Source organism: Dermacentor andersoni, chromosome 6 (genome assembly GCF_023375885.2).
Source record: "Dermacentor andersoni chromosome 6, qqDerAnde1_hic_scaffold, whole genome shotgun sequence".
Lineage (NCBI taxonomy): Eukaryota > Metazoa > Arthropoda > Arachnida > Ixodida > Ixodidae > Dermacentor > Dermacentor andersoni.
The window spans coordinates 51,065,966-51,354,323 of record NC_092819.1 but is presented as its reverse complement, the minus strand read 5'-3'; the positions used below and the strand labels follow the sequence as shown (position 1 = coordinate 51,354,323).

The following is a 288,358-nucleotide window of genomic DNA, read 5'->3' as shown; positions in this document are numbered from 1 at the left end:
TCGCAACCTGTACTCGGCGAACGCCCGAGCGCGAAGCCTGGCTCTTACGAGCGCGCTACCGATTTCGAGCACTTGACGACGACGAGGCCGCCCGTCAGCTATAAGTTGAGTTTATTGGAAGCGAGCTTCCAAATCTGCAGTCACTATACATTATGAATCGAGAAGGCGAAAAATAAAGAAGAAACAGACAAGAAGTATATGTCGGGACTGATGCAGGATCAAATCCGAAAGACGATGTGGGGCCGAAGACAATGATGACTCAGATAAATAAGATAATAGACTCCCGGTTTAGAAATTCAGCAGGTTTAATTTAAGCCGCTCAAGTATACACACGACGGAGAGTGCGCTGTGACAGTACTGTGGCCTTTGCTCACACTTCTTCCTTTTTTTTTTAATATGCAATAAGTGAGACCAACAAATGCACATTAAGTCACGGTTCGCAGTTCATTCCGCTATATGGCCGTTTCCATTATTCGGCGAATCCGTTGCCCTAAGGGGTGTTATAAAGCCAGATTCTTGACCTATCGCCAAAGCGGGCGCGCAACGAAGTTCTTGAAAGTCTTCGTCGACCCCGTCAGCATCAATATTAGGTGACGACATGAGTATTCAGTACAAATTTCGGCCACAAAATTGCGCCGAACCATGTGTCCTCCGCGTCTCCAAAGGTTCAAAAGAGTTCCCGAGGGACGCGCTGAGGTTGAACGTTCGCTTCCGAAGTGCACGGCATGGAAACAACCGCGAGCATGATTGGCCGGCACATCTATACGAATTATACGTTCGAGTTTAGCAGCGGTATATTTGCCACTGCGCTCTCGAGTTGCCGATGGCTCTATAACACCATCAAATTCACTCATACTTCAGAGTGGTTATTCGGTAAACGATGAGCATAGAATTATTTAAGTGTTGCATCGAGGAAACATACGGTCTCATTGCTCGTTCAAGAAGAAACATCGCGTTGGCGCAACGCAATTCGGCCCCATTTTTACGTCGTTGACCCCGTGAAGGACGCGTAGTCCGACGGCTGGTATACTACGCTGTAGATCCCACCACGAACCGAACAACACCATTATAGACCGTCTGGAAACAGGGTGCGGTGCATTTTCCCCATCATTCAGCCGGCCAGCTGGAACTAAGCGGGGGGTGAAAACAGCGAGGAAAACAGCGTTCGCCACAGTCGGCGTGCGAATAGCTCCCAGCATATATAGCGACATGCTCGCTCCTACAAGATTCTCCATTCCTCCTCAGATATATAGACTTTCCGGCGTTTCTCCGAAACACGTCAGGTCACTAGATGCCACCGCTTGCCTATGTCACGTACATGTACACTGACGGCCCTTGCCCCGCGGGCTTTCCTTTACGGCTCTCTTCTATATTTTACGACAATGGGCTTCGAGATTGTCACGCGTCACACTTCTTCCTCAATATTTCTCTTTTCTCTTCGTCCGCGGTTAGAATGAGGGATGAAAAGTAAAGGAGAAGGCGATCAAAAAAAGAAGGCGGGGGAATATAAGGAGGCGAACTGATTCGGCCACGCCGTGCCCGAGCGCGATGTTTCGTATTTCTAACGGCACCATTCCTTAGGCTGTATACCATCGAACCAGAGCACGCGCCACTCACTTTACATGACCTCTGGCGGACACCGAATCCACCTCCTCTTTCCTTCCTAACTGTTTTCACTGCCTTGGCTTCTCGTATATAGCGCAGTCACAATCCAATCCGGCAACTCCTACTCTCGGCGCCTGTCTCACCACATCCTCGAACGACCGTGCATAAACTCGCCGAGTCGAGGTACAAAAGCTCATAAACGGTTTCGCTATACGTGTACAGAGGCTGCCGCGCGCTCATCAATATAAATGTCTCCCTTCGTCACAACTTTCCTTTCTTTCTTTCTCTCTTTCTTTCTTTTTTTGCCACCTCCTTTCAATCTACCCGCCGAGAAGCAGTCGGCAAAGTGAAACAGAACAGCTCTTTGCACACGAAGAATACGTAACGCTGGGGAAAACAACAGAGAGTCGATGGGAATGAGGAAAGAAAAAAAAATGAAAAAATAAATAGGCATTTTTTTTTTCTATAAACTTGAGAAAAAGCGGGTGGAAGCGGCCGAAGCTGCAATGCAATGCTCGCATTTCTCAACTCGCGAATGAAAGACAAAAAAAAAAAGAAACGAAAAAAGAAGAAAGCTGGCGGATATTTATATTGATACGTTCTCACGAGGCCGTTTCTCGGACGCGCGGAGGGGTTGCCATAGTATACCAGACGCTCACACAAATGTCTGTTTTGCTCAAGGGAGGCACGAAACAGGGAGAGAGAAAGAAAGAAAGAAAAATGTCTTGCGAGAGACAAGCAGAAAGCCAAAACAGATGACCAGGGGGGGGGCGAGGGGGGGGACCAAAACGCGGAAGTGAGACTATACGCGCGAAAGTGGCCGTGCAAACAAACAAGACATTAAAGAAGGCAACAACACGCGAAGGCGTCCAAGAATAAGCGCGTCTCCCATACTGCACCCTCCCCCACCCCTACTTTCACACGCTCTCTCTCTCTCTCTCTCTTAGCCCAGTTGTGACGCCTTGCTCCCGGAGATGGTTCCTCGGAGAAATGCGGTCGTTTTCTCAGTCACGTGCCTTTTTTATTGAGTCGCCGCAATATATTTTAAGGCGTCGTTAAAGAGAACTGCTTCGGCCGCCGCTAGCTGGCTATTGTACTGTCTGCATGGTGCGAGTGGTGCTTGCTTTTCTTTTCTTTGTTCTGACAAAAAACCCCGTCTATTTCTCAGGCCGAGATTTCGGTTATATGGCCTGTTCCGCATCAGTTTTAATCTCTGCCCCTTCCCTAAGTGTTTCCCACTTTCACAGATTCTCCTCCGGTTTGTTCATTTCTTTTTTTTTTTATTTTATGTCTCTTTTATTATATTTAGCGAATTTGGCGTCGCGAAGAAAAAAAAAAAGAATCGGGAGTGAAAATGGAAAGCGAGCCGAGTGATTTAGTTTCATCTCTGGCGACCTACTTGAAGAAATGGGTTTAACGTTCGAATAGTTCCCGGAAGGACATAGCTATACCGACTCTCTTTTTCTTGCGGAGATAAACAGCTGCGAGGCCTTTACGCTGACTCCAAGCGCACCTACTGTGGAAGAAATTCGGGGTTTCGTCTAGCTTTCGCGGATCCGACGTTTACATATGTTACACGGAATTGTAGGAAAGGTGATGCGCGCGACCTCCAAAAAAAAAAAAAAATAGAAAACGAAAGTCGCCGAACATTACGACACTCCCTAATGAAAAATTTGAGAGCAGCTCTATACGTGTTTTCATTCCGCGATATATCGGCTGGCGTGCACAGTCCGTCTCGTGCGGCACGTTTCATACTGAGCGAAGTGTGGCGCGACTGCCTCACTAATCTGGAGATCGCGAGAGGCAGCGCGTGGGTGACGCGAGGGCACGACTCACAGCGGCCGCCGCAGACAGGCCTCCAAGCCAAGACCACGCGCACGCTCCGCTGGCGCCATCTCGCAGCCATCGTCGCTGCAGTGCGCGTCTTGCGCGTGACTACGCTTTGCTTCTCATGCTTTCGCAATACCCTCCTCCTCCGCTTTCCGCCTCATGCTTCCGCTGCACTCTCATGCTCAGCTTTCCTCCTCGCGCTCTCTTCGCTCTCGCCATTGTTGTTGTTGTTGTGTCCCCCGCCTCGCTGGGTTACGCTGGGAGCGCTGCTCTAAGAGGAGGGGGGAGGGGCTTTGTAGATTGCAACTAAGGGTAAAAGCCTTATCTGGCTGTCGAAAACGTCGACAGATTACCCGCTGACGATGACCCGGTAAAGATAACCTGGTAACGATGGCTCAATAACAAAAACAACGGCACGACTTCCAAGATTACGACATCGACTGCGTCATGATGGCACATTGGTGTGTGGGAATAAACATTGGCTGTAGGCCAGTAGATGGTAAAATATACGACGATGCCTACAGCAGACGTCCCGAAGGTGGGTGCAGTTATCAGCTATAACCATTAAAAAAAATAAGGTGTTCTCATAAAGGTTCAAGCAGGCTGTGTCTGGAATGCGAAAGAAGAGAAAGCAGGTCCTACACGTTTGGCGCAAAAGGACGTGCTTTTATAACGGGATCCGGAGTGTGAAAGAGGCCTATGGCGAACTAGTGGAACTGGCATTGTCAGATCTTATCCTAAGCAAACCAGACTTCTCACCTTTCGTACTCATACTGACGCGTAGCACTACGCAACGGGCGCAGTTCTATGCCAGGAGCCATCACGAAAACCTCATCATTAAAAGCATCACATTGTTGGATATTTCAGCTATACATTGAAGTCTGCTGAAGTGAATTAAACTACCACAGAAAAAGAAGCGCTGGCAGTTTGGAAAGCTGTACAATGTTTTAGAACCTATCTATAGAAGTCGGGAGATTCGCCCTTTTTACCAATCGTCATGCTTTGACTCATCTCCTGGGCATGGCACAACCAAAGGGTCGAATCGCGAGATGGTTTAATTACGTACAACAGCTGGACCTTGGCGTACCACATCGGCCTGGCCCACTACTGACAGATGTGGAAGCAATGTCTAGTTTACTTTCCGCAAGACAAATGATCACCCAAGAGAAATAAATCATGTCAATTGTGGGAAGGCACTGAGGAAATTAAGTTTGTGGACGAAAATATCATGTGCCACCGACAATGGTTCCCAAAATACTTCAGCTATACCCCTACAGTCCAGAGTCGAGAGGGAGGGGGGGGCGACATGGCGACCTCTGGCGCACTTACAACTGCTGAAAAGTTTACTTGACCAAGTATGAAGGACGACATCAGAAACTACATTCGCACGTTCCACATATGTCAAGTGAACAAAGTGAAATTCAAGCAGGCGGCAGACGTGATAATAACCTCAAAACATGCATGCATCCCCTTTGAAGTCATCCAACTGGACTTGGCGGAACTTAAAATGAAGCGCGAAGGCGCAATGAAAACTCAAGCATTTTTGCTCAGTATCACCGAATGCACAAGTTTGATCACGGACGGTCAAGGTATGAAAAGAAGACGCCAACAGTGTCACTGCTCTTCTTCAAGCTGAATGCTTCCAAAATACTAAGAAGTAGGCGTGTGACAATGGCCCTGCCTTTCGGAGCAAACAGCCAACAGGATAAGAGATCATGGGGATTACAGAAACACTGTGTTCACCACACCATTCTGCAGCAAAGGGTCTTGCCGAACGTGCTTAAGGGACATCAAGAAATACCCGAAAATGTACCCCAAGTTCCCAGTTGGCTGGAAGTGCTGCCTCGAGGCTGCTACAAGACGCCACAACCGTTCATATACACGTGGTTTAGGCTACAGTCCTCTCTTTGCCATGTCTATAATTGCGCCTATTCTTCCTGCGGACCGCAAACTGGGTATGCTGGTGAAGCTTACTTTTAGTGAAGTCAAGAAAAGCGAGAGACAGTAACACGCCCACAGACAGGGCACGAAAAGGAACTTCCACAAGAGGCGAAACAGCGACAAACCAGATATAGAAGTGGAAGAATGTGTCCTGCGTCAGCAAATGAATTGGAAGTGCCAATGCCACGTTTCACGGACCCTTCCCCGTGGTTAAAACGGGATCACGGCAGGGTGCATGGATGGCTATTTGGTACCTGGGAGCCAACGCTCAAACAAAGCGCGCCTGACTTGGTAACGTGCTTAGGTATTACACCAGGAGGCGTAAACAAAAGAAGCCCGGGAAGGTGAAGCAGACAGCGTCTGGAATGTGAAAGAGGAATCACAGGGGTCGCCGGAGAATAAGATTAAATGGTGGTCAACACCCGTCTTACCGAGTTTATGTCTGGTAGTTCGTTATTTTACCGGGACCGCTCCATAGATGTGTCGTGATTCGCTTATTCTACGAGCCTGTGTAATCGAGGCAGCGCTACGCTCAATAGTCATGACGATTATCATTTGCTTAACCTCTAACCACTCGAAATTTTCAATAACCACGAACTATAGATCGAAACTCGACCTTGTATCCTGCGCTGTTTTCAGTATGATAACTATAAGCAACAAATCCATGTCAACGTTTTATCGAGCCCGTCATCTGACAGTATTAACCACATTAAGGAAAGCGTCACAGAGGGAGTCATTCGTTAGTTTTTCATACGTCGAACTGCTGACAGCTTCTTTCACAGTCTGCATCACCGCACTCGACGGCTACGGACAGAATCGACAGGGATGCCGCTACACTGTCCCTTCAAGTCCCGCCACCATCCGTATAGTGCCACGCCTTACATTACTAAACCATGCCACAAACCCCACCAAAGCTTGTCCGTACAACGCACCGTACCGCGTATAGCCGTACCTCGCGCCTGAGTCACGTCCAGCTGAACGACAAGGTTCAGTACCAATGTGGTATCGACCTTTGCCCACAAATAAACCTAGCCACTTGCCTTCCGTTTCGATCAGCTTTACTTTCATAAAAGCATCTAGAATGCTTACGAACTTGGTGAAGAGGAAAATAAAAAAATTCAAACACAGCTTCACTGACTTGCAGTTTGCTGACCCTTGACTCTCGCGGTCCAATACCGCTTGGCCTCCGGTTTTTCTTACTCAGGGAAGAGTCGAACTGCCTCTTCATCCGTAAACTACCACTGATGACGAAGTCTGCCGCACATCAAGCATTCAAAACGAGTAGAGCATCTAAAGAAAAGTGGCACAGAATGTGCACTATTTGCGAGGCCAAATCGGGTGTCAATTTCCCCCGTCATGAAAGCGGGGAAGGTTTAGGGGTTTTCAACTATTTCACGACTCAGCCGTCAGGTGGCAGCGCCAACCGCGCTTCTTCCGCCATACAAATGTAAACTCCGCCTCTCCAGAAGGCGATCCCCTGCAATTCACCTCTGATCGCCCTGCGCGCGACTGAATGAATGGAAGCTTTACGCAAGGATTAGTAGCCCACAATGGACAAGCACTCCTGCTCCTTTCTTATAACACGCAGCCGGTTCTTTTTTATACGGACTGGCTGAACACGAGACCCAGCCTTCGCCAACACTGCACGGAACTGGTGAGAAGTATAGGAAGGGCGCTTCAAGAGCCTCGCGCAGTTCGCTCAAACAAGAGTCAGAAAGAAAGTAATAAAAAAGGAAAAAAGCGCGCTAGTTCTTTCATCGGGACCTCATCAGGGGCGCGAGCTCGGGAACCTGCAAGGGGGAATGCAGCTGGACGTTGGGAACCATGGAGCTGGAGCACACATCTCCAGCGTTAGGCCTGCAAGGCTAGTAGTGCTGAGAGAGCGCGTTAGAAAAGCACGAGGAGAGAGAACGATAAAACGTATAGAACCCGAAACTGCAGACGGCGAGATTGAGCTGGATGCAATAAGAAAAACGACCTCACTCGAAAGCACCGAGAAAGGAAGGTTGCGCGTGGGGGAATGGGAGGTAGAAAGGGAAGGGAGAGAGGCAGGGAGGAGTGTTAGGTACGTGTAGAATACGGTAAGAAAACGCGCTGTCTTATCCGAAAGCTTATAAGCACACAAAGGGGCGGGTGAAGTACGCAGGGAGGGGGAGGGGATCGGTCTCAGGCGCAATATGAGGGGGCCCCTTCCGCGGCCAGCGGCACGAGACGTTCCACTGATTTGCATGTCCGCAAACAGGGTTTTCCCAAATGCAAACACGGGCTCGGACCGGGTGCCGGCTTCAAGAAGGAGATGATGAAGACGAAGCGAAAGGAAAAGAAAAGGAGGTGGGCGACGGCTAGCCCTGTCTTGTGCTAGAGACCAGTTCCGCTTCCTTTTCCATTCCCTTCCCTGCCAGGCCAGGCAGGTTTGAGCATTCATGCATTCTTGCACGCGGCACTTGTTGTACACGCATGCACTCGCCTGCACAAAGGTCTGCGTTTATTTTTCATCACTTTGTGAAAATGGCGTTCACCGGCTCTCTTCTTACTATGTTCTTACTCAAAGTTTACAGTACGGTCGCATTTTATGGTCCGTATAGTTCAATATAACACTTAGCGCGATTGACTCTCCAGTTTTTTTTCGAGACAACAATAAACAAAGAAGAAAAAGAAGGAAAAACGAATTTGCCTTAATCTGCGCACCTCGTGCTTTCCACGTCCGCACCGTCCAGCGAGCAGCGGATACCAATCTCGAACGTCGTGCCTTGCCGTACAGCAAACGACGGAGATGGCCAGGTGACGTCAAAGACACCATGTTTTGGACACCCGTTATGACGAGAGGCCTAGACAAAAGCGATTTAGCATGTTTTTTTTTTTGTGTGTGTGTGTAATTCGGAACCATTATATGCCTCATGAGGCGGAAAATCCGGCGTCGGCGTGACCACGCAGTGGTCCAAGAATGCTGCGAAGCCTCGACCTTTTGTGGGAGTTGAACCCATATTTCGTGTTAAGCCGAAGTTAATTAAGGCATAGTTAATTAATGTATAGTTAATTAAGGTACTATAATCCATGGTCCTTGGTTTTAATTAAGGTGAAGTTGATTAAGGCCCAGTTGATTAAGAAGTAGTTAATTAAGACATTCGAACCCAGGACATTTGGTGGGAGTCGAGCGCACGACCTTTGTCGTTAATTAAGACGAAGTTAATTAAAGGACACCTGATTAAGGCATTCGAACCCACGACCTTCGGTGGGAGTCGCGCCCACGACCTTTGGTTTTAATTATGGGGAAGTTCAATTAAGGCGACTGAAATAGCATAGGCATCGCGCGGTGTTCGCAATGCTTTCGCACTCATCCACGTAGGGATAACTAAGTGCTCCTTCAATTTTTTTTTTAACCAGGCAAGTAACCGAGTCATGTGCTGCATCGAACAATGCGGACCGCACTATGCGATCTTGCTGCGAAATTCAAGCAAGAACTCAGCAGAGGTATGGACAGCATTTTTCTTATGATCCAAAGAACAGACAGGTCGGCTAATTGGCACCACATAGCTACCGCATCCCGAGCGTACTTTCGAAAGCACCCACTAGGTGGCTCTATAGGCGGTGCACTGATATCTGCCCAGGGATCGACTTAGGCACCTCTGGCCTCCTTGAAGCCCTTGGGTTCAGCGAGAGCAATGGGAAAGCAAACATTTCCGCAAAAGAGATTGGTATGAGGCGATTGGAAGATTAGTGAAACTAGGGAACCGACAAACAACGGAGGCGTACAAAAACAAAGTTCCCAATAGGGGTTCAAAAAGTTTGATGATAAGATTTTTCTTTAATATAGGTAGGACATTAGGCAATATAACAACAAGCGCTTGGTGGCGCAACCCACCGCCCCGTTTCCAAGGGGCCGTTCATAGCATCCGTCTTACCGTACATCCATCCATACACGCATAGACGGCCTGGACAAGCGCCACCTCCCGAAAATTCAAATTCTTGGAAACTGGCTCACACATGTGCACTGTGTGACGTAAAATGTATTAGTGAGACGTTGACACTTTGCACGACTACGTAACGCCTTCGCAGACTGTGTGACAGAGACAGTTTGGTATTGTTTTTTTTTTCTTTCTCTCATCTTTCGCACCCATTTCCCTCTTCCCTGGTACAAGGTGGCCAACCGGAGACATCCTCTGGTTAACCTCGCTGACTTTCTTTTGTCTTTATCTTTCTCTCCTTCGACTAAACGATAACGTTTTTAGTGTTTTGTGGGTCAACAACTGACCACTAGATTTTGCTACAATTGTTCCTGCAAGCTGTCATACACTTCAGCGATGTTCCGCAAAAATAAAATATGTGTGTGAACGAGCTGTACACCCACACGTGTAACACAATTCACAAATTTTATGCAGCAAGGGAAACTTTTTTTCATTTAAAGAAAGTTCGTGGACACACTCTTTTTATTGCGAGGAAAACAGTCAAGCGAGTAGGGATATAGTGCCTTAGAACACAGCCATTTATTATTATTATTATTCTTCATTCACGAATTACCCCGTAATATAGTTACCCTGAAAGATATCCCACTGCGGACTACCCTGCCTGTGAACTAGCGGCAACATTGGATTATGTGTTGTGGAAGTGTGAAGCCATCGGCTCCTCCTTCAGCGAGGATAGGTGGGCTGCGCTCTTGGGCAGCCCCGAGCTCAACGACCAAACCCTGGCCGTTCAGAGGGCCCGCAATCGGGCCTTCAAGCTCAGCTTGGCGGTCCCTACGTGGGACTAAGCGGGTGGCGCAGGGAATCCCCTGCGTCTTCTCTGGAGCTAATAAAGTTATTTCACTCTCTCACTGACTGACTTAGCTTATTCCGCTGTTTCAGTGTGCGAACAAAAAGAAATCTATTGGCATACATGTTCGTCTTGGCAGGGTACTCCAGGATTTTTCAACTATGACCAGTACGCTTTGAAATGTAACGAGATTTCCGGAGGTAAATTTCCCTATGAATTCCAGTTTTGTTATAGTGAATCAAATATAAAAATTTTAATCTCACTTTATTGCGGCGGGCAGAGAGAGATTCCCATCCAAGTTCAGCCTTCATTGCAGCTCAGCTCTCCGTCCTTCCGTACCGCCCCAAGACCAATCTGGCAGCACGGTTTTGTATTTGTTCTAGAGCGGCAACGAAGGTTACCTCGGCAGGGTCCCGCAGAACACAGCCATAAGATTTGTCGAACACAAGTAGTATATGCCATACGCTTTAAGTACGCCTGCGAAAATCGCAGGTTTCTTTGAATGAAATTCAAAGCTTTACCAGCTTTGGCCATGATAATGTCTACCTGAGGCTTCCGCGAACATCCAAACGACAGCAGCACACCTAGATACTTATACGTACTATCTTGCTTCAATAGTAAGTTGTGTTGACTGGCTCGCACAACTCAACTAGTTGTGTTGTGCTAGCCAGTCCCCTACGATCAGTTTCGTAACTATCGCTTTCCGTGACCGCGTTGACCGGGTGGGCCAGTGGAAGTGAATGCGATGAAAACAGCTACATACATACCAACATTGATTCTTTCACGTCGCATAGTTCTGGATTACACCTTCAGGGTGCCTGCCGCCCTTGTGAGCCGTGACGCTGGTTGTTTCGTCAACTGGTGTAAGTTAAAGTGTCTCAGAATTTGGTCGCGAAATAACCTCGGCATGGTCGACCGAGTTATCGCTGTTTTCTGTGCCATATAAGGAGATACTTATAACATATTGATTGTTCGGTTATGTATCCAACGAAGCCATATGCGTTGTGAAAATGACGCCATCAGAAATAGTGTATAGCCACTGGGTCAACAAACCAGGTTTAGGCTTAGGTTAGGTATAGTTACGTTAGGCTTACAGTAGCTTTCAATCATCCTAGACGCACAGAACCAATTTGACGCAGTATGTCTAATTTTTTCGCGTGCTGACCCGAGCCCTCTTTTCGCGCCGCTGAAGACATCGGGTCCACTTTACTCGCAGAAGAACGGTGAAATAATTTTGCGAGCGAATCATCGATTAACCAGAAAAAAAAAAAACTCAAGCAAGTACGTTGTTAGAAGTGAGCACCGATAGTCAATTACGAGTTCCTTGGAGAAGGCAATAGCCCTCTCGAAACCTTCTCCGTTGCACACCTTCGGAGTGTTGTCTTGTTGCGACATCAATACGGCACGGGAGGGAGTACGATAATACATTTAACTGTTAAAGGGGCCCTGAACGACCCATCGGGCTTGGTTAAATAACGTAGTTCGCAGGTAGCATACGCTGCTGTGAACATCTCAGCCATGTTACGCGATGCCTGGAGCTCGCATGTTGAGCGCGAAGTCGCCCTTGTCTCAAACGCTCTCTTTTCAAACAGAAGCCTACCCCTCACTCTCTTCTGGGCGCTTTATTTCGTCATAAAGCGGATTCCCATATGCGGCTGCTATTGGTAGCTGCGGTCGGGTATGTAGCGCAGATGCCGCGGCAGCCGCGGGGTGCCGCCACGAGTCCACTGGCTAAGCGCACTGCGGCTTGCTGAGGACAACCGCGTTTGGCTTAGTTTAGCGCGTCGCAGGCACCAAAATCAAAAGTTGTGGCATCCACGTTAACATCCAAAATCAAATTTGAACTGCGCGCCACAATGAGAATTAGAAGATGGAGCGTTGTGGGCACGCCCCCTTGCGTCATCATAGCCTTTGCAGTGCAAGGCATTGGAGAAGGAGCGGGAGTATAGCGGAGGCGGTGTTTGATTGCCAATAACTCCGCTTCTGGTGAACGCAACGACGCACTTTTTGCAGCAAGGTATTCCTGAAATAGTCTATTTTCACTTCAAATTCCTTTATCCACTTCGATAAAGAAGTGTTTCAGGGCCAGTTTCATCTGGTTGTACCGAAGTGAGAGACCACCATTTACTTTGATTGCACCGGTCGTCGAGCGAAGTGCACTGAACATTTGCTGCAGACAGAAATCGTAAAGCGCCGGGCTGTAGTATAGTGAATTTCAGTGCAACGCGCTGCACGATTTATTGCTCCCATTGTAATCAATAACCGTTCAAGTATCTCGTAATAAATTCGTTCTATGCAGTGCTAAATTGTGACCCGGCTCGTGAGCGTCGTACGACGTGGCACTTATTTGTATTGTGGTAAGGTTATAATTTGCCCAACCCACATTAGCGGGGGAAAATGAATCGATAAACACCGCCATAGGGCAATAATAACGCTTAATCTCATTCGAAGAAAAACATAACCACCGCGATTAACCAACGTAATGGAATTTTAAAAAGACGACCCGTTTGGGGAAAGAAAAAGGAGAAATGAAACGAAGGGAGGTTAAGCAAAATTACGCGCATAGTTAGCAGGCTTGGTCAGCAGAAAATATGGCGAACCAAATTAACCAAGCTGAACATTTGTTAACTCCAAAGCAAAGGCTCACCTTGGTTGAGTTAGCTTACGTTAGGTTAGCGAAGGTTAGGTTTGGTAAGCGAAAGGCTAACCTTGGTTAACCAGAGTTAACCGAGACTTGCGTTTTACTTCAGTGAGCAGTACGTGGGTGCCAGGTTCTAATTTTAGGCACCTTAATGTGCGCCTTAAACGAGCCCTTATATACCTGTCGCTAGCACCCAGTGAAGAGTAGCAAACAATTTATTTTTGCGGTTGACCCGGATGGACTTTCTCGTTTTCTTTTTCTTTTCTATCCCTTCCCTATTTATTTTTTACCTTTCTGGAAAACACTGAAGAGATTAATGAAGGCGTAGGCGTTGCAAAAGTCAGCGCAATTAGAGAAAGCGAGAACGAGACAATCGACCGCTTGCCGACAAATAAAGTCGGTCGAAAGTACAGTTGCTTACTAAGCGAGCTCATACATTGCACGCTTGCTTACTACGCCAGTTGACAGTTATAAAGCACGTACCGCACAATTTCGTTTTTTTTTTTTCCCTTCCCGACAGTCACTGCAGTGTCTGGTTCTTACAGCGTTCATATGTGTTTCAGAGGAAAACTCAGAATTCTCGTTACGTTCTGCTCCGATATACGTTCTGCCCGCACCGTTGTCGTGTGTGCCTTCGGCTTCTGGTGGCGAGTTGCAAACAAGCTAGCGCTGTATATTGCAGCAGACGTTCGTATCCTGACTTCCAAGCGAGCTACAACACATGTGTTGCGGCTGGCCGCGACTCGCAGCGAAAGTAAACAAAACGTGCATACCGGGGCAGGCAGTGTATCGAAATTCAGAAGCCGGGAGGCACGGGGAACGACGTGTCTCGCATTTTCCATTTCTTCGCTCCTAATCGCACGCGCCAGTCATCAGTCAAAGGGGTCGGTATATGCCGCCACGTAGGCACGTTCCCATATACAAGCTGTCTCCGGCGAAGTAGTGACATGACGCACGCCACCCGCAATCACTCACCGAACAGCTGGGCACGAAACGAAGACAAGACTTCGATCTCTCGCAACTTCACGCCGATCGGAGAGGAGAGAGAGAGCAAAAACAGAAAATAGGAAGGAAGCAAAGTCGGTTGCCGGTGCGTGTTTATCGAGGAACCCCGCGGCGAGCGAATAACCAGCGGTCGCGGGCTGAGCGGACACCGGTACGGTAAGTAGCCCGAATAGCAAATCAAACAGCCGTTCTCGGAGTCCCAACGCCGAGGGTAAGTGAACGGCAGGTCTGTTCTGTTTCGCTCGCATTGCGCCGCTGTTTTTTTTTTTTTTTTTTCCCGCTAGCGTCGTTGTGACCTGCGTAGTCCGAAGCAAGAGCCGCAGAGCCGCGTTGAGTCGCCCTGGGCAGGTTATTGCCGCAGAGTCACCACCACCTGCTTCGCACTGCGGCATATATACTATGGCGAATGCGCGCGCGCGTATGTGTTTGCGTGCGCGCGTCTGCGTCTGTACGTGTGTGACAACCTAAGAAACTATAAACGCGGCGCCTGCTATAGTACTAGTACACATGCGCGCGCAACCTTTCGTTTCAGTGGCGCACAAAGAGCTGTGGCCGCCAGGGGCGCTGCCTGCACGGACGTCGTCCCGCCCAAAGCTTTTGGTCCCCCGCCCCCTCCCTCCCCCCTCCCGGTGGGGTCGTGTATACACAAGCGCACGGCAGGAGGCAAACGCAGATGCCAACGGCACGAAGTCCTCGCTCACTGCGTGTGTGTGCCCTCCACCGCCGGCGCATGACGTAGACAGGAGGAAGAAAAGAACCGCGGGAAATGGGTGACAGAGGATTTCGCGGCGGCGGCGACATTATCGGCGTGTAAATAAAGAAAACCGCGGGGGGGGGGGGGGGGGGGGAGGGACCGGCTGGAAAGAGGGGCGGTCGATCCAGGGCTGGACGAAAGGTCCGACAAGGACTATACGCACACTAAGACCTCCCGTAGGGACGCCCGATTCGACGTCGTTGTCCATCCATGCAACACCGCCAGATGTCTCTGAAGATATATATATACCACGCCGCGGGCGGCCTGCCCAGCGAAATGATAGAAGTGTTGCGTAATCAGGACTTTACGGAGACGCTGTGCCGTCGCCGCAACTCGGAATGCACTGCAGGAATCAATTAGACCCCCGTGGCCTCCTGCTATGTAACTAGCCGGACCGTGTTTACGTATTCCGCGCCTTCATTCCACGGCGGGCGGTCGGCGATATAAGCATGACACAGTAACGGCGGCCACGTAGCGTTGGGGTCGACACAAAGTTTCGAGTCTAGTTTCGCAAGTACCCCAAAGCTGGTCGCGTGTCGTTGAAACGACGCGGATGACCTCTCACGGGTCATCATCTCTTAGCAAGCTTGAGTCGCGTCCTTCTCCCTACCAGCGGCACTTTACTGTCTGAGGTTAAAAGCCGTTTTCATCTATTACACGCACGTGGAAAACGAATGCGTCGTAAGGGACCCCTGCGGCAAGGTGTTATGAGAATAAAGGAGCTGTTCGTCTCTGTCTGGCAAGAATTAGCAGTACGCAGAACATTTGCGACACTGCGACTGTCCTGGTAAAACATATCCCGCCTTTAAGACGGCGGGCTGCGGGAGAGGTCAACGGGGGTTAAGAGCTAGGGCGTTTGTGGTAATGTCTGGCCATTCGGGCTAACGGGCCATTCGGGGTAACTTTTCCCAACCAGAAATATTAGTGACGTAGTTGGCGAATCGCACTATGGTGATGCGGCCCTGACAAGTTAAGAAACCTGAGACGAAATTTTCCTAAGTACAGACAGAGAAATACCACCCGTGTAAAAGCTTCTAAGCAAACCAAGACCAAACAACACCGAATAAGGGCTCTCGATGGAGCTGATGTTTATGTAAAAACTATAAAAGGAACTTCGTGTTTCCTAACGATGGCGTAATGTGCATTGCCGGGCCGCAGTGCTGGTACACGGTCACGTTTACATTCAATACCGGTTGTTTCTACTAAACTACCAAAAACAACAACAACAAAAATTCGGTACGAACCATCTCAGCATTACTGTCAGCATTACTGCGGTTAACAGTGAAGCAGTGTAGCGACCTGCCTTATTGGCACAGCCCAATCGTGTCACGTGTCAGGTGCGTCGTGTGGCCGCGCTCCTCTTTCGCGCTTACACCTCGGTGCACGCTGCGCCATCTGGCGGTGCCGCCGCGAAGTCCGCTCGTGGTGCGTGTCTGTATATTCATATATTGACACCGGTGCGACTCTGCGTAACAGCAAAAAGAAGAAAAAAATGTTAAAGATGTGTTGTTGTCGTTGTTGTTGTTAAAGAGTGGCATGTACCCAGTGACTATAGAGTTGGCGTCGAAGAGGTTGATTGAAGAGCGCAACGCACCCAGTGTAATACCCATGTTGTGACCCGTGCCAAGTTGGTCCGGCGGTTGGTTTAGAACCCCAGCGTAGCAGCCCCGTGTGCCCTAGGTGCCCATTAAAACATGGACAACACAGTGACTCGAGCTGGCGTGAGGGAGGTTAGCCACAGACAGACACACAGAGACATACCACACACTGCAGCGGAAGTTCCCAAAGAATGCTAATCGCAATGAAGCACGGGAACGGCGAAATCGTTTTTCGCGGCCACCACTATACACCACATTTAATGGGGGTTTCTTGCATGTAAGGGAAATTGAAATCTAGTAACCGTAGCAAGTGCATTTTCAATTTATGCCATAAATATATTTTAGAAGATTTTTGCAAAATTTCAATGCACTCATGCACCAAGTTGTAACTCTGGCTCTGTGATAAATCACCGACACCATCATTCTGTAAACTGCACCCATCAGATCTAGAGCGAACAAAATTGATCTATCATACAATGCAATTATACCAGGGGTAGGCAACCTTTCGCGGCCGCGGGCCGAGTAAGTAGACGAACCGCCGCTAAGGAGCAGGCTGGTTCGCGTATGCGTTAGCGGGGGAGGAGGTTGAAGAACGAATCAACGCATACGGAAAAGTAATATTGGTGTGCAAAGATTTAAAGAAAAAGCATTTCTATTTCTTCACCTATGACATTCACCGTATTACACTGTAACAACGTGGACAACCAAATACTACAGATCCCGCTCTCAATGCGACTTCCATGGCGTTGAACATTATTTGGTAAACAGCACACGCCAAGAGAGAGAGAGAGAGAGAGAGAGAGCAATACAGGAAGGCAGAGATGTTAACCAGTCAATAGTCTGGTTGGCTACCTTACGCTGGGGGATGGGAGAAGGTTAATAGAGAGAAGAGAAAGAGAAGGTGTAGATACGTTACGTACAGCACTTGAGTTAAAGCCGCTCGCTCAAACCAAGCAGTAACAAGGGAGCCGCAAAAACGTTGCGCAGGTGCTCATCTGCCGCTCGCGAACGCAGGTGCGACTCGATGTTTCTTTTTTTCGTTGTTTTGTACGTACCCACTCTCACACGTGATTGTATTGCCCCCCCCCCCCCTTATGTAATGCCTTCTGGCCTTCAAAGTGATAATAAATGAAATTAAATGAAATGTGCTTCATACCTCGAGAAGGTTGCCCACGCAAACGCCGCGGCCGACTACTGGCTCTTCTCGACTACTACAGTCGAGTGCCTCTACAACGAAATGCATGGGGCCTCCGAAATCTTTCGTTATACGGGCGCATTCGTTGTAAAGAACGCGCACCGCACAGCTCACAATAGAACAGCGACTGAACGATTCCTTCGATGTGCAGGTCGTTTCGCTGTAGAGGCGTTCGTTGCAGAGGCGCTAGACTGTATAGTCAAAGGGTGGCGGACGCGGCGGACGAGCTCCCTCGATCGTCACGTCAGGCAGGCATACAAGCCGGCTGGCGTATCCGGATAATGTCACTCCGCAAGCGACTGCAGCGCCGCTTGCCGAGGCTCTCATATACTGCGGTGGGCTGCAGGTCACGTGACACTGCCTCGCGATCCCGGATACGACCCGCGGGCTACGGGTTGCGTGGCTCCCCTGAGCTACACTGTCGATCGATCGCCGCTCCGAGGAACGTCTCTACGACGAAATGACTTGTATAACGAAAAAATAATGATATCTCGGTTCCATAGGAAGTTGCGCCGCGCGCGACCTTTTACAACGAAGTGACCTGTATAACGAATTATTTCCGACGCCCTAAGCACTTCGTTAGAAAGGCATTCAACGGCGCCACTAATTTATGCGTAAAGCTTTTGTAATATCCTCGTAAACACTGGAACGAATTCACGTAAGTTGTAAATTATTACGTCGTATTTCTTTTTTCCGCCTTAGATGCTCGAACGGATTCAGCTTACAGAACGACGATACCTGTTTTTGGCGCAGAGTTACGGATTTTGTAAACTTCGTGCTTGAATTCTTTTTACCTTCCCGATATTCGGCAATCTTGTTTCCTACAAAATTTGCGCTTCCTACAGTTGCTGGAATTTCACTTTCTCTCTCAAATGCAATAGATTTAATTAAAATCTGTCCAGCGGTTGTCAAACGAGAATTTCTGCGATTTATACGCATCTGAATACGAAAATTAAAGCAGGCCCCGATGCACAGGTGCCTCTTAACGGAAACATGCAGTATACCACGGTGTCACGTCTTCAGGCGATGTGGAGAAGACGTCGCAAGAAGAGCAAACACGCATCGCGTGTTTTTGTTAGCGAAGTCATTTTGCTCTTCTTGCGGCGTCTTCTCCACATCGTCTGAAGACGTCGTCACACCGTGGTATACTCCATGTTTCCGTTAAGAGGGACCTGTGCATCGGGGCCTGCTTTAACGTAGCTTCGTTGTCGATAAGCAGACCAATTTCGCTTAACGACGCTGATATCGTTTTTATTTTTCCTAAGCGGTCCTTCGTTAGAATATTATACTCTAGTAAACAACTGTAGACTGAGAAATCGAAAACATCTGAGTTGGGACCCCAGACCGCCGCTTCTATTTATGCACTCTACTGCACTGAAATCTTTTTTTTTGTTATTATTATCTAGTAATTCGTAGAATATTTTCTCCCTATTTTCTACTACCATGTCCGCTTTTCTTTTATCTTCCATAACAACGTTCGGATCACGGTTTGTTGTTGATTTTCTTCTTTTTTTCTCTATCTCTCTCTTTTCTGGCACGATACGGCCTTTTTTCGGTACGTGATTAAAGTTTAAGGAACTAATTACAACGCTCTACTCAGTAATTATGTTTGTCCCTCGTTTGGAAACTCGGTGCCGGCTCGTGTGTCCACACAGTCTTCCTTTAATGTAAAAACGAAGCACGAAAAGTAATAAAACAAAGATGAAAGAAGTGCCATATAAACCCACACACAGAACAGTGAGTTCTTTCAAAAAAAAAATATACGACCAAAGCGACATTGTATATGATTTTTTTTTTTCTATAAAAAGGGGGGGGGGGGGTGTGTTGCATTGACTCACAAAAAAGAACCCTCACGAAAACGCGCGACTTCGTGCTTTGTGTCGAACGACCCTCCTGTGGGCAAACATGTCGTTCAGAGGAAGGAAAGAACTACGAAAACAATGGACATTAATGAACAAAGCTCTTTGAGAAAGGACTGCGCTGTGGCTAATTATCGCTGTTCTGTATCTTGGCTACTTCGTCATTTATGCATTTATGTACCATTTCTTGCCATTCTTCACAGATTTGACCAGAGAACTTGACTAAGTGTACACTTTGCGGCGACTCTCCGTTCAATACCGGAAATCGATCTCCCTCCCGCTGTACCGTGTTCAAGCGGTTATAAGTCAACGTCCGTCTATTTTTTTAACCAAGGGCACAGTCTGTATACTGGCAGTCAATTTACATTGGTACCGACACATATTTTCGGAGTTGTAGAAATTCTACGCCGCACCTGTCGCAGCTGAAAGGATCTAACAAAGCTTGTTGCTGAGCTTGTTGCTTCATGACTTAAGAACAAAAGTTGCGGCGCTAAGCAGACGAGTACGAAGCGACACACAAACGACCATATACGGGCGCCATTCAGAAGGTGTCAAGGTTGGGAAACACAAGATATCTGAATTTCGGTCTATATAGTTTTCTCGAAACGCAGGACCTGGTGTCAATCGACATTATTGTGACGCCATAACGGAAAAGTCTTAGTCGGGTAATGTCTAATGGCGAATTCCGCAAATCGAACCGGTGCGCACCGTGCCGTCCTGGTGCGATGATGATGATCATTGATCATCATCATGAACATAATTGATCATGATGACGAACATCGCTCCCATGACGTCTTTCCGGCTCCGCAATAACGCCCGGCGTACGAAGCCCGCAAAAGCATGGCCTTCGAGATCTCTCTTACTGTTAAGCACAAGAACACCCCCCCCCCCATCGCTGGCAAACCAACACCAACAAAGGAAACCAATATCACCTATTACTTCATATAGCAATAATAATATAGGTATGACGGTGTTACTCATTAAATATATAAACAAACTAATTAAAGAGCGTGTTTCTTCGCGGCGTTTATTCTGGCAGAGCTGGGTATAATTCAACCGCTGCGATCACAGAAACGGAGCAAGCAGGTGCATCGGGACGTCAGTATACATCCGCATCTTGAGTACCGCAACCGGTTCGTGGAAACAATATTTAAAAAAAAAACACAGATTTAAGGTGCTCTGGCGCCAGACAGTATCTTTTCCAATATATCGAGGGTTCCGACCTTCATTTAACGAAAAAAGAGTACGAATGACAAGTCGAAAGTGTCATGCCAGTACTCCACTAAACGCGGCGTAAGCTCGAAGCACGGAGAGTGAACCAAACCGCGTCGCCATCGCTTTACGCGGAGTTAAGTGACACTAAAGTCTCTGGATAAGCTTGATTCCTATGCCAAGTGGCAACATATTCCTTCACCTTGTAGTCAGTATCATCCGCCACGTTTTTTTTTTTTTTTTTTCTCAGCTTGCATGCGCAGAGCGGCGGTGTACACAACGTAGGGGTCACCACGATCTACAGCGTGGTGAAGCAAAAAAAAATTTAATTCCGGCGGAATCCATCTCTCAATAATGAATGTCGACGTTAACGCGATTAGCATTGTAGCAACGTTGCGACGCACCGTACTGCTGCCGTAGAGACGAGTCATGAATCAGGAAGCGTAAATGGAGCCAGGATCCTCTATTGCGCTTCCCTGCGGACACGCTGCGCCACCTAGCGCCGCCGCCGCGAAGTCAGCGCGCTTGAAAATATATTCAGACCAAATTGCCTCAACATACGGAGTGCTTATTTTTAAGCTTTGGAGAATTTTGTTTTTTAAATCACCCGTTGCAGATAACATAATTCTGGTCCTTGAGCTTGATTGTTCAGAGAGGCGGAGGACATTACATTGCACGAGAAATCGAAACACAAATTCAAATGAACAAAAAAATTCACTAATTAACTTGTTGATTATTTACTTTACGGCGCATATGGCTATTCCCGAATTGTAGCCGGTCAGTTTGCAAGGCGTATCCACTTTGAATAAATTTCTAGAATGACACCAGTTTGGAGATGCGCGCCACGAAAGTCGCCGTAGAAATGCACCGCTGCTCCACTTACATCTTTAACAAAACGCTATTTTACGCGTTGAAGCGCAAAAGTAACTGGAACAACCATGCGTTTCGTCCCATACTGTGGGAAATAATGTCTCTGTGTTAGACGCAACATAATTATCTCTATGTAACAGAACCATCATTTTATTTACACGCACTGCGCTGGATATTTTCCTGTCAGGAAAGCTATGTCACGCTGATACTGACATGCCGTTCGCGACCTGTAAATGGCGAGTGCACGGCCCTAAAGAAAGGAAATCTAAGCAAGACAGATGATGATCATTTTCGAGAGATAATATGTCCCAAAGGGACAAAGTCTTCTCTTTTTTTTTTTTTCTTAGGGCGTAGGTCACACGTATAGAAGATTCGCGAAAAGCACCCATCCCGCCACCGCCACGAACAAACCGTACTCGAAATCATGCACGACACGATACGAAAGTCTCTTTTTCCCCAGAATTCGCAAAACGAGACTGCATCCTATACGAAACACTCATCGAATTTGCAGCAAGGCAGTCCAGCGCGGTGTTCCTCACTGAAGAACAAAAAAAAAACACACACAACGGCGAGGCCAACGCCGGGTTTTAACCTTAAAAACTATCGTCCAAGATCACCCGAGATGCGCCCTACTCTCTCTCCCCCTCCCTCGCTATACCGTTTCATTCTCTTTTTGCGTATACGAGGAAACGGTATCTTTCGAACAGGCTTACGACGAAGGCGCGCGCACGGATGGAGGTTCCTTCCTTCCTTTTTTTTTCTCTCTGTTTTCTTACGCCGTATGCACTTATATACGCCATAAGACGACACGTCGTTGGTTCGCTTAAAACTTGGCCCGAGGTCGTTCCGAACATGTGCGCGAGGCATCGGTCGCCTCCCCCCCCCCCCTTACCCCCCTTAGCTTGGGGGGCGCGTGGTTATAACGTTTATAGGTTTGCCCGCTGGCGTACACATCCACGGTGCACGCTGCTGCTGCAGATTCTTTTACTGCTGCGCATCAGGCCGGCTGTAAATATGGCGCCGGCTGAATTATTTATGCCGGCAGCCTTCTTCTCCTCGATGGCATTAAGTCCGTCTGCGCGTGCGTGCGTGCTCGTGGAGGGCCAAACTAGAGACGCACAAGCTATCGCTCGAGGCAGGAATATATATATATATATATATATATATATATATATATATATATATATATATATATATATATATATATATATATATATACGAGTTCTCTTTCTTCTACATTATACGTAGCTTTGTCCGTTCGCACCGCTTACTTCGAAAACTAATAAAAAAAAAATTTGCAGTTATTAGTTTCACGGCGCGCGCCGTTAAGATATTGCAAAAGAAAGCTCGTACTACTGCGCCTTTCCGAATTCCGGCGCATGCACGCGTGGTCGCCCGGGGAGCTTGGTTCAGCGCTGCTTTGTGGCGCGGCCCACTCTGCAGGTGCCCCATGCAGTATAAATTGTTAACTAATTCGCGTACGTATAGGCGCCCGTTGCGCCTCATCGAACTTTTTCTTTTTTGCCTTGGGCACCCGGCGTCAAGGTATACGTGACGCCAAACTTCGCATTTCTCTACCGGCTTATCAGGCTGCCCCCCCCCCCCCCCCCCAAAAAAAAAGAAAGGGCCTGTAGAGCGAGCTCTAAAGGTTATTCGCTCTTTTGTTGCTGTTGTTGTTGCTTGTTCGTTTATTCGTTCGCACAAAGCAACGGCAGAAGCATAACCGCGTCGAGAAATGCAGAGCAGTGGTTTCGAAATATTATTGGCCTCTTGATGTTCGCAGAGCAAGAACTAGCTAACCTGAGAATAAAAAAAAAAAAAACGCGGAGGACCCGCACCATGCAAAAGTATAGTACGGGAAACTGCTCTCGCTTCGAGCTACTAAAATTTGTAAGAACTGGGCACAGAATCTTGGATAGCCTTCCTCTTTCCTTTTAATGCGAAGCGTTCCTTGCCTCAATGTCGGCAGTTTGCGATGGTTAGGTAGATTCCTGTCGCGCATCGCTTTCAACAAAAATGAAAGTGACGTGTGGCCGTTGGTGTAACCTAACTACTAGGCTACGATCGCTTTTCTTTTCTTCTTTGTTGCCCTTGCTTGGCACATTACGACAACAAAGAAAATTGGTAAAAGTAAGGGTGACCACCGCTCAGAGCCAGAACTAATTGTTTCGATTTCACTGACCCACTGAGAAAATTCAGGCTGTGTCCGGTATATCACCCTTACATATGCGCGACGCTGTCGATAAAGTTTTCGGCGCAAGACGTACGTTGACGTCGGCATGCCTCACTTGCATACCTGTCTTCCACATACTGTGGCTATAGGAGCACGATAAGGTCAGCTGTCCTTTTATTGCAGTATTAATTATATGGGCCATCCAGGCGCATTTCCTCCATCGGCGTCGCCGTGATGTTCCAGATAAAGCCCAAGTGCGATGCTGTATGTGCGAGTGAAAGCATGCGAGGGCGAGCCGACGATCGTGGCTCAATCTCGACCGCGCGATGGAGGAAAGTGGGGAGGTAGCGCGCCGTCTTCCGTCGCATGCAAGGCGAGGGAGGGAGGGTATATTCCGGTGGCTGCTGCGTATGCCGCGGCCGCGCGGGCCCTATCTTGAAAGCGATCTGCGATAGGGGCAGAGTTCGCCGAGTGGTGATAGCTTCGTGAGCGCTGTGTTCTCGCCGCTTAGTGCGCGTTGAAGCGAGAGGCAGCACGAAGGTCAAGTCGCTCGCTGCTGCTGCCGCACTTCCTCACTCCAGCGTTTTGACAGCGAGTGTGCGCGGTCATCGAGGGAGATGTGTTCACGTTTGCTGGTGCGCGCGTGACACCGTGCTTGTTTAGTTAGTGAGCGAATGTTTACAATTTTATACGGCCGATAAGACTACTATCCTTACTTTGCATAGCTGTCTACTAATTTGCTGTCGCTATCGACGCTTCGCCTTACGGTCGAAACTGCTACTCTCCTATTTATATCTTTTTCTTTAGTTTTGACGTGATCTTTTCCGAGCCACCGTTCAGACACCGCACGCAGCAGCGTCGCGAACGACAAAACAGAGCATACGCCGCAAACATGAAAAATTGAAAGCCCCGGGAGATTAAGCTTCCGACTAATAAAGTCGCGTCTACCTTGGCGTTAGCGTACTTTTCGACGCCCTGCGCGCTTTCCACAGAAAGCCGTTGCTTAAAATTGTTAACGCAAACAAATTACCCGGGTCTCTCGCACCACTTACCCCTTCCCCGTTTCACCCCCTCTCTCGTACCGGCACTCACTGTTTTCTTCTTTTCTTTAGAAGGCAAGGCCAGCAAGCAAAGTACGCGCCGCTTGTTTATTTCGCCTGCCGGATCGCGCTCGAAGCCGGAATCATGGCAACCGTTGTTTTGGAGTGAGAGAGAGAGAGAGAGAGGTGACGGAGAGGTGTCTGGCATAGTAAACAGGCCTCTCTCTCCCAGGGCCACATAACTGGTAAACAAAGGCAGGAAGGTCCGGGCGCCACGCTCTGGGGTCTTAGGCACGCCTCGCCATTGGAAAGGAGAAACAGAGAGAGAGAGAGAGAGAGAGAGAGAGAGATCACTTAGGCTGGAGCGCGCGACACAGGAAGCGGCTTCCCAAATAGAAAGCCAAGGACGGGGATTGAGACGGAGCGCCAGCAGAGAGAACGTGAAAGAGGAGGAGGAGGGCGCTAGGTCCACTTGTAACAGACAGCGGAGCTGGCTGTTTAATTGCTTTATCGTGTACGCCGTCGGCCTCGCACCGTCACAGGCCTAGTGTCCTGGCTACAGCTTTTTGCGAGTGTGCGTGCGACCGGGTCGGCGGAGGTGTTGGTTATGTGCTGCTTCTATTTTGACGCCGGGCTGCGCTCTCACAATCAAACTGGGTACTCGTCGCGGGGAAACTTCCCAAGAAGCACCAGCGTCGACGACGCCAGCGAAACCCTTGCCCAGCGCACGCCCGCAAGACATTACACACATCTCATCCGCAAATTGGTGAACGAGTGGGGCGGAGGGGGCGAGATAAACGAACACCGAACAGTGAAAAGAAGCAACCCCGACGGGAAACGAAAGCGAGTGTGTAGGCGGCAAGCACTGAAGACTGAGATTCTACCTCTAGGCCCTCTCCAGTCTTGGCTTTGGCTTGCTTTGTGCGGCGGCCACGTGCCTGCCTTCGAAAGTTATTTCGAAAGGCGCCCTTTGATGTCCTGTCGTTCTTTGTTCTTCGCATATTTTCGCGCATTTTTACACGAACGCGAGAATACCGCGTGTGTGTGTTCCTCTTGGGCCACCCAGGCTCAGAATTCCACACAGTGACGCTATAATATGCGGCCTTAGATGTCTCTGCGCAATTAAACCTTATGAATCAATCAGTTTGAGAAGGAGAGGCTAGAGAAAAGTCGAGCGTTCTTCTCTGTCGCGAAAATTGTTCAACTTGAGGGAGAAAGCCACGGTGTCAGCGTAAAAAGATGCGACGTTTGACTGGTTTTGAACCTTTAGCAAAACTATTTTGAGAATTTAAAGAGCCGTACTACAACGCAGCAACCTTCTCGCAATCTTTCAGCAACCACTTCAGGCTCGTAGCTTTTTGCTTCCGCACATATATCCTGAACGGGCCGGGAGGTGCAACGAAAATTAGTACGTATATTAGGAGTCGGACCATGCCCAATGTCGGCGTCCGCACACCGCGACGATTATCACTATGCAATGTAAGACCGCGTGAGTTCGAAATGACTAGCCATCAACAGTGCATCTGATTCAAAGCAGGCGTGAGCGTGAGTCAAAGAAAGCGCCGAGTGAGTTCAAGTAAGTCTGAATCACGTGACTCCAGTTGTTCTCGTGCCTGTAGCTATGACGAGGTGTGGCAGAGACGAGAACTGGAAACCCGTGTTGTGCCAATACGCTGAGACATTGAGATGTTAAAGTCCTTGCGCGTGGATTGGATTGGATTGGATTTCCTTCTTCGTTGGTGCGTACCCACTGCGGGGGATTGGCCAAGATTTGGATGGTATTAGGAAGATATTGGTGGTACAAAAACTGGTTAAAGTGTCATGTGAAAACGGATAAAAGTAATGTCTGAAGAACTTAAGGAAAACGTCTTGAAACAACTATGAATTTCTCCACGGCTGAGCAGACATCCCTGCGGTAGTTACCAAGAGAGAAAGCTCCTAGAGAAAGGATACTTAAAATGGAGAAATTTAAACCAAGTTGCGTGTATGTGTCCTGCACCACTTCGTTTTTCTCTTCATGTTAAACCACCAACTAGTGGTGACCACTACAAGTCGAGGCTACATACAAATTATTCTGATTGAGCCCGACTCTGTATGCGCCAGAGAAGGGTCGAGTTCGTAATATCATGTGTGTAAGGGAATCAATCATCCCTTGAAAACCGTGAAAGCCTTAGTTAGCATGACTGCGTGAATCTGTGATACCGAGTGAGCTTGCTTCAGTCTCACTTTTGCGGATCCGAGTGAGTTCGGCGGGATAGGATGCCTAGTGATCTTGTGTCTAAGCGACGCCGGCTGAATCTGATATCTGTGAGGCGCAGCCTGGGTTAATGCTAATAAAGGTGTAAACGTGTATGCTGTGAGCGAGTTCTTTATCTCGCCAACTTGTACCTGTAGCGTTGCTAAGCCGATCTATCTCTCACAAAACTCTTACTTCACATTCAATTTTATTTCAACTGAAAGTTTACGGGGTGCTACAAAAACGCAATAGAAACGAAACAAATTTCGTTAGGACCACGTTTAATATTCCGCCCCCAAGGCGGTATCAGTCGCGTCATATACAGCACTAAACTTCGAACTCTAATTATAGTGTATGGTACACCGTTAAAATGAACAGCTAACGAGTAATATTGCTAATGTAACTAACATTTCGTCACCTTTGCTGAAAACGAATGGCTGACGTAATAGACTGGACTTGCAGAGTGGTTAAAAGAGAGCAGGTGCCAGTCTTTATTTATTTATTTTTTTTTATTCCGAAAAGTGTACATTCGCCCGGCTTTGCAACAGATTACTTGTGGTTGGTCGCGAAGGTACCTTTCTGCACGGCTGGGCAGTGCACCGACATATCTCTTCAGCCGGCACTTGCACCTATAGCGTCAGCGAAGTGAGAGCCGCACATTAGAGTGTTTCTCTTACAATGAACCGTGCTGTACGTTTATACATAAAAAAAAATTGTTTATGGCCTTCATACCACCACCGCCACTATCGTCATCATAATCATCACCATCAGCCTATTTATGTCCGCTGCAGGACAAAGGCCCCTCCCAGCAATCTCCAATTACGTCTGCCTTGCGCCAGCTGACCCCATCTTATGCCTTCGGATTTCCCAATGTCATCACAGCATCTCATCCTCCGGCGTCCTCGTTTGCGCTTCCCATCCCTGGCACCCATTATGTTAACTCTAGCCGACGACCGCTTATCCGCCCTACACATTTCACGGTCTGCCTAATTACTTCATTCTCTCTCTCTCTCTCTCTCTCTCTCTCTCGCTCTCTCTTATATTCAACTAGATAGCATGTCTCACCGGAATACGAGGGCAGAGTACTTACTGCATGTTCCCTTTAACAGCGGGCAACATATATTGTACAGTGACCGTTACAACTAAAGCGAACATGCCTTGATCGCCCTTTTTGCTTCTCAAACGGCGCCAGAGAATACGAGGGACAACAGACAGGGGCAATCAAAAGGCGCTCTGACTGCACGTTTGTTCCTTGAACGCGCAGAAAAAAAAATACTAGTTCTACAAAAATGAACCGAAGATTCGCACAAGTACAAAGAGAAAGAAAAAGAACAAGCAAAAACCTACTGCGCGTGGATAACAGATCCCTAAAGAAAACAGATATCCTGTTCTGTGATAACATAAAGGAGGGCATTCTGACACAAGATTCCCCCAGCCTTTATATCTCATGAGTTTCCATAATTTCTCCAGTCAGCCGATCAGCTGATGCGCATACAACGCTAGTATACCCAAACAATGGGGCGCGACCGACGTAGTTTCAATTTTACGGCAGTCCCTAAATCGTTTATTTACGTTTTTTTTTTTTTAATTATGGGGTTTTACGTGCCAAAACCACTTTCTGATTATGAGGCACGCCGTAGTGGGGGACTCCGGAAATTTTGACCACCTGGGGTTCTTTAACGTGCACCTAAATCTAAGATTTACGTTTTTTTTTTTTTATATGGCTTCATTTTTTATCCAGGCAGGTTTGCTGGCCATGCTAGCAAAGAGCAAGCAAGCCAATTTTGTCATTAAATTCCTCTCGTTCTAAGCCTACAAAGCGCAGCACTATACACTCATGCCTTGACAATGCAATCAAGAAGTAATGCGTTCACCGGCTACCAAGCAGTTTTGAATTGTCGCCTGATGGAGGTGGGGTATCGGTAGACGAATATGTCGGCTGTTGCAGAGAAATCAACTCCAAAAGAACCTGTGAACGGCGACCATGCTGGCTCGCAGGACTGTAGAAAAGAATGCGTCCGTAACTTCTTACATTCATGCCGTTTCACACACACAAAAAAAAGAAATCAGGCTAGAGGGTCGGTGTTAAGGTGGCCTTTGCCGCACAAGCTTTGCCGCACAAGCTCTGCCGCACAAGCTCTGCCGCACAAGCAGACAAGCTTGCAAAGTTATGCATGGCAGCAAATAAAGAAAAAAAAATGCGCCTCCATTCCACCCTGTTGTATACAGCGAAGCTGGTGCGTACGCGACAGACAAGTACCACCACCCCATCTGGCGTTAGACGACGTTACACAAGCGCCACTACCACAAGCGTCGCGCGTACCACGTACGTCGCGCGCGCAGCACACAAGTGCATCATACATCCTCATTCTTCTAGGCCCTCCCTCCGCCAAGCGCAAGTGCCTTATAGAACTAAATTCATGTTTGAAAGTTATTTGCGTCAGAAAATGCGTACAGTATACGACTTACACGCAAGCTGCAGACATGGTAGTGCGTAAGCACTCCGTCCACCGTGCTCATAGAAGCTGAGGTTGAATTTGCCACGGGGCCAACGGGTACAAGTAAACGCCGCTGTTCTGGCCCTCCGCGTAATCGCATGTCATCACCGTGTCATGTCTTACATTTCAACCCCTCCCCCTCCAATCATCCAATGAACATGTATATAAGCGTGTTCGCTAAAAGTATCAAACGAATGCGTAGTTTGAGAAACGTACGTCCAGTTTTTGTTCTTCTATGTTCGTTCTATAGACTTTTCGTCAGTGTAATACTACAAGATCAAAACAATCGGGAACATCCACCAACCAACCCCATTCACTGCTTCACTAAACGACTTCAATGTGCTAGCTTAATGTATCTCCCTTCCAGAGGATCCGGCGTTTGTCCTTAAAGCCCGTGTTCGTTAAACTAAAGCCTTCACAGATGCGTCTTTGTCGCTCTTGTCCCACTGTACACTGGCAGAAGGAACAGAAACGAAATGCTTCTACCGATTGTTCAGGCGCTAGCAACAAGGACTCCGCTCTGCGTCGACCCCGCATATACGCTAGCTCCACCGAAGAATGCGGTGCTTTGCAGGCGCAGGGAGCAGAGCTCGATGGCCGAGGCTCTCCAGAGACCTCCCTGTGACAACATCCAGCACCGCTCTTTCCGCTTATAGCGGCCGCCAGCTAGGCGTAGGAGGTATAGGCAGGGAGAGAGGCAGATTGAGCGAGAGAGAGAGAGAGAATAAGCCCATTAGGAAATCAGCGCCAGGCGTTTCCGGCGTTTTTCCTCCAGCGCCGAGCCCCGGGCCAGACAGCTCTCTCTTTTCTACACGCCAGGCCTTGCGCCGCGTTGAACGCTGCAAAGCTATATACGCGGTTCCCTGCGTGATCGCCGCGTGTACGTGTGTTTATGTTCGCGTGATTGCGCGCGGAACGACTTCGTGCTGTAGATATGGGCAACGCAAATACTGTTGCCGAGGCTGCTGCTGCTGTTGATTGCGCATCCTTGCGTTCCCGTCTCGCCCATCTTCTGTCTTATCTCTCTCTCTCTCTCTCTCTCTCTCTCTCTCTCTCTCTCCGAGAAAATAAACGGTCTGGTGTTCGTTCGCGCTACCAGCGTGCCCCACGGGTTGCGTCAAAAAAACGCGTCGCCAGAGACTTTGCTGTTGAGAGTCGCGTAATTCGGGAAGGAATAACGGGGGCGCTTTGGCGTAATTAGCATTCCTCGTGCTTAACGCGCCGCGGTAACTTAGTAGCTGTAGCATTTTTGATGCCGACCACAAGAATGCGGGTTCGATAACTGCGGCCGTATTCGTGTAAGCGAGAGGAAGGTCGTGGAGGCCGGTGTAAAAATCAGTCGTGTGCCAATAATTGCGTGCATACTGGAGGACATATAGGAGATCAATATGTATTCGAATCGGTGCCCTCTATTCCGGTGTCATAGAACGCCGCCTCTGTTGCGTCCTGGGATGTCAAATCTTCGTGGCTATTCCTTGAGCGATTACGCGGTCGGGCTTATTCAATGGCTATGCTTAGCGATTTCAAGGAAGGTAGCCAAATATGAGCAGCGTTAGGAAATACCCGTATCATGCGTTTCGCACCTAGCACGACAAATTTATCTTCTGCGTTAGTCGCGTTCGTCTTTAATGACGTTCGTATTTTATCAGGCCACGTGTATGTTTCCAGCGCTATTCGTGCAAAAAATTACGTAGAACTAGGACAAAATCATCAACCCTTTCGTAAGAGTAGGACGAAAACCAAAGCAGAATAAGCTAAAGGGTATGCAAGAAGCACTGCTCTCGATTATACATAGCACATGGCAAGCGTTACGGTAAGTGTTACGGTAAGCGTTAGGTGAAATAACGTCAATGGTGGTTATGGCAGGGAAGTTTATGCAGATGAATGAAGAGCTTAAAATACTTAAGCGAGACATCCGAGTTCACACGGAAACGTTTAAGCAGGACGAACAGTGCCCCACAGCTTCGTAGAAACGACGCAACGAGCAACTAACAAACACAGGCCTAGCAATTCATCTCCCGTAACGCACGGTTCAACGTCTCGTAACCAATTTTCTGAACTCTGTCGTTTCGCAACAATCTCCTGGTGTCGATACCCGGCTAAGCCTACTTCGGCCCCTCCACTGTTTTCTCTCAAGAGAGCGTTGCTGTTCCTTCCTCGCGATTTACCCGTAAACACGTAAAATTCGGCTCGTCCATCGCGCAACGTTTTACTGTGATGCGTAAGCCTCCATTTTGATGCTTGCTAACAACATACGTTTCTGCTTTATTTTATTTTATTCGAGTTCGGCCGCTGTCGACGTCGTTGCACTAAACTCTCTTGAGCCTAGGAAACAACTACCACTGCCGCTATGGGCAACTACGTTACAAATCGAAACAAAGTTTAAAGCGCGCGAAGAGAAAGAGAGAGAGAGAAATAAAATAAAGAGAAAGAAAAGCCCGATAGTTCTGCAATGCCGTCGCTACGTTTATGTTTTTCAAACGAGCGAGGGGGGGGCGGGGGCGCGACCGTTACGCTCCCATAAAAGATCGAGCTCCTTGCCGGCCGTAAAGCTGTCTTCTTGCTCGACTTTTAAGTCGCAGGTGAAGCAAACTTTACGGCAAGCCTAACTGCGACTACGCGCATAGTTGGAGCGAGCAGCGAAACACGGGCGGCCTGAAGAGACCGGGGCAAGATAACGGAAGGGTGACGTAAGCAAAGAACTCGCGTTCAAACACAAGATTGCCTCATTGACAAGGTTGCTCAAGCCTCGCGAAAGGAATGGGACACCGTTTTCATTTACGTTTCTTTCTGGGGACCGTGCGGAGTTTAGCAACGTCAAGTATTGGATGAGGGGTTTGCCTTTGAGATGCAAATACGCCGCACTGCTCCGAGTCATCCCCGGGAGGTACCACTCGAATGACTCGTTCGGCGGTTGAGATGCGAATACGGTTTTGTTATCTGCACTCGGGCGAAGGAGTCCTCGCTTTGAGCTAACCGACGCAGCGAGGCTACTGTTGCCATTGCAGACATTCAGATTGGCGCTGTGGCACCGCCGTTCATACGAACAGGGAAAAACATGATTTGGGGAATAAGTATTCTGTGTGAGGCGCGCCAAGCGATTGATCCAAACGCACGTTTCATTTATTAAGAAACTATTCCTCACAAAGTCGAAAATTTTTGTCTGAGACTACAGCATTATCGTTGCAAGTGTACAACGTCGTCTACCCGATTCCTCTTCACCCAATGTGGAGAACGAAAAGGCAAGAGGTGGGCTCCTCGGCCCACCGATACAAGTAATATACCAGTATATACCAGTAATATACCAGTAATATAATGCAGGTGCAGACGAAATCTTTCAGCCGACAAGTCTTTTTGTTAGTTAGTTAGTTAGTTAGTTAGTTAGTTAGTTAGTTAGTTAGTTAGTTAGTTAGTTAGTTAGTTAGTTAGTTAGTTAGTTAGTTAGTTAGTTAGTTAGTTAGTTAGTTAGTTAGTTAGTTAGTTAGTTAGTTAGTTAGTTAGTTAGCTAGCTAGCTAGTTAGTTAGTTAGTTAGTTAGTTAGTTAGTTAGTTAGTTAGTTAGTTAGTTAGTTAGTTAGTTAAATCTGGTTCATTGACGCAAAGGCGTCTTAAGCTTATACTACGCCAGCCACAAGGCGTTAGAAAATCCATAGTAAAAGCAGCAAAAATGCGCTTCTCTAAACGTTATTCGCGCCGCCAGTTTCGTAAAAAAAAAATAATCCGGGCTTTCATCACTAGCGCAAGTGGAATATCTACAAAAATTTTATTTGGGGTCTCAAGGTACGTTAATTTGCATAATTATTGGAAGTATTTTCGTCTTTCTGTTGCTATAAGTGTGGACATGCACTCACACTGTGTTACTGTTGATGCATACTTAGGAAAAGCGCTTAGATACAATTACGACGGAGAGCAAGAGAGAGAGAAGACAACAGAAAAAAAAAACAGGACGATCGCTATGACTACGAATGCTAACCCCCTTGAATCCACACAGACTTGCACACTTCGCCACTTTGCTACTGTTAATTGTTGGTAACATTTGTCGCACGTAGCTTGTTCTTATTCTTCTGTTTCAAAAAATTGTGTTCAAGGTGTGTGCCCGCTGTTCAAAATCTACATAGTACGATATGAAAAAGCAAAAAAAAAAACATTCTAGAGATGGGACGTCTTCCATTCACCAAGCACAAGTTTGGTCACGTGGAGCTTGTTTACTGCGTTAAGAGTCCCATTTGTCTCGCAAATTTGACGTCAAAGCCTGCTGAATGTATGCGTGTGCGTGCGTGTGTGTGTTTTAGAGCGACGTGCATAAAATTCCGAGAGACCTATATTCTTCTAAATAGTGCGGATCGGCTAGTACTCACGGTCCTTTCTAATAACGGTGAAATCTGCTAAGAAATTGACTTTTTGGGGCCTAAATTTGTTTCCTTTAAGCAAAAGTCTCCGAAAGAATGTCTTAATGTCCTCTGTGTCACCTAACTTACGCAAAAGGTCCCGGTGATTTGAGTGTATAATAATAGCCACGCTTGCGCTGTAAAAACATCATAATATTGAAATTGTGCTAAAAAATTATAGGCGACACGTGTCTCTAAAAGCACCATTATCGTTTACAAGAACGGTAACAGTTCAAGCTACAGGACGCATCTTTTTTACTTTTATTTATTTATTTATTTATTTATTTATTTATTTATTTATTTATTTATTTATTTATTTATTCGTAGTGATTTTTTATTTATAGCGTGCTCTCAAGAGTGCGATCCTTTCGCGTCGACGAAATGGGCGATTTGGAATGGAGTTCTATCGCTCGTTAAGATCGAAGTTCTAGAGGACTGTGAGCCATTCGATGAAATGAGCGACTCGGGTCTTGGGTGTTCATTTTTATCTTAGGGCCCTGCGAAACTGGAGTCCGCATCCATTCTTCCCAACATGGAACAGCGCTGGCCGCTGCCACCAGGGAAGCATGCATAAGTCACTGTGGGATCACTGTCTGTAATCCTGACAGGATCCTGAGGCCTTTGTGACGCTGCCCCCTGTCGTGACACACCAGCATAGCCTGTTCTACATAAGCGGGACAACCGTTTCCTTGCTTCGAAAAAGAAGGTGCTACCCTTCACCAAGAGGGCTATTATTTTTTCCTCTCCCTTCCATCAAGGGCAAGACCGAAACTTATCCTGATGGATCATCCTTCCAGATTACGCAATGTGGAGGAAGATTGCAGTTGTTGGTCTACGAAACGATTACTGGCGTTAATGGCGCTGGTACTCGGAGCTAGTATCATTGTACATGACTGCGATGAGTGCACAAACATTTCGCACTAGGGAAGAACCGCCTCGGGTTTGGGACACACACACACACACACACACACACACACACACACACACACACACACACACACACACACACACACACACACACACACACACACACACACACACACACACACACACACACACACACACACACACACACACACACACACACACACACACACACACACACACACACACACACACACACACACACACACACACACACACACACACACACACACACACACACACACACACACACACACACACACACACACACACACACACACACACACACACACACACACACACACACACACACACACACACACACACACACACACACACACACACACACACACACACACACACACACACACACACACACACACACACACACACACACACACACACACACACACACACACACACACACACACACACACACACACACACACACACACACACACACACACACACACACACACACACACACACACACACACACACACACACACACACACACACACACACACACACACACACACACACACACACACACACACACACACACACACACACACACACACACACACACACACACACACACACACACACACACACACACACACACACACACACACACACACACACACACACACACACACACACACACACACACACACACACACACACACACACACACACACACACACACACACACACACACACACACACACACACACACACACACACACACACACACACACACACACACACACACACACACACACACACACACACACACACACACACACACACACAAACACACACACACACAAACACGCGCGCGCGCGCGCGCGCGCGCGACACACTGCATTAAGTCAGTCAGGTAGCACGTTGGTGTCGATGGTGTCACACGTTATGTGGCACTTTCATCGTCGCTTCGTACCATTGTGATTTTAGTGATCCACCCACTGTGCTCACGGTTCGAGATCAAGCATCGAAACAACATGGGTCACCGAGTACGTGACAGCGTGTACGTGCGTGCCGCTCTTCCATGAAATTTTTTCACGCCGACGAGGACCACTGTAGATACGGGACTCGCAGTAGTACTACCCCTGTTCGAAGAAACTCTTTGACGCCGACTTGGGTAACTAAGTATGTGCAGCTGGGAATGTGCTGCTCTACGATGACGAATAAGGTCCGTTAAATGTCTCCGATGCTGAGTGGAATCGAGCCCACATCACAAGCCTTCCTCAAGGACGGCGACCCGATATTCAGCAGACTGCGCCACAAATGCACTGGTTATATGTGGCGCTTTTCCAAGAACGCCTTTAACGCCAACGCTTTACCGAGCAGCGCCAGGAATGCACGAGGCGTGCGCCGCTCTTCGACGAACCTCTCGCCAACTTAACGCCAGAGGGGGCCAGACGGAGCAGACGTGCCTCACATCGGCTCCACCGAAACCCGATTTACGCCCGTTCTAATCACCGTATGACAACAGCCAAGATATCGATTGGACTATACTCGACGAGATCTACACCCAGACATCCTTTTCATACCGGTAGGTGAATTTTTTACCTCAATATCAAAGTTTGAAGATCCGAAGCGGGCGCAGCTGCGTCGGGTAACAAACGCGGCAAGAACGCTCACAGAAACGCGCGGCGTTCGCTACGCCTAGGCGTGGTCTATGAGACCGCTGCCGCCTCAACGATAGAGAAAATGTCTGAGAAGGCATCTCAAGAGCCAACGACGGCTACCGGCACAACACCGGCACCAATGTGCTCCGCCTCAGGGCACTCACTGAATGATTATAACGAACAATCTTCATCCACCGAGATGGAACACGAGTTCGACAAGGACCTCACCGAAACCGACCAGACAAAGGCCGACCGCACTGGCGGTAGTTGGCACATTGTGGAATCACAAAGAGCTAAGAAGCAACGTAAGAAGAACGAAAAAGGCAAGGAAGCCCCATCTCCGAAGCAACGCGGCTCACCTAGTCAGGCAAACTTCGCGAGAGGGGAACGCGACGACCATCCATATGGTGTGGCTGACAACCAAGGAAATCGCTTCCACCATCCAAAGCGCAAACCTCTGCCAGCACTACCAAAGGATGATGTAAAAATCATCATGCGTCCCACAAAGGGATTAACTATCAAAGACATACTAATACCAACCTTGGCGAGTGCCATTCTCAACGCAAGCCAACCAATCCAAGACCATCTCTGTCGAATTCAAGATGGACCCGTGAAGCGAGAGAGAATCACAGGCATGGATTTCATCCTCCGCACTCGCCCCGGATCGAACATTATAATTCTATCGGTGAGCAGCACGGAAGTGGCCAACGTACTCCGCCGCATCACGCTACTCGAATTGAGCGGACGCGTGCACCAATTCAACACATACGTAGCTGACCCCGACAACTGCTATCGAGGTGTGGTTCATGGCATACCAGCGGACACACCCATGGAACATTTAGTAGCCAACATGCGAGTACGGACACAGGGAGTTCAAATCGAACGAGCTCGGATGCTAGGCAAGTCATCCACGGCGCTCATCACGTTCACCGGTGGCTCCCTTCCCCAATGTATTTATTACATGGGAGGAGAGATGCGACTCCATCCATACAAGCCCACTGTTCAAATATGCACGGAATGTTTCCAAGCGGGACACCGACCGGATGTGTGCCCCCACCCGATCAACATCTGCAAAAAATGCGGCCTGAAGGATCCCCCCGCCCTTGGACACGAGTGTGTGATCAAATGCGCCGTGTGCGGGGCGGCAGGCCACGAGACTGGCAGCAACCAGTGTCCACAGAAACTAAAGAACATTCGTTCCAAGAACACCAATCGTCAGTCCCGCTCACGAGAGCGAGTGGGCCAGAAGAAACTGCGATGGTTCAGCTCAGAGGACGAGGAAGAGAGCCATCGCCACAAATCCACATCTCCTAACGGCAAAAGAAGTAGGAGCCCATCCAGGGAGCTGACCAGGGCCGCACAAGCGCCAGTACCCCCGCAGCACCAGCAGTCACAAAAGCCTCAGGTGAGCTGGGCGACGGTTGTATCTCCCAATGCTCCGCAACACACACCAAACACACAGCGAGATCCCGGTTATGAAATACTTAAACAGGAAAACGCTCAGCTACGCGCACAACTTCGAGACGAGGAACGCAAACGACAGCGATCCGACGAGAAAATTAAGGAGTTGGAGGAACGCCTCACACGAAAAATACAACAGCTAGAATCAGATCGTAGACAATCGGCCTCAGAACCGACGCAAATCACCTCAAATACGAACACTCCCGCACGTAGTGAACCAAAATCACCAACACCACAAACACCGAATACCGAAGCGCCACCCGCAATGGCCCAAATCCAACTATTATTGGCAGAAACCTCTAAATCACTAATGCACGAGATGATAACCCTTGTGAATCAGAAACTCCTCGATTTCCAATCGCAAATGCTGGTAGAATTCGAGAAGCACAAACAACAAGTGACGGAGCAGCTAAAGACCGCAGCCAAAACTACAACCACTAAGAAACGCGCCATAGCAGTCGGCGCCGGATCGGCCAAGACCAAGACGGCCCACCGCATAATTGATACGGACGGCTCGGACACCGAGATGTCAAAAGCATAAATAACGAGTGGGAACCATGGCTACTACACTTAAAGATAAAACAAAACCAAACAACCCGGAACAATTAGAGATCTGGCAATGGAACTGCCGATCCTTCGCTAGAAAGGCGGCAGCCCTCCAGCAATTTATTAAAAGCTCTCAGGTAGCTCCGGACATAATATGCCTTCAGGAGGTTGGGCCCAAACCGGCCCGACTACAGGGCTACTATGTTCTGAGCGACCCCCAAAATCCTAAAGTTGCCACGCTGGTGAGCAAGACAATCACGGCACAAATGATATTCCTCCCCCAACGTACCGGGGAAACAAATTCCATAACTATCAGCGTGCTACCGCGGAAAAGAGGCAAAGCACACAGCATCATAACAAACATTTAGAGCCCTCCTAAAAGCAAAGGTCTGGACCTACCCCAAATTTTATCGGACACTAAGACCATAGCGGGAACCAAAGACAGAATGGTGATATTGGGCGATTTCAACGCGCCACATACAATGTGGGGCTACGCGTCCACATCCCCTAAAGGAGCCCTACTTGAGCAATCGGTTGAGAACCTCGGCATGCAGACAGCAAACCACATAGGCACGCCCACACGCACAGGTAACAGCGTGAGCAGGGACACAACACCCGATCGCGCGTACACGCTAAACATCAAAGACGCACAGTGGGCATCGCTAAACGAAAACTTGGGAAGTGATCATGATCTGATTCGTATTTCACTCTCGACCCCCAAATTACGTAGAACGATTGGCACAATGAAATTAACCGACTGGTCAAAATACAGGGAGCTCCAACGGAACCTGGACACAGCAACGACTCCCGACAACATACAAGAATGGACAAAACTCATCCAGTCAACACACAAGGACACTACCAAAACCATAGAGCGTACGTCGGACGCCCCCGTGGTAGATTCACACCTAGTAAACTTGTGGGACGAAAGACACAGATTAGTTAAGCGTTGGAAAAAGCAACGCCTTAACAAACAGCTACGTGCCCGCATAACACTTCTGGCGGAGGAGGCGCAACGACACGCTGACGAATTAGCGAAAAACGAGTGGGCTACGTTCTGCGGGTCCCTCTCGGGGACCTTGGGAACGGCTGGCACGTGGCGCATCCTTCGTGGAATGCTTGACCCGGATAGCACACGCACGGAAAACAACAAACGACTCCAAATCATATCGGACAGTTTTCCAGGCACAGACGCGGAACTACTAGAGAAACTGAAAGAACGATACATAGGACCACCACTAAACACAGACGCCCCAAACGAGACGCGACCATACCTTGGAAAGGCGAATTCCAAATTAGATGAACCTTTCACATATGCAGAAGTCTTTGAGGCAGCTCAAGCAGCCGCCAAGAACTCGGCTCCTGGCCCTGATGCCATCACGAACGCGATGCTTCGGAACCTGGACGCTAGAGTCCTGACTAAAATCACAGAAGTGTTCAACGGCGAGAGCTGGCTCAAAGGCCAATTGCCCCCGGAATGGAAACACGCTAAAATTATCATGATCCCCAAACCTAAAAAGACCCCCTCAATAGGCGCTCTGAGGCCCATTTCTCTCACGTCCTGCCTGGGTAAACTGTACGAACGAGTAGTACAAACAAGACTGCAGCGGTACCTCGAAGAAATAAGATGGTTTCCAAACACCACGATAGGGTTCCGTACGGGGCTATCCTGTCAAGACGCATTCTTACTGATCAGAGAAGAAGTTATAGCTAACATCGCCCGCGGAGAGGAAAGACTAGTGCTCGCACTAGACCTCAAGGGAGCATTTGATAACGTTTCGCACAAAACAATATTGGAGGAACTCGAATTGACGGGATGTGGAGAACGAACGTACAACTACGTGCGGGCTTTTCTCGCCAACCGCACCGCCACGATAGGAATCGGTCAACTCGCTTCCCAAAAGTTCAATATGCCCAGTAGAGGAACACCCCAAGGGGCAATAATCTCACCTTTGCTGTTCAATATAGCGATGTGTCGCCTGGCGCGACAGCTGGACCAAATCCACGATTTGGGTTACACACTGTACGCAGACGACATAACGCTATGGGCAGCGGGGGGCTCTCTGGGACACAAAGAACAAGTGCTACAACAAGCAGCCGAGGAAGTAGACAAATTCTCGAGGAGTAGTGGCCTCAAATGTGCCCCCGAAAAATCGCAGGTCATTCGGGTACACTCGAGGGGCTATATATCCAACGGACCTGTCAACATCGTTGTGGAAGGACACACGGTCCAAGAAGTTAAGGCGATGCGTATCATGGGTTTCTGGCTCCAAAGTAGCGGAAACGCATCCCACACCATCAAAACATTGAAAACCACCGCAAATAACATTGCGCAAATGATCCGTCGTGTAACTTATAGGAAGGTGGGCATGCAAGAACACGACACGCTGAGGCTCGTCCAAGCACTAGTAATAAGCCGAGTCACGTACGGCCTGCCCTACCACTTCCTTAGTCGCGAGGAGGAAAGGCAGGTCGACATCATAATAAGATCAGCATATAAAGCGGCCCTCGGACTACCCAAGGGGACGTCCACAGATCGCCTGCTAGCCTTAGGAGTACACAACACATTCGAAGAACTAAAACAAGCCACACTAATCTCCCAGAGGGAACGCTTGAGCTACACTCACGCAGGACGGGCCCTACTGACAAGGGTACGTATTTCCCCACACCCACAATTTATCAGCGAACAGTTAATACCACTACCAACCTCAACACGAGCTCGAATAACAGTGTCACCCATACCCAAAAACATGCACCCTGAATACAATAAAGCAAGGCGAAAAGCACGTGTACATCATATTAGAACAATGTATGAAAATAATCCCACGTACAACACAATATACACAGACGCAGCCGCGTATTCGAACGTGCACTCGAACGCCAGTGATGCCCAAATGAACATCAGGAGGTACGCAGTGGCAATCGTCGACACGAAAGCACAACAACAATTTACGGCTTCCGTTAGGGCAGGTACTCCCGCGGCTGCCGAAACTTTCGCCGTGGCAATGGCCCTCGCTCACGCGGAACGCACGCAAAAGAGCGTCACCATAATAACAGATTCACAAGAAGCATGTCGCCTTTTTCTCAAGGGCCACGTGACCAAAACATGTCACTCAATAATACCGACGAAATTCGCCCATCATCACCGGATTCTATGGTGTCCAGGTCATACAGGCCTTGAGGGGAACGAACTGGCCGATTCGCTAGCCCGAGGTATTATTAACCGGGCCGACTCGACTGGGACGGTCCCAGGTAGCCACTGTAATGACCCCAATCCAACGAATGCCCGGGAGATTCTCGCTCATCAGCGTGCAACCAGAAAAAAGTACCCTCCCCCTCACCCACAACTCAGTGGAGAGGAAGCCGCCAGCTGGCGCAAAATTCAGACTGGGGTATTCCCCCACCTTAAATTACAGAATGCCATGTTCCCCACTCGCTACAGGCCCGACTGCCCGTGGTGCGGAGGCATACCAACACTACAACACATTACTTGGGATTGTGAATCACACCCGTTTGATAAAACACACCACACAATGGAGCAATGGGAGGCACAGCTAACCAGCTCAGACCTGGCGGGACAACAGTCCTTCATAAGACAGGTCAAGCTGGCGGCCGAGGCCAGCGGGGCCTTGGACTAAAGGGTCTCCGACCACTGCACGTAAATCATTTGTCAATAAAAGTTTCTCTCTCTCTCTCTCTCTCTCTCGCCAACTTGGGGACACGTAGTATATGTGCCACTGGGTGTGTGGCAAGCGAACACCGGCGCGCCACGCTTCTCGGAGGCCACGCGCGGGCTTCCCGGCAGCGCCGCCATAATTGTGGCGTTGCATCTAACGCAATCAGCGCTCCGATGAACACGCACCGGAACGCATCCAAGTGCTCCGGCGTTCCACCGAGCGACGCCCGCGTTCCGAGACGGCTGCGGCGTTCGAGCTAACCGGTGACGTCACCGCCCGCCAGGATGTTGGGGGCGAGGACTTACGGCGTTGCCATCTGTCGGAGGCGCCTCGCTTGCGTAGTATGAGGGATAACGTGGCGCGCGCTCCTCATAGGTTTGGCTGCTGGCGCTCAATAAGTACGCCATGCGGGAGCCCTCCTGGACATTTCTGTAAGTACTCTCGAAACGATGGAAGTTTTTTGCTGTTCAAATAATAATCCTGGGCAAACAGAAAGCACAGAGTGGTTTACAGACTCTATCTCTTTACCGAATACGCAGTGAACGCCCGCTGCGCGTGGTCGCCGCAATGGATTCACCCTAACCGGCTTCTTGCGTGAAAGGTCGGCAATCGCTGAAAGTGAAATATGTTCTTTTGGAGGACTGTCTGTATAATCAAATGGAACATAACAGAATGAAGCTTCGATGCAGCGATCGCACGGGTTCGCGGTGACCGACCGCGCGTCTGCATGCGCGTCCGCGCACAATGCGTCGCTGCGAGCGCGTTTTCGCACCGTGCCGTGAGCTTTATAAGCCGCAGCATTTAAGCATTTGAGAGTACACGAGCAACCATTGTTGCGTGGACGCTATCACAGTTATTCAAAAAATAATTTCTTTACAACTAGGAACTTCGACGCCTATACGACGGCGACTTGTGATGTGCCGGCGAGACGATTCAATCTTTTTTTTTTTCTAAAGCCTTAGATGTTTAAATATAATTACTTCTCAAGTTGCATCGCCCCGTCTGTTTATCGGTCTTCTCAGTGAGCAATTACCCGCTGCTTCTTTTTTCTTAGTCCATTACATTTCATTGCTTGGCGCTAGACATTGATGAGCATATGCCACGTCTTTGTTTAATGTGCGTTTTACCGTTCCCTTTCCATTCCAGTGAACTTGCCAGTATTTAGCATCAACAAGTTCATAGGCCAAAGCTTCATGACATTAACCGGGCAGCGCGGGCGAGCGCCTCAGTGCGCTCTTTCTGCTACTCACCGAACATCGCGCAGTCCCGGCGCCGTAGCAGAAATGTTCCTCGCGTAAGTGCTTGCTGCACAGCCGAGTGGAAGCCGGTGGCTACTTGCCGGTCCTAATTTCGCGATCCAAGCTTCGCGCAGCTTCTTGTTCTGCGGGTACGTGTGAAGGCTGACACCGTACTCCGTTGTGTACGGCCGGCACTGCGGCACCGAGCAGTATAGCCTACCATGTCGGACGCCTTCAGTGACTGCAGCCACTGCCCAATATAGGACTTTCAAGTGTTGTCAAGCACACACCCGAAGCGGGAAAACCTCCCCACTCAATCAGAACCGCAGCGCAGGTGGGACTTTAAACTTTCGCTTTCAGCTCGCTTAGCGCTTCCGAAGTAGCCGCCGCGGCTGCTGTGTCCATGTGAACCCTCATACCACGTCACGTCGACGACGGCGCCAGCTTTTCCAGTGGTGGAGCTCGCCCCCAATATAATGGGTTCACTGACAATAAACGGGTGCTTCTTGGTTTGCGGCTCGGGCGGCTGTCTGTTGTGTTCTCTCTTCAGTGCGTCTGCCCCCGATACGGTGGCAGCAACGCTACATGGTGTCAGAAATTTCCGACTAATGTCAAAAAAGTAGCCTCACGCTGCGCTGCTTATTCGCTGTGGATCTCTCTACAAAGAGACACGACAACACCGCCATGCCTAGCGACGAGTCAAGACCGCTTTCCTCCGGAATGTTCACCATCAAGCCACCATCGAACTTCAACTTCGGAAGAACGTCCGAATGGCCAGCATGGTCGCAAGAATTCGACGACTAGCGGCTTGCGTCGAGATTCAACAATGCGCAGCGAGGAAGCTCAAGCCCGGACTCTGCTTCACACAACGGGAAGACAAGCGAGGACGATATTTCAAACATTCGGCTTGTCGGAAGACGACGCCAAGAAATACGATGTCGTCAAAGAGAAGTTTGACAAGCGCATCGTGCCTGCTCGCAAGGTCGTTTACGAAGGCGCTTGCTTTCAGCGTGGAATCCAGAATCCCAGGCAAGTCCGTCAACTTCGTCACAGCTCCGCACACGCTTGCAGACAAGTGCGATTTCGGCACATTCAAAGAGTGATTCGTGACCGCTTTGTCGTTGGCCTCAAAGACGCGAAGCTCTCCGAAACACTGCAAATGGATGCCGGCCTAACGCTGAAAAGCGCCATCACCAAGGCCCGCTTCAAATAAAGAGTATACACGAGCAATATAGACAGTATACACAGCAGTTGCGAAACAACGACGGTTCGTTCGTTACGACAATGAAAACAGGCGTGGACGATACCGAAAAGAAAAGCGCGTCTTCGCAACCTCTTCGAAAGAAAAATCTCACGCATCGCGTAAAGGGCACGGCACCCCAAGGCTAAGCTCAGCGGTGTCCGTTCTGCGGGCAAGCGTCGCATCCAAGGCTGGCTGGCGTGCCCGGCGAAGGAAGCATGCAAAGTGTTATCGCTAAAACGTGAAGGGACACTTCAGCGCGGTCTGTCGCAAGAAAATCTTTCCCATCCAACAAGGTAGGACTGTCTTCACTTGACAAAGACAATGGATTCTACTTTCGCGGTACTTTTGACAATTACTCCATGAGTGAAAAGTTAACTGAAGTGTCTGTTAACGGAACGTCAGTTTCTGCGAAGGTAGACACGAGCGCTGAGGTATCTGTGGTTCCACTAACATTCCCTGGGATCCCATCAAAGTTAACTAGAACGGGCATAGTTCTAACGGGACCAAGCGGGAATTGTAATGTTTGAGAAAGTTCACTGCGGTTGCTAGTTGGAAGCAGGCAACTATCAAACATGGTATATGTCGTTGCTTCGTTGCGGTTCGTGTCAGAACAGCTCGGGGTGGTTAGATTTGTAGACGGTTAAGCGTCTTCAGGACTTCGGGAGCATAGGTACCCTCAGCTGTTTCAGGGGTTAGGTCACTATCGGGAGAGCATATCCGCTTGAAGCCAGACTCTGTGCCTTGTGGGGTTCATGCGACACGCCGCGTTCCCCTTCCCGTGAGAGACGCTCTAAAGCACGAGTTGGATGACGCGGAAAGACGGGACGCGTAATAAGTAGAGGGGTCTTCAGAATGGTGCGCTGGAATGGTTCCTGTGTGGAAACCATCAGGAGCAGTAGGAATTTGTCTTGACTTGACGCACCTAAACCGAAATGCGCTTAGGGAACGTTATCTTCTGCCTACTGTCAATAAGAGAGGAGCCCAGCTGCTGCATGACGCGTTTCTCAGCGCTCGCACGTACCGGCGCGCCATGCATTTCTGAAACCACGCGCGGGCTTCGCGGCGGCGCCGCTGGATGGCGCCGTGTTGCTAGGGAAGCAGGAAGGAAACAATTTATGACAACTCAAAGGGAAGCTCACTACATTTCGAATCGAGATGGGGATGCCTTAGAACACGCACCTATAAAGCGAGATATAAGAAGGAAGAAGCATGTGCTTGCTGCGGTAAAGCTAGGGAAGCGATGGAGCATATTTTATTAGAATGTGAAGACGTCTACCCAGCGGTCGATTTAGGCACCACTGGCCTCCTTAAAGCCATTGGTTTCAGCGAGAGCAGTGGAAAAGTAAACATGTCCGCAATAGGGATTAGTAAGATGCGATTGGAGGATTGGTGGAAGTAGGGAAACGACAAAAAACGGAGACGTACGAAAGCACAGTTCGCAACAGGGGATCAGAAAATTTGGTTGTGGGAGTTCAGTGGTTTTTTTTTCTTGTTTAAGCTAGGTACGACATTAGGCAGTATAATAGCAAGAGCTTGGTGGCGCAACCCACCGCCCCCCCCCCCCCCCTCCCGTTCCCATAGGTACGCTCATATCTATCCATCCATTTAGCGCGAAAGAGGAGTCCAGCTGCAGTAACACGCCTCATACATAACACGTTTCGACGGTGGCAACATGTTCTGACGCTATATAGTGAGCCCGACTCGCCGACTATCCGACACCTCGTAATATTTGTGCTCAATAATTTGCACGCGGTTTTGCGAGTCACGCTGACTCCTAGAGTGGTGGCGCGTGTGTGCACGTATTTCAGAGGCCGCAGCGTTCAATACAGCCACGGAAGAAGACGACGCTCCGGGTCGCAGAAAATCCGGGATCGGTGGAGCCGTCTGTGAGCGAAAATTTCCGTGTATATTTAGGTATATGTATATGCCACGCCTTGCTATAAGACACGCGGTATATGCGGTTTATACTGCCACACTACTCTATCACTAAAGTTCCTCATACGTCGTCTTACATTCTTGACAAAGTTATTCCTCGGAATTTTGAGAATGGCAGCCCACAAACAAGCGTCATGAAACGAAACACCGACAGCGCATGCCTTTTGTGTTAAGCTTTTTCATACGTAATTATTAAAAGTGCGAAACAATAACAAAAAAGATTACCGACGATTACGTTACTTCCTAATGCGAAATTTGAGCGCAGCAAATAAGCTGTTTCACCTTTTCGATAGATTGAGGCAAAGAAATCGAGCAACACATGTATGCGCTATCACAGAATTTTTTTTTTATTTTTCACACGTATTCCTTTAACAAAGACTCCACTAACAGTTCTTGACAGTCATGAAGGAAGCTTTGTGGTCGGAGAAATAGACTGATATATGTTCGACTTGGTACACCAATGCTTGATTCTCAAAGACGAGATCTATACAAGTGCCTCGCGAGGTTGTCACAGCCGTGGGACGCGTTACGAGCGAGAGGAACGGGATGTTCTCCCGCATAAGTGTTAGGAAATTGCTGTTTGTCTTTATGTCAAGCCGCCACCGATCTGGCTCTCTGATTGCCACCGCACAGGGCGAACGGCAGCGGCAATTTCGGCTCGGGCGGTGCACATATACAGATCCGCCGCCACCGATCTGGCTCTCTGATTGCCACCGCACAGGGGTTGCATTGGAGGAGGAGCGAAGAAAGGAATTAAGTTCGAGCCGGCGCTTTGACAACCGGAGACTCGCAGGAAGAGGGGGGAGGGGGGCGGCGTGTACACCCAGCGGCAAACGATGGGGGCAGAAGCGCGCGCAGCAAGCGGACAACACGATAAAGGGAGGAGGGAAGAGATAGCAGCGACTGACTGATGCCGCTGACGCCGATAGTGAGTCAACCCCAGCTGCGGAGTTGGTTTCAGGGACAACGCCGCCGATGCCGACACAAACAATATGATACCCTCGCTTCCGCAGCGCTAAGAAGCAGGTCTAGCCGTGGGAAGGTGGTCACGTATTCGTCGACGTGCCGGGGCCTACGTGAAATAACCGGCGCGTCGGCAACTGAAGAGCACCCTATCCGCCACACAAAAACAGGGGGGGGGGGGGGGGACCCTTAATTTTTTCCTCCTCTTTCTGCATGGCGGCGACGGTGTTCTATGCAGTCACGTTATCTTGACTCTCTAGCGGCGTCAGCGGCATCCAGCGGTATCAGTCGGTCGCTGCTAGCGCTGGGGGGATGAAAGGGGGGCGGAGCTGGTTACGAGGCCGACGACAACGCCGACGACGACGCGAAACCCAGGAACGGACGCCAAAGAGCTGCGCCCTAAAACCTGAAAATTATGTAATTTTTTTTGGCGCAGCTCTTCACTACCTCCGGGATCGGCCGACGCAAGAGTTCCCACCAGAAAGCTCGCATTCGTGCACAGCGTTTGCCGCGAACATTTCTCGGTAAACATTACGGTTGCATAAGCTGCAGTTGTCCGGAACCGTGAGAAGCAGTCGGGGATCTTTGAATGCTATCGCGTTCCACTCTCAAAGGCGAAGCTTAGCGTCCTCCAAATTTTGCTCCAGAGACGGCGGCGTCTAGCGAACTTCTGGAGAGAAGCGGACTAATGCCGCCTTCTCTCGACAATAAGACAAACCAGGACACAACAAGCATTGCCTCCGCGATTGGTAGCCTCCGCGATCAATGAGCGCCGCTCGATTACGGAGGCTTTTTATAATTTGCACCGAGCGCTGCGGCTTCTTACAACTCAGATGTTTCTGCGAGGTCGTATTCAACTTTATGTAACGATAATTTTACTACTGCGGAAGCAAGATATAGAGTTATTATAATTGCTTAACGAAGATTTGCACTCGCAAAAGGAACAGTTCTTTCAAAGGCCCGTGAAAGCTGTTCAATGTAAAAACACACCAATTGAAGATTTCTTTTATTAGGTGTCGCAATACTTGAGGCGGACATTTTTTTGCAAGATAAATTGCAGAGTAATGTTAATTACCAGAAGTTTACTCATTATTTTCGGAGTGCTAAGAGTTATCCAAAACATCAATGCATTTCGCCACTAATTACGAGCACGTACTTATCAAAACTGGGGGCAAGCACATGATTTATGCCAATGGATACGTCACTACTGTCCGGCTTCAATCGAGCAATTCGTACACGTGCTGTAAATTGAATTCGTACAAGGTTAGGAGAATTTTCTTAATTAGCTAACATGACTCAGTACTTTGTCTTGCAATTAGAGAGTCTGCCTCTTAAGCAATCAAACTGACATATTACAGAATATTCAATTCTACCACAGAAGATTTTTAACGTCTGTTTAACTTGATAACCCGGTACGGCGAAACTATACCCAGGCAAAAGAAAGGAAGTGTGCTGTATACTTGCTTTCTGCACTCAATGTAGTGTTGTACTTTTTAGTTTTATTGCATAAGCAGTGACCGGCTCGCTCACCTGCAAAATGTACCAAAAAAAGTGTTTCGTCGAGGCAGTGCAAATATTCAGCAAACTGCTTCAATCATGTGATACTCTTTCATTCGGGTTTCGATCCTTTATACGTAACTTCTACATTCTATGTATCTCATTGTCTTGGGCACCTCCCAGCTAAATGCATCGGCAATGGAACCGTAGGACGAATGTTTGACATCACTAGAATCAAAGTTGCGTTAGTAAATTGCATGGCTGGTTGAACGATTGCAATAAAGTGCTGCTTTCGTTGTTCAGAGTTCACGTGCTCAGCACTAGCACACTTGACGTACCGTAGTTTGTTTGTGTCCGTGTGCAGTAAAACTTGAGTGCAATCAACATGTGGAGCCTGCGGACTCAGGCACACGCAGATGTCACTCATTGCTAAGCGGCCCTCAGCCCACTATCCACTCAAGTAGCACTGTAAGCAGTGCCAGCGTTCTTTTATAGCTTGTTTTATTTCCATGTGCTCCTCTTTTCAATCCAACAATTTTTTTTTTTTTGCAGTGTCTGTTTTATCTACTAGCTGCTATATAATGTCTACCAGCTCCTCATATTCCCAGACTGTTGCAGGAAGTGAGCACCTGCATATTTTTCATTGTTAATTGCGATCTGTTTGCTTTTCTTTCATTTTAATGCTAAAGCATTATATATGGCTCATGAGGCAGAAAATTTGGCGCAGTTGTTGACACTGGCGTGACGAAAGTCATCGAACCCACGACCCTTGGTGCTAATTAAAGTGAAGTTAATTAAGGTACAGTTAATTAAGATACGGTTAAGGCACTTGAACCCTCAACCTTTGGCGGGAGTCCAGCCCACTACCTTTGATGTTAATGCAACGTTACCTAAGGTACCGTTAATTAAGGTAGAGTTAATAAAGGCAGTCAAACATGACCTTTGTTAGGAGTCTAACCCACGACCTTGCGTTGTGTGCACCTTGTGACGGTGTGCATGTTGGTCATGTGACGTCGCAGCGCTTTTGCTGACGCGGCCACTCCAGTCACTTGGTCACAGTGCTTTCGCATTCATCTACGTAGGGGTAACTAATTAAGAGCCCATTGAATTTTCAAAGGATTCTGCTGCTGTTGGTTCGCGTATTAACGCATGGTGTTAAGGGTGTTAAAGAATCCCACATCTTTGCATTACGCATGCGATGCACACACAAAGACGTGGAATCATTCCCCACCTACGGCAAGTTGTTTTTTCATCCACTTTCATTGCCATTAATTTATCATTTCTTTAATTCAATTAGTAAGTACAAGTAATTTCCCCTACGTTTTTCCATGTTTGTTGGCTTCTCTTGATATGATTAATAAAAATCTGGCCCCTCCATTAACATCCTTTCTTATCGTTCAGACTACATATCCGTGCCATTCAAGGGATGGATGCCGCACTTGGGATTCCCAACATTATGCGCTTCAACCATGATGGTGAGATGGCAAAGCACCTCTAAGGCATGCAACTCAGGAAGAAGATGACCTGCTCCCGTCAGATGTTGGCGCTTGGGCCGGTTCATCACACCCATCTGGAGCCATGCCAACCAAAGATAACGATCAGAGCACAAGGGTGTTGTCAGTGTGCTGCAGTGAGCTCATTGCAGCACTTTGCATTGGCTATATTATCTGCGCAACACAGCAGACGCAGGTACATACAACTGTAGTATGTATGACAGGGCTGGAGTGCGTGCTTGTGCTCCAGTCTCCATACACAAGTGCAAAATTTGGCTGACATATTCACAACAGCATATGCTATCCACAAAATGTTTTTATCAACAAGCCCGAGAGGTGGTTCAGGGTTCCTAATTCTGTCAGCATTGTGCAGTCATGGCTCCAGACATCTGCATTTTGTGGCACCGTGGGACACTTGAACTGCACGGCAAGCGATTTAGACCACAAAATTTAGGTGGATTGGACCACAGCTTTGAGCAAAACTTTGTATACAAGTTTTCTGTACTGCTGGTATTGTAAACAAAAAATACAGAACTTGAAATGTTGCATGAACATATTTGAATAACAGCAAATCTAAATACGTTAGATATGTTAAGGCTGCTTGCACTGTCTCCTATAAAGTGGAGCACATAAATATGTACTATAGTGCATGTTGCTCTTGGCAATATGCTGTCAAATCGTCCATATAGTGTGAACACAGTTGATTTCCGCTCACTTCAAGAACACCAATCTGAGAAGTCAACTAAAGATGTCGCTTGAGGCCCACCACTGTTCTCTACACCACCTCCTAAACTTAAGTAGACAGCGCATATTAGGCAGATAAAGATAAGGCCTGCAGCTCACATCTGCAGTCCGGCATTAATTTCGAATGACAAGCTGTGCCTTCACCACTGTACATAAGCAGCACAATCTCTTGATCTACTTTTTTTTTCGTGTGATTTGCCGCATATGTGTAGTGATGCACCCTTGTTATCAAAGGTCAGCGCTGGCACTTTTGCAGGTACGACCACGAATCCATCCAAGACACCTGCACAATCAATAGAACCACAGAATTAGGCTAGGGTAGGCTCCACGAGGCTGCATCCTGTTGTAGAGCGCATAGGTGCATTCTAGGCAAAGAAGTTTTAAAACGAGACAAAGACAATACACAAAATAGCTATATAAGTATGAAACGCCCTTTTGCACCACACACTTGTGTTTTCATGTTTGTAAGGTCTACTACCTAGTCACTCTTTATAAAATAAACTAGAAACATTCTTGTAAAAGGGATTAACCACTGCAAAGATATTTTTACATGATGCTAGAAGAGTGAGTAGTGTTACGATCGGCCTGCAGGGGTACTGCTCTGCAAAGCTATTTCAGCCCGCTGCAGGTGCTTCGATCGACCCATGGGGGTGGCATCCTTCAGAGAACCAGCAAAGATGACAGCGCTAACCGACCATGAACTTCTTTCGGAGAACTGGAGACTATGGCAATGTTAATCCACCATGCGCATTCTTCGGAGAGTCGGCGACGGCAGCAGGGCTGGCCACATTTGGCGGACCGTGTTTTGTTGGTTGATTTGCCGTGGCCTTCATGGTCTATTTGCAGCAAGAGAGCTTCTCTAACAAAAAGGTGTTTTGCGGCGAGTTTCCTCAGGCCCCAGGATTCGTGACAGTCTGCTGACACTCATGGCGACTACCGGAGAAAGCCAGCTCTGGAATTAAGAGGCGCCGGCTGGGGCAAGCGTGATCAGCTGGGTACGAGGACCCGCTCAACTCAGGTTCTGCGAATCCAAAGTGCGTATGTGAGTGTGTGAGCTTTCCCCTTCAAAGGCGGGTCGACTACGCCCCAACGACTGTGGACGGTCCGATTGGACGAAGGTTCGACAGCAATTTTCCCTCCCCTAGGGATCTAGGGAGGACAGAGGCTTTTTAAGCAGCAGTTTGCCAGCTGCTAGGTTGTGCTCATGAGCAGTGTGCTCTGTGCTGTGTGCTTCGTCTTGTGTGCTCCATTTAGGAGTAGTGCTAGACTGTTTAAATGTAGCCCTTGTTGTAATGTAAATATGTATATAAATCCTGTACTCCTAGATCTCAATGAGAGCAAGTTCCTCCCATAAACCACGTCCCAAGCGCGAGTGAGTTGGACGACGGCATGGGCCAGCTACCACATAGTTCATGCCTGACTACAAACCTGACAACTGGATGCCAGGGGTGAGATAGTCCAACTCTTACAGTAGACACCAGTGAAAGTAGAAACTAGCAGCATTAAAAGCTCACATATATTTCTGATTATTTCATTTTTACAGGCAGCACAATGCGTTTTTATTGATTGGTATGGCGTGTAATGCTGTGGACAGTATACAGCAGATTTGATGCACATGAGTAGTACATGCATGACAATCACCATCATACTTTGCTGTTATGAACCTACCTAATAGTTAGGAAAGGCATAGAAAGGCTAGAATGAATGGTTTGCTTTAGTAATGAAATTGTGCTTTTGACGATTCTTCTTTGTTGCAATGAGGAAATCTACGTATAATTGGTTTTATCACTGAGTACTTATGTAGAAGATGTGACTGGCAGACTCCACATCCCTAAAGGTAGTGAATATGATCGTGTTTGGAAGCGTCTAATGGTCCAAGTCAGTCAGTTTCCATGGGGACAGCATTCCTGGTGCTTTTTCAAAAAATGATCCTTAACAACTGTAACCGCTCAATGACACCATCGTGTGAGGCATACCTGGTAGCCTGCAGGGTGCTGTTTACACTGCGCTGAAGCACATGTTTTGTGTGCTTTCTATGGCTGTCATTGCTTTGCCCATCAAAAAAAAAAAAAAAGAACTGCATATGTATGGACTTGTGTATTTGTGAATGCGCAACAATGCTGCTACTTCTTACAATAAATGTTCCACTTTAGGATTATGGCCAGTTCCTTTGGAAGAAGTACCAACTGTGTGTTTTTTCTCTTTCTTTTTTTTTCAGTTGCAGTACCAGGATCAGTTATTTTGGCAAGTTTTTAGCGATACTTCCACTCGCATTTCAAACATAACATCATCGAAGATGTTACAGTTGGCCTTTAATACACATCGGAAAAGTAGTGGGTGATGGGTGACAGTACCAGTAATCAAGTATAGCGTATATTGGTCGTCGCACCATCTATAAATAAATTTTTAAACCAACCGTGCACCGATCCTCAAGCCTGGCAAATCGCTGGCTTTGGCAATATGGCCTCTATTCTTTGGCAAGGCAGTTCGCTAGCTTTGGTAGCCAATGGGTTAAGAAGAAATAGAGTTGGCACGTCATGCAATGCTTAGGGCAGAAAACCAGTGTTCTATTACTACTGTCTGAGTCTATGCGCAAGTGGCTCTGGCATAGACTCAGAGCAGAGTCACATAATGAGTGCCAATACATAAAAAAGCACAGTCGACCAAGGCAGAGAATTAGGGGGTGTGGTGAAATTAAGAAATCTGCAGGCATAAGATGCTGTCAGTAAGCACAAGACAGGGTTAATTCGAGATCACTGGGAAGGACCTTCCTTCTGCTGTGGACATACATACGCTAATAAAGATGATGGTTGCAAGTGCGATAAAAGAAGGTTGTATGTAAGAAGTTAAAGGGGTCCTGAACTATTTTTTATCAAAGTGGAGAAAGGCATTTGAAGTGAAAATAGGGTATTTCAGAAATACTTTGCCGCAAAAGGTACTTCAATGTGTTCAGCAGAAGCAGAGCTATTGGCAATCAAACATGGCCTCCACTGTGTTCTCGTTCCTTCTTCAAAGTCTTGCACTGCAGCTATGGCGCAGTGGGGCATGTCCACAACACTCTGCCTTCTAAATGTCACCGTGGGGCGCAGTTCACATTTCATTTTGGATGTTATGTAGACGCCACGACTTCTGCCTTTGGTGCCTAAAATTCGCTCTAAACATAATCCAAACGTAGTTGTCCTTAGCGAGCCGCAGTGCGCTTAGCCAGTGGACTCGTGGCGGCACCTCACGATGGCCGCAGTATCTAAGCTATGTAGCCGACCACAGCTTGATGCTAGCTATCGGCCAATGGCAGCCGTCTAAGGGAATAACAAAATAAAGCATCTGATGACAAAATAAAGTGTCCAGTAGAGAGTGAGGACAGGGCCTTTTGCTGAAAAGAGCATATGAGAGAAAGGTGACTTCATCATCCACTTGCAAGCTCCACGCACCGCATACGACAGCAAAACTTGGCTGAGATGTTCACAGCAGCATATCCTATTCATGAACTATGTTATTTCACCAAGCCCGAAGGGTGGTTCAGAGACCTTTTCATGGGAAAAAAAATGTAGATGGCAAAAAAATGTTGCATTGCTAAAAGAGACCAACGATGGGAGGCCAAATACTTTACTGGAAATCAAGCCAAAAGCAAGAGTCTAATGTTAAGCACACGTTAATTTAATATGCTGATATTATGAACTTGTATTGCAGTGATGCTGCTCTAACTTCTGAAGATTCTTATTAGGACTAACAAAAAAAATCTTATATCCACCGCCACCTGACAGAAGAATTTAAGTACGTGCGAGCATTCCGCTTCATTGTAACCTGCGAAGTGAGAGTGCTGCCTTCGGAAATGGCCAACCAACTCACTGTCACAGCAAATTGAACTAACTTGGCTCCATGGAACCGGGACAGCACCAGCACAGTGTCTCCACTATCAATGGCAGCATTGGCATTGACGCACCCTACGGCGTCGGCAAAGCTGTACCATAGCCACCCAGTGCCAATAAGCTTCATTTGCGAAAACTCGAATGCAGCCATACACAACTGTGTTTACATGCATCTCTTCAAGCTGGTCAAAAGCTCCATCCCAACCAAGCAGGCTGACACAACGCACCCACTAGCCCGACCCAACAGTGTTCATATTAGTCAGTCCACCAAGTTTCGGTCCGACAAATTGACTCGCACCTTCTTAGTTGGGTACAAGTATATGCTGCTGTAGCTGTGGGAAATCACGAATATACCATCTCAGCAGTTCGCTGCAGCACCGTCAACAAGGTGGTCAAGAGTAACGAAGCTGTGTTCTACTGCATCGGACCAGAGTGCCTTACCAGAGTGTTTATTTTGGCCAGAACATACCAAGCCCGTAAGCGTTGTTAGCCCTTTCAGTGTCGGATCTTTTTCTCGGATATTATAAAACAAATATAATGGTTTATTTTTGGTTGTGCAGTAATGAAGAAAGGACATGGATAATGGCAAATGCTCACTTATTCTGGTCCTCACATTCCTATCTGACAAAAGGAATGTCAAAAGGAACATGGCGGGACAGAAACATGGAAACATACCGCAAAGTCAGTGACACTGATAGGATTAATGAGAGATTAAAGGAAAATATTAAGTTTTTTCATTTATTTTACTGTAATTTCGTTTTGGGCCAGTTTAATTTTCGCAGCTGCGCCTATCTAAGTCCACTTTTACCATCTGAATGTTTGTGAAGAAACAGCATTTAAGAACGGGACAAGGGGGACCACATACACGAGCACTGATTAGCAACTATACTGTTTATTCATATAGTAAAAGGCCACATATATGCAGTCATTACCAAGTGCATGAGACCCTGACAACTGACACGTTTACGATTCATGATCGAGATTTGACAATTCTTTCCTTAGCAGAAACAGATACAGCTGCCTGACACACGTCAGCATACATAAGGATAGCAAATACTTCATAAATATCACGTGTTCTGCATTGATATATTTTCAAGATGATGCCTTTGTCAAAGTTTAGGAGGCATTTACACTAGTGCTTGTGACTAGATAAGTGGCTGCAAGGCACACCCTTAAGCAAGTTTGCATGTTCTCATAATCTATCATTAACGCAACGACACATTTGACCGATAAAGCAGCGGCCGCATGCTAAAGGAATCTTGGAAACTACTTTTTATAACGTAGGGATGGATGTGCTTCTTGCCACAGGCTTTTTTTCTTTTGCTATCTTGGTTGACCTTTCTGCAAAGCCGAGATATTTCTGTTGCGAACGCTGAAGGTGTGAGGCAGATATCTGCCTCACATCTGCTCTCCTGCACAATTTTTTTTTCTGATTGTGGGACACTTTACGAACACACACAACAGTGCTGTTCTGGCTGGTCGTATCGCTTGGTTGTTTTCTTGCTGCTTTATTGCCCTGAGTGAACGTGGGATGCAAAGATTCAGCGAGATTGCTAATAACGCTTTCAGAAAATCCGGCTTATAGAAGTCTTTGCACTTCGGAGTTGAAGTCAACTTCCACTTTGTGGGGGCAAGACTATAAAAGTGCTGCCATCAAACAAGTTCTTGCTAACCTGCACCATTTAAATACAAATGTGATTCAGTATGATTGCTATGAACATGACTAATACAGTGGGTCCTTAGTAGTTGCAACTTCTTTATGGAGAACTTAGAAATCCGAATTATCAATGCACAGAAAAAATTGTCTTAGGTAAAATGGTAATAATATGTTTATGAAACAGTTAATTAATAAAGGGAAAATGAGACATCCACCCAAACGTAGCTAAGTGCTACAAAGAAAACCCATAGGAGTTGCTCGAAAGAAAAGCTTCACATTTGAAGAAAAATTTGTCCTGGTTTGGGACAGGTACAGTAAGTACCTGTATAAAACAGGCACAGGGACCAATCAGCTTTTTTGAGAGCATCACTAAATGTAGTACACTTGATTTTCAAATAAAGCAAACAGCACAGAGGAAGAACAGGTGAAGACTTGGACAGAATTGTAAGCTTAAAAGGCACATTCACAATGCTCTCTTTTAGAACCAATGTTCTAAACGAATTATATTGCCTAAATCATGGCTGAAAAAAACTATATCATTGTCGCAACACACACATAAAAGTGATTTGTGATGCTTTCAAAAGTTACCACTTGGAATTACAAATGAGCTGTGGGTGACCTAACAGGAAGAGCTTCTTGTTGGCCCTGGAGCCATGTTTTGATTAGGAGGCCCAGCATTTCTACTAAGTGGAAAGACTTGACTCTCACCCTGGAATACTTTGTTGTAATCTTCTACTGACAACCGAGACTCCCATGCAGAAAGTTGGTTGATGAGAGATCACAGGTACGGAGCTTCCTTCTTTGTGTCACCTCATGGAAAGATGCAGCTGCATACACAGGGATTGGCGGGCTTAGTGGTTTTTAGTATTCTGCACGAGTTACAACAAGACATCAACATCAAAATTGTTAATCAAAACTATTACCCTTTTAAGATCAACCAATGCAGCTAGGAGAAATTTATTAAGACAGTATTGACATAAAAATTTTGTTTCCCACTTTTGTGCTTCTTTAGGGAATTCCTGATCCCACAATAGCCTCAATTCCTTGAGCAGCACAAATAATTATTACATCACATTTTATGCAGCTAGTTTAAATTGTACTCCAAGTGCAGCACTATTTTAGATGTGAGGCAGGAGACTATTCACTTTACCGAAACCATAGTTGGCATTCATGCAATGTGACAATTCAAGCATGAGTCAGTTGGCTGAAAGCAGTTAGTTGACAGTGATAGAAAGACATTGTCATTAAAAACAGTCAAATTGACTTTTCCAATTGTGCGCTTTTGTAAATGCAGGTGGACTCTCTCCCCTGTTATCCTGTGGAGTGTTGAATGATCTATGTTTTTGCAGCATGGTCATAGTGTGTGTGTATGCATCAGTTGTACCTGGGACCATGAGACCCCCACATCCGAGTTGTGGTGATATGAACAGATTTCTGTTGGACATCTGAAGCCGCACTACACTTGGCGCATGTTTTGACATGTCACACTAAAAGGTAATGTATTTATTATTAATATTTCTGTATTATTAAACAAGGAATTGAGGCTTCTTTGCATAATTACTGAGTTGACTGCTATCCATTATTGGTATAAAAACGAGACAATAATATCGTGGTATACTCTTAAAAAAAATTTAAGTACCCTCTCTTCCGTGCAAACAATGATAAACAACCTAATAATCGTTGTTTTGATGTCAAATTCACATTGAATATGGGAAACTTCAAAAGGAAAAGGCCATTTTTTTTTTCTTACAAATAGCACGACACAAAAGTCTCATTTCTGAAGCTGACAGCATTTAAGCATTGCAATTTGGCAAGCTAGAGATCAGACATATTTATAACTAAATTAAAAAGCTAAAGGATTCTCCACCAATAAATGCAAGTATAGCTCACTTTCATGTATATCGGAGAACACAGTAAGAATTCTATCTAGTTAAGGTTATAAAATGCCTCACATTTACCTTTGAGTCACGGATGACACTGAAGCAGCAGTTTTGTCAACCACTCTGCCACTGTTTTGATACAGTGTGACAGCATATTAGCTAGCCCACTTCGGGTCGTTCCTAGCTGCATCTGAAATTCAAACACTGATCAGCTGATGCAGGCAGTACAAACTACTACTCAAATTAGAATAGCGAAATAGCACAATGGCTATTAACAGCCTTAAGTTGCACTGGCTTATATCAAGGGAACAGTACAAATGCGATAGCTCACTGTTCAACAAACAAAATGCACTTTGTGTTGGCCTTGTTTCTCTCTGCAGCCAAATCAACTCTATATTACTTCGAGGTCACGTTCAATGACAGCTATGAGTCACTTTGCCCAAGGTTTTGCTCTTGCAGTGAGCAAGGCTGCTGCCATGGACTTCTCTCTACCATTGGCACGGATTATCATATGGACAGTGCTATGGACAGTGCTAGCTTACATATAATTTCAAATACAACCTCCCAAGTGAAGACAGGTGCTCTGGAAAAAAAAAGCTGGAAGAAAAAAAGATTAATATGCTCGGAAAACAAAAATAGAAAAAGATGCAGACTAGACTGACTTCACACCACTCTGCAACAACACTGCAAGCGACAGCTGTCCTGACAGTCACATGGGTTAGTGCAGCACAGAAACCATTCAGTAAAAATAGCACGAGGGCCAGCTGAACATTAAGGTATCTTACTTAAAGAATTCTTTTTAAATAAACTATATACTTAAAGAAACATTTAAATAAGTTATGTACTGCATTCAACCGAAACAATACACACAAAAATAATCTAAAGTTCATGATTTTCGTATCGGTTTTTCACATTTCACACAGTAACATTGAAAAGTGCCACACAGTACTAAATTTCTTGACCTAGCAAGTTTCATTTCACTAATGTGTAATGGTGATCATTTCATGGTGATCGTAATGGTGATCATTTCATTGCATTCAAGATAGCAGCTAGAGTATAGTAACTCTATGGCAGCTAGTGCTCGTCAGATTTTTCAAACCACTGTGAAGGGTTTTTTTTTTTTTTAATGAAATGTTACATATGTATGCTTATGAGCTGCTGAGGATTATGTTTTACTCCCTTGTGGCTTCTCTTGAAACATTATCATAAACTGCTGCTCTTTAATGGCACCATATTGTTACGAAAGAGGTCTCTGCAGTAGGCTGCCGTTACCTTCAGCGACCGCACTTGCCGCGGTTCTGCTGACATTTCCTCATATACAGAAGGTGTCGTTTTGTCCCCCATTTCTGCACGTTTGCACGCTGACATTGGCTGCTATTCTGATCCTCAGCCTAGTTTGCTGGAACAGTGGTTCTGCTGACATTTCCTCCTATACAGAAGGTGGAGTTTTGTCCCCCATTTCAGTAAGTTTGCAATAATATCATTAATCTGTCATGGTTTCATGCGATGGCCCCACCCCCGCTGCCAGCTAGTCTGCTGCTCGAGGTACTTGGATAAGCATGCACCAGGAGTGGGAAAGTAATCCAGGAGTCTGAAATAGCACAGTTATAGGGCTCGTTCATCGCACATTTGCTGCCTGCCGTTGGTATTATTAACACTGCCTAAATGTGGGGCCATTAGCAGTTTTTTTCTCCCCAATGTTGAAAGTCAATAAAAGGTGTTGAGGCGTCTCTCGTGCGAAATTCTTGTTGTTTCGCTTATTTTTCGTCTGTAGTCACAACCTGTGAGGTATTTATACGATCATGTTTTTATGCGGTGCATATAATAGTATCGTAACTGCTTAACATCAGTACAACGTCCCGAGATACAGAGTCGGTAACGGAAGCACGCAGCTCCAGTGGTAGCCTCAAAGCTGCAGTACCATATCCATGTTGCAAAGAGGCAAACGAGCAGAAAATGCTGCTAACAAACCTCAAAAAAAAAAAAAAAAAAAAGAAGCGCGATCTGATACTGGCTCCTTCAATAACTGCATGAAGCAAAAAGAAAAAAAAAACACCGAATCGAAATATGAAGCAATAAAGCCACTTACCGAACCGAAATGAAGCGGTGTTGCTGCCGTTCTTGCGAACACGATCCTAAATTCTCCACTCGAAAAGTCACAGCACGAACAAACAGCTGCCACCGCTGCCGAAAGTGGCCCAAAAGTTTCAACATGGTTTCAACATGGCTTCAAAATCGAAAACCGCGCGAAGAGGCACCGTTGCATGTGGCGTCCCCTGCGCTGCGCTTGAATAAAGCTACCTAATCTTTTCTCACGCTTACATATTTTTACTTTAAAACAACTTTAACGCACAGCATATCTTTTATTTTTTCTTGTTCTTCATGCATATTTTAAGTTGTGCGTCTTCGCAGGCTGCAAAAAGTCACAGCATTCCATAACTGTTTCTCCAGATTTGAACCGGCGGACGTGCGCGCTTCGAAACGTGCGTAGGCGCGCGCATCGAGGCACCCCATAGGCACCCTATGCGTAGGAAATATATAAAATAACAGTTTCCGTGCTCTCATAGGGGGTACACATACTGTTGCATGACTACACTACAAGGGGTTTTGTATGCCCTATCAACGCAATTATTCCCTAACATTTTCCTGAGTACACCGGCAACTTCCGCGCTTGCAAAATTTATCGTCTCGACTAGCCCCCCCCCCCCCCCCCCCCTGTACAATTCGTTGAGGCTGCCCTGGATCCTCCCTCACAATGCGCCGTCTAAATTGTGACCCTTTTTCTGAGTAATTGTCTTCGCAATGGCTGGAAATGTACGACTTGGAGACATCAAACGCTGGCCAGAGCTTTGAAATTGTTTGACATATTTTTTCCAACTAAATGTTTTCACGATTGCTAGTGCGTATAGCTCAGCGCCATCAAGTGCTAGCCATCTTGAAAATGGGTAAACCACAGATTGGCACAGCACTAGCTGCTTCTAGCCTGCTCAAGATGTGTCAAGCTAGCCATAGTGGCCAATTTGTGCTTTCTGGTACATAATGGCTCGTCATGCAAAAGTGGTGCACCTCGAGGCCGCCACGTCTGTTCACCAGCTCCATGCCAAACTCCTCACTGTCCGCAGAAGGTGTAGGTTGCAACCTCTGAGCCTGCATGGGCACGTAGCTGCTCGCGAGGGCTTTCTTCCTCCATGTAGCATACCAACAACCCCCGACTCACGGGAGCAATTTAGGTACTTACATTGTTTTTCTTCTTGGGGCCATAGCAGCTCTCCTCGACTGTAATAGCCGCAAGCTTTCATAATTGTAAGTTATGAACTGAAGTATAACTTATACCATGGCCTTGGAAATAGGAAATTTCATCACATCACATGACTGTATTACCTTAAAGACCCCCGATATCGGGGTATAACATAAGGGGGCGGGGGGGTGTAGGTATAAGTAATCACCATATACAAAAAAATTTATTGCTTAAATATGGCAGTTATACAATCAGAAAATGTAGATGGACAAGTGGTTGAAGTAATGTCATGTGGAAGGCCATTCCAGACTATGGCTGAGCAAGGAAAGAATGATGCAGCAAACGTAGTATGAGCACATGGACGGGCAACCTGCAGGGGATGACCAATGCGGAGTGAAATGCGTGCCAGAAAGCTGATGTAGGGCGTCATACGAAGTGAGCTGGAAAAAAAAAAAAACCCTTGGCAGTACATCACGATCACGTAAACATCTAGTTCTCCTTCCAAACGCCAACTGGCGCAACAAGAGAAAAAAAGGATGTAATTTAAGAAGTTTACAAGCGTTTTCATCTTTTAAAATCCTCTCCACTAAAACCGAAAAGTGTTACACATAATGAAAGTTGCACTGACTGAGTAACAAAACCACTTCTCAAAGGCTGTATATTGTCGCAGTACAACACGGACAGTAGACAGTAGAACCGCAGGACAACTTGTTCAAATACAAAACAGGCCAGAGACACGTCTTCATGCTCGCCGTATCCCACTGACCCACTAGATGAAGTCCGTTAATGTCCCTATCTTCGTTGTCGTCTGCATAGAAGAATAGATGCGTCAATATGCTTCTGCAGGCTGCATGCACCAGAAGTGATCGCAGAGGTGGGAACACCTTGAGACTGGTTGCCATGTTTCAGACATTATATATATAAAACATGGCATCATTGAGCATGCACCTCTCTTGGCCACTCTTAAATGATCCTCTCAGGCTCAAACTCGGACCAATGAGTATGCGTCAATAGGTATGCACCACTCTTCAATTAAAATATAAATCATTTAAAATTTCTCCGGTGCTGGGTAGAATTGAACCCGCATTGTACACATTCACGCAACCTCGTCTGAACATATATTATTACATGTGCCACCATCGGACTTTGCGACGCAATTGCTAGATGGCACTGCGTGGTCCAAGGAGAAATGCCAGAGAACCACGGCTGCAGTACACGCCTCATACATTGCATGTTTCAGCGGTATGTGGAAATACCGGTATGTGGAAAAAGCAATGTCACTACATTGCTTTAATGCAAATTGTATTAACATCGGTGGTCATCCTGAAATGGTTACTGTCAGAATTTTTTTCTTTAAATAGCGAATAGGCGACTGAACGAGGAAATAGTGATCAACAGATTCAATTTCGTTGCATAAATGCCAGACAGATTACAAAGCCAGTGACCTTGTAAATAAAACCTCATACCTTTCGAGGGACACCACCAAGTCTTACAGGAAAACATACTCTGAAAGTCAGATGAGGATGCCATGGATGATTTGATGCCATACAAATCAACATTTCTCACCGTAAGGTATGAACAGACTGCAACACTATATGTCCAGCCAGATATGGTCAAGATAACCATGGTGCGGTGACGACTGTGTGTGCGAAGTATATATAGACAAGGAGACATAAATCTCTCCAATGCTATTCACGGCGTGCTTGGAAGAGGTGTTCAAGCTATTAAAATGGGAAGGCTTAGGAGTAAGGATCAACAACGAATATCTCGGCAACCTTTGATTTGCAGACGACATTGTACTGTTCAGCAACACCGGGGACGAATTACAACAAATGATTGAGGACCTTAACAGAGACAGTGCAAGAGTGGAGTTGAAAATTAATATGCAGAAGACAAAGATAATGATGAATAGCCGGGCAACGGAACAAGAGTTCAGGATCGCTAGTCAGCCTCTAGAGTCTGTGAAGGAGTACGTTTACCTAGGTCAATTACTCACAGGGGCCCTGATCATTAGAAGGAAATTAACAGTAGAATAAAAATGGGTTGCAGTGCATTCGAAACCATCAGTCACTGGATTTTAAGTTTTTATTTTAAATGCAACAAACGTCGTCAAATTTGGTGCAGTGGAAGCCAAGACAAACTAATTCTCCTTTTACATGTATTTAGATAGGAGCACGTGAGCTAAAGCTTCCTCTTAACGACCACAAAAAGAGCGATAGAACAAAGAATGTTAGGCATGTTAAGAGACAGGAAGACAGCAATGTGGATCAGAGAGCAAACAGGGATAGCAGATATTCTAATTGGCATTAAGTGAAAGAAAGAGAGCTGGGCAGGTCATGTAATATGTAGGTTAGATAACGGGTAGCCAACTACAGTTACAGAATGGGTGCCAAACGCACTCAAGAACGGCAGAAGATTAGGTGGGGTGATGAAATTAAGAAATTCGCAGGCGCTAGTTGGAAATCGGTTGGCACAGGACAGCGGTAATTTGAGATCACAAGAGGCCTTCGTCCTGCAGTGAATATAAAATAGGCTGATGATAATGATGACAACACTAATAGTACATACAACTCGATATGTCTACAAATCGCTACATAAAAGCATGCACATACATAGGCTATTTACATGGCGAGAGAGCCTCTGCTGCAAGACAGGTAGCTCACATCTTTGCCCCATTGTCTCGCGACATATCATTTGGTTTTATCTTGGTTGCTCCAAAATCCTTAAAAGAAATATTGCTGTAGGATGCTCCTTGGATGGTGCTTTGGAGTTTCCAGCTTATAACCATGTTTTAGGATGCAGCCTTAATTAAGGGGACCGCCGCAAAATCTGCAGCACGTCAGCGTTCTCCTACCACACAGTTAACAGATCTTGGATAGTGTCACACATATATTCATATCATCCAACACTAATCGAACTGTCTAGGTTATTGGAGTTGTACGCAATTAACGTGTTTTGGTAACACAAATTTCCAAACATCCACCTGTCGCCTATCATTACAGTGTACAGATGGACATTATAGTGCCATGCCTGGTTGAAAACAAATAGTGCAAGGCAAGCTCAAATGTGTCAATTTATCACAACTGCAAACCACTCTTTTCAGAGTTAAATGTTTGGAGCAGCACGTTATTTTTTCCACAATATCTTGCGGATAGATACCTGATCAACTTGGAGAGTGCGATTTTTCTTACATAAATATGGGCAACAGTTTGTATTCAATACTTCACCATGCTGACACTGCAGTAGTGCGTCCTCTGTTCTTTCAATGTCGACTTTTCCCAAATAGTATCCATATTCAATAAGAAATTTTACAATAGGAACAATCCTGGTCACGGAGCTATTTCTTGCAGCATACCGGCCCTGCAGAAAGAGACAATATAAGCAACTCGCTACGTGTGGTGATATCACACTGAATGTCGCAAAACAGCGGTGTTGGCTGGGTGGGTCATTTCTAAACCGAGTTCGTGTTTTGCATTTGTTTTTTTTTTTTTTCATGATGCCAGAACGACATTTTAATGCAGAGATTTCTAGAAACCATGAATCTCTATCCCACTGCTTTACGATCATAGTTAATAAATAATCTTCACAGACTATCAGCAAATATAGTTCGAACTGTATTATAAGAACACACACCCATCACATGGACTCTTCTAGTGTTTCGTTAAAGGAATCAAGGCATTTATAAGCAATGAACACAACTTTACAGCCATAGTACTGTATATCAGTACTATGGCTGTATATACAGTACTATCAGTACTGTATATATGTACTGTACTGTATATTGTAACAAAAATGGCAGCGTCCATCGGGAAAATTGGTCGAAGCATGAGCAGTCGTCCTTAATCTCCAATGCCGGAAGGATTCACACCGAGCCCACGGCAAGGCACGGTGACGGTGATCGGAACTTTATGACCGCTCCTCACATATAGCGCACAGGAACGTATTGTTCATGCCACGCCAACAAGACAATGGAAACAAAACAAAAGAAACGTACATGGTGAAATAATATGTTTTATTATAAATATACTCAGCAACTAAAGTAAAACCATCAACCTAAAGGTGACTTCCGAATTGCAACACATGGATGAGGCAATGTTGCAGGTACACAAGAGAGAAGCAGATGAGGCTACAAGTACAACATGCGTTGGGTGCACTCCCGCGTAAAAGCACACATCTGAGATGCAAAATGTGAAATCTCTGCGGTACGTCGATGCATTTAACCTCCAAAGGGAAAATACAAATAATGGGGACGAGCTAAAAAGGAGATGCTCTTCAAGCAGCCTCGAAATGAAGGCACTTGCGACGAGCCTAGCTACAAGTACTGATAAATAAAGTACATTTGGAGAAATAATAATATATAAAAAAACTGGCGATTAACTTTAGTACAGTTTTTTTTTTTCTCTCTCTCTCTCTTTGCTACAAAGCTTGGAGCTATCACAAGAAACCAGGTGTGAGTATTTTCCGAGCACCGTGCTCATAATTGTAGTAACTGCAACGTGAAGACCGAAATACGAAAGAAAAAAAAAACGCTCAGAAAACACTACAAAAAAAAAGTGCCACAAATGCAGGAAATAGGTCACAACACATAGCACTTGCTGGTGCCGGCTTTTGCGGTGCTGGTCGCTGTTGAGAAACTTTATTGTGCCGCTACAGTATGCTCCTCAGGGGTATAATATTTATGCAGACATGTGCAGTTCCTCTTCCCGATCTAGGCTCAAAAAAAAAAAAAAACATAACATTATTGTATGCACGATGTACAAAGTATCATAGTAACTGCGGCAATGGCCTGGCTTCCTCGTGTGCAATCACTACGGATGAAAGTTAAAGGTGATTCTGTCCCATACCTGTGTCAGCTTAGCAACACATTGGAGGCATAAGGCAATATACTATTATGCTTGCCACAAATCTCTATAAACGCATTATTTTGCGACTCGGCATCACGCTATGCGCACATACATATGCACGCACGCACGCACACACACACACACTTACACACGCTCGCATGCACACTGTGAAAAAAACACAAGAGTGTCCCCCGCGATGAACAGTTCAGAGATACAGTGCATCACACATTGAGTTAGTTGATACATGAGATAACTGTCCTCGGGGAGCCCTAGTGGTACAATAAAGAAAAAGAAAGAAAAAAGAAATCTAGGTGTTACAAGTAATTCATACTGTTGTGCAAAGCAACCAATGGGCAGGACTTAAGCGAGAAACACAGGACACCAGAGTGCAAACTAACAACAGTTAGTTTGCGCTCGGGTGACGTGTTGCTTTTCTCGCTCAAGTCCTGTCCCTTCGTCGCTTCACATATTTTAGTTTGCGCTCAGGTGTCATGTGTTCTTTTCCTCGCCAAGTCCTGCCCCTTCGTCGCTTTGCACAACAGCGTTCATTATGTCGAACCAACTAGCCCATTGAGGAATTTTCTTTAATTACTAGATATTACAGCGCACATCATGTAAAAAAAGATTCACTGATGATTACCACACTCCCTAATGCAAAATTTTAGCGCAGCTCTATACGTGTTTTCATTTCGCGCTATACTGGCTGGCGAGGACAATCTGTCTCGTGCAGCACATTGTAAACGAAGTGCAGTGTGATGCCACTGCCTCGCTAATCGGGAGATCACGACAGGCAGCGTGTAGGCGACGCGTGGGTGACGCATAGGCGCAATTCACAGCAGTTGACGCAGACAGACCTTTACTCATGCAGTGCTTGTTTTCATACATGGTACCGTGCGACGCGGTTGCTGCGTGCGGTCGGTGAACAGACGCTGCACTCCTCTGGCTCCCTCTCGTAGCCATTGTCGCAAGTCTCGCGCAGCACTACGTTTTTCTCCTCACACTTTCGCCATACCCTCCTCCACTTTCCACCTCATGGTCCCGCTGCACCCTCTTCTCCGCTTTCCTCCTCGTGCCTCTTTGCTGTCGCCAATTTTTCCATCCCCTGTTGAGCTATGCATTCGCTCTCATCTTTCACTGAGCTCGTTCGCTCGGCTAAACCATAGGACAACTTCTACACTCGCCGCAGGAACGGGCACCTAAAAGCTGTGCTTTAAAAAATTAAAAAAAAATAGGTCAGCCACAGCTATGCGAGAGCAAATGACACAGCTGCCAACAGCACCTGTGTGTGTGATGTGCAAGAAAAGAGCTGCGATGTTTTTTGAAGCATGCACATGACATGCTGTTTGTTGTTTCAAGGCTCCCACCAGCTTTTTTCCCCCCGCACAAAATCACAGTTGAGGATACGTTCTGGTGGCGGTGCAAAAACCATCAGTCAAAACAAAAACTAGGCATGACAAAAGGGCAACACAGGGTGCACGATTAGAGAAAAAAAAATGTTCTAGTGCCAAGCATGGCTGTCATGGCGTCGCCCGCTGCCTGCAAAGCGTACGAAAAGGTTCAGCAAGCCAGAGGAAATGGCTTGGCAGTGCACTCGGGCAACTATCCCGAGCCTCAAGTTGCCAAGGCTTCACAAATCCACTCAGAAAAGTGCTGCCCTTCTCAGCTAAAAGCAATTACAGTCACTCGCTAAAGCACTCACTAAAGATGTCGTTAGAGTCCTAGAGTCTGTCTGTAGACATGATGCACACACCGCACATTCGAAGAAAAGGTCCTTCAACAAAACAGCAGACTAACTAGGTGAAAACAAACACTATACATACCAGGACAGTTTGTGCAGTGCCAAGCTATGCTTAACACTAATTTCACTTTTAGCAAACATTGCTATATGGTGCTAACTACACTCACATGGAAGAGCCTTCTAAAACGCTCCCACAACCAACTGGTATGTAGCACAGTGCCATAACATAAATGTTATAAGACAGTGCCTAAGGTAATATGTTCAACAAGGAACACAATGTGAACACAGGCAGAAAAAAAAAGAACCCTAAAAACTAAAGAGGCAGTTGCAGTGGCTAGGCTGCTATCCTTCCTCGCAGGAACGCAGGCACATACATGCACACACACACACATGCACACAAATAAAAACACATGCATAGACGTGCACAAACACACACACGCCTCACTGTCACCGCACAAAAGTGCTGCTCAAAAATGCATCACGCTTTAAAATTGAAAAGAGGGGGGCGGGAAAAGAGAAAATTTTGAAACTCTTCAAGAAACGAGACAAGGGGAGAGCAGTTGAGATGCAGAGCCCGAATTATGCACAGCACGGCCGAAGACTTCATCATCCTTAGCAGCACAATATGCAGGGCCAATGCATGTCCGACGTTGGAGAGAGGCCATGCAGGACCTACGTCGGTCAATGTTGGCCGGACATTGGCCCCGTTTGGGAGGCCAGATCCATTATGCGGGCAGGGTCAGAGTTCTTGTCCGTGCCACCATCACTGTGACTGGTGCCTTCGTAATCGTCGTATGCATTCCAGGGTCCTTTGCTGTCCTGGATGGGGAGGATGCTCAGTGAGGAGCGCGAAGAGGTGCTGCTTGTAGAATGAGTTGACGAGCACAAAGCCAGTCGCTGCAGGGCTTCCTCGTCCTCTGATCCTTTCGGCTCTGTGAACAAGGAGGGGAGGATCAGAACAACTCCAAGTGGTTGCTCTTTGCGTTTTACTGCCTTAAACTGCCGCGCATGCTTTATGTATTGACACGTTGGAAAGTAGTGCAAAAAGTGAGAGAAAAGAAAGGATGGCTACAGGGCAGTCCAATCGCCCTTTTTTTCCCATCCTGTCAACTCACTATCCAGCCCAGCAAAGCATCATGCTTTACGTAGTCCTTCATACACTTGTCAACAGGTCTCTATTAAAGTATTAAGGGTGTGCAAGTATTCCAACCTTTCAGAAATTGGCTACAATAGTGCCCTATTCAATTCGGTCTTCAAATCAAATAGTCAGTACTCATAAATGTGAATATTTTTACAATAGCTTTCGATTATTTCAGAACTGAGTGCAATCAAACATAGAATAGCAAAAGTGAAATAAATGTAAACTCCGTGGTGCCCACAGTATAGGTATAAAACCTCAGAACTTATGTAATCGATCAGGCTGCATCACTCAGGAAGCCAGACATTTTACTGGCTATACATCACTCACACTCTCCTAAAAGCTGTCTACGTGCAAACAAACTGCTTATTGGTTCCAAATGCTCCATTTGTGCCTATAATTAACGCTTGATAATGTGTAATGTAAATACAAAATATTGGTAATATTGTTAATACAAGGATGTGAATGTGGTTTTATAGTTATTGTGAAAAAATGGTTATGAATTATTCAAAAAGTATTCTGTACTCGATTTCCTTCTAGCACTTTTTGATTTGCATTCGATTCAATCTCAAAAATAGCTATTCGTATACCCGCAGTTTTTATGAATAGTGAAAACTGCGGGGCTAAAGCTTGTTGCAATTAACATTTCCGCCGGCACCGTTGGCATTGCCATCATATTCCGTATAAAGCCTACGTGCGATTACATCGTCGCTGTGCACCGTATGCTGTTTGTGCGAGTGAAAGCATGCAAGAGTGAGCCAACAATGATGGCTAAATCTTGCGTGTGCAAGGGAGGAAAGCAGGGAAGCGCGCCGTCTTCCATTGTGTGCAAGGCACGGGAGAGGGGGGGAGGGTTTCTTCTACTCCGGCGGTGGCTGCGTATAAGCGCAGCCGCACTGGCTTTATCTTGAAAGAAATCTGTGATAGGGACAGAATGCGCTGAGTGCCGATAGCTTTGGGTAAGCTTGCCGCTTGGTTTGCACTGAAGCGAGGCAGCGTGATTTGCTTGCTGCTGCTGCCCCGCTTTCTCACCACAGCGTTTTGACAGCAAGTCTGCATGGTCAACGAGCGAGATGTGTTCGTGCTTTCTTGTGTACACCTGACACCATGCTGGTTAATTTAGTTAGTAAATGTTTACACGTTTACACGGCCGATAAAGCTGCCATCATTACTTCATTTAGCTGTCTACTAATTTGCTATTGTAATCAATGCTTCGCCTTTTGGACGAAACTGCAACTTTTTTTGTTTGTCACAACCACATGAAGCCAGCAGACAATGAAACCAGGAAAGATAAAGAGAAAGTAGCAGTTGCTTCTAAGTGAAATGTAATAATAATGAGGAAAACGAAAATTAATGAAATGAATTTTCTGCAAAGGAGGACCAAAACCCCCCCCATCTTCCACATTATGCACGCAGTGGTCTACCACTAAGCTACTATAGCAGCAGCCTTCCCATCTGCTTTCCTGTGTATTTCAGGTATTCGCACAAGATCCAGCCCTGGGAGTGTTAGTCAGCACAGTTTAAAGGGCACGGCGGTGGATGTGGAATCCCTTTTAAAGGTAGGCTTCGCAGACTACTATATGAAATTAGGAGCAGCCAAGTGGCCGATAAATCCTGTATACTATACCTCACGGCATCTTTTCTGGGTGTCATTTTCTGTTGGCTTTGTGTACTACACCTCTAGTTCTGTTCCGCTTTTAAGTTGCATACAGCTGACAACATTTTGTTGTTGGTCGCTTTCTTTTTTACAGCGAAAGCTGTATATGACTAACCTTCCATAGTTTTTTCGGCGTCCGGCAACAAAAACGAACTTAGTGATTTCTAACAAAACCATACACAATGACTTTCATTGTTTGCTTTGTGTGTGATCACGTACGGGCACATTGCGGTGGCGCAGATGTCAAAATGCAGAACAGATTAAAACGCACGCTGTTAAAAATAGTGTGACATCAAGGTTACCACAGTATATAAGCAGGAGAGCTACCGGCACTAAAACAGCTGTGTTATTGATGGGACGGACACATATTTTATACACATTCAAAAACAACATGCGTATGAGGAACGCCGGAGGGAACAGCAACGAGAATGTAAATGGCGCCGGTGCGGAATGACCACTGACGAACAACGTTCTTGTGATGCTGAACAAAAACGACAACCCCAAGCCCGGGCAACCATTCCATTCTGTGAAGATGGAATGGCAGCGAAAGCACTTTGCTTTTTGTTTGAGAGCTTTGACTGTCGTCAGCTTTCGCTGCCATTCCATCTTTACAGAGTGGAATGGTTGTGATTCCTTTAACGCACATTGACATTTCACAACAAAATCAAGTACAGTCAAGCCTCATCGTAATGAAGTCGCTTCTGACATGAAGATATGTTTGTTATATCCAATGTTCGCTAAAAGCATTTATATTCATCGATGTCGGCATTGACAACCATTTTAGATTTACTTTGTTATATCCGATAATTCATTATATCTGTGTTTGTTATAATGGAGTTTCACTCTATTGCTCACTTCACGCTCACTTAACTTCAAGGCTTTTGTCTGAAAAAGTCGGGCACCGTGAGACAGAAGCAAAACTTACCTAAAGGCTCCTCCTTCTCCACTTTAGTGGAAATGCAAAGGTTCTCAGGTCCTGGTGGCCCTTTGCCATCGGGAGTGCTCTTGCTTTTGGGCTTGCGCTTGCGAGTCTGGATGCTCTCCTTTCGCATTGCCAAGGGCCGGTTTATCTGCGCAATGATGAGGAGAGACACATGTGGGAGATCGTTCAAGAGGCCAGCCCAAACGACATCACTCTGAGCTTGGTGCTCCTCGCTGGGAATTGGATTTCTGTTTTTGCTGCTTACTGTTAGAAGAACAAAAAAGGAGAGAATTCTGCTGGCCACTTCATAACTACGTAGCCGACGGGTGACACTTGAACATCGGCCAGCAGGGAGGAGAAAGGTAGTGAGGTAAAAAAAGATTGACAGCTTAGAAGAAAGTAGAGATTAGGAGAAAGAGAAAAGCGAAAAAAAAAAAAAGAAAAGTGCCAATTACAATGTTTACGACAAGAGCTGCAGAGACTTCCACACTCGCAGCACCAAATTCACTGATGCATATATTTAGGGGTGAAAGCAGCCACGGGCGTTTTGGAGCAGCTCCAGGAACAAAAAATTTGCTATTTTGAAGCACATTTGGAGCAAGAATTGCTCATTTTGGAGCAACTTGATAAAGCACAACATACAAGTGAAATACAGGCAGATAAAAAAATAAAAGGTGTTCATTATTCGACTTTGCAGAACAGTATTAAGTTACACACTGGCTGTGCCAAATAAGTGAGGCCAGGAAATAAATAATGAATGGCTTTACCAAAACCATGCTCACTTTGTTGGTGGTGTTGTTGCTCATGCTTGTCATAACTATTTTCTTTTCTTTTTTCTTTTCTTTTGCACACAAATACATAAATAATATGTAGGTTTAATTAGGTAAGTTTCTTTTTAACTAACTTAGTCGATAATGTGTCAATGCAAAGGTTGTGACGGGTGTGTGAAAAAAAAATGACAGATTACAGTGTTTAAAGCAACTTGACAGCTTAGAAGAAAGTAGAGATTAGGAGAAAGAGAAAAGCGAAAAAAGTTGGTCTGTGATTGTATAGCCCAGGATATTGGGTGTTTACACAGAGTAGAAAGCCAGTGAACTTTTTTTCATGTTTATCATTGACAAAAAAGTCAAGTTTTTGCCCCAAGGCATGTCTTTCTTTCCGACCAGGAAGAAAAACAAACAGCAAAAATTGTTAAACATACCACGTGGCACGGCGCCCTCGTGCCAATAGTATCAGGTGTCTCAAACATAAACCTTGTCAACTAGTGCACTGCATTTTACTCCCGTTCAAACCACAGCCGCAGCTGCAGCTTCGCATTTGACAAAGACCAAAGATGTGCGCTGGAAGTTCATAGTTGAAGAGGTTTACGTCTGACAATGCTGAAATCTCGAGCACGCAAACATGCTGCAATGGAGCTTTTTCTTTTTCTTCTTTTTTTTTGTCCCCTTTCTCTTTCTACTAAATTTCGTGGGATTTCCTCGTTACCATAAAAAGGACCACACAGAACCTATAGATCGATTTAAATGCTACTTTTCATCATTTCTCTGCATGTTTCACAACTATTGTATTGACACCATAAAAATAATGTGAGTTAATAATAGTTAGCTAATTGCACTTAATTATTTGTGCGGAATTAAAAACACCCATGACTAGTATTTATTTTATTTATTTATTTCGTATTTATTTAGTATGACCAACACCCATAAATACAGAGTAGCCTGATGCAAAGATAAAGCTGTCCATTATTTCAAATTTTTATTCGTATGAAGTTTTGTTCGGACAGCCGGTATCAACACATCGCAGAATAAGTGTGAAGCTACATGATCACTGCATGCTTGCCAGTTTTCCACATGCCTTGGGGCAAAAACTGACTTTTTTGTCAATGATAAACATGAAAAAAAGTTCACTGGCTTTCTACTCTGTGTAAACACCCAATATCCTGGGCTATACAATCACAGACCAACTTTTTGGACAAGCTTGGACTTATTTGCGGCCCTGATTCATGCCAAACGATGGCTTATCGAATTTTTCAGACTCTATTTGTACAAGATGTGTCGTGAATATCAGTGCAGCGAATGCAGTTTCTACCGTTTGCATTTTCTCCAGCTTTTTACGAATGCCATGTGCCCACCAAGGTCGACTAAAACGAAAACGTTAGGCCAGTGGCTTGCGTTCTGCAGTAACAAAAGTCTGATTTGTTGTGAAGAAAATGGAGTACACAGAATGGTCACAAGCACGTCCATTCTTGAAAGTCAATAAATATTTATTCACTTACTATTTGTGCATGGCCTACATCAAGAAAATTTGCAACCAAATTTGGTCCCACAACGCCTAAACACCATTTCCACATCAACAAAGATTATACCTTGTTCACCTTGATCTCTGGTCATGGCACCCCAAAAACAATGAAATGTTCTTTGAGTTAGAATGAGTTATTGTACTAATTATAATTACTTAGTTTTCTGAATATCCAACAATTGATACCTCGCTCCAGTGTGCCAGAAACCTTACTATGGGCTGTGTACAAATTTCTTGTATGAGATATCGAGGCATCAAACTGAGCATAGCAAAAGTAATTGTCTGGCTCCGAGTGGTGAAGAAGGTGAGGCCCTTAACATGAGCATATACCCATATGATACCCAGACTTCACTTGTAGGCTTCGTTTAGTTCACCTGTAGTTGACAGAGCTATTGGCAGAAATAGTTCAGGTGCTAAATGCACACATTTCGACGTTCCACATATACACAGGCCATGTCATATGGTTAGCCTAACTAAACTGAGTTCCCTTGAACATGTGGCAGCTTCTGCATAAAAGCACGAGACGTTCAAGAGAAAGCGAGGAACATTAAGCTACGTTTGTAAACCATGCTTCTGGAACAGCAACACGGCCACCGCTATGAGAGGAGGCTTTGTAAGCAAGAAAAAAACCCAAAATGAGAAACGCCTGATGACGCCCTCCACCAACTTGCCGTGATGTCATGAATTTTGAAGGCATCTCCTGGGATAAATTCAACTGTTTATCAGGAGTTGCATGCATTCCATTCTAAATGAACCAGTTACAAATTAACTAGCTACAAAGCAAAGTTTATGCAGGATCGCTGTCATTAGCTAAGGGTAGCACAACGCGTGATGGAATGGAAAATGGTAGGCCTACTTTTGATACAGGCAGCGTGCATTATTATTGAGCATATGTTAGCTTACGATTAATAAGATACTGACGTAGCAGTCGAGACTAACTCTTTTGGTCACAATGCCTCCATATGGAAATGGAACATACCTTTGACTATTACGACTAGAGGCGACAAGAAAAAAAAAGAAAAGGGAACATAGCATTGAACATAAATGTAACCCACTGTTTACCAAAAACAATTGCATATGTTTGAACTCCCTTTAAAGGGACTCACACCCGATTCTTAAGGACCTAGATTTTTATGGCGCAATGCAAAGCTCAGCCTCGGTAGTGCTTACTTTTGCAGCGGTTACTTCCAAAAGCGCGTAGATATTTAGCAAGCAGAATTTTTCAACCTGAGCAGCCTCTTAAAAAAAAGTAAGACTCCCTCATCTAGCAACACCAAGAAATGAGAGCGATGTCGGTAGTCCGCCTCACAAATTATGAAAGCCGCCCATCGTTCTGCTTTTATAGGAGTGAGTGTAACTGTGATTAACCATTTACATTTTGACCTTTTCAACTACTTTTGACAATAAAAAGCTAGTACAGTAAGTTCGCATTGTTGTACAGACATTTTCTATGTTTGTACCGCGTTTTTCCCCAAGTACACGCCTACGTCACGGCTGGCCTGCATCGTTGTTGTTCTGTTAACAGAGGAGGCAAGTCAACTTATATAATATGAAGGCGAAGACAGCGCCACTTTTCTACTCACTACAAACGAACATGCACATTCTAACCTGCACCCCATTGCAAGTTAGAAAAAACTTATTACAGAATAAAGGGTACTGCATTTCAGTACTAAATAAAGCGACCAAGAACCACGTACGCTAATAGTAGGTCACGTGATAGGCCTCTTATGCATCTTCATATTTTGACTGCGTGGGGCGCCAAAAGGTAATTTCTTGCGGCTTTTAGTGAAGAATTAAAAACATAAATCCACCTTTAATCAGAAAAAAATTTCTTGTTTTAGCCACTACAACACTGAATCATTATATCAGTGGGGTTATCTTGATGTTCTGAGCAATTCTGTCCCTTTAAAAGTCTCGAGAACTTTTCCTTTGCCCAAATGGACCAAATATGAAAGCATATTTTAAATTCATGATTTCACACACACCTACATGCTGGCACTAACATTCTGATGCAAAATTTAAAACAAAAGGGAGAGGAGAACTTAAGGTTCATTTTCTCTGCTATTAACCACCAATTTTCTGCCAAAAAGAGTACAAGTTTTGAAAGAATACTTTCCCTGCCTAAAAGTTATATAGTGTTGCTTGTTAGTGTCCACCTTGATAGCATCACAACATGCGTGCCACTTGGACAATCTGACAGCCTAGATAATCGGGTAGAACAGACGTGCTCACCTATGTAAAAACGCAGCGGCTCATACAGCTTTAAAGAAACACTAAAGGCAAACAAGAAGTCGACATAGACTGTTTAAATACCATTCCAGAAACCTTGCGACTCTTGTTTCGTGCCAAGAAAGGAGTTAGTTTACGAGAACGTTGCATCTGAAGAGACCGAATACCTTTTTCGAAATTCAAATCTCCCACCACCCAACCGGGGGAGTGGTGACGTCGCATATGCCATCACCGCCCTTTGCTGCCATCGGTGAGTAAAACGGCGCTCGACATAGACATATGGCGGCTCCGAGCCGAGACAGAGCGGTGGATTCGCCGCTGCAACTGCTCTTTGGTCAAGTGGCGTAGACCATTTGGGCATACCGTGGCATAACATGGAAGTTGAATTCTCCGCTACTTGCAGTTTGTGCAAGTTTCACGAGCCAGCAAAACCAGCGCGGCACTACGCGATAACGAAACTGCTAAACCTCGAAAGTATGGGCGGTGCAGAGTCGAGCGAAAACGAAACCTTTCGACCGCCTGCGTCGTTGTCAAGAATAATTTCGTTTAGTTTTTTTTCTCTAAAAATAAAATAGAACTGGATAAGTAGCATTTTATTTCGTCTTCTAATGCAATACAATGATGTTTTTTTTTGCAATGAGGGGTTGAGTACTAGTGACAGAACTTAAGTGAGGAGTGCTTTCGTCATCGGACAAGTGCTTGAATGTCCCAGGGGATTCTCTAATCATGTCCTGCATGTACCTCAGTTTCTCGATTACTGACGCCCTCTTCGTGATAACATTGACGCCTTACAGATTCCCAAGCACTAATCTGTCACTTTAGCTTGACTTAATATTTGCCTGTAGTGTCCCTTTAAGCTTTGAAGGGCTGGAGGCAAATGCAGCTTTGCAAGAACTTTGTAGAAGAGTAAGGCGTCACACCTTTTCTGGAAACAGGTGCTTTTTTTTTTTTTGCCAGTAGGTGCAGAGAAAGAGAAAGTTAACCCCGCTAAGCCCGAACACCATTTCACATCAAAAAAAAAATTAAAGCAACTTCTTCACATTTATCTCAGGCCATGAAGAGTGCAGTAAACCCACGTTATAATGAAGCTGCATTCCTCGAAAATATGGTCGTGACCCAAGCGCATGCATTTTAAAGGGACACTAAAGCGAAACAATAAATCAGTTTAGACTAATGAAGCATTGTTTGAGAACCCTGCAGGCAGTCATTTCAAAAAAATAATTTGATTATTAGATGAGGAAATGAAGGTCCAAGTATCAGCATTTGAATTTCGTGCCGAAACCCCAACGCCGCTAAGTCAGTGTGACGTCAGGGATTCCAAAGTATATTTTCGCATTTGGGCCGCGTTGGCTGAGTAAAGGTTCCCGAAACTTGCCATGTTTAATATTTCGTTCCTTTAGAACACAATGTAGTCAATCTGTACCGCTATATACAATTAGTAGGCCCTAGAAGATGCCATCAAAATCCAAGACCTCACAGCCCCCAGGTGCGGGAACTTAAGTAGGCGTCGCCACCCGTATTTCATTCTTGCGCTTTTTCTGGCTTACCAAACGTCTTATCGTTGTAAGATTGGTGTTTTTGTTGTTGTAGAACGGCAATTTACTGATGCTGAAGAAATCATTTTTCAGTTTAGTGCCCCTTTAAGCTGGATTACTCGAAGCACGTCAATAAGCTACTCCACTTAGAGCGAAATGGCAAAGGGCCCACGCACACTCGTGGTGGCGTTCACAGCAAGTTTCCATGCCGGACGGGCGAGCGACCCCCTCTCTGTCACCAGCTATGCCATCGCACTGCCTGCGCACCCTTCTCCTGCATGCTGCACCAGTGGGCTATAACTAGGCAAACCCAGCTGACCACCTTCTCTGCACCTCAATAAAGGTCTGGTTCACTAAATATTTTGCACTTATACCAGCGTCACATGGCCACTTCCGATGGCGATTGAGCCTGATCTGGATCAAAATGCCTGACCGTGACTGGCCCACTATTGCAGCCCACCCAAAGGAGCCAAATACAACCAAGAAATTCAATAACGATCTGGCTCTATCACGATCGCACTATTTCCGCTACACTTGCTTAGCTTTTAAGGGGTTGTCGCTTTTATCAAATCATAGCTTATATTGAATCTTTTAGCCATTCCATTCACTTCGTTATGACAAATGTTTACTGTATGATGATACAAAGAAAACAGTTAAATAATAATTGAGTAATAATTAATTAATTAGTAATCGATTTGCTGAATTATCCGTAACTAAAGACTCCGTCCAGCATATAAATAAAGCTGGCATGGGCTGTACATGGGGTTTCCAGCACTTAAAATCAAGAGTTTTTAGGCAATAAATTCAGCATACCAAAATTATGTGTTGGGTTTTGCAGGGTTTAAAGAGGGGAAGGGCTGGAAGGTCAGCTTGTACTACCGTATTTACTCGCATAATGATCGCACTTTTTTGTCAGAAAAATTGACGCAAATTCAGGGGTGCGATCATTACGCGGGTTAAATTTCCCGCGAGAAAAAAAAAAATTTTTTTTTCGTCCAGCGTTTGCTGCGGGATGCGGGACACCAAAACAAAAATGGCGGCCGGCGGAGCAAGCCGAACGCGCCGAACGCGATCTTTTTTTTTTTGTTCTCGTGAGTACTTTACGTGCATTGAAACAGTTTCTTCCGTATCAGTGATGAATAATATCGTTAATATCGGCAAGTTTGCGGCAATAACGTAGCCATGTCCACTTTGAGGGGACAGAGATGGGCGCGCTTAGCTGCCAGTGACATAGAAACACATGGCCGGCATGTTGCGGAAACTGCGGCATCTGTCTTCACTACTATCCAAACACGGCACGCTTCCGCTAAGGGTAGGCGAATATCTTAGCTGTGTTACAAGCGTCGGCGTATGAATAAGGTACACTTTTAACGTATCAGTGTAAACGTGGCTACTATCATTGCCGCGCGCGATTTGTTGCGTGCTCACGAGTGCAGATGAAAAGAATCTAAAGGCGCCTTTTTTGTTTTTGTTGACCACAACCATTATAAAGCCCACCCATAATAAAGGCAAGTTTGGTTGTACGTCTTTTTGCCATGGAAGTGCGGAAAGTGATGAAAGTAATGAAATGAGGCATCTACTTAAGAATGTTTGGTGCGTACAGACGAGTCGTTCGCGTAGCATTCGACAGATGGTAAGCGCGATCATTATTAGCTAGACTTGGCACACGACATATCGCTGCGGCAAGTTCAGGGTGCGATCATTACACGGGAAATAAAAAAATTCGAATTTTGACGACAAAATTTAGGGGTGCGATCATTACGCGAGTGCGATCATTATGCGAGTAAATACGGTACTGTGTTCTAGCCAAAGACTCAGCAGTGGGAAATAAGAAAAAGGGAAGAGAACCAGAAGGAGAAAGGAAAAGAAGGTGATGATATCCAGAGAAATAGTAAGTGTGCATGAATGCACATTAGAATGACCATAAGCACTTATTACAGTGAACACACTGTTGCCTGGAAGCATGCTGACAGGAGGTTACTATACAAGTATATTTACAAATGGATCAGCGGCAGTTGGCCAGAAGGCAGCAGCAGCACTAGCTCCAAATCATAGTCTTTTAGACATCGCTGGCCTCTTCCTCATCAATGGTCATAGCATCATCATCAATGGTCATACTCTCTAGCAAGATTCAGCTCAATCTCTCTAAAAAAGCCACAATGGCCTTCATGACCTGTGTAGTCCCCTTTGGCCAGGGACGAAAAAGAGGACTAAGACAAAGTGGTCAATTGTTTGTGCGTGCCAAAGATCCAATCACTGTCTCCCTTGCAAGTACAGTAAGCATGCACAACACACGTAGCGTATAGTCTCTGTCTATATTCTATAGGTGGAGCTATCCTGCATCATGGCAGCACCAAGCCTGCAACCACATTGGATTTCTGAAGTGAAGGCGCTAAAAAGACGGAGGACAAAGAAGAAACACACACACACAGGGCGTGTGTTTCTTCTTTGTCCTCCGTCTTTTTAGCGCCTTCACTTCAGAAATCATGCTTAACCAACACGCCCAACTATCCATCCTAACACCACATTGGAGGTTCGAGGGCTGTAATGCAGTGCACAGGGAATCGGTGCAGGTGATTCAGTAAAACACTCGAGAATCAAATAGGGCGCCCTTGAACAATTCACACTCACACCTGGTCCAAAACTTGAGCGCCTGTACATGCACCATTTCATAACACTCTTGTTTCTAGTAGAAGGTGCTGAGAGCTGAAGATGAGTGCGAGTACTCTTCATACCACTGCACCACGTGCATGGAGTCCCAGCACATTCAGAAATGCTCAGCTACGGTTTTTAACTAGGATTGTGCTTGCAGCAAGGACCAGGGATGACAGAACCAACATGGAAGGACCATCTCCGGCCTTTTGCTGCACCACAATTCTGGTGAAAAAAATTGCACCAACTAGCCCAGCAACATGTTTTACTCGGGTAGGATGTCCATAGAAACCTACGCAATGAAGCAATTCCTGTGTAGAAATGGGACGCCTTAGGGATAACTACGCTTCTTAACTTTCAGTGTGACGGTACTAGCTGCAGTGCTGCTACTGTGCTGTGCTACCGGCCACAGGATGCAGTTTGCACACAGAAGCAACAACAAAAAAGCAAGCCCACAACTACCTCATTTGTAGCCCAGCATCACCCCTCTATTGTCAGAAGTTGAGGTGGCACTTCATTCAAAGGATTCTTCAATAATATGACGCTTATCAGTTTCAAATACCAATACTCCTCGTAATCACCTCTTTTAGCTTTCCCTGACTCCACTCTGCTATCAATCAACACATCATCCAGCAGACGGAGGCCACTATTTTAGAAAATCGCCCCGTAACCAATTGAGATCTAGCCCAAAATGTCAAGATTAGTGTGGGGCCCAAGGAAAAAAACCATCAGAAACCATCTTCATGTGTTCAAGGCATCTGCTCGCTAGGTTCCCCAGATGCTCACCCCTTTCCAGAAGCAGGAACGAATCAAGGGCTCCCAGGCTCTTTTGGCAATGTGCAGTGGAAACCAGGAGGACTTTTTTCAAGAGAATGATCACACAGGAAGAAAGCTGTGCACATCACTGTGATCTGGGGACTAAAGTTTAATCGATGCAATGGAAGCATCTGGGCTCGCCAACTCCAATGAAGGCACCTTCCCAACCCTTGGCAGACAAGGTCATGCTTACAATCTTTTCGGACCAGCATGGTGTAGTCTTGATGGATTTGCTAGCAAAGGGGACCACGATTACCGATGCGGAAATCACTGCTGAGAGAATCGCTGGAGGCCATCAAAACCCAGAGACGTGGCAAACTCGTCAAAGGTGTCCGCCTTCTGCCAGACAATGGCCCAGTTCACAACCCTCATGTTACCCAGAAGGAGGCAGCCTGCTGCGGGTTTGAAATAACGAGAATGATTTCTGAAGTCACAATGCGGGATTTGGAGCAGTGTCGAATTCTACAAACGAACTAATTAAGGTTGCCTATAGATATGGGTGAAATGTGTCCTTAGGTGACACCTATGTAGAGAAGGACTAATAATTGTGCCAAGTTTCGTTGCTCTCAGCCCACAGGAAGTTGGCCAGGAGAAATCTTTCATGAATGCCACTCAGAACATATGCTCGTTAATGATGCCCGTCTCAGAATTTGGCCTACCAATTTCCATTCTGTGAACTGTAGCGTTACGCTTAGCCAATAAAACCGATCCTACATAGATTTTGTTATCTAACTAGGGGACATGTTTTAGGATGATCCCTTTCGGCGAAGGTATCACTTTCACGTGGCGCACATGACATGTTGGATGATTTCAGCAGTTTTGCTCAATGAGCCATACAGAGTGCACTGAAAGTGATCCTCGTTAGTAAAACTTCGTTAAACCGTACCTGCTTAAACAGTAGTTTCGTTTTAAAAGTAGTAAAGTCAAATCCCCGACTCAGTGGCCATTGAACATAATGTGTTTTGTATCCGCATAAACCGCACCAGGTTATTGCGTGCACATTGGTTAACACGTAGTGTCTCCACTTTTCGTTGCGCAAACACGGTGGTGCATCGTCTCCATCGGGCGACCCAACAGAACAACCAGCTTCAGAGATCAGAACGACGGCCTCCTAGCGCCCTGTGCATTTGCACATGAAGCCACATCAACATAATTTCGCCGCCGTGCCAGAGAGCGTTTTGGCGTCGTGCGATCAGGAACTCACGTCATGCCGAAGCTCGGATAAAAAAGGCGCCGGGTGCTCAGCATAGAAGGAAAATTAGACATCGTTCGTGCTGTCGAACGTGACATGAAGAAGTCGGCGCTGGCACACGACAGGGATCTGCTGTTGACTACAGTGTGTGGCATTTGGAATGCGATGAAGTTTCTCAGCAGTGCTGCTGCGACCGCGAAGAGATGTCGGCTACGAGGTTCGACTTTTCGACATCGATGCCTCTGTTGTTGCCGAAGTGTCGACTAGCGACAGTGATGAGGACAACATGGAAAGCAACAGCACGGGAGATTCAGGCCCGACAGTGGCAGAAGCTGCACGTGACATCAGCCTCATGAATGCAATCGTTGCAACGAGAACAGCACCCTGCAATGAAAGAGGCGCCCAGCGACTTGTGCAGCACTACCATGCGTGTGCACGGAGAATACATAACACCAACGACGAATCTGCTATGCGAGTGTTTGCCGAGAAGAGGGGGCTGGCTTAAAAGCTGGCTCGCAGCTTCAGTAAGTTTGAGGCCACTGTCGTCCCTGCTAGGCCGCGGCGGCATCATACGAAAATAACATTTTTGTCGCGCGAGGAGAATAAATACTGCATGTTTCTTTTCTCTTTTATCACTTTCTCTCTGTGTTCCGTTTTTGACAGGTAAGTGGGCGACCTCATGCTATTTCGGTTAAGCAGTACTACCGTTTAGTACGTACTTTTTCCGAGCTTCGGCCAACTACAGTTTAACGAGGTTTCACTGTACCTCCAAAACTGATCGTTCAAGAATACGCTTCTAGGTTTCTTGTCACAGCAAGCTCCGAAAACCAGACATAAAAGAAAAAAAAAATTCAGCTCCACTCATCCTCCTCCACAACAAATGAAATGGTGTTATAACCCTCAAGCCTGAGCTGTACTTGCCCAGCCAGTTTGTATAGAATTGCCAAGAACGTATTCCAATTATCTCACAACCCCCTTTTCTTTACTGAGCACTAACAAGTCATGCGCAAGAGCATGTTCCACTGATAACTACTGGCTTTGGCCAGTCATGCATACAGTGTTATAGTTTACATTTGTTTGCCGTCATGAGTGTAGAGAATATCATTGCAGACTTTCATGTACTTTGAGTAAATATCTGCCAACGTGTTACTCAATGTTTCCATTGAATCCAAGGGATAAAGCATACAATTATTTTTTTTATATGAGAGCATAATGTGCAAAAACTAGGCAACAAATAAATTTCGTAAATTACATTCACTTTTTCAGAAAACAACTTGGAAGTTAAAGGGATGCACAGATGAAATGATAGCCCATCCTTTAAGAAGCTGCATCATCGGTATCACATGCTTCCTAAACCTAGAACTCACATTGTGAAGCTTGAAGTAGAGCCCACAGGCATTGCAGACAGGCTCTCCTTCGTTGTTCCGCCTCCACAAGGTAGTGGCCGTGGTACCACAGTTCGAGCAGCAAAGACCAGCTCGGCGGGAAGTAGTTGGTAGCTGTTAACAGGAAGACCAGGCACGGTGTTTTAACCTATACACTGTTCCTCACAACATACCTCACAAGTGCGCCCATGCACCCCCTCATACTCTTGAGTATACTAGTTTCGTGTATTAAGCTCGCTTCCTAACTCTTGCAAAGCAGGTTGTAAAAAAAAAAATATAACAGATCAGTGTCACCTATCTGAGGAGTGGTCAGCTAAAGGCATAGAATGTACGGGTTAGATTTCTGACAGCAGGTGGACTGTACATCTTAGTGCTCTGTCAAAGCTTCATCCTGGCAGTACAGACACGACAAGCCAGTGTGCCTGGTCCATCGGCGCTTTGACAGCCGAAACTTGAAGGTAGATAAATTCTGACTTGAGACAAAAGCAATGACAACGAACCACCTCATCAGCGAAGCATGGGTGCCCGCTGAATGAACACAACAAGGAAAACAGCAGTCAAGGGGTTAAAAAATGGGAGTGCACTCGGAAGCCAGTGACACTACACCCCAGATAGGGGAGAATGAAAAAAATATAAAGCAAACCTGGCTTGCTGATCCCAGCCGTTTTACAATTGAGATGCTCTTAACCAGCACATTACACATTCATTTATTCACTCGTTAACTATGTTTTGGCCGAGAGCGCGCCAGTAGGACAGATCCCAAGAACAGTTAGTTATGCCGAGATAGACAGTACCACATAGTGAATTACAATAATACAGATCACTGTTGATAATAGTACATTATTATACAGTTGAGCTTTTCTCTGTGCTTACACACAACACAGTTAAACTGCCCCAACCTACAAAGCAAGATAAGATGCATAAGCAGTGCTGTGGCCATGAGAAATTTTCTTGCATCCACATAATGTGAGCAACATTTCGTTTCACAATGTTCACATTGCGCCAAGCTATTTTTCTGCTAATGAAACTGCAGAGGAAGGCTAGAAACAGCTGCCAGCTATGACATGCTGTTTGTCTAGCATGCCAGCAAACAACTAGAATGAATAATATAACTGATAAAAAAAAACACAGAAATGTCCAGCAGAAAACATCAGCATCAGTTCCAGGTTATAGATTTCACAGCCTACGCTTCCCAGCAGCAGACAAATGAAAATTAATGTGAACAACTTTGATAAGCTTGTCAGTATTCCCATGGTTGTATTATGTACAGAATTTTTTTATTTAATTCTACTCATTTCTAATCGCCTGTTGCACCAGTGGGTGATCCCAGCAATGGTGGCAGCATGGTGTGCAAGCCAATAAAAAGGCGAATGTGAAAAATGGGGAGGAAAGAAATCTTTACAAAAATCTAGCCCTTGCTGCTGGCCAGCATTTACCATGCTTCACACATAGCACCAACAGCAACACAAATATGCTCTGACAACTAAAAAATCGTATGAAAGTAGCACTCGTGCAGCAGCTTCGTTGCCAATGCTAACTGAAACACTTCTAAAAATGTTGGCATATAAAAGTCACCCTTTTCACTTTTGGACTTTCTTCTAGTGAAAAAATCAACAGGCTCAGCTCAGCTATGAGTCATATCTATAATTGTATACATCATTGCATTGCACTCTCCCCTGTGTGTTTTCTATGTCGGCCATACAACTATAAATAGTAGTTCCATTTTGCAAAGACACACCGGTTAACTTCTGTAAAAGGCCAAAAGTCTATCCTCAACATAGCCACACTCCGCCTTTTTCTGCCAAGCATGCAGCATAATATAGGTGCAGCTATGACACGAGTCTAGGTAATATGTCATTGTTGCTGTGTTATCGCACACTTTTTTGTTGAAAAGCTGGCAGGGGTTATCAGTACACAGCCTGCACCCGTCAGGATGATACCGGGTTCAGCTGAAGTCTACTCCACAGAACTGCTGCGCTCTTATCGAGCGTACCTTCTGATAAGATTAAGAGATAAGTCCCTTCACTGCCTTAAAACCAAGCAAACCATAACGGGAAAACCGCTGCGCACGAGCCCAGTGGTACAGCAGCTTGTTCCTACAAACTTTTTAACATTATTAGGTTAATACAAGGAAACAGAGCCAAGCAAGCAGGACAGCATTCGTGTCCAGCTGCACAAGCACATCCTTTGCTTCAAATGTCGCAGCTTGACACCCGACAGCTGGCACTCAGTGACATACGCGAGGCAAAACGAGGACGTGCACGAGCATTGGGCGTACAAAGGCTGAAAGCACCACGCAGTCCATACTAAACTTGATCTCACTAACTTTTGATATAGAAATCGCCTGACAACTAATTAAGCGCTGTTCAAGCTGCCAGCCCAGGGATGAACCTCAATTATAATAGTGTAACCATCCCTGCTGTGCAGACTACAAATTTTCAAAGAGATAGACCGATTGCATGATAGACAGATTCAGGCCCTGAACCCCACTTCGCTGCCTTTCGTGTGAAGTTTGGCATCTGTCGGTTACCCAATCGGCATCTTTCGTGAACCACAGTAAATGTAGACGCACATCCATACGGTCTATGACGTTTCCTGCAGTAAATGTACATTGCACGTTGGGTATAGAAGTACTTTGATTACAGCTACAAAAAAATGAATGCCTATAAGATAGTCAGTCGCCCCACAATGGCTTTCCACGAACCAAGCAGCACTGGCTGATAATTGACTTTAACCTCCGACAACAACGCAGCTAAACATAAAAAAATATCACAACTGGATTAAAATTTTGTTAGCCGTATCCAATATCCATTACAAAAGCACATGCAAAAACTGAAGCTCGATTTTTCACTGTTCTGTTTTGTAAAGTACAGCAATACTATCGACATGCTGAAATGTCTTTCTACTGGCAATTTGATTGAAAACCAGTTTACGTATAGGCAGCACATGCATGGAAGGCTTTATGCATAAATAAAATGACGAATTGCATTTCTTTTCCTTCATTACTTTTTACACTATCAGCTTTCAAATTCAAGAGAAAGGAAAGTTTTGTTCAAACTTTCTTTAAAATGTAATGACAAAGGGATTAACTTGGTATCCAACTACGTGCAACTTCAGTGCTGCAGAAAACACAGTAGAAGATATGTGCAGATTTCACAATCTTATTACTTCTCACAAAAATGTGGCCACTATACTTCAACCAAGAAAAATATGAAAAATATGTGAATGAAATTGGCTGTTCTGGATGAAACATGCTTGGAACATGGTCAGCAATTTCAGTAACTTGTTTGGCAGCATGTAAGTGGGAAAAAAAAAGTAATTGAAAATGAACAAACGAAAAAAATAAGCAGCAGAACAGATCCCCTCCAGTGTCAACATAAAGTAAATGAGCAAGTGCAATCCACTGGTCCAAGTAAAGAAAAAGATATAATATAGTAATAGTAAATAAATGTTGTGATTTTACATCATAATACCATGATATGATTATGAGGCACACTGTAGCGGGGCACTCTGGATTAATTTTTATCAAGTGGGATTCTCTTAAAGTGCCCCTAAATCTAAGTACGCAAGCGGTTTTGCAATTCACCATCAAACTGCAGCTCCCACAGCTGATATTGAACCCTTGACTTCCAAGCTTGGCAATGCGAAGCCAAGGCCACTGAGCTACCGCAGCAGGTATCTGTACAAAGTCACTCTGACTAGGACAGTGGTGTATTTACCACTATAATCATAGGTTGTCATCGGCTATAAAATAAAATTTAAAAAAATGCCCCTTGGCAATGCATTGTGTAGTGGGAAAAGTATGCACAGAAATAGAACAAGTAAGGAAATACACAAGACTAAACGCACCCACTACACTTGGCTACAACCAATGGCGCCTACTTTATCCTCCCTCCCACGCAGTCTAATCGCTCTGTGGTCCTGGAAATCCTGCTACTTAGGGCAACCCAAACGTGCGACCAGCAATTCTATAAGCCTGCGCAGCCCATGGAGAAATTATTTTTTCGTGAAATCCGCAACTAATAAAACTACGGAAGTTGGTGCACCCATTAGATTGTCATGTTTCCTTGTTCGAGCAGAGTTATAGCATGAAAAACAGAAAGAAAGAAAGAAAAAGTTCTGAGGACACAAGAAGACAAACTGGACCCACACGGCACTCAGTGTTGGTCTGATGTCCTCGTGGTGTTTTACACTGTAATACCAGTGATGCATGGCCACTTCTGATCGCAACTGACTCCACTGCAAACGCTCGAAGAAAGGAGACAATCGTAACAGAAAATTTTTATCCCGATTGGACTTGACAGTGACTGAAAGTGCAGGTGTGATACTGGTATAACTCGCCTTGACGAGCTGAACCAACAGGCTCATAACCCAACCCTATTCTTTGTTCGGGTTTTGAGAGAATCAGTAGACTGGAATTTCTAGTTTATCCCATAACTCACTGTCCTTACTTTCTTTCTTTTTTCCATGTGTTATTATTAAATTCTGGAGCTTTATGTGCGAAAATCGCAATCTGACTATGAAGCACGCCACAGTGCAGAGAACCAAATTAATTTTGATCACCTGGTGTTCTTTAACATGCACTTAAATCTAAGCACACGAGTGTGTTTACAATTTGAAATGCTGCCACCGCAGCTGGGACTGAACTCGTGACCTCGAGATTAGTGGCTCAACTTCGTAGCTACTAAGCTACCATGACACATCCTTTCACTGTGTTAAAGGCGCCCTGAACCACTCCCCTCGGGCTTGGTGAAATAACATAGTCCGTGGGGAGCGTATGCTGCCATGAACATCTGAGCCAAGTTTTGCTGTCGTACGCGGTGTGTGGACCTCGCAAGCGCAGCACGAAGTCACCTTTCTCTCAAATGCTCCCTTTTCAACAGAAGCCTGCTTCTCATTTTCTTCAGGACGCTGTATTTCATAATCAAGCGGATTCCGATACGCAGCTGCTATTGATAGCTGCGGTCGGCTATGTGGCGCAGATACCGCAGCTGCCCCGAGGTGCCGCCCTGTGTCCACTGGCTAAGCGCACTGATGCTCACTGAAAACAACAGTGTTTGGCTTACATTTGGCACATGATAGACGCCAAAATCTAAAGTCTTGACACCTACTTTAACACCTAAAATTAAATTTGAACTGCGTGTCACGGTGACATTTAGAAGGCACGTAAATTTAGAAGGACGCGCGCAAGTTCGCATCCGCGCGCCCACGCATGTGCAGACGGTGCGGCACGGCTCGTACGTGTCGAAACGCGGCGTGATCTCAGGAAACAGCTCCTCTCTGTTATTGCGCACTTGGGTTGCCTCGCATCGGCGCGCCTGGCTACGCAGCTACGGCGCGGTACAATGAGCTCTCAGTGAAGCAGACTTAAATAATGCAAGAAAGTGCTTCTTCTTTGCTTTTTGTGCTGATCTAACACCTATAAAAATATAACAATTAAGTTTATGGATATCGAAGCATTTTGAAACACTGTCAATAACAAAGTACAAAGCAGCGTCTGCCAAGGTGCCTGTGAGTGAGCCCAGTGAGCACGCGCTATCGGGTGTCTTTGTGGATGCAAGCCGCCATTCCTCGCGAGGCACGGCAGGCGCTATGCGCGCGGACACGAGCTTGCGCACGTCCGCAAGTGAATGTGTCGTCTCGGCTTTATATACAGCACAGAAATATAGCACTAACTTACGATCAGGATTTTGGCAAAACCCTTGTACACACTGTAACAGCGAAGACAAATTTTGAACACCTGAACTGGAATAAAGAAAGTACTAAGGGAGACAGACAAGGACATTACTGTCCTTGACTGTCTTCCTTGCTCCTTTGCTTTTTTCAGTTCAGCTGTAAAAAACTCATTTTAGCTATGAGCCAGCTAGCTCAGTTAAATATTTTTCTGATTGTAACAGTTTTCCTTAGCTTTGAACATGTCTCATGTTTGTCCACTTCAGATGCTCTAATAAACACAGTCTACAGAACTTCCAATTTTGTTTCAGGTGCAGTGCTTTAAATTTGTAAACTTCATGCTCTACTTCTTTTCTTAACCTTACCGATTTTCGTAAAATGTAAACATAATAAAGCCCTAAACCAAAATTTTGCTTCTAACTGTCACTAGAACATGGCTTTCCTTTTTAAGTGCAATGAATTTCATTCAACTCAGTTCAGTGGTTGTCTAGAACCCGCATTTCTGCATTTCACACATGGAAACAGGGAAATCAGAGTTGGCCGCAAGCTAAAACCTTTAGGACAATAAAGGCAAATACTAAGTCAATGCGGACAGTTAAAATATCATTCCACAAACCTCACAGTGCTCGCTTTATGCCAAGAAAATACTTGGGTTATGAGAAAATTGTGTCTGAAGAGTCCGCATACCGTTAGCGCAATTCCAATCGCCCGCCCCCGATCGGGAAGTGGTGAGCATGCCTACGCCATCACCGCCCTTTACTGCCGTCAGTGAGTAAAACGCCACCTGACAGACAGCACTATGGTTTTCTGTGCAAAACATAAACGCATGGCCATACAAAACCAAGCCAAGGCAAATCGTTGGATTCACCGTTGAAACAGCTCTTAGTCAAGTAGCATGGATCGTTAGGGAATCCCACGACATCACATGGACATGGCATTCTGTGCTACTTGCAGTTTGTGTGAGTGTCGCGGGTCAGCAAAACCAGCGCAACACTATGCAAAACAAAACTATTGAAACGCAGAAGCAGAAGCAGTGCAGAGTGGAGAAAATTAAACCATTTGACCACACACGTTGTTGTTAAGAGTAACGCCAAAACTCTTTTTTTCTAAACATCAAATAGAACTGGACAAGCGGCACTTTTTTCCCGTCTTATAATACAATACAATTATTCCTTTTTAAGAGTGGTTGAGTACTAGCAACAGAATTACGATAAGGAGTGCCTTCGTCATCTGGCTAGTACTTCAATTTCTAGGGAAGTCTCTAATCGTGTCCTGCATTTACCTATATTTCTCAATTACTAAAGCTCTGCTCGCTACAATAATGAAGACTTAGATGTTGTTTAGACTTATCACATTAGCTTGACTTTATATTTGCCTTTAGTGTCGCCTTGACCCTACAAAGCCCAACACATCATGTTTGATATGGCAAGTTCCACACCTCCAAATTCAGATTTAGGTACGGGCACGGAGCAAGACTTATTTGAGAAGAGGAATCTGCTAGGCCACGACAGCATGCACGAGCGGCCCTTTGAAGTCATTGTCGCGTGAGGAGGAAATGATGGCAACACGCCCGATGCGTCATCTATCGTGCCGCGGCGAAACCTGCATTTACATGTTCTTCTATGAACACAAAAATCGTAACATCGTCTCATAGATTATATATTTTCTCTGATTTCCTTCCATAACATCAATAAATAGAAGTGGCGGACATTTTCCAGCAGCTATTAATGAATGCTGTTCTAATTACAGCCATACTGCGCTTGAAATGAGCTACTAGTGCCGTATTTACACGACTGTAAGTCGACCCCCCCATATTGCGTGTGACAGGAAAAAAAAAACAGGCATACCCGAGGGAGCGCATTTTATAATGAAAATTTATCCGTAGCTGGCATGGTCACTGGACTACTTGTCTTCACTTGTGCCATCGTTATCGCTGCTACGGTCCCACAGCGCGTCGTCGTCCAGCAAAATTCCACACTTGGCAAACGACCACACCACGACATCTTGTGGAACAGCAGCCCATGCAGTTTGCACCCAAGCACACGCAGCCATCAGGGAGGCTCTTTCGACAGGTCCAGTTGGCGTAAGTTCGCTGTCTTCTGCCGCCAGCCACTCATACTCACGGCGGAGCAGGTCCTTAAAAGGCGGAGATCCGGGCTTGTTTCATGACCATGTTGCACTTCACTGGCAGGAACCGATCACGCATTTCAGCGATGTACACCGCAAGCTTGGCCTACAGCTCCGGAAAGCGTCCCAACTTTAGCCCGTGGGAAATTCTTCGCTTGCCATCACATGTGAAAATTTTGCTTTGCTGCAGTCGCCACTCTCGCACCACCCGTTCAGAAACATCGAACATGCGCTGCGCAGCAATTTGTTTCTTTGGCGCCAAGGACGTCAGCCCTCTTGAACGCTGCTGTGAACGAGGACCTTATGTTTAGTGGGCCTGGAGCACTCATGACGACTGAGGAAGCATGGAAGTAGCACGTACCCGGCATTCGAGTTGAACGCGTCAAACTAACGGCTACAGAGAAAGAGAAACACGTGAGTGGTGTCTGCTCTTCCATGAACTATCGATACTCCCTGCAAGCGCCGCCGTTCTGGGAGTGCCGACACGAATGGAACAACAGCACTTCCATCAACTATCGGCACCCCCCCCCCCCCCATAAGTGTTGTGTGCGCTGTAAAACCATCAAAAATGTTGAAAAACCCTTCCGGAAAGCAAACAAATGCACGGGATAGCGAAAACTATGGGTAGGGCCATAGAGCAAACATAAAATTGTAACTACGTTGTAGCTCCCCCGATTGGTCTCGTTGGTATCGCTTTTTTGGTGGTGCCATGTTTTGGTTTCGATTGTAAGTCAACCCCCCCCCCCCCCCCACTTCAGATTTTCAAATAAAAAAACATGGGTCGACTTACAATCGTGTAAATACAGTAGCAATCCCAGAGAAGACGACGTCTGCCGACGCTGCCAGAGCTCACTCGCTCGCATTCACTTGCCCACAGGATGTGGAAGGAGCCATAGTACATTTGGCGCACTTGATTTTTTTAACAGCATCCTACGGATCGTCAGACCCCTGAAGCGATACTATCGCAGGAGTTGGTAGTTCGCAGCAATGGTCATTAACGATGCATTCAATCATCTAAGGCACAGCAGGGAATAAGTTAGCAGAACAATCTAAATATGAATTAACGGCACAGAGGGTATGCACCGTCATTCGCTGGAACAAATCATACGTACCTTAGTGATCTCGCGCTTTAAAAAAATATGTATTACAGATTTGGCGTTCTCAAGGAAATACATCACGCAGGTAAATGCTCTGTAAGTGACGCATTATTTTTTAATTTTTCAAAGCATTTGGAGCCAGCGAAGAGGAACAAGAAACCCACCAATTCATGTGTAAAGCACTAGTGGTGAATCGCCACCTAAAGGCCTTGAACCGGTGAACCTCAAAGCACACCGCAGGCATTTTGCCTTCTCGGCGAGCCGACTTGGCACTCCAACAGAGGGCGCATAGGCGCCGTGACCAACACCCGTGACTTTATTGGGACTGTTTCGCCTCCTCAATAATTCTTGCTTCATGGGCATGGCAAACTTAATGCAAAGCTCGTAATAGTGCTTCTTATATGCTGAAACAAAGCTTCAGTTGTGGATAGTTCAGAAAACCAATTATTAATTACTCCCCCAATTTTAACTAAATGACATCTCATCGCCTTTTTTTTCTATAAATGTACTCTTTGTGGCCAGAAATAACAAAGGTGAAGGGAATCACGGTCACTGACCAAGTCTGATGAATAATCAGACGTTTTGGAACCGTGTACGGGTTCCTTGTTCACTGAACAAGGAACCCGTACACGGTTCCAAACAGAACAAGGAACCCGTACGCGGCTCCAAAACGTCAGATTATTCATCAGATTTGGTCAGTGACCGTGATTCCCTTCATTTCCATGCCTGACCAGACGAATTTTCGTCGAACCCTTGATTAAATAACAAAGGTGTTTGGGCTTGGTAGGGTCATAGAATAAAGGAGATGCCAGGACTAACCAGTACCATTCTTCGTTGTGGCTTCGCAGAGGGTCTGGTGGAGCCGTTCATCTTGTGGTAGAGGCCACAGGCGTTGCACAGGTAGTGGCCGGTGCCATCCCTGCGCCACAAGGGCGTGGAGATGGCACCGCAGTTGACGCACTCTCGGGCTTCACCGAACCCCGCATAGTCCGACGAGTCTGCACGGGAAAGTCGGGCAGAAAGGTGCGGCAGACAAGCCGACCCGCAGCAGAACAGCACAGATTAGCACACGGGGACAGTGAGATTTGTTGAGAGAGAGAGAATGTGTTTTTGTAACGATTCCTTTCCCAATCCATCAGTTACACATCCTTTGCAGTTGGGTCCCCCCCCACCATGCCATGCACCACTACTATAATCAATGAAATCGAGCCACATAACAAAGGATTGGAAATTGAATGGATCAAAAAGAATTCTTACAAATATGGCACCAAAAAGCAATTAATACCGGTATCAGCATAAACATGTAAAGTTGCCATACAGGCCAATTTGACCGCGAGATTAACTGTGCGAGTGCAGGCACGAGGGCTGTTAGTAGCCATCGGGAGTCTGGCAACTATGGTTTGGCTTTGCTCACTGAATAACAAATGTAACAGCATCCTTTTTCTTCTTTTCCTTCTATACATAGTCACATGTATTACCATGAAATAAAAGAAACTTTCAGGTGTGACGGCTTGGATGGCAGTGCACTATCAAAAACAACTAAGTGGTGCAACTTAAACTGCTGCCGTCCTTGATGCTTAACTCAAGCTTGGCCTACACTTGCATACAGCTGTGACATGGCCAGAACTAGTGGTATAATGGTGCAGGCAGAAACTGCGTGTGCCCTTTTTAAGTATGGCGATATTGGTTTGATGATAACAAAAAACGTGCCTGCAGCCAGAGTGCCAATGACTTGACAAACCTCGCTCATTGTGTAAAAAAAAAAAGTTCACTACTGCCATATTCCAAGCCATCATTTACCTTTGAGACATCACCCACCTCAATATATTGGAAACTACCTACTTTATAACATAAACTGTGCCATCACAAACCCACTACAATAGCCTGACGAGCATAAGCACTGATAAATCTCCGTATACATTATGGTCACTTTGTAAAGACTGTAAATGGCTTCATTTAAGTGTCAGTTATGCTGGCACGGTAGTTTACCGAGACATCTTCTTGAAGAAGACAGAGAGAAGCACAAGATCTTTAGGGAAACACTAGAGAGATAGACTACATAAGTCCAGACTGGTTGATTAGTGTTCTAAACTTATTTATGCATTTTCTCCTGGAAGACCACTGCTCTTTATCATAGTCCTAGTGACTTTAAGGATATTAAGTCATTTATGGATAGAAAAATCTACAATGACCGCCAACTCTAATTTTCACTCATCTTGTGCTGCAATGTATCTAAGTTCTTAAACATTACTAATTGATTAGCTACATAGACTCCCTACCATAATGAAATTACAGGAAGCCGTTGTGTGAACTTCAACAAGATGTTGCCCACCCCTTAATACACATGCGCCTACCACTCAATGTCTAAGTGGTCTATGGTGTATTAAACTTCCTTGTATGCTAACACTAGTCTATGTTAACTTTCATAACTGTGATGTACCAGTCGCATTTAGCTTAACATTTTTTGAACTATCGCTTCAACACCTTCGAAAGAAATATTTTTTTGTTGTTCAACCATCACCCAGTTTCATTTAACAACATAGGCAATAGTCTAGAAGAAGAACATAAGAATTAATTTAAGCTTAACAGGACAACACAATTACTCAAAAACCAGTTCACAGACTCAAAAGTACCAAGACATAGCGAGCTGGAAAAGCATAAATGCAAAAAAGGTGCAAAATGTACAGCCACGGCAATATCACTGAACTGTAATGACTGCTAATGTTCAAGTCACAGTAACAAAGTACGCGCAAACAGGTGACAACGTGATATACAACTCATGAAAAGCAATAAGTTGTTGCAAGTCTGCTAACAAAACCACAAACCATGTCACAAAGAGAAAGCAACTCTAAATACACAAAACATGTAGCAAGAAGTGTGAGGTCACGTATAAACACAACAGGGAAATTACTGTCCACTGAGCTAAGAAGGCAAATGAGTATACAAGCCAAAAACTTCCACAGGCTTTAAAAACAAATACAGCACAACTTAATATTCATATAAGCAGGAACAGCAGAGTCCTTAACATTCGCATCCACCAAGTTTATCATAATCACTGCCGAGTGCTTCTTGCCGTAATTTCTCAAAAAGGATGTCTTCCAGCACACATGTAGAGGCACGACAAATGTTACAGTGTTACAGTTATAAGCATTAAAAAAGTAGCAAGCAAATACATGAGCAATATTTTCCTTCTGGCACGCGCATTTCAATGCTATGCCAGCAGAGGAGATATTCATCAATGCTTCCAGACTGCCTGAAAAAAAGAAAACAACGTTATGACAACCACAAAAAAATAACACTGCTGCAAGCTGGAAAGACGGCTATAACGAATCTGCAAATTTGAAATTGACTTTATTACAATATTAAACTCCACTTTTCTATAGCCCGACAGCTCACTGATCGTGTGCCAGACATCTAAAAGGCAAATTTCATAAGAGACGGGAATAAGTACAGTTGCTGTTAATATAAGCAAGGTATTTCTTGCAGGCATACTTGTACTACTGCGAAAATCACACACTGTAATAAAGGAAGCACTAACTTTTTTTGAGGACACAAAATTGAATGCAATGAACATTCCCTCTTTCGGCCTCTTATCTTAATAATTATTTCATTTCACTCAACAATGTGCAACGTGGAGGCGAGCACGTGCCTGTCAAACGCAAAACTTAGATACTCCGAGAGAGAGAGGAGGGGAGAGAGAGAAACAACATGAAATACTGGATCATGCAAACAGACAAGCTGCACTGACCTGGACATCACCGGCATGTACACACAACGCCCTTGGGACAAACCTTTATGTACAGGAAACTTCAGCCGCGGGCAAGGCGATAAGCCTCCTCCACATGACCAATTTCACGCTTACCTCTATAGTTGTCCGGAAACGACACTCAAAATTGTGGAAACGCGCGCGTCGTCCGCAGCAGACATGCGCCAGTCACGTGAACCGAGTAGGGAATATCAACAAACTCACAGAAATCTACACGGTAAGTAAGCACCACAAAAAAATCCTGCCCTCCCGGCAAGCAGGTCGCCGTCTCGTGTCGTCCGCTTCAAGCCAGCAATGAATGCGCCTCTCGGTTAATGCAGCGATCCTTCCCATTCCATTTTGTTTTTGTTTTTTTTACACAACGCGCGTTACTATGGGATCATAGCAGACAAACCACGAATCTAACAACATAGCCCCTCGCGAACAGAACGCGTGCTACCTTCCCCTTTCCCAGCGCTGACGCACATATCAAAACGCGAAACCCAGATAGCACTTGTCAAGAGCGTCTGCGGTCTCCCGGCGACTGGGGCCGAACCAGAAACACAACAATACAAACCTGTCAGCTACAATGGAATGCGAGAAACGAAGCTCCGACGGGGCAGAGTATGTACTCACGTTCACCTCAATCAAAGCACGCAGTGAAGCCCACATGAAAATGTAAAAATAAAATAAAGTTAGAAAAAGGGAACAAAGCGGCAAGCCAGGTGTTGTTTCCAGCGCGGATATTTTAGGCCCCAGCAGCACTGCAACGTCACGGCAGACGGTAAAAATACGATTAAAGATGCGAGACGGCGATAAGCCTCGGCGGGGGCTGGCTCGGCGATCGTCAGGAGAGTGACGGACGCGAAAAATTTCTGACGAAAGTGTGTACGGGGTGTTGCGCGTTTCAGAACTTAAAAATGACGCGCCCCGAAAGCAGTGACAGCAGTAAAGGATTATCACGATTGTGGGATAGTGGGATGAGACGAAACGTTCCCTTTGCGGCCGAATATATAAACATATACCACTTTCTTCACCACAGGGAAGCATATCCTCCTAGTACACGACCGTCTGCGAAAACTAGGAGAAAGGATAAGGGGGAAAACTAGTTAGCCTCCGAAACCACCCAAGTTGCCCGTAGCAAAAGAAAAAAAAATGCAGCAGCGGATATTCCTTTTTATCGGAAGATCGTGATAGCCAGTCTCAGATAAGGCGAGCCACACAACAATAGGTCGATCGAGAGAGATTTGAGGCGGCGATAAATTGCATAACGCTAACCGAAATTTTGAGTGACGTGTCCGAGGACGCCCAAGAAATCGAACGCGTCGTCGGAGTTACAACATCGCGGCCCGATCGCAGAAAGGTGCGCTCCAGTGACCACCAACAAAGCGGAGATTGCCAAGCTAGTTTCTTGTATGTTTTCGTTTCGGAGGCTTACGGTAGCCTTCGCTATCGGACGCGATAAACGCTGTCGGCAGCCTGGCCTGCACGAGTGGGCTGAGGGTATCTGTCCGCTGCTTCAATACGATCGCGTCACAACTAATGAAATCGTGCAACGACGCGAAACGGGCCGCGTAAATCTGTATGGAAACAATAACATACTTGGTTCGAGGACGCCGCCATTACGTGAAGCGAGAGCTTCCTTTAGCTGGATTTGGGCGATGATACGATAAGCAGCGCCACCGGTGCGTAATAAAAACAATTGTACTCAAAGTCTTTCTTAACTTCAATCAGTTGACAAAATTGAAAATGTTTTCTTTTGTTTTATAAGAAAAACATGTTTATTTATGCAAGGTTTGCTTGTAACAACCGGTTTTCCCTGTCTGACCTACTTTTCTTCGCCGACCTCTGCCGCCGCTAGCACCCCTATTGGCGAATCACTCAACTGAGAGTGGCGCGTTGTTTGAATCGGATTTCAGTAGGAGGAAGTCGTCAGCGCTGTTCGCCGCGACGAGAATCGTACTTTCGCATTTTCATGAGTGCATCACTACACCAAGCGCAGCATACACACACACACACACACACCAGTATAATTATTTAGGGGAAATGAGACATCCACCCAATCGTAGCAATTGATACAAAGGAAACCCATACGGGTTCCTCGAAAGAAAAGCCTCGCACTTGAAGAAAAATTCGTGCTGGTCCGGGACTCGAAGCCGGGACCACCGCCTTTCCGGGGCAGTCGCTTTACCATCTGAACTAACCAGGCGGCAAGCAGACGACACTTGTCGCTTTACATTATGCATTAGTTAACAGCCATATAAATCACTGTATTGAATCTTGGGGCAGCACATATAATATCCATCTGTCGGCTTTTCTAACCTTTCAAAAGCAAGCTATTCGCATTACTTCTTTCGTATCTAGTCAGTAGCACTCTCTTCCCTTCATTATTAACCATAACGTGTAACCTTTATCCCGGCCTTATTATTATAATCTTTATTCTAACTATTATAACTATATTCTTTTTCAAAGCTTTTCCTCGTTACCTCTACCTCGATATAATTCCATCATACATAGTGGTTAATACAAATTGCACGCGTTTTCCTGTTAAGGAAAATCAACTTTGACCTAAAGTACCTACTAGTTATAAAAAAAATAAACTATTCTTCTTTCTGTTATTTCACTATGCATCCAGCACGTGCCGACGAAAAGCAATGTAATTTCCTTTTCAAATTTAAGACTCATGTCATCAAATAAATGACTTCCTATTTGGAGTAGACAAGTGGCTGTACACTAATCAACTGTGTATTGCATATGAATGTCTGTGCATACTCAGGAAAATTTTACTGATTCTCATGACCACACGATTTCCCATGCTATTTTACCATAAGCTATTTTGTGCCAGTTCTCCTTGCTTCTTCTTTTTTTCTTCAACTTGTTTTCATTCATATTTATGATTTTTTATCTCATCAGTGTGCTTACTTCGCCTTTTACGTTCAATAATTTGCACACATTTGTACTATATTGCAGATACTCTCACGTTCGTTTTACGTTGTTCTGTTACTTATTTTAATTCGTCGTAAAGGGTTCCGCCCGCAGCTTTTACTTCAGAATCCTTCCCGTATGAGGCTGTTCCTGTATTTACTTACCAATAAAGTTGAATTCGATTGATCCACATAATCATGCAAATTACGTGGCTGTTTATACGTAGGTCATTGCGGCGATATATTCTAGGAGCTCAGTGAAAATGCCTTTATCATCCAAAGTGGCCACAAGGAAACGAAATATAACGAACCCAGTTTTTATTTTCGCTTGTTGCGCTTTAAATATTTGCCCCAATTTCTTTCTAGAATCTTTGTCCACACGTGCAGCAGCACACGCAGACGAACTTTCCCTGGCAAGCAGACGTCTGCGTTTCAATCGTACTATAGTTCTTCCTACATATTGGCACGTGAGCTTGCTTATCTTTTACGGGTGAGCGCTTTTCACGGTCTAACAAATGTTATCGCTCAGTGTGGGACGCGCCTGCATGTATCGGAAGTTTATCAAATGTTATCGACGGTTCTCTTGTCACCGAAGCTTGCGTAATCTGATTGCACGTGCGACGCGAATTGTGTAGAACTTTCTGGAAGACACGCAGGCGCCACCGAACACACTGGAACCTTCGATGACTCGCGTACAAAAGCCGACGCGCTTGACCGGCAGATAAGATGTTCGACGATCGCCGACTGTGTTCGCCGTTCTTTTGAGTGTGTAGCCTGTTCTTGAGGGAACAGGTTCGCCCAATAAAACACGAATTCCGTCATTCCCAGTTTTGCTGCTTTCTTCACCGTCACGCCACGTGACAATATCGTAAACCTTCACAGACATCGCCCCAACAACCGGTCACACGTCTTCTTTCGCCAACCACGCCACTGTATTTTGGGCCGCCGTAACCACGGTATTGAAACGATTTAACCAGTCTAAGGTAACCATTTGCTCCCGTGACCAAAAGCTGTGACCTAACAATTGTTTGAATGGGTGGTACAGTGCATTGTGACGACGTGGCGACATCTTGTTTGCGATATTTAGGCTCCAGTGTCCGCTCATCGTCTGTACACTGGCAGAACCAGGTGAAAGCCCTGGACGTACCGCTCCCTTTCAAAATTCAATTATCGTTAATTTTGCGGTAATAGGTTTATTATTAGGAGTGAAAATAAATTTGATAGGTTCATTTTTTTTTTTTTAATTTCGCGCCGAAATCTCAGGGCCGATACGTTAGCGTGACGCCAGGGTACATTTTTTTCCCTATTTGGGCCGTTACGGCTTAGTTAAGGAATACAAAACTTTCTAGTTCAGCCTTTCGCTCTTTTACAATAGAGTGAAGTCCATCTTGACTGACAGAATATTAACTATGCCCCGTGGGACGGCGTCACAATCTATGACGTCATGACGCCGATTGTGCAGAAAGTTCCCAGGAGACGTCGCTACCCGTCCTTCGTTCGATCTTATTTTACGGCATTACCAAGCATTCTCCCACTGTAAACGTGACGTCTTCGGTATTATAGAAGGATAATTACTAATACGGCTAAAATTATATTTCTATTAAATGTCCCCTTATGTCGTCGCTCCGCCGCCGTCGTGTCGTTGTCGTCGCAGCTGTCATCGCCGTTACCACCCTGTTGCCTTCCGCCATGCTATCCTCATTATTATGCCGTCTTAGCCATCGTAGTGGACATGGCACTGTAGTGGCCATGCCATCGTCATCTTGCAGTCATTACGTTGCCACTGTCGTCACCGGGCTTCAGCATCGGCTTCATCGTCGCTGTTGTTAGTCACGTCCTCGTCGTCTTCGTCACGTCACCACCCCCATCATATTTTCGTCGTTGCGTGTATATATATCAGGCACGTACACAGGATTTCTTTTCGCGGGGTGGGCAACCGAAGGTAACTTTTCTATGCAAATGAGGGAAGGGGTACCTTCGCTAATACAAATGTGAATAATGCCCACGATTCACCATAAAGACTCATAAACCCACAAAAGATAAATGAAATAACGTGTATCTCACAGGTACGCCTCTGAGATACACCTCTGCTTTACTTGACAAACAACGAACTACATCAAATGGACTCACGAATGAAAGAAGCGCGGAAAGAACAGTGCCAAGAACAAGTAAAGAATTAAGCGAAAGTGTAAAATGAAGATTTCTAATAGAGTTTCTTTTTTTAATTAGCTCTGGAAGAACTATAGAGAAATATATATTTGCGGAACTGTCACAGTTCTTTTGGAACCCTCGTTTACTGCTCCACCAAGTTCAGTGCCAAAACCGACTCGTGCTGATATATGCGAAGCTGCGTAACGATGCGTGGTCGCTATAGTCCAGTACAACCGCGTAGAGTGCAGGACGCTGCGGTTCTACATGTAGTGCAGCCACCGTGAAAAGTTAGAAGAACACTCACATTAGCACAGCAGAGAAGTGGCTGCGTCAGGCGGCTCCACCGATAACTGTAGAAGCGTCATTCAAAACAGACGGAATTATTCTCCCCCTCCGGCGGCGTCTACTCTACTTACTTTTAAATGAAAAGAGCATCCTCATCGTCAGCCTATTTATATGTCCGCTGCCAGGACGAAGGCCTCTCCGTGCGATCTCCAATTACGCCTGTCCTGCGCCAACCGATTCCAACTAGCGCCGCGAATATACCAATTTCATCGCCCCACCCATAGTCTTCTGCCGTCCTCGACTGTGGTTCCATTCTCTTGGTACCCATTCTGTAACTCTAATGGTCCAACGGTTATCTAACCTGCGCATTACATGGCCTGCTCAGCTCCATTTTTTCCCCTTAATGTGAATTGGAATAGCGGCTATACCCGTTTACTTCCCGATCCAAACCGCTCTCTTTCTCTCTTAATGTTATGCCTAGCATTCTTCGTTCCATCGCTCTTTGCGCGGTCCTTAACTTGTTCTCGAGCTTCTTGGTCAGTCTCCAAGTCTCTGCCCCATATGTCAACACCGGTAAAATGCACTGATTGTACACCTTCCTCAATGATAATAGTAAGCTGCCAGTCAGAAGCTGACAATGTCTGCCGTGTGCGAGCCAACCCATTTTTATTCTATGTATTTTCTTCTCATGATCACGGTTGCCCGCGATTAATTGACCTAGGTAAGTGTACTCCACACTCTAGAGGCTGACTGGCAATCCTGTACTCTTATTACCTGCATATTAATCTTCAACCCCACTCTTACACTCCCTCTGTTAAGGTCCTCAATCATCTGTTGTAGCTCGTCTGCAGTGTTGCTGAATAGAACAATGTCCTCGGCAAACCGAAGGTTGCTGCGACATTCGCCATCGATCCTTACTCGTAAGCCTTCTCAGTTTAATAGCTTGAATACTTCTTCCAAGCACGCAGTGAATAGCATTGGAGAGATTGTGTCTCCTTGTCTGACCCCTTTCTCCATGGGTATTTTCCTACTTTTCTTGTGTAGAATTAAGGTAGCTGTGGAATCTCTGTAGATATTTTCCAAGATACTTACATAACCGGTCTGTACTCCTTGTTTACGTAATGCCTCTATGACTGCTGGTATCTCTACTGAATCAAATTCCTTTTCGTAATCTATGAAAGCCATGCAGAGAGGCTGATTGCACTCTGCAGATTTCTCGATTACCTGATTAATGACATGGATGTGTTCCATTGTAGAGTATCCCTTCCTGAAGCCAGCCTGTTCCCTTGGTTGGCTGAAGTCCAGTGTTGTCCTTATTCTATTGCAAATTATCTTGGTGAATATTTTCTATATAATACTGGGAGTAAGCTAATGGGTCTATAATTTTTCACTTCTTGATTCATAAATATTTTAACAAACAACGGTTAAATTTGTTAATTTTCGCTTTTCCTTCCTGTTTGGCTGTTGCCTTAGCTCTCCCCCTCAGTAGATCGCTTAATTTCTCATCTCCTTGCGAGCCTTGTTTCCAGTTGCCAATTTTGCACGAAAAGTGCTGTGTAATTAGGGAAAACCCAGACGTAACGGGTGACGGTCATATTGCTTATGGGTTTAACGGTTATTGCAGGGTTTGATGATGGGTGCTGCTTCGCATTATTTTATTTCCCACCTTATCTAACCCATATCAAATCAAATCAGTTTATTATTATTACATCGTGTCTTAATTGCAGCATATAAGATGTACAGACGAGGGTATATGGTTCCGAGGATCTGCAAGCGTTGCGGCAAGCCGTCACTCGAGGAAATAATGAAGCAAAATCAAAAGTTAAACACAACCGTCGTTTTCTCCGGCCGCAACACGTTCCACAAGCATACAGACCCGCTGACTACGAACCAAATCCCTTTCCTGGTCCCTGGATCAGTCTAAGCAAAGAAGGTTGAACTTACGAAGCAATAGCGATGCGCGTGATCGTTGAATAGATGGCGACAATAGAACGCATCGAGAGTTAATCGCGCGGGCACCGAATCGATGAGAAAACTGGCCTTCACACCCCAGGAGATGGCGATAACAACCTCCATCCAAAATGAGGGTAAAAGGCAACAAAATCTTGACCATCGCATAGCTGCCAAGTCTCAAGATTGATTTGGCGGCGCTTTAGGAATGTGTGTGAGGAGTGGTGGCGTGAGCGGAGATGGGGGGGGGGGGGGGGCTTGGGTACGTGCCTGATACGTTCCTGAAACACTGACACCAAGGACAACATAGGGGAAATTACTTATGCTTAATAAAATGAAATAAACAAACGATAAATTAATGGAAATGAAAGTGGTTGAAAAAACAACTTGCCGCAGGTGGGGAACGACCCCACAACCTTCGCATTTCGCGTGCGATGCTCTACCAATTGAGATACCACAGGGCCGTTTCCCCATCGACTTTTTTGGGGTATTTAGGTTTGCTAGTGGAAACCTCGGAGTGATAGCCAGCGCCACCACTCACAGTCCGTTTGTTCATCCACTCTCATTTCCATTAATTTATCGTTTCTTTATTTCATTTATTAAGCACAAGTAATTTCCCCTATGATGTCCTTGGTGTAAGTGTTTGTTGGCTTCTAATGATATGACTAATAAAAATCGGGCCCCTCGGTTAACCCCCTTTCTTCTAGTTTGTTTATATATATATATATATATATATATATATATATATATATATATATATATATATACCTGTGATGAATCCATTTTTCGTTCAATTTCGTTTTTTTATACGCTACAAGTACCTCAGACAACCGACAGAAATCATTTGGAAGCCCGGACACGCCGGAATATCCGGAAATCAATGGGCCAACCAGTTCGTCCGAGAAACGCTACTGCGGGTACCGGATATTCCTGCTCCAACCCCACACGCTGTTACAATCGGCGCGCATGATGTTAAGGCCATATCAAGAGGTCGGACGATTGCTCCCCCCCAAAAAGATATGCGCAACACTCCAACGCAAACAAGGCACACTTGTAAGACAAGCACAAACCAACGCCCTACTCTCACCTGCTAGACTACACCGTATATACCTGGGACTCTGTAGACCCGCCAACTCCTAAATACGTAAGCTCTGCGGACGACACCTGAACAGAGAACTGGCACTGCTATCCCTCCCCACCACTCAAAACCAGCTCTCCTTGCCTACAAACGCAGGTTGGCTGGTTCAAGCCTCAAAGACCCGAGAACAAAGATTCCTTGCTATATACGTTCATCGAGTCAACACTGGGATTGCAGCAAATAAGACGCTGGACTGAGGTTCTATTATTAATCTACACACACAAAAAAAAAACTGAAATAACGTTTTTTGCTCCATCTTTCTCTCTTCTGCCCCTTATCGTTCCAACATTTTAATTACCATGTGCACAGGTAGTTTTCCTCATACTTTCCTTGGCTTCATTGTCTGTACGCTTGACGTGGTTTTGTCTCGGTTCTCCTTCATTTTGTCCTCTAACACGGATGGTTTTGAAGGGACATGAAAGGAAAATATCAAACCGAGCTAGATCGAAAGATCAAGCGTCTTTAATAACGAATTCGTCATCCGCAGCGAGAACAGAGCATTTGTAGGCGAGAAGATGACGAAAATAGAAAATCGGCGTGGCGCCACCTATTTTAGACCACGGTACTTCTCACGTGACGTCAGCACTGGCTGTTCACAGAGAGCGGCAGAGAGGAAGGTCACGTGTAGATTACGCGCACTCGTTCGTTTCGGCGTGGGCGGTTCAAGTACTGGAGCAGCAGCGGGACCTTCGGTGGCAGTTTTAAATGTAACAGTCGCATATTGGCGCGCAGAAAACGGTGATAGGCTTCTAGTCGAATAGTCTATCGAACTTAACTAGGCTTAACATTCTCGTTTTGTGTGTTTTTATGGCAGGCAGTTATGATACGAGCTCAGTGGATGACGCAAGAGTTGGTCTGTCGACGAGAGTATTTGGTTGCTGCGAAGCATTGAAGGAATGGCAATAAAACCTGCAGAATTGTAAAAAAAAGGGAAAAAGGAAATGTCGTTGTATTTTTTTGCCTATCGCCACACGTCCACTCACCCCGATCCAACAAGTGCTTGCTACAGCCACGATCTGTAGATGGCGCTTTGTCAAACGCATCGTTTCTTGAAGCGAGTTGGATCAAGTTGTATTCTAAAAGAGCCATGGGACTAAACTTCGAAAATTTCAATAACGGTTACTGGAGTCACAACGACCCGAATGCGACAAGATACCTTGAAATCCATGACATCACAGCGCATGTCATACCACCGGCGGGGTTATAACACGATGTTCTAAGAAGAGAAATTTGACTCTGAAACTCTTCTAGTAATCAACATATTAGCGTAAAATTAAAGAAAGCCCATTTCTGAAGAGATGCGCTGTCAGTGAAAACAGATGAACCAATTTATTGGTTCTCTTCGGTGTTCCTTTCAGTCGTTTACCTGCACCAACAACACATTAAACATCTCGCTCGCCAATACAAGTCCTTTAAAGTTAGACGAGCAGGTCTTTTCCTGCACAATTTTTTTTCATACAAAGTTTTATCTTCATACGCAAAAGCCCACAAGCGGCGACCGTTTTAGCACCTTGGCAAATGTCGGAAACCCCCATAGTACGCTTAAATTCACTATTTTCTACAGCCACCGCAAAGCACCTAGAACTATGAAATTTCTCCAAGCGTGTTGCTCATGTGACTCACTTTATTACCACTGATTCATCTTGACACAAACTGCAGCCCTGAAACAACGCTCTGCCGTGCAATGCTCGAAAGGTCTATTAACATAATTTTGGCAATTTCCCATGACACGTCTAATTACCGCACATGCTTATAAAGGTTTCTCGCACTTCACACTAGAAACGCGAATAATTACCACTGAATTTCGTTGCGCGCGGACTTAAGCGGCTTTTTCAATACATTTTCATCGACATTTGCAGGGGATATTATCAGACTGTCCACCGCACCTAGTCACAAGAACGGCTTGGCTGTTGGGAAGACAGAAAATAAAGAAGAAAGAAAGGAGAGAGAAAGGAAATAAAAAAAGAAGAGGGAGGAGCAGCTCCCCACGCCCGGAATTACCATTACCAGTTCCGACAAACAAAAGAGGGAGGACTTCTTTCGTGTGTCTAACATAGTAATTGCAGTACTTAAATATTAATGGTTACTCCAATCCATTCTCCCTCCCGCCATCCTTTGGAAGGTGGCCACATCATTTTAAGCATTACTTGCAACTTCCAGAATATTTTGCTTTGCAATCAATCAATCAATCAATCAATCAATCAATCAATCAATCAATCAATCAATCAATCAACCAATCAATCAATCAAATATTCTATTTCCCTTCCTACCGTCGCCACTCCTTCACCCTTGCTACAGTACGCGCCCATCACATATAGCTGCGACCTGTAAGACTGCTTTGCTGCATACACAGTTATGCGGTGAAGCTAATTGTCACAGGCCTGTACTGAGGTGAAGTGGGCTGTGTAGGGGACGACAACTGCTGTTCATCAGCTGCTACGAAAAGGAGAACTAATCCGAACTCGTACCGACGCTTTCCACACGAAAACATGATGCCTGGCCACACGTGTAATTTGCTTCCTCTGCGGGAAGGTTCACCGGCCGTCCAATCACTTGCAGCTTGGGGCTATCTTTTAACTTCCACGCTGTCATACGCTACAATTAAGTTCACGCAGTCGAATTGGTCGTTCTTTTTCTTAGAACGTTTCGGCAACATCTCGGCAACGCCCTGTAGCTGAAACAATTTGCAGTGCTTCAAATGTATGAGTTTACCCTTAATTATATTCAATGCAATGTATGCCACTGTCCTCTAGCGGAAACGGCTCCTGCCAACGGGTTCCGTTTCGCAAGGAACTCCCCATTATCGCTGTAGTTATCGACAGTACGGCACCGCTGACTTCCAAGAGCGATAAAATGACAACATCGTTAGGACCACTTATTTGGGACGTTCTGTGTACCGCAAGCATAAAATTGACTTGCGCCTTCAGTTTATTCAGGAAACGAGACAGGTGGCCCGACTACACTATTTACCACCCATCATCCTTTATAAGCCAAACGGAAACCATTAGGTTAATAATAACGCCCGATGACCTGTCACGCGCATTTATAGGCAGTAAACGACATTTAACCACCGCCATCCCAATGCACGAAGCCGTGTGCTTGATATAAACTTATTGCTGCTGAACGCGACCTTTGCTTTACGGTGGGCTTCGATAATGGTAAAATCCTGATATACGCAATGACAGCGGCTGGGCGCGAATGAAAAAAAGAGAGAGAAAAAAATACGTCCGCCTCTGAGGCCTCATTTCATCATAGCACTATGATTCTCCATTTTAATCTTATCGTCGTCGTCATCATCCCCATCACTTTCATTTTCTTTTATTAATATGAAGATTTTAGCAAATCTAACTGTCTTCATATTTAATTGTGCAATAATACATCCCAATTAAAGAGGGTTTATTTCCATTGCGGTTTTCTCGACCGCGTTGTCGGTTGGCTTCAGTGTTTATCAGTACTCACTGCTCGTGTGCGTTATCTTGACCAAGGCTCTTATTGGCTCGCATCTGTACGGGAACGTGCGAACTTAATTACTCTAGCCCAATAAAGCTTCTGTCCCGTCCTTTCTACCATTATTCCATCTCCTTAATCATGCTTATATATTACATGCGAGTTCATTGCGTTCAATCGAAAAAGTCCGTGTATTCAGGAACTCATATCAGCGTATTCCGTGCGGAAAACGCTGTCGAGGCAGAGCCGGCGCACAAACTTTCGCTCCACCGGTACAGAAAGGTCACACTTTGTTCTGCGTGATACTCGCAACACTTTTAAAAAGTTGGCCCTGCATGCGTGTGCAAAACGCTAAAAAGAGTTCGCTAAAGTTGGCTTCTTCACAACAACGTTTATTATAAGGTGAAGCCCGCTTGCCTCATTCCAGTTGTTCTGCAGGTGGTGTTCTATTAGAATTATTTTTATGTTTTGAAAAGGCAAGAAAACGCAACGCAAAGGAGAGAGCATGGACAGAGAAGAGAGAACGATCGGTTACGAACTAGCCGAATGATCGATCCTACTGAACTTTATCTTTAAGTGTGTGTGGAAACAGGTAGCGTTGGCCACATGTGTACGATAATTCATAAAGACCCGCCAGGCTTGGTTAGAATCTAGTCATTTAAATTCCGAGGATGGCGCTCAGTCGATTGCATGGGAAGGAAACAACGTGCCGGCTTGCGCTAAGGGCATCTGATATGATGCATCGCAACGCAATCTGTCGCATTCGTGGCGAATCATGAACACTGATCATGAATGTGCAAAACAGTAAACATTACAGGATAAAAAAAAAAAACTAGCAGAATGCGAACATGACCTCTTAACAAGACAAAAGGGTCACATGAATATTGAGTCTTGAACAGAGTAACGGATGGGCGAAAAAAAAGAAGCTTCAGCCTGGAGTCGCCAACATTCCCACAAATGGACTCGCCTTCCTCATGACTGTCCTTGGGATTTTCTTGTTCAGCAGTCCTGACAAGGGAACTTCTCTTCATCAGGACTGTCCTTAATTGGGACTCCTTCTTTGGCAGACCTGACAAGGGGATTTGTCTTCGTCAGGACTGCCCTTGGAACCACGTGGTTCAGCACTGCTGACAAGGGAACTTCTATTCATCAGGGCTGCCCTTGGGACCCCTTGTTTGGCAGTCCTGATATGGGACTGCCTTCAGGGACTCCTGGACTCGTTCTTCAGGGACTTCTGGACTCGTTCAGAGACAATAGTCTTGTCTTCGCAAGGACTGCATCTGGGATCGCCTTGTTAAGCAGTCATGACAAGGGAACTTCTCTTCGTCAGGACTGTCTTTGGGGCAGACTTATTATTTGGAAGTCTCGATAAATAGACTTGTCTTCATCAGGACTGTCCATAGGACAGCCTTTTTGTTCGGATCTCCCTTGCAAGAGGTCTTGTCCCTGATGAAGGCCCCTTGTCAAAACATTGGCGGCTCCAGGATGAGGCCGGCATTGTACGCTCACTGTTCGGCACGAGCTCTTAACCCTTTTTTTTTCTCTTAGGCATTTCATCACGATTATGTCAATTACGGCATATGAAAGGCAATTTTCCTGTACTCAATGCAACGCTACACTCATCGCCATGGCGAAGGAGGCGGCAAGTACAACAGCGAAAGCAGTGGTCTCTGGTTTGGCTTACTCTATCTGATGCGCGAGTTTACGGAGACCTATACTGTATCCTCTTAGCTTTACTGATTAATTACGGGGGTCTTACTATAAAGCTGCTTTCACAACAGAAGAACGCCTAACAAAAATTTTGCAAATAGCTTTTCTTTGTTCCGTAATTTTGGGCATATCTAACGTGTTTTTACTTCCAGAGAGATATGTAATTTATTTGCGCGAGAGGCGATGATTTCGACTTCAGACATCGTGATTTGTCCTGCTGCCCTGCACACGATAAGCCGGATATGAAAGTCTGATAACGTTTAATCATAAGGGCAGAAGTAAACGATACGTATAAGAAATTAACAAAACGGCTTACCGACAAGCCCCGCGTTATTCAGAGGTTATCGCGACTTTTATAGCTGGCTCACCAAGCAGTCATACGATCTAGTCATGGAGCCTGAACCGTGAAATGAGCTAATTTAAAAATTAATATCGCGAAAATAAAAGATGCGGTTATAAAGGGATCTCCCGGCTCACTAACTGGCTTGTCCCCACTGAAATTTTACATAGTGGTCGCACTCCCTCTCTCTCCCCCCTCTCCACCCCGGCATCATCCGTCATTAATCAAAATTACGCTTTGTCTACAGTGGATGCCAAATAAAACGTGTTAATGTTTTCTTTTTGCTTTGCTTTGTTTTCTTTTCAGTTGAAGGGAGGTCGGCGCCGTCTGTCACTACTGCGGAAATACACGGCGCACTCCGTCTGTTTCCAGTTACAGCGACAGGTGGCGCCAGACTACCAGAATGTTTCCAGAATACCGGAACAACGGAGACAGAGACGCGATGTTAACTATACAAGAGCACACCAAACTACAATTGCAACAACCATGTCCAACCGACTGATATCTACTATGTTTATAGTAGGGATCAGTGCTGCTGCCTACTTTCGGGTGCAAAGAAGGTAGCAGCAGCAATCATTGGCGTACGTATAGTAGACCTTACTTTTCTCTCACAGTGCGAAAATAATAAAGCAACGCTGAAACGTTTACGACGCGTCGTGGCTGGTGAAAGCGCCTCAAGGTGGCAATATCAGCGCTAATGCTGTCGTAGGCGTCCACGGTGTTCCAGTATGCTGTAAACTGTGTTGGAGAGAGAGAGGGAACCCTTTAATGAAAGGCAGAGATTTTAGCCGGCGTATAGAGAACTGTATTGGTACCAGCATCGGCGCAGACTATATGCGTTTCCTGTTTGTTTTGAATGACACAGATAAGTACTACTGCATCCGAACATGTTATTAAGCAAAACACACCGAAAAAAGTGACTTCTAAGCGAAATGTGAGTGCGAACGAGCCAGCGGTTCTGCCGTAAGAATAATTTACACGTGCCCCCATATTTGATAGAAAAATGCATAGTAGGGAAGCGCCAACAGTGGCCTTACTCACATGTTGGACGCCAAGCGCTTCATCCTCAAAACCAACAGCGATCGCTTCGGTTAACGAACGCTACAGCGACGAACTTGACGACGTCACATGGTCGAATAACACACACGTACACAGATACGAAGAAAGAAAGGATGTTGTCTGCGTCACCACATATGCGGTGCGGGGGGCGTGGCTTCTGCGCACCACCGCTGAAGACGAGGGTTGGTCCTAGGGAGGCCGCCATTACGTCATCGCACCTCACGTGACACCCTGAGCGCGCCGATCCTCTCTCCAGGGCCCCCTTGCGCCTACGGGGAATTTAGAGAAACGAGCCCGTTTTAGGATCGCGGCCCTTCGACAGTTATTTCTTTTTTTCTTTTTTTTTACTGAGTCACGATAGCGTTAAGCACGCACTTTGCTTAACCAGAAGTAATTTTGCGATTGCAAAGCACAGGTACGGAACAATCTGCTGCATGTGGCATGCTGTGGTCTCTTTTCTCTCTCTCTCCCTTTCTCTCTTGTCTCCTGATGTCTTTTTTAGTTTCCAAGATAGCGCTGAACAAAACAGGCAGAATATTTAGCAAAATGTTGAATCTTTGTCTTGCTTAACCACATCATAATGCACAGTGGCTTTCTAATGCTCGCTTCGTTTTGGAAGTAGAGCTGGCATAATCTGATCAGGAGCCAAATTTACGAATGCGGTCCTAGTGAGGTTGCATACATATATTTAACAGAATAATTATATTTAGCCCGTACGCGATCGTGTATCACAGTTTACGGAACACCGAAATAACGGAGACGCAGACGTGCGCAATAGTGCCGGTGGCGACACCTCATGGCGCTGACGCAAACTAGGGAACACACATAACGATAACTGCCGTGATTAGATTTGATTGTCTCATTGTCGTTGTCTCCGGTTTTCCAGTATTCCGTAAACTGTGATACGCCTATACGAACAGGCAGTAACTTTTTGTTGTTTCGCTCTATTTCTACGAGGGTGAACCACGGGGAAATTAAAGAAAGTGCGGTTCCAACGCACCGGTTATCGAGGAACCGACCTTTACGTTTGAACAGTTTGATTAATTTGACTCCCAATTAGCTTACACCATCCGCACACTCAAGGAAGTGTCGCGGCTTTGTTCGGGATTGCTTACGTTTGGCTCACGCTTTAACACTTATTTAACGCTTACATTATACTGCGTGACTAACACTTGCTGAGAACTATCCCCGTCCTTACTACAATAATTGAAGTTAAAGTCGAACAAAGTATGTCCACGTTCTAGCCACGCAGGTGAGTTTCATTGTTACTTTCTTCCTCTTCACAAGACGCAGTATAAGCTGAAAGATATGATTTACGTGTAATAAATACTTTTGCGGACAAATAACAGTTTGAGCTATGACCACTGCAGCATGTCAACCTGTGCTTTGCTTGATAGTTGAAATACCAGAGCATGACAAAACTGCATACACTTGCTGTATTCACTGCCTCGCATGATGGTTATTAAAACAGGCTGACATTGGGAACAAAGTATTTATCAGTTAAAGTTATTTTGCCAGTTTGTATCTCATCGTGTTTCACAATACTTAGTCTGAATGGACTATAGAGTTTATCTTTTATGAAATATTCAAGCATAGAGTCTATTGGTGCGATGTTTACCCTCGCAAAAGTAAACAAACAATCATTATGCTGTTTACAATTGGCAGACCACCTAGGACCAAACCTTATCTTCACTGAGGTGTCGCCTCACATGCATCGATTTCAACGAAATACAAGACATGCACACAGATACACAACTGATTGCTTAAAAATTTTCTTACCGTGCTTATCAACATCAAACAAAAGACGCACTTGCTATTTGTAACAATGTATACGAAACAAGGATGGCAGTTCAGTATTTGTATTCATTGCCGACATTTCTCCATGCTGTCTTCATTCTGTTACTGCAACCTCCTTTCAGGTAACAATGTACAAAAATAGCTCTTTATTCTGCTCGCTCCCTCCCTGCTTCGCTCCCTCCCTGGCTCACTCCCTCCCTGGCTCACTCCCTCCCTGGCTCACTCACTCACTCACTCACTCACTCACTCACTCACTCACTCACTCACTCGCTCACTCACTCACTCACTCACTCACTCACGCACTCACTCACTCACTCACTCACTCACTCACTCACTCACTCACTCACTCACTCACTCACTCACTCACTCACGCACTCACTCATCGCTGTATGCCACAAAATCTGTCAAGATATGTCCTAAACATGCGCTCACTAACTAAACAAACACACACACAAAAAGAAAAGAAGTGACCACCCTGAACGATTATTTTTCTACGTAGCACGGCACTAAATGGCCTGTTTACACTACCTGATTTCCGTTTCTTAGTTTTTATGCAAAACAATTTTCCGTAAAAGAAATGTCTGCGGCAAAGAGCTCAGTTCCTACAAAGCCCAAACACCATTCCACATCACAGAAAATTAAAACTTGTTCGCATTTCTTTCTAGTAATAGACAACACTCGAATAAAAAAAGTACAAGTGAATGAGAATTGAGTAAAATTACTTAGTATTGTAATTAATTATTCTGCGATTGGTAAGCTGAACTATCCACAACTTGGGTGGGAATCCCTAAAGCATATTTTGGTGAGTTTACAGCGCTTAAATAAGAATTTTATGGTGTCAAATTCAGCTCATGAGAAATGATACGTTGGGCTTTGTGAGGCCAGAGCTACGCGGTCATTATCCTTTACAAGGTGATGCGGTCTCCGGAGCCAGCCGTTGGAGTTGGTAGTTTCCTAATAGATGGCGCCAGCGCACAGGGCTTTACATTGTTCGCACCTTTGAGCGTCGGGTGATTAAAGCATTTGGCCCTAGAAGTTACAAAGGCTACGAGGAAACAAACAAGAAAGAGAAATAGGAGAAGGAGACGCAGGGATCAAGGTCAACCAGACGCACGTTGGTTTGCTAGCCTACGCAGGAGAAAGCGGTTAAGAAAACACAAGACAAACAAACAGACAAGCAAACAAAGAGCCTTTGAGACACGGCTTCGGTGTATGCGTTTTTCTTGTTCGTTTTAATTGTAGCGTTAATTATAAAATGTGTGCCAAGCTAAAGTTTACTCTCAACGATCGTTGGCGTCCATTGTTGGGAAGCTGCGTGTAAACATTCTTCATTGCGAAGCAAAAAACCGTCGCAATAAAAGAAAAAAAAAAAGAACAGTGATCATTTGTGAAAGTTTGGCGCACAACAAGCACTGCAGGACGACGACGACGGCAGGAAAGAAAAAAAGGCTGAACACAATGATTGGAAAGGTTTATTGCAGGCTTTTAACACATCAGAGGAATGAAATGCACTAATGTACAGAGCTCCATATATATCTGCTCATTTATTCTCTTTCTTTCCTTTCTTCTTTCTTTCTTTCTTTCTTTCTTTCTTTCTTTTTGTGGGGACGGGAGGGGGTTGACTGGTCTTGCCAAGGTAATATTTTCTTTTTGGGTTAGTACATGATTTAGGAGACAGACAGACAGACAGACAGACAGACAGACAGACAGACAGACAGACAGACAGACAGACAGACAGACAGACAGACAGACAGACGAAGATAGATAGATAGATAGATAGATAGATAGATAGATAGATAGATAGATAGATAGATAGATAGATAGATAGATAGATAGATAGATAGATAGATAGATAGATAGATAGATAGATAGATAGATAGATAGATAGATAGATAGATAGATAGATAGATAGATAGATAGATAGATAGATAGATAGATAGATAGATAGATAGATAGATAGATAGATAGATAGATAGACAGACAGTATTATAAAAAGCCGGAAGGTCAGCCCGAAGTTCTGACTCGGCATTGGAGAATATACATGGGAGTTAACACGAGAACTTATAAGATAAAAAATAAAGATGGTTATGACGAAAATGGTGGCTTACACAAACATGAACAACAAAGTCTATTCAAAGTCTTAAATCCACGGAGACCATTCTCTTGCAGGAATTTGAGCCTTTAGGGGAAGTCCCACCGACGTCGAGGGTCCGGTCAACGTCCCCACGAATAAAGGTTGATTGTCAAAATCCGGCGTTTTCTGCCAGTGATTGCCTTGACGCTGCATATACCGCGGTTCCATAGGCACACAGAATTTGTTATTTAAGTCGGGACAATCTGTTTCCCTGCATCGGTGCCTCATGTGGTGAGGTTGGTTATGTTGCCCGTCAGTTCGACGTACACAAAGAGAAGCGCTGATTCACAGCCTACCGAGGAAGGGGTTTCTATCGCGTTAGCTTCCAAGCCACGATGTTTCCTAAGGGACCGCAGAATTATCACGAAAGCAGTTCTATACGCCGGCTAAGCCTCTTCCGGGCTTTGTGTATTTGTTGAATAAACTCCAAGACGCGTTTGGTCAGCGTTTGTTGAAACACTCGCGAGTATGAGACGCCTATGCAGAAAAAAATTGTCGATCAAGCACGCCGGGGGCATACCCGACCTGTTGCAACGCCATCACAGCGGCCAGACGACTAATCTTGCATGTTGAGCTTGCTGTCCTTTCTTCTGAGCTTCTGACTTCACGAAGCAACAGGTCGCGTTTGCACGGGCGGATCCGGAAGACCCGCCAGGGCTGTTGCCTCGATCAAAGACGAGCCATTCAAACGAGTCACGTAACGTAACGAACACTGCTGCGCTCACTGACACGTGACCGAGTGCGTCTCTTTCTTTATAGATGCGGGCACATATAATGCAGAGGCTTGTTTTTACGAGGCCAGCTCTTCGGGTGTCCTCGCTGGTTGTTATTTTGTCGCTAAATGCAAAACGCTTCCATTGGCGATGCATTCAAGCTGATCAAGCGTGTGCCAGGAGTAAAAGAAAAATTGGGAGCAAGAACACTTTTGCAATCCTTGGTATTATGTTTTAGCAAATGACAGTTAAAAAGGGCACGTCGGCGAAATGATTTTTTTTTTTTTTCAATGTTGCGAGCGCTTTGTGCTCGTCACGATGAGTGAAGAAATATTCGGAGAAGATCAGCAGACGGAACGCGAGAAACAGTGAACGTTGTGTAACACAGAATCCAGGAAGCCAACATCATGCGGTGGTGGAGTTAACGGTTGTTTAACGGTTGAACGTGGAATTGAACGGTTGTCTATGAAAATTTGGCATTTCTTGTTTTGTAGCGTTTTTGTAAAATGCACACATGTACAGGCGTAAGTTAAAATCGTTTAGTGCATACGCGCCTGCAGGGATTTGTGCATTGGTTGAATGAGCTACTCACGGTGAAAATACCCTTTGTTTATGTCGACTTATGCGAAGCATTCTGATGGCAGTCAACCAAGTGACTGTCGTGTGTACCTGACTGTCTTAGTGAGCCGATCCGGAAGGTAGTGAAGATAGAGCAGCCAGTAAAAAGAAAGAAACCATGGTTTACATCGTCACCATACGTAGCTTCTGCCCAACTTTAAGCAGAAAGCTTTGTGTCCCGAAAGAAAATGCTTAGAAATGCACAATTAAGCACGAATTATTGCGCCTCTTGAGAAGTTGTTCTTCATCAAGAGCTGGGCATCCCTTGCTCTACATTTGAGGTCGCACTTGCAGTAGTTCAAGGGTCCGCGTGATTCGTTCGAGTGTGGTACCGTCAATTTCGTTTTTCTCGCTTTGATCGCGCGGAGAGCGCCATAATCTGGGCAATCTGGGCCGCCTGAGGAAAAAAAAAAAGTTGGTAACCTTTCTCTCGAACGAGATATTTTCTTCCAGGGAGAACACGAATTTCCCCATCACTGCACACGGTCATGCCATGTTTGTTTTGGTTCACAACGGACGAGATCATCTATAGTCTTTCGCCCAGAGTGACGATAAAGAAGGGCACTCGCGAAGAAGGTACGCGATCGTTTCGCTGCACCCGAAAAAAACCCCAAAGTGGGCTATTGACTTTTTTCCGATGATAAATGTGCACGCATTTGAAGATGCTACTCCAAACCATAGACGGGCTAGAAAGGCGAAGTCCCATCGGCTGAGAGAGCGGATGTATAACACGAACCTTTAAATTACGGTCCAGGGTATCAAAGCGTGTGCTCGGAAATTCGCACGAATCCCACTAAACTCCACGGTGGTGGGCGGGCGCGCGAACTTCTTTCGCACGTCGGACCTCGAAATAGGGATGGTGACACAGCGGACTCCGACGGTGCACCGTAAAATAATTTACACCTTTAAAAGCGAGAAAGGGTGTAAATGTGTATATAACTCACACCCTTAGGGTGTCCGTTACATAAATAACACCCTAAGGGTGTGTGAGTTATAGACACATTTACACCCTTTTTCACTTTAAGGGTGTAAATTATTTTACAATTACCCGGCAATGCATGCTCACTGACCTGGAGAGGCAAAGCAGAAGAGTGGGTCTAAAAATTAATCTGCACAAAACTAAAGTAATGTTTAACAGTCTCGGAAGAGAACAGCAATTTACAATAGGTAGCGAGGCACTGGAAGTGGTAAGGGAATACATCTACTTAGGGCAGGTAGTGATGGTGGATCCGGATCATGAGACGGAAATAATCAGAATAATAAGAATGGGCTGGGGGGGGGGGGGGGGGGGGGGGGGCGTTTGGCAGGCATTCTCAGATCATGAACAGCAGGTTGTCATTATCCCCCAAGAGAAAAGTGTATAATAGCTGTGTCTTACCAGTACTCACCTACGGGGCAGAAACCTGGAGGCTTACGAAAAGGGTTCTACTCAAATCGAGGACGACGCAACGAGCTACGGAAAGAAGAATGATGGGTGTAACGATAAGGGATAAGAAAAGAGCAGTTTGGGTGAGGGAACAAACGCGAGTTAATGACATCTTAGTTGAAATCAAGAAAAATAAATGGGCATGGGCAGGACATGTAATGAGGAGGGAAGATAACCGATGGTCATTAAGGGTTACGGACTGGATTCCAAGGGAAGGGAAGCGCAGCAGGGGGCGGCAGAAAGTTAGGTGGACGGATGAGATTAAGAAGTTTGCAGGGACGACATGGCCACAATTAGTACATGACCGGGGTTGTTGGAGAAGTATGATGGGACAGGCCTTTGCCCTGCAGTGGGCGTAACCAGGCTGCTGCTAATGATGACGACGACGACGACGACGACGACGACGACGACGATGATGATGATGATGATGATGATGATGATGATGATGATGGGCAGATCGGGCAGCTGCGTGTTTGCTTGATTGTTTCCATGCACGCCGCGTGTGTTTCCACTGAAATATCATTTCGTGTCCTTCGTCAGCTGCTCGATGGTGGACTTGTCTGGCCTCGTGCGACGAGCTGTTCACGTGATCCGTGACGTAGTTTTTGAGGAAGGGGGGCGGGGATCGTGCCTTGCAATCAATAGAAGACTGGCCATGCATGGATGGGGTGGTTTTTCATTCATGAAATGAAGAACCTCACGGGGGGTTCTACAAGTTCAGAAGCTGTCGCTGACGTTGTGTTCTCGAGTTGTATATTTGGCAGATCTCGCTGGAATCGTGGAATCGTCGCCGCGGCAGCTAAACTTGTAAGCGTGAGTGAGTTTAAACATGTCTGGGCGGACATTGTGCGCCTCATGTAAAAGTACAAATTAAAGAAAAAAATATTACGCAGTTTTACGTGCCAAAACCGCGATCTGATTATGAGGCACGCCGTAGAGGGAGACTCCGGACTAAGTTGGACCACCTTGGGTTCTTTAAAGTGAACCTAAATCAAAGTAGACGGGAGTTTTCGCATTTCGCCCCCATTGAAATGCGGCCACCGTGGCCGGGACTGTGAACCCACGACCTCGTGAATTGGCAGCCCATCACCATAGTCAATAAGCAACCACGGCGGGTTCATGTAAAAGCAGTAATGTGGCCTGTTTGAAATGAATTTAAATATGGCGTTTTACCTGCGAAAACCACGATTTATTCTGAGGTACGCCGTAGTGGCGCACACTGGATTATATCTGACCCCCTGGGGATCTTTAACGTGCCTCCTGTGCACGGGCAACGCGCGTTTTTGCGTTGACGAACGGATGGTTTGCGTAAACAGATAATTACTGGAATAAATGAAAAAGAAGAAAAGGAAGCAAAACTCGGAACAAACGAATAATGTACGTGCACTTGAGAAGCTATAGACCAGATAAATGGATGAATACGTTTAAAAGAAATAAGAATAAGGTTCACTGAACAACACAGACTGCAAGAAATTTATAGTTATCCTAGGGATAGTAAAGAAACAGGGTTTCAGCTTGAACGAAATCGGGCACAGCGTCAAACACCGCAGCGAGACACCGCAGCCGTCCTGCCTGGTTCCTTGCTCCGTCTTCGTCTGCTTGCGCTGCATACACTCGCTACAACCGTGTCGCCGCCCTAAATCAACGCGTATACGCTTGAGAGGCAAAAAAATGAGAGAGAAAGAGAGAATAAAGAACGTGTAAGGGGGGGGGGGGGTATACAGTGCGGCGAGGAGTTGAACGGCACACATAAAATGCTTTACGAGCAAAGCTCGTTTGATTCACGGCCGCACTGGCATTGGGACTCGCGACAGACCTGCGGCTTGCATGCATGCAGCAGCGACCCTCCCGGCCGATAACATCGGGCGCTATTTCGACGTCCGGCACCCACGTTCTAGATGGGTCCCACTGATGGCGGGTAAAAAAAAAAAACAAATAAAAGAAAGGACCTCCTTATGTTTGTTCTCTTCCAGAGAGACACATACACACGCGCGTACGCGTGGACGCAGCGCGAAATAATAAATAAAAAAAAAGAAAAGAAAACGAAGCCAACTGTCCCGAGGCAGTGTACACGTATACACGCATACACGTATACACGTCTTCGCAGCTCGCCTTGTGTGTATATAAATGAGGCACTGCAAGACGGGAAAGGTGTACGACGAGCAGCGCTCGCGACTGGTTATATACGCTATAGCTCCCGGCGTAAAATAAAACGAGGTCCTAATGACGCGCGCAGAGCGGCACCGCTATCGCGGTTCCTCGTCGGGGATGGACGATCGCGGAGGCAACGGCGTGTTTTATAGCGGGCGAGAAAGTCTGTGACAACACGCAAACAATAAAAAAACAAATAATAAGGAAGGTATAGAAGGACAGCATATACGAAGTGACGTCGGTGCGGTCGAAGTTCGCAACTTCTCGGAGGATGCACGTGCTGTGTACTCGGGGAAAACAACATGCATGGGTTTCTGCAAACATGGGGACGAAAAAAAAACCCCTAAGTTAAACCACGTGAGCCTAGGAGACCGAGAGAATGAGTAAAATAGAGTGGGTGACTGCGCGTTCACCTTTATGAATTCTACTGGAAGAAGATGATGATGAAGCAACATTTACTGGGCCCGAAATAAATCGGTGGTGCACGCAGGCACCAGACGGGGTGGTTCCCTAGTTACAGGACCCATATCTTCCCAGCAGCTCCTGGCCCCTGTCCGTCAGGGCGAGCTGAATCGGTAGGGCGGGGCTGGATAACAAGGTCTCCCATCGCTCAAGTGGTTGGGGATTGGGGGTGTTGGTGGGAAGGGGAGGAGGGGGGGTCTTGAGTTCTGTGCACTCTGCCAAGACGTGCGGCAGGGTGCCCTTTTCTCTCCTGCAAAAAGGACAGAGCATATCGTATTCCGTAGGGTACATGCGGTTCATGAGTACGGGATGCGCAAGCGATCCCGCCTGCGCTCGACGCAGGATCGTCTGTTGTAGCCTGGTGAGTTTGGGGTGCGGTTCTGGCCGTCTGCACCTTTCCTCTCGGTACATCCGGGTAACGTCCCGAAAGCTGGCAACCGGTTGCGGTAGCTCTCCCGGCTCGTGCTCGGCCCGGATTGTCATTTCTCGGGCATGGTAGTCGGCGATGGTGTTGCCTGCTACCTGCGAGTGAGCCGGGATCCACACGAGCTCTATGACTCTTCCCGGAGGCTTGCGCTTGGATAGAATGGCTCGGGCCGCGGAGGAGATTACCCCCTGCGGAAGCTTCTGTAGGCTGTCTTAGAGTCGGTGACTACGGTGTCCACGCTTTGCTGTGCGAGTGCGAGGGCCACGGCAGCTTCTTTGGCAACTGCGAGGTTTGTTGTCTTGAGGGACGCGCTGACGATCAGCCTGTCTTTTGACGTAACCACCACTGCTGCACGGTCACTGTGTTTTCGGAGCGAGGCGTCCGCGTAGAGGACCCTGGGGTTCTCTGCCAGCTTCCGGGCTATGGCTATGGCTCGCGCGGTGCGCCTCTCGTCGTCCTTGCCCGGCGTCATGTACCAGGGAAGGAGTTTGGTCTGAATGGTCGTCTTCCAGTCTTCCGGAAGGGCCGTCTTGATGGGTATTGGCTCGATCTGCCATCCTATCTTGCGTAGGACGGCTCGTCCGTGTTCCGTGTGACTGAGCCGGATTCTATGATTAGAGAAGTGGGCTTCGATGATCTCCTCCACCGTGTTGTGGGCGCCCATGCCTAGTAGTTTTTTTGCGCGGACGAGTATATGGGCATGCCCAGTGCTTGCTTCGTTGCCTTACGAAGCATAGTGTTTAGGGTGTCCCTACTCGCCTTCGTCAACTGGAGATACGGGGCGGAGTATAGGTAACCCGCGACACGACGAACACGCGTACCAGACGCATGGCATCGTACCCTTTAAGGCCTCGGTTTCTGTTAGATACCCTCCGAATCCTACCAAGTATCTGTTCGGTTGTAGTCTTGATCCTTGTAATGGCGGCATGTGCCTTCCCGTCGCTCTGGAGTAGTAGGCCCAGAATCCTAATCTACTGTGGAAGAGGCGCATAAGTGTGCTATAACTAAAAGAAGAAAAACGCCATGGCAATGTGCTTTGTATGCACCCCAAAGTCTGTTGATGCGACAGCATTTAAGAAACCACCAATCCTTTTTATTACCCATGCCAGCTTTAATGATCGTATCAGATTCCCTCTTCCGCACTGAAATGCCCTGCACCGATACAAATTTTACGGTGTGTCGCGTTCTTTCATCTTTCTTTCTTCTTTTTATCTTCCTACACTCACTTCGTCGCTGGGTCACGCTCTGCTTCGTCGTCTATAGACCTTTTCTCAACAAGAGCTCTCTAGGAATCGCCATATTGATTCCTAAACTGTTGTGCGCAAGCACGTGGGCACCAGCGAGAGACAAAGTTTCCTGCAAAAATGTCACCAGGGGTGAATCTGGCGCTAGTGTCCACGGGATCCGCCATGGCGGTGGTTCAGCCAGCACGGGTTTGGTGGACAGTGCGTGGCGGATTTGCCCAAAGCTTCTTCCTTCTGGTTGCAAACAACTCTGCGACTTTGCACAAACTGACCATATTCAACGAAACGTTAGGTTATGAAACGCAACGATTCGCAAGTCAGTCAGCCCGGTCGCCTTGGTGCGCTCATTAAGGACGCACGACCGATCAGAAGTTTAGGCCAACAAAGGCGGGCGTAAAGCGAAATAAATCAAGAACGTATGAAGCCACCAGTACGAAGATTAGACAAACCCATTCACTATCCATGTCATTCACATGGTAGATGAACGACCGCGGCGCCAGACTTTCCTCTAGTTCCCTCTACTCGCATACTCGCATACGAATAGAAAATTCTCAAATTCACTACAAGCGAGAGCACATGACAAAAAATATCTGTACACCTTCAACCCCCCCCCCCCCCCCTCTTCTGGCTCGGCTGTAAATGGTCCCCATGCGTGCAGTACAGTCCGCTTGCACGTTTGCTTCGCAAACCGACTGTTTTGACAGCAGTGATAACTACACATCGGGCGAGCGACCATCACAATATATGTCCGCGGCACTGTCGTATACACTGAGTGTATAGCAACACAAAAACGTATCTTTCCAAGAGGGATATATATATATATATATATATATATATATATATATATATATATATATATATATATATATATATATATATATATATAGGTGGCTGGTCGCGACGCCCACACCGTATCGGCGCAACCCCAATCTGAGATCTGATAAGCGTGGTAATGGTCGATTACCATCTCAAGGACGCCTTCTCGCCAGCTCGGCTTGGCCGAAAAAAACCCGGCCCGAGAAACGCGGTCAGACGATGTATGAATGCTCCGCGGTGGTTTTACGGGGCAAGTTGGTTACTCGCGCAGAAAAGAGAGAAAGAAAGATAGAAGGAAAGTCTGCAAAGAGCTGCGTTCTTTCTCTGACTTAGTCCGAAGACCTCAAGTTACCATTCAACCTTCACTTTTTTTTTTACTCTAAAGTTGAAGTACCGTGGTTAAAAGGACTACAGTAACATTAAATGAGATTATAAAATATTCTTCAAAACTCCTATTATTATTTATTTGGCAACGAAAGACTAAACGAGAAATGTTTGCAACCACGCGTATTTTGTCGCCGGGCGTAATCAACTACAAAAATAATTGGCGTTCCTTTTTTAAATTCTACACTCGTTGAGATGAATTATTCGAAGAGGCATTCACACGAGAAATAGACATTTGCAGTCGACTAAGGAACGGTTAAACTAATCGTCTTGGGACAGGTGTTGCGATTGATGAATTTAAATCAGTGGGCTCCCAAGACGCGGTCCAAGTAGAGTGCATTTTTGTAGTCCAAGAACCACTTTTTAGATTAGTATGGTTAAAAAGAAAAAAAAAAGGAAAGAACGTTATCTTATTTCACCTACGTATGCATGTATATGCCGGCTTTTACGCGCTATAACTCCCTCTGCCAGCATCTCCCGGTTTCTGTTTTTGCATGTTCACTTAGCTCAAATCTAGGTGGAACGCCAATGCACTTCACCCCCGCAATTTCAGAAGGGATATGAATCGCACGATCCAAACTGCTGCCATGCAGCCTCACAATTCCTTTCAAGCGGATATACCTTGCGAACTCACTGGCAGAAATACGCAAATTGCAATATGCGCCCTTATACATACTAAATATACGTAATTAGTCGGCTGTGCGTTTCGATTTCTCGTTCAGGTAATTCGCCGCTCCGAGTTGTCCAACTCAGACTAGAGTTGTGCAACCTTGAAGGGACTGCAATGGAAAACATGAAACTATATAGTTTAGACTGATGAGGTGTTTATTCAAAACTCCCTGGCGGCTAAATGTTGAAAATTTGAAAAGAAAATGAAGGTCGAAGTTCCGTTGTTCCTTTCTTCGTTAATTTCGCGCGAGAACTTCGGCGCCGCTACACCAATGTGACGTCACAGATTTCAAAGAGCTCTCTTTTTTTCTTCCCAATTTGGGGTGGTTGTGTCCCAGTACAAGTTCTTGACACTTGCTAAGTTCCGTTTTTTATCTTCTTTAAAAATACAATGTAAATCATCTTTACTTATTACGAATTATCTAGGCCCAGGAAGACGCCGTCATAATGAATGACGTCAGGGCTAGCTAGTGCGGGAACTTCAACGTGTTGTCGCCGCTATGCTTTCCGTTTTGCGCCTTGGCTGGCTTACCGAGGCTCTTATTACAGTAAGAGTCTCTTTTTCTTATTGAAGTATTTTTTATTGCAATAAAGACTTACACTTAAGGCATAATTCTTGACGTGCATATGTGTATTAGTAGAAGGATAACTTATACTGATTCTGCACATATATATTTCTTTTCTTCTTAGCATCCCTTTTAAAAAATTCATTAATAGAAAGAGAAAAGAAACCTGGTATAATGTATACAAATGCTGATGCTTGCAACGGGTAATGGGTTCCGTTAGTCCGCGTTGTTCATGTTTATATTAACTGCGACAATACGAGCAGCTTGGATACTAAAGTGCTCGCTATATCCCCAAGTGCAAGTCCTGCGAACCGGGTTGGTAGGTCTCGCATCAAGCAGCCGCCTCAAGCAGTCGAATGAGCGATTCAGGGGGTCGAACGTCCCAAAGCAACACTGGGGCTGCGGGAGGCGCCCAAACGGAGGGATTCGAATTACTTTCGGTCATCCGTGGGCGTTCTTTAATGAAGCGTGTAAATCTAAGTACACGCGAGTTTTCTTTTTTTTCTTTTCTTGCGTTTCGCTATTGTCGACATACTTCTACAGCGGCTGGCAATCGAACCTGGGACATCGTGCTCACACCGCGGCGAGTACGCCTTGGCCGAATTAGCCCTTTGATCTGAATCCGAAAAGAGGGAGAGAGTGAGCACCGAGTGCGGTGTGGTGCTCGTCCGGTTGACCTCCCTGCCTTTTCTGTCCTTGCTCTCTCTCTCTCTCTCTCTCTCTCTTGATCTGAATCCGAGCTAGTTTGTAAGGTAACGTCGTCGGAGGCAACCGTGCAAAAGACGAAACAGCTGTGTGTGTGTACATGCGTGCGTGCGAGTGTGTGCGCTACTCGCTCGTTCTGCCATTCGTGCTGTTCCCTTCGAAGACGGCTGCATTGGAACGCCTAACGTTGTAAACAGCACCCACAGCTGCGGCGCGCCTTCAGCCGATAGCTTATAATTAAGATCAAGCACGTGTAAACGCAGGAAGCGCAGGGCAGCAGCCGCGAAACCGAGCCGGCCGGGAAACGCACAACCACCTCGTTACCGTGGGACAAAACGCGCCGTGCGCGCCACACGGTGGCGATAGGCAGAGACAACTCCACGCAGGGAGAGAGAGCGCGCGCAATGTAACAACTCCCGCGGAGATGCATGCCCTCGGGACACGCTCTTAACGGCCGTCGTCTTTAGGCTGATAGGACAGTTAAGGAAGCTACGCTCTAAACTGCAGCATCGATCTCTCGCTCGGGGCACGTGGGACAACCCGACCGCGCGACGTTCCCGTCGCCTTCCGTTCCCCCCCAAATGGTCGGTCGCGGCACCTCGACGTCTGCTCCGTATCGAGGCACACACTACGTGAGCCTGGCGAGACCCAGAAACCCCTTTGAACCTTCGGCCATGCCTCTTGCTCTTCTTCCGCTTCTCCTTCAATCCTTTGAGAGCTCTCCTTCCCCGCTTCTCTCTCTCTCTCTCTCTCTCTCTCTCTCTCTCTGTTTTTCTCTACCCGCCAAGCAGTCGAGACTTATATACGGCCGAAAGCGGATGCGAGGAAACGGCACGGCTTCGGTTGTTGCTGCTGCTGTGCAGAAGGCGGAGGTTCGTAGCGCTGAAGTCAGGGCGCTGCCGAAGGTTTGCCGGCATTGTTTCTCTTTTTTCTTGTTCTGCTTCTGTTTTTTATATTTATTTGCAAAGACACGAAAACCGCGTGATCGGTAGACGAACAGTGTGAGGGCGCGCGCGCGAAGTTGAAGATAAGACACACGCGCGCGCACCTCTGCGCAGCTGAGCTGTGTGATGTAGGCGAGAGCAATAAACAAACAAACAAACAAACAAGACACGCAGTGGTTCGAACGGCAGCCGGTGTTGGCACTGCGAGCGGGTAACACGACCGCGAATCGGAAGAGAACCGGAAATAAACGATCATTAAAGAAATGAAAAATCGGGGTTTGGGAAGGGGGTAGGGGAGAGAGAGAGAAGAAGGAGCAAGGAAAGAAAAGGCAGCACCGGTTCCTCCGAAGAATCCACGGCATGGGGGTGTTCTTTCTCACCCCTTTCGAAGCATGCATCGTCCGAAAGACTCGCCGCGGGTCGTGTCGCCGACTTGCACTGCAGGGACCTCTTTATTTTTTTTTTCCCGAGACTTCTTATCCAAGCCCGAAACCGCTAATCCGAAGGAAGGTACAGTGTCAAAGGATTCGCAAAGGATAGAGGGTTACCGGCTCGCCCCAGCCTGATACATATACTACACCAACCCCGTTCACTCAAAGAACAACCGCCTTCGTGTTTTTTTTTTAAACCCCGGTGTCGCATGCTGCCTGCGTCTGTACGTATACATATACTTTGTATAATGCCATAGATTCGAAGGCGCCTGGCGAACCTCTTCAAGAAGCAGGGAAGCACGCCAGTCCCCGAGCTTATCTCCCTCGGCTCTCGTGCATTCCTCGTGACGGGCAGAAGAGATTAGAAATAAAGATAAAAACGAGGCCCCTTCGCAAAGTGCGCGTCGGTCGTCTTCCTTTTTTTCTTTCTTTTTTCTTAAAGTCGTTGCACAGAGGCCCGCGCTCTATGTACCGAAGCAGCGGCTTCTGACCGCGTAAATTAGCGTGAAACAAGCTCGTTCGGCCCTTTTCTTCCGACAGCTTGTAACGGAATACGTATCGCCTCCCGCGGTGCAACATTGCTTCGGTAGGACGGGGATAAACGACTCCGATATGCAAAGGAGTCCGGACCGCGTGGGGAGCTCGCGCTGCACGAATGCGTTTTAGAGGAAAAAAATGCTGGGATTCTGAAGCTGACGCTGCAGGGGAGGGGAACGTATCGCGATGCGAACCTATACAGACGTGCTTTCGCTGTATGTAGTGCCGACCTTTCGAAGGGGTTGAAACATTGCGCGTAACTATTCGAACGCAAGTGGCTGTATGCTGGAGGTGTTGCAGCAATGACTCTACGTAAGTTCCCAAGATAACGTTGCAGAAGAGAAAATGTTTCTTTTTCGGCAGCGAGTTGTTTCGAACCGGTAGTCACTTAAAGAAAAAGAAACAAAGAAAACAAGACGCGATAGTCAAATATTAACCCTGTAATTAAACATTCTCACGAACTTACGTTCGAATTGATCATACTTAAGAGTGCATGTTCCAGTAGGTGGGTTTCGCGACGAGATTCACCGTACATCACCGCTGTCGCAGATGATGCTGGTTTGATCGTAGTCCTTGATGGATTGGAAAGCAACTGCATTAAGAATCACTTATAATATATATCGTTTACGGTGACAAACTGGCTTAGCCCTCAAGGTTATCGGGAAGGGAAGTGAAGATAAAAAGTTATGCAATAGGAGCAGGGTTAAGGAAGCGCAAATGCAGGCCTTATGTTTATCTTTGTCGTCGTCGTATCAATCAATCAATCGTAGGGTTGTGGGTTCGAGCCCCACGAAGGGAGGCAATCGAGGGAGTCACACGCTGGCTTCAACCACATGACTCCGCAGCAACAGAATGGTCCACAAATTTATAAATAAAGGCTAATTTGTGAAAACTGTCCTGTAGAGTTGATCAGTGGTCGTCGTGCTATGTTACGTGCAATTTCGCAACGTGTCGTCGAAAAAAAGTAGCCTAAAGCAACACTTCTTTTTTTGTTTTTGTTTCTGCTACAAGTGCACAGCTTTTAAACATTGCTTAATTCCTTCCCTAAAACCATGACCGGGACTGGTACAGACTGAACAATCAAATCGTCGCATACTCCTAAAGCTTTCCGAACAGGTCCTGTAACCTATTCTCCAGAGATCACGTACCACGAAGCTCACGTAACTTGCGAGATCGTTCCTTGCGACATCGCGGACAGATTCGAAGTTCCCTGTTTCAATATCTCCGCGCGGCGAAAGAGCGGTGCATCAAGCGAACAAGTGGTTGGTAGAGTTTCGTTGCTTATCACGAACCATCGGATGGCCGCGGAGAGGAGACCACGTAAACGGTAAGTTGTATATACGGGTGAACACTCCAGCTGCACTGGTACACCGAACGCTGTTGTTTCTCTTCTCAGCTCGACGTGTTTGTCGTTAACTCGGCGACGTAGGCAAAACACGTCTATCTTTACATTTTTCTTTTCATTATATACTTCATCCCACATCGCTTTTCTTTTTTTAACCACAGCCTTGACTCTGAAGATCGTCGGACAGAGGCAACTATAAGAGGAAGCGTATACTGCCGACAGCAGTGTGCTTGGACCGTGGTCATGCCCTGATATGCACAGGCGTATGAACCGTCAGATGTCCTTCGCGACATCTTAGTGGACAGAATTCTCACGGGCTGCCGTTGAGTGCCGGTTCCGTGCTGCGCGTTCTCCTTATTCCACTTATTAGATTTACGCGCAAGTTTCGACGACGATCATCCCACTGCGATGTGGCGACTGCGATCAAAAAAGTTGACAGTCACTTTAGCACACGCTAAAGAGGACGAAGACGTACGCCTGAGCGCTCGATCACGAGACATTCATTACATTGCACGAGATTTTCATTCGAATGCGCTGTTACCAAAGGTCGTGGGTTCGAGTGGCTTAACGAATTCCAGCTTAATTAACTTCGCCTTCATTAACACCAAATATAGTTGGTTAAGGTGCCTTAACTAACTACATCTTAATTAATCGTGTCTTAACTTCGCCTTAATTAACACCAAAGGTCGTGGGTTCGACTCTCGACTTCACGGTGTCGAGTCGAATCCAATTTGGAGATATGGCCGGTTCGGCCACATTCAAGCGAATCATCTTGGAGCTTGAAATTTGTTCTCATAACGGCCGGACAACGGATTTTTCGAGCAATGAGACTTCTAAGGCTTTCGCCTTATAATAACTAGAGCACACGCTTCCAGAGCCGATGCCAGTGATGTCGCTGCTTACGTGCTTGTGACTTGCGTTACAGTGAGTGCGGAGTTTGTTTTCCTTACCGTCCGTCCTGCTCTCTCTCTCTCTCTCTCTCTCTCTCTCTCTCTCTCTCTCTCTGATTTCTCCCGAGTAGTGTTTGAGAACTTGGGATAGCCGCGGTCTTAAAGGGACCTACCTATCTTGCTATTTTTCTTGATCTTAACAACGAGTAACTGGCGTCAAGTATACACTTTCCAGGACCAGAGCTCTGACATCTTTCCTCAAATACCTTCGAAATATGGAAGTTATTTTATTACACAAACGGGGGGCTGGAGCAATTCGAACGAAATCTGTTGCCTTCGAAAGGATTTAAAGGGAACGCGTGCTCGACGTTCAGACGACCCGCTGCACAGCAGCAGCAACACAGAGGCTAAGAAAAGAAGGTTGAGGCGGAGTGTGAGGCGGAGTGCGAGGCAGGCCCCGGGCTAGATAGCCGGGGGCTCCGACCTGTGACACTCCCACCCCGAACGTAGAGCTCGGACTTGTGACCCCGAGATGCGGTCTGTCGACTACAAAGATAAAGTCGGATTTTGTGATATATAAGTGTGCTGCTAAAATAACTAGGAAGAAATGACACAATTTACGAGATCTTAAAAAGTAAACGGCACACCAAATTTCACAACTCCTTATTACCTCAATGCCACCCTCCCCCATCAAAACGAGAGAGAGAGAGAGAGAGAGAGAGAGAGAGATGTCAGGATTCTGTCAACCCTATCTGGTACAACGCTCGACGCTTAAAGCGAATAAAATATTCTTATAATATTGGGGCTTTGAACATATACAATGATACTTTGTGAACCTAATTAAGCTTCGCAAGAAACCACGCAACCGAGGTATCACAATTACAAGTAAAACGTCACTTAACGAGTTGGTTTCAACGAAGGTTGAGACACGCACTGGAAGCACACGTGTATGCTTCTAGCACTGGGCAAAGCAGTAAAATCATAAGAAAGAAAGAACAGTTGAATGATTTTTTAGACGCAATAGTTGAAACGGTTTGAAAGACATTTATTCCACTTCATTCGAAACAATGTCGCTGGCTTCTTCAGGCGCTGTCATCTATAGTCACATGTTTTGCTGTTTCCATAACATGAACGAAATTCTGGAGACCACAGATGTTGCAAAAAATTAAATAAAATAATTTTTCGCAGCCTATAGGCATGGAGTCGGCAACGAAATGGTGCAATCACGTTGGTGTGTTCTAATACTGCAATGTATACTGACAGAATTCAATGTTGCACGACGCGTCGTAGAATGTTTCCTTTTTCTTCTTTCTTTTTCTTTTTTGCTGGTGCCGTTGTCTCTTTACATTTGCTCCCGAGGGTACAGGTCTAAGGTGACTAATTATATAAACCACAAGAACAAGCACTATATTCCCTTAAATCATACACACTAAACATTTTAACATTCCTATGGATGTTTAGAGGGCGCTTAGTTTGTCCCACGACTAATACCCTAACCCTTGAGGGGCCAGATCGAAGTGTTAATGGGGTCAAATTGTATTTTCTTTTTTTTTTTATCAGTTTTTTGGTGGCAAGTAAACGTGATAATAACTGTTACTGACAACACGAATACCGCACGCAATAAACCTGAATAGTCGTCACTGTCGAACTCTGGTGTCCCATAATAATTATGTGCACAGCGGGTGGTCAGAATTAGTATGCATACTTAAGTTACGTTTTCTCTCAAAGCAGGTGCAGTTTGAGCTCGATATGGGGTATACTAATTTTTTTACAGCCTTAAGAGCGCGGGTTTTAGCCAGGGGACAAAACACCAAGCTTAATTTAATTTTTATATTTTTATATAATAGAATATAACCGCAATAATTTTTAGGCAGTACAGCACAGGGACACGCACTTTCTGAAGATTTCACCACAGATAACCTACAGCTGTCGTTTTTTTTTTTTTTTTTTTTTTTTTTTTTACGACACACATGTGCACATATTTGTCTCTGCAGGGAAGGTGTGTCGTTTGTTAAACAGTTCCTTTCTGGGCAAGTGTTTCACTTAAAACAGTGAAGAGTGATTACAGGGCGCTCCAGATACGTACGTGTGCCACCTTTTTGAGAATAGCTCACTTCAAACGGCACACATGTACTTGACACACGCACATTTGTTGTGTATCACTTATGGCTAACCTTCAAGCAACTGCACCGTTGTAATTAATCATACAGTCTTAGAAACGGCGGACGCAATCAAACGGCTTGGTGCGCCCAAACAATCGTGGGTCAGCGACATGGCCGAAAGGCGCGGCACCAGAACTTCGTGCTACAGGGTTCTTTCGCATACATACGTGGCCGACAAAATCCGATTACTGTGACACCGCTATTTATAAAACTTTTCGTTGTCATATACCCTCGCTTGAGGGATCAAAACCAAGAAGAAAACGAAGGCTGTCGTGGAATCTTTCCCAAGTGTACTTGAGATGGATAATTAATAACGCGACAAACACTGCAAACTACACATCGCTTTACGCAGGCCCACGCAAATTATGCGTACCTCGCTAACATTTATTGGAAGAAGGCCCAATAAACTATCCCCCGCACACCCTCCGAGCTTTCGTTCAGCTTCGACCACGCCTGCCAGTTATATTTCTGGATGCGGTAGTTAACGCCCACGGAGAAAAAGCGCAACGCTTCTGTTTATCTGCCTTCGCATTCCGCGTTAATCACTTCCCGCCTTTTCAACAACCTTCACTAACATTCCAGGAGGGGAAGAAAAAAATAAAACAGCGCGAGACCTGCGAACCAAGTGGCATTATAGCAAAGTGTTGCGTCAGCTCTCGAGAATGTCAAAAACTTCTCCGGGAGCGTAGCCAAGCGCACGCGTCAGATAGCCCGCAAGGAGCTAAGCCTATAGCCCAGTCAGGAGAACTCAAGGCTTCATTCGTCCGACATGTTGATCATCGCGTGATCATTCTCTCTCACCTTCGTTGGAATTCGCATTAGGGATGTCTCAAGTGCCCCACTGACGCGTAATTGTCAGTGCTGCTTGCAGTTTTACTTCGTGTTCGGGCTGTCGGGACACTTGAGAGTTCCAACGTGCCCGTGAGGTGCCAATTTGCAAAATACCGAAACACTGGAGATACATACGTGCACATCAGCAGTGGTGGCGCCATCTTGCGACGCTGGGATCAAACAGAACACAGAAGTGCAACGGTCGTGTTCCACCTATCTGCTGGCGCAAAGGTGCTGACAGCAGTGATTATTATAGTACGGTGCACTTCCTTTTCTTTCTTTCTTTTCATTTTTGCATCTTCCAAAACACTGAGGTACCCCGACATTGTTTCTTACGCATTGTGGGTGCAGAAAGCGTCAAAAGGTGGCCCTACGAGCACTGCTGCTGCCGTAGACGCCATCCGATGTTCCGGCATTCCGTAAACTGTAATACTTTATACGGACAGGCTGTAACTATGTTATCGTGCGTCGCTGTGTTACGTCATGCCAATTCGCGAGCGTGCGCGCCTTACCTTAGCACGCCTTCAGCTTACGCAGTGTCGGGTTGAATTAAACGCGCGGAGTGGCCGCATGACGTGCAGTAAAAGGTGGTCAGCTGTCCGTAACCAGATGAGCCATAAGTGACGACGAAGTGCAGAATAAAACTGCTCCCCGTATTCTGCGACCTGGGGAGGTATTCTGTAAGAGTCCACCTAGTGGACATGTCCAATTGGTCTGCTGTTGAAGCTATGATTGGCTGGGCTGCGCTGCGTGTCCGCAGGAACCAGGCATCAGAGCCAATCAGGACTTCAGCAGCAGACGAAATGGACATGTCCACTAAGTGGACTCTTACAGAATATCTCCCCTGATGTCTCTCTCAGACAGTCGACCGGACGATGCAATGCAATAAACTGTCCTTCCTCCTACCCCTCCAACTTGATGAATATCTTCTTTTTCCTTTTATTTTTCCAGCCGTTGTCACACGCGCGACAAGCATTATGGATGTCCGCGCTGATACGTAATCCCGGTGATGTGGTGACTTGATCTTCTTTGAAACTAACATTGAAAGATGCACGAAACAAAAGGGCGAGCCAAAGAGTGAAGTAAACTGTAAAACTGGTTTATATAGTCTACGTGAACATAAAGTGATCACAATCGCTTTCACAAAGTGGCCTGCAGGCCGCTCCAATAAACCACCGGCTGCATGCAGACACCTCACGGAAGCCGCAAGAACGCCGACTCGTCACAGTCGACGCTCGCGCGGCGACACCAATTCGCACCGAGAGCAAGTGAGTGAGTGAGAGTGAGCAAGTGGCGCCCTCACCAGTGATTCTTGCGAAAGGCGAGCCGACGGCTCCTCCCTGGATGGAGGACAGGCCGGACTCGACGCCGACCCAAGGCGCCACGTCGGTGCCCATGTAGGCGTACGAGCCCAGTCCGTTGGCCGCCCGGCTCAGGTACGCAGAGGGGGCTTCACGGCACGACGCCGCCGCCACGCTCGTCACGCCGGATGCACCCTGCATGCGACGCCATGCGCGGACACGCATTGAGACGAGAGAGAAAGGAACTGGGCCGCGAGATCGCCAGTACGCCATCTCCTCTGGTGTCCACGCGCCGCTCCCTAAAGGAAGCTCGAGTAACGCCGAAAGAGAGATAGAAATATATTCAAGAGTGTGTGCTTCTGACTGTTTACAAACTCAATGTAGTGCAACTTGCATTTGACTTTCATATTGTTTTGTTCCCGGGTATATAGGACTGTGTACTGTGGAGTTATGGACCCAGTGACGTGATTTCTCCTCATTTTCTTACATATCTTTTTTTACACTGTTGTTTCCGCAATGAGGAAAGAAGTAGCCGTTAACATTGTAAGGCAACTACGTCTCTTTCTTTTATTTTCATTTAAATAAAAAAAGAAAGAGAGATAACAGAGAAGTCGGTCTGAAATTGAGTTCAATAGCCTGCTTTTACCCTGCGTGGGGATAAAACAGAAAGGGGGAATAAAGATCGTTACAGGTGGCGAAGATGTGGGCTGAGGGAGTGGAGTCAGACGCAGAAGGCTCTCCGAAAGCGAACTATAGATGATTTGTTTAGCCCAGTATCACCGCGTTAACGCGATAAGGAATGTACAAACGGTAACGACATCGCCGGCGGCGATGACTTGAGACAGCGTTCATTCAAAGCGCGCGCACGTGAGCCTTATCGCAGTGGGCAGTTTTGCTAGCTATACTGCCGCAAAGGCGTCGGTAGGGTAGGTAGCGACAAACACTTATGGAGCGTCGTTTAGCTCTCTTTCTCTCTTTCGTGAAGTGCGTGCAACACTCCCCCCCCCCCCCCCTGCTCCCCGAAACAAGATTCCTGGCCACGCCACTGAATGAGCAACAGGCGCGCGCGAGCGCACACACACACACACACACACACACACACACACACACACACACACACACACACACACACACACACACACACACACACACACACACACACACACACACACACACACACACACACACACACACACACACACACACACACACACACACACACACACACACACACACACACACACACACACACACACACACACACACACACACACACACACACACACACACACACACACACACACACACACACACACACACACACACACACACACACACACACACACACACACACACACACACACACACACACACACACACACACACACACACACACACACACACACACACACACACACACACACACACACACACACACACACACACACACACACACACACACACACACACACACACACACACACACACACACACACACACACACACACACACACACACACACACACACACACACACACACACACACACACACACACACACACACACACACACACACACACACACACACACACACACACACACACACACACACACACACACACACACACACACACACACACACACACACACACACACACACACACACACACACACACACACACACACACACACACACACACACACACACACACACACACACACACACACACACACACACACACACACACACACACACACACACACACACACACACACACACACACACACACACACACACACACACACACACACACACACACACACACACACACACACACACACACACACACACACACACACACACACACACACACACACACACACACACACACACACACACACACACACACACACACACACACACACACACACACACACACACACACACACACACACACACACACACAAGCGCGCGCGCTCATTTGTTGAATACACGAAATGATCACACGTATAATAATAATAATAATAATAATAATAATAATAATAATAATAATAATAATAATAAATAGCTTTCTCGCACGGCATCGGATATTACAAGTGACGTGCTGCTCGCCAAGCTGCGGCCCCTTTCCCTGCAAGACGCATCAAAGCATCCAAGAGAAATATCATTGAATTTCTCAGTGAGCTGCGAAATATATAGACTTTTTTTTTCGTGAAGGATGAAATTTTGAAACTAGGCTACAGTTGTTTTCACAGAGGGAAAGCGAAGAACTGACGTCAATAGTTCAAGTTTGTTGTTTGTGCGTCGGTATTTGCCGTTATGGTTTATGAGTGTGGTCCAGCAACACCCGATAAGCGAAATTATAGCTTTAAACATGAGTCGTGGCGCCGGCCGATCAGTTATACGACGACCGCGACGATAGCCGCGCCAACCTGTATATCCCACGAATTTCCCTATAGCACAGGATGAGTATTCTTCAATGCGTCCGCTGACCGAGTGATGGCGTCAAAAAAGACCTACAGCCAGGAGACAGCGCGCTCAGTAAATCTGCCCCTCCTATCCTCTGACGAAACCGCGAGAGACGCCAAAGAAGGTATACAAATGGAAATAATCCGCCACACAAACGAGACCCAGAAACATGTTGGGCTGTCCATCGGTGCGGACACAATAATACTCAGCGAGAGAGTCACAGAAATGGCGACCCCAGACAGGCATGCAGCTGAAAACGATCGTCTCTCATTCCTTCCTTGTTTGTTTAAACTCGCGACAGGTATAGACGCCGCACGGCGTACTATCACACCGGAAGGAACATAGGAGCTGCGACAACCCACGATTTAATCGGCCGAGGAACACAAAACAACCTTATCGAAACATGAATCGTGTCCACGACCGCAGAATAACATCGAACTGTCATGTATAGGGAATCACTGGTCATGGCGTTGGCGCCCCCACAAACCCAGAAGGTGCCGGCAGGTCCCGGCTCCATCGACGTGTCCCCGTCCTCAGGGAGCGCGCTGTCGCTAGCTTACAGTCATTGGCCCGGCCTCTCGGCTGGTCTCGGGTGCCGTGCGCATACGAATGCTCTAATTGGTCGAATTGTATCACCAGGCGCGGGTGATTCCCCAGCAGACGACATAACGTTACGGTAGTAGGGATAAATTGATCAGTCCGTGAGGAGCTGTCGATGTGTAATGATGTGCGTTTACCTCTCTGCGCTTCCTGCCAAGCTGACTTTTTGGCGGGAAAAGAGCGGAAAATGGAGGGGGGCGACCTCCGTTTCCTCGGTTCGACGAATGTTTCGACAACGCGTGAGTGCTCCGTTACCCTCGGCACGGATGATGGCGCGTCGGTGTGTTACAGTTCCCGGGCTTCTCCTGCGCAATGCCAAGTCCCGCGCTCGTATTGGAGATCGCATGCATATACGGTGAGTGTTCCGACGAGAAACCGCGGGTTGCTTCGACGGCGGTCGCCGTTGTGCGCGCCTTCGTCACTCAGAAATGGTTTGTTTAGCGCATCCTATTTATCAGTGATAACGGTAGCATTGATAGGCAAGAAGTTTCGTCTTCTAACGAACTGCGCTGGGCGCTGAGCCGGCAGCGCTCGCGGGCTCAGTCGAAAGCGAAGTGAGCCGTCTTCTCTCGTCGCCATTTTTTTTTTTCGGCTTTGTTAGGGCATTGGTTGGGGAGGGAGGGCCCGCGGTAGTGAGCGCCATGTCGCGCGCTCCGATGACAATTGAAGTTTCTATTGGCTTTCTTTTCGTGACACAGCCATTCTTCCTGTGCGAATTTATTTATTTATTTATTTATTTACAGACGAGCGCCGACAGCATCACCAGTTTTGAGAAAGAGCGCTCCTCAAAAAAAAAAAAAAAAAATTATGTAGTATACGGAAGTATGTTGACTATTGCAGACGTTTGCGCTATAGTTTGAGATTTTGACAACGCGCTTCGCTTTGCGTTTGTGAGCTAACTGCTAGCCATAGCCTGCAGCAAGTGAAACCTCCGCTGGTAATTTTGAAGCGAACGTTTCGTAGCCTGCGTACCTCCCACGAGTTTGGCGTGGAGCTGCTGTCTGCTGCTGGGGCCTTCACTGGCAGGCAGGTAACCACTATGGTGCGAAACGCTGCGCAGAATATAATCGTTGCGTGGCATTTCCGTAACCGCTTCGTGAAAGCTTCGCTTCTCAGATTCCAACCCGTGGATTGAATCTGCGCAATCATTTCTCCTTTTTTTTCTTTTTTTAACTCGGTGTGTCTCACTGGGTGTGTGTGTCCATTATTGACTCCAGAATGGGCACATGTATGTTTCACTGTGACACTATAGAAGTACAGAATCCGTGAATGTTGCTTGAAGCGTGTTGTACTTTTCTCTGCGTACATCTGTCGTACGTCATTCTGCCCTCAACGGACATCGTACGTCGCCTTCGATCGGCCTGGTGACGTCACTGCTTAAGCACTGTTGATGCGCGTGTTTTTGGTGCTTTCATTTCGGCACAGCTTGCGAGCGGTGCGATGCATAGACATAAATAATGCACGAGATTCAAGTTGTGACCTTTGCGGTGGATGATGAACACAATAACTGCATGCATGAGGTTGCGCGCTGCGTAGGACGAAAGTAAACACGATTGCACACATCGCCGTTAGTTGTATGCGGTGTTTAACGTATACGGCTTGACTGAAGCTTCTGTTCTCATGGATTCCGACATGTGTGTTGGATCTGCATGATCTTTTTTTTTTTCAAGTTTTACCTGCGTCTGATTATTCACGTGCGCAAAAGCGAAAAACTCTCCCTTCAGTGATAACCATTCGAACCATAAAGGGTTAAGGTAAAAGAAAAGAAAGTTGGTACGGTAACATATTCTTGGATTGTAGTGCTAAGTGAGACACACACAGATTAGAAGGCTAGAAGACAGACCTAGCGCTCGTCCTGTCTTCTTCTAGTCTGTGTGTGTGTTACTTCGCGCTACAATCCAAGAAGGGTTAAGGTTTTATGGCAGAAGCATCGTATTTTAAGAAAGGTAAGCTTCAAGGGCTTAAACTGTTTCAACCGTGACGATAGGCAGCAAGGACCAATAATTTTGTGTGTTTCGACGTCAAAGTGAGCTCTCGTGGCCGTCCGAGCCCTCGCAGAAGACGTTCGTTATGTATACAAGCGACGAGAATGGCCGGTATATATAGGCGGTTTCCTTTGAACATCCTCGATCTGATTAATACCTGGCGTTCGCTTCGCGAAATTTTATTCAGCCGCGCATGTTGCGGCCACTTTGATCTGTTGCTAAGATCGAGACGTTTCCGCAGGTGCTTCATTCGCGAATGGCGGGGAACCTCGCTTATATAGTCAGTTCAGTGCCACTCTTTCTGCTGCTGCTGCTGCTGTTGCTGCTGCTGCTGCTGAGGCCACATGCGTGTAGGGTGTGGCAGGATAGTCACGTCTTTCCGCTCTCTCGCTGATCTTTCGCATCGTTTGGGTCACGTCGCTAAAGGAAGAAGTTAAAAAAAAAAGCGTCCCTTATCGCGCTGCGCAGGATACAAGGCGCGTTGTGAGGAGGGGCGGGTTCGGACACGCGCAATTAGCTTCCGGGGCTCTCTCGAGCATATCGCGATAAGCACAGAGACGCTGATTAAGCTTCCCGCAGGCGCTGCGTAATCAGTGCACATAATTTAGCCCTGTCCCGTTTGTATCGATCGCCGCGCTACGCGGTGGGTCGTCCACGAACACGTAAAGCCCATTTATGGCCTCCGAGATTGGCGCGCGCCAGTCTTGGAGGCTGTGGTTTACCCAGTATTATTCGATCGTATATTAATGCTTGATGCGTTATATAGCCGCGTGTCGTCAGATAATTTCAGAGCAGCGTATATATATATATATATATATATATATATATATATATATATATATATATATATATATATATATATATATATATATATATATGATCAGTTTTAAGTTTTAACTGATGTTTACGTACGCTATGACAAAGCGTTGTCGAACATTGCAGTACCCGTGGCTCCCGATTTGGTGTGAATTGTGCCGATGGCTGCGCTCACGCCGTCGTTGAACGTCAATAAATGGTGAAATAAGCTTTCGCTCCCTCTGAACTCACCTGAAACATTAGTTATGAACACTGAGCGCGTACAGATCGTAAAATTATTGGATGATTCTGGCGTCCGCGCGGGAACTGACGAGACGCGTCGGCATAGAAACGACACGATGGTTGCTAATTGATTGCCTTGGCTTGGAGATATTTCGCCATTGCACCAGACAGCGTCCTATAATTATTATTATTATTTTTCAACCTTTACATTTGTGTTCCCATACGTTAGAGCAGGGTCGTTCGTTAAACAAAGCATAGTAAGGGACGCGCACCCCGCTGTCCCGCAAAGTGCTTGCGTTTAAGTATATATGTAGTGGTACCGAACACTTTTCTAAAACTGTGTAGTGTAAAAAAAAGTTGCTTGTTAAGTTGTTGACAGTCATGATTCTTGGGCTGTTTTAAGACAAGGACAGAAAACGAAGAGTACACGCGGGCAATAGGTCGATTCGCTGATCGATTCACTGATTTATTTATTTATTTATTTATTTATTTATTGACTGACTGACTGACTGACTGATTGATTGATTGATTGATTGATTGATTGATTGATTGATTGATTGATTGATTGATTGATTGATTGATGGGTGTTAACCTCACCTGAAGAATACAGATTTTGTGAGGAACACCGCAGCGTAGTAGTACTCCGAACTACTTTCACCCATGCACACACAGGGCCCTTCAGTTCGGCATGTACGAACGCTTTTGCATTCCACCCCTATTCTAATTCGCCAGCCACTGCCGGGAGTCGAACCTGCTACCTGGCGCTCAGCGGCAAAGCGCCATAGCCTTTTAGTCATCACGGCGGGTACGGAGAATGAACGACACAGAACGCTGTGCCCACTTATTGACCAAATTTAAAGCCGAGGTCTCGGATATATACGGTCTTGGAAAGGATATAGCTGATAGCACTTTTAGATCTCATCACGACGATGCATTACCTGTCATTCGACAAAGAACCAAGACACAGAATATCCTACATTGGCCAGGCCATGCGAATCACAAAATTAGCCCCCTCACCTCCAAGGCCGCTGGTATTACTAACGGCGCTTGATCGGAGGGGTTACTATAGGCAGAGTTGAACTGGCGAAACAGACAGCTCTTGTCGGAGGAGCTACGAACGCAATTGTGCGCAGCGAATAGAAACCATGATGCGGTGAGTAACTTCCGCCTCAATAACAGCGGAGATAAACTACATATGAATAGACTAACATCTTGTCGATCAGTGGTACATGAATGGCTTAGGCCAAGGATAGAAAACAAAATACTCCACATATATTGACGATGAAACACATATTTCTTTTGACGTCTACTTCTAGACGTATTATAGACGAGTGTTACATGGCGCCGACTGAACATACTGTGCGGCGTGAATGAGTTGAATGACTGCTACGTATACCGGTCGTGAGTAGTGAGCACGTCCTCTGATTATGATTATCACGATGACAAGAAATGATTCGGCGCTTATGACAATTAGATCAAGTCAACGGCTGCTTTGACAGGGGGCAAGTGTTGCAGACGGCACGCAGCGATGGTGGTATTAGGGTATTTTATATTGGGGGCACGCTATGTTTGGGGCCCCCTAGCGCTTGGGACCACAGTACTGCGCATGCGCAGTACCGTGGTGCTAGGGGACCCCAAATGCTAGCGTGCCCCTAATATAAATCTCTATGAGCTCATCATGGATCTCCGACTGCGCTTACGTGGTTATATATATATATATATATATATATATATAACCATCCTTCTCATGCTGCTGCAGGGTGCCATTCTGGAACGCTGTCAAATGCCACTGTGTTGCTTAAGTCAACCATGTTGGCATTTTGAGCCAATCACAGGGGTCGTAGCATCCTTGCGAGCCAGTCAGAATTGACATGATGGCTGTATCTGAGAACGTTTCAGAAATGCCCCTCACAAGCAATTATAGCCGCATATATACTTCCCGCTCCCGCTTCACCGCGTCAGAATCCCCTCTAGTAATTTTTGTAGAATAAACTCTGTAGTTGGAGCGACCTGACTCAGAACACGTAGTCACCATCTGCGGTCACCTCCTTTTCTAATTGAGGCTAAAGGACAGGCGCGCATTGTTTAGAAAACACTGCTCACGCTGTAGTGGCATGCAATTAAAAAGGCGAGACACAAATTAAGAGCCCACCGGCTCCGGTCAATGGTTTCGCGAGCTTTCTCTGCGCCGACCAAAAGGACACGGGGCCTCGGTTTTGCTGTTCCTTTGCCTGGTTCTTCTTTTTCCTTTTCCTTTCTTTCTCTCTTTTTGTCTTTAAGGCTCCACAGGGTGCCAACGTACTGCCGACTATAATGCGACGATTCTCGACACTTTCTTTCTTTGTCTTCGAAGCAATTAAAGCTGCCGGCGAGGTTTCAAGGAACGAATAAAACACAAACCGCTTGCATCACAGCACGACGCCTCCCAAGTCGAAATGGGAGGAGAATGAGGGGAGAACTTCCCGTTCTTGCAATGCGCCATCTGGCGTACCCTTTGTTCAGTTGTGTTACTGGTGTGAGTGACAGATTATATGCTTTCGTGGGCACACTTAGCGGGAACACTTATTACGCGACAAGGTTCAAATAGACGGCTCTGTAGCCGCAAAAGGCGGCGTGACGTCTCGCTGGTTGTTATCTATCTCTCTCTCCCCCCACTTTCTCTTATTCCCTTCCACATTTACCCCATTGCCCCACCCTGCTGCTGTTACACAAGGGAGACCTATAGAGGTCTATAGAGCGTCCGGAGCGCCACGGGAACCGCACCACAAAGCCGAACGACATTCAGTCAAACCTCGTTATAACAAAATGATGAAATTCCCTTTGAAATCTCCGTAGAGGTTCGTAGTGCAGTAAATGCAACCACGGATACAACAAAGTAATTCTGGATCCCCCTTCAACTTTGTCTTAACGAGGTTTTGCTGTTACATACAGTGAAGGCACGGACCAGCCCATTTATATATTTTTGAGAAAGGCTGTCCGTTGCTTGATATCTGAGTGTCGACCGTTTTAGCCATATCACCGTCTATATACATTCGTTGTTTCCTGACGTTTCCACTGTTAAAGGAAGCGCTTGAGTACACAGCATGCCCATTTTTTTTTTTCTTGCAAGGGTACAATCAACTAGATTTCCATAACACTTAAAGAAAGCAGCGCTGTCAGCGCAGGACAAATAAAGAGAGCAGAGACACACCCGCGGCGCTGACTTACAAGCATATCCAGCTTTCCTGGACACGTACCAACTAGCGCCCCAAGCGGCCCCGGCACGAAGCTAGCGCGTTTTCAATGGAACGAGCGGGTTTTTCGCGAATAACAAAAGCTGCAGGTCGATTATCAAAAAACGCAGCTGACAGACGTGTTCTGGAAGACAATCCACACGAGCCAACTGCAGTGATCACTCTATGGCACGTAAGAATTTTGTTCCCACAGCGGTTAAAGATTTAGCAATTGAAGCCTATGGAAACGACGAAAATTTGTACTCCATTTTCGAGGCAAGAACCGTGGCTGTGATTACACTAGGGCTTCTATCGTAATACGCAGTGCAGCGTATGTAGTCCGGAGACTCAGCTTTCGATTGATGCCTAGCTCGACTCTCCACACATGGCGTAACACTGTTCCCAAAAGCGTTTTTTGTAACACTGTCATGAAATTTCATGTGGTATCTATAAAAAGATGTTCGCACCACTGCGCGAACCCTCGGAAGCCGTGGCCGATCGGTAGAATTGCGCGCACCTTTAGTCACGCTTCGCGGTGGCCGCGGTTCGATTCTCGCTTCGGACTTTTTTTTTAGCCGCATAGGACCTAGTTTTGTAGTCTCTCACTAGATGGCAGAAACACAAAACCCAGCATTTGCTTTCGGTTCTGGTTTTTCAGCGGCGCAGTTTTTTTTTTATAGCCGCATAGGACTTAGTTTTATAGTCTCCCACCAGATGGAAAAAACACAAAACTCATTATTTGCTTTCGGTTCTGGTTTTCGAGTCGTTCTCTTGAAATATTATGTTTTCTATTTTTCCTTCCTAAAACACAGCAATGTCGTGTTCATTTGTTAAGTCATCGCATTTATGAAGGTTTTATTCATTGGACATCATAACTAGAAGCTTGCGCAAAGCTTTGTGCTATGCAAAAAAAAAAAAAATTCGTGCTTTGTAGCGTGGAACCTGGGAGAACAAAATGGCCATTCTTATTGCGTCCTTCTGGAAGGTGCGTTTTCTTCGACTTTCCCCTGTCCTTAATGGCACATACTCCGAGCGAATGAGGTCCACCTGGGCCACAATGCCACCCGGTGGCCAGTGCCATTCCTATGCAACATTCGTGCGGAACAAAGTGTCTGCTAAGCTGAGTCGCTACCCGAACGTTAATTATTTCCAAAGATTCATCCAATTAAGAAATGCACCAAATAGGAGAAGATGTGCAGTGTGTAATTAATAGCTACTGGTAATGTGTTCTCTACAGCCAAGTGGTATGAATCCGTAGGTGTGGCCATAAAAAAATAATTTGAATAAATGTCCCGTGCTGTGTCTGCCCCGGTCGCTCTACAGAGAAGCTAGCTTGGCTAGCCGTCAGTATTTAGGATCAACATATGGCGTCGCTCGTTCGGTGCAGTTGCTTTTAATGCGAAGCATTCTTTGGTGAATGCCCCAGTGATCTGGTAGCAAAATCGTGCGAAATCGTGTCTGTAACGCCAAAAAACTTGACGCATTTCCCATATGAATACATAGGTCTTTATAAAAAGGGGTGGGGTGGCCAACTTGAAATTGGAAGTGGCGTCAGCATAAATTTGGCCGTGATGCAGGGATTGGTCAAGTTGAATGTGGTAGTGATATGGGATTGGCCCAACATAAATTTGGGGTGAAATGGTAGTGAGCCAAGCTGAATTTGAGGCTGATATGGGGGTGGCTCAACCTAAATTTGAGGTGATATAGGGGTGGGTAAGCCTAAGTTTGGGGGAATATGGGGGGTGGGCCATCCTGGATTTGGGGAGGATGCGGGGGTGGGAGAACCTAAATTTGGGAGGGATATGGGGGGTGGGCCACCCTAACCATGGGGCTGATATGGGGCTGGGCGAAGATGAATCGGGGGTGATACGGGGGTGGGCTAACCTAAATGTGGGAGTGATTTGCGGTGGGCCATCCTAAATTTGAGGTGATAGAGGTGTGGGCTAGGCTAAGTTTGGGGCTGATATGGGGGTGGGAGAACCTGGATTTGGGGATGATATGGGGGTGGGCCAACCTAAATTTGGGGCTGACAAGGGGACAGGCTAACCTAACCATGGGGGTGATGCGCGGCTGGGCCACGCTGAATTGGAGGGTGATATATGGGTGTACTAACCTTAGTTGGCGGGCGATTTGCGGTGGGCCATCCGAAATTTGAGGTGATCGAGGGGTGGGCCAGCGTTAGTTCGGGGCGGATATGGGGGTGGGCCAACCTCGAGTGGCAGGTCGTATTGGAGTGGGCCAACCTAAATTTGGTGGTGTTGTGGAGGCGGGCCAATCTGTATTTGGGGGTGATATGGGATTGGTCCTACCTAAATGTGGGAGCAATCTCGGGGTCGGCCAATCTGAATTCGGGGCCGATATGGGGGTGGGCCAACCTAAATTTTGGGGTGCGTCGGCTCGAAATTTGGAGGACGATTTATGGAAATTCGTCTGTGGACCAGCTTGAAAATTAGGGGTGGCCCAATTGAAATTCGGGGTTGAGCCAACTTGAAGTTTAAGGCTGGGCAAAAAGAAAATCGGGCGTAGCCGACTTTAAACTTGAGGGTGGGCCAACTTAAATTTGAGGGTGTGCCAACTTGAAATTTGGGGATGGGCCTACTTAATGTTTGGGATGGGCCAATTGAAAGTCGGGGCCTGTTTACGAATAGTTAGACAACACCAGTGGTGTTTCTGCATATTTTTCATCATCGCAAAGTACGTATATCAATAATTGTTACCTATATCTCTCAAGGTGAGCTACCACTCGAGCCTTCCCAGCCCACTGAGCTAATGATGTCACGGGAGTGCTCTCATCGTAACGACTGCGACGTTCAATGTGGAGATCCACAAAAACAAATCGCAGACCGAGCTGACCATTTTCACGCCAATGACACCGCTAACACTACTCGCTCATGCTAGACGCAACACAAGCTTACAACGATCATAATTCAACTTTCGATCGCACCTAGTCGACACGTTCTCAGTGCAGAATTTCGTCAATCACCTGAATAGAAACCATGCTGGATGTTTTACTGTTATGTTGGGCCGTTTTTTCGGAAGCCTTCTCCCACAAAGACAATACATTTTTGAGATTGACGAGGCAAGCTAGTACATAACTCGTACGAAGCAAAAGTATAAAGGGTTATAGTGATTTCTCAAAAAATATGTTAGGTAAATAAGATTTCAGATAGTATTATTTCGACCGGGCATGACAACGATTTCTTCCCGCCTGTCACAGCGCTTTCACCGAAGACCTAATCATTTTGCTCAAACGCGTTGCCCCAATACTACATGTGCTGAATGTACAAAAGTGCGGTGCGTGGTCACAGCTTCAAAGCCAGTCTATTTTGTGTACTGTTGTTATTGTAGTAATGTGGAGTTTTCCTCTTCATAAGAGCACAAAAAGAAAAAAAAATATTACAGATAGTAGCTGAGCGCAAAGTACATCGGAGATCTGAAACCAGCAATTATTTTTAATTTGCGGGTTGGTCTTCTCTGCTGGTAGATCGCTGTCCGATCACTTCAACAAATTTTGTTTGTGTGCAACAGCAGCAAACACAAAGATACTACCATTTCATTGCTAGGACCTTTATGCCATTCACACGCACAATAAGGACACCAGATAATTGACACTATCAGTTCATAAACTGATATTGTTTTGCTAATTTCAGTGTAGCGTGGTGTCTGCGAACGGAGTATTTTCTTAGTATCAGTCCAGTGTTAGCAGTGAGAAGCAGTTCGGTCTATCATCTCCGTGAGGCCATACTAGCCATTGTAGCGCTTTACTCTAGGCCAAGTGCTAAAAACTTGGTGTGCTTCGTCCTTTCCGCAGGTCGTCCATCCATTCTGTTATGATGGCCATCAACGTTGCGTCCGTCAGGCCTCCTCCTCATTTTAGCTTCACCATCGCGAGAGTGGGCAGAGAAAGGAAGCTTTCTTCACAATCAGCCCCAGCGGGGTTCCACCACTCGTAACTGCTGCAATTTGCATTAAGTGGCTGGGCATGCTAACTACATCCTTAGTTTCACAATGGCTAGCGCGCGCAGAAAAAGTAGAGCTGTGGTCGCTATCACTACCACGAACTCATGTCAATGCAGATGTAAGTACGTGGAGGGGCTGGGCATGCTAACTTCTGCGCTACGACCTGCCGCCGCCACCTCAGATTTTCTATGCATACCTGCTTCTGGTTTCTATCGCACACGCATGCAGGACAAACGCGGATAAGTAATTGGATTAGATTGGGAAAACGTTTATTGAGCCTGCAGTAAAGCGCGAAGGCGCGCTTCGAACATGGCCTACGTCGTCATCGTGGCGGTGTTCGGAATGGCCGTACGGGGTGGCAACGTGCCAGCTTTCAGCCCGCAGCACGTGTTCCAATCCCACCAGACGGGGCGCACTTCAGAGAACTGCGGATGACCGACAGCCACGTGGCGCGCGGTCAACTAAGGAATGTGGTACTCGGCTGCGCCACCCGAGACAAAGCAGAGTTCTACGAAGCCCTCTGACGTCGGCTCCGGACCCTTTTCCCCTGTGCGTGTGTGCGGCACGTGTTTGTGAGCCCTCCGCCAGAAGGGCTGGTCCACGGGGACATCGAACGGTGACGTCGAACGATGACGTCGAATTATGACGTCGAGCGGAGAGCTTATAAGCAGCGTTTACCGGCTGCTAGAGCGTGCTCGTCGTCGGGAGGTGAGTGTTCGTTGTCATGCTAGAAATGTACTAGTGAGCTGTGTGCTCGTAAGCTGTTTGCTGTATGATAGTCTTGCGGGCTCCATATGGGAGTCGCGCTAAACTGCCAATGTATCTTGCTTAAAATGGTAAATAAATCCTGCTCGCCTAGTCCTGTCGCCACAAGGTCCTCCCTACAGCTACGACTGCCAACTCTTACATCGGGTGCTCTGCGAGGATCCCCGCTCGCCGTTGCCGGCTCGCCAGGCTCCTGCCTAGCCATCGCCTCGATGACCTGCTGGACGGCCTGTAGTTGTTTTTCTTGGTCTTCGCTCCACGTTGCTTCGTACGTACGTGGTCGGGGACGGGGCATTTTGGTCCCTGCTGTTCGTGATAACCGATGCCTAGACTGCACAGAATCTTTCTGCCGGCCTTTGTTGATGACAATCTTTCAAACTGAGCGGCTCTTTGCGCTTCGACGATCTCGTCGAGCGTGTTGTGTATGCCCAGCTGGAGGAGACGTTTCGTGTTGGTAGTTTCAGGTCGACCGAGGGGTGTCTTGTAAGCCCTCCGGATTAGGATGTCTAGCTTGTTCTTTTCGCTTTACACCCACTTGTGGAAGGCTGCCACGTACACTGGCAGACTACGAAGGAGTGTATAAGCCTGATGAAGTTTTCCTCCTTCATGACTCCCTTCTTGGTGGTAACGCGCTTGAGCAGTCTGCTGGCATTGGACGCCTTACCCATGATGCGGGTGATGGTGTCTCCGTTCCTGCCGAGCGCTTCGATCGTCATGCCCAGGACTCGGATCTTGCTGACCGTCGGTATTGTGTTACCATCCCTGGTGCGGATCTTGATCTTTTCGTGTTTCCTTTGCTTCTTGATTCTGTGCGTTTTGATCGGTTGGTAAAGCAGGAGCTCCAACTTACTTGGGGAGCAACGCAGTCCCGTACCTTCCAAGCTTTCTTCGACCGTGTCGACTGCCGTCTGTGGCGTGGATTTTGTGCGGGCATCACTGCCCCCGTCCACCCACAGCGTAATGTCGTCCGCGTATATCGTGTGCTTCAGTCCTTCAAGCTGGCATAGTCTTTTGGCAACTTGAATCATAACAAGATTAAATAGCATGGGTTAGATGACGGAGCCTTGGGAAGTGCCCTGGCTCCCTAATGTCTTCTCGTCCGTCTTCAGGTCGCCGGGTCTGAGCTCCGCCATCTGCCGGTGAGGAAGCCTTTGAAATATTCGTACGCCCTCTCGCCTAGGTTTAGATGCGATACCTGCGCCAGGATGGCAGAGTGCGTAACCTTGTCGAAGGCGCTTTCTAGGTGGAGCCCGAGGACGGCTTTGGTGTCCCTGGTTTCGCCGTCGATGACCTAATGTTTGTTAAGTAAAAAATCTCAGTGCCCTCCCACTCTGTGAAGGAAGATGACCAGCAAAGCTGTGTATGTGGGCCCCTTAATGGCGAACTGCACCTCCGCCGCTGGTCGGCCTGGCATGGCGTTACATTCGGGATCAGCCGACGTATGGGGAGAGCTGAACGCTTGCTGCACCTCTTCTGCGGGTGAGGCCGGTATTACGCTATCTTCGGGATTTTGCTCTATGCGCGGACGCGATAGTGGGGAAAGTAGCCCTGAAGAGGAACCTTTAGCTCTGGTGGTCCTATATAAATACGTGTAAAAGGATAATTCGTTTTTCTCCACAACCACTGCATCAAATTTTACAAGGTTTGTTGCACTTAGAAAAAATACTTAAAATCTAGTGACTGTTGGTTTAGAATGTTTTATTTAGGTCATCATTTGTTTATTCAAAATTGGCAAAAATCAAAAATTTTCAGACAACGAAACCAACTTTACAACTCTGTCTTTCGGTAATCAAAACTGATATCACAATTCTGTACATTGCATCTAACAGCAGATCTAAAGCGGACAAAATTGATATATTACGCATGAATCTAAAAAAAAATTAGTAATGTGGAAATACACCTTTTCCACAACCCTTGTTCACAACGTAACGACTTCATGTAAGATATAAATCGGCATATTGCATTTGTCCGCTTCGAATTGTCTAAAGGATTCTGTTTACATAACCGCGATATCAGTTCTTGATGCGGAGTTATTAATTTGTAAACTTCGTGCTTCTGTATTTTTCGCACTTTCGGATTTTGAAAATCTTTTACCAGAATTCAAGCCCTAAATAGAAATTCCGCTTCCAATAGTCACTAGAATTTACCTTTCTCTCCTGAATCCAGCAAAATTTATTAAAATCGGCCAAGGGGTTATCTCAGAAAATCGCTTCGGCGTTTTACATTTATGTGAATAAACCACGTCGGAGGTGGGCCCGAGTTAAAGCATACTCTTAACGACTTCGTTGTAAAAAAAAAAAAAAAAAAAAAAAAAAAAAAGCCGTGAATATCGCCGCCTCAGATTTTGTCATGATGGCACCGCCACCATCGGCACGGCTCCGTGAGCAGCTACCAAGCTGTTCACTTTCGTTATCTTCCTTCCCTCGGCGGCAGTGCACTGTCTTGATGCCGACGACACGCTAAATCTGCACCATCATTCCGTCATGCATCTCTTCTGCGAACAAGCAAGCTTTCGGCGGCACACGTTCACTGCCGTATTGACATTAAAACTTTAAAATGCTTGCCTTCGAGAAAGCAGCGTGAATAAAAATGGAACGCGACTATGTGACCATGGGCACATGTTCACGGGGCCATACTATTGATCATAGCATCACAAAAAGCTAGATGTGGTCAGGTTGACTTTACAGGTTTGGAAGGAATGACTGACGGGCTAGTTGCTTCATTATCACATAAACAACAGCGCCTAATGTTAGCGCAGTTTGTGTGTGGTTCCCCCCTGTGTGTGTCCCGTCGTGAAGTGCTGTTCTTTCTTTGACTTTACAGATGTTCTTTTTCTGCATCAGTTACGTCTTCCAAGAGTGTTTACCTGGAAAATTTTTGTTCGCATTGCTCTTACAGAAGCATGTTTAGTCGAAATTTGTTCGCTTGGCCGCTTAATCTCGAGGACGGGCTCCAAACTGCTCATTTTCTTTAACCACGTAAAAACCATTACTGAAAATTTAATTAACGTAGCTTTGTTAATTACGCAAACAACTTCTCAACTTACTCCGCATCTAGAGGTTACCAATCTGAACACTTGAATGATAAAATGATGTTAACATTGTTTGCATCGTTCGAATAGTTTTGTTTCGTGCAGTTAAAAGCAGCCGGCATATTGATGGTGCTGTATATAGGCTTCTTATAAAGTAAGTGTGAAAGCTTGGACAGCTTATCTTGGCACAAATCAACTTCATGAGCTTAAGCACATGACCCAACCTTGCACGTCTGTCTTTACAACCGATTCTCATACATTATACAAGAAGCACCTCAGCGCTACGGCACATCCCACAAGGTGTGCGAGAACACTGTGCGCGCTCCCGATTAGGTTTCTGAGCGTTGGTGGCATCAGACTCGGTTTCCTGGCATCATAAGGAATAAAAACAGCTTCCTGTAGGAAAGCATTGGGTACATTTTCAGCAGTTTGTAACATATGGATCAGCACGGATATGTACGTTAGAACGAAAAGTACTGAAATATTAAGGTGAGGGTTTCGCTGCATGTATTTTGGCTGTCTAATGTTAAGATCTAAAGAAAAAATGCTTTGATTTTGTGACAATTAATGCTGACATGAAATATGAGCTCCGACACTGTACCCGTGGTGGAACTGGCCCCTGGAATACAGGGCTACATTAAACCACGATATGCTGGTTTGATAAATACCAGTAATTGTAAAGTGGTTCACTCTTGAATTTCCTGTATGTCAATCGGCGCCGCTGTGCAGTGTTGGGGGCCCTTTTTATACCACCAGCACTATGTTTCAGCTAATATTGAAAGAAACTCTATTCTTCCTTCTAAGGGGGGGGGGGGGGGAGGGGGCTTTTTTTAGCGTCTAACCACAGTTCCAAAGTTATCAGTTAGCTCAAGATGCGCCTGCATGTGTTTCTAATATCCAGTATGTTGGCACGAATTCAATAGCGAAAGAGCGCTATCTTATCAGATTGTGCGCGTGAAGCGAATACTGGCGTACATTCTCCATCACATTTGCCGACCCGAGATTGCGCTGCGATGTACGAGCATTCCAATCTGACGAACCGACGCCTTGATCCGTAGATCGGAATCAGAGGAAGCACTTTGCGCGCAGCCATCGGTATCTTTGAGTGTTATTTTCTTTTCCAGCGCAAGCTCATCTTATAATGAGTAACATTCGTGACTGACTCTTCTGGAAGTGTTTTGTTCTTGACATTTCTACAACGTGAGAGTATAGAGGTGCTCCATCTTTATTGAGAGAATACTGGGAAATGAACTAGGCCTTTTCTTGCGTCTGCGTTTACACATTTACCGCACCAATTTATTTTCCATAACTTACGTTTTAATTTAGGGGGCTGTAAAGCACAGCAACCTTTTACTAACAGGATGTTTTAATAACACAGAAAATTTAAATGCTTATTAGTCGGCTTTGACTTCATGGTAAGGAATTTCAATAAAGATCTACTTACGATAATTAAAAGCCTATCCGTTTGACAACGTTTCATCTGAGTTCCCCTTTGCAAGGTGATACAGACTTGCAGATTGTTCGTATTGGGCACCCTCGACATATGTCCAACCGCCAAACAAAGGGTTATTCTGAATGTTTCATTTCAGGAAGGCGTGTTACCCTCCTGTCTTTCATTCCCGTTCGCAAACACGCATAAGACGAAAGTGCTGCGTGAAGAGCGTCGTTAGTCCAAGCCAACTAGCTACCGTAACTCACCTCGCCTATATCGCTGTCATTTAGGCTTAGATAAGAAATATTATTATTTAAACTGACGCATCACGAATCCAAAAAGAGCTGCGCGCGACCAGCCCAGCTAGGTTTCTTTCATTTCGTACATCGTCGTAGCGGCTAATAGTAGCTCACGAAGCAGAGCACTGAGTGTGGATATGGCAGAGAAGGTGTTCCATATAATGTCTCGTCACCCACCGAGAATTGCCCGCCGTGCTACTGGCCATTTCTAGAAAATTGTATATGTGACGCCCAGCCATTTGGAACACGGCAACTTTGTTTTGCGATGGGAGAGTCCAGGTGAGAGAAAGTGTGGTTATGGAGATAAAGACACGCTATTTTCTGCAGTAGCTTAGGCATGCATGGATGAATGCCTTTATTTATTGAGAAAAGGGAGGAGCAAGCATCAGTGGAAGCACGTCTCAGTAGACTGGGAAAGAAGCGGGGGACAAAGAGGAAAAGCTGGGGCCTGGGTGGCAGGCGAAGTCGCAGCTTAGAGGCGAGAGAATATAAGCAAGAGTTGGCGAAACCAGTTGAATTCCAGTGTAGATGTGTGATGTGCCGAGTAAATGATTGGAGTCACCGCCCAGCATCCGCCCTTTGCGGCAGTCTAGGCTCCCACCGTTCTTGGTAACAAACCTTTACTGAAAACCAATCTTCGCAATTACTTATTCATCAGCCATGCCTAGCCACGTATTCCTTAGTGGCAGGGTCTGTGGATTACAACTACGCTGTCCCGACAAGTTACGACCATAACGTGGCGCTTGCGGTTACGGATGCCATACTCGTGACTCTTACTGTACTACTACTATACTGCGCGAATACTATAAACATGGGTTTACTGCACAAGTTAGTGAACAGACATTTTAGAACCGCGTTTTTCGCCTTACATACGCCAAACGCAAGCACCATTGTAGCATGTCACGGTGTGAGTCCCTTCAAGACAGAGACGCGAACGTAAACATAAGAACGTGTTAGAAGACAGGGTCTTGGGCCTCGTGCCAAACATATCCAAGCCAACAATATGATAACAGTCATGCCGTCGTTTCTATGCAAAGAGGTTGTGTATTTAAACTTCTGGAGTGACAGTCCAATCCGCCACCTACGGGAGCGCGTGAAGCCGCCGGGGGCCACATTGTTAGAGGAAAAGGAGTGCGGCCACAGTACGTGGCTGCGGTATACGCGCGACGCAACCTGTGCTTGCGGTTCTGCGATTAAAAAATAAAATTAAACCCCTTTAGGAAGTATATCAGTCCGCCATTTTGTGTCGCAGTTGTCAAAAATAAAACGTCATGATGGTGGGTGCCTTGTGTTCTGTGTACAATATTGTTACGAGGAGTTGCGAAGAAATGGTTTTATATACAGGAGAATTGGACAATGATGGTAGCGTGATCGTAGCGAAGCCCGGCCTCTCTAACTCCTCGTTTTCTTCGTCCTCTCTTTCTTCTCTTCTTGTCCGTGCCTTTCGTATCTGTTACATTTTCCCGCAAGCAGACGAAGCCCGTGGGGCGAGTCAGGATGTACAAGCAGGGTAGAAAGGCTTCAGGCGAGCAATATGAGTCAGCTGAGTTCTGCTTGATGGCCGACCATTGCACAGGAGGCGAGCTATGACGTAAGTGAGTTCGCTCAGGCGGTCCACAACTACAAATGGGCCTGAATATTGTGACAAGAACTTTTGGCACAATCCACGCTTGCGTTGCGGTGTCCAAAGGAGGAATAAGTCACCTTTTTGCAGCGATACTTGTACGTGACGGTCGTCGTATCGCTCTTTCGAACGACTTTGCGAGGCCAGAGTACGAAGACGAGCTATTCGACGCGCTTCTTCGGCGAGACACAAAGTCTTCGATACAGGATCATCACTGTGCAGAACGAAGGGTAAGAAAGTGTCCAGAGGGCTTCGCGGTAACCTTGCATACAGGAGATAAAATGGGCTATAGTTCGTGGTTTCGTGCTTCACCGTGTTGTATGCATAAGTGATGAAGGGCAGCACGTCGTCCCAGTTATGATTGGAGGAGACGTACATGGCAAGCATGTTAGTCAGCGTTCTGTTTGTCCTTTCAACGGGGCCATTGGTCTGTGGATGATACGGCGTGGAATGACGGAACTGTGAAGTGCACAAACGAAGTAACTCTTTAATGGCATCAGCCGTGAACTGGCGACCACGGTCGCTGATGATGACACGTGGTGGGCCATGACGAAGGACCACGGAACGGAGCAGGAAGGCCGCCACGCAAGCAGCGGTGGAAGACGGTATGGCTGCAGTTCCTCCATACCGTCTAAGATGGTCTACGCAGACAATTATCCAGTGGTTCCTGTTGTTAGATAACGGGAATGGACCCAAAAGGTCAATGCCTACTTGCTCGAACGGCGTACTGGGCGGTGTCAATGGCCGAAGGGGGCCCGGGGCTGCGGTGGTCGGTCGCTTGTGACGTTGGCACGTTTCACAACTAGCGACATAGCGCTTGGTTGTTTCGTACATCTTGGGCCAGTAAAAGCGCTCCTGCGTGCGGTGCAGCGTTCGTACGAAGCCGAAATGGCCGGATGTCACATCGTCATGCATGGCGCGTAGAACGTCGGAGCGAAAACTCTCGGGGACAAGAAGCAGAAAACGCGCTCCATGCCCGGAGTAATTAGTTTTGTACAGCAATTTATCACGGGCAGTAAAGCGACCGCTGCCTTTAGAAGTACGGGCGGCGACAAAAAGCGGATCAAGGGTAACATCATCCCGTTGTTCTCGCTGAAAGTCTGCCGCGTCAGGGAACGTAGGAGTAACAGCAGCGAGACAGTCGTCAAAATTCTCAGCCTCGCAGTCGGTAGTCGCAAGAGGAATCCGAGAGAGGCAGTCGGCGCCAGCGTGACGACGGCCACTCTTGTACGATACCACAAAGTCGTATTCCTGGAGGCGCAGCGCCCAACGTGCGAGGCGACCAGAGGGATCACGCAAACCGACCAGCCAGCATAAAGAATGATGGTCATCGATAATCTTGAATGGTCTACCGTAAAGATAACATCGAAACTTTTGTACGGCGAAAACGGCTGCCAGGCATTCCTGTTCCGTAACCGTATATTTGCGTTCAGATTTGCTCAGACAACGGCTGGCATATGCGACAACATGTTCTGCGCAACTGTGACGTTGTACAAGCACCGCTCCTATCCTGATTCCACTCGCATCAGTGTGAACTTCAGTCGGGCAAGATAGATCGAAGTGACGCAAGAGGAGTGCTGACGTTAGTATAAACTTCAGTTGAGAGAATGATGCGTCACACTCTGGTGTCCAATTGAAGGATGCATTTTGTCGCAAAATACTTGTCAACGGGTAAACGATGTCGGCAAACCGGGGAAAAAAACGACGAAAATACGAACATAGGCCAATGAATGAGCGGAGTTCTCGTGCTGACTGCGGTGGCTTGAAGGAGCTCACTGCTTCAATCTTACGAGGATCGGGTCTGACGCCATCCTTGTCGACTAAGTGTCCCAGGACCAGTGTTTGACGTTCGCCGAACCGACACTTTCTTGAGTTTAGGACCAGTCCAGCTTTCTCAATGCAGTCGAGAACGAGGCTGAGGCGTTCGTTATGTTCTTCACACGTGCGGCCAAAGATTACAACATCACCGAGGTAACACATGCATATCTCCCACTTTAGACCACGTAGTACTGTGTCCATGAATCTTTCAAAGGTGGCAGGAGCATTACAAAGGCCAAAAGGCATAACATTAAATTCGAATAGGCCATCTGGAGTCACGAAAGCGATCTTTTCCTTGTCGGCAGGGTCCATAGGTATTTGCCAGTACCCCGATCGCAAATCAAGTGTTGAGAAGTAAGAAGCAGCGTGTAAGCAATCAATGATGTCATTGATTCGCGGTAGTGGATAGACATCCTTCTTCGTCACTGCGTTTAGATGTCTGTAATCCACGCAGAATCTCCAGGAGCCATCTTTTTTTCGGACCAGGATTACTGGGGCTGCCCATGGACTAGATGACTCTTGAACGACACCTTTGTTCATCATCTCCTTGACTTGCTCGGCAATAACTTTGCGCTCGGACGATGACACTCGGTAGGGCTTCTGGCGGATGGGGTATGCTGAGCCGGTATCTATTCTGTGACGAGCGCGGGACGACGGTAAATGAAGGGGTGCATCTCCATGCGTGAAGTCGAATGCGGCCTCATGCCTGGCAAGGACTTGTACCAGTGCTTGCCGTTCCGATGTACCGAGAGCCTTGCTGATCATGCCAAGCATTAGATCTTGAGAATGGCGATTATCGCAAGGACAGCAAGCTGTAGAGACGTCGGTAGTTAGTGCCGCTATTGAACTACATGCGGCTTCATCGAAAAGAGCGATTTTCATACCGCGAGGAAGGGCAACCGGCGTGGCGGAACAGTTCAGCGCCCACAATGTGGCGACTCCTTTCGTCATTCACACGACAGAGCAGGGCACAAGTATATTTTTTAGCACAGTTTTTTGCGGAGAGGCCTAACTATACAAGGTCAACACAATCAGCATCAACAGTAGTTGTAGAAACACGAACGGGCGTCAGGCACCACGATGGTACAATCACTTCATCAAGAACACTGAGTGTGTCTGTGTCCCCGTCTTCACCCCTCAAGCTTTGTTCGGAATGTGCTGATATAAATAACTTGTTCAATGAGATTTCGCCACAACCACAGTCCACGGAAGCGCCGCACTGTTCAAGAAAATCGATACCAAGAATAACGTCGTGCGAACAACGAGAACGAACAAGGAATTCCGACACAAACACTTTCCCAGCCAACAAAACACTCACAGCACAAACACCAAGGGGATGAAGCCACTCGCCGCCTACTCCACGAAAGGTAATACCGTCGTTCCAAGAAAACATAACTTTATGGCCTAGCCGATTTTTGAAAGCGAGGCTCATCACAGACACAGTCGCCCCAGTATCAACTAACGCCATGGTCGGTATTCCGTTAATCGAGACATTCACTGTGTTTTTGAACATCACAACAGGCAGAGGTATTTCTTGCAAAGACTATCCGGCGACCACACATCCACTGGTCGCGGATGCTAGTTTCCCGGGGGCGGTGAGGAAGAACGGCGCCGAGGGGACGGAGAGCGACGGGGACGGCTATTTGGTGGCGTCAAACTCCGCTCAGATGCTGGCGAATCACTGCGTCTGGTCTCGTGTGAGAAGTGATCCCTTGGAAGCAAATCGGTCGTCCGCAGGTCATATGAAGTACGGGTTCTGAGTGGCGAGAACATCGATGGTGTCCTATGTGATTGACGGGCTTGGCGACAATACCGAGCTATATGGCCTGTGGAACCGCCGTTGCAGCACACGGGAGGGTCGCGGTTCTCAGCGTCTTCCTCGAAACGAATGGTAGACGGCTGCGGGCGGCGAGAAAGTTCGTGGTCATGTGGATAACGTGTCTCTGCTGCTTGCTGAAATCCGTTATATCTTTCATAAGTCGCGTCGTGGTAGTAGGGTCGGTGCTGTTCTTGTCGTGGCCTGACAGAAGTCGCAGGGCCTCGGGGGTAAAAACGCAGCTGCTCTCGTTGTGGCCGAGCGTCATAAGTAGGGCCTCTGTCGTAGAGACGTGACTGCTGTCGGGGCGTGAGTTCATAATCCTCAGTGCCCCTTGCCGCAGGATACGGGGAGAAGGATGCCACGTTTGGCTCAAAATCTAGGGGTAGGCGGAAGCTATGTGTGCCTGGATGTGTCACTTGCGTGTGCAGGCTGAGTTCTTCCCGAACTATTTGTGGGATCGTTGATTCAAGACCAAGGGGCTGGTTGCTGTCCACGCTTGCAACTGTCGTTACATTGGCTAGCCTGCCAAACTTCGGCGTTATGCGCCTCGTCTTTAGTTGCTCGAAAGTGCGACAGTGCCGAATGATGTCAGCGACGGAAGCCAGGCTGTCTTTTGCAATGAGGAAATTGTAAACATCCTTGGCAATTCCTTTTAGGATGTGCCCGACTTTGTCTTCCTCGGACATTCCAGAGTCCACCATCCTACACAGTTTTATTACTGCCACAATGTAGGTCGTGCACGTTTCGCCTGGTACTTGCGCACGTTGCAGTAGCGCCTGTTCTGCCCTTTTCTTTTTCGTCGCGGAGTCGCCGAATCGCTCTTTGATTTCCGAAACAAATCTTCCCCATGTTGTGAATGTTTCCTCGTGGTTGTCGAACCACACCAACGCAGTATCCGTTAGAAAAAACACGACGTTCGAAAGCTGAGAAGCGCTGTTCCACCTGTTGGCGGCACTCGCCCGGTGATAATGGATGAGCCATTCCTCGACGTCTTCGTCCGATTTTCAGGCGAAGGGACGCGAATCTCTCAGTTGCAGAACAGAACTTGTCGGGGCAGCAGTTGGAATGGGCCGTTGTTCTTCTGCGTCGCGGGACATGTTCAGCTCCGGTGAATTCGGTGGGAGTCCAGCAAGGCGACGGCTCCGTCGAAGAACTTGTGGTTCAGCCTCCGTCTTCGGGTGTCGATTACGCAGCGCCTTCCACCACAACTGTTACGAGGAGTTGCGAAGAAATGGTTCTATTTACAGGAGAATTGGACGATGATGGTAGCGTGATCGCAGCGCAGCCCGGCCTCTCTAACTCCTCGTTTTCTTCGTCCTCTCTTTCTTCTCTTCTTGTCCGTGCCTTTCGTATCTGTTACAATATGTTGCGAGAACTGAAAAACAGTCGCTTCCTGTTTTCTTCATTGAGTAACCTGCCGCGTGCATCGGCACTGTGAAGCCCTTTCGTCGATACGTGGTGCCGGCCCGTATTGACACAATTACATGACCTCGAAATGTAGTATCTTTATGCCACTTCTTAAAAAGATCACTATTTGTGTAAATCAGCGTTTTCGGTTGAAACCAAGAAAACAAGAAAAAAATATTCAACGGTAGGTATCATTTTTTCCGGCATTTGAGTTCTAGCTGAAAAGAGTCGGTGAAAGCAAATTTACAATAAAGCTAAGGCGACCCACAATCTGCACACAGCCGCAAGCCTACATGCGCTCCAATGAGAATAACCTGCCAAAGTTAAGGTCATGCGGCCAGCTGGCCGCTCAAGCAATCTTTACTTTTTTTTCGTTTCTGCATCCATTCTGCCTGCGTCTGCGGCAAAAACGTGAAGTGGGATGGTAGTGGTGGTGGTGAATTGTAGCAGCAGGCGGGTTTAGCCTGGCGAACAAGTCCGGCAATTGCTCCAGGCAGATAGATAAACAGAAATTGGTGGAGGCAGGTGGTAGCGTAATGGTTAGCGTGCCCATTTCCCAAATGTAAGATGGAGCATTTGGGAGATGGGCTCGAATCTCGGTGGTTTGTTTGTGAAGACAGCTTTCTGTGCTCTCTGGTGACTGCGAAGCTCAGTATGAGGGGGCATCCTGACGACAACGGTCGCCGTCAACGTAACAGAATAAGCGGGCGTGCAAGGTCACACTTAAAGCCGAAAGTACATTCAGAGGAAATACGCTATGCTCTTGCCGACAAAAAAAAAAAAAAAAAAAAACGTGATGAGTAACGAGCGGTGTTGTTGAGAGAGGCTGTAGACGGATAATGTCACCATAGACAGGACAACGCTCCAATCTCGGTGCTCAGCGGAAATATACGTCGACAGTGTGTCAACTAGCCTGTAATTGATACTTCATTAAGGTCGTTGCGTGTTTGTGTTGTGTCTAGCAGGAGCGAGTACCGTAAGAGATGACACTGGAGACAAGGCGGTGAGCGAAGTCCGCGAAAAGTAATTGAGGATAGCCATATTGAACGTCGACGCCATGTGGAATGAAGCCTGCGACTTCAGTTGCTCAGCCGCCAGAAAGACTTGAGTCGTAGCATACTGCTGGGCGTATTTGGTAACCACAGCGATAAACACACATTTTGCGGAAGTAAACAGAGGAAAGGGACCTAGTGAGTTGGCCGCCCTTTTCGAGCTCTGGCATTGTTCGAAAAATGAATGTGGCGAAGTATGACGCACAATATAGTATATGTCAACCCAAATGAATCAGCGTAGTCATACTTGCGCGACACGCCATGGTGGCCTGCCACCAGGACATCATGAAGTTGCAGCGATGAGAGTTTTCATTGCGTACTTGAGAATACAAACGAGCACATAAGAGACGTCCAAGGGACATTTCTAAAGTACAAGAGCACATCGCCCCCCCCCCCAAAAAAAAAAAAACAATTCACGAATATAAGCTTCCGAATATGGACGTCATAAGATCGAGCACTACGGCGCTTGTTGATCTTGTTTACAATCACGCCAGCATTTCATTCAGCGTTTATTCCGGAGAAAAAGAGTTGAAGGCCCGTTTATTTGCATCACAATGGCAGGCGTAATCAGGCAAACATTAACAGCATTTCATTAGAGAGTGCCTCTCTACTCTGTGGAGATTACGTATGACAATGACAACAAACACAGAAACCTTTGTTTACATCGATTCGCACATACATGGGATTCGCATAATTTTTTCACTGTCAATTTAAATGCTTAGGAATGGCACTCATTAACGCAATATTTCCATTCACAGTGAGCAAAAGCGGCTGTCGTATCCACAGTAGAATTGATTTAACTGGCTTTAAACCCGTGGACATTATATCGTTGCCAACTTCCGTGGGATTGGAGTCGTCAAAATGGGATACAGTTGACAGGGAAACCAGGAGGTTGATGAACGGCAAGAAGGCAGAAGCTTGCACAAGACCTCAGGGATATAAAATGACTTTTTGGGCAGCTTGGTCAGGGGGCCACGCAATGGTTTCCACGTCTACTAAAAATCCGCCAAAATATGAACAAGGGCCGACAAAAACGCAGGAATTTCGGGAAAGGTGAAACAGCAAGAAATTTCAGGATAGCATTAGCCTAAATATAAAAGATGACTTAAAAATAAGAAACCATAACGTTGACAGGGTGGCCAAATTTTGGCGCAAATAAATTGGCTGTTGAAGCAGTTCAGTTGAAACGCAATGGTGCGAAATAAGGCGAGAATGTCGGCAAGTGTTGAACAAAGGTCAAGTAGGTCCTGTGGCCGACGCCAGCGCTGGGCAGCTGTCAAGCGACTGCACGTATTAGCGAGATGCCTGGTCGTCAGTAGTTACAGTACGATTCGGGTCTGAAATATTGGACGCGGACTCCATCACATTGAATACAGTGCATTCTACGGTGTCATTCTTCGACAGATAGTACCGATTCTCGCGCAATGAGGATGGGAACAAATTGTCTCACCTGCCGGCTGTCACCTTCCTCCTACTGCCAACATTCCTTCCCCTCCGTAGTTGCTTAGCTTTTATTGGGTTCGGCTGCTAATCACGAGGTATTGGGATCGAATCCCAACCACGGCAGCCGTATTTCAATGGGTGTGAAATGCGAAAACCCGCGTACTTAGGTTTAGGCGCACGTTAAAAAATCCCAAGTGGTCTAAATTATTCCCGAATCCTCCACTACGGCGTGCATCATAATTAAATCGTGGTTTTGGCAAGTAAAACCTCATAACGTGTTATGTAACATTCGTTAAGGATGTCCTGTGCAGTCGCACAATTCTTGAATACAACTAAGTGTCAGGAGTTCTGCGCGAGGTCTTTGAGTATGTGGATAGCCTTTATGGCGTTCGATAGCTGCTAGTCTACATTGCGGCTATATAATAAAGGCGGAACGGCAACATGGTAGAGAATGTGGAGAACATACAAATCCCGCATATATTACTGCACAATAATTTTAAATATCGTTCTTGCTTCACGCACGTGGATAACCGCCATAGGAGACTACTTTGGAAACTAACTGCAAGTACTGTATATGTCGTACCAAAGGGTGTACCTGGCCTGGTGGCCCGTAAAAGTGACGTAATATTGCGAGCAGCTTCGGCCATAGCATGCTAACGGACGACGACACAAACTGAAGTGCCTAACGCAAGAGTGGACAGGGAACACTAAAGACGCTACAAGGACAAGCGCCCAGTTGGAAATTTGCGCTTATCCTTGTCGCCTCTTTAGTGTCCCGTGTCCACTCTTGAGCTAGTCTCTTTAGCATGGAATGCCAACTAGCCCGGTCTCACACCCTGCGACGACACAGGGACAGTTTGCTCAACTCTTGTATCGTGACTTTTGTGTCAAGGTGAAAAACCAATTTATCCATGTATATGTCTTAATACTTAAGCACATCTAGATTTGCAGCTGGGGCGGTAGCCCATGAGTGCGCATTGCAAAGTCGCTAGTGAAATAATTGTGTGCACCTTAACGAATTCGATAGGGGAAAATCAAAATCCGTCTACGACGGCGTCTCTAGGAGACACTGTGCGATGTTCGGACGTTAACAATGTGTGCCGACTGAAGAAAGGCTGCCGCGAAGTACTTCTGACGATTAGGCTAGCTTCTTTACTCCGTAGAATGAAAAAAAGAAGAAAAACAAAAGGACAAGAAAACAAGAAAGAAAAGAACTGCATCAGAAGCCCAGAATCAACCACTGCTCGTCGCGACTAAACGCTCTTAGGATGACGAGTAATTTCTAGGCGACGAGCGAATACGCTTGATCAAGAACATTGATAACATCGGTGGGACAAGCATTGTGGCGATGTTCAATGCGCAGGGATAGCTTTTATTATTATTTTTTATTTTGTTTGGTTGACGTCATCACGCGTCACCGCGGGAAGTTTGAAAAGTTTAAGGTTAGTACGCCACGTGGTGGCACTCACGCGAACTAAACACTCATGTCCAGAAAAGCTGGATACGTCAGCGCCGGATGTGTCCCCGCTCTCTTCCTTTGCTCTGTATCAGTAGCGCTTGTTTTTAAGTATTATGGAAAACCGCCAACTCACCCAGTCTGCCGTTCGACTATATAGACTTGCGGCCCATAGCTTGTGATTGGTGTATATCTTTTGATTCCTTTCGACACACCTGCGCACTGACATTGCTTCGGCAGCCACTCGCAGCTATATAAGGCGCCAGTAAAATGAGAGCCGTACATTTGAGCGTTCCCTTTAACAGTGGATCCGCACTTTACGCAAATATATACACACGTCCGCAGCATGCATCTTACCACGACACGAACAGACCATCTTACACCGTTTGTGGCTCGGTGCCACATTTGCCTGCTCCTATATTACATGTGTATAAGCCTTCATCAACGGAATGGCCGACAGCTCAAACCACGTGCGCGACAACCGCAGCTGCGACGATCGAGGCCGTTGTTTGCACCTTCCTTTTTGTCTGCCAGCGATATATGGCGCGAAGAGGCGAGTAATGTGTGAAGTGCCCTCAACAAACTGGAAAATTTCCCGCTATCAGAACAGATTCGTAGGGCAGAGTTCCCAAAGCAACTGCACGCGAAATTCTACATCTCTGTTCCTCGGGCTCCTGAGGTCTGCGGGCGATAGGCTATAAAACACTGTGAACACTGCCTGCTGCTACTGCTATATATAGATTGCCTACGGGTTTGTTCTCGATGTGCCTTTCCTTTTCGATCTCCTTACAGCTTTTTCCCATGCAGGGTAGCGAACCAGAACTACTCCTGGTTTCCTTTTTCTCTGAGAAAAAGAAGTGAGAGAGAAGAGAGAGATAAAAAAATTCACCCACGATTACGATACTGCCTAATGCAAAACTTGAGCGCAGCTCTATACGTGTTTTCGTTTCGCGATATATTCGCTGGCGCGGACAATCTGTGTCGTGCGGCACATTGCAGACGGGTCGAAGTGTGGCGCGACTGCCCCTCTAATCGGGAGATCGTGAGAGGCAGCGCGTGGGTGACGCGTGGGCGCGATTCACAGCAGCCGCCGCAGACAGACCTCCGCTCACGTGGCGCTTTGTGCTTTCGCAATGCCTCCTTTACTAGACGAGAAAAGGGAGAGGACACGGAACCGAGTTTACCGGACAACGCGGCAGGCATCTAGTAAAGGAGGAATTTGCTTTCGGTGGACGCGCTTGTCGTATTCATATAGGAGGTTGTTACCAGCACTCACGTACGGGGCAGAAACCTGGAGGCTTACGAAAAGGGTTCTACTTAAATTGAGGACGACGCAACGAGCTATGGAAAGAACAATGATAGGTGTAACGTTAAAGGATAAGAAAAGAGCAGATTGGGTGGGGGAACAAACGCGAGTTAATGACATCTTACTTGAAATCAAGAAAAAGAAATGGGCATGGGCAGGACATGTAATGAGGAGGGAAGATAACCGATGGTCATTAAGAGTTATGGACTGGATTCCAAGGGAAGGGAAGCATAGCAGAGGGCGGCAGAAAGTTAGGTGGGCGGATGAGATTAAGAAGTTTGCAGGGACAACATGGCCACAATTAGTATACATGACCGGGGTAGTTGGAGAAGTATGGGAGAGGCCTTTGCCCTGCAATGGGCGTAACCAGGCTGATGACGATGCTGATGAACGCGTTTGCCGCATGCCACCGGTGAACAGACGACGACACGCTACTCTGGCGCCATCTCGTGGCGGTCATCGCCGCAGAGCGCGTTTTGCGCGCGGCACTAGGATTTTCTTCTCACGCTTTCGCTATACCCTGCCTCCTCCGCTTTCCTCCTCACGCTCCCTTTGCTGGCGTCTTTCCTCACCCGCTGCGCCCCGCGTTCGCTCTTTGATCCTTTGCTGTGCTCGTTCGCTCGGTTATGCCGAGGGAGGACGCCACACTTATACACAATCCAAGCATTTTTAAAATATTCTATGCGCAGTGCACAAAAAGAGAATAGCACCCATACAATTGCGCGTAACCCGCGTTCGCGAAGCGAAACGTCACTGTAGCTTTTGAGTTAGGCCGTACGAAGTGCTTATTTGCCCCCTTTGTAGGTTTTCATCGGACGAAAAATCTGGGCTAACTTCGTAGGCAGAGCAGTCTAGCACAGCGACTCAAAGAGCAAGCTGTCACGATGGGAAAATGCGAGAAACTGACTCGCGAGGCACACCCGAGGCTGTATCAACGTGCGACTTTGGCACGAGGGAAGCACGCCTTGCGACCGTGCGCGATTGGTTAGAGCATTTGGCTGCTGTGCTGGAAGGGACGCGGGTTCAACCCCACCATCGGTCATGCATTACTTCGTAGCACTATAGGTAGACTTCACCGACTTTGGAGGTATCTAACTCGAGCTGCGTTAAGGGTATACCAGAGCGCGTCACAGCGCACACGAAATCGCAAGTTGGCTGAAGATACGAGGTATGCAGAAACGTTACTTTTATAATTCAGAGTGCCAGGCCGCCTGTGAAGCGCGTGCGTGTTGGTGCAGGGACATCATATTCAAAGTATGCGGTCGCACACTTCTAAAATGAGCGGTGCTAAGCTGGGGACTACTTTTATTAGTGTAATTGCGACAGCAATTAGGAATTACACGCATAATCCCGGAGCATTCCCGCAGGGCCCGCTGCCACCGTTTGGTCCTCCAGATATGGACGGTTCATGCGGTGCACGCGCGTGGAGGTTATAATGCTGGTTATTTGGGCCTATTGGCACAGCATTGCTGAGTGAATATCAGCGCGAAACAAGAAAACGTCATAACACGCGTGCACGGTGTTTAAGTACATGTGCTCTGTCACTTTCTTGTTTCGCGCTGACGGTTTTTGACGGAGGCCATAGAAGGCGTGATGAATGAAGTACTCCAACGTGAACGCAGTGACATGAGGAAAGAGAGGGGGAAAAAATAGGGACGCATGTGCACTCATGAGCTGTGGATGCAAAAACATTAATGACCAATTGAACGCCGCTGAAGCGGTCCATCGAGTCATGAACTCATCGCGGGCAAGCGAGCGCGTTGAGACGCTTGGTGCGTTTCGATTTGACCTCGGTGAGGCGCAGTTAGAACGCGGCCAAGAGCTTCCGCGTACAAGAAGCACGCGGGGAAAAAATATTACTATATGTAACGCCTTCGCATTCCTACAGGTAAGCAGTCGTAACTGTCACTGCGGAAGTTTTGTGCTCACAACTGTTGCACAGAAAACGGAATATTTTCATATCGTCGCACAGTACCCCTAGGCACTGTTTCTGGAGCCAATCGTTCCGGCAGGGCGACGAAATACCACTTTGTATAACCTGAATAGTTTTTCGTGTTAGCTAGGTAGATTATTTTACAATATCTTTTTAAAACTTAATATTTTTCACAAAAAAAGTGATGTGGCGCGATGCAGTTGCAAACCCAGCATAAGCCTTTTATCTAATTTACGCTTGTAAAATACAAGTCCCCTCTATCGCTATCATTAAAAAAAATTCTCCGACGATTGCGATACTCAATAATGCAGCCGTAATCTTTACCAGGAAACGCTAGCGGTGAATGCTGTGCGCGAAGGCGAGCTTTCTGGTTCTTTTCTTTTTTACTCCGGACGGCTGGAGCTGCCGCGGATGCGGGGACGTGAGCGCCATCTGGCGGTGCTTCAAGGCGGCTTCCTCTGCTTTCCTCCTCGCGCTCTTTTCGCCACCGTAGTCTTCTGCTTTTCTCCTCACCCTTTCGCCATATCTCCTCCTCCGATTTCCGCCTCATGCTTCCTAACTAACCTCTTTGCGCTCTCTTCGTTATCGCCTTCTTTCATTCCCCGCTGCGCTTCGCGTTCGCTCGGTTACTTCGAGGGAGGACGAGGCACGCCGACGCCCAACGCAGGAACGGGCGCTTAAGAACTGCGTTCTAAAACAAACATCATGAGCAGGCTCATATACTGCGCATAGAGAGCAAGAAAAAAAAAACGCCTAGAAGAACACAGAGGCTACAGGTCATTAAAGTGTTTAGGACCATGTCTACAAAGGAGCTCTTACGATATATAACTGTTCGTAACAACTGCCCCCCAATCGGGACGTTAGCGGAGGTGGCCGGCAAATGGCTAAGCACACATACGAACAAAGAAATCGTGATTTAGGGATCTAATTACCAGGGAGGACGCTGGAACCAGCGTCCTTCATCCATTCCCGTCGTCTTTCCGGCGCTCCTCTAAAGTGTATACTAGTAGCAATAAACTTTATTTATCAAAAGAGCAGGCGACATCTTCACCCTGGGCTGCCGGCGCGTCCTCATTCCAGGACCCTTAATCGCTGGCAAATACCTTAGCTGTCCAAGTTCCAACTACACGTAGCTGCAGCTGCTCCCGCCTTAAGTATATACCGCCATCGATTCCTTTAGCAGTACCAACATGCGCATCGCACCTGGAAGGCGAACCTCGCGTGGTGCGCGGCCAGGTGTCCGTGCGCCGGCGCCGGGCTCGAGTACTGGGCCGCGGCCGCGGCTGCGGCCGCAGCCGCCGCCGCCGCCGTGTCGGGCGACCCCCGCACCGCCTGTCCCCAGACGCCGCCCAGGTGGGCGCTGTGGCTCTGCATCGCCCCGGCGGCGGTCGACGGGTGCTGGTGGTGCGTCGTCGAGGACTGCGCCGTCGCGGGGTTGTGGTGGTGATGGTGGTGGTGGTGGTGGCCCCTGGCCGGCGACGACGTGGGTGGGGGAGGCGCCACGGCCGGGGACACGGGCGCCGGGGGCATGGAGGCCGCGGCCATCGAGCTCACCGCCACCGACGGGGCCGCGGGGGACGACGCGGACGAGGTGACCACGCTGCCCATGGACGACATCTGCAGCGGTATATATTACGGTTACATACGCATATACATATGCGTGTGTGTGTGTGTGTGTGTGTGTGTGTGTGTGTGTGTGTGTGTGTGTGTGTGTGTGTGTGTGTGTGTGTGTGTGTGTGTGTGTGTGTGTGTGTGTGTGTGTGTGTGTGTGTGTGTGCGGCACGAAACGACGACGCGGACGTGTGGCGCCCTTATATATACTATGTTTCATACACAGCAAGCAACGTTATGCACGAAAGCTATAATTAGAGAGGATTTTCTCACTGTTGGCATCTTCGGGAAAAAAAAGTGTGTGTGTGTGTGTTTTTTTTTTTTAATATGAAGGAAGGACGGAAGCAAGATCGGAAATGAAATAAATCTATAGGTATTCGTCGTGTAATTCGACGTGACATTGAGTCTCGCACTACTGTGTCGCAGGATGTGACGCATTTGTTGCACAACATGCGTCGCAGATCTGGGCCTATGTGTTTGCCATTGAACAAGCAGAGTGCGTGCCAATGAAAATAAGCGAAATAAAAATGAGTAAGATATATCAATTAGTTGTTCCGTTTAGAAAGAGTCACATATAAAGAACAACCGCACTGCAAACGCGAGGAGTGGGACTTTGACCGCAGTATACGCGTACATATAGCTTCCGCAGAGTTGGCTGCTGCAGTCGATCGCCTTTATAACAAAGTCCTTGGGGCCTCCGAAGTCATCCGTTGTGCAAGTGCACTACGTTGAAAATGTCGCGAACCGGTCAGCGCCCAATGAAGCCGGGACAGAATTATTCCATCGTTATACAGGTCATTTCGTTGTATAGAGGCGTTCGTTGTAGTGGCGTTCGGCTGTGCAGTGTTAAACGGAGTACAGATTGGACGAGCGCGCGCGATGTCCTGGCCGCTTGGCAACACTGGGCATGTGCCGCTGAAGAGAGCACTTGCGTATATGCGCTGGCGAAGTATATGCGAGTTGGCGTGTCGAACCCAAGGAACCTGTCTATGTAGCGAGTTTCAAATCAAGTTGACCGGATTGACTTAACCTAACCCACCCGAAAACGCAAGGTGACGCCGGAGCGCGTGAGGAAGGTCTTCCTTATGTACGCTCCAAACTTGCGCGTGTACGGACCATATATGGATCGTTAAGGGCCTTGTTTACGTACCCCCACTACCGCAATCCCTAGTCGAGCTCCAAGAACGCACCAGTGCTGCAGTGCTGACAATTGACAGGACTATGCTACAAAATGTATGGAACGAGCTCGATTATCGACTGGACGTGTGTCGTGTCACCAAAGGGGCACACATTGAACATTTGTAGAGGGTGTGTAAACTTGGTGAGTTTGTGGTTCCTTCCATATGTCTTTCACGTGTGTACGTGTAATACTCTTGAAGGACAAGTCCACTTGTCGAAACGTCGGCTCCTGCTTTCACCTTGTTCTCGATTTGCTCATCGTCTTGAATTTCCATCTGCCGCCTTCCCGGTGTTTTTCTTGAAACTATAGCCTTCTTAAACCGAATGAATTATTTATGCTAACCTTGTATATATCTTGGAAGTAGAAAAAAATAAAGGCAACGTTATTGCCTATAACGCGCATGATTACATGCAGTGTTGAAAGTGTTGTCTGAGATATTTACAGCGCTGAAAGAATAAAAGAGAGACCCCTCCCTCCCTCTTCATACCCCGAAACAAAACGCACAACTTTGAGAACGAGTGCAGGTTCAGCGTACGTCTTGCCTTAATGATGTGCGTTTCAGTTTTCCTTTTTTTTTCATCGCTGTAAATAAGTAAAAATACTCAAACCAGGTATACAGCCAGCCCAGCTTTTAAAGTATAAGTCGCGTCCTCCTTGCCTGGTGGTGGTGCATGTACTGGTGCGGCACGGGCACCAGCGGCCTGGTGCCCGGCACGTACACCGGTGGTCCCGGGTGCAGGAAGGCCGCCGAAGCGGCGCTCGAGCCGTCCTGGTACGAAGGCAGGTGCATGGCCAGGTTCTGGAACATGGCTGCTGGCCCCCAACCGTTGGTGCTAATGTCTGCAGCCGCAGTGGGGTGATGGAGCCTAGAGCGCCCCGAGCTCGGCACCGGCTCTCATGCCTGCCTATAGCTCGAGTCGCGTCTCTAGCTACCGGCTGCTATTCAGCCTGCGGCTCGATGGTGATGATGACAGTTGGACAATCAACAACGGGACCCGGGACGTCATTGCCGGGACACCGTTGAGGGCTGAGTGACTCGATAATCCATCCTGCGCAAAGAACATAAACGACGTGAAAAATGTTTGCCGCAATTTTTTTTAACCGTCGTCTCCCACACAAGTTTATGCGTGTCGCATGCACCCACGTCTACAGCGATTTACGCTCGGCCGTCAAAGCCTTTCAGAAAGGAGCAGTTGCAAGCCAAGCACTACAAATAACCAATAGATCCGCACCGCTGCAGCATCACACCATCTGCTGGTTCCCGGCACACCTCGGAGAGATCGAGGACGTCCCTCACAATCTCAATGAGATGGCTCACAGGAGCGCGCGAGACCTAACCCTCTGCGACGCCACCTACTCTGGTCGTGATCATCCCAGTGAGAATCGGGACCCTCCCTCCACATACAACGAGATCACAAAGCACTTCTATATAGACCGCAGAATATACAGCACACCTCACAATAAGCTCACCAGGCCTCAAGCCCTCACGTTCAGAATGTTTCAAACAAACACGTACCCCACGCAGAACAGACGTCACTAAATGCCTGACCTATACAAAACATCATGTCGCGAAAATTGCCATAGCACACTAGACATACATCACTTGCTCTGGCCGTGTGGTCGGACCCACGCAAACAAGGATCAAGACTCCGCCAGGCTACAAGAAGCATTACGCAGCACGGACCAGGCGGAGCAGCTCTGGGCTGTCCAGCGAGCCCACGATGCGGCCAGGGAGTTACAACTCCCGGTCCCAACGTGGGAGTAGCCCGCTCTATGGGACCTTGCGCCCCGTAGCTCGCAGGACCTTTCATTAAAGTTATTCCATCCATCCATCCATGCACGTTTCGCCGCGTTGGTGGAGAGTTCTAGCTTGTCCGTACCGGAAAAGTGTACGATATAGCCACAACTCTGATAGCGACATCTAGTGATGCATGGTTAACCACGCAGAGCACACAAAACCAATACTGCAGTGACGTATCATATTCTGCGCTTAACTAATGGTGTAAAGCATTGATAACGACGTAATCGTGAACGTACAGTCATATTATGAGTTGCCATTCATTCGGGCGACAAAAGAATGTTTGATGCGCGTCGTGGTTAGACAAAGCTTAAGAAGATGTCGCTATATCGGCTTCGCTAATCCCGTTCACGGCTCTGTCAATCCGGAAATCCGTAAACGGAGAGAGGAGGAGGAGGAGATCTTAATGAAGAGAAGGGAGGAGAGGACGGCCTGGAGAGTGTGTCTATAGCCTGCTACTCCTCACTGGGGAAAGGGGAAGTGGGAAATACAGGGAAAGGTAGGTGGCGGGTTATAGTACAATGAGCTATTATAAACTGCGGTGAGAAATTTGCATCACGCCCATTAGGCGAAACCGTAACACATGTACGTTATGTAAAGAAGAATGCACACGGCTCTGCACCTCGTGACAGCTCGTGGGACTCCATCTTAGATTAACGTTCATAAAGACCATTTGCATTTATTAGAAATCTTCAATGCGGGTTGTTGACTGTTGTTTCATAACTGCAGACAAATAGAAAAATAGGCCAGATATACAGCTGGTCATACCAAGACACGCTTGGAAGAAATGCAAAGCTGACCCCCTCACCCCAACAACGTGGACGCCGATACCACAGAAACACTATATACGAAGTCTGCATTGAAAAGATAAATCTTATGAATTGAGCTAACCAGAGAGACGCTCCCACATATGCACACGAGTAAGTAATGAAGTTCATAACACTGCGAAACATAAAGACAAGGGTATGAAAACATACAAGAATGTCATATTGTACAAGTAAGCCTGTCTGTAATAAGCATTACGTTAGGAAGTGCAAATATACAAACGCGAGAAGGGTAAATTAAATACACTGCTGTATACGGGCAGTTGCAAGCTCGCTCCTTGCTTTGCCTTTCGTCTCCTATATGTTTTCAGACTAAATAATAATAAATGTATTAAAAAAACATTTAAGAAAACATTATTGTGACACTGGTACGTCCTTTTAAACGCTCCTTCCCCTCCCCTCTCCTCCATCCAAGCCTCGGGCATCGATATTCTGTAAAGTGGCAAGAACGGCAGTGCGGGAAACCACGGTGGAGCCACTTCGGTCACGTGACTCGGACAAAATGGGCTCCCATGCTGCGGCGCATGAGAAAATATATTCAAAAGAATTTAGGCAACCCTGCGAATTAATAACATCCCTTGGCAGCTGATTCCACTGACGATGACGACTTCAAACCATGATTGTATTAACAAAAAAAAATTAAGAAAGAATATACCGACACCAGTACGACCTTGCGTATCCCGCTCATCCCTTTTCAGTCTCAACCATCGCCATTCTAAAACGGTACCGCGAGAACCACGGTGGAGCCACTCCGGTCACGTGACTCCGATAATACTGGCTCCCACGCTGCGGCGCATGAAAAAATATCCTCAAAAGAATTTAGGCAACCCTGCAAATGAATAATATCGCTTGGCAGCTCATTCCAGTGACTGAGGACTTCAAACCATGATTCGAATAAAAGAAAAAAAGGAAAATTGAAAAAGAAAACGATGTACCGACGTAAGACCTGACGTGTCCCCCTCACCTCTCTTCAGTCTCAACCATCGCCGTTCTAAAACGGCACCGCGAGAACAACCGGGGGGGGGAGGGAAGGGCATTCAGGTCACGTGACTGTGGCGGAAGGGTTTTTATGGGTAAGAGAGAGAGAGAGCACAGGCTCGCGCTGTGCTCGCTACACAGCGTGCGGCACCACCATCGTTCATCGTCGGACGGCGGGGGCGAGGAGGAGGAGGCGGAGGCGGCGAGCGCGCGGTTACGGCGAGGCGAGGATGGTCGACTGTTACAACAACAATTGCCGCGGCGGAAGGAAGGAAAGGGGGGTCACGTGCGTGAGGCAGCTGCCGCGGTGGTGCCCTCTACCCATTCGGGCCCCGAGGCGGCGGCGCGGGCCCAATCCGCAAGCCGGGTTGTGCTTCGGGGGGCGAGCCCGGGGGAGGGGCCTGACGCTCATAAGTCGCGCCGCGCGTGCGGTGTGCATAACGCGAGACCCCTTCCCCGGTTCCCGCTGTGCGCACCGCGTGAAAACCGCGCGGACTGTCGCAGCTGTCGCGATGTGGTTCCCGCGGCGTTTGCGTGGACGTTGAGGCGTAGAAGTCGCTACGAGACTGGTGTTTTAAGTGGAGGTTGATCAGTGGGAAAGAGAGAGAGTTTAATGAGAAAGTTAGATACGTGTTAGGCTCTGCGCTGTCAAGCTGAGCTTGGACACTTCAGATTGGGTGAGTGAAATTATACGAAAAGAGAACGCAAAGAATTGACTGGTTGGTTATCCGGTGCTCTCTTTGACTCTTCCCCGATGGGAAGACCTATAGCGTAGCCTCCTGTATACAACGGACGACCCAGACTATGAGGTTGTTTGTCTCTCTTTTTCTTCCTTTCTCTCTCTCCCTCTTTCAGTCTGTGTAATCCTTTCATTCTTGTGACTTTTTGTTCGTTCGATACCCGTTGTCTTTGCCTGCTGTGCCCGGTCTCGTTAGCGTCTACTGTATCGAGCAGCGACCGTAAATATGGCCGCAGCTCTTTTCAGTAAAATGCAGGTCGACGATTGTGTGTCTATTACGCCTCTCTTGGTGCTCGTCAGTTGTGTGCGTCTTCGAGTCTTCAAGTCAAGATACGGAACGGCCACGTAATAAAATTGTAGTAAAGAATCAATAACCGATATAATAAAAACGAAGGAAAAAAACCGATCAAGTTCAGGTGTTCGAAGGTCAAAGACAGCGATTGTTGTTTCGTTCTTTCAGCGAGTTCCCGTACATATCTCATGAAAGGAAAAAAAAAGGAAAGAAAGAAATAAAGAAAGGGGAAAAGAAAAACACTGCTGCACCTTAGAAGCGCCGCAAATTTTAGTCTATGGGAGTTCTAGCAATCCAGTCGTCAACAATGAATGCACGGCCACAATGGTGGGCATGCATGTAACAACCACTTTATTATTATTATTATTATTATTATTATTATTATTATTATTATTATTATTATTATTGTTGTTGTTGTTGTTATTGACATAATATAAGGAGATGTTGGGGCACAAACACGGAGCCGCGGCCACTCCTTGGCTCTTGGACATATGGTACATACAAAATGCACTTGCGAACTAAGACTACAGAACAATGTACAGCGCAGTTACAACAAGGTTGCGTTATCACGTACAAGTCAAACTAACAACGCCTGATTACAAAGACGCTCTTAAAGCAGCGATGCGAACAACAATCTCACATGACCAAGAAGCACTCGAGCAGCGATGCTGATACGTATATACATTTCTCTTGTTGGAGCCCGCGGTTCGAAACATTGCCGTGGAAACTTCAAAAAATGCCGGCACGAAACTCGAGCTATAGCCGATAGCCAAAACGATGGCTAGTTGGACACGTATAGGTGCGCAGTGCCATCGTCCCCCTGCGCGTCAAGCGCGGGTGAGTGACCCTGTGCATCCTCCCACACGCACTCAGTGCTCACTCTCTCCCTCTGTTCCTCTTTCTATTGCTATTTCCCCTACCCCCAGTCTAGGGCAGCAAACCGGGTGCTCGTCTGGTTGACCTCCCTGCCTTTCCTGTTCTTGCTCTCTCTCAAACTTTCGCAACACTCTCCTTTTGGAGAGGTTGGGTAGGGGGGAGGTACGGGGGAGGGGGACGCGGGGGCTTGTAGTATTAAACGCATTATGTTTCTAACGTTACATGCGCCGCTTAAATTATATTGCGTGGTTCCGTCAAACGAACCGGAGAGGGAGAGCGGTCCATTAACAGTGCAGGACAACAACTCGCCTAAGGAAGGGTTCATCAACAGAGACAAGGGGGAGGGCCGGGTGGGACCATGGCGTGTAGTTCGAGCGCGTCTTGCTATTACTTGTAGATATATATGTACAGGGATAGCGTTCTCGGCCTTTGCTTCGTCCGCGTGAGTGTTGTACTTATGCGCGCGTGTTTGCGTTCATCTCAGGACGTATACGTACACTTGATCTTCTCTGTCCTTGTGCGTGTTCGTGTGCCCATTTGTATAGTCTTCACCGAATGCATGCACATATAAGGGACGTGCTTAGCTATGTTCTCTTTCCCAGTGCATGCCTCTGTATACAGGATGAGTAAAGATCAAGGCGCAATAAACCAGGACGGAAGAAGAACACAAATGACAGGACCGCGCGCCTGGGAAAACACGGGGAATGCGGGAGATGGAAATTCAAGACGATGAGCAAAACGTGAACAAGGTGAAAGCAGGAACCAACGTTTCGACAAGTGGACTTGTCTTCTTCAAGGACCGGCGCCTGTCATTTGTGTTCCTCTTCCTTCCTGGTTTATTGCGCCTTGATCTATACTCATTCGAGCATGAACCAACTAGCCAAAGCAAGAGTTTTACTTCTGTATACAGGGTGTCCCAGCTAACCTTAGCCAAAGTATAAGCATATGCCGATGCACTCTAAGACGACGCGACCAAGTGCGTGTTGCTTACTGTTGTGTGGAGTAAGTCCCACAATTTTTTGTATTGTGCTTAATTGCATAATTTGTCAAGATTGGTTAACCGACTTCGGAAGCAACGAAGTTAGGCAAAAAATTCCAATTGGAAAGTTGCAGGGGGCTTTGCGAAACGTCCGATTAGACAGTTTCTAACTTTCTATTTGTTAGGCGTTAGTGTCTTTCCGCTTACTGCAGACGCCCGGGAAATACAATACCACGTGACATGTCCGCTTGCGCGCCGTGATTTCAGCGCTCCCAAACGCTCCGCGTACAAACGAACATAGCATTTATCCGGGTGCGCTGCCGCTGCGCCGGCTTGTCGCTGTCGGGAACCGCCGCGAGGGAAGCACATCGGTGGCGTAAATCGCACAGCCGACGCCTGCGTCACTGCCCTGTCGCTTTTTAAGCGGCAGCGCTCCTTGCTAGATGCTATGTTGGTTTGTACGTGAAAGGTTTGGGAGCGCTGCAATCGCGACGCGCAAGCGGGCATGTCATGTGGTATATTTTTTTTTAAATTTCGCGAGCATATATATGCAGTAAGCGGGAAAACACTAATACTCAATAGATAGAAAGACAGAAACTGTTTATTCAGACGTTTTGCAAACCGCTCTGCAACTTTCTAACTGGAATTTCTTGCCTAACTTCGTTGCTTCAGAAGTCGGTTAACTTATCTTAACTAATTATGCAATTAAACAGAATACAGAGAATACTGTGACGTACTCCATACAACAGTCAGCAACATGCATTTGGTCGCGTCGCCTTAGAGTGCATCGGCATATATTTAAAATGTAGTTCGAAAGCGTTACGTTTTGGGCGAGTTGGTTGTACACGGTTCTTATTAGACTTTTGCGCGCACAATGACAGGACGTATAGAACGAAGAAGGGACACACAACATGCGCATGTTGTGCCTCCCTTCTTCGTTCTACGTCCTGTCTTTGTGCGCGCAAAAGTCTAATACTTTTTTTAAAACTCTGGCTAAAGTTAGCTGGGACACTCTGTACACGCGTGCACGCAACCGGGCGAGCACGTTTGCGTGTCTCTGTATGCACATTCGGGTTTGCACTCGGAGCCCTCTGTTTGGGGGGGTCCTGTTTGTGTTACCTTTACAAAAGTACGTTCCTGTGGCCTCTTGCTTATCGGTGCGTGCATACCAGCGTGTTCGCGTCCGTTTTGTACGAAACAAAACACAGCAACGCGTAATCGAGGCGCCTACACATCACAGACTGCAGCGGCGACCACGTCGCGCGAATTAAGCCCTCCTCGGCGGGAGAGGACCGAGGCGCTGACGTTGAGGACGTGCCCACCGGCGCCGTGAGAAAAAAAGGGGCCGCGCGCAGCGCCTCCTCTCGTTCCCAAGCTTTGCTGCGGACTCTTTATTCTAGATCACATCCGGAGATAAGCGGCCGGCGCGCCATCTCTTTAAATCTGGACGTTAAGAACCGGGACGTATATTTCTTTCCGCATATATACGAGTATGCTTTGGAGGGAGCACGGATGTGTGCGTATATACTTATATACGTTGTGTGTGTGTGTGTGTGTTTGACGCCGAAGACGTGACGCTCAGCAGTCGACCAGAAGCTGCACGGAATCGCTATTAAAAGCTAATGAGAAAGAAGGGTGTACACCGACGAAGCATACTGAAAGGGATGCCGGGGTCTTATACTTTAAAAGGTCAGAAAACGAACAAAAGGAAGAAGAAAGAAAAAAAGAATGAGAGAGAACGAGTGACGCCTAAGTTTTCAAGCCTAGCTAGTTTTACGAGCTTTTGTATTCGCCGAGCGTGAACGCCATGGCGGGCCTGCGCCGAGCACCAATTAGGAGCCACGGGCTTCCGCCATGCACACGGCAGACGCGCCTATTTTATTTTGTTGTTATACTTTGTTGCCTGTTTCAACTTACATCGCGCGCATGGCGTAATCTCGGCAAATCTGTGTGGCCCTCCGCCGAGGAGTGTGCTCTATGCCGTCGCTGTGCGACCAGTCGCATCCGAGTGCTGTGTGTGTATACTAAGTATCTCTTCGAGCGCGTGCTCGGTGACCCGGGCGCTATACCCGTGCGCGCTAACTAGCTCGCGGTGGAAGTGGAAGAGAGATTAGCTTATACCAGCTACAGGGCCAGCACGCTGCCAACGCGCTGTTTTAGCTACCGGTTTGGGAGAGCCGGTTATGAAGCCGCGTGCGTACGTGGGAGACGCGTCTCGTCTCTGCATGCAGCCAATTCTTGGCTCAGAGCCGTCGTGCCTATATACACGGATTTCCCGCGCATTCGTTACGTCCACGCGTGCTATAACCGTTGTACAGTATATACGTTGCAACGCACGCTGCCGCGAATCCTCTTGCAGATAACTCGGATACGATAACGCAAAATACTTATTTGCGTACGCTGTACGTCACCCACTTAAGCCAGTCGGGTCGAAGCCAGCCCCCGTCCACTGCCCTGGTTTATCCCCAACACTGAGGATCAAAAAATGAGGTTGCTCCCACGTTTGTATAGAAAGTGTTCTCTGCTATAACCCAGGTCGTTGCACCAGCCAAATTGAGCACTCCCCCATCAACTCCTGCAACGGACATCGCAAAGCGGCTTCGTTGAGCACGCTAGAGGTAACTGATATAGAGAAATGCTGTAACTTAGAAAGTTAACAGCATCAATCGTTCCGCTACGTATCGTCGGGGGGAAAAAAAGCATGGCGCCAGACGTATGTGATTAAGCCTACTTATGTAACGCTAATTAAACTCCTGATTGGCCAACGAAGCTGCAGCCGCGCCACCTGTATGGAGAAAGCTGGGTTGCACGAAAGCAGGTCAGTCGTCACGGAGCTCATGTATATATAAGAGAGTGTCGTGCACTAGCAGGTCAGTCATCACGGAGGTCGTATATAAGAGAGAGTATCGTGTATACTAACCAACGTTGAGACATCACTAGCGCAATGTCACACACAGACGCAATGTGAGCGTTTGATGAGAGTTCTAGCGCCGAGACCGGTGTCGCGGAGTTTCCGCGTGGCGGCCGTATGCAGGTCAGTGGAGAGAGAGAGAGAGAGAGAGAGAGAGAGAGAGAGAGAGAGAGAGAGAGAGAGAGGGAGATTGGTTGACAGGCAAGCCTCCCAACAGGGTGTAGGATGCGAGAACGCCCGCATAGCAAGCTTTGGGTCACACATTGAATAAAACTATAGGAAGTCAAACTTAACCCGGAGATCCACACTATACGGGGCCCATCATTAGCCTTGCATTTCTTTGGGAATTTAAAAACCCCCGTTGGCCAATCAGGAGTTTAATTAGCGTTACATAAGTTAGCTTAATCACAGACGTCTGGCGCCATGCTTGAGATATTTGGGGTGAATGATGAAAAATAAGACCAAAACTTAAAGAAAATGGAGAGAGAGAGCGAGAGAAAGAAGGAAGGAAAGAAAGACAAGCAAGCAAATAAACAGGCACAAATGCAAATAGGCAAGCTCGGAGACCTCACAGGGCATGGCTGCGGTTCGCGTGAGAGAGAGAGAGAGAGAGCAAATTATAAAGGAAAGGTAGGGAGGTTAACCAGGACTGAGCCCGGTTGGCTACCCTACACAGGGTAAAGGGAAAAGGGGACGGAAAGAATAAAATAAGACGAGAAAGCCTACTGGGTATATCGTGCGGTCACTCAGTCCGGATCACAGACGCTGACTCAATCCAGTAGCTTTCAAATATCGCAGCAGAGCCTTTGACGAACACGACGCCGAATCACTGTTGAAGAAGGGTGTGCAGAAGAAGGGGACATACGATGGACAAGGTTAATTATAGGTTAGAGGAAGCAAAAGGTGACGCTGGGTTTCCTGTCCCCCATATATGGGCTGCCATATATAGGAGGCACTAAGCAGTGACCTTTTTCTTTGTCCCTCCAATCGACCTGATGGATCTATACTTCTTGGGGGGTGCATGGAAGCTTTTTATGGTTATCTTAATAAACGTCTTAAAAACAACCGAACCAGTTTTTTTTGGTGGCCCCCCGGCGACGTTCCAGTGACTTCCTAACGCCAAAAAATTAAAATAATAATAATAATAAAAGGAAGTAGCGTTTCCAAATCTGAGTACTGATTAGTATATAGTGTGTGTCAGTAGCCAATGACATAAAAGAAGGCAGTGACGTTTAATGGGTGTTTATTCTTAACACGCGTGTCAGTGATCTGTTTCGCAAGCGAATGCGGTAATTCAGCTTGGCTACCTTTCACATAGGATATTATAAACGCGGTTCTCAGTGGAAGCATACGAGTTGGGGATATTAGCTGCATCGCGCAGAATATGATAACCGGCGCTCTATAAGAGTGCCATAATGAGCGCGCGCGGGAAGTACATGTATGTAATGTAGTCTATATAGTGCCAAAGGGTCAAAGGGTTTTAGGTGAACTCGCGCTGTAAGAAGAAAAAAAAAATGCAGGCCGCGCGTAGAGCTGCCTGACAAAAGACGCTATCATACGTAATTCACAGAACTTTGCATGTGCACAGGCTGTATTCCATTGGCCGGTCGACTTCGGTATATAGTATGCCGGACAACTGTGTTGGCCCTCTCTTACGCATATAGTCTTATACCGTAAGAACTTCTTTCTAGACAGGAGTCATGAAAGGACATTTTTCTTGGTGTTATCTCAAGCTGTATGGTTGAAGCCGTTTGCAAAACCTCGCGTTATGGAGGCGCGGAAGGGTGCTTTTTTGTATACGGCTGTTTTTTGTTGTTGTTGCTATTTCCGTGTATACTGTGCAGGCGCAGCCCGCTGTAGTCGGCTTTCGTCATCTAAAATTCTACGGGGCCCCTGGCCACCGTGAAAAACACAGCTGTATATAAGCGTCCGGCGCGCTATAATACGCCTCCAGCCCCTTAGGCCACAGATTCCGGCCTCGGAGCCGATCATCAACGAAACCGTAAAACTGCCTCTCGCTTTGACCCGTCGTCTCTCGTATATAGTGTATATATCCGGCTTTAAGCAGTGTCACTGGTATGCCGCGCGCAGATGCTGGAAGCGATAATAGACCCAAGGTTCTTTCGACACGTCTGCAACTCTCATAGCTCGAGGTAACAGACGTCGAGGCGAGCAGACGACGTTGAAAGAAAAACCGCGCAAGGTAAACGCCATACGTATACGCGAGCCATACAGAGGGACGTGATAACGAGCCCGAGGAGAAAATCGAAGACATTTTTATAGGGACATTTCGGGGCAATGAATGACGCATGCATGGTTGAGACATGTCTCGACAGCTCCTAAAGATAAGAGCCGCGCGAGCGAGGTACCCGGTCGAAATCGGGGTCTAATCTCGCGTTTCGCCTCCGGACTCTCCTGCGGAAACACACAACAGACAACGCGTCATCAGGGAAACGAGGGACAAGGCTCTGCGTAATCAATTTCTCTCTCACGGGCGAGAGTCGGAGAGAGAAATGGAGAGGTGGGACGGACACAGCTGTCGGGTTGTTTGCTCGAAGCTATAGCTCCGTGTAAAAATTAATGATCTCTTATGCCCGTCTTACAAACTCCGTGCAGCGAAGATATAGCTATGGACCGCAACAGCTGACGAGAATTAAAGCAAAGGGTCGAATAAAGAGAAACGCCTAAGCCAATTTATGTTGATAAAGTATTCATTTCACAAGTTTGTATTCGTTAAATTGCGGCGAGAAGCGGAGAAGAAGAGTATAAAAGAAACGCCAAACTGCATGTTCTTTTAGTTAATTTCGCGCCGGAATCCATCACGGAATTCGAAATGTTTGTTCGCATTTATGCAGTTATATGACACCGTAAAGGTTATCAAAACTTGCAAAGTACAGTCTCTGGCTCTTTCAGAACGGCTATAATCTTTTGGTTCATCTTTACCGATAAGGAAATTAACTTTGCCCGCGGGCAAACGCCGTCAATAAAGTCCGTGACGTCTCGGCAAGGCGGCGCTCGAGCTTCAAGGCGACGTCGTCACTGTACGTCTTCCGATTTTGAGACTTTTTCCAGCTTAGCTTGCTGTCAAGGCAAGAGTTGCCTTCTCTGGCGTCGCAGAAGGGTAACTTACTAATACTGTTCAACTTTTTTTTTTCTCTTTATAATGGCCCTGTTTAAGAGCACCACAAAAATGGGCCGTTCTCCATTGTCAGCCTCTAATCGCACTCCGTGCGACGCCAACAGAACGGAAGCTTCACAGAGGCATTAGTGGCGTACAATGGGCGATTCCCACCTCCTCCCTTCTCCGGAACACGCAGCCGGCTCTATCGTTGGCGATTGACACGAGCCCGATAGCCGTCGATGCACTGTACAGAGTTGATGATGACAAAAGCGTGCGTATATATATATATATATATATATATATATATATATATATATATATATATATATATATATATATATGTGTGTGTGTGTGTGTGTGTGTGTGTGTGTGTGTGTGTGTGTGTGTGTGTGTGTGTGTGTGTGTGTGTGTGTGTGTGTGGTTATAAACCGTTCGGGAGGCGAGCTGTGTAGATGTTTACATCTACATATCCATCTTCGTCGCAAGTCGAAAACAGCGCCGCCCTACAAAATCCTCACTTCCGCCAACGAGATTGTTTCGATGGCGAGCGGAAGGTCTATTGAACCGTCGACGTCAAACCGCACGGATGCGTAGAGTAAGATCATTAAAGATATTTAAGGGGGGAATCTACTTCATTAGCCCATGGTCGGGTGTACACAGAGGTGGGAAGAGGGGATGGAAACCGGATGTTTTTCTTATAGTGACAGCTTAGCTGTGCATTCTGTAGGAAAAAAAAAAAAAAAAGAAAGCAAGCCTTCCCGCGCCGTTCCTCGCATGCATTAAGACCAAGGGATATCTAACCGGCGGTCACTGTTGTGGGGTGAAACTCCTTTTCGCTGTTTATTCTTGGGTGTTATAGAACGGGTTTTATGGACTGTTGCACGTTGGAGCAGCAGGCTGGTCCTAACGCTCTCCCACACCCGATAGTATACAGAGAAAAAAAATTATCGGTAAAAACCTACTTAGCGCCTAATTTCTTTATCATTGTTTGGCTAACTTTATACAGAAATGTAGGACACAACCGATGTGGATGTTAAGTTAGTAAAGCCAGCTACACAACTTGTCCGCTCCGCGCTCGGTTATTCCAGACGACGGCAACCTCTTAAGGCGTGACTGTCTGCGACGCAAATCAAGCTCCGTAAGATTAAAGACGTTACAGCGCGCACGGTACATTCGAGGGATTAACGCCGGCGAGTTTATCAAGGCACGTTCACTAACGTATAAGAATCCAGTTCCTCCCTTCGTCGGAATGCGGCCACTGCAAGACCGTGAATTCAAAACCCGCAACCTTATAGTGTTGGGCGGTATTTAGCCTAACACCTTGCACGGTAAACCAATTTGCACCCTTAAAATAAAGCACGAGGGTGTAAATTAGAACGACGGAAAGCTGAGTTAGCTGGTAAGGATTCGTAATGCAAAGAAGGGGCACGGCGTGCAGAGACACGGACACAAGAGAAGTGGACAACAAGAACGCCGCTGCGTTCGTGTTGTCCACTTCTCTTGTGTCCATTGTCTGTACGCCTTACCCCTATTTTGCAGGTGTACATTCGCTTACAGTGATATATACACATACACCCGTAGTACAAGCTTGAGGACAGCGGGGCGTGCTCGCCTTTGGAAGAGAACGCCACAGCCTCCGTTCGCGTTGTGTAGGGCATTTGTCACCTACATACAGTCTTCGCACGACAGTGCACAGCATACGAGCGTGCTAAGGCGCGCTGACATAGAGAGAGAGAGAGAGAGAGAGAGAGAGAGAGAGAGAGGGGGGGAAGCCGCGGCGGCGGCGGTGTGAGCGCCAACGGGTATAGGCAGCTTGACCGGCGCCATCGCCGGCTGCTTCACGGCCGTGGGGAAGCCGCCATAGCCGCGGGCCGAGGCGTTGCAAGGGCAATTAAAAGCCGGCACACGTACACACGCACGCACACACACATATTCCGCGACGTCTCTATATAAGAATTTTGCCTTCGTTGTCTTGTTTTTTGTTTCTTTCCCCCTCCCTTCCCGAGCACGGTCTTGCGGCCGACGAAACTTCCCACATGCACGTTGAGAGCCTTGTTTAGGCCTCCGTCTATTCGTTTCTTTCTTTCTTTCTTTCTTTCTTTCTTTCTCTTTTTTCTTTCTTTCCTTCTGTATACGTTGTCTCGTTTTCTTTCTTCGTGCTTATACGTGCATTGACACGTTTTGCGCATGGGATATCGCCGTAGAGGAGTGCGCGTGCTCGGCACGACAAAATGAGGCTGTTATTTCGCTAGTACAGGACAGACGTTCACACGTGGGGACACGTTGTCGTTGGTAGTTTTTTACGTATGTATGGTTAGGAAACGCCCGGTTATAGAGATGTCTCGAGAACAGGTTGTTCTAAGAGGCTTCGTTTGGATTGCAGTCACCTCTTTTTTCTTTCTTTCTTTCTTTTCACTCAATGCGCGTACCAATAGATTTCAACGCGCCAGTTTTTCCCCCCCTTTCTACTTTATATAAGAGAGACCGGACGCCGACAGTGGTCGTGGCGACTCAATTTGCAGCGCCAGCCGTGTAATCGAGGCCCTGAAAAGGGCGCTCCCTCGTTAGCGCTTTCGACCGTGGCCATCATCATCCTTATCGTCTTCGTCGTTACAGATCCCCATCATCACGCCTTAAAGCGAAGCCTTTCGCTGCGATGCATTGGATCTACCACAATGTCGTTCTTGACATTTTCTCCGCACTTCCACAATGCCGTGCCAAGGGAATTAGTGCTTCAGGCCGACCTCCCAGATTTTATTATTTACTTTTCTTTACTTTTATTTTTTGCTACACCAAACAAATGTCTTGTCTCGCCACAATAGATGTACATCGCTTTCGGTCACTCAATTCGACGGCGGAAACACTCACGCGCGTTGCCTTCAACCGAATTAAATGTCAAGCAAAGTGTGTAGGTGTATTGGCAAGTCCAGCGCATGTAACTTCAGCTGCTGCAAAAGTCTGTCCGCTATGGTCTGTGAAACGCAAAGACTTAGCATATTCCTGCTTAGCAGTAACATGAAGACCGTTTTCGGCTTGTGTAAACGCATCTGGTTTCCACTCTTCTCACCTCTTCTGTAACTGTCCCCGTTACAATGGGTCAAGAAAAGTGCTCGCAACCGCGTTTGAAAAACTGAACGATCGCCCATTCACAGAAGAAAAAGTTCTATATAGGACACTAGTCCAGACGGGTTTCAGCACTCAAGGCCTTAAAGGCTCTGCTGAAGTTTTTAAGGACTTGTGAATTGTGCGACCGTCTTTGAATGTTGTATAGCGCGTAGGATCGCGTTAGTGTGTCAACTTTTCTCCATTGTCTTCTTCTTTCTCCTTTTATTCCCTTTACCTCTTTCCCCGGCACAGGGTAGCCAGCCGGTACTCACACTGGCTAACCTCTCTGTCTTTCTTGCTTTCTGTCATTGGGCGCTTGTCCAGTTTGTCTAAGGTGGCTGAGAGGACAGTTCTTTGTGGGTTAAAACGAGAGCGCTGACAAAGAAGATGCTCAATCGTTTCGTTGCACCCGCAGAAGTCACACAGTGGGCTGTTGGCCATTCCGATAAGGAAAGAGTAGGCATTTGAAAATGCTACTCCAAGCCATAGACGGATAAGAAGGGTGCAGTCACGTCGTGGAACCTGGCCTACGCGAACATCAGCGCGATCCGCTATGAAGGCGCTGTTGCGATACTTGAAAGACACGGGACTTTCTGACAAATTGTGATAGTACACTGTGTGGGCAGGACTGTACGGTGACACTGCGTAAGACTAGGAATGCCTTTGCGGGTTGCGTGACAGTGCCCACAGAAATAGTTCGTCTGTACGTGCGTGTGTGTGCTTAGGTTTTTTTTTTCCTTTTTTTTATCCTTCTTTCTTTCTCACCTATTGCATCCCCTTTCCCCTCCCCCAGTACAGCGTAGCCAACCGGAGATAATCTCTGGTTAACCTCCCTGTCTTTCCTTTGCCTTTCTCTCTCTGTCTTTCCTTCCCGTTTCTCTCTCTCTCTTTCTTCCGCTCTTCGCGCTGATTTTGACTTGCAAATCACGACCGTTGCCATTATTAGGTTGTGGCGCTCCGTTCACGAGCACAAAGGTGCGGACTTGACTATTGAACCGTACCATGTTTGGCTGGTGTCTCTCTGTGCTCGGCACAGAAGTCGGGCGCTACCAGCATTTCTGTTTCCCGATATTTGCCGGTTGCTATACTCAGTCAATTACTATATACTTGCATTCTACCGGGACTAACACACCTAGGGCAAAAAACTTGGACGCTAACAAAGGAGCGTGAGAAGACGCTATAAGGACCGCGCAACGAGCGATGTTAAGCGTAAGTTTAAGAGACAGGAAGGCAACGGTGGTTGATAAGTGATTATATATATATATATATATATATATATATATATATATATATATATATATCCGGAACAATATGGCGTATGGCGTCCAGTCGCCCCAGGGCACGTAGCAACATACCCAGTAGCACATATCGGCCCACGAAAGAGGCTATAGAAACACCCGATACACGAAGGCGAAGGTAACTCGCCAAGAAAGATGTAAAACATAAATAAACAGAGAGTCAGAACACACTCATCATAGAGTTTCTAAACAAACCCTAGAGGGAAATGTGGCGCTAGTGTCTACGGGGGTTCTCATGAGCGTTGCCTCAACCTACATGGGAATGATGGGAAGTACAGGCTTCGGATTGACTTCGGTCTTCAGACTAGTGACGTTTGCTTCTGGCGCAGTAAACAAAGCTATACTCAAATATTATCTCGTAAAATCTAATTCTATTTCTGCAGTATGTTATATAATGTACAACACGCTACATAAACTTTCTATGACTTTGAGATGGAAGCACGGTTTACTATGGTTTGTCACTAGGACACACCAGGGTATGCATACTTGTGCGATACTGTTCTCAATTTAACGCCAAAGAATAATTATTTATTCATTTTTGCAACAGCAAAACAACCGTGCATGTACTTATATAAAAATACTCATCAAGTATTTCTAGAAATAAAAATGTTGTATTGTGACAAAGCGTTGCGCCCTTGAGCGGAATGCTACAAGTGTCGTCTGCTACGACGCCTGCTCGCTGCAAACGCGAGACTTTTCTCACAGACGACAGGCACTTGCGAACTCTCTCGCTCTTTCGAAAGGTTGCGTCGGCTGTCACGATTGCTGAACGTCTTCAAGTACTTTTAAGCACATCTGCTGCAGTGCTAGCTAGGACGCTAGTGGCCTCCTACGAGTATGCTTCATCATATTTTATGTTGGCGTACCGCTTCCGAAGCGTTACAGCGTGGCTTTGCGGGTACACATTGTGCGACACTAGACTAGAGCTAGGAAGCAGCTATCTTTCCTACCACAAGTAAGTTTGTGTTCTCAAAGTACTAAAACACGCATTTCAATGAGCACATAAACGAGCACATAATGAAGCCCTCAATAAAATTTGATTGTCAAGCCACTAGAAGTACAACTGTATATATCTTGTATCAGTAGCGCCTTCTTTGTCCTATTCTGAAGTTTCATGAAGCACGTAACGCTACAGTGCCAACCTAACGCACTTAACAAACCAAGGTCCAAACGCTCAAAACATGTTCTTTCAACGTTTACGATGCCGCCGCTTTCTCGTCACGGCTTCGACGCCACACTGCGACACAAGCATCGTCCCAGTCGCTGGCCCAGCGCGCTATCACCACTCCGAGCAACATAACAAAGGCAGAGAGCTTTGCGTTGCACTGTCTCACTGCAGGTTATAGCAACTGCGCTTGGAGCGAAACCAAAACTGCCAAAAAAATTCCTGTAGACTAGTTTGCCAGTCAATAGAATGCCAATCCGAAGCCTGTACTTCCCATCATTCCCATGATGGTTGAACGATCGCAGCGCCAGATTTGCCTCTAGGTATACTAATATGAAACTCTATGACACTCATGGAGGAAGGTTCCTTAATAGTCACGAGCCTTCGTACAATCCAGCTCCGCTTTGGAAAGCGCAGTATATATAGGCCTCTCGTGGCATTGTGAATATGCGGCAAGAGTGCTTGGACCAAGGTCCCAGGATCGTTTCGTCCGAAAGCGGTTTTGCTGGCCAAGCGGCCGAGCGGCATGCGCGTTATCAGCATGACAGAGCTTTATCGACAGGAAAGTGTCTAGTGCAGCGCGTTTTCGAGAAAGGAAACGCAAGCAAGGCAGATGACGATTATCGTTGTGCGGCAAAGGAGTGTGGCGCTCGGCGGCCAGTGAGAAAGAATGTCGTGTCCGTTCTCGCGAGCTCCTGATATGGTGAGCACGCGTGCCAACTTAAGGATTCAATAAAAATGCATGCTGCCGCAAAATCAAACCGGACCTGTCATTTGTGCGCCTCCGCAGTTACACACGGAAATGGGGGAACCTAACTGGCCGTCGCATCTGAGCAATTTCTCCTACAGAGTTGAACAGCGGTGCAATAACTCGCCACTGCACCCGTTAAGGTAATGTTGCCGCTCCCCCCCCTCCCTCCCTCCCCCCCCCCCCTCCCCCCCTCCCTCTCTCTCTCTCTCTCTCTCTCTCTCTCTCTCTCTCTCTCTTTTTTTCATTTTTTTTTTCGTCGTCCCTCGATTTGTTTTGCGCGCTGCAGTTTCTGCCCACGTGAACGAGCAACGAGTGTGCCATGTGTATACTGTTCTAAACATTGTCAAACATATAGCGCCATAATGTCGAACTCGCCACATCTCGCCGGTTTTGAATGACTCGAAGGACTGCTGTGCGGTCTCTGCTTTTCGGCTCAAAACGCCTAAATGGAGGAATTCGATGTGGTGTCCGAAGCAGCACCCCCGGAGTTGGATTCCATTCGATCTCCAACAAGCTATACGCCCGTGAATTTCAGCTGTCCCTTTCTACAAGCCGGTTATACTTAGTGGTACGGGCTGGAGCACCTTTCTTTTATCTTTTAGCTCCTAAATAATATATGTCCCTCTTTACGCGCGCGAAATATTATTGACTGCGGCTTAATAAGAACGCGTGCTTAACCGCAACTCGATTCTCCCTCTCCTTCAACGACGATAGCTTTCTTTCTTTTTTTCCGTAACCGGTAAACACTTCCTAGAGCCAAAACCTTCTTTGCGCACGTAAAAGCGATTGGCTGCTTGCTATGAAGAGATGAATTCAAATTTCCTCGTTGCATAAAAGGCTTGCATATACACGGAGACACCCATCACGTGCTTCGCTAATGTCTCGGCGTACGATTTCTTTATCGTTGTCTTTTTTTTTTTTCTTCTGTAAGACTCCCCACGCCTAATTGTCGCATTCCGCGGTTCTTCCTTCCCGCCCTCCTTGCGATCGAGCGATTAAGATCTGCACCTCCGTCTGTACATGATCACCGTTTCTATGCATACTCGACCTGTGTTGGTGCCAGAAAAAAAAAAAATTGTCGCAGAAAGCTGTCAAGCAGGACGACAGCGACGAGAGGGTCCCACGCCAAGGCGAGCAGTCTCGACGCGTATACGGCGGCCGTCATGGACGGCGACTATACGGTTGTCATCGGTATCCATTCTTTCGCAACCGTTCACGAGATAAGTGTGGTTATTCCGCTTACGCGTTTACGTACACGTTCAATTGTACGTTATAACGACGGGGGGGGGGGGGGGGGGGGGGGGGCAACAAGAAAGAAAGAAAAAAGAAATGAAAAAGAAATTATAAACGCTCGTGTAGTGTACTTTGGCATCAATATTGAGATCTTGTCTCGCTAGTGCACGTCATCGCGAAGACCTTTCGATGTATGGCGCTACTATAGGCGATGCGGAAGGAGAAGAAGGCAGGCGCACGGCGCTAACTTCGTTCGCTAGGAGGATGATGAGGAGGGGGACAAGTATTTATCGAAAAAAAAAAATAGAAAGGAACAAGCAGGTCTCTACCTGTTTGTGCGGGGAGGCGCCCTATGTGAATGACAAGGGCTCCTGTTCATTCGCTAAATTCATTGTTGGAAGTTAGTGTGCTGTGTGGCTGTCTCGTACTCCTTCCGAGCCCACGAAGCATAGTTGCAACTAGCTACACCGAAGCGTATATTCATGATGACGCACTTTGGGCGCACGTTAAAATCAATAAATAAATGAATTGGAAGTTATAACGTCTCGAAGCTGCACAGTTGATTATAGGGGCCACATTGTAGGGGGGGGGGGGGGGGTTGCTCAGCATTAATTTTCACCGCCTAGGGTTGTTTAGCGTGCACCCAATGGGCACGGTACACGAGCATTTCTTGCATTCCACTTCCCAATAGGAATTCGGCCTCCACGGCTCGCGCGATCGAAGCCGCGACATCGTGTTCAGTGTAGCGCGAGACGCCAGAGCCCTGGACTGAGCCACCGCGACGGGTTAAATGAAAGATTAGGTGGTTAAAAGTAATCCGCGGACCTGCTCTATTGAGTCCCTCGAAGCCTATCGCGCAGTTATGGAACGTAAACACCCATCGTTTAGTATATCGTATTTGGGCCCTTAAGCAACAAGAATCTGAAGAACCGAAGACCTCGATATTTTTTTATTATTATTATTAACAAGCAGATAATGCCAACGTACAATGAAGCCAAGGAATTAAGCACAGAGAAAATTCACTCTGCTTTAAAAAACTTCAATTTAACGACACGAAAGTTGGTAAGAAAGATACCTTCTTACAGCGGGAAGTTGTCGTTTCTTCAACTTGCATTTCCTTCTTTTTTTCTCTTGTTATTTCTACATTTCAATCAAGACGAAAAAAATAAAAGAGAAACGCACCGTTAATTTCACCTATGCTTCACAGGGATTCATTGTCAGTTGGCTCGACTCTCGAGGTCAACGGCTTCGTAAACATGAGGAGCATTACACACTAGAGTAACAGACATGAAAAAACAAAGTATCGTGCTTCCAAATGCAGTGCAGAGACCGACCGGCGCACTGTTCCTGCAATCGTGTCACTGACGTTGCTTCCTTTTACAGTCAAACGTAAACTATACTGTTTTACGATTTAAAAAATGCTTATCTCTAATGGTAACCGGAAGAAAAAATACATTAGAAACGAAAACAAAGAGGAAAGAAACTCGCCCGCAAACTCCACGAGCTGTAAAATTGAGTGCAGGGGAACGTGTAGAGCATTCAATACGAAGTATACGCGGCCCTCCAATGCCCCACGTAACTTGGAAGATCTAAAGAAAACCGCGTGTCTGAGCCCGTGGGGAAGAAGATAATGCCGCGGCAAGGGGCACTGGCGCCGGCTATATACGTGTTTGATCAAGTTGCCGACGGGAGGGTACTTTACCCTCGTTAAAATTTCCGCCGGGACTTTAATGCTGTCGAACGTGGCTGATTTACTCGCAGGCGGTTGCTCGCAAATGTCCCAAGCTGTAGTTGTCACGTTCTCTGCAACAGCAAAATATAGCAATATTGAACAGAGGTTGAAATAAGGGAAAGCTAAGATATATATAATGCCATGCATATATTAAGTTGCGCTGTTACTTTCGTGCACACTGTCGCTTTGAGAGTTTCCTTGCATGTAATGTCGTTATGTTTCGACGGTTACGTTGTATGTGTTGTTGTGTGTCCAAACGCTGCTGCAACCTCGTTGTAGGTATATCCGCACTGCGAGCATTGTGATCGTTATCTTACGTTTACTACGCCTTCTGTTCGGGAGACAAAAAAAAAAAAAAAAAAAGCAGCCGGCGCCGCATTCGCGCACCAACATCTCCTTTTCTGTTATTTCGATAAGGAAAATGAACAAGGGGCTACTTAAAAAGAGAAGCGAGTGTGTCACTCAACGCAATTGATCAAATGATCTCGTGCTTGAGACAAGAAAGTAATACATGAAAACACTACGAAGCCAGAGATAGATAGACAGATAGATAGATAGATAGATAGATAGATAGATAGATAGATAGATAGATAGATATATATATATATATATATATATATATATATATATATATATATATATATATATATATATATAGAGAGAGAGAGAGAGAGAGAGAGAGAGAGAGAGAGCTTGTTCACGCTTATACAAAGCGTGGCTCAACAAGACGTGCTCCGCCTGTATCGGCTCGAGCTACACAGTGTATATACACGTTTCGCAAAGCTAGCGTAACGAACGTGCCCAGAGAGATTGCAACAGCGACATCTGGGACAACACCAACGCGCGACCGCACAGATACTGCATAGTATGCGGCGCCTTGTTTCACACGATATATAACGCAACCGTCCCGACCGTGCGCGATCACTGCACTTCTGCACAATATGCAGAGGCGCGAAGCCATTCGTAGTCATGGCGAGCCGCAAAGTCGTATATTAGAGCGGGATTTATTCTTCCCCTCGCGTTCAGCTCACGTGAATCTGCGTGGCTGTGTATACGCCGTACACAGTTGCGCGTTCAGTGACAGCCGCGCGCGCCATTTCGTATGCACTGCACAGCGGACCCGTATACGTATATACGGCGCTATAAACCGCCACGTATACCGAGCTCGCTGCTGTACGCATATTGCTTTCTTTATTAATTTCTACGCGCTGTGTAGACCCTTGAGTCTCGTCGCTCGCTCTTGTGTATATGTGTACTGCCGTTCTGTCGCTTTCGTTGGCGAGGTTATTTTTTTTACGGCCGCAGGATCGTCCAGACGGCATTGGATATAAGGATAGCGTTCAGTTCGCAACCACGCGGCATGTACACAAATGCCGCCACCGCAGACGACGTCGCGCCCGACAGAGAGAGAGAGAGAGAGAGCGCACGGGGCTGTAATAATGAAATAGGAAAGAAAAAAAGTAAAAATGAGGAATACCGCGATTGCGGCAGGGCCGAAAATCCGCGAGAACGTGAGCCGGCGGCGGGTGGCGGCAATGATCCACATCGCTCGCATCGCCCAGCTAAACGCGAGCAGCTCGCCGAGCAGCTGCGAGTGGGTTCAATTTTATTGTCCCCGCGCGCATGCAGTTCTCTTGCTGCGTGCGTTGTTTATTGCTGCGCGTGTACAGTACACATACACATGCCAAACACAGACGAACACAGACACACACGCACGAACACAGACGCACGTGTAGCGAAGACCATGGCACGGGTTCTTCTCGGGGTTATATTGGCGAGGGAAATAAAGGGAGCGAACGGGGTCTGCGGTTTTGCCGACAAAGCTGCGACTTTTTTTTTTTTTTTTTTCTGTGCGGCAGAGCTGCATGTGTGTGGCATCGAGCGCACTCAGACAGATTGAATCGCGGGCTGCGGTTAAATAGTAACGACTGTGAAGCAAGCGGAGCTGATCTGGAATCGTCGGTGGCTAGCAGCATAGATAGGGGCCGCGGCATATGTGTGTAGAAAAAAAGAGAAGCCACGGCTTCTCGGCTCTTATACGTGGGTTACGCGGAGAGCAACGTGACTTTACTTTCGGCGCTGCCGTTACAGCAAGGGCGTTGCCCTCCTCCTCCTCCTCCTCCTCCTCCTCCTCCTCCTCCTTCAATCTCAGCTTCCTTCGCCACCAAACGTAGTATAATACAAGAGTTCACTGTATAGCGCCACAGAGCATGGTCATATAAAGTCTATAGCACAATCCACGCGTGGGCAGAATATGGAACAGTTCATGTAGCGAAAATACCATGCATGGATGCCAAAGCGAAATATTCGGCTAATATATACAAGTTGTAGCAGTATGACACGCAAGGGGAACAACGCGTGATATGCTACTGCTATGTGCTATATGGCAGCAGCACTTGGTCCGCAACGTCCATTCCCACTCGTATACACCGCGCTTCCTGGGCAAAACAAACACGTGAATGGTGAAAATGTAGGAGCAGAGCTTTGAATATGTATGCGCGTACTTCACCTCCGGAAGGTCAGGAGGCGCGCTGTGCGCCACCTTGTGGAATCGTTACACACTGTCCACAGTGCAGTGCGTGGAGTTGAAGGTTTGGCCTGCATGCCTGAAGATCTGCACGCATTCCGCGGTGTGCTCGTACGTAGTACGTACTGTGCGATGCATGTTCACAAGATATCGCATCGGGTAGGCGAGAAGACGCATGCTACGGGAATAGGAATTTTTCTGCAAACGATATATATATATATATATATATATATATATATATATATATATGTGTGTGTGTGTGTGTGTGTGTGTGTGTGTGTGTGTGTGTGTGTGTGTGTGTGTGAAGAAAAAGAGAGTACGCCGATCGTCGCTGTCTTCAAGATTCCGACATTGAGACAACGGAAGATAAAGATCATGGTGAACTGGAAGAAAGAGATGATTAGAAGATGAAAAAGATGTTCATGACGAAGAGGAAGATGTGGAAGGAGACCATGAATAGTAATAAAGAAGTGAAAAGACGAAGGAAGAAAGGGAAAGGAAAGGGGGCAGGACGCGATAGCGAGGACTGGTGGAGAAGGAGAGAGGAAGAACCGTCTCGGTATGTACGACAAACATATATAGAAACAGACACGACCTTCCTCGCTTCGTCCACTTTCCAGACGGCGCGCGAACCGTCTTCTTTTTTTGGTTTCTTGCCCGATCGACGAGGCATCGTTCCTTCGCGACGACAACTCGAGCACATGCAGAGAGTCGGCCTCGATGGATATCGCATGGTCTCTCTCTTCTCGCGGACCAAGTCGCGCGGACGACGAGTTCAGTGACCGTGATCGAGTCGTTAAAACCCGAGCTAAATTGCTCTAATTGGCGGCAGATCGGCCCGAGAGACGCGGTCGAGATGCGTGTGCGTATACATACGCGACTCGTTCGTGTATATACGTACGCGCGGTATATACACGCTTCTGTATAGCGTTCGCACGCGGATCCTCGCTCCTCTTTGGGGGCCCACGCGCGCCAAGCCGTTTTGAAGCTCGTTTATATAGCGCTGTCGCTCGGGGGCCGTTTAGGCCCGCGCCGGCCTAAACGGCTGTTCATTAGCGGGTGTGTGTATACGCGGGGCGACACTTCGAGCTGTATCGGTGCCGAAGATCACGGGGCCCCGAGCGCGCTGCAGCTGCTTTGGTGGCGGAGCCGATCGCGAGGAGCGACAATGTTGCGTGCCAAAGGCTGCTGATAAGCGCCGACGCCCCACGCAGTGGCAGCGGCGGCCGCCTCCGTTGATAAGACTGCACTGTATACATATAGCAGTGCGCTGGAGTTCGGTATGCACGTATAGAAGAAGAAGCACGTGTTGGACGCAGGTGGTATACGAAGTGCACGGACTGTGTGTGGCTTCGCGGTTCGCTCGTATATGGTCTGTCCGTCCTGTTCGCTTCGTTATCTGGTTGCCCTGTTCGCTGCTGTCGGCCGCGCCTTATCTTTCGGTTGTTCGCGCCCTCACGAATATCTATTTAGACAGTCTACAGAACGTCCGGATCTGGATGCGACGGTTAAGTGCGCTCAATGTGTAGAAGCTTTAAAGAGAGCGAGATAATAATACACTTAAGGGGGGGGGGGTCGAGGCCTATTTAGGGAAATGGGAAACAAGAATGGAGATCGAGGGCTATAAGTATGATCGTACGATTCACTCTGGAAGCTTCACGTGAGAAGATGTACAGTGCAAGAGTCTTTACTTGGAAGTTTATGATTGTCTGTGTGTAACAGCCTGTGGAATTATGACCTTGTGCTAATATATGTATGCATATTCTATAAACGGCCGGTCACACGCGCACTTCCACACACACACACACACACACACACACACACACACACACACACACACACACACACACACACACACACACACACACACACACACACACACACACACACACACACACACACACACACACACACACACACACACACACACACACTTCTTTGGGTCTTTTTTGTAATGCACGTTTCAAGAGTGTCTTGTACACTTTCTTTTTTCCCCCCTTTTATCGAGAGGCAAGATGCTATCGGCACTCGGGAAAATAGCGAGGTGCAGAGTACTTGTCATCACGGTCGGCTAAATATAGCGGCAAAACGTACCCTACACTGTAGCCTCCTTAAAGTGCTCGCCAGAAATAGCGCGGGTTTAATGTTCCGTGCAACCACGGTGGAAGAGACACCCGAGAATTCCGCGAGTAAGAAATAGATTTTCTGTGCAAACCGAGACGTGTAAGGAAGGAAAGAGTCACGTGGCACATTGGTTGAAGTGTTGTTGTTGTTGTTTCAAACGTTTATTAAGCAAAAAGGAAACCAGAGGCCTCTTGCCAATGGTTGAAGTGTCCGGGGTGTGTTCCGTACACAGTGACACCATCGATGTGAAGACGAAAACAGCGAGTGTCGAAGGATAAGTTAAGACTATGTGCACCGGCTAGGCTAACCATGGCTGCGACGCTGAAAATGACAGCACAACCCATAGAGTAACGTACGCCCTCGTGTAACACACTTTTGGTGCAAATCACAGAACAACAGTTGGTCCAAGTTACTTCCGGAGCCCTCTATCATATATACGGTGCCTCTCATAACCCATCTGTTGCCTTGGAACGTAAAAGTCAGTCATTTAGTCAGCAAATCAATCATTCAATCAATCAATCAATCAATCAATCAATCAATCAATCAATCAATCAATCAATCAATCAATCAATCAATCAATCAATCAATCAATCAATCAATCAATCTCAATCGCGTCGCTTTCATAAGTTACCACATGCTTCCCCGAGACAAATGCTATATGGTTACTCTGACAGTGGTAGGTGTATTTCGAGTTTCGACAGCCGTCGGGTGGAAGTGCGGACGAGGCGCCGGCATTTGTTGTGCAATAACTTGCTAACTTGAGCTGGTTGGTACATGTCTGAAGAAAACGGGTAACAGCGCTGGACAGCCGGGACGTGCTTCGTCTGTCTCAGTCACGTTCCGTTGTCCAACGCTGTTACTCGTTTTCTTCGGACATTCGTTCGTAAAACAAAACGAAAGTCTGCGCAGTTTTCAGTTTTTGGATTTAAGGAAATATCCTGTCGTAAAGACATATCTCTAATCCTCAAGGGGAAAAGTAAAAGTTAAAAATTTTAAGCAATCAGAACTGAGAGGGGAAAAAGAAAGACGTTTGTTTACGAGCCGGCTTTGGCAATGTAAAGGACTCGTGATTATGCCATTTCGTTCGTTTCCTGCACACAAATTTGCAAAGCTTCTCAGTCGCACGCATAAAACAATAAATTCTCGTTTCTACACGACGCGCTAGAAAAAAAGGAATATATATTACCGAAAGGGCTTAAGATTGTTTCGCAATAATAACGAATACGAAGGTGTGCGTAGACTTACATGCGAATTGCGCTCAAAGAACTCAGAGAAGGTTTACGGGGTCGCCCCCGGAGGCTGGTCAATTTACGAGCTCGAGTGAACGTGTCCGTGTGTCGCCGATTCGTTGGACAAGACTCGGTCGATCTATTTGGCCGGCGGCGGTAAGGCGCTTTGAAGTAACGTACGCTGCGAGCGCCAAAGCAACAGCCCCGGAAACGCACATATATCCAGACATGCCGGCGTTCCTCGCTAATACCTGTACATGCCTGGGATATTTCATTGCTTTTCTTTTATGTCTTATTCTTTTTTCGGTTGCGCCGCTGGTTTAGAAGGTGTCCCGCGACACCTTGCTTCGAAGCAACGCCTTTATGTGCAAGAGAGTTACTCGAAGAAACAAAATAAACGCAAACGTCGTTCGACCGTTTTCATACGTTTCAGTGGTTGGTTAATCCGCATAGGCGAGACTTTTGCGTTTGGATGCTAGCTGGCCACTGCGCCATTCAAGATGAGAGCGATGATTGGCGCATTTCCTTTATGCAAAGAAGGCCCGTGCAGTGTTTGAAGAAAGAAATGAAGAAAGAAAGAAAGAAAGAAAGAAAGAAAGAAAGAAAGAAAGAAAGGAAGAAAGAAAGGGGACAGTTCTCGAGACCCTTGTTTAACTATGTGTTACTGCGCTAAGTAGTCCGGCAGAGTTAAATAGCGCTTTTTTTTTTTCGTTTCCTCTGAGCAGATACTGAGTAAGCGTATAGCTCGCTATAATTACTACTGTAACACATGTGCCAGAACGGGCGGGGAAAAACACTTCAAATACAACACTGAGTGCATGCATGGCGTGTTTTACGTCATGTTTTAATGTGAGCGTTGTATAGTAAGTAAGCGGCCTAAGTTCCATGTTCCCTGCGCGGATTAAACAAGCGCCAAGGAGACTTCGACCTTCTTTTCAGGAGCTCTCTCAAGCGTTCGCCTCGTCTCCGTGGCGTGTATCGCTTCGTTACATAACGCGTAAAAATTGTCCGCGAACACACGATGCAATTCATTCGTGCACGGCCTGCCTTTCGAGAGCTACACAGCGGTTATATGGAAGGCGCCGCAGTGCATGAGTCCAGGATTACTAGAAATTACTCAAGAGAAGACGAAACATACAGGGCTGGACGACAGTGCCCCTTACAACTTTAATAGTTTCCGAAGGCTGTGTGGAAGACACACATACAGAGCAAACGCCCCGGTGCCAATGCTCAAAGTCTTCCATCGTGATACATCATCATCATCATCATCATCATCATCATCATTCATCAGCCCTTTCACTCCCCGTCCCTTTTCCCCACTGCAGAGTAGCAGGCTAGAGCAAGTTATAGTTCAAGCCGACCTTTCTGCCTTTCTGTAAATAAATTTCTCTATCTCATGACATTCAATACATTGCAGAAATGACGCATCTCAGACGCATACAAAGTTATTGATGTGCCACTTGCACATTTAGATTGTTTGTTGTAGCTCCCTATGTACAGTAGTAGCTCAGCGTGTGACAGTGCCCTTCAGTGCAAATCGATTTACACCCATAAGGGTTCTTAAAGGTGCAAATCGGCCTATACCTCACACTCTTACACCCGCAAAAGGAGCAACGGTGTGAGCTGCAGAGAGCACCCTTAAAGGTGCAGATCGGTTTACAGTGTATATATGCTCAATCCTAAAATTTCGAACCTGTACCAACTATGCCGACAAGTATTATTTAGGATTCCTTTTAACCACTCGGAGTGCTGAATTAAAGCGCACTCAACTTTAATTACAGATGTAAACACAGGACAAGCGTCTTTCTACAAATATCAGGGCATGCATTATATCCTAAACGTCAATATACATATGAAGGACCGCGTATAAACGCGCGCGCACGCACGCACGCACACACACACACACACACACACACACACACACACACACACACACACACACACACACACACACACACACACACACACACACACACACACACACACACACACACACACACACACACACACACACACGCACACACGCACACACGCACACACACGCACGCACGCATGCACAAACACACGCACGCACGCACATACACACATACGCGCGCGCAGGCACCCACGCGCGCGCGTTGTATAGAAGCGAACGTTCAGAGAGACACGCCCGACAAATTCGCACAAAGAGGAGCCGTGGACCGCGCGAACGCACGGCTTGCGCATAAAGCAGGCTTTTGCGAGCACCGACTCATGACTGGTGCACACGCAACGCCACCCGCACGCAATGCCCCACATTATGTAGACAAGAACTCTTATAAGGAACGGCTAAGGTACCGCAGATTGTAAGGTCATATAACCCTTTGGGCTCAGAGCGGGCCAAAGTTAAAGCTGCGCCAAGAAAGCTTCTTATTTTAATTTCATGGATTTTCTCTCCCGTCTTTTTTTTCTTCTCGGCAATAGAGAACAAGCGTGAAAAGGCGCGGTGACGCGGCGAAGGCCAGCGGCAACGGATGGAGATCGGTGGCCCACAGGAAAGTATACTGAAGTGTTTAGAACGGAGGTGACCTTGCAGGAGAAATGTTTCGGTACGCGTTTACGAGTGCTTTGCACCGTGGCAGGCGACGCACGATGGATGAGAACACAGTGAAACCACTGAGAGATCACAGTATATTGGTAGCATGCCACTAATAGTCTTCACTATCGGTTACCTAAGGATCCAAGCTCTTTCCAGATCAGCGAAATGAAAATATTCTGGTGCACTAATGCCTTCCCTCTCAATCTTGGCGGCTAAAGAAAAGCTCTCGCATTCTTTAAAAAAAGTGCGACGGAAAGCATCACATCGTATTCGACCATGTTCATGAATTCCCTTATCTGAAGTTTCTTGTGCGTCATATGTGCCTCTGAGATCTGTTGTCACAAAGCTTTATTTCCGATAGCGAGTTATACACAGTGTTTCCATTTGTTCTGTGGTCTTGTGCTACGTAACGATACTGCACATGGGTACTGCAGGGGTAATCAGAGGGAACAGCTACAATGCATGTAGCCATCAGGAAGCCCCTTACTCTCCCAATCAATCTCTATTTTTTTCATTATTTTCGTCTCTGTATCACTTCATGACTACATATTCGTCAAGCCTAAATTTTACGTCAGTCACAGTAAAATTTACAACAACGAACCATGTATAGGTAACTGTAACCTCTATCATCACGTTACAGCATGACACGACTCCTGTTACTGACGTTACGTGCATATTATACCTGAATATTTAATAACATCATTGCTACCTTTATTCGCAGCAGTAAAGATTACCGATACGCGTTCAAGCTCGCGCGATTAGCATTTACCGCTGCCTAATACAAACAAGCGTCGGCTACCTATATTTGTGAGAGCGAGCGCCCGTAGAGGTTACCGTGTTAGAGGGTACAGAAACGATTTATATGGCTGACACGAAGGCTCGCAGCTGCTAGCTGGCGTCAAAGAGCGTACGCGCCACGGCGTCTACGCGATCTACCCGTTCGCTGATCGCTACACATGTATCGGGTGCCTCTATACTTTTTTAAAGACATCAAATTACCATGTCGGACACGTGGTGACCAACCACTGCGACACTAACAAGAACGTTCGGGCAGCGCCAGCTGCCGGGCTTGCCTTTGGAAACCGCGAGCTACACCGGCGGACGCTCGCAGTAATACGTATTCGCAGGCACGACCAATTGAGACAACAATGGTACAGTATGCAGCAAGCTTGATAGCCGCGGGGACATCGTAAATCTTAAGAAAAAAAAAAAAAAAAAACTGGCTACTTGCGTAAGTTGCCACACGTTGTAACCTTCTTCGCGTGCCTCTTGTTGCAAAGCGGGGGCTCCGAGATGCGCGTGCGGCGAGAAACCCCCGTTGCTTCGGGAGGAAGAGAGGGAGAAAATTGCGCATTTAAACAAGATGTCTTTACCGGTAGTGGCTCGGTGGGGCGCTGCACGTTCCTCCCCTTGTCGCTTTGACGGGCGAGGCCCTGCGCTGCGGCAGCGTATAAGCTAAATTTGTTAAGGCAGATGTTGCCGTACTCGGGCGATATCGAGGCTATTTATTTTCAGCTTGCGTTCGGACAGGCTGCATGTCTTAGCGTTAGGAAGGTCGCTTTGGACGAAGAGAGATTAGATGGGCTGCGTTCGCCGGCGGATTAAAAAAAAAGGAGGGGGGGAGGGGGGAGCAGGTTCGAAAGATAGGGTGCGGGAACCTGGGCACTTTCTCAAAAGAAGTGAGAGAAAGAAAAAGACAAGACAAGAAAATACTTATTCTGTAATATGCGACAAGTAATCGCATATTTTATCTCCACATAATTTGGTGCCTTCTTTAAAGGGGACCACTAAAGAGAAACATTAAATCAGTTTAAGCTGATAAAGTATTTTTTCAGAACTTCGTTTTTTAGTTCATTTCGAAGGAAGAGGTCGATAACTAGACGAGAAAAGTGAAAGCAGATCTTCCTTTCTTTTACAGCGAAGCTGCTTTTGACTAGGGTTCCGTGTATTTTTCGTGTGCGTCAACAAAAACTACCACCATCAATGGTTCATACCCCCGTAAGCACTCATACCCCCGTAAGCACTCATACCCCCGTAAGCAAACAAAAAATGCAATGGCTCATAGCCCCGTAAGGTAGAGGCTACAAGCACTGAGCAATGCAAAGCAAACAGTGCTTACGTTCTTTCTAATCACGCATACAACGTAGAGAACAGCATGTCGAAAACTGTGTTCATCAACGGCTCACACCCTCGGAAGCAATGGCTCGTACCCCTAGAAGCGTGCTCATACTCATACTCATGCCCATGCTCGTGGAAGCATGGCTCAAAATCCCGTAAGGTTCATGGCTACAAAATGTATATATGCACATTTGTCCTCTTGGCTCGCAATAGGGCAACGCGAGTGACTGTGGGGATGGATATCTGTGCCGTACGAACAAAAGACGGAATTGTGATATCCGCTGTTCATATATATCCAGGTAAACCCAAGTGCGATATTGAGAAGTTCATGACCACGCACTTTGCGTGGGTTAGCCGTGATGACACTACCCCTGTGATCATCGTTGGAGACTTCAATGTGAACATTTTAAAACCAGGCAAGAAATTATTCACTCAGTTTGTGCTAGGAAAGCTTGGTTTGAAGTGCCACACCAGTCCGAGTGAGTCAACTGCTCAACTTTAACTTTGACGAAAATTCTGTCTAAGGTTGTAACCGAACCGATCAGTGTGCATCACAGTAATCGCAAATCTATCGTCACTGCCATTACAAAATGATGAAAATAAACAGATTTACCCTTGTCAAACCCTGTGTGACGTGCTACAGCTTCGCTAGTCATCCATCTTCACAGAATGGAATGGCTGCTTAATTTGTTTCTTTTTTTTTAATTGCGCGCCAAAATTCCAGCTTTGATACACCAGTGTGACATCACGGGTTACCGAGTACTTCAAGTATTTGAGATGTCGTGGCGCTGTTAAAGTTCTCCAGACTTGTCAAGTTCATTCCTTGGCTGGCTAGACTACAATGTATAGTAGTGGATCCGTGACCCAGCAGACTCTCGAAATGAACGACATGCTAAACAGTTAGAAAAAAAGGCTCTTACGTCAGAATTGTTCGTAAGAGAAAGCTTCAGCCAATCTCGATGCTGGACATATTATATATATTAGCGAAGGTTGCCAGCCAATGGCAAACACCAATTACGGACGAAAAGCTTTGTGAATTCTGCCACTGGTTCAGGAACTTAAGGGCAAGATGGTGCTTTTCTTTATTTCTTTTTATACATATATATTACATAGAAGCGCAATTTACGAGCACAGCTCTTCTTATTATTCTTTTTCTTTTATTTTATTTTTGCTCTTTGGTGTCCCGGCCTTAAAGCATGAAACGTCTTCTGCGATAATAAGGTGGTGTACAAAACATGCCGCGGCTCTGACGTGTTTTCGGCTCGGCAGTTGCTTCCGGCGCATCCAATCCGCAAGAGCGTTGCTTTCGAGATTGGCGTTTGTTGCTCCAAGGAAGCGGCCACTGGGCGCTGGATTTGGACACCACCTATCTTGAATTTACAAAAAAAGAAAAAAAAAAAGGAAAAGAAAGGGGCCCTTCGTATATTAACGTACTGTTACCACGTCAAAAGCCTACGACTACCCAATCCCATTGTTCCCTTTGATGTTTCAGCTCATTTCTTAAAAAAAAATAAGAAAAGAAAACAAGGGCGAAATTATTCACAGTGACTCAGCGTCAGTCTCTGAGAAATCATGAGCGTACTCGACAAATGTTTCTGTTCACAAAAGCGCGCAGAAATTTTGATCTATCTACAATGAAAGAACTTGGAGACTTTAGTGGAAATAATTTTAATCCAAATAGTACATGTCTTCTTCGCACTTGTTTATAAGAAAATATACTGAGAGATGACTTATGAACCCAATTATATGCTAGAATGTGATATATATTCGTCGTTTGTCTTTCGCGTCAAGGTTGCTACCACCTTTTCTTTTTGTATATGCTTATTTAGTCATCTTTGGTTTTCAAACAATATTGCTGCGTTCTAAAAGCAGAAGGTGAGTGGTGTGCGCTCGTCCTCGACTGAAAGTGTAAACGTGAAACTTAAACTCGTTTGGATTTTGTCGCAACCTGACCCTTATTTCTGTGTAGGTGCCATAGTCGCAATCGTTAGTTGTATGAACGATCGGTATTACGAATGGTTAGCTTTCGCCTACTTCCGCACCAGCCAAACGTATTGCAATGAACGCGCGAGGCAGCAAATATCAATAAGTGCTGCGATATCTACTGGAGGCTTCTTGTCTTCAAGGTCGTCCAAGGACGTCAGAGAAAAAAAAAAACTGACAGAGCTTTCCGGATATAAAGATTATATGATGGCATAAAAAAAGGGGGGTTCGCCCATATATTGTAGTCAGAAATTGGGAGCTCGATTGGCTATACAAAAATTATACGTCTACTGTTAAAAATTTCTATCTGAGTCTGACTGTCAAGAAAGCTCGTGCGCCGACGGTTAAAGAAAAAATTGTTAAACATTTATGCAGATCGAGCGCCCCTGTTGGAAGCTACGTCAATCGACGCTTCTGTGAAGCGGACTAAATGCGATACGCCGTTATCATCCACTTACACAACCCAGTTGCCCAAGAATAGAACAGCCCAAATTTTAAAAATGGAAGAAGATGGAAGAAGCCGTTGAATATCAACGCGCTACTCCACAAAGAGGTCCTTGTGCTTTTGAAATATGCATGAGCCGACATTATATGTACGGGTCTTATGTGAGGATTTATTGTTTGATTAGGCAGAACAAAGATGTGCGAATGAATGAATGAATGAATGAATGAATGAATGAATGAATGAATGAATGAATGAATGAATGAATGAATGAATGAATGAGTGAATGCAATGCCTTTCTCCGGTGAGAATTACACTGCATGGTTCAATTTCGTATTGAAACTATGTGTGAACTTTTCTCCGTGTATAGACACTTTGGGTTATGAGTGTTTGTCGTGTTGCCATCATATGATGCCGTTTTTTCACTTGGTTCCGATAAAGACGGAGAAGAAGGCAGGACCACTGTCGTTCACTCCTTTCACCACTTGTGATCTTCTTGACACGCGAGATGTACTCTGATACTGAGCTTGTAGAAAGGCGTAGTCGGCATCTCATTTTGGTTCTAATACGTCTTTAATCTATTCGTATCAATAATAATAATAGTCGAAAAAATAAAGATTTCGGGACTTTTTTTCATTGCTTTGACTCGATAACCTCTAACAGCGCACGAAACCGCAGCACCGCCTTATCTCTCTATACGTGCTAACATGAAGCCTGCTCACAGCGTCTCTGTTTATTCCTTCACGTATCAGCAAGCACCGCCTTCGTCATTAAGAACAAAACAACTCTCGTCAACAAGGTGAACCGGACTTCTGTTTATGCCGTCGCTCGGGCGTGGCGACCGGCGCGTTCTCATTATAGCAAGCGGGTATATATGCAGCAAACATGATCTGCCGGTTATCTGCGGGCCCTCCGCGTGCTGCCGGAATACACGTTGTATTGGGAAGAAATTATCACGTTGAGGCGTCGCGCGTATTGTATAAAGGCGTGGGGATGGCCGCGTGCATTTCTGTACTTTCCCCCCTTGCCACGAGAAAGCTTGGCGACAGATTTTTTTTTTCTATAATTACGCGAGGTGGCCCGCTGACACGTATACAAGGTGACAACAAAATGACCATGTGTATACATTAAGCCAGAGGAATGAAAGAGAGAGAGAGAGAAGGAGGGAGAGTGGGTCGGATGTGAGTAAGACGCGTGTCGACTTCATATCATACAGAATATGCGAGGGTCAGGCACTGTATTATCGAGCACGTGCAGCCACGGGCCTTTTCTAGTTTTTTTTAAAGTATTTCAAGTTCATCGCGCACCAACTGGCCCAAGAGCTTGCGCTAATGCAATCTCCTGAGGTGCAACATCGAGCGTGCAGCACCAACTCAGCTGGATTCTATAGACCATTTACGGAAATGGAGATCCTTGGACCACGGCCGTACGCGTCGAGTGCATAGAAAGCCACGAAAGCGTTGCTGAAATACCTCAAGTCGACATGTCTTGGCAACCGTGCGTAGACTCGGTGCGCACCTTCAAATGTGCGCGAAACCGTGCTCTCTCTATCTCCCCTCTCTCCCTCTTCATCCCGTACCCCTTCCCCCAGTGCAGGGTAGAAAACCGGACGCGCGTCTGGTTAAGCTTCCTGCCTTTCCCGTCTCCTCTCTATCTATCTATCTATCTATCTATCTATCTATCTATCTATCTATCTATCTATCTATCTATCTATCTATCTATCTATCTATCTATCTCTCTCTCTCTCTCTCTCTCTCTCTCTATCTATCTATCTATCTATCTATCTATCTATCTGAGGTGCGCGTAAATAAACAAATAAAAAAAAACATTGCGTAGTACGTACCGCATTGCGACAAATCTTATATGTAGGCTTGCGTTTCATTTCTTTTTTGTTTATTTTAAATGAACCGGCCGCTTCTTGGCCGGTCGCCCGTTGTGGGTGTGCCTGTACCATAGTGCGAAAATAATAAATCGTCATTAACATACGGCGATCGTCCCAAAGAGCACTACGAGATTTAAGTGTATGACATTATTCATCACGGAGAAGCTGCACGATCGACAGACACGCGGAGCCCACTTCGCTCGACAAGGTTCTGTCTTTCGAGCGTAGAGGCATGCTCGAGTGCGTACGTGGTGTGGTTGGAAACCTTCTGGCGCCGTCTCATGAGCGGATTATACGCCATCTGGACGCTTGTCCTTTCCCGATTTTTTGAACTTTCGCTGGACTGCGTGGCACGTGTTGTAGTAAAAAACTTAAGAGCGCTATAAAACACACGAGACGTAGAAAAACACGCGCTCTGGTGTGTGTTTGGTGAGCACATGTGGCTTTTCTATACGTCGTGCTTGTTTTTTAGTGCTCCAAGTTTTTATTGTGATGCATTACGAACTATAGCCCACCTGTTCATCGTGCGGCATGTATGCGTTTTGTTTTTCGTGTGTGCGCCTGCATGTAGTGTAAATAATGTTCGTGCGACATTACTCTTATTTCCGTGCAATGAAGAAAGAAAAAAAGAAAAAGGTGCGGTTGTGGCTTAATGGTTGGTGCATCGGGCTGCTGCGCTGGGAGGCCGAGGTTCGAATCCCGCCGCCAGACGAGCTTTATTTTGATGTTGTTGTTGTTGTTTAAAGTAAATGCGAATCTACTGAGCCAGAACCCGACCAGCGACCGATCCCGGCAGAAACAAGTGAAGCCACCGAATGGCAGACAAGAAACGCTTCGCCTTGATAAGTATAATGCACATTAAGATAAACCACAACTTAGTTTGCAAAAGAGAACTTTAGAAACAGAATAGTTAACATAAATAAGCAGTAGTAGGTACAAAAAGAAAACTGTGTCCCATGTACGAGCAAACGCCGGCGGCACTGAGCATGAAGCATGCGTTAGTAGTGGCCTACATCTGTGCCATGACGGTTAGACGCTGGTTTCAATCCCTTCATCGGAACGCGTGATCGTTTAAAGCCAATGGCTTAGAATTAGTTGGAATAGATTAGAATAACTTTGAATAGTGAGAATCAGTTATGAGTTCCAATCTATACCGACTGTAGGAAGCAGTTTTATGATTGAGCCTATAAATTATTTTTAGAAAATAATTGAAAATAAGCGAAAAGAAGGGAACACCTCAAGTATCGAGTGCAAAGGTTTACAATTCTGTATCTCATCCATAATAATATATATATATATATATATATATATATGTAGTGTGTGTGTGTATATGCAAATTGCGCCTATACTGAGGCATATATAAAGCGGACTAAAACTGATTTATCATACGCCACTCTGTAAGATAACGCTTCTGCGACAGATTCGCGAACATTGCAACAACTTCACAAAAGCCGTAAATTATTCGATCATCATTTTGCCGCTTGAGATGTTTTAGCAGATGCAGTTTACAGAAGTGAGTGACCTGTTTTTGGTGCCATATTAGTTGTGGGTTTGTATAATGTGACCTTCACCTCTGCTTTCTTTATTTTTTTTTTGTCTATGCGTGTGCGTGCGTGTGTTAAATTTGTCAATTTTCTTGCAGTATTAGTATAAAACTTGAGTACCTATATCATAGTTATGCTTGCCTGCAGTCGGCAGAATTCAGCTTCGTCTCTTAAATGCGACAAATTAAGTTAAAATCGGTTTAGGGATTGGGAAATCGGAGCCTTCCTGCGTTCAACAGATATTTAACTGCGTACATAGGGGTTTTTCCCGAGGAACAAAAGAAGGGATTTATCTTAATATACGCGGGGGAGTTTTCCACAGTTAGCAAAGCTTAGTGTTCCGACGAAAAGCGAAGAGCAGAAGTGTCTACGCGTTCGTCATGAGCTTGTTACAAACAAGAGGCTTGTCTATAAGGCTATAATTCATTCCAATAAGGGAGCGATAAGACAGTGTTGGGAAATAAATAAATAAATAGAAAGAACATTGCTTCATAGCCGAATAAATTCGCGATGAAAGTCCGACGAAGCAGATATAAAACCTTTCTTTTTAAAAAAGTCAGTATACGCGTAAGTTGACCACAATAACAAAGCGTACAGCAAAACGCAATTAACATTCCCGGTGATATAGTTTCGGTTGCTGCTCGTTAATTTGAATTAGCGAGTTTATTAATTTTTTTTCGACCAATGCCTACGAAATACGTAATGTATAGGCACCCGAGCAAATAAACTCTAAATAGCACGCGAACAGACCCCTTTAGGCCCTAAGTTTATTGCCCCCTTATAGTAGACGGTCCTCTCGAACTTTTCAGTTTTCCACTCGCCCATGTACATATGGGTACGCGCCTTCACGTCGCCTACCCCTTTCTCGCAACGCAAGATAGATAGATAGATAGATAGATAGATAGATAGATAGATAGATAGATAGATAGATAGATAGATAGATAGATAGATAGATAGATAGATAGATAGATAGATAGATAGATAGATAGATAGATAGATAGATAGATAGATAGATAGATAGAGAGAGAGAGAGAGAGAGAGAGAGAGAGAGAGAGAGAGAGAGAGAGAGAGCCCTTTAATGGAAGGCAGAGATCTTAGCCGGCGTACAGACATCGCTGACATGCTACTCAGCGCGGGGAAGGGAATTGGGGAGAGGAAGAGAGAAGGAGAGACGCGAGGAAGTCGCCACACATATAGCGATTCGTCACACGGGATTCCGCGTTGACCTGCGCTTCCCGTTCTTTGTCCAGAAAACGCCGGGGCAACGATTTTGAATCTTCCTCTCCCTCTCTCTCTCTCTCGCTGTTCCTTTGTCCTTTCTGAAGAGCGGGTAAGCGATCTGTCTCCTCCGCAGCCACCGCGAGAACTCCGTATACACTGCATGCCGTGCCGTGGTGATACGTGCGCGCCGAGGTTCGTTGCGCCTGGGGTGTCCGCGTCGGGATGCGTGACACAGAACGCGCGCAGCGACTCGACTCACACGCCACTCGCATTATTTTCTTTCTTTCTTTCTTTTTTAACCCGCCATCACGTTCGCAGCGCACGCGGTCTCGAGACCGCAAGGAGTTTCTAGCATCTGTACCCTCGCGGAGAAAAGTGGCGCACGGTGGTGCGCTCCGCGTATGTGTGCGCGGGAATACAGTCGAAACGCCTTTATAACGAAGGGTATAAGCGGAAATCGGAATATACTTCGTTATACTGATCACTACGTTATATAAAGGACGCGTCCGTTAAAGGGCAACTCCGGCGATCTTGTGAATGTCCGCTGATATTAAAAAAAATTTGAATACACGTTCTCTTTTGCACGGTGGTGCTCCGCGTATATGCGCGGGCATGCAGTCAAACGCCTTTATAACGCAGTATAATCGGAATATGCTTCGTTATGCTGGTCACTTCGTTATATGAAGGACGCGTCCGTTAAAGGGCAACTCCGGCGATTTTGTCGATGTCCACTGATATTAAAAAAAAATTTGAATACATGTTCTCTTTTGCACGGTGGTGCTCCGCGTATATGCGCGGGCATGCAGTCAAACGCCTTTATAACGCAGTATAATCGGAATATGCTTCGTTATGCTGGTCACTTCGTTATATGAAGGACGCGTCCGTTAAAGGGCAACTCCGGCGATTTTGTCGATGTCCACTGATCTTAACAAAATTGCGAACATGCGTTCTCTTTAGCTCTCCGACCATCTGTGCCAAACGATGCGGCTGCGAGTCATTTAGTTTTTCCTGAAAATTAATTTTAAGGATTGGTCGTGTTCCTGCGGCTCGTGACTTTTTTACTGGTCACCCTGTGTTTGTGACGTCAGAGAATACACCGCGCCTGTCGCTGAACGCGTCGATGAAATCGACGCTGTGTATATAGTTCGCAAAATCTGTAAAAGGCTCCCTGTATCGCCAGGAGACATCGTTAGCTTCGCTTCTTTGGCGTTAGCGCCACGCGTTCTGCGTGTTTGCATTATGGTAGTGCAGGATATGACGTCACCGGCTCATCGTGACGTCACACGAAGCAGCTACCCGCTTCGGTTTTGACATCTCGCTTTTGGTTACTTAAAATTATTGATGAATTTCTGAGGAAATTGAACCACCTTACCGGTGACAGCACTGTCAATGCCATCTGAAAATGACAGTATCCAAATATGGTTAAAAAAAACGCCGGAGTTGCCCTTTAAGAGCACTAGCGACTGCGAAATAATCGCGGTGCGAATTTCGAATCAACTTTTATTATGACGCCGAGATGCTTACTTTTAAAGGTCTGGGGTTTTGTTTGTTTGTTTTCTTTTCGGCAAGCGTTGGCTTCACCGAGTAATTGACTGGTGCGATTACGGTATAGTGTTGAGGACGAAAGTGTGCTCGGTTGGAATGCCTGGCAGTGGCGCAAGGAACAGTCAAAGAGTATGGAATGAGAGGCCTCTCGTTTTGCCATTACTGAATTCGGTGATGGCGAATCCTTGACAGTGCCTTCAGGGTCACTGACATATAAATAGACTTTGCCAACGCAAATTTACAACTGAGCCCAAGCGAGCGCTTTGGGGCAACTTCGCCCTAAAGGACCAAAAAGGTGTCCGGTGGGTCGCGTAGATTGTTTCGTTAAACAGGCAAGTTGTATAGGTGAAAAAATTCTGCAAGACAGAAATCTGGGCCAGGTGACGACGCCACTTTCGTTATGTTATACAGGTCATTTCGCAGTAAAGGCTTTCGTTGTAACGTTACCCTGGTCCAGCTAAGATGCGACTCATAGCCACTATACGTGGCGTACGTTGGCCGAGAAATGAATGAATTATTTCAAATAATAACGGAAAATAAACTTTCAGAGCCGACATACGAGTACAGTAAATGATGTTAATAAGGCGATGTTTGACTGTGTAACAGTATTCCGTTTTCTTCGCCAACTATACGTGATTAAACGTTCGTGAAAGACGCACCGTGGTTGAACCGAGGTTTCTTGTGTTGATTTAGTTTCAGTAAACATTTGTATATATTTGTGGCCCTGAGCATGACCATGTTTATGCTAACCCACGTGGGAGACACGCCGAACTATTTGTATCCAACCGCCCCATGGTGGCACGGTGCCCGTTTGGAAACTCGCGTAGGAGTTGGCGCCACGCAGACTGCCCTCTTGGGGCGCGATCGGAGATCTTTGTTCGATACGCGTTCTGTTCGGTTGCTGCATCATCGCAAAGTGGCAGTGTGCAAAATTTGTGAGAACGGGGCGGAGAGAGCAGCCAATCGGCAAGCGGTGAACTCCCCGGAAGTTTATACTTCCCTCGTTTGTCGTCTGCTTGCAGACAGTATACGCAAGTGCTTGCTGTGTAGGATCTGTACTCTAGGTAATATTGTAAGAAACTCAGCGTTCGAGACATAGCCTTCGAGATCAAGTAGCCCGCGTAAGCTGCCCCCATCTCGGAAGCCACGTTCTTGAAGCAGTAGCGCGAAATCTACGTGGCGTACAACAATCCAGATCAGATTAAGGTCCATAGATAACTTGTTTTTATCTATGGGCGTTAGATCGGATCGCCTCTGCATACGCGTGCCACTGTGAGCAAAGTTTCATTTTATAGCAATATAGCTGTTCGTTTGTTTCTTTAATTGCGTTAGCGGCGTCGCAGAGGGCCGGAAACAGTGTGTCGTCTTTTGCGCACTTTTAGAACGACAACGACATCGCCTGTTCTTTACGCTGTTTGCTTGTTTGGGGCTAATGGATAAAAATAGATATACCAATCAGGAAATGATTGACAGTATCGATGTTTTTCGCGTTCTTTGAATTTTTTCGGAAAATACTTTGGCAGAAATTGCAGGATAACTTGAACAACAAAGGCGCTTGTTCAGATTATATAGAAAGCAGGGTATCGCTATTACGGGCGATATACTCTCTACACTGTAAAGTAAGTTACACCCTAAAAAGTGAAAAAGGGTTTAAATGTGTGTCCATTATATAGATAACACCTTAAGGGTGTGAGTTATAGACACATTTACGCCATTTTTTTTACTATTTTTTTTACAGTGTATACTTTCTCAGTATTTTGAGGACCAACCATTTGTGCGTGCTGTGAATCACTGTCGTTGCCCAGGGAATTCTGCGTAAGATGAGACTGCGGACTGCTGTTTTGTGATGTGTGTGAAATATAAGTGGCGTCGGACGCGGACTTTCAGGGCGACGCGCGAAACGTAGAGCGCATTGAACGGTTACTGGGTCTTAATCTTCTGCGAAGTTATAATTCTTTTATGGATGTTCGAATAGCGAAAACACCGGTGTACTTAGATTTAGGGGCACGTTAAAGAACCCCAATTTATTCCAGAGTCACCCCCCCCCCCCCCTTCTAGTGAGTGCCGTAACACTGCTCACTTTCATCATTGTTGTCTCTCCCTCGAAACTCCAAGTGGGTCGTTATCCGGGATGTTCTGAAGAAACGATTGTTTTTCGACAATTTCGAGTAGTGAATTCTCGAATCAAACACGAATGGAAATAGCAGAGGTTAGGTGGTTGATATTCGAAATTTGTAATATTCGCACGCTGCTCATTGCGTTTTCTATAGACGCATCCTTCTTATATGCTGTTGCGCCCCTATCACTGATTTTTTTCGTGACCCTGCCTTTGTGCAAGTTAAGCTCATTTCAGAGAGAGAGATAGCAAAGAGAGGAAAGGCAGGGAGGTCAACCAGACGAGCGTCCGGTTTGCTACCCTACACTGGGGGAAGGGAAAGGGGGAACAGAAAGAGGAAAGCGGGATTCTCATTTCAGGATTCTTGTGAAACTACTTAGAACCGAACCACGCTACCCGAGCAAAAAATAAGAAAAAAAAAGAACCAGTGCTTTTTCATGAACATTCATAAGTCTTTCATGCACATTCTTTCATGCCAAAGCCTAGTAAGAAGTACCTTGGAATGCGTGCATTGAAGTCAGAATACTTGGTCCGTGGTCGTTCCCCGATAAACACTGACATGATTTGGCAGCCCTAAGGGAATTTCTTGTGGACAGCAATGTAAATTATTTGGTTCGATTTGTACATTCTTGCGAACCCTGCTTACAGTGAGTGTTTTCTTTTATTACACATACTACGATGCGACATTCGTGTCTGCGCGTATAGCAGCGCTTTATTGAACTGTGGGCATGAACTGTACGCACAGACCCACCATACATTTTAAATGCCATGTCCAGGCTACGCGGCGGCGGCACTAGATGGCGTTGAACGTCCATAGATGTAGGAAAGAGTTGTTCCACGGTAGTACACGCCTCATAATAACTCATTTCGATATATTCATTTAAAGCTAATGTATTACAGCCGACAGTTCTCAGAAGAATTTTTTGTAAAACTTGTTCTAATAAAGAAAAGAAAAAAAAAGAACACAAGGTGGCACTGTTTCTAACTGTAACCCCAGTCCCTACTCGCACTGCTTAGAGTTTAGTTGTAACCCTGGCCCCACCATATGCAGCAATGGGGCCAACATGGGTCGCACACACGCCACCGGTAGCGTTCGCGAGTCTCATTCTGCCTCCCGCCACCTACCGAGCCGAAACCAATTGCAGTAAGCGTTCAGTCGCTGGCTGTGGTGGAGGTAGTATGGCATCGGCAGGGCTATATAGTTAGTAATTCTAACTTGACAACAAAAATCAGCCTAATGAGAGCATGTAATTTAGCAGGTGTTGTGATGATAACAGTGATAACAGATTCAATAACCCGAGTGGCGTATGACGGTTGTTCTGGTTAGCGTTTTGTCAATTTATACTTACGTTTATTTATTTTTGCCGATTTAATATGTTTCTGTGTCTGTGGAGCGTGTCTCATACCAGATGAGGGGCAGGTTGAATTTCTTAACCGTATATTGGTATAGCCTACCTTCCCGTTCCTCCACAGTTACTAAACACAATTCAGGATAACAGCCAGTGGCCCACTGATCGCAAGCATTTTGATAACAACCTGCTTCAACGCTATGCCGGGGGACTTGGAAACACCTGGAAGTGTTCAGGTTTGTGCGCCAGCATACCTGGATAACCGCGAAGCAGGCGACTAGCGCGGATCTTCGCGCGTTCCTTCGAAACTCCGTGTATAGCATAGATCACTCCAACGAGAACAGACATATATGTACGAAATCGCCCTTGCGTGTCCGCACTGCCAAAATTTCACGCGTTCGCTCGTTCGCTCCCTCTCCGTGGTGCTTAACCCCCCCACCACCAACCCTCCCTTCTTAAAAGCTCGCCGCCTCGAAATGTACGGCCGTCATAACTCCTCGCAACACACACACACATACACACCGTGATTGGAACCGGTGCTCCCCCTTGCGGCCTTCTTCTGAAGCGGAGCCACCCGCGGAGGCACGACATCGTTCAATAGTTCTCTTTTCACGACGCGTTCTCGCGCAGAGGGCGCGAAGGTTCGTTTGCAGGCGCGGGCCTTCTCCGGAGGAGACTTCGAGGCGGCAAAACTTGGGTATTCCGCGCGCATACGTACGCACACATGCAGGCAGGCGCGCACTGCGGGTCACATTTATTTCGCTCGCCTCTCCCCCCCCCCCCCCCCCTCCGCGCTCGCGAGGAGTCTGAAAGCCCACACCGGAACGACGAAGGGATCGCTGGGAAGCAAGGCAGCTCTGGCAGCAGACTAGAAGGTCTCTCTAATGAGGAGCAACAGCCACGGCAGCAGCAGCGGCAGCCTCACACAACTGGCGAATCCCGCGAGAGCGCGTAGGTTAAACAATTAGTGGCGCCGTCAGTCGGCTCGAGTTTCAACGGTCAGCGAGGGGAACAACGCTCATCAGGCCCAACTGAGCAAACAGATCTGGCTCGACGATAAGGAACACCGCGGTTGGATGTTCGGAGCTGCAGGCTGGCTGGACGCGCCGCCTGCCTGGCTTCGCTGCATGTGAAAACGAACCGCCTCTGTCTCTCGTAATAGAGGCAAAAATAAAAGAGAGAGAGATAGAAACAGTGGCGGTTGTTTGCTTTGGGATAGATGGGACACGGAGCCGCCGCTGGCCACGAGCTCGTTGCTTCCCGGTCCTTTTATGGCGGCGCGGCTTATCAAAAGCGTCGCCGCCGCGCTGTTTTTCACGGTTGTGGGCACTCGGCCTCCGCGTGAGTATGTAGCGCGGGCGTAGCGGCGCTAAACTTGACGCTAGGTGCCTTCTGTGCTTCTGTTTCTGTGCACAGTGTGCGTCGGGTATGCCGCCGTCACCTCGGCAGGGACGTAGACGGCAAGCGGAGCGCTAGGCTTCCTTTATGTCGTTTTGCTTGGTTCGTTCGACGAGGTCCCTTCGTTCAAGCGTCCCCGAGTTGCACGCAGTGTTGGTGATTGAGGACGCTGCACAAAGAAAGGCGGTCCAAGGCGTACGAACGACGCCGCCAAGACAAGCGCAAGGTTTAGAAAGGATGGCTTATAATGACGGTCGACCAGCGCGCCGCGTAAGAAACCTGAGACTCGCGGCTGAAAGGCCGCGTCCGTCGAGCCAGTGCGAATTAGGACTTGTGAGAGGTGACGAGGTAATGTCGGGACGCGGCGACTGAGAGATAGGTGTCCTCACTTTTTTTCTTTTTCTGCGTGGTCGCTGTTGTGTTAGGATCGGCGCGACACACGAAACCCAACATACACATGCAGTGATCGCAATAAATTGCAATGCAGCGCTGTCATCAGGGTCTCCCCCCCCCCACCCCCACCCCTACTTGGCATTGTTACAGCCTCTGGGACAAAGGCTTCCAAAGTATAAAATCTGTGTCACTGGTCGGCACGTAACTTTAACCGAACCGACAGGCTAACCGATGAAAGCATGTTGCGCAAAGTGGTGTTTCCTTATGAAAGTGTATGCATACGCAAATTAAAGGTGCGATTTAAGAATGTTGTAGTGTGTTTCGATCTTTGCGATAACCGTGAAGCAGCTCTGTTAGCTGGACATTTTATTAATACGTGATGTTGGGCTATTCGGGTTTAAGTTGTCGAGGAAAAAAAGAAAAAGGCTAGCTTTTCGCAAGAAACTTTCTTGCATATGACCTCCTCTATCATAGTCGGAAGAGTCTGTGTGGGTGTGGGTTAATGAAAGCGTTTGCTACCTTGACAAAGACAAGTAAGTTGTCGAAACGTTGGCTGCAGAGACATTTCTTGTCCAACTACTGCCGATTAATTTTGCTTGCTTGCAGCCCCGTCACCGCGGCACAATGCTCGAGAGAAAGCGTCTTCTAAAAACACCGTTGGACCGAGCGTCACAAGGACAGCCACAAGTAATACTCTTCTGCGTTCAGACGAAGGTTGGGGCGGAGGACTGCGGTTGATTCACAACGCCTCTTCCTCAGGCTTTGAAGATTCTCCATCAGAGGCTGCAGTTGTCGCGATACAGCGACATCTGCAGCTTCACGCGTATGGAGAATCTTCAGAATGTGCGGATTTCAAGAGAAGTCCCTGAAGGATACGCAACTATACTTAACCTAACTAAACACAGCTCAGCCTAACCTAATCTTATAACAAAAAATATTCTTGGGTTGTACGCGCTAAACCGACGATCTGATTATAAGGCACGCTGAAGAGGGGACACCAGCGATTAATTTTGACCACCTGTGGTTCTTTAACGTGCACTTAAATCCAAGTACAGGAGCATTTTTCAATTTCAGCCCCGTCGAAATATGGCTGTCGCGGTCGGAATTCAACCTGCGATCTCGAGCTCTGTAAAGCGCAACGACATAGCAACTGGGTTGCCACAGGTTGGCCTTGCTTAACCTAACCGAACATAACCTAGGTTATGTTAGGTTAGGTTAGCTAACCTAACCTAACCTAACATAACCTAGCCTACCCTAGCGTAGCGTAGCCTGGTCTAGCCTGGTCTGGCCTGTCCTGACCTAACCGCCGTAAGAGATTACGCCGAATCTGCGAAGACTCCACTCAAGGCTTCGCTGCACACAACTCCTCGGCACACTGAGCCGCGCGGCCTGTGGAACCCATCAGGCACGGCTTGGCTATCCGGCCGGCAGTACGCGCAATTGCCCACGGCTTCCGGTGTTGCTTAGAGGACGCGAGAATTGCGCGCGCGCGCGTGCGTGTCACGCGCTTCTGAGTTTAGCCCGGCGTCGACGAGACAGATCGGTGCTCCGCTGCGCGTGGCATGACCGTGAACGTGCACGCACACACGCACAAACGCAACGGGCGCGCGAGTCAGACATTGGCCGATAGCCTTTATCGCTATAAGCATTCAATTTACCGCCATCTGCGGCAAGCATGCCGCCAGCCCGGAGGGACGCTTGTCCCGTTGACACGCATGCGTGTAGCGGCGAGTCCGAAAGAAAGCCGCGCGCTATGCCGAGGAAAGACTAATGGGCTGATCGCCTCGCTGCAACGAGCGGCGTAAAATGTAACAGACAGCGCGATAAGATATAGTAACAAGGAGAGAGAGAGAGAGAGAGAGAGAGAGCGTACGAAAGTTGAGAGAGATAGTTGTCCCCCCTCTGACAGCGCGAAACGGGATGAGATAACCCGGGACGAAAGCGAGCGCGCTTCTATAATACTTGTGCATACAACGAGCTCCCGTGCTCGCTGTGACGAAGCTCGAAACTGCTGCTTCCCATATTGAAGAGAGAGAAAGGGGAAAACAAGTTCAGAGGCGCCATTCAGCGGTACGTGCGAGAGAAGTGGGTAATCAGCGTTACGTCGCATCTCTTTGAGGTCCCGGATGCATGATTTGAAGCGCGTTCTCCGCACTGCAATGTGTTTGTTGTTCAGGAGCTCACTCGACACACGTCCTGCCGCTTCGAGGAGCCACTGTCACAGCTACAATATATATATATATATATACATATATATATATATATATATATATATATATATATATATATATATATATATATATAGAGAGAGAGAGAGAGAGAGAGAGAGAGAGAGCTCTTATAAGCTCTCTCAGTCGCTCTCTACCTCTACCACGTGACCAGCTTCGATCATTTCACTCACATACTTTTTTCTACGTTGACACTCCTAGCGCTAACGCATTAAAAAAACGCTAAGAAAAGGGGGCTAACCGAGGGGCCCGATTTGTATTAATCATATAATAAGAAGCCAACAAACACTGACACCAAGGACAACATAGGGGAAATTACTTGTGCTTACTAAATGAAATAAGGAAACGATAAATTAATGAAAATGAAAGTGAATGAAAAAACAACTTGCCGCAGGTGCGGAACGATCGAATGCGAAGGTTGTGGGATCGTTCCCCACCTGCGGCAAGTAGTTTTTTCATCCACTTTCATTTCCATTAATTTATCGTTTCTTTATTTCATTTAGTAAGCACAAGTAATTTCTCCGATTACTGTCCTTGGTGTCACTGTTTGTTGGCGTCTTCTGATATAAAAAAACGGTAGGGAGACAGATGAAGATTATCGTTGTAGGACAAGGTATTAGTGTCAAGCATAGAGTTTCTCACTATAACACCTAGAGGGAAATCAGGCGCCACCGTCTATGGGAGTTTCCTAAGGGGCGCTGTGCCGCCATGCGAATGATATATGTGTCTGCGAGGCTTGTGTTGGCTGGTGTTGCAAGAGGCTACGTCTAAAACGTGGATTTGGCTACACAAATAACGCGTTCTTAAAGTAAAATCTTCATAAAAGGTTTTCATTCGCCCATATTACATCTTCGAATAAAGTTTACTCCCCTACAATGCAGATCCAAGTAAAGAAAAGCAAGAACAGACGACAAACTGTTCCAAAGCGAGCGCGAATCTTGTCGTCTATCCTCCAACTTTAGCGGCCTGCTGATACTTTCATGGTTCATATAATTGTACATGCAATAACAGGCTCTCATGATTAAACAAAACATGTTATTGTGTTATAATAAAGCTAAAACAGCTTTTTACGTGCTGTTTTAGTACAAAATGAATTATTGTGACAGACGGTACGGTGCTTGCCAGGCGCGTCTTCAAGCTGTCCTGCATGGCCCTCCGAGAACGACGCCAATCCGAAGTCACAATATGCCGGTCTTCCCATAGAGTTTCTCACTGTATTACCTAGAGGGAAATCTGGCGCTGCTGCGCTGTGGTATGCATGGGAATGCCGGTATATTGTGATTTCGGATTGGCATCGTTCTCTGAGAGCCAGGACCGCCAGGACACCTTGAAGACGCGCCTGGCAAGCATCGGTCCGTCGGTCACAATGATTAATTTTCTACTAAAACAGCACGTAAAAAGCTGTTTCAGCTTTATTATTACACAAAAACATATTTTGCTTAACTGTGACAACTTGTTATTGCACGTACAATTATGTGATACGTAAAAAGTATCAGCGGGCTGCTAAAGTTGGACGACAGACGGCAAGATTCGCGCTCGCTTTGAAACAGTTTGTCGTCTGTTCTTGCTTCTCTTCGCTTGGTCATGCATTGCAGGTGAGTAAATATGTAATATGCGTGAATGGAAACATTTTATGAAGATTTTACTTTAAGAACGCATTATTTGTGTAGCCATATACATGTTTTAGACGAAGCCTCTTTTAACGCCAGCCAACACCAGCCTCGCAGACACATATACCGTCATTTCCATGACGGCACAGCGCCCCTTAAGAAACTTCCGTAGACGGTGGCGCCAGATTTCCCTCTAGGTGTTATAGTGTGCCTTCCCATGCACAGCATAAGAGTGTACACGCCACAGCGCAGCAGTACCAGATTTGCCTCTAGGTAATATAGTGAGAAACTCTGTGGTATCAAGTTGCAAACCTCCGGTATCTATGGTATCAAGTTACAAAACAGTTTACACCAAACGGTGTAAGCTGTTTTTACATTGATATATCGTGTGTCCCAGCCAACGCTAGCCAAGCTGCTAAAATAAAAAAAAATTAGGAACAAACTACCAAACAAACGAACACGTAAACAAACACGGTGCGATCGACACGATCATAAAACCTACGGTGTTCTTTCGTCACAAGTCTGTTAACAGCAAGGGTAACGTTAACTGGTACACCCTATATATACATATATAGGCAGGCAGGCGAACAGGCTACCGGACGGGTGTTCTTGTCCTGGAAGAATATGTTAATGTAGTTTGAATTCTGAAAGCATTATAGACTGGTTGTAAGAGGCACCGTAGTCGGAGCACACCGGATTAATTTCGACGACCTTATGGGGTTCATTATAACGTGGACCAAAGTAGACAACACGAACGCTTTTGCATTCTGCACACACTGGGTAGCGTACGCCGCGATCGCTAATCGAACCCGCGATCTAATACTTAGCAGCGGAACCCCATGGCCACCGAGTCATCTGCGCATGGGTGCGAAGCTGTCTTTGTCTGCTTCGTCAGAATTGAGAGAGAGAGAGAGAGAGAGAGAGAGAGAGAGAGAGTAAAAAAAGTATTAAAGACAGGGAGGTTGACCAGAGATTATCTCCGGTTGGCTACCCTGTACCGGTTGAAGGGGAAAAGTATGCGATAGATGAGATCAAAACGGTATGTATGAGTTGTTTTTTTTCTCTTTTCTTTTCGTCGGAATTTGGACGAAACTAAACGTAATGACTGCTCTCGGCTTTCCTGTCCATATAGCCTTGTACTGCATGCCCCGGTTAACGTTAGCGAAGCTGTTAAAGGAAATTTTAAAAAATAAAATAAAAATACACGGTGCAATACACAAACTTACGGTTCTCGGTCGTCAGAGGTCTGTCGACCTCTGACGACCTATTTTTATGACGACGATATCTTTTTTTGTTTCGTTGAACAGCTTGGCTATAGCGTTAGCTGGGACACCCTGTATACGTATACGAAGGGTGTTGAAACGCATATTTGTTCCTGGCAGCTTCTAAAGCCAAAGTAACGCGACCGATACGAACTCAACGAAACCTGCTACGTACTCAACGAAACTGAAGTACTGGATAAAAAAAGAAATCGAAAGAAAAAAGCGCAGCCCGGACAAACTCGAATGTTGCCACCGCGACGCCTCGTTGCGAAGCTTCGACGCCCTGGAAAGCCAGCTATTATACGTCGAGCGGCGACGTCGCGAAGCCGTCTCGTCTCTCCCGCTGCGAGGAACACGAACGCGCTCGCGGCTCGCCGCGTCTACGCACCGAGCTCGTGCGTGCCACATAACCGCGTCAAGGTCACATGTCTTCACGCATACGGTGTATAAGTAAGTACAGACGTCTCCACACGCGGCTAGCCGCAACGCAAGCCGCCTAGCACTCCCGTTTCAAAATCCCGGGAGCGGACTGGTGAGGGTGTGGGGGGTGGGGGGTGGGGGTGGAATTAGCTTTTAACCTTTTGAGAAGAAAATACGCAGACAAGAAAAACAAAGAAGAGAAAAACCCGAAGTTTCGAACTGCGCCATGCCGCCTCCGCCAAGTTGGGACGACGCTACCCGCGGCGACAAAAACTTTATCGCCATTAGCGACGCGTGAACAAAATAAACGATCGGATCCTTTTTCCGCTCGAGACACGCGGGAAACGCGTCGCGAACTGCGCGCTTCTGCGCCAGTAACAGTCGCTCATCCCGTAATGCCAGGTGCGGTTACCGCACCTGGCGCTGCATTTGTCAAGGAGAGCAGCGCTCTGTCGGCTTCGCATTTCGTGTGCCGCCGACGTCCTCTACTTTCTTTCTTTCTTTCATTATTCGACTTTCCTTTATTTCCTTTTAATTCTTTCTTTCTTCCTTTCTTTCTTTGTCTCGCTCCTTATTCCCTTCTTTCTGCGCTACAGCCACTACAGCCTATCGCAGTCGGCGATCTCGTAGAGGCGCGTGTAACGTATACGACACGGTAGAAAAAAAGAAAAAGAACGCTTTGCGCGCTCTGATCATTCGCGCGTTCATTTACTCCAGAGCTGAAGATTCACCCCCCCCCCCCCCCCCCCACCTTTCTTTTTCCTTTTGCTTCCGCTTCGTCCTCAGCACGTCATGTGCGCAACAGTTTTTTTCTTCTCTCTCTCTTTCCTTTTTTTCTTTTATGTACGAGACAATGCGGAGCGCAGGGACGGCTTTTACGGCGTTCTGTCCTTCCGATCTTTTTTCGGTGTCCTGCAGCGATAATTCATGTGTAACGAAGAGCCGCCGCATTTTTATGCTCATTCGGTGGTTCTCTCTCTCACTTTCACAGAGACACACACCACTACCCTCTCCGTTCCTCTAATATACATATTCATTTGATGACTCGCTTTGAGTAAGCCTGGGAGCCAGCAGTTCGACGGAGAAAACTTTGCCCTCGGGAAACAGAAGTCATTAAAAAGCAAGCCGCCTTTAGGTGTCACGGTGTTAGGGGGGGACATTTCCTGTCTTACTGCGACAGCTGTTAAAAATTGCTTTGCCCAGGAAGCGAAGCAATGACAGCGGTAGCAAAGCATCGGAGCATTACACGGATGAAAGTCAGGGACCCTGTTTACACTAAGGAAACTTTGCACCCTCTGGGGCTGATCTCGATATCTTGCGCGCTTTGACTTCCTTGAGCGATATATACGCCCGGCATATCCAGGTCACGAACGGCATGCGCCTTATGAGTGCAATATATCACACTTGACAGGAAATTAGCGAGCGCAAAGTTTTGAGGAAAGGCAACGCAATCAAGACAGACGACGATTACTGTTTGGGTATACAAGATGCGCCCCAATGTGTGCAAACTCTTTCTTTCGAGTGAATGTTTACTGAAATGCGTACTGTTAGTACACCTTAAAGAAAGTGTACAGCCTTAGGGTCTATCTTTTCTCCAAACAATATAATCGTCATCTGTCTTGCACTTCCTATCTTCAAAACTCAACGCTCACGTTGCTTTTGTGTCAAGAACGCTGTGCCACGCAGTGAGCACATACCTTTGTTGACCTGGACGTATAACTGGCGTGCTGCGTCAAAGAGAGGAAATGCACACAATGCAGATGATGATTATTCCTCGGGGACAAATTAAGACAGCGAGTGTGTAAGCTTTTCATAGGGTATACATTCAACTGGTAGCTTTTGAGCGCTCTGAGCGGCTCTCGCAAATGTGGTTTATACGTTCGGCTTGGTCGAAAACGAGTGCTGGGAACACATTCGCCCGGCCGGATCATTCAGAGCGCCGCACGCTGTGGATGATCCAGGAGGCGCTCCCAACATTCGACCTGGAAGCGCGACCACCGAGATTGCAAACTCCATCACGTGGCTACATCTCCGACTGCTCTGTTGGGAGCAGCTGAAGCACGTTCGGCTGGAGCCTGCCTCCAATGTCGAGAGAGCTCCGCATCATTGCAAACCGAGTCGGAGAGGAGCCAGTCGAACGAACCGTTATAGAGTGCCTGCTTATAATATAACTAAGCACCCATTCTGTCAGGCCCGCCCAAAGCACAGAGATGAAGAGCGTTCACTCGATGAGCGTGAGCACGCGCGAGTCAGAACGCTGACGTCATGAAGAGCGCCGGAAGCGGAGAGCGCGCCTGCTTGTCCGAACGCGAGCGTTTCCTGCCGCCGCTTCACCTATTCAACTGTGCTGTACTCGCCTCCAAAGGAAATGAAAAATAAAAACTATAAGAGGGGGTGTGGAGTGACACAGTTGAAGCATGTTGAAGCCAGAAAAAACAAGTTGCCCCAACACGTGTATGATCATGTCGCGGTATGTTTGAGGAAAGCTTGCTGGGTTTTGGTAGTGCCGCTGTTTGTGTGTGTGTGTGTGTGTGTGTGTGTGTGTGTGTGTGTGTGTGTGTGTGTGTGTGTGTGTGTGTGTGTGTGTGTGTGTGTGTGTGTGTGTGTGTGTGTGTGTGTGTGTGTGTGTGTGTGTGTGTGTGTGTGTGTGTGCACGCGTGTGAATGTGTTGTACTTCCTTGATTCCCTGATATTTTATTCGGCCCCTCCTCGCAGACGGTATAGACATGTATAACCAACGAAAATCGTCCCTATGGTTAACGTCGTTGCGCGTTTTATCTTTTTAGTTACAGTTTGTAGCTCCTCGTGTCACCTTGATCCACGTGTGTACCATCTGTCCCCTCCCCTCTCCTTTATTTTTTAAGACAGCGAACTACACGTGCGTCTGTTTTTACTGCGCGCGCTCGCGCGTTTATGTGCGTGCATGTCTCTGCATGTACATGCGCTCCTCTTTAACATTGACGGTACTCTATCAAATACGTACTCCCTCATGTATTTGTGCCACAGCAGAATAGTGTTAATAAATTCACCAAGCTATAAAGTATTTAGTCCCTTTTTTTGCGACGAGCATAGTATCATAAGTAATTCAATTAAATTCACGTGAAGAAACCACGATCTCATCATAAGGAACGCCGCAGTGGGTGACTACGGTTTAATTTCGACCGTCTATAGAGTTCTTTGACGTGTAGCCAATGCAGACTACAGAGCATAGTATTTTAAAGTTTTTATTCGGTTATTCTATCGCTAAATACCTCCCTTGCGTTATCTGCCAAACTGTTGTACTCTTTCTCTCAAGGAAGAAGAAAGTTGGTCCGTGACACACGGATTGCAGGCACCATTTGAGCTGCGCTCGCAAAATGGCCACCCTTGTCGGTCATACATACCAGGTCCGCTGTAAAGAAATATACACTAAATTTTTGTTCTCTCATAACTCAATCGCCGTAAAGCAGGAGGCATTGTAGGTTTGACAGCAAGTCTTGTTTGTTTTTTGTTTTCATTTTTTTTTTGTCGTTGCATGAATAGAGAAGGCTTGTTGGCGTACGAAGTAAAACACTGACCGTTGTTATAGTCCTGCAATATGGACTTCACACGAATTACGCGCCAGCATGCATCCGACTACGCATTCGCGACCTGATATGTTTACACAACACAACCGCCGATCCCCGCTCCCTTTTGCAGCTGCAGTGTTGTTGGGGGCAGGCAGGCTGTACGAGCGCCACAAACCTGCAGCCTCGAAAATGGCATGCACTATGTGATCAGTTTACAAACGCCCTGCATTCCGCGAATACTTTCACGTTGCGTACCGCAGGCGCATCTCCTTCTCCCTCGACACACAAAAACGCACGCCTACTCACACACACACCGCATAAAACGACGATCGGCTCCTCGCACCCCCGTACAAGCAAGCGCTTTCTTGCGTCCCACGCATGAAAGGAAGGTGTCGGAAAGGGTCGTTGGACGCAACAGATAGAGAGGGGGGGGGGGGGGAGCGAGTGACGCGAATTGGTACTACGTCACCCAGATGCGTAGGGCAGGCGCTTCAGCGATCGGCAGCAATAAAAGCGCGGGTGTATAGTACGATAGTATGTGTATCGGAGGCGAAAGAGAGGGAGGGGGGTGAAAGGGCAAAGCAACTATACGAGTTCCTGCGTAAATAACGTCATCTCACCCGCCTCCCTCCTCTGTCTATCGAACCCATCGATGCGGTGCAACAACCGCGCCTCACAAACTCCGTGCGGTGTACCGAAAGAGTGTAATTATACATACGGTGAGCAAGCCCCGGGGGCTCGCTTATTGCGCCGTTCTGCAGCTCGGCACGAAGTCATGGGTTCGACTCCCGCAGGGAGCGCACGGCTGGCTTGGGCGTTTCCGTGTAATGTGATTGCATTCGTTTGACCGTTGTGGCATATATAACGCTGCTGCGCATGCATCAAGTGCAATAAACTTGTTGTTCTACGCATATTCTAGGCATTAAATGTACAGTAGTATATCTGTACGTCATACACGTGTTCGAGAGGTAAGGAAAAGCTTGTACCGTATGTATTTCCGTGCACGTCTGCGCCTCCTTCTATTTCACACATACAAAAAATAACGAAAGGAAGAAAGAAGGCTTGACTGTTTTGCGCCGCTAATCGTTCCGTGGCCCTTTGGTTCGCGCCAGACGGTCGCACACAAACGGCGGAATTAACAGCAGACAATGGGCGAGCCCTTCTCTTCGTTCTCTTTCCCGGTTGGCTGATGCTACCCGCAGTGATATGACTGCACGGAATAGGTTTCGCTGCATGAAATTGCCTTCCAAAACTTCACTGCAATTCCGCCGCTTCACTGCAGCTTCACTCCACGGATTTTGTCGAGAGGGAGAGCAGCGGGAAAGCTCGCATGTGCATATGATGCATTTTTTTTTTTTTTCGAAGCATTTCGAACTAGCAGCTCTCTGCCACGCTTTAAAGTTTCCAATTAACAGCACAAGGACACCAGAGGGGGACATAAGAGAGAACAGAGCGCTTTTCAGCGCCCTGCTCAATCTTCTGTCCTCTCTGGTGTACTTGCGCAGTTAATCGAAAACTTTAAAGCGTGTTTCACTAACAAGCTCAATCTTACAGCGTTCTCTGCCATGAATTCGTACACGCAGTCTTTTCTTGCGGCATTCTGAGAGCATTCACGTAAAGGAAAGCCTCATGAGGCCAGACGTGTGTACACGGCAGCCTCTCCTTGCTGGGTGTACACACTTACAGCCCGGACGCGTGAAGTCCATTCCCAATCAGGTGTTGCAGCATCTCCTCTTCATTGTCCGGCCATTCTCTTTCTTTTTTCTTTCTTTCTTTCTTTCTTTCTTTCTTTCTTTCTTTCTTTCTTTCTTTCTTTCTTTCTTTCAAGAGTTGATTTCGGCAGCGCCATGACCACGCGGTGACTGCAAGAAGTGCGACAGACGGCGTCCGCTCCGCGGGACACTACGGCGCCCCCCGAACCTCGCTCTCGATTCTTTTTTTTTTTTTTTTCTCGAACAATCGCGCTCCGTGGGCGTCGTGAAATTCCCGTGGCGAGACGCCGTTGGTGCGGAGGCCACGATACCACCGCGGATTACGCCAACTCGAAGAACCGGTGAAAGAAAAAAAGAAAAGAAAAAAGAAAGCCCGGCGTGCGGGAGAAATAGATAAATAAAAGCGAGTGACAGTGAACTCGGGGACAGAGCGGGTCCTAATGTGAAATAACCTTTCTTTCTTTTTTTTTATCTGCGGCAAGCGGCTTGGGCGATGGGGTTTTTCTGTACACACCAGGTGTATGAGTTTTCATTTTCTATCTAAAAAACACGTCCAAGCTGCCGTCTATGCTGCAGTTTAGAGTCGGTGACTTCCGTCTCACCGCAAAAATCGACTGCAGATTGTGCCGGTTTTGTGCTGTGTGTATATTGACGGGTTGCGTTACATTTTTACTGTGACAACAAGTTAAGTGTTCGAAACTGTTTTTGCCTTGTTCGTCTGTCCATTGCGTTACGGTGACCATTGTCGCCATCGCGGCGTTGATACATATATTTTTTTTCCTGACGTCAGGCTGCCTCGTCATCCCCAGCTTCACGTGGCACGAATAAAAATAAATAAAAAAAAAACTTTGTCCACTAGGCGTCTATTCACTAAGATTCGAACCCACGCCACAGCAGCAATTGTGCATTTCAGTGGCAGGCGCGCACTGCCCACCGCACTATCAGGCAGTTATACAACGCTTAGCGACTGCTGCGTGGGTTTTGCGATCCACACAGGCTCCGAGAGCGGTGGCCTCATTCTGCATCCACGCATTTCGGAAGCCCTGCACATCACGCAACACCGCATAGCCGACGAGAATGACATCACGTGCGTCGCGTAATGTATCGCCCTCGACAGGATGGTGACGGGCTGGTGCGCATTCTTTTTCATTGCCATATTTTCGCAAAAGAACAGTGTCAGTGGTACAGAGGAGCGGTACAACGTGATAACGATCAACATGGCGCATACACCCACAATTGAGAATGAGCACCGTTCAAACCAGGCGGTTGGTGGGAAACAACGTCGAAAGCTTCGACACGCGGCGTCAACTCCAACAACGATCGATGTGGCGATGATAACGCTGGTATACATTGTAATTTTTTTTACACAGCGCAGCTCACATGATTCACAGCCGTCGATTACCAGATATGGCTGCAAAAAGTTTTTTGGCCTCAGAGTTGATTCATCCCCAAACGGGACGTCCGAAACGACTCGCGGAGCCTGCTGGAAAGCAAGGGGCGTTTAACGCAGCAACTGCTTGATGACTGGCGGCGGCTTATAAACAATGATTTACACAAACACTCAATCTCAAAAAAAAAAAAAAAAAAAAATGGTGTAACGAAACTTTATATTTAAGCATAGTCTCACATTCCACGCAGCCGACACGTCGGGCAGGTAGGTGCTTGGATGTTGTCCTATACTGAATGATAAAAAAAAAAAAGAAGAAACGACTGTTTTACGCAAGTTTTCATAACCTATTACACTGACCACAAGGCAACCTCGCCGTAATGACGCGCAAGAGAAACGAGCATGCGCGAGATGCACCAAGATTGTCTGAATCAAAGTATAATCAAACAGTAAAATGTTGAACCGTCTCGAAAAATAAAAATTAGCATAAGCTTATGGCCAGATGGGTGCGAACAAAAGGTTTCAAAAGGCTACTTAGACATGGGGAGTCTGAGAGTGCTAAAGTGACAGTCTGTTCATGCATATATATTTCGAATTGCACAAAGTGCCTTACCTTGTCATACAGAAAGAAAGTTCCGTGCACCACGGAGAAGATAAAGTCACATGTTGTTTATAGAAACAGCGCTTTTTGTTCTCTCATACAACAAATGTTATGGTTAGCGTACAAAGACTATAATGATAGGTCATTTTTTTTTTTCAAGCTATTACTTGATTATGTTACTCTACGACCGCTCCCACACCAACAGCCCTAAACCACCGCTTGGTTCTTGTCCATTTTCCCGTGTCGGGTGAGCGCATTAATTTGAGGAAAAAGCAGGCAGACCAATATAAAAGATGGTGGTCTTCCCAGTGGGAGAATGCTGCTGTCGCAGTAAACGAGTTTGGTGCTGAAGGAATGGCTCAAGTCTGCTCCCTTTCCTTCTCCGTGCTACGGCAATGGCGAAGCTGGGGAGGACCAGTCGCCCTGACGAAAAAAAGAAAAACGTCGGTGGCTATAACGGTCTTCGTCGGCCCAAGGTAATGGACGGACGGACGGACGGACGGACGGACGTACTGACAAGGCTAACTCAGTTTCAAGCATTTTTAAACTTCTGTCGCAGTAAAAGTACGCTTTTATAGAAGTTCGTCTGCTTAGAGCGCCCGCAGTTGCATTTGCTGTTCCAGACGAACCCTTTCGTTCGCATGCGAAGCCACCTACCCGCCGTCGGCTTCTGTTCATTCTGTTCTTTCCACGCTTCTGGTTTTTGCTTTCGCGACAAGCACCTACCGCGCCGAATACTTTATGAACAAGAGGCACGGAAAGGTGGAGTCGGGCGCGATGCGTGTCGTGTATATTGTATGTGGCGCAAGGGAGGAAGAGGGTTGCGAAGGGGAGGGCAGAATCTATCCAACCGCAACGATCCATACGCGCCCGTTAACGAGACCGCGAGAGGCAGGGTGCGTTGAGCCATGGATCTGAAAACCAAAGGATGCAGTCGACCATTACGTACGGGTGAAATTTGTTACACATTCGAAGCGAGCGGCAGAAGTGGCTAATAGTTACGCCGCCGGACGTCGCTGCGGTGGTAATTAGCATACGCTTTGCGTGCCGAAACTATACAGGGTGTCACGACGCCAAAGTCAGGGAGGGACGCTCAGTGGAGAGTTGCCGCGTGACGCTTTCAGACCACCTGCAGGGGCCTCTTAGAGCAGTGCCTCAAACTACGGACCATCGGTGTTTTTGTTTATGCCTTCGTAGAGAAATGCTAGAGCTGCTGCAGCGAACTGTAGCGACCGACCTCGTGCGCTGCAACCGTAAGGTATGTGAGCCACTAGTTCGACAGCTGCAGCGGCAGTTAACTCGTCGCGTGTACGTTTTGTTCGTAAACGCACACAATATACGGCGGCGTTTGCACTATTTGCACGTAGTGTTGGCAGCTCTGTTGTCACCTACTCGTCTGCAATGCGTCACGTCTATACTGCGTGACCCATAATTAAAATCGAGCGCCTTACGACGGTGTACGACTCAATAACCATTGGGCAACCTTCGTCGAAAGTGGCCGTGTAACTGGAGCCCATCGCGATCGAACAGAACGTGCCTTATAGATGTACACACGCGTTGGAACGAGTCAACACCTCGTCTGAGGAATGCACGACGCCTTGAAACCTATGTGCAATCGCTGTCTGTACGATTCCTCTATGTGTCATATGCCACGCCACGAGATTCGCTCGACCGCAATTGATGAGAAATCGCGATGGGAATAGGCGAACCCATGTGACACGTGTCTATATACGCAGCAGAACGTAATTGACAGTAGAAGCATTTTGCAGTGCAAAAGACAAGAGTTCAGTCGAAGCTAAACGCTCGCGGGACTGTCGCACAGTGTCGAAGAAGTAGTGAAGCATAACTAGCTTACCCGCCGTGGTTGCTTAGTGGCTATGGCGTTAGGCTGCTAAGCACGAGGTAGCGGGATCGAATCGCGGCCACGGCGGCCGCCTTTCCATGGAGGCGAAAACACCCGTGTAGTTAGATTTAGGAACACGTTAAACAACCCCAGGTGGCCTAAATTTCCGGAGCTCCCTACTACGGCGTGCCTCATAATCAGAAAGTGGTTTTGGCACGTAAAACCCCTCAATTTAATTTCAATAACTTGCTTAAGCTGGGCCAGTTGGTGCAATGTTCACGGAGAAATTTTTGCAGTGCAGAAATTAAGGACGCCTACTTATTCTTCACTACTTTTGTTGAGGATCAGTGTTATTGTCCTCTACGCTGAAAAAAAAAAAATTACATCGCCAATGAACCAACTATACTTGCGAACAACTCTGTGTGGCCATGAAAGGAAATCTATGCACGGAGGCGAAACGCACGCGTGACAGCGCTCCTGAATATAGACCCATGGCCATATGAGACACAAACTACGTCGCTCACCGTTATATTCGAGTTTTACTTTTTTCTCTTTGCTCTTCCGCGCTTTCGCAAACGCAACACGCGGACACAGTATTTGCTCCGACAAAGCGAAGGGAGAAAGCATGGTAAAATTCTGCCGGACTACTTGGCGCAGTAATACATTGTAGTAAGATGGAAAGCCAAGCAAGTCGGTGTCAATGCACGTTTGTAAATGGCGCTGAGAAAAGTTGACAGTCGCTTGAGCATCCTTACGCGATTTGAATGCGAAATCACTATGGCTTCTCTAAGTCATCACCGTAAACAAAAAGTCTACCTTAAATCTACATTAATCCACCGTGCTCTGATTTGTACCAACCTTATTCCTTTAATCCACCTTAATGCACTTTAATTTACCTTCATTCACTTTACTCCACCGTGGGATTTCACAGTGCGAGCCGCAGCAGGTCGGGAACGTGACGTCATCACTTGGTCACGTGGGTTTTGGCACAATCGCATCTTAACGCCAAACGGGACACCGGGTTTTTTGCTTCACGGGGCATATAATGCTTTCGCTTTATATAAAATAGAAGCAGACGGAGCATCTCTGCGTCGCATCCTTCTCATTCTACTACGCGTTGTTATTTTTTTCCCCCCACTACATTCTAATATGCAGTAATGCATGAGTGGTAGCCCACGCGTTACTGCATAACCTAGCACACGTACACAATTACCCTAAAGAACTCAACGGGAGGATGGTTGCCGCGGTGGCTTAATGGAAAGGTGTCGCACGCGTAATGCACACTAGATGTGACTTTGGCTCCGACCTGCCTTCGGAAGCCTTCCCTGCAGAACGTTCTTAATGAGTAAAGCCAAGGTTAAGCTATACATTCTTCTGTCATAACAGAAGGTGTACAGTTCGCGAAACACTTGCCACTGACGCCTCAAGAGCAGATGAAAAGCACAGATACTCTTTCAGAGGATGCTCAGTGAAAGAAAAAAAAAAAAAGAACGTTTCCCTCGTTATCTGGGCGACCAGCAATGCATGTTACCGCTTCAATGTATACATTAGAAACAACAAAAACTTGCTTTGAATGAATAATGTCATTATGAATGCCCGTACGGAACCGGTGTACAGGAGAGGGTTGTCACGTCCGCACCGCCCATGAACGGAAGCGTTACCTGACAGCGGATGCGATTTTATTTCGCAGGCGCCTTACGTTCATTACAGGAACATGCGTAAACATACTTGGGGAGGAAATGGCTGCCGATATCATCGTGGACGATCTTCTTGTGCTCGCGGAAAACGTCCTCCCTCGGTCTGGTCTTCGTGGTACACCCGATGTCAACGAGCTTATTCATAGAGCATAAAAGAAGCGTATGTTAACATGTGCTTCTTTTATGGGGTGTAGTAATGTACATTCTGGGTGTATTTCTGGGTGTACTTTCTTGCCTCTTACGCCGACCCAATGGCCCAAGTTGTATATCTGCTTAATCCACTAAGGTACATGCAGTTACTCGTGATGTCAGCTTCGTCGTTTCATTTTCTTCACTACAGCTTCGTGATGTTACTCTCGTTCTACCGTCGTCGTCGCGGCTTCTAGGCCGACCCAGTGGTCGTCGTTGATAATAGCTTGGGTCACTAGGTATGGGCTCGTGGTCGTAATGCCGCCACGGTCGTGCTATTGCCGTCATTCCAGCTTAGTCATGCGGCACTCGTCGTGCCATTTTCAAGGCATCGTCGTCATACAGTCATCGTGCTTTCCCTGTCACACCGCCGTAGTAATGCCATCGTGGTGGTTCAATCAACGCCATGAAAACTTATTTGTTGGCAGTGAAATTGCTGCGTAGAGACTACGGGTAGTCGGAGGTTAGTCGAAGCAACGAAGTTCTGATAATTGTCTCTATACACATGTTAAATAAACGTGACTTTAGGAATGTGGTCTGTCGCTGCATTGTTCGGTTGTTGTTCGCATTACCGTCGACAGTCATCGTCAGGTGAATTCTGCCGTATTTCTTTAAAAAAACTCTTGAGAGGCTGTTTCCGTACAGATATAAAACATTTGGGGTTGTTTCGTGACCATGATACATTCGCCACACTCTTCCTTTTCCCTCGCCTGGCAACGCCCCAGTGTGTGCCGTGTCTCCGTACACACTCTCGAGAGCGCCCGCTTTTGCGTGAGCAACGAATGACGTGTCTGTACGGGTCGGTGTGCACAGCAAAAAACCGGGTGACTGCCCTTGGCGTTTTGAAGCCCTTCTGCAACCCGCTTGACAATACTATAGCACTTGTGAATCGTTGTCCCAGGCGTTGTTTAGGAAATCGTTGGGAGTGTAAACAAAAAATGCATTAAAAATACAGAAACATCAAGGACGATTCAGCCTGGATACGAATGGAGTTCATATCGCTGTCTGGCTTTTGATGTCGGCTGCGCGTGGAACCCTAAAGCGCTTTTCATTTCTCTTTTTTCCCTTCTTTTTATAGTTTTGACTGTCGCTGCTGCAAAAAGCAGCTGCCAGCGCAGCTGCGCTGCCCGGCTATAACGCCGAAGAGCGCGTGCTATGCAGCGTGCTTTTCTTTACTGCACGCGTGTACGGCGCATGCAATACTGTAAAATGCTGAACAAGCTCCCCAACCGAAATAGCCCCTGCAACCCCTGATAGTGTCATTCCATCTTTGCTATCGTAAAACAAATGAAATGAAAGTGACGCGCTGAAACCAATTGAAAACAAACGAAAATGAGTTTTCTCGATGCCCAAAGGCGGCAAACGATTGCAGGAGATTACCAATCAGAAAATTGAATCCCAAGCCCCGATCGCAACGACAGAGAGCACGCCTTTTATTTCAGAAGCTCCGGTCCCGGTTCGCCCACTTTGTTCTATAGTGAACGTCAGCCCAGCCGATGTGTGCGATCGGCCCGGTCATGGCTTGTACGTAATCAGGCCAGAATTATCAATTGCTCTATTGTGAAGCTGACAAACTAATTGCTTGATCAGATGGCACTAGTATATACGCTTACACCGTTTTATCGACGTATGTAGAGAGAGTTGAGGACCGAAAAATGAAAGTTTTGTGGAAGGATAGATAGGTCAGCATTTGAAAAAAAAAAAAAAAATGTCATCCATCTGCAGAAGTACGAACCTATGCAAAGGAAACCGACCCTCCGTACCTACTTGGCGCTTTCAAATCGTAAATACAAGACTCCAAGCGCTGGAAATTCTCATGGCCGGTCGTTTCCGACATACATGTTATATAGGAAACGCCGGGACACAACAAGATCTCTCCTTCTCTCTTTTCAGAGGTAACGACGCAATCTTAACAAGTTGCACACGCGCCATGGCGATACATTATCGAGGCGGGGTGGTCACGCTCGCTATGGGAGGACTCGCGGCGACGACGGCGTGCTCGATGCCGTTTCGGACGGGGCCCAGCAAAACTGAAGAAAGCAACGAAAAAAAAAAGAAGAAGAAACGAAGAACGAGAAAAATAAGAACGAGGAGGGGAGGTGAGCGCGGTAATAAAGGAAGATTCGTCGCCGTCGCTCTCTAACCGCTATAAAAGCCGGCCACAGGCCGCACGCAAGCTGTGTCAAGTGTTACGCAAGTCGCCAACGACGCCAACGCGCGCGCGCGCTTCGAGAACGCGCGGCGCGACGTGAGCCGACTGCGTGAGCCGACGCGCGCTGTCGCTTCGCCGGAGACAAACGCGGTGAGACGCCGGCACGCGGCGAGCGCGGCGGCATTTCGCCCCGGGAAGATGTAGGAGGGAGGAGGAGGGGGTCAAGCATTCAACCCCCCCGCCACCCTACTCCTGAATCACCTCCCACCTGCCTGACTCGCGAGAACTCAATCTTGTGCCCAACGTGAAGCTAGCTACACCAAGAATGCGTTCCCGCGCCCCCGAGGCGGCTACTATATCTGTAGTACATGCGTAAGCAACCGCTGCGGCGGCTCTTCAAAGGATGACACCGTGGCCTCCGAGATCACCCCGGCGTGCCTCCATTGCGATCTCGAAGAACACTGTGATACTATAAAGTTAAAAAAAAAAAAAAATGACCAGGGGAAACTTTGACGCTGTACAATGGTCCACGGGAGCTGCAAGCTGGGTGCACGTGGTTTAGCCGCCGTGCGGAATGATGATTGGCGCATGGATTTGGCTAAACTTCGCACATATGGATTGCAAGCGACTTTGTGGCTTTGCGAGTTGATCATATTTCGATAAAACGTGTCGCTACAAATGCGACAGTTCGCAATGATTATGCGCGCGCGCCGATTCTTACTGCCATCATGCGTTGAGAAAAATGTGGTTGCTTGGAAATTTAGGCCGATAAAGGCGTAATCAAGACTAGGTACAAGATCGTATCAAGCCACCAGCAAGCAGATTAAGACACACCCATGCACTACTCATCCCCATGGCAGTTATTATATTTTTCTATTACGGTACAAATTATATGGACACTCGAAGCGAATGTCTGCCGTCGCCGTGGCCGTGAGGTTTCGTATCTATTTAGGTACATGTATACTGTATGCCATGACATGTTATATGACATACGGTATACGCGGGTTATATTGCCACACTATTCTAGCACTAAGGTTGCTTATACCACGTCTTACATTGGCGACAAAATGATTCCTCAGAATTTTGAGAATGGCAGCCCACAAACTAATGGCATGAAATAAAGCGCCCACAGCGCATCCTTCTTTATCTTAAATCTTCTCGGACTTCAATATTAAAAGTGCGAAACAATAACAGAGCCCAAACTTGAAAATGATGTAATTTGATTGGTGCGGCTATGCACTACATCCGGGATCGGCGCAGGAAAGACGTTTGAAACATACCCGATACGGAAATGTTGCGGTAATGTCGCCGAGAAAGACGTTGGCTTTAATTAATAAACATATATGGAATTGTACAACGGCACAATAGAAACAGAGGATCCGTAGCACGACAGCTCGTTTTTATTTAGCTTACGTTTACTTTAATTCGTAATGCCACTACAGCTACTAATCTTACACTTCATCTAATATTCCAACATGTCGCTATCGCATTCATTGCTTCGCTTTTATGACAAAACTGAAATTTTCCCGTTCAGTGTAATCCGATAAAACAACGAATTTACAGTGCGCTAAATGACTGCTAATTACAATACCGCGATGCGTACTATTCTGACAGCACAGAGCAGTAAGTCCAAAGGAAAAAAAAGAAAAAGAGACGGCAGTGTGGCAAACTAGACAAAAGCTATAACTGACTCTCAGAAAAGCGCTTCCTTAAATGTTTTAGCGTATATTTTTGTTTTATCTGCCGTACAAGAAATAACGTAGAAGTGAAAGAAGTGACAGAAAGAAAAAGTAAATACAGAGAGAGAGAGAGAGAGAGCACAGGTTACTTTTTTTCCGTGTTCTGAAAGCTACTCGTCATCGAAATCCACGATATCAGCTAGCGAAATGTATTCTACATCGAGATTTTGACGCAACAGCCGTTGAGCAACAACGTTTAACAAGGTATGCACGAGAGACTGTCGCAAGTCGTAAGGGCTGCGTTCCTGTGTGTCAACGACGGGCGAACTGTTTAACGCACGCACGCACACACACACACACACACACACACACACACACACACACACACACACACACACACACACACACACACACACACACACACACACACACACACACACACACACACACACACACACACACACACACACACACACACACACACACACACACACACACACACACACACACACACACACACACACACACACACACACACACACACACACACACACACACACACACACACACACACACACACACACACACACACACACACACACACGCACACACACACACACACACACACACACACACACACACACACACACACACACACACACAGACATATATATATATATAGGCGTTGTTGCTCTTGGCGTTCTTTCTCGTTATCTACACTTACGCAATCGCCATATAGATGTTAACGCGAGAGCGTTAAGGGCCCCGTGTCACAGAAACTCCGATGTCGACGTCGGCGGAGTTGTCCGTGAGGGAAAATTTACGTATATATATATATGTGTATATGTATATGTCACGCCTTGCCATATGACATGCGGTATATGCGGGTTATATTGCCACACTCATACCTTATATTGCCGCTAAAGTTGCTCACACCTTGCATTACATTCTTGACAAAGTTATTCCTCGGAATTTTGCGAATGACAGCCCACAAACAAAAGTCGTGAACAACGACAACGCATGCGTTTTATGTGTAATCTTAGACTTAAATATTGAAAGTCCGAAACAATAGCAGTAACATGAAAATAATGTAACTTTTTTTTTTGGCGAGGCTGTGCACTATCCCTAGGATCGGCCCACGCAAGAGGCCGAATGTCTACCAGAAAGCTCGCCTTCATGCATAGCGTTCGCTGCCAGCGTTTCCCGCTAAACGTTACGGTTACATATGCTGCAGTTGCCGGGCAGCGTGATAAGCAGTCAGGGATCTTTCGCGTTCCGCTCTTAAAGGCGAAGCTTAAGCGTTCTCCAATTTTTTTACATATGGTTTAGTTTTCTCCTTCTCCTATTTGTGCTTTTTTTGATGCGAAAACGCCAAATTTATGGCCCATTGAGCAAAAAAGCCAACGTCTGTCGTCTGTAGCAGCGAAACGGCACCTAAATTCCCATTGGCTGCAGGGACGTCACGTCACGAGCTCGCCTCGACGGAGCAGAGCGGGCGAAAGGGAACGCCTGCTGCCGCGATAGCGCGCCCGGTGTTGCGTGAGCGGGAGAGGGCGTGGCCGCGACGCCACGTCACTCTCGCTCTCTCAGGCCTGCCTGCGTTATCCGTGCGTTCCTCGTCCGCGCAAGCTATCGCCCTGCGCTCCAACTATAGCGCCTCGTTAATCGCTATAAAGAAATTCATTAATCATTGTATAAGTGAGTTTCGAATCCTACGAGCCCACGCTCAGAAGCCGAGTGCCTTACCCACTGGGGCTAAACCGGCGCCTCCTATAGGAGGCGCCGGTTTCTATAGATATAGATCTATATGCTATCTATAGATAGCAGGGCTGTGCGCTCCGCTTTGTGACGTCGTACTGCTTGGACCGAAAATTCCGTTCCCAAGCCCGGCGTGACGAAAGCGCTGGCTAAACCAGCGCGCGAAGCGTCCCAACGCTCACAAGTGTTGCTGAATGGGCGAGTTGGTGCAGCACATTCGTGAATTAACACGGCAAGCTGGGTGAGTTGGGGACTGAACATGTTCCTATGGGTGGGCAGCGCAACCCGGACGAAAGACGAGAGGAAGTACAGAATACGAGCGCTCGTATTGTCTACTTCCTCTCATCTTTCGTCCGGCTTGCGCTGCCGACCATGTTCAGCACATTCTTGTCTCGCTTTAGCGCAACTCAATTTGAGCAGGAAGGAAAAAAAAAAAAGTGCGGACAGATGGCAATGCACACGTTTGGCCGCGAGGAGTTCGCATAAGTCGCAGAACCGCTGAGCGGCGTTCAATTGGACATTAATGCTTTCGCATTCGCAATTAATAAATGCTTAAGTGTCCTCGGATTTCTTTTTTTTCCTTCTCGTTAACGTTGAGTGCTCCATTCTACTCTAGCTCGCTTCCCCGGTTTTGCAAGCTGCCGCGAAATTGGCGAATTCGAACCTTTCTTTCTCCAGGTCATTAGCAATTGCAGGGCGAGCGAATTCTAATGCCTCCGTGCGCTGGAAACACCCGACCTGTGAGCGTTCTTTCTTTATTATTATTATTTTTTGTATATTACCGATTTAGTTTTATCTAAGCCGTGACCTTGCGACATATACGCGCGTACACCGCTATATAGAGCGTAAACCGGCTAAGTTTTTTTAGCGCCGTGTCGCCAAGTTCGTTGTCGACTTCATGCCTGTCTTCGTCGGGTTAATATCGCGCTATTTTATCGTGACTGATGGACCCACACCTCGACAGTCGTTTATACGGGCGGGCGGCCCAGAGCAATTTCGTCGCGTTGTATCGCGCGGTGCATAGACTCGTTTAGATACGAAGATTGCTGTATAATTGCTAAAGTGGCTCGGCAATTACACGGGCGACCCGTTGTAAAAGGGTTTACCCCCCTCCCTCCCCCCGCCCGCTACCTCACTTTTTGTTTTTTGTTTGTGATGAGTGCGTGCTTAACGAGAACGGTTCGCAGTACAAATAAGGTCGCTCGCAGACAGACGTTGCAGCTGCTTTTTTGGAGCGCAGTGAAATATATCGGCGAGGGCCACGTGTTGCGAGAATAAATATACATGTATATTGCTTAGCATATACGGAGCTTATACGTATGCGGCGTATATACCCGTTATATTGCAATCTATATGCACATATACGCAAGTACAGAAAAAAAAAAGGTGCGGCTAAGACGACGAAACGCACCCGGAATGACTGCATTCGAACATTTGCGAAAGGGAATATCAAAATCCGCCATCGCGTCGCCTTATATACCAAGCGCGACAAACGTGGAAAGGTAAAAAAAAAAAAGAAAAGAAAGAAGTATCCGTGCTTGTACACAGGGAGCCTTGTGTATACCGCATATCCCAGCTATAGTGTTAATTAGCCAAGTAGCTTAAAAAGAGCGAGCGAGAGAGAGAGAGAGAGAGAGAGAGAGAGAGACTAAGAAATTCTGGCGCAAGATACGATTATAAGACCTATACCGTGTTCGGGCGTCAGACTTCCGTCGACCAAACACGACGGGTCTTAAAATCGCATCTTTCACTTCTTTTATATCTTTTCTCAGAACAGCTAGGACTTCCTATATATTTATAGCACCCGCGCGTACATCGCTTCTATCGTACAAGCCCATTATACCACACACACATATATTATACATATAATACACAATGTATTATACGAACGTAAATGCTTGTGAAAACGAAGAATGAATGGTACACGTGAGGGTGAAATGAGAGCGAGGAGATGACAAGATATATTCCCCGATCGAGGGATGATGTACACGAAACACGACGACGGCGCAGCGTAAAGAAGCGCCGGACCAGCGTGGGGAGCCAACGAGGTAACCGACCAGCTGCCAGAACTGCAGGCTGTCATTTGCAACAACCTTTGATTGACGGCTTTCTTTGCTTCTATATAAACTTTTCGAACAAGGGGTCCATCCTGTGTAACTGCAGCAGTTCCTTTGACCGCGTGAATGAGTGTCATACATATCCAGATGTTGTCCTTAGCGCAGTACTACACTGTTTCGACGTTTTCGTTTTCCTGCGGGTAATCGATTCCCTTTGCAAACACGTCTGGCGTGTGTACCAAATCTTGAGCCGCGGCGGAGTCTCGGAGGCTGTGTGTATCGCGCATTCTGCTGGCGAAAATGAGGTCTCGCGTTCGATTCCCCCCGCCCCGGCGGCTGTATTCCGAATGACGTGGAATGCAAACAGAGGGAACGAGAAAGCGGAAGGTCTTGTCTTGTATATAGATTCAGGCGCGCACGCTTTAAAAAAAAAAAATCAGGTGGACAAAATTAATGTGCATGCACCACCCGCTCATGGAGACTCTATTATTAGGAGACAGAATCATTTGTATCTTTGAGAGTTTCTTCTACAGAACTGCGGAGTCGTTTAACTTCTATATTGTGTGTATCATGTATTTATTTCGTCATAGTGTTACTGTGAAAACGTTGCTTGATAAGTTCTGGTGCTTGTTTGAAAATACTATTTAATGTGTAATCTTGAACCGCGTATGTTGTAGGCTAGACCCATTCGAGAGCTAAGGAGTAGCCGGCGCCTTAAATAAATCGTGAGTCAACATTTCCTCATATCATACCAATAATAACAAAGATAAAGTGCAATCCAACCGCCGTGCACTTAGATTTGGGTGTACGCGTTTGTAAAGGAAACACGGGCGGTCAAAATTAATGCGCAATACAACCGCCGTGCACATTGATTTAGGTATGTATATATACGCGTTAAGGAAGCACAGGTGGTCGAAATTAATCCAGAACACTTACACTAAGCGTTTCTTATATGTCCCAGCAGTTGCTTCTGCAGGAACGTATATAAACCCAAGATGCGAATCTCTATTCCACCGAGCCTAATTGCAGCGCACAACCGGGAGAGAGAGAGAGAGAGAGACATAATTAACGCAGAGCGAAGGCACTGCAGCCGCGAAGAAAACACAAATAGACAAGCGTCAATAGCAATAAAATAGTCGTTAAAAGCGCCTGCGACGTACGTATATGCGTGTTTTCTTTCTTTTTTTGTGTGTGTGTTTGTCTTCGGGCTGCGTTAATGATGTCGTTATGAACAGCCTAACAGCGTGTACTCCTCAGGAGAAGGACGACAGTGGCCGAAGAGACACGGAAAACGACACAATTTTTTGCACCTCTACAGACCGCGCGACGGTGAATATATATACGTATATACCGCATGTACATAGCATTATGGCTTCTTTCGTGCATCACCCGCTATGAAGCTCCAAGATTAGCTTCAGACAGCAGAATGACGGCAGCCTAACGTATCGACGGAGCAATTGCTTTGACTTGACTGATTTCCGGGCGCTTTACTGCGTGCGCAGACAGTGTTCCCTCTATCCCGCTTTCCTCTTTCTGTTCCCCCGTTCCCTTCCCCCAGTGTAGGGTAGCAAATCGGACGCTCGTCTGGTTGACCTCCCTGCCTTTCCTCTCCTTGCTATCTCTCTCGAGCCGTCTCTTACGATGGAGCGAGATAAGGGACGAACGGGTATACCGCAATACCAGAGTGAACCACAGCTCTTTGAAGCCACTAAGCATTCTAGAACGTTCCTGAAACACTTGACCTCGACCCAAGAAAATAGATTTCATATAGCGCCATCCCTCGACGGAAGCGGTCACGCTGCGCACCACGATCATCGACGTCAATTCTTGAGAAATGTGGTGTCTTTATCGGTCGAGGGGAGGCGCTGGGCTCAACTCGGTGGCGCAGACGATCTCCGATTCGAGAGGATCGTTTGAGAACGCGGGGCTATGTATGTAGAGCCGCACGGAGGAGGGATGCATGCACTGCGCGACAGTCGCGACACACGCGTTCGGAGACAAACGTCGCGGCCGGCCGTTCCCGAAAGGGCGCCTTGGTGTGCGACCGCTTTTTTTTATCAGATACAACGTTGCTGACCCGTTGGCTCGGCTTCTCTGAAAAATGGGCGGTCCGGGTTTTCTCCGCACGGGCGGCTGTGCTATGTGTACACCGCCGACGCATATCGCGCACCCCGAGGACATCCTTAAACGAGGTGCTCTGCATTCTTGGGATGCACGCGAGTGCGCGAGAGGACTGCAATGCGCGCTTTGTGCTACATTGTATAGTAGGGGAGGGGGGAGGGGGTGTTACACTGGTCGTCTGCCTCGCGGCGATTGGACTGCAGGACGCGCAGCGAGGCCCGCCGGCCGACCCGAGAGTAAAATACTGTCGACGACGCTGTTATGTCGCTTATATCCGGGTGGCGCATCTATATACCAGAGCGCCAACAGGACAAGATAAGGTATCGAGACCGCGCGCGCGCGACAATGCATCTTTGGCCAGAAAGAATGCGAGCGCGTGTCTTTCCTGCGTGCGGCCAGCAGGGCGGTGCGACGTCGCAAGCGCAAAGCAAGCCTGTGAGGCAGCTTTGATATCGCGTTTAGATAAGAGGCACGTTTGAGAGCGAAGGAGTGCATGTGTGATGACGTAAGCAGCGTAGGCTAAAATGTACCGAAAGATGAGGATGTTGTCGTTATTTCGATTTTAATGAAGAGAGAGAGAGAGCGAGAGAGAAAAAAAGGAAGGTGGCCTCTTTAAGGTAGGCTGTCTCAATGACATACAGCGAAGGAAAAAAAAAAGGGAAGAGAAATCAACATGAAAAATAAGATATTAGTAGTTGTGGTTGATAGTAGTTGTTAGTACATATTATTGTAGTTGTAGCAGAGTTGTTCTCCCGAAGAGCCCAGACGTACCACAGGCACAGAGCAGCTGGAAAAGGCAAAGAATGTTTCGCATTAAAGAAAAGTGGTGGAGGAAATCATGCAACCCTGTGCGACCGGTATACTGTGACTCTTTCGACATCGGGTGTAGCGAATTAATCGCCCTCCGTCTTTGGTATACTCAACGCTCACTCTCAAGCTGATCGAGACCAGTGCGCGCGCGCGATTTCCGTTTCGACATTACTGGGAACATTCGGGTCCTTTCCTATGTAAGGTGATTTGGAAGGTCTGCCTTGAGCACGTGTGCAGCAGAGAAACGAAGGGCAACCGCAAACGGGACGCGAACTTGCCACATCGCGAGTTCGTGTGCGCCGGTTCGGGGTATCCGGCATTCTAATGAGACACGAGGGTGTTGCGTCTTCGTGGGCGGTCGTTCCCGCAACAGCAAAGTTGGCGTAGAACCCTCGGCGGTATCGGTGGCTGCGGCGTCCTGCTGATGAGCACGAGGTCCCGGGTTCGATCCCGCCCGCGACGCCGGCGCTTCGATGGAGCCGGAGTGCGAAGACGCTGGTGTGCACTTAAATTTAGGCGCACGCGTTAAAGAACCAGATGTGGTCAAAATTAATCCGGCACCATTCTCTGGCGTCTGGCATAGCCACAGCGTCGCTTTGGGACACTAAGATCGATGGGTGGATGGATGGATGGATGGATGGATGGATGGATGGATGGATCGATCAATCAATCAATCAATCAATCAATTGGCGGAATACAGGGCAAAAAACGGAACAGCCCCCCCACCCCCGCGCAGGCGACGGTCCAGGCTTGGTTAAACACAGCTTGCAGCAGTGGAGGATGAGTCCCTATAAAAATTAATTTAGGCAGACAATGGAACTTCGGGTAGACTTCTTGTAGGTGACGCTGCTTCCTAAGAAATTTATTTTTTTGGCTATATATATATATATATATATATATATATATATATATATATATATATATATATATATATATATATATATATATATAGACAAGAAAAATCGGTGCAGACCGTAAACCCACCGCTTCTGTAGGATGCTCAGTCACTATCACTGCCACTCGAGTTCGTCGCACCGATTGAACCGCTGCTATCAGTATCCCACAGCAGGTCGTCTACCGTTCCGTCGAAGTTGCTTGTGATCGAGTAATTCTTAAATGATTTGACCACAACGTCCACTTGGACCCTCTTCCACGCGTCCGAAATCTACTTTGCGAAGGTTGATGGGGACGCTTTCTGCAGCTTTCCCGTCGGCGTCTTCTTCCGGTCAGGGTTTCGCACCCACCCTTCGTGCTCCTGTCGGAGATTGGTTTTGAAGGGCTCGTTAACTGAAACGTCGAGGGGTTGCGCATTGGCGTCATGACAACCGGAATCACAACCACGTCGCTATTCATGTTCCGAAGCTTTGTCGTTACCTCCGGGGTCAGATGACCGCGAAACGCGTCCAACAGAAGCATCAACCGCATGCCTGCAGGTCTGCCGAGCAATTATTCCAGAGTGAGCAAGCGCGTTTGGCGGCCTTGGCTACGCGCTCTTCCTAACAAATAGGGGGGTGCTTAAATTTGCATGCAAACTTTTTTTCTAACATTCTCGCGAAAATAGAGGGGGGGGTGCTTAGAATCGCGAAAATTATATATATATATATATATATATATATATATATATATATATATATATATATATATAGTCTGCATGCTGCATGTATGACAGCAAAATTCATTAACGAGTGTATTTCCTTTGGTCCATTGTAGTCCATGAACCTACATATGGGCGAGAAAGATCGCTCAAGTGTGCAGTATGAAAATAAGAAATAAATATCGATCCATTGTGAGAAGCCGTACTTATATATGTAGAGTAGAGATATATAGAGAGAGAAGGGAAGAAGGAAAGGCAGGGAGGTTAGCCACACTGTGTCCAGTTTGCTACCCTACACTTGAGGCAGGGAATGGGGAGTGAAAGAGAGAGGGAGAAAGCATGAGTATATACCGCACTTTCACATGCCCTATGTTAGGTGTAGGATGTCTATAGTCGGGCACTCAAGTCCGTTGCCCTCAGGTAGTGAAGAAGCGCTCGAACTTCTTTCTGGGCTAATGAACTGCGAGGCCAGACTCCCAAGATCTTTGCTTCTGTAAATGGCCTGTCATCCAGTCTATCCAAGGCACACTGGAGAGTGTCTGACGTTGGCTATCAAAGCGAGAAAAGTGGCACAGAAGATGACTGATGGTCTCTTTACACTTGCACTTAGCGCACAATGGTGAGTCCACCATTCCAATACGATAGCTGTAGGAGTTCGTGAATGCTACTCATACCCACAGCCGACCCATCAGTGTTGCGTCACGTCGTGAAAGATTTGCTGGTAATTTAAGTTTCAGCGATGGGTCGAGGCTGTATAAACGACACTTAGAGTTATGTGGTGTATGCCAGTAACTCAACGTGATGGTACGAGCGAGACTTCGAAGCTCTCTTGCAGCGTCTACTCTCGATAAAGGTATAAGGAGTGTCGGTGCGCCAGCCTGGGCACGTCGGGAAGCGTCATCGGCGAGGTGATTACCAACGAAGCCACAATGTCCCGGCAGCCACTGAAATATGATATCATGTCCTCGTTCAGAAGTGCAATGGCAAGTTTCGTAGATTTTAGGCACCAACTGTTCATAATTGCCACGTCGTAAACCTCGCAAGCTCTAGAGGGCTGCTTTCGAATCACAAAATATTGCCCATTTGTTAGGCGGTTCTTTTTCAATGTATTCGACAGCAGCTTGAAGAGCGGCCAGTTCGGAATCTGTAGATGTCGTTACGCGTGAAGTCTTAAACCTGTTGACGACCGATCGAGATGGTACAACAATGGCGCGCATCGAATTTTCCGAGACGGAACAGTCCGTGTAACATGGATTCGGTTAGCGCATGAACAATGCAAAAGTTCCAATGTGATCTGCTTCAGAGCAGCGGTGGTCAGGCTAGCTTTCTTCAGTATTCCTCGAACAGCAAGGTACACAGGAGGCTTTTTCAAGCACCACAAAGGGGATGGCGTTCTTGTTGCGGGTGAGTGCCTCAATGACAAAGAGTGCCGGTTAGCCGCAACTGATCTGGAGAACGCTGCCTTGGGTCTTTTCTCTGGCATGCGAGCGAGATGGTGGTCAGGGACTCTGGATATATGGCGAACATGCACCCGGAGCGCGTCGATAGCTATACAGGTCATTATTGAGTGGTCTCTCGCGGTGGCAATTGTTTCTACTGTTGAAGTACTTCGAGGTAGCCTCAGACATGTTCGAAGGGCTTCGCCTTGCATGCTTTGTAAGACATGGATGTTAGTTTTGTGAGTATTGGACAGCACTGGTCTGCTATATCGCAAGTATCCTAGGAAGAGCGTCCTGTATAGTTGAAGCATAGATGCCACGGATGTGCACCACGTTTTACCGTCAAGAAACCTTAGTGTATGGGCGATAGAAGTAAGCCTCTTCTTCGAGTATGAGATGTGGGGGCTCCATGAAAGGTCTCTGTCGATAATAACGCCTAGGAATCGGTGAGATTTTGCGTATGAAATTGTTTGGTGGTCAATAGAAATCGGGTACCAGGTCATGGGCTTGTGGGTACTTATAGAAGTAAACAAGGTCTTCCAGAAACAGAGTAACGGGAAGTATAGTACACTAGCCTTCCTTTTAGAACTTTCAACTAGAAATTCTTGGATCCGATGGCGGCAAAATAAAAATTAAATGACGTGCCCTAGTCAGAAGAGGTCCGCTAAGAATGAGACGCGTAGGCTTACGAAAGCACGAGACAAAATGGGGAGCGGAACAGAGATAAGAAGGCGACTTAAATTGCGACTATATAAAGAAAAAAGAAAAGAAAAACAAGAGATACCCCACCAGTGTCCAAGAAGATGAAACAGGCTATCGCGCCTCACGGCCACCCTGCCAGAATATCAAGCAGCTATATATCGCGGAAATGTATCCCATGGACAATGTGCAAAGCTGGCACAAACCCAGCGTAAAACTTGTAGAACACGTAATATTGCGGGCAAAAGAAACGCGTTCGCGAAGAGAGAGAGAGAGAGAGTTTCAACGCACATGTTCAAATATACGAGAAGTGAAGTTTTCGTGATGCGATTAAATTAAATGCTACGAAGCTGTTCATATTCTGCACCATGTCTTGCGGCATTATTAGCGTTTGCGCGTGCGTACCCGGTAGGACACGGATACACCCCCCCCCCTTCCCCTCCACACCCCCTAAAGGCGACCCACGCTACCACGGATTACACTGCCTCGGAGATTGGTTCACTTTTCACCACGCCATCTGCGGGATCGTCCCAGTTTACTATTACGCTCCTTCCGAAATCGGCCCATTTCGCTCGGCGAGAAGCTGACCAAGCAGACTGAGAAACCTGGCAGGAAGGCATCAAATTGTTCTTTTAATAAAGGGATTATGGCTCTGGAACGGATGTATTTGTTGAAGTGAGTGTACTGTTGTTTGAACTGCGGAATTCCGCATAGAACAGAGCGAGCTGCCGGCACATCTCCAGAAGTATGCAGTACAGATGGGGCCACATGCATATAAACCGATTCCTAACGTGAGTGACGTCATATGTGGGAACTTTTCAGCAAGATAACAGCACATGCAGGAGCGACCACGGTCAGCAATTTGAGAGCTAGGGCTCGCAATAAAGAAAGCTTCGCTGTAATAGTTGCGAGAATTTAGTTCCTGCAGCTCAAATAAAGGTGGCTGGAATTCGGTTTTGACAAACGCAAGTAACATGCAGTGCTCTTGTGAATGTTCATTCAGACACTACACCGTATATAGGTTCACAAAGGTTTCGACTAGAGTCCGTATACATACGTCATTATGACCGTAGAAGGCATTAAGAATGCATATAGATCAAAGTGTGTAGGAAGTTTTGTTTTATTTCACCTGTCGTGGTTAGTATACACTACCAACTAGATGGACTTCAGATAGTTCAAACGGTGGCCTGGACAAAATAATCGAGAAAAAGCGTATGGTCAAACGTACATCTCACAGATATATCTTATATGCGCTCTATGTGGACGTTAAAAAGACATTACCGAAAAAATTCACGGTCATTCAGCACTGCGAAGCTGGATAATTAGCGGAGCTGTAATCATCGTGGTAACAAAACTTGCGGTAAAAGCTAAATTGCATCACTCGTTGTCGCTTAGTAACGACGGTCACAATGGCTTTGTGGTCGCTACGATTTACACTGAGCGGCGTACCCGCAAGTGCAAGCACGTTCTTCAGTAATGTCAAATCCATGCACGTATACGCCGCTGGATGTTGGGTCGTGCCGGATCGGTGCGCCATCGCAAGCGACATGCCTCCGACACGAAACGCGTAAACCACTCCCCTTTTCGGCCCCGAGACACCCACATTGAAATCACCGCCAACGATTTCAGGGGTATAGTGTCATCGCAACTAACCCACCTCAAAGTGAGTAGCCATGAACTGCAGAAGAGTACGCATTTGGGCTGGTTGGTTCATGATTACGAACAGTAAACAGCGCTAAACAACAGGACAAGGACGCACACATGGCCAGCGCTGTTGTCTGTGTCCCTCTCCTTGTCCTGTTGTTTCGCGCTGTTTACTACTCGCAGCCACGAGCCTTTCGACATCGCATTTCGACATCGAAGAAATGTTTGCGTCTCCTCGCCGCATTCTCTGATTCGCGACACCCGTCCTCCCGCGTCTGGCCTGCCGCTCAAGACTCACTCACACTATAGGCCGACCCGGCATCGACTCCGCGGTGTGTCGGCGACAGCATTTTTACCTCCGTGTCGGCGCCTCTGTCACACTGTATACCGACGCCGAGGTCTCCGCCGACCGTCGGCAGATTGTCGGCGTCGGTACTGTGCGACAGAGGCACCGACACGGAGGTAAAGAACGCTGTCGCCGACAGACCGGAGTCGGTGTCGGGTCGGCCTATATAGTGTGAGTGAGCCTTGGCCTCTCGGGCACGATCTTCGGTAGCGTTTGCCGCGCGCCTACGTCGATCGTAGTCTCGTCTAAGTTTGCGCCGTTGCGCTTCGTAAGCGAGCTGTTCTTCGGGAGTCCTAACGACGCTTGGCCTCCCCGTCGCAACTCATACTGAACACTGTACCCAACTAGAGGTTCTTTACCGAGCCGCAGCAGAGCCTCGACGAGAGCAACCGTTGTTTTCTCCGAGGCAGTAGACGACAGTTTTCGACGTGCTGTTCTGTATGTTGTATGCGTGATTCAGGGGAATGTAAGCACCGTTCTCTTCACTTTGCCCAGTGCTTGTAGCCCCTGCCTTACGGGGCTGTGAGACATTGCATGTTTTGATTGCTTACGGGGGTATGAGTGCTTACGCGGGCATGAGCCATTGATGATGATAGTTTTCTTTTTGGTTCTGACACGAAAATTCTACAGTACCCTAGCCATACACAGCTCCGCTGTTAGACACCCACTTTGCCTGTATACTGTCCGATGAAGTTATTGTGAAGATTTCGCCGCACATTGGTTACCTATACGTGCGTGGTTAAACGTGTTCGACGACGGTGAAGCACAACGGACGGGTCCGAAGGAAAACGGTGATGGATAGGGCAAGTACTCGTGTACCGACCGTATATCGTCTACCCCTTTGTCCCGTGTTTTGCTCTTCGCCATTGCGAAATAAGCGCCACCAACTGGCCCAAATGTCTACTCTTTTAAACACGTTTTCCTACTGGTCTTGCTGGTTAAAACATCCCGGGCAAATACGTATCGATGAAATACGCACACCACGCCGCACTTAAGCATGAGCGTGTGTACTAGGAGGCTTTCGACTACACCGCTCTCATTAGCACGCACATAGCTGTCGCGACTTGGATATCCAACCCGCTATGCCTCACGCACGCTCAGCAGCACGACGCGACAGCCACGCGGCGGCAACTATGACACGCGCGCAGGACGCAATATATCACCGCGTTTTTCATAAAGACCCGTCAGCCAAAAGCGCACGCCGTACGATTCACTTAACCGCCCCTCGAGGTGAACACACGCGGTAAACACTCGCGCGGGCCAGATGGGGGGCGTGAGCCGACACTTACGCTCTCTCTCTTATTCCCCCTCTCAAGTGAGGAAGAGGAGGGAAAAGACGAAGCCGCGAATGCGAGAAGAATCGTCCGTGGGTCGGCTCTTCCATATAGATTTAATTGTCCCGCAAAGCTCAGAGACAGCTTGCGCCGGGGGTCAGCGGAGCCGCGTATCTGTAGCCCTGCTTCACAGCGACGGGGCACCGGCTGCCGGCGATCCTCCTCGTTAAAACTGTGCAGCACTGCCCAAAGCTACAGAACTGGCGTCAGTCAGACCTGCGCCTGATCCACAATGCTGTGCTCTCTCTATGCAGAGGAAAGGAATACCCGCTGTGTTGGTTAATTATGTTAGCCCATTGGCCAATTATGTATACCACGTGGGCAGTTTTCCTGGATGTTGCGACGGGACTTGCTTGAGATTTTTTTTCACCAGGACCTAGGCGTGTGCGAATAGTGATTTTTTTTAGACAGAAGCGAATATCAAGTAGCGCCATAAGCGAATCGAATCGAATATCGAATAGTTTTCGAACAGTTTTCGAATAATGAAGAACCTTTCTCACAATCATTATGAAACGATGTTCGCATGCCAGTATCCCTAAGGTTATCACGTTTCTCCCATTACAAAGTAAGCTATGAAGCGTTGCTTATTAAAAGCAATAACGGTGCATTGGGAGGAAACAAGTGGTTTCTTCGTATGCACAGGGCTCTTCAGAGAGAGCGAATGATCGCTTTACAGCCTGTAAAGTATGCCTACCTAAGTGACGTTGCCTGCTCCACAATGCAAATTCTCATGTTTTACGTCTGTACGATGTCCACGGGGTGATAACTTACCGCCCTTTCGCTCCAATTTTATGTTTATTTGGGCGCAGTTGACGTTCTGAAACATTAAAAAGGTATTCGAAAAATACTCGCACTTGCGAATAGTGACTATATCGACTTGAAGACCCGAATCGAATGGAACACCATTCGATTTCTTAATCGAAAGTTTCGAATATTCGCGCTCCCCTCCACGGGAACCCGACCTATCCTCCCTCTTAAGTGCGCGTCATCGACCCTGAGGAAACATCAACAAACACTAATACTAAAAAAAAAAAAAAAAAAAAAACAATGCGGGGACGCAGGCCGTTCGCGACCTATTCTTGCACTCTTCTCACAGAAACGCCAAACAGCGCTACATTTATCGCACGTCTTGTGCGGTAACTTCTTGTGCGGTAATAAAGTTACAGCGCAGTGCTTCTTCGCCTTTCCCGTTGTCTTTCTCGTTGGGTCTGCGTCAAACGGTCGCGTGACGAGTTTGCGGGCGCAGAACAAATGTATATAGTTAGATATACGCGGATTTGGGTGCCGGACGTTATATAAGGTGGCACCGTCGCTCGCTCCTTGCAACACTGCCGCGTTTTAACGAAGCGCCGTGCGGCCTTCCGCACATCCGCTGCTGCGCTTTTCTGGAGAGGCTCGAAAACGCGTAAGCCGAACGCGCGTTGCTCGAGCATCCCAGCCAAGCGTTGCGTGTTGCGGAGTCATCGCTCTGCGAGCCTGCGACAACTCGCGAAGCCATCGGCCGAAAAAGAAAAAAAAAAAAAAATGCCGCGCCCGAGAGGAAAGAAAGGATCGCTTTATTTTGAGAGAGAGACGGGGGAGGTTGCGGGCGAAAGAAACACTTGAGACAGGCGAATGGATGTCGTACCGAAACAACAAGAAAGAAAGGCAGGAAAGGTTAAAGAGAGTGGGGGAGAGAACGGACGAGAGTTTGGCCGCGCGATACACACGGCCGCGGCGCGCCAGGCGTGAGAAAAAAAAGAAAGAAAGCGGACCCTCCGGAAGAGTCTCCCGCCGCGATAAGTAGTGCCGCGCCATTTGCAACTGCAGGTATAGTGACCACGCGGCGGCGTTGGCCAGTGCCGCCGCTGCTGCACGTCGCGACACATGCGAGGGATCATCTAAAGAGGTCCTCCTCTTTAAGTTGGGCCGTGGCCACGCTGCCTTCTCCCATACTTTATTTTCTTTCTTTTTTTTCTCCTTCAAGTGGAGTTTTTGTCACCGCGGCGCCATCCGGGAAGCGGTGGCGGAACTCCAGGTGCGTGCATCAATGTACGTGCGTTTTGTATGTGCGCGTATTATGCGGACGTATGCATGATTGCACACATCCGTGTGTGCGCGCGCGCGTCTTAAGTGTGTGTATATGTTGCATGCCCCTTAATTCGCAAATTCAAATGCGTTTGCGTTGTGTGTGTTTGCCTTCCGTAGCTTTTAAGTGACGGTAAAGAAGAAATGCCAAGTTAAGGTAAAGAAGCAAATTACTCTTCTCAGACAGTGATAACATCAGTCTTGCCGCGCCGGGAACTCGCCGGGTATAAGCGAGAAGAAAGCGCAAACTTATAAGCCAGGTTGCGACGCCATTTTCAGCTTCTCGCGCTAGCTGCCTGTGGCGTCAGGGATGTCAGCATCTGCTCGAGACTAATTAGTGTACTGGGGCTTTAAAGAAAGCCTATATTACATTCTAAAGGAACCAAAGGATCAGCCGATATGGAGGGGCTTACGATAAGGTCACCCGCGAAGCCGTCCTTAGCGCGTTAGAAATAACAGAACTCGGTGGCAAGGTATATCTCTGGGTTTGTAGGTATACCTACAGATGGCATCATTCTACGTGCCTAGCCGGGGATGGACCAACACCCCAGTATTACAGTATCCGCGGAGTCCCACAGGGCTGAGTACTGCGTCCAACGTGTTTTTTTTTTTAATTCAGCCCTCATTGGACTAGTCGAGAATCTACCAAGCTCCGTTCGACTGTCTATCTACGAAGACGGCACCTGTTTGGACATAGGTTGTGGCACAGACTCAGCTTCGCACTCAAGTTGTGAAGGCAGCCTCATTGACATCGTGCTACCTTCGTAAACAAGGACTGGAGGTGTAGGAAAAGTGAGCAATGGTGGCATCTAACCGAAAGCTAGCGTCTGCATGCGGATTATCGATCAACGGGCATGTAATATCGTCCAGCCGAAGTCGCAGGTTCGTGGGAGTTGTGATTGACAGAGACCTGTCTTGGGGGAACTCGTCACGCGAACTATATACGTGAAAAAGCAACTGACTGCTTTTTTTATTTGTTCAAGTTAAATTCAGGAAAGAAGTGGCCGGTGTCAATACACCCTATGTTACTGCTACACAGTCTGTTATTTGTTGGATCCCCGCGGTACAGCCTATACCTGTTATATTCAACACCCGCAAAACCTAACTTGCGTTTACAGTACAGGGAATTTAGGCCCAATTCCTTATGATATACCTTGGAATACCACACAACGCGTCAACGGCTGAAACTATTGCCAGTGCTCAACACTGTTCACTTGCGACCGACATCGCCGTCGAGACAATGCGTGTACACGTGAAGCATCTCTCTCTCTCTCTCTCTCTCTCTCTCTCTCTCTCTCTCTCTCTCTCTCTCTCTCTCTCTCTCTCTCTCTCTCTCTCTCTCTCTCTCTCTCTCTCTGTCTGTCTCTCTCTCTTTCTCTCTCTCTCATTCTATTTCCATTTTCGTTGCCATAGTCTTAGGGTAGCCAACCCGATGCTCCTCTGATTAACCTCTGTTTAACATCCGTTAACATCTCCGTTTCTTTCGTCCTCCTCCCCCTTTCCTCTTCCTCCGCACAAAAACTATCAAGCAATCACAAGTATACCTCGCTATCTGGGCCGCAATGCTGACGTAAGCCGGCGCTGCGGTTTGCGCATAAAGTAGAAACTGGCTTTCATTTTCGCTGTTAATACTCAACCCTCATGAATTATTCTGAAGAGAGTACTTCCCGATCCTTAACTGACTTAGTGTTTCCCTCTTGTGCGCGTGCGTGTGCGCATGCGTGCGCTTCGCGTCTCTTGGAGTGCGCAATCTTCGAAGATTTATAGTTAGAGTACGAATATTCGAGCTGCTTCCGTGTAGTCCATAAGTGCGGAGAAAAAGCCTGCCTATGTAAATCAAGCCCACCGTCGTTGCCGCCGGCATTCGAAAGTCGCGCACAGTGAGCGGCATGCTAGAAAATGTTCGCACCACTATAATGTAAGGACGAAAGTTGCGCGTGTGCCTTAGCTTGAAATGTGCCATTGCAACGATGGCAAGGGAAACAGAAGGTGACTTTGGCGACAGGATAGGATGGATAAACTCTATTGATGCAATAATCAGAGTTTTGTGTTACCCTCTAAGAGACATCGGCTAATGGTTGGGGCCCCTAGTCGCGGGATGCGTTCGCTCTTGCCATCTTCTTCGCTCTCTGGAGGAGCTTGAGCTGGTTGTCGAGGGCCGAGCTGGACCCAAGCAGTGCCTCCCACTGCTCCCTCGTGGTGTTAGTGTCGTGGTGTTCTAGGTTGTGTAGCGCGCACTCCCACGTAATGTGGTGTACTATTGGTGTGGCCCCGCACCACGGGCATTCGTCCCTGTAGGATGTGGGGTGTATGCGATGTAATATGTGCAAGTTCGTGTAAGTGCCTGTCTGGAGCCTGGATACGTTGAGGCTGTCTCGCGTTCGTGTCGCCCTTGTACAAGTTCTCGTAACGGAGTCATTGCACACGCTGCTATATCGTGTAAGTCGTGTTCATGGACCACTGGAAGGGTTGCAATCAGTTTTAATACACGACAGTGAGTTCGCCCGCTAAACAGGGCAGAGAAAAATCTCTGTATTGAAAAGCGAAGTGTCTAGCCGACGTACATATTCCCCTTGCTATACTCTACAGGGAAAATGGAACGAGCGGAAAGATTGTGCCTGAAGGATGATTGGCAGGAGAATAACAAAGAAATAAAGTTCTAAGCGATGCATGCATGTGATTTTGTAATCTCGACGGTTAATGCGAAAAAAAAAAAGTCGCAGTCTCGCCCGAAAGGCGAAGCGCCGATTGCGATAGCAAATTAGTGGACAGCTAGCTATACGAAGTAAGGATAGTAGTTTTATAGGCCGTATAACCTTGTAAACATTCGCTTACTAACTAAATTAACAATCATGGTGTCACGCGCGCACACGCAAACATGAACACATCTCACTCGATGACCGCGGAAGCTCGCTGTCAAAGCGCTAGAGTGAGGAAGCGTGGCAGCAGCAGTGAGCGAATTGACCTTCGTGCTGCGTCTCGCATAAACGAGAACGAAGCCGCGAAAACACAGTTCGTCGCGGACTCTGTCCTCGTCGCAGATGGCGTTCAAGACACAGTGGCCCGAGCGGGCGAACTCCGCCGCCCAGGCTGCCCGGAGTAGAACGTGCCTCCTTCAACCGGATCCTCGCGCTCGACAGAAGACGGCGCGCTTCCTCCCCGCTTTCCTCGCTTGCGTGGGCGAGATTGAGCGGCGATTGCCGGCTCACCCTCGTGCGCTTTCACTCGCACACACAGGACACGGCACGCGGCGACGATTTTATCGCCCTTGGTCTTCATACGGAACCTCACGGCGACGACAGAAATGCGCCTGGAATGTGTCCATACGGTTGCTATCACGATGTGAAGGCATTCTTGAAGAGATCGCGTGTCACAGTTTCGAGTGCGATCGAGCCTGACAGGTCATCCCGAGTCTCCACGCAATGTCTTGTCCAATGTGAGTAGAGACGCTTCTTATAGTATAGGCGTTTTGTACGTGTACACCCCCTACTGCCCGCTTTATGCACCTGCGTCCTGAACGCAAACCGCTCAAGTAAATTGCGGCCATAAAACACGATGGTCCGCTCGACCACTTCGTGGAAACTCGTCGAGGGGGTGCGCGTACACACGCGGCCGACCGAGGAGCTGCAGCCTACAAACACTGGCCACTGCGCGTATCCGCACCCACGTTATACTGCAGCGGCCGCAGTATACTTGTCGCATTAGCCGCCTGAGTGGGCCGCGACGGAGTGTAATTGCCCTTCTCGTCGATTGCCGCGCGGAAAAGAAGCGTGCAAGGAGGCTGTTTTCGGGCTGCGCCCTTCGCAGTTAACGGCAGAAGGCCGCTCGCCCGAGGCGGTATACACAGTTCGCAGAGGCAACTGGGTCGCGACGATCTGCCCGGTCCCTTTGGTTTGATTTCGTTTGAGGGCGTCCGCTGGCAAAGTCTCAACTTCTATACGTATACGCACGCGCGTGTTTATCTATTTATACTACACATCATTTTTTGCGGACCTGTCTTTACTCTGTCTACATTGTATACCGTGTACCTCTATATGATCGATTCGGTTTTTCTTTCTTTGCACGCAATTGGCGAGCTGTGCATGTTCCGCGCGATATGATCGCATGGCGTCGCACTCCTATGCTTAGCACGCGTTCGCCACTGTTATTCTCACACGAGAGTGAATTCAGGCAGTTTATATAAGTTGTCTACAGACGTCTTGTAGAATTAATTTACTCAATCTAGACTCGTGTTTTTGGTTTTACACCTCTATATATACACTGTCTTACTCAGACAAAAGTCGTTAGAAAGTCCATTTCCTTCGGTTCGCTATGGTGTACATAGCCTATCGAACGAGTTGTTTGAAGAATACCTGCAGATATTTGACTACAAAAGAAGAAGTAGAAAAAAGAAAGTGTGAGGTCACATGTTTACAGGCTGTCTATATGCGCAATCATTATAAACGTCGCAGAAAAACGTGCACACAGAGCGTCTGCAGAGCGTGTACAGCTGCGCCAATTGTACAATCACAAGTTACAGTCTCTCGCCCTCTTTCCTTTTACAGGCGCATACGCATACACACGATAGCCGTTGAATGCTTGAAAACGACGATCATCGGAATCTTTGTGCCGTCGAGGCGACCCGTCTCGTTCGTCAGAGCGTATGTACTTCTACCACGTGTACACACATATATTTCGCGACAAGATTGCGAATGCGCATCTCTCTTTGGGGCCAGAATACACAAACGGTGGAGGCCTTATACAGCTAATGAGACGGCGCTGCCAGAACTCGCAACCATTGGAAAAATTAAGGACAACCTTTAGCGGGCAATTGCGTCTCAACAGAAACTATCGAAGGCGTCAAAAGCTCAAAATAACCGCAATATAAGTTATCGCATAACGATTTGTGTAAGGGGAGGATACACTGCTGTATTCATAATGGCACCAATTGACCGAAACCTATAGAAGTAACCCATTCAACACTGTATACACACACCTCTCTCATGAGTTCCGTGATTGGTATAACTATACTAAGGCGATGTACCTCCGGTGGCCATACATACATCAAGAGTGGGTCGACACAAAACGAGTGACGGGAGTTCTGAGTTGCGACCGACGCCTTTTCATTTGTCTTCACGGCTGCATGTTGGACGCCGTCGTTGTTCGATGGGCGGAGCTTTAGTATCAGAGACACGAAAAACCGGGTACGACAGTAACTGCGTGCAAATAGTCAAATTTTAAATGGCAACCAGGTTATAGGGAAGCTTTCTGTTTCTTCTCTTACATTTCTTTTGAAAGCTTCTCAACTTTTCGAATGGTCTTCCATATATGAAACAAGACCACGCGCGAAGGGAGATATGATGAATAACACGGACCGGCCGACTGTCAAGTGCAACGGCAGACAGTGAACGAGTTCCGAAAGCGCGCACTTAGTCAGAAAGAAAGCCACCCCATTCGATCCACTTCCCTTCCACCTCTCTTCCCGGCGGCACGAAATAGCCCATAAAAACAAGACGAAATAAACTTGGCAGCCAAGATGAACAAACGATATGAGATGCTTTATTGGCGAACTATGTTCTGTAATGCGTAAATCTTCGGCGCTTCGGACATTAGGGGGAGGCTTCGCGGCGAGCAATAGAAAGCTGTTTGCACCCAAAACAGCGAAGCGCTAGAGAACTCGGCTTATAGAGCGACGCCGTTGCCGGTGGGACATATAAAAACCTCGCGGTCGTCAATGCGCACCGATGTTTACAAGCGACGGAGTCCGCGGTGTCGGAGGAAGACGCGTGCTCTAGAAAGGGCAATAAACCTGCGACCCCCCCCCTCCACCCCCCACCTCCCACTTGTCTCCCACCACCCCGCCCCTCCACTATTTCTTCTCCTGCAGCTAGAGCAGCATGAGATCACGCTTCGGATTCACGCGGAAGCGACGGCGACACACCACAGATGGGGGAGGAGGGGTGGGGGACGCAAGTTGGGTGGGACAGTGCGGGGGGGGGCGCAGGATTTATATACACGCCCACGGCTAATAAAACTCGTCCAAGCGGAAAAAAAGTACAGACGTGCAAAAGGTGGAGGAAGGGAAACAAGCCAAGGGGTTGCATCTCGCCTCGGCATCGCTGTCGGCCTCCCGCCCGCCCGCTGCGCGAGCTGCCCTCGGGATCCTTCTCGGCAGCGGCACTGGCCACGGCGAAGTCGAACGCAAGACGACAGACCGAGCGGGCCACATTCTACTATGGGCTGTATACGGAGCGCGCTGTGATGAAAGGGACAGATGTGGGCAACACTCCTTATCGGGCTCTCCTTCGACACTTGACGCACGTTAGGTCCCCCTATGGCACTTATTCGTTTACGCAACGTCAAGTAATAGATTTCTTGTTTGATTACCTCGAAGAGTCACTTGGCTGTCTCTCAGAACTTCGACTATCATTCAATTACGTTATAGTACATCGTACAAAAAAAAAAAAAAAAAAGAAATGAAGAAAGAACAAGCGGATAGATCACGATAACCACGCATGCATGTTCGGCTCCAAAAGTGAATTCGAGATATCACATTGTGTTATTTTGTCTAGTACTTTTATCTTATTCTCACTTTCTTTTTGACCTCCTTCTTGTACAGGGTCTTCCTGTCCCATTCTCCTCCTCCCTTGTAGGGTATAGCATGCGGGCGAATGAGAATGCGGCGACAAACCTCTCTGCTTTTGATTAAGTATAGTTGCCTTTCTCATGCTGACATCTCCACATGCACGACTGTCAGCGTTGTTACGCTGTAGCGTTAGCTCTGCTAACACGATCGCTGCGACGACACACTCACCCCGAAAGCCAGGGGAGAGAGAGCGAGCGATCTGTTAATTAGGTTAGGTTAAGATGGACACTTGGGGAAGTTGGTTCCGCATCTTCAGGCTATATGACTCGCGATTAGATGACGACTCAGAAAGCATGTCCTCACTTACGTTAGCGAAGTGGTTCCTCTGTTTTCCAAGTTTCATACAGCCATTGCGAAACATTTCATTTATGCTGCATCAAACCGCAACCTTGGCCGCATACACCCAACCAGACATGCAGCACTGGTTAAGGCTAACCAGCGGCATGCCTATATATGTACATGTGTGTACAGACTCGTCCGGCCCTTCGAACCTCACGCCTGAAAACATTCTGTCAGAGGGTGTAGGTTGTCTGCTGCATGCAGCGGATTAACTTCATTCGAACGTTAAGGTCATTCGAACGTTAGGGTTAGGGTCGAACGTTAGGGTTATAGTCCAGCGCAAGGACTATGCAATTACGCTACCTGCTGCAGTCAATCTTCAAATATTCCGTATAATCTAGAAAAAAAAGAAAACGCATATGTAGCTATGCCAGGTCACTCGTGCTTTACAAGAACGATCTACACATTGTATCCCTGGCAAAAAGTGTGAATCACTCGGCCACTTGATTTGTATACATGTATATATAGATATGTAGTTCTAGTGGCAAGGGCTATGAGAGCCGTCTATATATACTGCATCATTCCTAGCAAACGGCAAAGAAAGCTTCGATTAATTAAGCCGATTCTCACAGCGCGTGTCGTCCGAATACCCCCTCCTCCACCTTTATATATATATATATATATATATATACACGTGACGGATGTTACGTGGAGTGACGGACGTTACTTTGAAAACGGAATTCATAATCAACCAGTTAACTAAAATTCACTAATCTTCGGATTCATTACTTTACGACACATATTGCTAATTACGATTCCGTAGCCTGTGAGCTTGTGAGGCGTATATCCGCTTGGAACGACTTCGATAAGGATCGTCCGGGTTTCAAGATATGCGCCTGAAACTTGGGGTAAGAATGCACTATTGTGCCACCTAGCTTTTTAAGATACCGCTGTTTTAAATGGACTGAAGCACAAAAGTAACTGGAACGCCCCGGTATTTCGTTGCACACTTTGGGGGAGTCAATATTTCGAAACAGGCGTCATTCTGAAGATCCGTTCCAACTCACCGGCCGCAATTCTTAAGTCTGGATATGTGCAATAAATTAATAATTAGAAAGATAATCAGCCATTTTCTTATTTACTTGATTAGGCATTTTGATTTCTCTTGCAAATAATACCCGCCTCATTGAGTAGTCCAACTCAATAGAGAGCTTTATATTAGGGGACTCAAGCAGCTTGCGTACGCAGTTAACTAGGGGCCAGGGTACTGAGCATGCGCAGACCACCACGTCTGCGTCTGCGCATGTGCTGTACCGACGCCCCTAGTTCTTGCGTACGCAAGCCGCTTGCGTCCCCTAAACTAAAACTCTGCAATGACTTGAATTGAGCTGTCTGTCACAGGCGATATCTTAAAATTCTGTATGGTCGCAAAAAAAAGAGGAAAAACACCCGGTATATAGCACACCTTGATCGTGCCGATGGCGAAGGTCGATAAGATGCGCTTTACACTATGAGCTATGGAAATGCGTGCCTCCGTTTAATTAAACTGTCCTCATCATGACGTACGTCATCATCACACGATAAGGAAGTTGGAGCACACGTTGTCGGTGCGCGCGCATACTTTTAGGCGCAATAGCGACTAAAACTATCTAGATACGAATCGTACCTTGTATCAACGAGCATGCGCAACGCGATCAGATGGCGCGTGGCTTTAACGAGCTCGTTTATACAGCGGGACCACTTCGTTCGGGAACAACACGCATGCGGCAAATTCACACCTCGTCGCTGGCATAGTTTCGCGATAGCTCGATAATTGCTATAGTTGGCTTATCCGCATCACTGCGCAGTTTTTCTAGCGAAGAACGCGTATATATGCTATATATATATATATATATATATATATATATATATATATATATATATATATATATATATATATATATATATATATCCTTTCCTTTTCTCTCTCTTTCGCCTATCGCATGCTTTTGACCTCCCCCCAGCACAAGGCAGCCAACCGGAGATAATTTCTGGTTAACCTCGCTGTCCTTTCCTTTGCCATACTCTCTCTCTTAATCGCGCAAACTGTACTTCATCTCACAACACTGTGCAGTGCAGAGAAGACTGTAAGACTCGCGGCGCCGAATCATTAACAAGAAAGGGCTGCCTGCTCCAGTGGAGCAGAAGCATGACTTTCGCATTGTGTGCGCTGTTAATCCTTCCGTTAAGTTTCCAATCGGACGGCTTCGACGGAGCACGATCAAAGGCGGACGGAAATGAACTATGTAGGAGGGAGCATTGCCACACATTGGCAAGGTGTCCATAACTCTACGTGAAGCGATTCTATTCACTTTTTTTTTTTTTCCTGGGGAAGTCTATCCTACGCATGACCTCCGAGAGTGGAAGGTATACTGGCCGGGAATGTTTGGTTCCTGGTGGTTTTTGAGTCGATGCGATGCTGTTCGGCGGCTCTGCCTGCAGAACGTGGAACACTAGAACCTACCGCATGCTCTGACGTGCCCATCACGTGGTGGGCCGACTCAGTTGGCTTCAACCGTAATGCGAAATGCTTCGTCCCTATAGTTAGTTGTTTAATATAAGCGGACAATGAAGGAGCCCGTTCTGCCTCTCTCTTCTAACTCTGTTCGGATGGGCTGACGCGCTACTGTAACTTGCATTGCACTTTAACTCTTTCTATGGAATTCACACACTGGGCATTATGCCGTTTCATGGACGAATGGATCCTTTTTTTTTCTTGGGGGGGGGGGGGGGGTGGCAGGTACACTGTATAATAATTAACACTCTTAAAATAAGAAATGGAGTAGATGTCGGTCTGTAACTCACACCACACCCAAAAGTGGTGTAAGGGCACGAGCTATAGATTGATTTACACCATTTACCGCTTTCTAAGAGCGTAAATTATTTCACAGTGTATACCTTGTCTCGTTTTTATGCGTTCTCGCTACCTTCCTAGGCACTTATACATTGTTGTAATTTTTATTTTTATTTTTGTTGTTATTGTTAGGCTTTCTGAGATAAACTTTAAATGCACAGCGCTAGCTGCACTGCGCGGAAACGATGAAATCAAGTACAAGCTTCACGAAGCATCGTTATTAATACAGATCTCATCGCGCGCGCGCGTGTATATATATATATATATATATATATATATATATATATAGGCAATACCCCGTTCCACCGGTTGGTGCGATGAGCGGCGTGGACAGACGCGCGGTGACGCAGCGACGCCGTCACATGTAGTTGGCGCGGCGCAGATCTGGAGAGGAGAGGTCTCGCCGCCCACATGCCAGCATATCAAAATTCATGAGCAAGCACCGCGGAGACTTCCGCGCGAGGTATTCATCCTTCATCGATGACCGCGGGCGCTTTCCTTTCGTCAGATTCGTTTCTTTCTTGTTTTTTTTTCTTCACTTGTTCCTTACCGCCAGTCCTGATCAGATAAGCGCGCGGCAGCGCGCAAGGAGGCATTGAAACGATGTTGGGGAGAGATATTTATATGCGGGTGCGCTGTGTGTGCGTGTGTGCGTGCGTGCGTGTGTGTGTGTGTGTGTGTGTGTGTGTGTGTGTGTGTGTGTGTGTGTGTGTGTGTGTGTGTGTGTGTGTGTGTGTGTGTGTGTGTGTGTGTGTGTGTGTGTGTACGTTTCTCGATACAGCCGCGACCCACCATGCACCGGTGGAGAAACGCGTCGCAGAAAGGCCGTTTCTTTCCTCTTTGCAGCTGTGCGCGTGTTCTTATAGATCTTTTTTGTCCACGCTCTGGCAGCAGTGCATTGATGACCCCGGAAAACTTCCGGTCATGCATTTCTGACAGTCAAGTTAGGCAAGAAAACGGAAGTATTTAGCGCATACTTGACTGTAGGCACACATTCTTGATGTGTTCGGATATAAAGAAAGTGCGGCATGTGTCCATCTGATGCATGGGCTTGTTTTGTTGCACTGAACAATAAAATCCGCTCGTAGAACATTCCAACTTTTCAGCAAAACTGATGCCAGCTGGAGGGTTCTCTAAATTCATAGGCTATTGTAACTTGTGTTGTTTCAGAGGGCTTAACCAGAAGTCTTCTGGGAAGCCTGTTTGTAAGCATGAAAATGAGCTATACCATGCTTCTCTGCGACCACTCTATAACACTCATCTCCATCAGTGTGCGCATAGTATAAGACTTCTTTTAATTCCCACAACATTGAAAGAAAATATATGCTCTTTCGCTGCCATCGCTTCATTTCGAATTTCGCCGCAAGATCGCTTTTTCTTTGTTTGGTCCGCATGTTAAATAACGTACTTGGCAGCTTTTCCAAAAAAAAGAAGAAAAGAAAGAACGAAAAAAAGATAGACCACCATCATATGCGTGGGCACTGCGCTATCAAAGAAGGTTGGTCCCTGCAGTGCTGTAGGCTTGTTCTGCAGTCTATATGAGCCTGTAGGCAATTAAATCTCCCGTCAAGTGCGTGGGAGAATCAAACACGACTATAATATAGGGACCAAGAGAATTAAAACCAAACGTAATCCTGCTGCTAAATTTGAGTTAGAACAAGGCAAGTATAAGCGCAGTATCTTCTAAACATGTTAGAATAAAAATGCAGGTAATTGCATTGTCTTTTCTTCTTCTTTTTTTTCCCTTGAGCCTTATCTATTCGAAACGCTTGACCACTTCACATTAAACACGTTTAATAACTCGGTACATTATACAAAAATTGTTTCCTAGTTACTGAATTGGCAAGATGCACGTTTCTCTTTCTAGGAAAATGTTCATTGTTCATAGGTCCCGTATTTTTCGTCTATTTCTGCGTTGATTTAGTTGTTCTATTGTAACCAAGTTTACTGCCTCATTAATGCTGTTTTAGCCATTATACCCTGTCTGTAACCTTTGACAGAAGGTCTCTAGCTAACAGCCTTGTGCTTCGCGCCCTTCTCACTCAGGCCCTCCGTGTGGGTGCGCGAGCTCACCGCAGCTTTCGTCCCCCTCCCTTCCCTCTGTATCATCTTTCTATTCCCTCTCTCCCGTCACCCAGAGTAGGGTAGCCAACCAGAAGCATTTCTGGTTAACATACAGGGCCTTCTCTCTTTATGTCCTCCTCCTCCTTTCCAATGTTCATTCGTTTGTAATTTTGTATTATAAGCCTGAAAAACCTGATCCTAGCTTTTCTTTTTATTCTTCTTCTTGTGTAAGGGGAGTGGCTCTATTTCGTGCCTCTATACACAGTGTGACCGTAAAGTCATGGTACATTTTCGACCGGTCACAGGAAATCAACGAAAGAAGATAGAAATGTGAAATATTCGCCAAATAAACGGCAAACTCTCCAAGTTTCATACCTGTTCAGTGCAGTTAGATGTGTCCTCCATTAGTTGCCATACACATATCTAAACGATATTCGAGTTCTTCCCACACACGGGTAAGGACGTCTGGTGTAACACAGCAAGTAAGGTCTGCGATTCTCTGCTTTAAATGACTAAACGGCGGCGCTTCGTTGTACGCGCGACGATATTCACGTTGCACTTTGGCCACGGATTCGAATTTATCGAGCCGCAGAACATGCTTAACTTTTCCTCTGTGTACCGTCCGCATCTCGACTGGCGTGGGCTGATTCGCCGTTGTGGATCCAATCCGTGGCGCTGCGTCATCACCTGTGTTTCGCACACACCCTCGCACATCATACAACGGAAATTTGGAGAGTATTCCTTTGCTTTGATGAAGGTTTCCCATTTCTATCTTGCTTTGTTGCTGTCCTGTGACCGGTCAAAAGTGCTCGTGTGCCAGTCATGCTTATATATACACAGTCAAGACGATGACACACACACACACACACACACACACACACACACACACACACACACACACACACACACACACACACACACACACACACACACACACACACACACACACACACACACACACACACACACACACACACACACACACACACACACACACACACACACAGACAGACAGACAGACAGACAGACAGACAGACAGACAGACAGACAGATATATATGCTGCCACATGCACCTGCTGTATGTTTCGTCGGTCGACGCTCGTTTTACGCGGCGTCTGGATACACGTCCGGCACCACGTGACGTGTATGCGTTATTGGGTTGCGCACGCCGAGCGTCGAGCGCTCGTGCACACAATAACGAAATCCTAGCTATCATTGGCGATGCCACTTTAACCGGCGACGCATTTTTAGCGGTCCCAAGTTGGTGTCCATGTTTATATATAGTAATAGCTGCATTCGATGAACAGCTGTTTTTGTCGCGATACTGCTTACATTATATCGCGATGCGTCCTCGCCCCGGCGACTTCGTTACATGTACACTCTGTAATTACAAATCTGTAATTGCAGGAGGACTGAATGCGCAGGGAGTGTATTACTGACGACGGAGCTTGGTATGTACGACGAGGATTAATTGTCACGATGAGCGTGAGTGGTACATATATATATATATATATATATATATATATATATATATATATATATATATATATATATATATATATATATATATATATATATATATATAATCGCCTGTGTGCAGGAGACACGATCGAGGAAGCGATGGCGCGCGTGTCATGAGGCTGGAAAGACGCTTGAGTTTGAGTAAACGGAGTTTCAACACAGAATAAAAAAAAAAAAAGGAAAAACTTAATCGTTGGGTTGAATGTCACGAAACTGCATGCACACTGGGATATGAGGGACGTCCGTAATAGAGAAGAGTTGCGGAATAATTTTGACCACCTGAAGTTCTCTCTCTCTCTCTCTCTCTTTTCTTTTTTTTTTTCACCCAGAGCACGCGGTGTAGGCGAGCGTTTTTGCGTTCCACCCCCGTGGAACGCAGGCCATGCCGCGATCGGGAGTCGAACCCGCAACCTCGTGCACGTCTGCACAATGCCACAGCCACTGAAGCTACCACGGCGAGTAATGGGGAAGAAATTGGCGTGCGTGAATCGCAGGTTAGATACAATCATTCAAAGCAAACCACGCGTGTAAATAAACCACCCGACCCACCAGCCCCATTGAACACACTGCTAGCCATCTTATACAATCACTCGAACCGACAACAAGATAAAAAAAAATGTCCAGCAGGTCTCAAGAAGTTCAATTCATCAACAGATTCCACCAAGTTCCGCCATCATTTCTCAGGCCTCGACCATGTAGGGCTTCCGTCTGTCCCTAATTTAACGACACAGTCCCTAATTTTCAGTCAAAGTGCCGCGTCCCGTCTTGAACCGGTCGAGACAGCCGAGTGTGCCGACTTTTGGTTCTTTTTCTACTCGGTGACAATAATTTAACCAATTTCTTTTTATAATGCCTGCCAGCTCGCTTGCATACCTATCTCTTTTCATTACATCGCCGTAAATATGTATATAGGCGGGCTCGTTTTTGTCGTAGTTCTATCTCTGTTGCAGGCTCTAGCCGTTCAGCGTACCTGAATCTGTATTAGTATATAGCAGTGTTAGTCAGGTAACGTGAGACGGCAGTACTAAAAAAGTGCGCGTAACTTTGTTGCACTTTCAGATTGCCGGCTCCTGGCACAGACAGGGACGGCACTCACTCCCCCCCCCCCCCCCCCCCCCCCTCCTTTTTTCTTTCTTGACGCGAACACGTCCCGACGTCGCCCACACAAGAGCTGGCAAGCGCATACGTCCAGCGGAACGGGCGGTTTTGGCGCGCATTTCCTTAACTGTGTGAGCGCGCGTGTTTTAACAATTCCTTCTGTTACTCTATGCGTCCCTTTAATTGAACTGTGATTCTTTGCGAACAAATGAATTGCGCCCTTCAATCATTTGCGGAACGTCTAGAGAACCATGCATATCTGCCTACAATTTTACACATACGGGTTGGCGTTGCCTGCGTCTTCATATATAACAGTATACTATAGTATAAACGTGCTCGGCGTTAAGAACACTTCTCAGCCTCTCGCGCCCCATATGCGAATAAAACCGGGCGGACGTCACGTATACGTTCATATACCTGCTATCAAAGCCGGCGCGACTTCACGGATGACCATTAAAACAAGAAAAAAAAAGAGAAGAAAAAGAAAAGAAAGACGTTTGACGAAGAAACGTGGAACGCAGGACGGCATGCCCGCGAGGATTAGCGACGAACAGAGTTTGCAAGGTGGCGCCGAGACAGTTTTGTCGTTGCTGTCGCTTTGATGCGCTGCAGGACGAAGGAAAGAAAAAAAAAAAAAAACTCATCGAATTAAGAGACAGAGAGAGAGAGAAAAAACGTGTTTCAAATGCGCAGATAAGGCAGGGACTGGCTCACTATGGAGTGCGCGCTGCTGTATACGCGCATATACGCTGGGACTTTTTGAAATGATGAATCAATCAATTCGCGTCACCGCGAGTCCGCGACATAAAAAAAAAAAAGACGGTCATAACAAAACAGAGAAATGGAATGCACCGTGGTGCGGGAGAAAAAAAGAAAGAAAAGTCGATCTTCAGCGCTCAGTGACGGAGGCGTTATGAAGAAAAATGGATTCAGATGATGTATCGAGTTTCCTTGTTCGCGGTGAAAGCTGCGTATCTATCTATCTATATCCGTGTATAGTGTATATACACGCTTGGGGCTATAGAGAGGATAGCCTCGCTGCTTGTCGGAAGTGCGTATGTATAAGCCTCGGAATGTACGCTGTACATTTACGCCCCTGGATGAGGTATATCCCCAAACAGACGCAGGAGGGGGGGGGGGGGGGGGGGAGGGCGTGTGGAGGTTTTCAAAAAGAGACAGGTATAAATGTATACCCCGTGGACGTACCGCCGCTAGGTGTCTCTGTATGTGTACACCTACGACGTTTATATAGGCGCTGCATGCCATGAATCGAGATGCGCGATCAGCTGACTTCCATTGCTTTTTTTTTTTTTTTTTTTAATCTGTATACATAAGGCAGATGTAAGTCTTTCGCCTGTGTTATAGGCCTACGTGGTGTGCGCTCGGTATAGGCTTTAGAGTGCTATACGTATGCTGGATGCGTGCGGAGTGCGGTCGTAAGTTGACGGCTCTTGTGACGGCGGGCGATTCCTGACTGCCACTTTCAATTATACACGCACTCTGGAACGCGTCGCTGCAGCGGTTTCAACATTCTTTCGTTCTGTAGGCAACGCTTGCTTTCGAGTCAAGCGGTCAGACGGCTTTCTGTTGCTTGTCTTTTTTCTTCTTCTTCTTTTTTAAAATTTTAATTCGTTAGCGCATAGCGTTCTATATTGAGGCGGCAAATTAACTCTGTGACGCGCTGGCAAATTCCGGCTGGGGATCGCGTTTCTCTTGCTACACTGTAGACGTTGCTTTTCCAGAACATATGTAACCGGACCTACAGCACGCGGCTTCATGGCGTAGTGGCGCGCAATATATATATATATATATATATATATATATATATATATATATATATATATATATATATATATATATATATATATATATATATATATATATGCACACACACACACACACACACACATTATCGTTTATCGCGTGTCTCCCGTCCAGCTGTATTAAAGCAGTCCCGCAAGAAATGTTAGTTAAAGATAAGTGTGCAAATAATCTGATTACACCCTGCGAAAACGAGAAACCTAGAGAAAGGAAAGGATTTACAAAAAAAGAAAAAAAAAGACAGGTATACTCTGCCGGCATACTGAAAACGCTTCGAGCAAACTGAGCGATTAGCTTGCGAGCAAATATATAGTACATATAGCGCGGCATTGGTTTTAACGAGATGCTTAGATGTAGTTACGAGTTTATAACCAGAGGTCGCAAAGGCAGACTCGCACAAGGAGGTAAACGCACACAGCAGCAAGGCCGCGACGAGGTATCGAAGAAGTCGAGAGAGTAGGGCCCCGATAACGATATGTACTCCGAAAGAATTGAGCAAGGCGCATTCACGAGCGGAGTATATGTGTACTGATTGGCGCTCGGGATAACGCGTAGAATCACATAGGCAGCTCGCGCGCGCCCGCCGGGAAGTAGCGCGATGCGATAAGAGTAGCGACAACGCGCCGTTTAATACTCCCGTTATCGGCGCCATCTTCGGGCCACCGCTCGCGCACCACGCACTTTCACCTCTGATATCGCTTCGACGCACTTTCTCTTCTGTCTTTGCTCTTCGCCCTCTCGTTTCTTTTGGCCCCTTACGCTAAGCCAGTGGTGGGAGGTGTGGACTGATTCAGATAGCGGTGTCTGTGATTGGGTCTCGCCGTGTGACGTGAATTTCGGAGAGACCAATAACGTGTGGCATGCCGACGAACGCCCAAAGGTGAAGCAAGATGTCTGGGACTTGGCTTCGTATGCAGCAGACGGAGATTTCGAAAAGCAAGCAGACGATTTTATCAGGAGTGCAGACAAGGCTGGGCCTTCTTGGGCCCGCTGGTAATACGAAAAGTGATTATGCAGCCGACGTGTGGACTTTTCGATGGTGCTTTATATGAACAACGAATTAGTTTCCTTGCACTTGCGTGGTGTCTATACAGACACTAACTTAGAAGAACACTAGATTTCTTCAATATTTGCGAAGTAGTATTTCAAGGCCGTGTATTTCACCCGTATGGCGGTAAAATGTTGCTTATATATACTATAGCGGAGTAACCGAAGGCCACATCTCTTATATAGTTACAAACTTCGCGGCCAAACCACAACTTCGCTATATACCAGTTTGCCCTAACGAATCTAAAATTATTTGTGCATGCTTTCTCTGTCCTTTTGGCGGAGAAACTTCTCAACACTATAGCTATATATCTCTAGTTTCTTTATATAATGCAACGATATCATCTGCGCACGGTAAGGCCGATATTGCTGGTATCGCAGAAGTGTAGTTTACAAAGCTATTTTCACATAGCATTCCACTTTGGTACCTCTTCAACGAGCTTACCGAGACAGCGTCGCAGACTTACAGTATACACAGTATTTGAATGGTGCAGCATATAGTGCTTCGGTATAACTTGAAGAATTGGCCACATATCGTTCGATCCCACGAGAACTTGTTGTTATGATAATTTACTGTTGACGGTTGATTGTTGAAAACTATTCGAAGTGGTGATGCGGAATACGCGGTCGCTTCAAAGGACTTTTGTGCATGGGACACACCTGAAATGGCCGCGGAATTTTATATACTATAATGTTATCCCCCAGTTGCCTATACCATCATGTTGTCACGGCCGCCATGTTACTGGATGTCCTGTAGCATGTCGAATAGGACGAACGTGTATTTAAGTGATGAGCTTATCACTAGCTCACCTTCAGCAACGTTCTACGAGCTTGGTTCTGCGGTACATTCTCAGCCCGTGGCAATGACTACACCTGTGCGTTGCGCGCCGCCAAAGCGCTATATATACCGTAAAATAATTTACGCCCTTAAAACTGAAAACGGGTGCAAAGGTGCGCAGATGCTATCGTTGCATTCTATAAATAAACCAGAGATATATAGCTAATGTTGAGAAGTTTCTCCGCTCAAAGAACCGCGCAAGCATGCACAAATAATTTTAGATCCGCTAGGTCAAATTGGTATATAGCGGAGTTGTGGTTTGGCCGCGAAGTTTGTAAGTATAAAAGAGATGTCCCTTAGGGCGTGATTTATATAACTGGCACCCTAAGGGTGTGAGTTATAAACACAGTTACAATCTTTTTCACTCTTAGGGGTGTAAATTATTTTACGGTGTATTATAGCGTTCTTGAGGTTATATATATACACGCCTCAATGATAGTTTGTGAACATCTCCATTGTGTATGCGTGTGACTATGTATGTGTCAGTCGTGCGTTTGTGTGATCACTGTGTTTATATCGCCCAGCACCTGAACCAGCATGTATACAGGCGATCAGCTATAGCTGAAGGTTATAGCATTTCGAGGGCATATCATTGAATTTTGTATCTCTCTGTATACCATGGTATGCGAACTGGTATATGGCGTCTCTGAATTGCAAGCCTAAGCCATCTGCGTCATATGGCTCGAACAAATGGGCTGCATATCCATGGGCGAAAAGCAATGCAAAGGTTATTGAGTCACCATTGGCCCGATTGTTTGTGGTTCTGTGAAAGTGCACGCATAACTTTATGGGGGACGATATAATGTATAGGCCACTTCCGGATCAATGTAGACATTTCCTTGCAGTCATAAGCTCGTAGAGAGATCAAAAAAAAAAAAAAAAAAAAAGCGGATCTATCTCGTTCGATCCCAAGAGAACTTACGGCTCAACTTACAGATGGTCATTTCAACCGAGCCACATGCTGTGCCGTGACACATGAAATGCCTGCGGTATCCAGCCTCGCAGTATACGCGTGCTCTTTGCACTGCAGTAAAAACGGTGCGTGCAGGAGCTAAAAGACATCGCCTCAGTAGAAGTGCAGATATAAATTTTCTGGGGTGTGCATCTTTTCTTTAGGTATATATACACTTTGATTTGTCGCTGTTGGGGAGCTTTAGCGCACAACTTCACGTTCTCCAAAGTGTCTCGCTATCCCATCAGCCCACACGCAAATTGCGCGAACTGCGACACGACCGACGGCAGTGCATATATAATTTCGCCTGCGCGTTATACGTGGCGCCAATAGTGCAACAGTTTCCAATGATGCAAATGTGTGGATGCGGAAGTCATTTACGCAACACCTTATCTGAGCTATCAGATAGGAAAATTTTTAGCGGCAAAAACAACAATTCGTACTGACTAAAGAAAAAGAAAATGAATGCCGCAACAGAGAAAGGGGTGGTGGGGAAGGGGGGAGTGAAAAAGGAAGGAACGCTGATAAGGCTGCCATGAATAAGTGTCTAATGGAGCAATAACCCTCGGTTGGCGGCGCCGGATTAATGTTAAGGAGCAGCACGCTGCACTGGATTCTTGCCGATATTTTACGGCGAAAATAAATTAACAGCGCACGTTCTTATCCTCGCGACACTCTCGGCCTCATGCACGGACTGTACTGGAGGATCTACAGTGCGAGATAACGAAACACTGCGACAACCCACGTGACATTCACATGACTCGTACAGCGGTAAATCAATGCGCGGTGGCAACAGGAGACGTCGATGGCATTAATGAATTGCAGATGCGGCGATATCGTCGGGATGCAGAGCCGCCGTTTATACGTACCCCCCCCCCCCTCCACCCCCCAAAAAAAAGAAAAACATAAAACAGGCGTTGGCTTCGATCGAACAGTCTTCCTCCAAAGAAGCCAGCAGCAGTGCGGCGAGATACGCTTTGCGCGATAGAGCGGAGTTCAGTAATGATGCTAGGATTCATGCGCAGATACAACACACAACGTAAACCGAACCTATAGATGGAGCCCAAGGTGAACAAACTGAAATGAAAAGCTTGAAGTCGATATTTATAACTAATTATCTACGAATGATTTCTACTTAGCCAGAAGAAACTAAAGTGACCCACGTTATCAGGGAGGCGAAGCCGTGGAACACGACTCGTCTATCTAGTGCGATACCGCTGGTACCGAGGCGGTAAATGTCGCGAGGCCTTCTTAAGAACGAAGAGATACCGTCGGCACCTATTGGTCTATAACTGAAACCGCTTTCTTCATTTTTCTCTTCACTGGTTCGGTGCGATAAATAAAAGAGAGAGAGGGATAAATAATGTATAGATACAAGATGCAACGGAGCCGTTGTCTCACCTTTGAAATCGACTGTCGATGATTCTGGAGCACTGGGTAACGACGTCGCACACACAAGTCGCCGTTCAGCAGCAAACGCGTAGTCTCCGGAGCTAACTCGCAAATCCAAAAGCAGACGGCGGTATCATCTCGTCGGGCGGCACACAGACACGACGTACGAGCGCGCGCGCGGTAGAACGCTCTCGAAAAAAGGGGGGCGATCTCTTCCAGTGCTACGTTCGCCGTCGTAATCAGCACACAGACCGCCACCTCGCTGGCGCAATGCTCGGCGTTGTACTTCTCACTCGCCTCCTTGCCTTGCCTGGGCGGCCGAGGAAAAGGCGCGCACCTCTCAACCGCGCACCGGCTCGCCAGCGACTGCGCCGCTCCAAACGAAAACGCAAAAAAGGAGCCACCGCTCGCATAACGAGGCCGCCATGACCGCGAGGCCCCGCCCCCTCGGTACCTAGGGGGCGGAGCGGGTTCCCTAGATTTCCTCCCGAGAAAGTCCCTGACGGCACCGCCGCCGCTTGGCGCTCGCGTTTCCCTCCGTCGATTTTTCGCCTTTTTCGCTTTTGCGCGCGCTTTGCCTACTCCGCCGGCGGCCGTCTCCCTCCTCTCTGACAAGACTGTTAGTTCCGTGGTTGCTAAACCATGGTTAAAATACATTCCTTCTCACTCACTTTTCTCCTCGCCATTGTCTCTTTCGCTTTTTCCTTTGTTTAAAATTTGTTTCGTCTCTTTCGACTCATTTCGAACGGCAAGTCCCCGAGATGGAGCAGCCAATCTGTTTCCTCCCCGCGGAAGGCTTTTAGGCTAAGCGCGAATGGATCGCGCCGATTGGGGAGATTCGCGGCTCGGAACGTCGACGAAGGCATTCTTCCACCGTAGCTATCCGGGCACGTGCCGATACCGCGATATATACCCTACCGCTTACGCGTCTGTGTGGATAGGTAGCTGCAGTAGGTAGGTAGTGGAACGTGTGCGTTCTTGATTAGATTGGCCACGCAGCTTGGGATCGGTGTCAAGCTGATCGTCAGCGAATAGCACAGCTGTACGTAACAACTCGCTCTCTCGAGCAATCGGCGGGGATTATTATGCTAAGCGGTCGTCGCGCTCACGCCTATATACTCCCAACAGTTCCGATAACGTTCATGTCGCAATCAAGTTGTTAAGATTGACAGTTGCTAATTTAGATTAAACGTAAGAGCGTAGCAGGGGCGACAGAAAGTTAGGTGGGCAGATGAGATAAGGAAGTTTGGAGGGTCAACATGGCCACAATTAGTACATGACCGGGGCAGTTGGAGAAGTATGGGAGAGGCATTTGCCCTGCAGTGGGCGTAACCAGGCTGATGATGATGATGATGATGATGTAAAGATACGGGAACTGCTGCTACTATAGGTCATCCAGGGGCCGTATCTTCCAACGATAACCACGCATTCCACTTTTCGTTCCTTTAGCTCTATAAACGTCGTTGACAGGGCCAACGCCGAGTCATTGTTATCGCCGGGATGGACCGCTCGGCGCGCGGGATGATGAGAAGAATGAAATATTAATGAATCGTTACGAAATACGGCCTCAAATAAGCGTATAGGAATTGGTGAGCCGGGAGAATACATGACAATGGACAGGCGGCCCTTATACCAATCGCTTGTCAACCGCGTTACGAGCTGCTGACGCCAGCTGTACTTGCGGCAATGTTTTCGCTCACGCTGGTATCAGCAATAACAGTGCTGATGCCGACAGGAGACGAATACAAAGGCCTCCGCTCATGCTGACCCGGCCGCCGTGAGGCTTTGTCCATGGTATAGGGCCAGCTTTCGCTTATTGCTATATTATCGGTGACGGACACTGAGATTCTGGTAAACGCGCACGCAAGCGACAAGCAATTGATATTTGAGCCGAATGAACGCTATACGTAATTCACAAATTAAGAATACATGCGCTTGCCAGGTGCCTAAATGTACTCCCTAATCCGTTAAGAGGCACTGTTTTTGTACGCTATTAAGTACGATGTTGTGGGTGGAAAAACACTGATGTTGAAGACCCGAGGACGTGTTCTCGAACGATAAACACGCTCTGGTTGGCTGGTCGAGCAAAATCGCTCGTATCATCCATAGTCCGAAAATACCGACCGTGATAATCATGGCGCTACGCATCATGCATTCAGCTGCTTCTTCGTCAACAGTAAGAACTGCTCATTTTCTTTTTGCTTTCTTTCTTTCTTTCTTTCTTTCTTTCTTTCTTTCTTTCTTTCTTTCTTTCTTTCTTTCTTTCTTTCTTTCTTTCTTTTTCTTCTGGGAGGGTGGGGGGCTCCCCATTCGATCGACAAGGGTATTTTGCAACGAGGTTTCTTGGCCGAAAGGCAAACAATAACTTAGATGCGCTTTTACGCGAAGGAACTGTAGAACGGGTTTTCTTCAGGAAGTTCCAGCTTAAGTGCATCAAGCTCTAGAGGAAAGACGGAGGTAACCAAACAGACCACTAATCCTTCCTTTTTTTTTACGCTCGAGAAAGCGGTATCAAATTAGCGAGCAATACCTTTCCTCAACTGCTGAACAGTTTCAAATATTCCATTGAAAAAAAAAAAGAAAGGAATATGGAAAGATTAAATTAATGTTTGGACCTTGCTTTATCCTATATAGTCTACAGTGTAAGTACTTCGGCCTTCCTTATTGGAATGGCCATGACAACAGCCCCACGTGCGACACATAAGCAGCTGTGAAGAGACGGTCGCACACATTAACCGAGCCTACCCGCTCTGTAGTGCCGAGAGGCAAGTGGTGTGCAGAGTGCTGAACCGATTGGACAATCGTCCACTATCAGAATCGAAAGCTCTAGGACAGTTCTCCCAAAGAACGTCCGCACGGAAGTCCTTATTCGAGCTACTAAGATTCCTTAGGCCTACGGGGCTTCACGATAGACTTTAAGAAGGCCACTCATTACCTCTCTATAGTGTACGCGGTTGTTTGTTCGTCTCTCTCTCTCTCTCTCTTTATCCCACCTGCAGGGTAGCCAACACCGGAACTACCTCTGGCTAACATCGCTGCCTTTTCTTTGCACAATTTCTCTCTCTTTTACTTTCTGCTGTAGGATCAAAGTCCCGCGTATTTAAAAAATGAAAAGTCACCCGAAAGCTCACTTTCAGGTCGCAGCAATGCCTCGTGCTCTCAAAGGCGCCCTCAGTTCAAACAACCCCACAAAGGGCGCACGCTGTTCAACTCCATGTAAACTAGAACGAGTTGTTCGCCTTTATTTCTTGCCTTAAAGTGTACGCTCGTACCAAACAAGCAATGAAACTTTTTTCTTTTCTTTTTTTATTTATTGCTTTTCTGAACCGTGTCCACAATTGAAACTTCGCTCAAGCCTATCAGAACCCCCTGTACTATGGGCTTTGCGGTAAGCTTCCCGTGCATAAACCAGACTTTTAGGGTGTCAGATTCAGCACGTCAAGCACAGACCAACTTTAAATATCTTCAGAAGTTCGCAGACTTACGCCACTATACGAGCAACTCCTGCATCAAAGACAGTGAGGCTGTATAAGCTTGCTCTCATATCACTGGGCAGTAGCGACGAAATGGCCAGGAAAAAAAAAAGAAAGAAAATGAAAAACGTTGGGGTAGGGGAGAATGGTTCTTTGTTTTATTTTTTTCAGCACAGTGAAAGTGCAAGAAAAAACAAAAAGCACATTAAAATTTCCGCCATGCGGTTATACTGGTCATTCTCTGCTGTGTAACATATATACGATTTTAGGAGCGACGTCCACGACAAGAAAACGGCAGGCAGCGCAGTTTTCAAGCGCCTTCGTCATACGCTTTCAGTTACATTTGAAAGCATATAGCTTGTAGCTTTGAAATGCTGCCAAATGCAGTACACCTCTGGGTTTTGGGTCCCGGACTTGAGTCTGGGGCTACCGCGAAGCGTGTGAAACCGTCCACCTGGTGGCAAGGCGTTTGCACTATAATCAGCTGCTGACTCTTAGTTATAGCTTCTATAGGTGTATATATAGGCTGATGCAGGTACCTTCATCTGCCACTTGTGAAAGAAACTGGCCTTTGTTTGGAAATGTTCGTAACAAAGCTTCGCGACAGGCTCACCCAAGTAGAATGTTCTAAAAGTGTAGTCGACGTACCATCGTAATTTGTCTGGAAGCAGCTGTGATAGATTCGAATGCGAGTGTGTCCATGCGAGAGTGGCTCGGACACTGAGTGACCTTCTTTTTCTTTCTTTGTCATTTATTATCAGATTGGCAATCTTTCGTAGAAGAGAACAAAGTGTTCATTTTGTTGTCTTCGCGATCTCTGCGTAATTATCGCGTGTATTTGAGGACAATTATTTTTTAATTGCTGGTATAATAAATAAAGCTATATTTACTGGAGTTTCAATTTGTGTCAATGTTTCCAACATTTCATAAGGAAAATGAAAATAACTTTGTTTTTCTTGCCTACCGCTCAAAACTTTCGGAAATTTTGCATCGCTATTCGGTATTGTCCTATAGTGGACTGCTCTGACACTGCCCGAAATCTACCTGAGAGTTTTTACAAAAGCTTCACTTTATCCGGCGTAGCTGCTTCGCTGTATCCGAGCCTAGCTTCTCAAGTGCTTCGCTATATCCGAGCTTAGCACTCCGTTATAAGCTACGCGTGTCGCAGCATACTTCGCCGTTTCTACAGCGACGCCGGCGTGCGGCTGCACGTTCACATCGGTGCCCTCGACGCAGGCCCCGCTGATGGCTGATATGTTTACCGACATTCCACACCGAACACGCCGTCAGCTTCTATATACGGCCGCCGGACGAGGAGCGTCGTGGAACTCCCCCTTAAGGCGTAAAGTTACTCCTAGGGATATACTGCATCAGAACGGCAAGTTGGGCCAGTTGGTTGGGATTCATGGTAAGGTTTGTAACAGCACATCCAAGACACGGTCAACAGAAGGAATATTATTCGTCGTCGTTTTATTCTTTCTGTTGTCCTTGTCTTCGGTGCGCTGTTACAAACCATATACCATGAATTTACTCCTAGGGATTTGCGGGTTTGACGTGCACCTCGCGAATGACACAGCACCCGCAGAGAACACGTGACGGGGGCGATTGTACATCCGTATACGTGCACAGTCATTACAATTGCCGTGCTGTTCCTCGGTATCGCATGTCGCTTCATCAAGCGAGCGAAAGTTTGTAATGCGACAGAGAGAAAGACGTTGACCTCTGGAGGCATCACGGAAAACGCTATATAGCTCCACCAAGAGGTGTTATATTCAAGTTTAGGAAATAACGGTTGAACATAACCGCGGCACAAAGGGTCCCTTTAACAGTGGAACCGTGGTACCGTTTTGTATCGATCCATCCCACTTTTCGTTCTTCATTTCTTACCACACATCGCGCGTATATCGGCCGGTATGCTGTAAGACGGTTTCACTCGCGCGATAACAGCTGCGAGAATGCGGCCCTAAGAAACTTCCGGTCACGGGCCTTATCAGCCTATACTGCGCCTGAACACAAAGTGCGTTCTGAAGTTGTTTTGTTGTGCGAAAAGTCTATGTTTAAGTTTTGAGATAAAAAAAACAGATGTGCATTACGGCCTCAAAACTAATACAAAAGATCTTCGTATAACTTGCGGCAACATTCACTTGTAAAATTGTCCTCACTTATACAGAGGAAAAGTGCTGAAAATCTGCGGGCTTATATTTTAACGCACTCCTGCTATTCGATATCGCAGCCCCCAATGCCTTTCTTGCTCGCTAAATTTAGTGGTCTACGTCAATGAGCGAAACCGGAAGCCGTCCAGGGCCTATGTTTGTAAATAGCGAAAGGGTCGATCACGGTGGCGCGGCGGCTCCCGATCGCCATTGATGACAATGGAATGACAGTGACATTGAATGACATTGAATGACATTGAATGACATTGAAGAATGACAATGGAACGCGATAAAATATGGCTCCAGCGCCGGTACAGTGCAAGGTTTCGCTTTTTTTTCGATCCTATTCTTTTCTTATCATCCATTGTTTACGTGTTCTTCTTTCATTTTTTTTTTTTAAACACAAATGTGTTCTCTGCCAGGCTCCGCTGAAAATATGTCCCGAGTACCTACGTCACGCAGTCGGCATCACGCAAATTTCCCTGCATTCCAGCTTCTGGTGCGACGCCAAGCAAAGTAATTGTAACTGTTACCCATCTTTGTGTATTTTTGATTTTCCACGAGAAACAATGTAATAAAAGGCGCGCGCGAGCGATGCGTTTCATCGCTGCTGTTCACACCTGTAATGAACAGCTGGGGGAGTGCACGGAATATTTAAAGCAAAACCAAACGACTGGCCAGAATGCCATTCAGGGCTATGTTTTACTGTGTGCGTAAAGGCAATTGCCACTAAATTTGGCTCCATGGCGGCGAACTCTGTGTCTCTCCGCTGCTGCGACGTGCTAAAATACTGCACATTTACGGACTTGCACTTGTAAACGTGCCAATAAGGCTGCCCAATTGCTTCATTACAAAACATGTTTCACTTTCGTGCTTCGACCAATTCATCCGCAAGAGGGATCTGATAATATCTTTCTTGCTTATTTCTTCGCCGCGAACGCAAGCGGAACGCCTCTTGGACCACCGACGAAGCTTCGTGAGGAGGAATGGAATCGTAACATTATCCTACATATAGTGCAAATGAGGCTGCATTTTGCAAATATCCGTTAACATTTTCCAATCTTTTTCTTATCCCCTGTCACGCCGAGTGGGAGTGGAACGACGAGGCGCGAACAGAAGGCGCAGTGAAATGGATCGCATACAACAGACAGCCTCAGTGCTGCCTTCCTTGGAAGTGAGGTGGGATATTAGGGCACCGACGGTTTTCGTTGGCTGCGATATTTAGGCGAGGGGATTCGAACTGGCTTAACGAGTGCGGAAGCAGCGGGCCCGACAGTTCACGGCAGCGATAGCAAGACTGAGAAACCCGAAATTGCCACTGCCCTGCCATTTCTCACAGCGGCAGCGGACTATAGATTGAAAAACCATTTATTAATGTCAGGCGCACTTGAATGCGGTTCTGCTGTAGGCACGGGTTTTTGAAAGTATTTTCCTGGCTTTCTTTGTATCTATAGGGTATACACGCGGAAAAAAAAAATCGCAAATGAGGACTCTGCTAATAAGCAGCAAGTTTGAAAATTGTCGGGTCGGCCGTTTTCGATAGAACGAGATACAACTTTCTCATTGGATTTTCCTTTGAAGGGGAAGGTTTGGCTCGTATATTAAAATACATGGGAACAGAGAAGTCGTTTTTCTTGGCAAGCGATGTACTGATCTTGATGAGGTTTGTTGCATTTAAAAGACGAACTTAAAATCTAGGAGCTGTGGGAAGTGGATATCTAGCTTGTGTCATAAATATTTTTAGAAAAACACGTAAAAATTCGAAGTTTTCACTAACGTTATGTATAAAGTTGACATCTCTGTAACTGAACAGTAAAAAAAAATAAACTATATTGTAAGTTGTACATAACAATACATCTAAAGCGGATAACATTGGTAAATATATTACTAATTTGTGACACGACTTTTGCAAAACCCTCGTAATGATTGCAACACATGTTGACGTAACAGCGAATTCATACATCAGGCTTGCCATCTTGGGATGTTCTAAAGGATAATTGATGCAATTTATAGAACTGCGACATCTGTTTTGGGTTCAGAATTACGGGTTTCCAAACTTCGCGCTTCAGTTCTTTTCTTAAGCTGACCAATTTTCCACAATTCTCGTAAAGATTAAGTCGAGTCACAGAATCAATATTCTGCTTTCTATACAGTTGCTAGAATTTTAATTTTCTTTCTCTACCGGAAAAAGGAAAAAAAAAAATCTATCCACATCGCCCTACGGTTGTCTCATAAAAGCATTTCTCCGTTTTGCATGTATTTGAATATTGAAATCGATGTTATCACCGAGCTAAAGCTTTCTCCTGAACAGAAACGTCGTAATTTTCAGGAACTAATCTTGAATAAGTACGAAATTGTGTGGATTGCAGAAAATAAATAATGCCACTTGCTTGAAACACAGGGCAAGAAATGTGTCTTTCAGTCGCGTTTACCTTTAACGAGCTTCGGCATATTTTTCAGCCCTTGGTTACGAGCCATGGCGCCCGCATTTTGATGGGGGCGAAAGGCGAAAACACCCGTGTACTTGAATTTAAGTGCACGTTAAAGAACCCTAGTTGGTCAAAATTTCCGGAGTCCCATACTACGGCGTGCCTCGTAATCAGATCGTGCTTCTGGCACGCAAAACACCATAATTTAAACCTTGGCTAAAGTTAGCTCAGCCACCCTCCATAAACTTGATACGACCGTGTCTCGTCCATGGCTTTAAAAAACAACAGTGAAATAACACTATAATAAAAAAGTGGGCTGCAGAATGCGAAGTTACATGGAAATGAATACAAAGCGAGGTTGAAGAAATGAACAGTGAGATTTAAAAGTGCACTGGTGTCCATCACGCAGAAAAGTCAACAGGTCAATCAAAGCCAAGACCGGACAGCTTCGTGTCCAACATGTTTTTTTTTTTTCTTTTGCGTTCACTCACTGCCACGCGGCATTCGTGTATACTGTGCACAGAGAGAAATAGACAATGTTTCCCGCTTGCGGCTAAAAGACGAGAGCTCGAAAAACGTGGAGGAGAATAAAAAAATAAGAGTTTTAAGTGCCACTCAGAACAGCGATAGCCGGCCTGGTGACAAGGACGAGCAGCAACAGCACGACGACGACGACGACCATTGATGACAAAGTCAGCGACGACGATCACAGCTTTCTACAACGATTAGAGTAAATACATTGGAGATCCTAAATCGAAATTCCACTCAGAATTGATTTTTCTCCCTCTAAAATGCAACTAATTTTATCCAAATCAGTCCAGCGGTTGCTTTGTATAAAACGTTTCTGCGTTTTACATGTATTTGAAGAGGCAAGGAATCGGAGTTTGGCCCCGATCTAAAGCTTTCATTCCAAAGCATTCGATGGCGTCTCGTTACGTTTGTCTGCTCTATTGCGTTTGCTAAAGTAGAACGGTATACCGAGGTATCCTCATCGTTCGGGTTAAGCGTCATGGGGACTGTATGCAGCTAGCCACAACAAGGGAGTGAAGTTAAAAGCTGTAGAACACTTTAGGAAAAAAAAGAAGAAAAACTGCAACGACAGTAGCATCGTTGTCAATAACCATATACTATCACGTCACTATCCGCTCTGAAAAATACGAGTATATCTGCTGTACGGTTTCCTTTGCGCTCATTTAGATATCTTTCCAGAGCTTCTGGAAAGAGGCTGAAATTACCTGCGTAAGAATTTGAGACGTCGAGGTACCTGATTAAAAATATTCTCTTTTATTTTTTTTTAATTATTCCTTTTAGGGTACATGTTGCAACTGTATAGGGCCGAATTCACAAAGCTCCTCGTTCGTATAAGCGATCTTTGCCATTGGCTGGTCGCCTTCGCTAACATTATGTCCAGCGTCAGGATTGGCTGGAATTGGCTCTTACGAACAATTCTATATCGTAAGAATTTTTTTTGTGAATCCGGGAGCCTGAAGCCCAGCAGCGTATAGCGATGTTACGCTTGCTTACTGATAATCCTACATAAGACCACTTCCCATATATACACCCGTGCGTAGTGTTCAACGAAAATACGATGACGTTCATGTTAACATTTTCCCAAAAGCCTACGTCCCTCAGTATGCAGGGGCGGTATAATTGGAACGACTATGAACGTTTTAGCATATTTTGGGGACGGGTAGCGTCTCGAATGTAATTGTGGTCTTGTCTGTGGTATAGGCAGACGGCACATCAGGTACGACTGCTGTAGGCATCAATTTCGCGATTGCAATATATGGCCTAAGTAAAGTGATTAAGAAAACCAAATTACTGAACGATTTAATCAGCCACCTCATTGATATTTGTAGTGCAAGTAATGTCCGTCTTTTCCAGTGGTCCACCTGAACAGTCCTATATTTCTCTATACGCTCCGCGCGATTCTTCAAGAGAGAGAGAGAGAGAGAGAGAGAGAGAGAGGACATAAGGAAGGCAGGTATGTTAACGAGAAGTCTGTACTAAATGTCCACACCCAGTATATGTGCTTCCTTTAAAAGACCACGGTTGCAACAAGGCAGTGTTTCGCAATGCAACCGATCAATGAATGTGCCTGTGTACGGGTCACCGTTATAGGCTAAATCGACGTCTCGAAGAGTCCACGTCACGGCAAGCGGCGATATCTCGAGAGAATAAATACATTTCAAATTATAGGAGTCACCTCTGTGCGGAAGGCTCTCGTTTTACATTTCCACCGAAGCGCGATGTTCTTGTTTCCGGAAGTTCGCTTTTCTTTTTTGAATCTCCGAGTTTCGAAAACGCCAGACAATACTTGCAACGAGCACCTTCGTGTTAAGTTTACACACGTGCGCGCAACACCAAAATAAAACGAGACAAAAGAAATGCAGGTGTGTTTATTATAGCTCGAACCACGCGGCTGTGTGCTTCTCGGCTACACTGAAATTACCTGCGTAGAAAGCCTTATTCGTTCCTTTATTAGATATGCATGGCACGCCACGCGGAAGCTCTCTGGATGAGTCAGAGCACCATGCTTTTAGAGAAGTGCGTTAGAGAGACGGGTTGATTGAGGCTATGTATGCCTTCAGCACGCGAGGAAGCTCGTGCGCGCTTCTTGCACAATTTCACAGCCGTTGCGTCGCGAATCAGGCCACTGACTTACCATCTCACAGCGCGTCATCTGCTATGGAAACGTCCTGGCCTATTCTCACTGCGAAGAATCTTTCTCTCTGGGCTACGGTGTTCCGTCGTCACGCTAAACGACTGGAATCTTCCAAGAGGGACAGCTGAGTACCGCAATGCTATATACGACAACTAACTGCTCTGTCTATTAAAGAGTGAAACAATTCACCTAATCCAGGCACCTCGCCGGAAAAACCACTGGGGTTGCATGTCAATATATGTAGATTTTTCTTTTTCTTTTTCAATTAATAAGCGTCCTTCTTTTTCTTTCTTCGGTAATCAAAGTAGTCAGAAAGTCCATAGATGAAGAGTTACTTAGTAAATAAAAAAAATTAGCACGACGGCAATCATTTGCGGTTTCACTGAGACTTATTGCAAGCGAAGGAACATCATGAGCTGACTTTTGTGAGGATTGTTTTCAAGTGTTTCTTCTTTAAAATTTCTTTTGTTCATGTGTACGCTGTAAACGGGGATGTGTATCGCAGCGCCGTGCGCTCTCAAAACTGGCAGCTGAAGCTGTTCCAAGAATGTTTGAGGTGCTTCCTGCGTATCGAACTCTCCGAAGTGAATAAGCGTGTAAATTAGCCGATAACATAACACCCTAACAACCAAGAAAGGGTGTAAGTGTCTGAGTTATAGACACATTTACACCCTTATTCACTTTGAAGGGTGTCAGTACGCAGGAAGCACCTCAAACGTTCTTGGAACAGGATGTTTACACCCTTATTGGCTTGCAATGGTGTAATTTACTTTGCAATGTACCTGCAGAAGCGAAAACTACACCCTCTCTGCGCGCGACGCAACGTTCGGCAGTGTAAATGCACGTAGACTTGTTTCACCGCTTATCTGCGCTGCTGTCCACCAAGAGAGAGATAGAGAGAGCGTGAGAGTTCGTGTGCGATCATTGTCATGGTGGTGCCGCGCAAGCGCGTGACGGCCACGCGGGCTCCTTTAGTTTCTTGACATGCCTAAGCGCGGGTAGATCGCCTATCGTTTATCCATGAAGAAAGGCCGGACTGGAACACTATGCTTCTTGTTTATTATTATTATTATTATTATTATTATTATTATTATTATTATTATTATTATTATTATTATTATTATTATTCGCCGTGTGTACAAAGGAGCGATCTCCTTAACTGTGCGAAAGTGTGTCCCTCTCCGCACAGGGGAGGTGATCTATTTTTCCGTAAAGGGAGGCCTTTGCATATCTTCAATTGCAGTAGTATCGAAGGACTCTGGCATAACGAATGAAAAAAAAAAAGAAGAATGAGCATGATCCATCGAGGGATGATCGTCAATGTCGAGCAACAACTTGCGAGCAGAGCTGCTGCGTAACGCTGCTGTGTAGACGCTTGCTAACTCTAATAGTTATTGCTTTATACGCGAGTGGGAATGCCGCGACTTTGCACGGCATCCGTTAACGGCACGCGTTACAGACCACATTATAAGACCTTTTGCGAAAGACACGTATCGTCCTTGCGTTTGCATCAGGTGTGTGACCACCTTTGATCGCAGTAACCACCGTTATGATTACAATGTTTCCAGGATCGGCCCAGTTTGACGCAGCCAGACAGCCGTCCACGCATAGCGGGGAAGAAGAACCAGAGGAAAGTTTCGCTTTAATATGCAAAGAACCCCTCAACAATTAATGGGAGCCCTGTGCCTGCCTTCACAACACTTCTATTACGTAGATGCTGTCTGCACGCCGATGTTCACGTGGTTATGTCACTCGCTGTCATGATGACTATATATAGAGGGTGCCCGAATGCTGGTCACTAAGCGACTGCTCTTACATAAAAAATAAAATAAAAGAAAGCATTTTGGACGAATACGCGCACTGAAGTGTATCAGACGCGCTTATTGTCCATGGTTTGAACGTGCCCATATTTATAGACCACGTTAAAAAGCAATACCGCAGGTTTTTGCTTCTGTGTTTCTGTACAATGAAGTGAGCATCGATGATGCGTTTGTCGTGCGGAGAAGCCCTCGCTACGTGAAGGTGAAAAACGGTCGTCATACGGGGCCGAAACCAGGAGGGAGGGTTTCGCGCTAATGTGACACGCGCAGAATTATCGCTGCGGCAATATATTGTTCAGTACAACTATAATACCGTATATGTCATTATACGTATATGCCAAGATATACTGTAATACCTTTATACTACGTATTAAAAGTCAGGACTGTGCTTGATTCACGCGCGCGCGCCAAGAAAGAAAGTGAATATTTCAAACGGCCGCCGCTGTCCTTATAAAACCGCTCCGGGAAATAATGCCTTGATATATACTACCCTGGCTTCATGGATTAATTGCTGCGTTGAAGACGTAAGCGAAGAACTCCATGGCTGTATTCCTTAGTTGCATATCGCCACTTCCTTTTGCTGCGAGTTTCTTCAAGTTTGGGACGCAACGACTCTGAATGTGAGAAGCGACAGTATTCACAAGAAATCACGAGTGGGAAACACGTGAACGCGTGAGACCTCACAAAAGAATGCAAAGTTGTCTTCCCGTCCTTTGGTTCGCAAGTCGGCTCCACCGCAGTTGTGTTGTCAGGCTGTCTTGTGGAAAAGCTGGCTTAGCAATTTGAAACATGGCCATTCTTATGGTAACACGTGTTCGTTACTGGAACCAGCCTGTCGTAGGGTAAAATAGTGTTGTCAAAGGTGAGGGAATGCGCTGCTTATTTAATTAAAGAGACACTAAACACCATGCCTGTTTAGTCTGGTATGTATCATTTCGCAACCCGTTCGCGTTCATTTGGCGGGAAAATGTTATTACTGGCGAAAATGACGGCTCAACTTCCTACCTAAAAAACAAAAAAAATCTCACGTCGAACTGTCGGTATTGCGGTATACGTCGTATGCGTGTGACGTCACGAATTTCTAGGCGCTTTCTTGCACTTGCGCCGTTTCGGCAGAAGAAATGTTCCCCGGACCCTTCTTTTTCGATGTACAATAAACTACATCCCAGTGTACGCTGTCAAAATCTATGGCGGATGTTGTGGCTTCTGCAGTGTGCCGTCGCGCCGATGCATATTTTGTCGTTTCGTCTTTTTTATTAATGGTTTACCAAAACACCTCGCACGGCATGAGTGGCTGCATACTGGTGGCGTCCAAATACGCGCCCGTGCAACGTACGGCTTCCTCCGAGTACTAAAAAACTGATCTCGAAGGCGATGCTTGTTGTGACTGTATGCACCGGAAGTAATTGCAGAGCCGGAGTCGCGTCATATAGATGCCATGTCTCGAACACCACGTATGCGGGTATAGCGAGCAAGCGTAATTTACTAACACCTGCTCAGCCGAATAAATCGCCGGAGTCGGTCTTCAGCTCACCTTTTCTTTTGCTATTAGTAACCATCATGTATACTTAAAGGAAAAAGTAAATTGAGTTATGAAAGTAGACGCTCTACAGTTGCCAACTAATCTCGTGTTTTCTTTTTCCGCAACAACAACAACAACAATACTGCTTTATGTCAACAGAAGAGTGGCCTACCCCGGCGATCTCCAACTACATTTCTTGCGTCAGCTGGCTTCACCCTATGCCTGCAGATTCCTTAAATTTCACCGCTCTATGCTTAATTATCAGCAGTCCTCGAGTGCGCTTCGTTTCGCTTGAAACCCGTTCTGTTACCCGTTATTTGCTAGGCGCACTGCATTTTCTCCATTTGTTCCTTTTAAAATCTCGACTCAAGTATCGGCTACACCCTACTGGCTCTCGAATCCGTGCCGCCGTCTTACTGTCTCTTGAAGTCACGGCTATCATTTTTGCGTTCCATGTTTCGTTATACGCGGTTCTGAGCTACATCTCGGGCTCTCTTCGGCATGGCACAAAGTTTCTGCCCCATAGGTTGGTACTCCTAGAGTGCAATTGCGCGGAGTAAAGTTGTATACAATACCTGGGGCCGAATTCGCAGAGCCCTTTCTCCGTAAGCTGGCCGTCTTTGCAAACTAATGTACGTTCGTCAGCACAATCAGCTGCTAGGTGCTCTTAAGAAATAGTTAAAGCATAATAGTTTTTCATCTGAATACGGTACCTGGGGCGCAATTCATATATTGTTCGTAAGTACTTATTGCCGTTGGCCGGTCGCCTTCACTAATCATAAGCCCACTATCCCGACTGACTGCAATTTTCTCTTACGAACAGCTCTAACGCAAGAGGCTTCTGTGAAGCGAGCTCTGGTTCCATGTAGAATCACATATAACGAGCAGCAATAACTCGCTCAAAGTGTATATAGGACCGCTGCTGTGTGTCTGCTTCTGGCATAAATGACCAGACCCAGCGGAAGGACGGAGCAGAAAAAGTTGCTAAGGTAAAAAAAAAAAATTGTGAGAAGTAGAGGGCAGGTGCTTCGAGAGGGAGGAGGAAAGGGGGAGAAGGAGAGATGTTTGGAAGGTTCGCAGTCCCCTTGACGCCGACGCCATCTTTTTCTTCATTTTTTTGCGCCAGACGCGGACATCATACGTAATTAAAAGAAAGAGAAGAAAATTTAAAAAAGAAAATGACGAGAACTAAGCTACACGGAAGAACCGAGACGAGGAGACTCGAGCGAATGCGAGTGTGGGAGGACGAGAGAGAGAGGGAGAGGGAGAGTGCAATGGCGCCGCCACTTACCGGGCAATTTGCTCCCGCGTACGTGACGAGCACGCAGAGACGCCACCGTCATCGTCGTCATCATCGGTGCGTCGCCCACGGGTAACCCTCGCGGCGTTATCGGCCCTTCAGTATATTTTCTTTAGGAAGCACGAGCGCGCGCATCCCCTGTGGTCACATTCCCCTTACGCTCAATTCCGCTGTCTCTCTCTCTCTCTCTCTCTCTCTCCCTCCGTAGTCTTGTGGTCGAAGAGCAAGAGTGGAGACCATGCGCACACTACACTAGACTCCCGCGCACAGCACTCCGAAGAGGGCTGCAGTATGGGGCCATAGCGCAGCCCCGTTTTCTGAAGGAAAAAAAAAAAAAAAAAGATTGACAGCATAGGGGAATATACTTGCGCGTATGGCGCAGAATACACGCAAACTGC

General features: G+C 46.8%; 1 protein-coding gene and 1 long non-coding RNA gene across 3 annotated transcripts; both read right to left on the bottom strand.

The window, feature by feature from the left end:
* Positions 1 to 47,654: 47,654 nt before the first annotated feature.
* On the bottom strand, positions 47,655 to 61,016 carry LOC129382515 (uncharacterized). Its single transcript, XR_011895161.1, has 4 exons — positions 60,447 to 61,016; positions 58,436 to 58,547; positions 57,186 to 57,346; positions 47,655 to 51,234 (listed from the first exon to the last, which is right to left on the bottom strand). It is a non-coding gene; the product is annotated as an uncharacterized lncRNA (long non-coding RNA).
* A 4,570-nt stretch (positions 61,017 to 65,586) lies between these two features.
* LOC126522918 (uncharacterized) lies at positions 65,587 to 168,452 on the bottom strand. 2 transcript variants are annotated; one of them, XM_050171762.3, is made up of 6 exons: positions 168,054 to 168,452; positions 134,203 to 134,395; positions 93,718 to 93,896; positions 83,984 to 84,115; positions 71,898 to 72,042; positions 65,587 to 69,109 (listed from the first exon to the last, which is right to left on the bottom strand). In XM_050171762.3, exons 1-6 carry the CDS (start codon positions 168,393 to 168,395, stop codon positions 68,859 to 68,861), a joined length of 1,242 nt encoding a protein of 413 aa, XP_050027719.3. In that variant the 5' UTR covers positions 168,396 to 168,452; the 3' UTR covers positions 65,587 to 68,858. The 2 variants fall into 2 exon arrangements, with proteins under 2 accessions (XP_050027719.3, XP_050027720.3); XM_050171763.3 differs by having other exon boundaries at positions 93,724 to 93,896; positions 168,054 to 168,451.
* Positions 168,453 to 288,358: the final 119,906 nt, after the last annotated feature.

Coding starts and splice junctions, on each gene's coding strand:
- LOC126522918 (XM_050171762.3), bottom strand. CDS start 168,395: ATGGCCGCGGCCTCCATGCCCCCGGCGCCCGTGTCCCCGGCCGTGGCG. Junction 93,897..134,202: donor GCCTTTCGCAAGAATCACTG/GTGAGGGCGCCA, acceptor TTTCCCGTGCAG/ACTCGTCGGACTATGCGGGG. Junction 69,110..71,897: donor GGAGAAGGAGGAGCCTTTAG/GTAAGTTTTGCT, acceptor CCTTGTTCACAG/AGCCGAAAGGATCAGAGGAC.